Source organism: Peromyscus leucopus, chromosome 16_21 (assembly GCF_004664715.2).
Source record: "Peromyscus leucopus breed LL Stock chromosome 16_21, UCI_PerLeu_2.1, whole genome shotgun sequence".
Lineage (NCBI taxonomy): Eukaryota > Metazoa > Chordata > Mammalia > Rodentia > Cricetidae > Peromyscus > Peromyscus leucopus.
Genome location: NC_051084.1, coordinates 5,059,461 through 5,271,252, shown reverse-complemented (window position 1 = coordinate 5,271,252; position 211,792 = coordinate 5,059,461). Strand labels below are relative to the sequence as shown.

Genomic DNA, 211,792 nt, shown 5'->3' with positions numbered 1-211,792 from the left:
CTGCAGCCCCGAGCCTCCTCGGACACTGACCCCCAAAGACTCACACCTCCGTCCTCTGACTCCCAGCTGGCTCGTCCACTGAGATGCGCTGGAGTCTGGAGGGGCAGGAGAGACGGACTGGGTACCACTGCCTTCCCTCCGGCTGCTGGTCGGTGGAGAGGAGTGGACTTTCTGCTGGGTTCAGCCCCAGTTCTGGAGTTCCCTCCCTTCACTCAGCAGCTGTGATGCGTGTCAGAAGAGGGTGTGGGATGCTCTGGAAGTCACAGACTGTTGTCAGCCGCTGTGTGGGTGCTAGGAACCGATGGGGTCCTCTGAAAGAGCAGTCAGTGCTCTTGACCACTGAGCCATCTCTCTAGACCCCATGATTAATATTTTTCAAGACTAACGTTTTGATTTAACTGGGAATTGAACCTAGGACCTCACGTGTGCTAGGCAGGCCCTCGACCACTGAGCAGCCTCCCCAGGATCTTTTTACTTTTTATTTTGAGACAAGGTCTAACTAAAGAGCCCAGGTTGGTGTCCAACTTGTGGTTCTCCAGCATCTGCTTCATGCGTAGATGGGATCACAGGCCTGCACAATCAGATCAGGTTTCAGATTAACATTTGAAAGGAGCTGGAGCTCAAATACATTGTCAATGGACAAGTGTGCAAATGTGTGATTGCAGAAAGTGTTGGAGTGTGAACAGATACAAGTGTGGCTGCAGAATGCATGCGTGCATGTGTGTGTGTGTGTGTGTGTGTGTGTGTGTGTGTGTGTGTGTGAAGAGTGCAAGCATGCACGGTTACAGAAATAGGGAAGTGTGAGGCACACACGTAGTGCAGAAGAGAATAAGGGCGAGTCCTCTATACAGTCAAGGCGCCATGCTGGTGTGCATAGTTTTACAGCTGAACGGCCCAAAAAGCATGGGGCAGGAGGAGGAAGGCAGAAGTTGAGACAGGAGGGTTCCTCCAGGGTAGTGGATGAGCTCACTCTGACCCCATAGAGATACAACAGAATCCTGGGCAAACTGCTAATCCTGGCCTTAACCCACCCCATCCCGGTGGGACCTCGGGCAGTTTCTTTAAAGGGCGCCCCTGGCGGCTGTAATGCCAAAATGCGGCTCCAGGGGGCGCAGAGGCTCTGGCTCTTGGAGTTGAGCTCCCTCTGAGAACCCTGCCCTGCACCCTCTGGGCCATCCGAACAGTCTGGGAGGGCACAGATGGTTCTAGCGGTGTCTTCGCCTCTCAAAGAAAGACCCAGTTCTCGCTGTTGTGGGAAGACTAATTTATTGAATGATTAAGACCTCTAATTATACAAAGACTGAACACAGCATGTGTCTCTGCTGCGTCTACAAATCTCAAACTGCAATAAACGATTTTTTAAAATACAGGTCCCTAGAGATTAAGGCAGATGGCAGACAAGATGAGCGTAGTGGTGTATGCCTGTAGTCCTAGCACTCGGGAGAAGCTGAGGCAGGAGGATGGCAAGTTTCAGGCAGCCTGGGCTACAAGATGGGACCCCACCTCAAACAAACATGGTAGACAGAAAGTTCAGGGGAGCTGGAAAAAATGGTGATTTATTACAGTGGAGAACATTACAGTGAGGAAACATCCATTTCCTCAGTGAAGAAAAGACTGCTGGGCTAGCTCAGGTGGGTACAACACAAACCAAATCTGCCACAGAGGTCGAGGAGACGAGTCTGGGACGCAGAATGTGAGAGTCATAATAAGAGCAGTCAAAAGCTTGTGCAGAAGGAAATGAGCTGTACAGATGGTGTGTGTGTGTGTGTGTGTGTGTGTGTGTGTGTGTGTGTGTGTGTGTGTTTGGTTGGTTCTGTTGCCATATATATATATATATATATATGATAGAGTCTTACCATGTAGCCCTGGTTGACCTGGAATTTGGTATCTCGACCAGACTGCCCTTGAACTCATAAAAATTCGTCTGCCTCTGCCTTCTGAGTGCTGGAATTAAAGGTGTGTGCCCCATCAGACATGCTCTGTACAGCTGGAGAATAGGCATCTGAGGCCTCTGTCCCTTGTGACCTGCTTGAGAGCTGTCCTGCAGGACTAGTCCAGAGAGCCCCCAGTCTGCAGGCAGTCTGGGGAGGAGGAGAGGACCCCCTGAAAGTGGAGAGCCAAGGGCAAGTTTGTAGAACGAACTGTGATAAATGACAACACCTTCCCTTCCCAAACTGGCTCCTTGAACACTGGCTTGGTTTCAGTCAGGGTCGGCGGGCACCGGAGGAAAGCCTCGAAGCTGAATGAGTACCCACAGAAAGCAGATTGAAGCATGGGTTCCTTCTGCAGGGACAGCCCCTCTCTAGGGGTCCTTCTTTTCTTCTCTTCCTAATCATCAGAAAAAGGTATCCTATCCCTCCTAATGCCAGCCTCAGCCCCCGTGTGGCAGAGCCAGGCTCCACTGGTATTCATGGTAGAATTGTGACTCTCACAAATGAGAGCAGCCCGATGCACCCAGGTGAGCTGCTGGCAAGCACTGGCCGGCTTGTTGCATAAGAAATTCATGTATAGGCAATTGCCATTCGGTGGCATAAGTAATGTCTTAATGGCTGATTCCATTGCCTCTGAAACCCCAGAACTGGAAAGTGACCAACACAGTTAGGCGTGAAAGGCCAGCAGGAACATCTCTCAGGCCACTGCTACAGGCTTAGTGATCTCTGCTTTCACCCACCTCTCCATGGCCACGGACCCATAAGACTTGCAAGTCTTAGCAGGGCGGTGGTGGTGCACGCCTTTAATCCCAGCACTTGGGAGGCAGAGGCAGGCGGATCTCTGTGAGTTCGAGGCCAGTCTGGGCTACAGAGTGAGTTCCAGGACAGCCAGGGCTACACAGAGAAACCCTGTCTTGAAAAGCAAAACAAAACAAACAAAAATCCAGAAACACTTAAGGATGTAGCTTAATCTGTAGAGTCTTTGTCTAGAGCGAGTGAATCAGGAGTGGTGGTGCCTGTCTGTGATCCCATTCCTTGGGAGGTGAGGCAGGAGGATCAGAAGTTCAAGATCACTCTCAGCTGCACAGCAAGTCTGAAACCAGATGGGCAACAAGAGGCCATTCTTACAGGAATGGCTTGCTAGAGACTGGTTCGTTTGCTGTGTTCGTCTCCATTCTCCCGTGGGTGTTACAGGGGCAAGACGACCTCAGGAGAAGACAGGAGGCATGTTGCCAGCAGGTGGATGTTTTAGTTTTTGGAGGCATCACCAAGTGTGGCCCACGGGAAGGCTGGGGTAAGCATCGGCTGACACTTGGGCCTGGGAGAAGCACATTCTTGGGGTGTTGGGGACGACAGAGTAAAACCTCCCGGAACACACTCACCATGTAGCAACCTGTCCATTTAGACGCCAGGAAAGGAAGGACAAAGTTTATTGCTGTTGAGAAGAAGCTTTCCTCTGCTGTCCCAGCACACCTGGCTAGCCCAGGTAAACACTGCTCCTCCAGGAACGAATGGTCTTCCCCTCTGGGACCCAGGACCACGGGGGTGAAGGTGCAGGGTGGGGACTTCCATATGCCGTGGACTTAGGTACGCCACAAGATCAGGTTGGCTGGAGGAACGTCGAAAAGCTTGCGGGTGTGGTCTGTCTCCCTGCGGTACAGGTAGCCACAGGTGGGTTTCTGCAAGGTGTAGAAAGGGTTCAGAGAGTTGGAGTACTGAGAGGTGTAGAAATTGAACCTGATGTTATCTGGGTTGTGCCCCCGAGGATCCACCACTACTGGTACAAAGGCGGCCACCAGGGACTGCTCTCGGTCTCGTCTCCATGTCTGTGACAATGGTGGTGGCAGCGGTGACGGCGGCGTCTTCACCTTTTTGTCTGATGACATCTTTTGCCCATGGCTGGGGGTTGAGGATTTTTGTGAGTCCTAAGAGGAGAAAATAAAGGAGAAAGTTGCCAGGTCTGAAAGCTGGGGAATCGGACGTTGATTTGGTTTGCTAAAGCCAGGGCCGGAAGGAGAACGCAGTTCTACTGGCCAAGATTCTAGAACAGGGAAAAGAACCCTGGAACAGATGGGACTTCCCTGCTCCTGCGGACTTCTGCCAGAAGGCGGGGAACCTGGATGCTGCCTTCAATGCCTCTCCCTCCTACAGCCAATCACCCCTCCTCCCCAGGGCCAATGGAGCAGTGCTCCCCGCTCCTGACACTCTACCAGGCCTTCATCCTCTTCCTCCTGAAGGATCACCCCAGCATCCCTTGAAGTCATTCTCTCTTTGACCTCTTGCCTTTCCCACTCACTCCAGAAGGTACTTTCTGTATTAATAGCTAAATAATCCAGAAGTTCTCAAAGCACCTTCCATGTCTACTACCTGGAAAATAAATCCTGAAGCTTCGAGCCTAGAATGCAAGATGTTTAATGGAGATGTGGCACCGTCTCCCCACCTTCCATCGTCCCTCTACCCGCCGTGTGTCGTGCCACGGTGGACTGTCACCCAGACCACACTTCATCCTTCCAGACCCTCCGGATCGTTAGAGAATCCCCTCCGCGCAGACCGGCACAAGCTGTCTTGCTCACTGTCTGTAGGCAGACCCCTTACCCGTGACATAGAAGCCTCGAAAATCCTGTTTCTTTGCTCCAGACCAAAGCATTTAGAGAGTGCTCAGTAAATGTGGTTCCCCTCAACTGAATTCCAGTATAGGGCAGTCCAGCTTCCAAGCCGCTGGCCCAGTTCTGTTTTAGAACCTCTCATTGTTACCAAAGGTGTGTCCTTTCTACCTAGGCCCACCTCCCCTCAACCTCTGCCCTTGACTGATCGGGGCCCGCCCACTTCTACAAGTCCCCCATTGTCACATTGGTCACACGTACTGACAATGTTTACCCTCTGCTGTCTATCACCCTTCTTGACTCTCCTATGATGGGACTGCTTTGCTCCTTGAAGCCCCCCAATATCTTCCAAGGACCAAGTGTCCATTTTATTTACTTATGTGTTTATGGGTTTGTTTTGGTTTTTGCTTTCTGAATTGAGTTCTCTTGTAGCCCAGGCTGGCTTCAAACTCAGTGGGGTAGCCCAAAGGTAGCCTTGAATTCCTCATCCCCCTATTTCTACCTCCTAAGACCCTTTTTTCTTACAGACTTACAGAGTCAAAACAATCCAAAGCCTAGGCTGCCTGCAGGTGACCATCCACCAGAGTGCATCAGGGTACTTGAGTTCTGTCCCCAGGGCTTCCACTACCAACTATTTTCTCTCTGCCCAGCCTCAGGGCTCAGAAAAGCCCTGATGATGTAGTTAGGGAAGGTAGAGTCCTCCTACAGAAGCCCCTGGCTCAAGTCAGGATAGAACTTTGCTTCTGATTTACAAACTACTTTCCCAGGCAACGCATGACTGTACAAGGCCCCATTTCTCCTTTTTGAAGTTTTCCCCATCTTCCCCAGGCAGGCAGCTCTGTTTACTGCCTTCCTCTCCATGGAATGTTGTCCCAAGTCTGCCACAGCCCGCACCCCATCCTTTGCTCTCTGTCACTCCCAAAGATGAGCACCACACCCAATCTTGGGCAGACCCCCATTACCTCACTTAACCTTGTCTTCCACAGTCTCTAGAGGAAGGATATTTTCTTTCACGTTCTTGAGTTTGACCAGAGAGAGGATCTCTGGGCCCCTCTAGCCTATCTGTGGTGGAATATGTTGGGAACTGCATGCTGGCAATGGGATCAGAGGCAGGAACGGCCTACAGAAATAATCCTTGTTCTTACGTGACTATGGGTGAGGACCGGCCAGCCCACCATGAGAAGGTGACAAGTCGTCCCCTGCTGAGGTAAGGCATTCACCAAACCACCTATGTAAACCACACACCCCCAGTCAGTCTCTCAGGAAGATGAAATTTGGACATGAGTCCTCTGTCTTCTCTACATGAATAGAATCAGTCTGTCCCTCAGCATCTTGTCTCGTGACTTAACTCTCCTGCTGCGTGGTGAGCAGCTGGACCTGGATCTGCTCACATTCCCGAGATGTTGTCCTTTTCCAGGAGGGACTAAGGTAGGTACATACTTTTTTAAAAGTTGTAAACTAGGTCTGGAGGAATGGCTCAGTGGTTAAGAGCACCTGCTGCTCTTCCAGAGGATCCAAGCTCTGCTTCCAGCAGCTCGCAAACGTCTGTCACTCCAGCTCCAGAGGATTCTACGGCACCCTCTCCTGGCCTCCACAGGCACCTTCATATACATGTGCACACACACACACACACACACACACACACGCACGCACGCACGCACACACACACACACACACGCACACACACACACACACACACGCACACACGCACACACGCACGCACACACACACACACACACGCGCGCGCGCGCACACACACGTGCACACACACGCACACACACACGCACACACAATACACATAGTAAAAATGAGTATTTGACAACAAAAGGAAGTTGTAAGCCTGGCCCAGGGGCCGCACTAATCTTAGCACTTGGCAGATGGAGACAGGAAGGTGAGGAGCTCAAGTCACCCTTGCCACAGCTAAACAGTGAGTCTAAAGCCCCAGGATACATGAGACTCTTCCTCCAAAAACAAAACCAAGCCTTTAATCCCAGCACTTGGGAGGCAGAGGCAGGTGGATCTCTGTGAGTTCGATGGAGGCCAGCCTGGTCTACAGAGCAAGATCCAGGACAGGCACCAAAGCTACACAGAGAAACCTGTCTCAAAAAACAAAAACAAAAACAAAAAACAAAAAACAAAAAACAAAACCCAAGAGAAGTCATCACCCTGAGACTTCTGGACAGTTCGGGAGACTGCTGCCAGGGCTGACAGAGGCAAATGCTTCAGAACGTGTGGGGAGCTGACAAAGACCCCACAGTAGGAAGGATAAGGCATTTTGTGACAGACTGGAGCATCTGCTGTAGTGGTTGGAATGAGAACGGCCCCCACGGGCTCATAGGTTTGAGTGCTTGGTGCCCAGTTGGCGGAACTGTTTGGGAAGGATCGGGAGGTGTGGCCTTGCTGGAGGAGGTGTGTCACCATTCTAGTTGGCTCTCCTGTTGCCTCACAGTTGTCTTAACATGGAAGCTCACAGCCACTGCTCCAGCGCCATGCCTGCCTGCTGCCAGGCTTACCACCATGATGGTTATGGACTCTAACCCCCAAAGCAGTAAGCCCAATAAACTCTTCCTTCTCCGTTTCCTTGTCATAGAGTCTCTTCACAGCAGTAGAAAAGTAACTTAGACACCTACCAAGTACCAGGCATTCGCCACTCAAACGTCAGTCACCTCTGTTAAAGCTCCTAAGAGACAAGTGAGATGTTAACCCCATTTTGCTAACGCTGAAGCAGAGGCTCATGGGTATCTACGCTATCATCAGTTGGCGCTCACACAGTTTGTGACAAAGCACAGAATGCTTTTCAGAATTCTCACAACTGACTTACACAAGAGCCAGAATTCCAACACAGCCTTCACTCTTTGCCTCAGCTCAGGGCCTGGGCCCACCTGCTCTGGGCCCACACCTGCTCTGGGCCCACCTGCTCTGGCCTCACCTGCTCTGGGCTCACCTGCTCTGGGCTCACCTGCTCTGGGCTCACCTGCTCTGGGCTCACCTGCTCTGGGCTCACCTGCTCTGGGCTCACCTGCTCTGGCCTCACCTGCTCTGGCCTCACCTGCTCTGGTCCCCCACCTGCTCTGGGCCCACCTGCTCTGGTCCCCCACCTGCTCTGGCCTCACCTGCTCTGGTCTCACCTGCTCTGGTCCCTCACCTGCTCTGGGCTCACCTGCTCTGGGCCCACCTGCTCTGGGCTCACCTGCTCTGGGCCCACCTGCTCTGGGCTCACCTGCTCTGGGCCCACCTGCTCTGGCCCCTCACCTGAAGGCTCTGCCCTAGATACTGCTGCTGCCGCCACATGCAAGGGCCTTGCTACATCCAGAGAATGGCTCCGACAGAAACTGAGGCAGGAGGACAGTTCAGGGGAGGTAGAGAAAAAAGAAGAGAGGAAGAAAGAAGAGAAAAAGGAAGGGGAGGAGGTTGCTAGGGAGATGGCTCATCCGTTGGGCAGGTTTGATCTTCTTCCGGAGGACTCCAGTTTGACTCGCAGCAACCGTGCTGGATGACTCACAACCACCTGTAACTCCAGCTTCGGAGATCCAACACTCTCTCCTGGACTCTGGAGCGCCTGCTTCCACATGACATACACACATACACATAAGTGAAATAAAAGGAAATCAAGAGAGAGAGCAAGAACACAAAGCGGGGAGGAGGAAGGAGGAAGAGAGAGCTCGTGGCCAAGCTTTGCCCTGCCCCTCCCAGGGGCCAAGCGGGGCAGGCTCTGGGTGACTGACTCAGTGGGCTGAGAACGCCCATTCCCTGCCGGGGCCCCAGCACAGCCAGCACTGAAGGGAGGCTGGGGCCTGGCAGCAGAGTTTCCGGTTAGCACCAGTTTCGTTAGCTCCTTCCCGTCATGCCCTTCTTACTTTGGGGGTGGGGGTGATTAGAGAGAGATCCCTCAGTGCTCGGGGGAGCCCCACACCCACCCCACCAAGAATTCTCACTGCCCAGGATCAGCAATGCCAAGGTTGAGGCCTGGTTCAGAGCCGGAGGGCGACACTGTAAAGGTGTCACACCTCTCATTCGACAGAGTCCAGTGACCTTGAAGGGCAAGTGGGGAGGGACACGGCCCCTCCCTTCCCTTTGGAACCCCCTATCATTTCCAAGCTGGAGTCCAAAGTGGGGATCCAGACAGAACGCTCCCTCCCTCGGTGCCACAAGCAGCCCCAGAGGCCTCTGGGATGCACCACCTGTCGGCATGTGTTTGTCTCTTGTGTCAGGATTCAGAACGGGCTGGGGCTGGATGAGAAAGTCCTCTGGGGCTGAGACGTGCCCTCCAGTGCAGAAGAGCACTTGTGCAAACATAGGTACCGGAATTCAGATCCCAGGGAAAAGCCAGGGCAGACACACACACACACACACACACACACACACACACACACACACACACACACACCAGCACTGTGGAGGTAGAGTTGGGAGCTACTGACCACTTCCAGCCTAGCTAGCTCCAGGCTCAGTGAGAGACCCTGTCTCAAGGGATTAAGGCAGAGTGTGATAGAGAAGGACACCATACATGTTCCTTTAGCCTCTGTGTGCACACAGGCACACATATGCCTACACCCATGTGCACATATGCCACACAAAGACACACACACACACACACACATTAAAGAAAAAAGAGAAAAAAAACTGACTTTCTGAGTAGGGTAAGCCCTCCTGTGGTACTGGGGTACGTCTTCTAGGAAGGCACTCTGCCCTTGCAAGTTCTCAGGCCCATGGGTACATGGCCTGGTCTGGCCCGAGCTGGGGTACCACAGCTTGGAAAGCCAATTCCACACTAGCCGAGAACTGTTTTAAATCTGCATTACTGATGACTGACCCCGGGGCCTTGCTTTTTCTAGGTGAGTGCTCTAACCACTGGAATACACTCTCAGCCCAGGTCCAGGCCTAGATTCAGCCATTAGTATCTCACATTCTGGTAGCCAGCCTTGTCTGCCCAGGGCACCTGCTGCTGTGGAATGTGTCAGGGCTCTGCAGTGTGCAGGCTGAGCTCTGGCCTGTCTCGGCCCTTCTGCAAAAGGGGCAAAATACGGCCGTCAGCCTCACCAGCTTGTCCTGGAGTGAGACAGGGGGCACTCACTACTGGAGAAATGCAGGGCGCACTGTGATTAAATTGGCACATAGCGTGGCATCCTTACCAAAGTGTGCTGCCTTGCCCCCAGCAGAGGGGCTCTAAAGACAGCGGGTGGCAAGGCCAGGCTTCCTTACAAGGCTGGGTGACCCAGGGTCCTGGGCTAGCTGCCCATTCAAATGGTAGCCCTCCCCCACACCAGCTGAGTATAACCTCTGAGTCCATTATAATACTCTATGCTTGTTTCCCCTTTGTAAAGTAAGAAGACACTCAGGGCCAGTGACAGGGTTTCACAGACAAGGGTGCTTGTGGCTGAGCCTGAGACCCTGAGTTTGATTTCCAGTACCCACATGAGTAGAAGGAGAGAACCAACTTCTGCAAATTGTCTGTGACTTCCTTACATGTGCTGTGGCATACACACACACACACACACACACACACACACAGAGGCACAGACACACCACACTCAGACACACCACACTCAGACCTATACACACACACACACACACACACACACACACACACACACACAGAGGCACAGACATACCACACTCAGACCTATACACACACACACACACACACACACACAACACAGAGGCACAGACATACCACATTCAGACCTATGCACACGCGCACACACACGTACCTAGATTTAAGCACTAACTTAACAGACTTGTCTAGGAGATGCTAACTGAAAAGTCTGGAAGGCATACTGCAGAATCCAAGTGTAAAGGGATCAGAGGAACTGAGTGGTAGTGTTCTCCTCTGCCCCCTGCAAAAGACAACAGAGGCCCTTGGGAAGGGAACAAGTCAAGCAGTGACCCTGTAACCCAGCTCCAGGACCACAAGGGGACCTGGACGGGGCCGTCATCTCCCTCACGCCATTTCAATTGCTCGTGACCTTGGACTGCCCAGCCCCAGCCCCCAATGTCATCTCACTTTCAACATCCTTGACCAGGGCCTTCCTTGATGGTGATGGGACTTGCGGTGGTCGGGGCTCCAGAGGCACCCAGGGAGTCTTGGGAGGGCACTGAGGGTGCCAAGGTGAGGGGCCCTTGTGTGGGGCTTGGGACATTGTGATGTCTCCTTACAACATAAACCTCTGTCTTCCCAAGGAGACACAGGTGCGGGGCCTGGGAAGGCCTTTTAGCTTTGATGATCTCCCTCTTCTCATGTACCCTTAGAACCCCCGCAGAGTGGACAGTGGGGCAAGACAGTCCTGCTCTATCAGGTCCCCAGTGTGTCCCAAGAAGTCACCGGCAGAGAGGAAACACACCCGCTCTCTTTCTTTTGGTTGGTTGTTGTTTCGAAGACAGTGAATTTATTTTATGTGTATGAGTATTTTGCCTGTATGTATGTGACCACAGAGAAGCCAGAAGAGGGCAGCAGGTCCCCTAGAACTGGAGTTACAGCTGTAACAGGAAGCCACCACTTGGGTGCCGGGAACTGAATCCTGTCAGCAAGTGCTCTTAACCACTGAGCCATCTCTCCAGCCCTGAACACTGTTGTTAGGGACAGGCTCCCATCTAGCCCAGGCTGACTTCGAACTTGCTACACAGCAGAACTGGTCCCTTAAAGCCTTGATCCCCCTGCCCTCCGAGAGCTGGTGTCTCTCTCCTCACCTGTCCACACACCTTCTAAATTATAGACGGAAGACAAGTGCTGGGTCAGCACAAAAACGATCGGGAGATGGGATGAGGCGTTGCTAGGTAGCCGGGGCATGGACCAGCCCTCCTGACTGCAGCCGTCTCTGCCCCTCAGTTCCTCCTGTTTCCTTTACTCTACAGCCACCTTCTTAAGCACGTCCTATTCTGTCCTCAGAGACTTTATAGATGTGCCCCCTCTAACACTGACTGAAACAGAGTCAGAGGTGATGGAATAGAATGCACTGTTGGATAGACAGCTGCCTTGCTGACTAGGAAGTAGGTGGATGGAGGATGGATGGATGGACAGACGGACGGATGGATGGACGGATGACAGGCGCTTGGCTTGCTGACTAGAAAGTGAGTTGATGGTTGACTTGTTGGTCAGAAAGTGAGTGGGCAGTTAAGTGAATGAACAGATGGATAGATGGACAAGTAGATGGACACACAGCTGGATTGCTATCCTAGAAGTAGTCGGATGAGCATACAGATAGATGGGTAGACAGACAGAGAGCTGACTAAGAAGTCAGTAGTGAAAGATGGATTGGCGGGTGCTTGGGCGGGTGGGCAGACAGCTTGCTGGCCGGGAAGTCAATGCGCAGATGGATGGTTGTAGCGCAGAGAACAGATTGTAGCTGGGCCCCACCTTTTGGGTGTGTGACAAAGGACACACTGATGGACCCTCTTTGCCTCTTTCTCCTCTCGACTGTAACATGGGTGAACTGAGAGTCTCTTCCTATCAGTCTGGGGCAGAGCTGATAGGACGATGACCAGGCACAAACTCATCACCGCACAGATACGGCAATCACTGTGTGGGCAGCTAATTGGACTGACGGGTGGGTGGTTGAATGGTCTGCTCTGATCTCATCTTCAAAAACAAGGCCAGGGGCCTGAGGGGCGGCTCAGCAGTGAAGAGCACTGGCTGATCTCCCCGAGGACCAGGATTCAATTCCCAGCACCCACGTTGCAGCTTAGAACCGGCTGTAACTCCAGACCCAGGTAATGTAACACTCTCTTTGGCCTCCCCATGTGCTAGGTGCACAGATGTACATTCAGGCCAAACACACACAGACATTTTTAAAAATGTATATAAACAAACTTTTTAAAATGTTCCTCCCCATTCGGGTCCTGCCTCCCAGGCACCACGCTTGCCTGGCACCTCCTGAAACCACACAGCAGGAAGGGACCTGCCTTCTCTTTAGGACCAGGAAGCTCCAAGAGGAGGAGGACCGCCCTACCTGGCGCCATCTTGCTGCCTGCTGCCTGACTTGGGCTAGTCCCGGCCTTGTTTGTTTTCTTCCTGGCGCAGTCAGTGCTGACTATTGGTGGCAGAGAGGACTTTGGGGCCCACGGGTAAACTGGAAGTGGAGGTGTTGATAGCGTGTAGCCTGTGCCTAGATCTCTGATGGTAATAACCCTTAATTTCCCAGGAGGCTGGGAGGGGCTGAGCACTGGAAGATGAGGCCCCACTAATCAAAATACTGAGATCTTGGTCAGGAAAAAGGAAGGTGCGAGGGTGGCTTTTCGGCAGGGTGGCCAGGATCTCTGGCCTAAGGGAGGAGGCCTGGCTTTAGTCCTGGGCCTGAAGAAACTTTCAGGGGAGACTGTGAGCCAGGAGAAGGTTTGGGAAAGATGGAGGGGCCAATACTTATAATACCAAGTGGGCGAAGGCTGAGAGCCCAGAGTCCTAGGTGATCGGAGACAGATCCTGATAACCCTGAGACCCAGCTTCCTTTTCGTTCCATGATGTTGCACATTTGAGGGTAGATGTCTTAGTTAGGGCTTTCATTGCTGTGAAGAGACACCATGACCCCAGCACCTCTTATAAAGAAAGCATTTCATTGGGATGGCTCGCCTGGTTTTCGGAGCTTCAGTCCACCATCATCATGACGCAGAGCATGCTGGCGTGCAGGCAGACGTGGTACGGGAGAGGTATCTGAGTGTCCTACATCTTGCAGGCAACAGGAAGTCGACTGTCTGAAAAACGGAGCGCAGCATGTGCAGAGTCCTCAAAGCCCACCCCCACAGTGACACATTCACTCCAGCAAGGCCATACCCACCTCAGCAAAGCCACTTCGATGAGATTGTGGGGGCCGATTACATCCCATCGCATATCGAGGCTCTTAGGTGGGGACCCCTACATGACTACCGGACTAGGCTCTGCCAACAGTGTCCTTAGCCCAGCCCATGCCACTTTGCTGTGGAAATGTTACCGGGGTAGTAGCTAGGGACCTCCCCTTAGGAAAGCCTAGCCAGGCAAGCCTTGACTGTTTATTTCACTTGCAAATGTTGTGATGGGTTCAGAAGTGATGGGCAGGTGGTAGGAGCACCTGCCGAGCACACACAAGGCCTGGGACTCCATCCCTAGCATCAGCTCCATAAGGCTGGGCATAGTGGCACAGGCTTTTAATCACAGCACTTGGGAGGCAGAGGCAGGTGGATTTCTGAATTTGAAGCCAGTCTGGCCCATGCCAGTCAGGGCTACCTACATACTATGACACAGACTCTAAATAAGTAAATAAATGCATGCATGCATGCATGAATGAATGAATGAATGCCTCCGCATTCACTCTTCCTGGGATTGAACCCCGGCTCTGACATTTCTCAGCTGTGTGATTTGCACAGATGACTTCACCTCTCTGTGCCAATTCCTAATCTACTAAGGGGAAGGGATAGTAGACTTGCTCTTGACGGCTCCTGGGAAGGACCATGAACTTAGAGCACAGCAGGCCGCTTGGCAGTGTTATGAGTTACCTGCTCCTGTTTCTAAACTGTATACAATGCTCCATCAGTCCTGCCTCCCGGAAGCCTGCTTCTGACTTATGAGCTCATTGTATTCATCCTAGAAATTCCCAGAAGGTGAGGGCTGTGGTCCCTCCTCCGCTGTGCTCAGTGGGTGTTTGGGAAAGCTAGGAAGAATCAGCGCGACTCTGGGCTGACCCAGAGCACAGGAAGAGCCACCATCCACCCCGCCCCACCCCCCCGGTTGCCTCCCACAGCCTCCAGCCTCCCTGCTGCAGGTGTAGGTGGCTGAAAGTGTCAGAGTACTGCCTTGCTCTAAAGACCTGGTTCTGGGGCATCGTCCCTACCCTTCTACGCCTGCCTTGTGGCTTGTGCAAACGACTTAATCTCTCTGGTCGTCTATTGTTTTTCCTTTGATATGCCTTAAGTACAGAGGGCCGAGGTGTTCATCCACTTGGCTTTCCAGCAGATGATCACTCCACGTCCACACTGTATTAATTTTTCGCCTTTATCTCCCTTCTTCAACGGCATCCCTGACCCAGCCAGTCAGCCAGAGGCAAGCATTAATGAATATCTTCTTGCGCGTGTGCTCTTGCAAAACCTACACGGTTGTTTGGTGTACAGGTAGTTTTCATTTGCATAAGTGGTATTGTGTGGTTTAGATCCCGTTCTGTTGTTTGCTTTAGAGTTCTGGTTTCTTCAGAAGATTTTATCCGTCCCTGCAGTTTCGAAGGCCTGATCCAGTTGCTGGGAGAGCGTCTAGCTGCTCACTTCTGACCTCTTCCAAGTCCTGCGTGGATGGTGCCCACATGTTCCCTCTGCTTCCGGGGATGGACCCCCATGCCTGCTCTCCACACGAGCGACGTTGCAGCGGCACTACAAACATGTCCTTCCAAACTCCCCTCCATTGTTTTTTACACACTTACTTATTTGTGCGTGTGATGTGTGTGTGTGCAAGGGTGCACGTGCCACAGCACACATGGAGATCAGGTCAGAGGACAGCTTGTGGGTCTTGCCTCTCCCCTCCCACCACGTAGGCACCGGGGACCAAGTTCAAACCATCAGGCTTGGCTGTGCGGACCTTTACCGGCTCAGCCACCTTGCAGTGCCCGCTTTATTTTTGAGGCAGGATCTTGAGATGTTGCCAAGGCTGGCCTGGAGTGCCTGTACTCGAGTAATCCTTCTGCCTCAGTTCCAGAGTAACTAGGACTGCAGATTTCATCAACAATCAAAGCTTGGGCCTCAACACATTCAACTGCTGAGCTATATCCACACCCTCTTTTAAAAAAAAGTCCCTTTGAGACAGAGTCTCATTATAGCTGAACTCCCCTTACTGCAAAGGATGACCTTGAATTCCTTGATCTCCCTTCCTCTGCCTCCCAAGTGCTGGGACCGCAGACATGGCCCCCCCACCCCCACCTCCACCCCCACCCCCGACTTTGGCCTAACTTTCTGTTTTGAGATAGGGTCTCGCCAAGTTGTGCTGTGGGATATTGGTACTCTGTGTGAAGATGCATTTCTGTGATTGGTGTACTAAGAAGCTGAACAGCCAATAGCTAGGCAGGAGAGGGTAGGCGGGACTTCCAAGCAGAGAGAGAACTCTGGGAGGAAGAAAGGTGCCGGATGCTGAGGAAGCAGCGTGAGCAGTATGGAGAGATGAGTAATGAGCCATGAGAGAAGACACAGATTAAAATAAATGGCTTAATTTAAGTTATAAGAGCTGGTGGGACAAGCCTAAGCTAAGGCTGAGATTTCATAGTTAGTAATAAGTCTCTGTGTCATTATTTGGAAGCTGGCTGGCCGGACAGAGAAAGGCTCACTGCAAAGCTGCCCAGGGTGACCTTGGACTCCTTCTGCAGCTTGAGTGACCTTTGATTTTTGATGCCCCTGCCTCACTCTCTCGAGTACCTGCAATCGCAGGCCTGCACTACCAGGCACAGCTCTATTTTTTGAAGTGTACACAGGCACACACAGTCTTTCAGATTGTGGGTAGGTCTCCCTGGCCTTCAAGGTGACCTTGTGGGTGCCTGCTTCAGCCTGCTTGCTGGCCTTACTGGAATTTTCCTTTTTAGCTACTTTGTTGAATCTACACTGATCTCTCGCCGGTTCTTTTCTGTCATTTTTGTTCTGTTTGGTACCTCTGAGTCCAAAGTTAGTGCAGGGGGCGGGGCGGAGGGCAGGGCGGGGGCACCTGGGCTGAGCACTTGCTGGTGCCTTAACCTACCTTCTCTGAGTCTTGTGACACTCTAAACACTTACACCTTGCTTTCCACAGGAGCAAGGAAGGCTAGAAGAGGTCACTGTGTGGCCAGAGTCACATCCTCAAGACATAGCAGAGCCAGGATTAAAACCTAGGCCGTACCCACAAGTCTTCCCCCGGAGTTACAGTCCCGCCAAGACAGCTCACGGGAAAAGACAATCAAGGAGCTAGAGCTTTGGTTCATCAGTTAGGCCTGCATGCTGCTCTCCCAAGCTAGGGTCCACGTTAGGTTCCCAGCACCCACACTGAGCAGATCACCTGTGACTACGGCTCCAGGGGGATCCGACACCCTTCTCTGGCCTCTTTGGGCACCTGTGTGCACATGGTGCACCCACAAAGTAAAATACAACAACACGCACCTTTAATGCTAGCATTGGAGAGGCAGTGGCAGGTGGATCTCCGAGTTCAAAGGCCAGCATGGAGCCTGGTCTACACAGAAGTTCCAGGCCAGTCAGAGTTGCATTGCGAGACCCTGTGTTAAATATGTGTGTGTGTGTGTGTGTGTGTGTGTGTGTGTGTGTGTGTGTGTGTAAGTAGATAAATAGGAAAGTGAACGTCTTCCCAGCACCAAACACAAACTCCCTGGTCAGGGCACACACCAGAAGTCCACACCTCTCCACACCAGCTAAGCAAGTGTTCCTGAGTCCTGTCAGGAGGAAGCTCACAGCCCAGACTTCCATCCAGCACGGTCACAGAGAGGAGAGAAGTAGACTGAAGTCCCCTCCCCAGACTCCTCCCCCACAGGTCTCCAGGGACTGATCTGAGATAAGATGTCCTCTGCCTGGGAATAAGATCCCGCAGAGACCAGGGGCAGGATGGAGGTGTGCCGAGGACTCCACCAGACTCCCCCATTCAGAGAGAGGTGGGATGGGGTTTCTGGATAGACTGTGACTTCCTGGGCCAGACCCCACCCCGCATTCCAGAGCTGGCCAGGTTACAGGTTGCTGACTAATGGCTGAGGGAGATTAATTACAGGATGGATTTTTGTCTGTGTTGATGGGGTGCCTGCTATTTGGCTGTTCCTTTTACTGGAAGAACAGGCATGTGGTAGTGTTATTAGTTGACTAAGCCCAGGCAAGACAGAGAATTAGGCTCCCGGCCCCTCCCTCTCCTCATGTAGCCAAGGATAACCTAGAGTTCTGTGCTCCTGCTTCAACCTCTCAAGTGCTAGAATACAAGCACTCAACTGTCGTGTCTGTCTTATGTGATGCTGGGGGTGAAACCCAGGGCTCACACATGCCAGGCAAACACTCTACCTACCCGGCCACATCCTCAGCCCCAAAGCAGGCAGGCTCTGACTCCGCTGAGGGAAACTGTTTCCAAAGCCGTTGGGCCAACAAAATGAAACTGGGAGTTAGGGATGGGTTCTCTACATTGAACCCGGATCTTCTGTAGACCAGCCCATGCCGGAAAGCAGTGGAGGGAGATGGGTGCTGAGAGAGCCAGGCTAGAATACGCTGACACCCAGACCTCAACCACAAACATCTCTGGCATTCACAGGTCACAGCGGGGCCTCAGTGTCCTCTATCCCCAACCCAGACGCACCCATAGGCAAAGGGACCAGCCCTGGGAGACACAGATGAACAAACATTTAAGGGTGCCCGGTGTGTGCCAGGCACTGGGCCGTGTGCTTTGCGCTATGGTCTCCCTAACAACCTCATCGTGGCTCCCGCCCTTCCTCTTGTACCACAGCCGGAGAAGCTGACTCAGCATGTCTGCCTTCACATGCCAATCATGCCCAAGCCCATTGTTTTTAAGTCGTCCCACAGACTGGCAATTATGCCCTTTCTGTTTGCCGTGTGAGCTCACGAGTCCCACCCTCATCCTCTCCAGCTGACCGGTTGATTGACTAATCAGCTAAGTGACTTCCTTCAGGTCCTCCACCCCTCCTTCCCAGTCATCGTTCCTGGAGCGGTTAGGATAGACATTTGTAACACACCGCTGGTAGGGACTGAGGTGTCGCCAGGTGGCAGAGCACTTGTAAGCATGAATGAGGGGTTGGATTCCCTTGCACCATCAAGACAGACAAACCCTGTGTTTCCAGTGTCCCTTACCTGCTCAGGAGCCTATGTGGGCATTCTGATAGCCCCTGGCTGTCAGCGACAGCCTCCCAAACATTATCGGACATCCTGTTTTGCAGATGAGTCAACTAAGCCGAGAGAGGTTGCCCACCTTTTTAGTAAGATCCTCTGGCTAAAGTCAGTAACGAAGGCTCAGCAGGTAAAGGCACTTGCTGCCCAGACTTCCAACCTGAGTTCCGTCCCCAGGACCCCAGAAAAGAGTCACCTCTCCGAGTTGTCCTCGACTCCACACTTGCCCTGTGGCATGCTCTGCTGCAGCCACCGCCCCTCCCCCAACAAATACAGTGTAATTTTAAAATAAAATAAATGGGGCAGGAGATGGTTCGGCAGTTGAGAGCACTTGTTGCTCTCCCAGAGGACCTGGGTTCAATTCCCAGCACCCACATGGTGGCTAACAACTACCCTCTTCTGACCTCTAAGGGGATCAGGCATACATATGGTGCACACACATGTAGGCAAAAAACTTACACACATAAATAAATAAATCTAAAAATTTGCTGGGGTGGTGGTGGCACACGCCTTTAATCCCAGCACTTGGGAGGCAGGTGGATCTCTGTTCGAGGCCACCCTGGTCTATAGAGTGAGTTCCAGGAAAGGCTCCAAAGACTACACAGAGAAACCCTGTCTTGAAAAAAAACAAAACAAAACAAAAATCTAAAAAAATTTAAATAAATAAAATAAAAGAGACCAAGGGATTCAGAAACTGGCAGTTCATGGACGTACCAGGCCCTTCTAGACCAAGATCTCTACTTGCCTTTATGTGTTTGTTTGTTAATTTACCGAAGCTGTAAATTTTCTGAAGGCTGGCCTTCAACTTGTTCCCTGGCCAAGGATGACTTTGAACACCTGATCACCCTACCTCCATCTCTCACAAGTGCCTTGTGAGATTAACAGTGTGCAACACCACACTGGCTTTGTTTTCATTTTAATTAACTCACTGTGTAGACCAGGATGGCCTGGAACTCGAGAGATTCCTGAGTGTGGGATTAAAGGTGTGCATCACCTGAGCAGCTGTTTCTTACTTTAAAATGGAAGTGCGTTTAGATGAGGTAAACTTTCTGGAAAGTCTCCCTCCCCTTGGCCTCCTCCCTCAGTAAACACTTTTACTAGGTTTTAATTTATGTTTTCAAAGTTTCTCTGGGCCAACAAAAACAAATGAGAGCATACCTCCCTGTCCCTCTGCCCTCCCACAACAGCAGGCCACAGCTGCGCAGCGCTGGCTGAGACTTTGTTGTCGGGTCTCGGGGATGCCTGGGTCGGGTCGGCAGGCTTACTCGTTTCTCTTCCTTTCCCCAGACAGTATTTTACCGTGTTAGCCCTGCTGGTCTTGAACTCCGGGCTCCAGTGTTCCTCTACCCTTACAGAGTGACTGGAACTACAGGATGTATCACTGTCCCCAGAGAGTGACATTTTGATCTCACTGTGTTGATATGCCATAATTTATTCAGCCAGCTGTCTTCTGGTGGGCATTTGGTTCTATCTGATTATTTCAAGTACCTTTCTTATTTTAATTTGTTTTTGTTTTTCAAGACAGGGTTTCTCTGTGTAGCTTTGCGCCTTTTCTGGAGCTCACTTGGTAGCCCAGGCTGGCCTTGAACTCACAGAGATCCTCCTGGCTCTGCCTCCCGAGTGCTGGGATTAAAGTTGTGCGCCACCAACGCCCGGTTCTTATTTTAATTTTTAAATATATTTTCAATTTATCTTTGGGAGTTTTATACATGTATACAACGTATTTTCATCATATCCACACCCTTTTTCATTTTAATATGTGTGCAGTACATGTATGTGTGCATGTGCACATGCATGTAGAGTTCAGAGGCTAACTTTAAATGTCTTCCTCAATCATTCTCCACTTTATTTTTTGAGACAGGGTCTACCATTGAACCTGGAATTTACTTTTTCAGCTAGACTGGCTGGCTAGCCAGCTTGTGGGACGGACCCACCAGTTTCTGCCCCACCCCACCCCCGGCACTGGATTACAGCTGCACACCACTATGCCTGCCTTTTATGTAGGTGCTGACGATCTGAACTCAGGTCATATGCTTGCACAGAAAATACTTTACCCACTGAGGCACATCTCCAGGCCCCCAGCTGGTTTTCGTAGCCCTCCATACTCTGGACAGCCTTATTGTTGGATCCACACCCAACTCCCGACTCCATCTTTTTCGACCCCTGCAGATACTTCCTCTATTCTCTCCCTTAGTGCCCAGCCCACTGTCTCCAATCTTTCCTCCCCCTCTTTCACATTTATTTCACCAGGGATAGGCTCACCTTGGCTCTGCCTGTTTCCCCAAATAGCCTACAGCAACCAAGACTCAGAAACCAGGTCTTGGATTCATCTGGGTCCTTCACAGTCGGGGGCTGGGCACACAATAGTTTTCAGGGCATTAAGTATTCAGTGGGTGTCATACATGATTGGAGCTATGGATGGTGGCTCTGCCAGGCCACGTGCTGGATCTAAGAGCCCAAAAGCTACCCAGAGCAAGAGAGACCGCATGTCTCATAGGTCTCTAAGAACAAAGCCTCTGTCCTATGCCTAAGTGTCTAGAGTACTTGGGTGGGTCATGATGATGTCCACGATCTAATGGGGACCCTTGTGGGATTGGGGAATCCTTGTGTTCTTTCCATTTGGACAGTAGGGGAAAACATGATGTCAAGACAAAAAGTAAAGGGATGGGAGCCTTCAAGATGGCTCACTAGTTAAGGGTACCTGCTGCCAAGCCTGTGAACTAAATCAATTCCCTGGACCCTCACGGTGGAAGGAGATAAGTGACTTCTACAAGTTGTCCTCTGAGCTCCGCAGGCATACTGGGCCATGCTCATGCACATACAGGCATGTAAATAAATAAATGATTTTTAAAAATTCGTAAGTAGTTTGCTTCTTGTTCTTCCAGGGGACCATATTGGTTCCCATTACCCACACCTGGTGGTTCAAAACCGCCTGTCTCTCTGGCTCCAGGGGATCTGATGCCCTTTTCTGGCCTTGTGGGCATTCACATATAGGTTGTACACACAGACAAATATCTTTTTTTTTTTTTTTTTTTTTTTTGGTTTTTCGAGACAGGGTTTCTCTGTGTAGCTTTGTGCCTTTCCTGGATCTCGCTCTGTAGACCAGGCTGGCCTTGAACTCACAGAGATCCACCTGCCTCTGCCTCCCGAGTGCTGGGATTAAAGGTGTGCACCACCACTGCCGGGCACAGACAAATATCTTAACTGAAAAGAAGGATTATGGGTCACATGGCTTTGTGCACTGTTCTAGCTGGACTCGGCTGTCTCGGTGACATCTGTGTCTTCCTGCACAGGCCAGCTCCAATCTCCATTTTTAGAAACCTTCCTGGACTAGCCAGCGCCTGTTGACCTCTGCTCCTGTGACCTGCTCTACGTGTCGGTGACAGCCACTGCAGAGTTGTCCTTAGTCATTCCCAGTCTGCCTCCTCCAGTCACACAAGCCCATCTTCCTGCTGAGATCTCAAGATCCTTGTGGGATAAGAAAGTAAAAAAACGGCCTTACTCTCTCAGTGACCACTTCACCTAGTCACTACGTGGCCACAGAGAGGTCCTCCATGGGTTCTGTGTCTCAGGACTGCTGTGACCCTGGAGGGGACAGTGTTGACCACAGGCAGGCCTCTGGCCACAGAAACATTTGGAGAATACAAGTTTTTAAAATTGTTTTTCTGGTTTTTATTGTTGCTTCTTGTTGATTTGTTTTGAGACAGGGCCTCATGTAGCCCAGGCTGGCCTGGCACTTACAGTGAAGCCAACTCCTGATCCTCCTGACTCCACCTCTTGTACCACCGCACTTGATTTATGAGGTACAGGGGAAATGAACCCAAAACCTTGTGCTTGGTAGGCAAGCACTCTACCAACTGAGCGACACCCTCAGTTCCTATGAAGTTTTTTAAAATGACCCCCACCCCAGGGTTGAGACTGTAGCTCAGTGTAGAGCCTTTTCCTAGCACATCTAGCATGTTTGAGGTCCTGGGTTCTATTCCCAACACTACCAAAAAACTTAAGCCCATTCCATCCTCCTATGCCAAGTGTTACTCCACCCCTGCCCATCTGGTTTACCTGGAAAACAGTGTCCGCACAGCGGCAAGCCCCGAAGGCATGGCCCTTCTTGTCTCTTGAAGCTGAAGGGGACTTCTCAGAAATGTCACTGTCACGGAAAGCAAACAGGCAGAGAACTGTTAAATTGGAGACTAAAGGGGCAGGATGACAAATGGCCATGTGTGACTCTTGACTGCATTGTGGGCAAAGAACTGAAAAAAAAGAGACGTTTGAGGGAGAGGGACAGTTCCAATAGAGAGTGGACAGTGAATGGTAAGTGTGTTAGTGTCAGACGTGTGTGTGTGTGTGTGTGTGTGTGTGTGTGTGTGTGTGTGCACGCACACACATTCAGGGTATATGTGTACATGTGCATTCAGGTGTATGTACACTTGTGTGGGTGCATGTCGGAGCAGATAATACTGTTGCATGTCTTCCACCATCACAGTTGACATTACCAGTTTTTTTTTTTTTTTTTCATTTTTAAAATTACATTTTTTAGCCAGATGTGGTGGCACACGCCTTTAATCCCAGCTCTGGGAAGGCTGAGGCAGGTGAATCTCTGTGAGTTGGAGGTTAGCCTGGTCTACAGAGTGAGTTTGAGTTCTAGAGTGGCCAGGGCTATGCAGAGCAACTGGGGACGAAACCCAGAGCCTTGCACTAAGTGGTATCCCTATCTTATTTTTTATTTATTTATTTTTAGATAGAGTCTTGCTAAGTTTCCCAAGCTAGACTTGAACTGTCTTTGTAACCCAGATAGTTCTAAATCAGACACCCTCCTGCTTCAGCCTCAAAAACAGCAGGAATTACAAGGCTGATCTACCAGCCTGGCTCCAGATTTTTGTTTGTTTGTTTGTTTGTTTGTTTGTTTTTTTAGAGACAAGGTTTCTCTGTGTAGCTTTGCTCCTTTTCTGGAACTCACTCTGTAGCCCAGGCTGGCCTTGAACTCACAGAGATCCACCTGCCTCTGCCTCCCAAGTACTGGGATTAAAGGCGTGTGCCACCACCGTCCGGCCCAGATATGTTTTTAAGGTTTTATTTATGGGTCTGGAGAGTTGGCTCTGAGGTTAAGGGCACTTGTTCTTGCAAAGGACTCAAGTTCAATTCCCACCACCCACACAGTGGCTCAGAACCATTTGTAACTCTAGTGCCAGCAGATCCGATGTCCTCTTCAGACCTCCAAAGGCACCAGGTAAACATGTGGTGTACTCGTAACATACAGGAAAAACACTCATACACATATAACAATAATAAAATTTTTCCCCCAGAGCTGAGGACCAAACCCAGGGCCTTGCATTTGCTAGGCAAGCGCTCTACCACTGAGCTAAACCCCCAACCTGACAATAATAAAATTTTTTAAAGACTTTTTTTATACCTGGTCTGGTGATGCATGCCTTTAATCCCAACACTCTGGAAGCAGAGGCAGATAGATCTCTGTGAGCCCAAGGCCAGTCTTTGTAGCTACATACCAAGTTCTAGGCCAGCCAGAGATACACAGTAAAACCCTGTCTCCAAAAAATATTTTTAAAATTTCATGTGTATGAATTTTTGCGCACAGGTATGTATGTGCATCACATGCATGCAGTGCACATTGAGGCCAGAAGGGGGCATCAGATCCCCTGTACCTGGAAGTACAGATTATTGTCCACTGCCGTGTGGGTGCTGAGAACTGAACCTAGGTCCTCGGGAAGAGCAGCCAGTGCTCTTCGGAGCCTTCTCCAGGCCCCCAAATCTGGTTTTTAAAAACTGCATTCACAGTCGGGCATGCAGTACACCTTTAATCCCAGTACTTGAGAGACAAAGGCAGGCGGATCTCTATGAATTCAAAGTCAGCTTGGTCTGTGTAGAAAGTTTCAGGCCAGCCAAAGCTACATAGTAAGATCCTGTCTCGAAATGATAATACAAGAAAAAGAATCTGCTGTCTACAAAAAAAAAAAAAAAAAAAAAAAAAAAAAAAAAAAAAAAAACACCAACATTCCCAATGCTATGTTTAGGCCATGACGTGGTCAATTGTACCAAGGGACTGACTACAGTGTGGTGACCTGCACAAGATTCACCAGATGAAGCTAGCTAACTGTCCAGCAGGCAGAAATAACTAGACCCAACAGATTTAAAAAAAAAAAAAAAAAACCGGGTCTTGGTGGTACACACTTTTAATCCCAGCATTCTGGAGGCAGAGCCAGGCAGATCTCTGTGAGTTTGAGGCCAGTCTGGGCTACAGAGTGAGTTCCAGGACAGGCACCAAAACTACACAGAGAAAGAAACCCTGTCTCAAAAAGGGGGGGAGGGTGGACTGAAGGGGAGAAAGGATGGCCTGGGGTTGTTGGGGGGGTGGAGAGGGAGAGCTTGCATGGATATGCTCAAGATGCTTATATGTATGGAACTGTCAAAGGTTTAATAAAAGATGATTTTATTAAACATATATTAAGCCAGGCTTGGTGGCCCAAGCCTTTAATCCCAGCACTTGGGAGGCAGATGCAAGAATATATCTGTTAGTTCGAGGCCAGCCTGATCTACATATCAAATTTCAGGACGGCAAGGCTACATAATAGAAAGATCTTGCACACTATATATAAGATATTAATATGTGTATTTATTAAAATCTCCTTCTCTTTGGAGTCGTAGCCATGAGAACAGTTTCTTCCTGTGTTCTCAAGAGTGAGTGGTACAGAGATTTTGCAATGATAGCCGGCCTGTAACTTCCTGTGTAGACCAGGTTGGCCTCGAACTCAAGACTATACTCCTGCCTCTGTCTTGCAAGTGCTTTTACTTGCTTGCATCACCTTGTGGAACCCTGCTCGCTACCTTTTTGCTGTTTTACAGGCATCGCTTGTATTCATCAAAGTCTCCTGCCCGCGTGTCAGAGGGTCCACAGGATGGGTTAGCCCATGCTTGTTTGGCCGGGTAGGTCCCTTTTCTGGGACACAAGAACCACGTCTAACCTGCCCACCCCGATCTGCTCAGGAACGGCCCACAGAAGTAAGGAACTCGCCCCAGGCCTTTCCTGGCCCAGGGAAAAGGTGGTGGACTGGGCGGGCCGTGGGGAACCCGGGGCAGGGGGCGGCTCTTCTCCCAGGCAGGGCGTGGGCCGGGCGAGGTCCTCAGCCCTGCGCACCGTGCCAACAATGGGCTGTTGTAGAAGGAGGCAGGAATGTGGCCCGAGGAGTTGGGCGGCGGGGCGGAGCCGGGTCCCAGCGGCAGCCTCTTACCTGTCCAGGTAGCTCGCATTTCCAGGCGAGCGGCGGCGGCGGCGGCGGCGCCCGCACCACCTGTCGTGGGGTGCGCGGGCGGGGAGCGCGGCTGGGGGCCATGGCCTGGTAGTGTCCCCTGCGGAGACGCTGCGGAGTTCAGTCAGGGGCAGGACAGGGCGAGGGAGGGCAGGTCCTTCCCTCGGGGACAGAGAGGCCTGCAGCAGCATGAAAAAGAACCAGACGATGCAGGGGACCTTCAGCAAACTCTTTGGGAAGAAGCATGCCAACCCTGCCACCACGTCCCTCTACGCCACCAACCCACCCTGGATTTTCACCCAAGAGGCCCAGGAGGAGGGGACCAGGGACTTTGGTGAGTGCACCCCGGGAGGGGGGGGGGGCAAGGGAGAACCGATGGCGCCTCCTGCCTCCGGGCTCTGGCGTCACTTGGGCGCTGGGAAGGCGGGCAGGGGCAGGGACACGTTGGAACCTGCGAACCGGCCAAGGAGATGCTGGGAAGGGGGAGGAGGCGCCGCAGCCCGAGTCGGAGAGGCGCAGGGACCCTCTAAAGCGAGGCCGGCGAACCCTGCCGCCCTCACCTGCCATCCCGGCCCCCTTCGCAACCTTGGGTGGGGTTTCTGTTTGTGTGGCCGTCTTTGCTGTGTCTCCCACCCGGCCGCATATCCGCATTCTCTCTGAGTCAGAAGTGTTCCTGAGATCTAGGCATCTGTCCCTCACCCTTTCCGCTTCCTCTGCCCCGCAGAGAGCCTGCCTCGGGTGCCGTGCCGTGGGGTTGCTCTGTTTGGGTAAGACAGCCAGCCGCTGCTACCAGGTTGCAGCCCTTTGCAACACCGAATTATTAGTTTTGTTTTGTTTGTTTGGGGGGCGGGGGCGGAGGGCTGTGTCCCAGGCTCTTGCCAGGTCCACTTGGGTCTGGGTTGTCTACTGTCTCGGGTTAAACTCAGGTGGGACACTGGAGAGCAGGGAGCCCTTGAGTCAAAGGCGGTTGTCTTTACAAACTTCTGGAAACAAACTGGCCCTGCTCCAGGCCTGGCTATAGGTCGCCTTATCTCTCCCTCCATCTATGGTTTGTATACTCTTAGCTGAGGAGAATGGAGGAAATGGTGGACAGGTATTCACTTCGTTTTCGATACGTGCGTGATTCTGGGGTCTCAGAGGGAGACCAAGGTGTGTCACTGGTCGCTCCCTTCATTTACTTCTTCATCACCCTTAGGGCCACTGTGTGGGGCCACAGAGGACAGTGCAGACTCATTGGTGCTGTAGGTTGTTTGACACCCATATTACTACATCGGGGGCCAGGACCACAACAAGATGTCCCGTGATCCAAAGACCTCTCACCGCAGGCAGACAAAACCAGCAGTGTGCCCTCCTGCCCTTTGGGGTCCTCGGCTGTAAGACAGTCTTTGGGTGCATGAGGAAGAGAGAAGAGATGCCTCCAAGGGCACCTAGCCTCAGAGTGGAGCGGGAGGGGTGTTCCCGGCAGAGCATAGGCTCCAGCAGAGGGAAAGGGAGCCGGGCAGGGTGGGGGTGTGTCGTAGGAACTTGAGGACACCCTTGCAGGCAAGCGTGCTCAGGAGTACTCTGTGAGGCCCCAACACCAGGGCCTGAACGAAGACGTTAATAGCAAACTGTCACTCCCCCTTTCCTAGTGCAAGCTCCCGTGAAACGTTTGACGTCGACTCACTGAATTTTTGTCTCATGTAAGATACTGTTATTGGCTTTCCAGATGAGGACACCAAGGACCAGGGAGGTTACAGAACTTGTTGAAGATCACAAGATTGAAATGGGAGAGCTGCAAACAGATGCTTTTCAGTAGACTAGAGACTTAGAGAGCTGTCACAACCAAGTCTGAGGATTTCTAGTACTCCAGAGTCTCGCTGGTGAGAGAGCCAACATCTAGACCCAGGCTAGCTCCCGTTCTTAGCCAGTTTGTGGACTTCACTCTGGAGGAAGGGACGTAGGGGTGAATTGGGATAGCGGGTGCCTTAAGGACCAGCTCCCCCATTCCCTCTCCAAGGAGAGTCTCAGAACAGCCTTCCCACAGTCCCTCTCTATTTTCCCAGGATGACCAGACTGTTGCTAGGGATCGGTACTGGAGAGAGAAGAGAGACAAGGTACCCTGTCAGCTCTTACCAGTCTAGGCAGGGCAGGAGTCTCGGGGACTGCTCCTCCCTGTCCCCAGGGCAGGGCCAGGCCTTCAGCTGACTCAGTTAGGCTGTGTCTGCACTGGGCTGGGGTTTTGGGTGGGGGGGCAGAGAGCACCAACCCAGCAGGCTGGCTCTCCTGCCTTCTGGAGTGTTCCCAGGGGTGCGCACAGGCATGAGAAACCCTGCTCCTTGCTCTGCTTGGGGTTGAGGGAAGGAACTGGTGCTGGGGGTTCTGGGGCGGCAGTGGATCTGCCCCCCTTACCCATTGGTCAGAGACAGCGCTAGCTCCCTGCGCCTCAGAGTTTCTGTCCAGTGTGTAAGGTATCAAGACTGCTTAGTGCAGCGGTTCTCACCCTTCCTAATGCTGCGACCCTTTGCTACAGTTCCTCGCGTGGTGGGGACCCCCAACTAGGAAATGATTTCGCTGCTACTTCATAACTGTAATTTTGCTGCTGTTATGAATTGTAATGTAAATATCTGACGAGCAAGGTATCTGATATCCAACCCTCAAGGGGTCTTGGCCCACAGATTGAGAACCACTGGCTTAGAGGGGCTGCCTGAGGTCATGCATATGGCAACCTTTGGAAACACAAAAGGAACCTGGCCTGTGCTGGCCCACGCTTTTAATCCCAGCACCTCCAGAGGAGGCAGAGGCAGGGGGATCTCTGTGAGTTCGGGGGCCAGCCTGGTCTACACATAGAGTCCAGGACAGACAGGGCTGTTACACAGAGAAACCATGTCTTGAAAAAACAGACAAACAAAAAGAGGAAGCTGCCTCAGTGAGGAGATAGGTAGCTGCAAGAGACTGTTAAAGTCTTAGTTGCCTCCCAGCCTTTCCAGAAAGTTCTCCAGCAATTTCCAAATCACGGTTTGTTACACTCAGGTCAATGAAGCTTTTTGTTGATTTTGTTGAGATGTTGCCCAGGGTGGCCCTGAACTCCTGGACACTCCATCGATCTCCCTGCCTCAGCCTCCTAATGGCTGGGACCACAAGCTTGTGTCCCTGTGCCGGGCTCAGCCCCACTCCGAACTTTGCCTGTCCCCGCCAACTTCACTTCCCTGTCCTCAGGTGGCCGTACTCCAGAGGAAATAGGCACGAAGAGGCACCCCGAGGTTCCGAGGGGGTGGGGCATTCCTGGTCTAAAGGCCCCTGAGACTGTGGCATCTGCCCCGTTCCCAGTGCTGGGGGACAGGCGGTGGATGAAGGGGTGGGAACCAGAAATCCATGTCTGGGTATGTGAAGGAACTGAGGCCACCTGGTATGTGGCTACAGCCACGTCCCAGGTCCCCGTCTGTTTGCACAAGGGTAGGCTGGGCTTCGATAAAACGCAAACAGGCACAGGTAGTGATGGGTAAATTTTTCTAGACCGATTTTTCTGCCGATTACAACCTTCCTGAATGCACTCACAATCCTAATTAAGCCTTCTGCCTCCCAAACGCGAGCTTCAAAGGGCTGTGCGATTGTCTCTTAAGTACTGGAGAAAACAGATTGGAATCTTCACAGATCTCTGTTGTCTCTTTTGATAAGAGACTGGGCCACAAAAGCAGCTGCTGGAGCGGCCATGCCCAAGCTGCCCGAGTTTCCTGGTGCTCTACTTGTCGGTGGCCTCTTAGCTCAACTCATCCGAGGTTCCTTCCCAGCTGCTGATCGCCCCCATCCCAGCAAGGGGAAGCTGGGGACTCCCCTGCCCGGTTCTACTAAGTGAACAACGCCTGCCCTGCACAACCACGCCAGACCCTCATCGGAGGCAGATTCCTCAGGCCCAGGAGCTGGGCTGGCATTCCCTGCGTGCCTCATTCCCAGGTGGCTCTTTGCACCAGATGCTCTGAGAATTCTTGGGATTTCCTTCCCCTGCTGGAGCTGAGCTGCTGGCTTTCTCCCGAAGACCCCTGCAGGGTATACAGCAGGCTGGAAATAAGTGTGTGGTGAACTGTGGCTGGCTGCTCCTTATCAGCATTCCCTACGATGGCTGCTGGTTCTGGCATCCTTATTCCTGAGGCTTTCTCCCTAGTCCCACACACTTTGCATACCAGCCCAGGCTGAAGGGTAGCAAGCCAGGACCCTCCCAGAGCTGAGCGCCTATGTCCAGTCAGGGCTGGGCTATCACCGGCTTGTAGAAAGCTGACTTGTGCTTTGCAGGGGTGTGAAGGAATCTTGTTTACACTCTGTCACCTAGAGTAAACACAGCCTGGAGATGCACTTGTGAGATGGGCTGTGGCTTCCTGGTTCAGCACACGCTTGCACATACACCCACCCCACACCAGACATACATGCACACTCTCCCTGTCTCTCTCACCCTCACCGTGGCCCCATTATAGAAGCACCTCATTCTGCTGTAGCTAACTCCAGAAAGCAGGCCCCTCCTTGACCCTGCAGACAGCTATATGTAGCCCATAAGTTAATAATGATCATAGCGTTTTTCTTTCTTCTAAGGTGTCAGCGATAGGACTCCAAGCCTGACTCACGTTAGGCAAGTGCTCTGCTGTGGCACACACCCCTAACCTGAGTAATAGCTTCACTGTTAGTCCCCAGGCCCGAGCTCGTAAACCCCATCTCATCTATATCTTCCTGTGTCAAGACCCCTCAGTGCGTTGAGGGGCCAGGCATCAGCGCGCACTTGTCCAGATCAGTTCCCAATTTGACAGGTTTGGAATGGGAGAGGTTCAGAGTTTCCAGCAAGTCCCAGGTGAGGCCACCCAACTGCTCTGGGCTGAGACGCAAGCCTTCCCGAGAGAGTGGAGGGCTACCTTTGCTGAATCGGTGTCCTCCTCGGTCCCTGGGTTAGACTGGTGTGCTTTGGGCCGCTCACCAACTTTCGTCACCTCCCTGTCCTGCCTCTCTTCCACCCCAGCTCCGTCCCCTCTGCCCTTGGACAAAGGCCTCCTCTGGTGCTTAGGTCAGACCTGCTAGGGCTTGCTGGGACAAACTGGCCTTTTCAGGTTCCTGTCATGTGAACCTGCTAATTAGCAAGGAAGGGCCTCATTAATGTCCTTTGTGGGCTACATTCACATGGCCACCCCTTGTTGCTGCCCTGGAAAGCAGGTGATCTCCAGTGGTGGTAGACTGGAAGTCCCAACCTTCCCACCCCACTATAGAGGCCCCCACTGTGCATCTGCCGTGTGGTAGAAGCAAGGGGAGGTATGTTTGGGGATTCCAGGTTACTCTGGATCAAAGCCATAAGTCCCCTAAGGTACGACCCCATTCTTCCTAAGTCCCTGAAATCCAGTAGATCTGTGGCCAGTGCTCTGGAGGTCATCAGGGGCTCCTGGCAATTTGGGACTCTCTGTCCCTTTTCTTACCCTTGACGGCTTCACTGCCATGAGCTTGGAATGCTTCCTACAATGTAGGAGTCATTATCCCCACTCTACAGGTGGAGAAACTGAGTCTGAGAAAGTGCTGAAGTTCATAGGTATTGCCTAGAGGAGCTGAGCTGTGAACCTGGATATACCTCCTAGGTCCTGGGTCCTTTTGCCTCCCCTTGGACTACACTGACGACAGGACCCCCAAACTCTGAGTTCTTCCCTGTTATGCTGGCTGTGACTGGAGGGGTCAGATTTAGTTAGGGGCATGTTGCTGGCCCTTGAGTAGGGCCCCTCTTGTTCACCAGCTGTGGTAACTGTGAGCATATAACCTCTTCCAGCTTCAGGTTCCTCCTCAAAGTTAAACCCTTTCAAGTAGTTCCCCTGGATGGCAAGATGACTCAGTGGGGGAGGCAGATCTCTGGGTTCGAGGTCAGCCTCGTCTAATGAGTGGGTTCCAGGACAGGCAGGGTTTCACAGAGAAACCCCGTCTCAAAAGAAAGGAGTGCAGAAGATGGATGGTGCATGGGCAAGGGTGCTGCTGTGCGTGCGTTCAGTCCCCAGAACCCACGTGAAGATGGAAGGTCCGCAGGCACGCTGTGACTCCCTCACGGATGCATAAGAACACGGACACACTCACACATTTCAAAATGGTTTTTTAGAAACAGTATTTCCCCCTACAGGAGGCCTGAGAGCCTGGAGTGTGGTTCCCTATGGCGCTGGGTTTAGCTCAGTGGTAGGCAGAGTGGTTTTATAGCAGACACAAGGCTCAGGTTCAGTTGCCTGGAGTGCAAGATAAAGAATACTGCCTACACCAGTCTGGGCACCTCAGGCCAGCGAGTTCTGGGCCAGCCTGGGCTAGCGTAAGAAGAAAAGAAGTGCGGAGGTCATAGTATATGCTTAATATATACTAAATATCAATAGCTTAGCCGGGTGGGGCGCACGCCTTTAATCCCAGCACTCGGGAGGCAGAGGCAGGAGGATCTCTGAGTTCAAGGCCAGCCTGGGCTACAGAGTGAGATCCAGGAAAGGCACCAAAGCTACACAGGGAAATCCTGTCTCAAAAAAACAAAACATATATATATATATATATATATATATATATATATATATATATATATATATATATATTACTTATTGATTGATTTTCTTGCTACTTTGTACAGATCTAGGATTTAGAGAATATGAGCTAAGTCACTGTCCCAGAATAGCTACCTCAATGACTATGGAGATCCATCGCCAGATTTGGGCCTGGGGAATGAAAAGCATTTTACTAAAAGGCTTTCAACCTGAGCTCTGTGGAAACAGACATACAAAAGATCCCAAGGGCTCCTCCTCTTGGGAAAAGGGTAGGAAAAAAGGACTCAAGAGTCTCTAAGCAGCTTGTGGTGAGCCCTCAGCTTCCCCGAGGCACCCCCCAGGTTAAACACACACACAGAAGCACACGCGCGCGCCCCACCCTAGTCCAAGAACCAGACTGCCTGTTATTGGAGAGGCATTGAGCCCCAGGCCATGTGAGACGCCACATTGCTTATGCTGGAGGTTTGTCTGGGACCCTGTAAACCCTGACACCTGACAATGAACCCTGCAAGAAAGCAAGAGGCCACCTCCCTCCTGACGGCTCTCACCCATGGGTGCAGGTGATTCAGGCTCAAAGCCTTAAACTCATAAGAGAAGAAGAGGGGATGGGGATCAGTGACGGTGGTGGCGGCGGCGGTGATGCCGATGTGTGCCCATGATTTCTTTGGGCTTTCTTTTTCTTTTCTTTTTTTTTTTTGGTTTTTCGAGACAGGGTTCTCTGTGTAGCTTTGCGCCTTTTCCTGGAACTCACTTGGCAGTCCAGGCTGGCCTTGAACTCACAGAGATCTACCTGGCTCTGCCTCCTGAGTACTGGGATTAAAGGCGTGTGCCACCACTGCCCGGCAATGGGCTTTCTTTTAAAAGTTACATTTGAGTGAGTTCCAGGAGAGGCGCAAAGCTACACAGAGAAACCCTGACTCGAAAAACCAAAAAAAAAGTTACATTTGATTTAGTGGTGTGTGTGGTGTGTGTGTGTGTGTGTGTGTGTGTGTGTGTGTGTGTGTGTGTGTGTGTGTTTCTGTGTCCTCAATGCCACTGTGTGGAGCAAGGGGCAGCTGCAGGAGTCAGATCTCTCCCTCAGGTCGGCTGGCTTCTCAGCGAGTGCCTTCACCTACTGGCCTAACTTCCCAGCCCTGGGTTTGTCTGTGGCGCAGTTAAGACGCACACCTTGCTCACGAGACTCTCAGGCCGGCTCCCAGGACGCTCCTGAAGGCCCTCTCCCTTTCCTCTGGAAGCTTCTCACTCTGATGCAGATCCTTGCCCTTTCCAGCCCTCCTGCCTCCCCAGCCCCGGCACTCCCAGAACCTCTGGGCGCACAGCCCCTTCCAGCAGGCAGACAGCCAAGAAGAGAGAGAGACCCGGCTTTCTGACTGAGCCTGTCACAGGGTGTCAGCCTCCTTCACCCTTCCTTCCCTCTCCTCTCTCGTCTCCTGCCGCCAGGCCCGAAGAGGGGGCTGCTTTTCAGGAAGACCCACTCCAGTGTTCCACTCTGATCCGCAGAGTTCAGCTACTCCAAGAGGAAACCCCACAAGGGTGGGCTCCTGGTGTTCTGTTGGGTTCTGGCCTTGACCTTGAGTCTGGGAAACAGTTTGACCTTGAGCTCTTGAGAGACCTGGCTTATGGTGGCTGTACAGTCCTCCGCTGATGCTGTCTGCCCCTCACTTAGCAGGGACTGGGCCTTATGCCCTGGAGAGGGCTGGAACAGGCCGGCCAGGCCAGCCACTGCCCCTTTCCTATTAGCTTTGCCCTTGTTTTCTTTTGGATTACTTTTGCTGGGCATGGTGGCGCACGCCTTTAATCCCAGCACTCAGGAGGCGAAGCAGGTGGGTCTCTTTGAGTCCCAGGTCAGGGCTATATAAGGAGTCTCTCTCTTTCTTTTTCTTACGTGCGTGCGTGCGTGCGTGCGTGCGTGCGTGCGTCAGGTCGTGTGCATGGAGATTAGAGGAGAGTTTACAAGAGTCGGTTCTTTCTCTCCATCGTGTGGGTCCTGGGGATTGAACTCAGGTCGACAGGCTTGGGAAGCAGCGCACTTTACCAGTGAGCTGCCCCTCCAGCCTAACTCGATCTCTTTTGAATAAATCATTGGGTTTTCTTGAAATTTCCTCCTAAAATGCGTGAGGAGAAAAGCAATCCCTGTTGTCTCCATGTAACAGGCAACAGGGTTCTGGTTAATTAGATGTATTTATTTTGGACAGGGTATCTCTGTAAACTTGGCTGGCCTGGGACTCCGCCTGCCTCTGCCTCCTGAGTGCTGGGATTAGAGGTGTGCGCCATTACAGCAGGCTTTATGTAGTTGGGATTCTGACCTCTTTCCTCTCTGGATGGAGAGGAGAGGATCCCTCATTTCCTCCCACCCGCTAAATGGGACGATGGCCTTCTGTGCTTATGACCCATAAAGCAGGAGGCCTGTAGATGTGACGTGCGGGCCTGGGAGGAAATGGTGAATTCTTATCAGTGATATCAAAGGTCATGAGGGAGACTGGTTGAGAACAGGGACGTTGCTCTTCGTAGGTCCATGGCTGTAGACACAGCCCCGGGCAGGGTCTGGAGGAACAGGAGGGTCCAGCGTGTGTCATCTTCCCTTGGGGGAGGGAACCTCCTTTGTTCAGTCCCTCTACTGTGACTGGCCACATCTATACCTCAGAGCTGTTATATAAATTACCACCATCACTTCCATTGTACAGATGGGAAAACTGAGGCCCGGGGAGGTTAAACAACATGTACAGGCAGTGGCAGAGCGGGTTTATTTGTTTGTTTTTAACCCTTGAAGCAAGACCAGGGTGGTGGTTTGGGCCGGGGAGCACTTGACCTAGAGGGGTACAGGACGGGGTGCTGGCCTCAGGGGACAGCAGGTAGGGTCCTCTGATCTGCATGTTCCGGATTAGAAATGCAAACACTTGAGAGAAGAGGGCTTGTTTTCTTGTGTGAGAGATAAGCTCAGGCCTCGGCCTAGCTCTCGGGCAGGCGCTGGGTGAATGTGGAGGGTTAGAAGGGTGTGGGGGAGGTGTCGGGAGAGTGGTGGCTGCCGCCGTGGGCCGAACACACCCCAAGTCCCTTCCACAGGGATCTCTCTGTGTCAGAGGGGTGTTGCTGAGCTGAAGCCGGCAGCCCCAAGGTCTGGTTCCCCCCCCCCCCCGGGATCTGCAGGTGGCAAAGTCACCTTCCCCGATCCCCCGCTCACTGTCCCTCTCTGTCCTTTATTTAGATGGCATCTATTATGGAGACAGTAGATTCGACACTGTGAGCGAATCCGGAACAGCCACGCTGAAAGCCCGGCCCAGAGTCCGGCCCCTGCTGACCTTCCTTCCCCTGGTGAGTTTGCTCAGTGCCCAGGCCTGAGCTCCGGGTCCACTCTGGGTGGTTACCTGGCCCATCACAGACATCAGCCTCACCCTGTCTACCTACATCCTTCTTGATGCCAACCCTGGGAGGCTGCTGGGGCTGGGATTTAGAGCAGGAAGCCTGGGATTAGGGAGAGGCGGGCACCCAGGGGTGGGCACCACTCCGTGCACAGCAGGAGTTATTTTTTACTGATGGCCGTTGGCTTCCTGCCAGGCCCTGAATGCAGTCATGATGTAGTTGGCACAGCGGCTTTCTGTGCCCACTGTAGGAGATGCCACCTGTTAGAGCGTCAGCCAGCCAGAGACAGCCAGCGTGTTTACAATGGGCAGTCAAGAAGGGCTTCCTGGAAGAAGCAGCACAGGAACTTCCTCATTTGGATACATAGTAGTGACACTTGGGAGAAAGGCATTTGAGACAGATTTGTCTGTGTGTATGAAGTACAGGAAACCAAAAACTCGCATCTTTTTTGTTCCAAGATGGATCTTGCTAGCCCCTACTATCCAGAAACTTGCTATTTAAATCTTGAGTGATTTTCCTGCCTCTGCCTCCTAAATGCTAGAATTACAATTTTGCCCAGTAAAACAAACACTTATGTATGTATGTATGTATCATATATGTGTGTATCTGTATATACACATATATGTGTGTGCATATGTACATATATATGCATGTATTTTTATCTGTATGGGTGTTTTGCACCCCAGAGGTCAGAAGAGGGTATGAGAACCCCTAGAGGTGGAATTACAGGCACTTGTGAGCGGCCGTGTGGATGCTAGAAGTCAACCTGAGTCTAGCAGAGCAGTGAGCCATCTCTCCAGGCCCCAGACGTATAGCTTAAAGGCCACAGTTGGGATTTTGCTCTTCGATGAGTAAAAGAACCCAAAGACCGACTCAGGAGTGCCGGCAGGATGGCTCAGTAGGCAAAGGCGCTTGCGGCCAAACCTGACGACTTCAGCTTAAGTTCGATTCCCCGGAACCCACGCAGTGAAAGAAGAGAACCAATTCCTACGAGCAGCCCTCCGGCCTCCACACCCGGGTCGTGGTGTGTGCCGCTTCTCCCCCACACAAAACAAACGAGTGGATGTAAAAAAGAACCGCTGGACGGATGGTTCCGTTCCGTGCCCGGACAGTTGCCAGGCCCTCTGCAGCTGTTCAGTCAAAAGGAAGTGCTGAGGCCAGCCTCGTCTACAGAGCGAGTTCCAGGAAAGGCGCAAAACTACACAGAGAAGCCCTGTCTTTTTGAAAAACCAAAAAAAAAAAAAAAAAAAAAAGGGAAATGCAAGTCTCATGCGTGACTTCAAACTTCTAGGACTTTATTAAAAGTAAAAATAAAATGCCCCATGTGGTGGCTCAGGCCTGTAATCCCAGCACTTTCTGGAGGCAGGAAGATCAGCAGTTCAAGGATAGCCTGGGCTACAGGGGACCTTGGCTCAAAGGGCCCAGAAAACAAAGCAAACAAAAATTAAAAAGAAATAACTGACCCTGGGCTCATGTCCCAGCACAACGAAAACAAACAAAGCTGGATGTGGAGGTCCCTCAACTCCACTGGAACCAGGTCCTCCTCGGCTAGGCAGCAAGTAAAGGCAACCCCGGGCTGTGTCAGAGTCCGTCTCATAAAATCATAACCAACAAGCAAATGACCGGGCCTTTCAGATCTCTCACTTTCTGTTTAAAAGTGACCTCTGAGGCTGCAGCCGCAGTTCAGTTGGCAAAGTGCTTACATGAGGCCCTGGACTCAGCCCCCAGCACCGCAAAAAACCAACAAACAAACAAACCAGGACTGCCTGAGCCTTCCTGTGATCAAAGCAGAGGAAGAAGGATGAGAAGTTCAAGGTCATCTTTACCTATATAATGAGTTTGAGGCTAGCCTGGGCTACATGAGCTCTTGTCCCCCAAACAAAACAACAACAAAAGCAGCCCACAGACAGATACAGAACTGTCACTTCCAACCATAAGAAAAACAAAACAATAACAATAACAACAAAATAGAGCTAGTTCCAGGACAGTCAAAGAAACCCCGTCTCGGAAAACTGAAAAAGGCCAGGCGGTGGTTGCACACGCCTTTAATCCCAGCACTCAAAAGGCCAAGGCAGGGGGATCTCTACCAGTTCCAGACCAGCCAGGACTACATAGTGAGACCCTGTTTCACACCAAACAAACTGACCCGTTGAGATTAATACTAAAATCGGGGAGGTGGTGGCGCATGCCTTTAATCCCAGCACTGGGAGGCAGAAGCAGGCGAATCTCTGAGTTCAAGACCAGTCTCAGAGAGTTCCAGGACAGCCAGGGCTACACAGAGAAACCCTGTCTCAAAAAATAAAATAAATAAATAAATACATAAATAAATAAAAAAGCAAAAAGTCCTGGCCACATTGTTCCCTAAGATCCACACAGCTGTGTACTGTGTGTCGGGGCTGTGGCAGCCACAGATGGTGATGAAATGATGCTGCCGTCCTGTTTCTAGAAGTGAGCTCCATTCTGTCCCCTCACTGGCCCTTAGCCCATGCTGGGGATGGTGGGGTGGGAGATGGCTGACATGCCCTGCCCCTGAACTGGTCGTTTTAATCATGACTGGCCCCTCCCCAGTCACTTCAAGACCCCTGGCTGCAGGGTCAGTGAGACCCCCTCCAGTCCCCTCCATCTTCTCCCACCCACCCACTCTGGGCCTTCTGTGCTGTTATCTCCCCCCCCCCCCAGCACCCCAATAAGGGCGACCCCAGGGAGGCTGGTGGAAGATTCAGGACAGGTTCAGGCTTGGAGGGCTGCTCAGGCCTGGCGCACTGCGGACTTGCCCTGGCGGCATTCTTTCTGGACAAACCAGGATGGCCCCACTGGAGAATGGGAGAGAAGACCCACGTCAAGCCAACAAGTGAAGCCCAATTAGGTCCATGGGCGTGTCCGTCACAGACCGGGAACTGAACCCAGAAGGGAACGTTTGCCACATTCCTCCAGTGCCGGTTAAGTGAGGGGTGGCGGGTGGAGCTGCCGCCCACTCTGTTCACCATTCCAGAGGTCACGCATGCGAACAGAGCCACGCCCTCCAGAGCACGGCCACCCCCAGCCTACACTCCAGGGACTGTAGCCCCGAGACAGGAAATGGCTTGGTTTGGGTCCTGTAGAGCCAAGACTCAGCCCCTACAGCCAAATACCCCTCAGACTACCCCAACCTTCCCTCCATGCCCCACCAGGCGGCTTCTGTCTTCCCCTTTCAGGACCCTTGACACAAATCGCTAGGGTCTCCCTGGCTCGGCCCCCTGGATCCCTGTCCTGCGGCCTCTTGGCTCTTGGACCCTTTGAGGCTTTAATAAAATGACTTCAGAGGGTCCGAGGTGAGTCTTAGCTGAGGCCTCTCAGGCCCCTGAAGCCTGCCTCTGGTGTTCGCTGAGTTCAGACCCCTTGGCCTAATTGCGGCTCTCGGAGCCTGAGCCTGCTTCAGGTTACGGGTCTGGAGGAGCTGCGCGCATCGCTCACCACCTGCTCCGGGAGAAGGGCCGTTGAGCAGCTCATTTTCTCCTATCTGATCTCAGACCCCTTCCATAGCTCTGGGCTTTCTTCCAGTGCCTCAGATGTGTGCGGGCTCACGCACACAGACGACACACCGGCCCCCAGCCCGTGTCAGTGTGGGAGGGGCCCTGGGCCAGCACCTGAGCCTTGTTCCTTCTGCCTGACATTGTACCAAACCTCTGAGGACCTCCGCCCTTCCCTACCCTGCAGAAGGCTCCGATCAGGCCAGGGGGCCAGGAAGGGAGTCACCAAGCAGGTGACAGGCCCAGCAAGGGTCCCCTCATCTTCAGGACCTTTCAAGAGCCAGCCAGGGGATGTGTTCAAAGAGAGGTTGCCCTCCAATGTCCTCCCTCAAAGAAATACTTCCTCGGGTGTCTATAACCAAAGGCCGATCATGAAACGGACCCTTGGGTTCCTTGGTGACCAGACTGGGCTCTGGGATTGGTCATCAGGTACCTGTCCCCAGTGCCAGCCCTGCCTTGAGTTGTGGAGTGACGAGGGCCAGCTCCTTTCTCTCCAGGCCTCTGATCCCTCGCCCTTTGGTGGGGTTACTGTGAATGGTCCTAGGTGTCCCCAGCTGTGACTTTCTGTGCTAAGTGACTCACCCTGTAAGCCACACAGGAGGGAGCATGGTAAACTCTTACACAAGCTCAGGTTGCTTCCTGGGGATCAGCCTTCCCGGGGGAGGTTTGCTTTCTAGCCACCAGGGCCACCCACCTCACGCTTCTGGGGGCTTCTGAGGTTTAGAGCCACCAGAAGGCAGAAGTGGGCGGACCCCAGCTGTCATCAGGATGAGAATGTACTGCCCCTGTGGTGGTGGAGGTGGTGGTGGTGGTGGTGCATGCTGGGATTCCCATTACTCGGGGCCAGAGGGAGCAGGATTGAAAGTTAGAGATCAGTCTGGGCTACAGGTAGCAGGACCTTGTTTCCAAATACAGATAAATAAGAGCTGGGGTGTGGCTCAGCAACAGCACCCCCCTAGCATGTACAGTACGCTGGGTTCACTCCCTGGTGTGGGGCGGGGAACAAGAACATGGGGATCTGGGCCTGGGAGCGAACTCGGTGGATAAAGGTCTTGCCGCCGAGCCTGACGGATGGCCTGAGTCAATCCCTGAGCCCCAAATGGTAGAAGGAGGCAGCCGGCTTTTGAGAGCTCATTTGTGGGCATGGCATTTGCACACAAAATAAATAAATGTAATAATAATGATGATAACAATAATAAAAAAGAATGCTAGACCCAAGGAAGGAAAGGCCTGCCCTGGACAAGAGCAACAGAGTCCAGGCTTGGTGGCCCACACCTTTAATCCCAGCACTTCAGGCTGAAGAGGGAGGATCTATGTGAGTTCTAGGACAGCCAGGGATCCACAGAGAGACCCGGGCTCAAAACAAATAGAGCTGGGTCTTTGCCACAGGCCTCTGGGAGAACAATCTCTTCCCAAGGTCCTTGGGGAAACGGAGCCCCAGCTCAAGGCAGAGCCTGCCCTACACAGCCGCTGATCGAAAGATTGTGCTCTTCTCTGGGGTGACCTCTTCTCCTCACCCCATCTGATCCGGTCATCCCCAGGCTGATGCTTATGAGAAATTAGAAATGAAATGCCCATGTGGTAAATATGGGCAAACTGGCTGGACAGGTCTGGGGGTGCCCAGGGCGGTGAGAGCTCCCTGGGTTGCCCTACCCTCTGAGTCACACAGACCTGGCATTGCCAAGAGGAGGCATCCCTGAGCTGCGGAGAGACCTGTCTTCTCCGGGCCCCCTCCCTCTAGTCCTTGGTCACCTGGGAGCTCAAGAAAATAGCTGAAGGCCTACTGTGGAGCCTGCCCAGCCATTTTGGGAGCTCATCCCTAAACTCAAGGCCCAGACAAGGCAGTGTGGGTTTGACTGACTCATGTAGGTGACGTTGGAGGAGAGGTTATGGGGTAAGAGGTGTCAGAGGCCTGCAGAGAGAACAGAGTTGGAGCGTGTGCCCCTCCCCCACCCACCGGACCCTGTTACTCACAGGAACCCCAACTCAGCCCCCCCAGAGCCAGCGCCACCCTCGCCCTTACCTATAAACAGCTGCCTCTTGGCTAGCCCCCAGGGCTCCTGAGCATTCACCACAGTGGCCGCCTCAGGAGGGTTGACCAGGAAGAGGAGAAGTTAAAACCGGACTCAGGGAATTTAAGCAGACAGCTCTGGAATCAGGTCTGGAAGACAAGAGTGTGGACGTCAAGGACTTGTCCCTTTGGCCCTGCTTACTCCTTGCCCTGGAGGGAAGGGCCAGAGCTGAGACCTGGGACACAGGCACAGCAGCTCTGACACCAAGAGGCAAGGAGCAAGGGGACGTGGGGACACTGAGATCGTTTTCAGACTCACGCATCCCAGGCTAGCCTTGACTACAGTACCAATGATTACCCTGCACTTTTAATAATTAATTTAAACTTCTTTCTTTGTTTGTTTGTTTATTGAAACAGACTCTTACTACAGGCTTCAAACTCAGAGATCCTCCTGCCTCTGCTTCCTAGTGCTGAAATTAAAAGTGTTAGGCATTAATTTACCTTTTTCTTTTTCTTTCTTTCTTTTTTTTTTTTCTTTTGGTTTTTCGAGACAGGGTTTCTCTGTGTAGCTTTGCGCCTTTCCTGGAACTCACTCTAGCCCAGGCTGGCCTCGAACTCACAGAGATCTGCCTGGCTCTGCCTCCCCGAGTGCTGGTAATTTACCTTTTTAAAATTACATTTATTTCTTTATTTAGTGTTCTCTCATGCTTTAGTGTGTGCGAGGAAGCCAAAGAACGTGTGTGAGTTAGTTCTCAGCTCCGTCATGTGGGTCCTGGGGATTGAATCAGGTCATCAGGCTGTGTGGCGAGGATCTTTGCTGCTGAGTTATCTTGCCAGCGCAACCTTGAACTCCTGGCCCTCCTGTCTCCACTCTGGAATGCTGGAATTGCAGGCATGCACTGCTGTCTGATTTATTCAGTGCTGGGAATCCACCCCAGAGCTTTCTATGTGCTAACTAAGCATGCTGAGCATTCGACCAAGCCAGCCACATCCCAGCTGAACCCATGGCTTCATGCAGCCTGGCAAGCACGCTGCCAAGCAAGGTGTCCCCGGGCCAACTAAGCTCATTTCTAAAATCGCCCACTGGAGTCTGATTTCAGAGAAACTAGATGCCAGGGAGACCACACAGCTGTCCTCAGGCCTGTACCACGCCCTGCCTTGAGCGCCCCCTACCCCCACCCCCACCCCGCACTGTCCTTGGCCAAAACCCCTACACAGCCCCCCACAAGGCAGTGACAGCCAGCTGGCCTTCACTCAGCTGAGCCCCTTGGTTGCCTGGAAATTTTTCCTTGTGACTCCCACTGTGGGTGGGCCTGGGTCTCATTCGGGAGCAGGGTCTTCTCCCTCCCCATGCCTCTCACAGTTGGAGCCTCCGTCGTCTCCAGGACGCTGACAGGCCTCAGGAGGAGGCTGGTGAGGAAGGTTTTCAGGCTGCAGTGAACAACTCTCAGAGCTCTCTGACACCAAGGTCAGCCGTGCATTTCCTGCTCGCCCAGCCTCCAGGGATGTGCCCTTGGCTGGACCCTTAGGAATCCCTGGCATGAGGATGTGCGTCGCAGGGCAAGAGAAAGTCAGCGGGATGGGATGGAGCCATGTTGTTGAGTCCTGCTCCCTGAGCTCCTGCTGGCCGCAGGGGTGAGCAGCAGACTCGAAGGCAAACTCGGGGGGGTGGGGGGTGGGGGCTTCCTCTTCTCTTCCACCCTAAAATTATAGCAAAAGTACCGGAGAGGATCCTGGGGACTTGCCCCTGACCCTAGGGAAGCATCCTTTTCCTCAACACATGCCTACAGAGGCGTCACAGGGCTGTGCTCTCTGCAGAGAATCTGGATTTCCAGGCTCTTACTAACCCACAGAGGGGTCCGGTTGTTGCTGCTTAATTACATTTTCTGAGGTTTACTTATTTTATGATGTGAGTGTTTTGCCCACATGTATGTCTGTGCTGTGTGTGTGCTACCCACGGAGGCCAGAAGAAGGTATTGGATCTCCTGGAACTGTAACAACAGTTGTGAGGCACCCACCTCCTATGTGGGGGTGCTGGGAATCGAACCAGGTCCTCGGAAGGACAGCTGTGCTCCTGACAGCTGAGTTGTCTTTCTAGCCTCCTGAGTTTTGATTAGACACAGGAACCTTCTTCCTCTGGCCTGTTTTTCTGTGGGCACACACCTCAGCCTCTGTAGTCCAAGGCAGGTGGGGGTCACTCCACTTTACAGAGTACAGGCGAGGAGGCACTCAGGGAGCTGACAGTGACGGGTGCTGTCTCGGCCTTTGCGACACTTTATTTGGTTGTTGTTTAGAACAGGACTTCATGTAGCCCAAGCTGGCCTTGAACTCAATGTTCCTCCTGCCTCTATTTCCCAAGTGCTGGGATTATAGGAGTTCGATACTACACCCAGCTCATATTCTGTTTTTGTGGGTTTTATTTTGAGACAGGGTCTCCGTATGTAGCCCAGGCTAGCTTCAGACATGTATTACTCCCCTGCCTCCGCTGTCCAAGTGTGGAGATCACAGGCATGGGCCACCAGGCTGAAGGACACTGACTGTGGGCTCTACTTCCGTTCAGTTTAGCCCTTCAATACACAGACCTACTCTGTAGTCCAGGCTGGCCGGGGCTTAGCCTGCTCTTCCTGCCTCACCCTGCCATCTAGCTGAGTGGACTGAGTCTGAGCCAAACACCCTACAACCGTAATAACTTTTAAGAATCAGAACAGTGTTGGGTGGTTTTGTTTTGGTTTGGTTTGGTTTGGTTTTTTTAAATGAATTAAATACAATCACTTGTTAAGAAAAGAGACTGAAAGACTGCAAGATGGCTCAGTAGGAAAAGGCATTTACCACCATTTCTGATGACCTAACTTGATCCCCGAGCCCCCCATGGTGGAAACAAAGTGATTCCCACAGGTTGTCCTGTGTGCACCCCCCACACATACATATATACACACAAACATAATAGATAGATGGCATTTAAGAAGGCGCCAGGTGTGGTGGCGCACGCCTTTAATCTTGGCGTTTGGGAGGCAGGGGCAGGTGGTTCTTTGTGAGTTCAAGGCCAGCCTGGTCTAGAGAGGGAGTTCCAGGACAGCCAGAGTGACACAGTAAGACCCTGTCTTGGGGGGTGGGGGGGAAGAAGAAAGGAAGGAAGGGTAGCTGGATACAGTGACTTAACGTATATAATCTGGCATGTGGGAACAGAAGCAGGAGGATCAGGAGTTCAAGGCTGACCTTGGCTACATATGGACTTAATGACCAGCTTACAGTGGAGAACTGGAGAAGGAAGGGAGAAAACAGCGTGGGTCTCCTCAGAGTGGTGCTTCCGTCCACTGCCAGCCCTGCCCACACAGTTGGCTCACAGGCTGTGACCTCCCTGAGCTCAGGCACCGCTCAGGCACCGCCATGGGCCTCTGTGAAGGGAGCAAGGCGGCCCACGGCTGTACTTCTGGGTGTTGTCTGCTTGGGGAGACGAGGAAGTGCTGAGGCTGTTTCATGACGTTCTTGACTGGCAGAGCCAGGCTGGACTCTGCCCCGGGCACTGCGTGAGGTGCCTGCCACGGCAGGAGAGGGTGTGGCCCCGACGGCTCAGGCGCTCCTCGGAGCGCTCTTTGCTTGTTGCCCATAGGCCAGTTCTCTCCACGGAGGGGTGGGCGGCCACCCCTTACTCACAGGGCACTGAGACACAGGCTCATCCCCGCACACAGCGTCTTGGACAGTCTGCTATTTTATCAGTGAGAGGCCAAGGACAGGGTGGTGCTGAGGTGAAGAGGGTAACACACACATGCACACACCGCACACACACCACACACACCGCACACACACCACACACACCACATATGCCATACACACACCACATACACATAACACACCCGCCATACACACACACACATACACCACACACCATACATACACACACCACATACACACACACCACATACACACCACACACGCCATACATACACACACCATACACACATACATACACCACACACACACACCACATATACACATACCACACCCGCCATACACACACACCACACACCATACATACATATACACACACACACACCACATATACACATACCACACCCGCCATACACACACACCACACACACACCATACATACACACACACACACACACACACACACACACACACACACACACACACGATGCATAACTGCATATTCACAGGTCAGAGGACAACTTTGTGGACTTACTTCTCTTACTTCCACCTTTATGGGGTTCTGGGAATTGAATTCAGTTTGTAGGCTTGCATTATTGGGCAGCAAGCACATTATTGTCTAAGCCATCATGTTGGCCCAGAGGAAGGATATAACTTTGCTTTTATTTTTCTGAGGCAGGGTCTCATATAGCCAGGTTACTGTTAAATGTGATCCTCCTGCCTCTACTTCCCAAGTGCTAGAATTACAAATGTGCACCACCATGTCCGGCTAAGCCTTTTAATGTGTGATACAATTTTTAAACACACGGAGGACAACCTCAGGCGTTGGTCCTGAGGTGTCTTGGTCTCACTTCTGCTGCCGTGACAAAGCGCGCTGACAGAAAGCAGCTTAGATGAGAAAGGATTTATGGGTTGTAACAGTTTCCGGTTACAGTCCATCCACCCTGGAGAGATCACAGCGGCAGGAGCCTGGGACGGTTGCTCACGGCACACCCACGGCCAAGAGCAGAGAGGATGCATGCACACTTAGTGCTCATGTAGCTTCTCGCTCTTCAGTCCAGGGCTTCACCATGGAATGGTGCTGCCCACCTTCAAGCTGGGTCTTCCTACATCAATTAAGCATTCAATACAATTCACAGATAGCCCACAGGCCAGCCTGCTCTAACCAGGTGATCTGGGTTGTGTCCAGTAGACAGGTAAGCTAACCATCGGAGTCTTCCAAGTCTTGCATCTTTTGTTTGAGAGTCTCTCACCAGCCTGGAACTCCAGCATGTATGCCAGACTGCTTGACCCTTGACTCGCCCCCCTCTTGTTTAATCTCTCTCTCTCTCTCTCTCTCTATATATATATATATATATATATATATATATATATATATATATGTATACATATACACACACACATATATCTTTTAAATTTATTTTGGCTGGGCAGTGGCTGGTGGTGCATGCCTTTAATCCCAGCACTCAGGAAGCCAAGGGATTTCTGAGTTCGAGGCCAGCCTGGTCCACAGAGCGAGTTCCAGGATAGCCAGGGCTACACAGAGAAACCCTGTCTGGGAAAAAACATAAGAAAACAAAACTGTATTTTGTGTCCTTGTGACTCTCTTAAGAGCTGAGAAATTGGGACTTTTACCCCCAGTCCTCCTAGCATGCTGCTTAGGGAGACAGAGTCTGGAAACATTCCAGAAGGTAGTGCTGATGACATATGTTATCTGGTAAGCTGTGTACAGTCAGCAACTGCCAACTGTCCCTGAATGCTCTTCATGGCACACCCCTCCCCCCTCCAGGATCATACACAGCCTGCAAATGCATCTCCAAGCCCTTCTCGTGTGTGTGTGTGTGTGTGTGTGTGTGTGTGTGTGTGTGTGTGTCACAGCATGTGTGAGGGAGTCAGAGGACACCCTCGGGTGTTGATCCTCACCTTGTATCTTGTTTGAAGCAGGGTCTCTGGTTGCACCCGGGCTAGGCTTCTCGTGGGTTTTAGGGTATTAGAACTCGGGTCTCATGCTTACATAGTAAGTGCTTTCCCCACAGAGCCATCTCCCCAGCCCCAAAGCCTCTTCTTGAGGCTTTGCCTCAGTTCCCAGACTCCAAAGCCTGAGCTCTTGCCCATTCACACCAGACGGTGCAGCTAGTCCTTAGGGGGCGGCTGTGGAGAGCCAAATGCCCAGCCGGGGCTCCACGGACCTGGGTCTGGTAGTCCTGTTGTATGCTTTAAGTTACTTCTCAAATGCTTCTGAGTGTCATTTCCTCATCTAGTGAATACAGGGGACATCTTTCCATCGAGGGTGACTAAGAGGGTGTGTTCACAGGAGCGTTCTTATTAGAAATGAAGGGGGGCACTGGGGATGTGGGGTGGCTCAGTTGTCAGAGTGCCTGCCTAGCATGCACAAAGCCCTGGGTTTGATCCCCAGCACCACAGGAGCCAAGTGTGCTGGAAATCTCTGGAATCCCCATGAGGCACGGGGAAGGTGAAGGCAGGAAAACCAGAAGTTCAAGGTCATCTTTGCTCTGTAGTGACTTAAAGGAAGGTCAGTCTGTGCTATCACAAAAGAAGGGAAGCAGAAAGAAGAAAAATAAAGAGGGCAGGGAGGGGACTGTCGGAGGAGAATGTGAGATGCTGTAATAGTCCAGTGGGAACGGAGAGTAGGCTTGGGGACCAGAGGCCAGGCCACTGAGACCCTTCAAAAGCACCGTGTGGTGCTCAGCCGATCTTCAGAGCCGCAGGTGTGTGCACTTTGTTGATCTATGGAAATGTGTGTTGGGGGGATAGGATGCAAACCGCCTCCCAAGCCGGCACCTGTGTCAACAGCCCTGCTCTGTTCCGTTTGGAGAGCAGAAGGCACCTGCACTGTTTCCAAAGGCCCGGTTCACCACTTACTTTGTTCCTGTAAATTCCTGATGAAAGCCTGGAGTAAACAGGAGGTCGGGATGTGGCTGTTAGCTTTGGGCCACTGGGTGGCCAGAAGTAGTCACTGCAGGGTTCTTTCCTTAGGTTTGGGGTCGTTTCCAGGAATTGGTTCTCTCCTTCCCTTCTGGGTCCCAGAGACCCAGCTCAGCTCAGTCGGCCTTGGCCACAGCACCTTTACCCTCCGAGCTGTCACCAGCCCCTGTTTTTGTTTTGACAGGGTCTTAGTATAGCCTGGAACTTACTATATAGACCAGGACGGCCTTGATCTAGAAATAAAGGCATGTGCCACCATGCCTGGCTCCTTGGTTTGTTTTTAATGGAGATTTTCATTCATATATAGTTGATCTTCGTCCTTGCTGATTCCAGATTTGCAAATCTGATCTGTAACTAGACAGCTAATACTTACGTTGCTATGCGGTTGTTCTCATACATGCATAGAGAGATGAACAATTTGACTGGCAGCCCCAAAGCTTACATCTCTAGCTGAGGACAGACAATAGGACACTTGGCTTTTTTTTTTTAAGCCTCATGTTTCTCAAGCGGGCGTCAAACTCACTATACAGCTGAGGATGTCCTTGAACTTCCTACCCTGTGTACTGAGGTGACAAGCATGGTTTTTGCAGTGCCGGGCCTCGAACTCAGGCCTCTGTGTATACGAGGCAAACACTACCAGTTGAAATGTATCTGCAGCCCAGATTCATCGTTTAAAATTCACTCTTAGGGCTGGAGAGATGATTTATCGGTTAAGAGCACCTGCTGGGGGCTGGAGAGATGGCTCAGTGGTTAAGAGCACTGATTGTTGTTCTTCCAGAGGACCTGGGTTCAGTTCCCAGCATCCACATGGCGGCTCACAACTGTCTGTAACTCCAGTTCCAGGGGCCTGATACCTTCATTCCAATGCACATAAAATAAAATTAAATAATTTCTTTACAAAAAGAAGAGGAAGTGTGTAAGGCTAGACAGATGGCTGGCTGTTAAGAGCACAAATGCCCTGCCCTCGCAGGGGACCCAGGTTCAATTCCCAGCATCCACGTCGTCATTCTCAAGTGTGTGTAACTCTGGCCTCTTCTGGCCTCCGTGGGTGCTGCACACACAATGAATTAATGAAATGAATCTAAACTAAAGGAATTCTCTCTAACGTTTTCACATCCTTACGAGGTTGGACAGTCTCCGCATCCCTGCGGTGTCTTCAGCAATACAGCGGACTCGCAGCCGGGGTCAGAGCTCCAGCTGGCCCTGCAGCCAGCGCTCCGTGAGCCCTGACCTCTTTCTGGTCTCTTTCAGAACGCCCAGGAGAACCACGGGCTGGCTGTGCCCACACCCTCGGTCCCAGAGGACTTCGCAGGCAAAGAAGTAGGAGGTAAGAGGACTCTGATCTTGTGGCTTCTCCATCTTTCCTTCCTCTGTGGGCCCTGAACTCCAAAAAACAAACACCTACCCCACCTTCCCAGCGGGAGACAAAGTCAGAGTCGTGGGCCTCTGAGCCACTGGCCGACGTGGGTGAGGACAGTGGCTGGGAGATGCCGAGAGCGAGAGCCGTGGTCGGCTAAGACCCATTTGAGTCTTAGTGGGGAGAAGGGTGGAACCAGGTCACAGCAAGACCTCTGGGGTCAGACACCTGTCTCAGCTCTACCCTGATTAGCTCTGTCCCTGGGACGACGCTCGCCCTGCCTGGGAACAGCAGTGCCAACTCGAGGACTGAATGTGTGGGATGGATGGAAGCCACGTGGTGTTAAGGTGTCTGCTCACACCTGGCCAGGCACATCCCATGTTACGCAGAGCAAAGGTTATGGAAGACGGCTGGGATCTCACTCACTGCTTCCCTGCCCCTCCCCGCATTGGCCACGTGGGATTTCCTTAATTAGCCTAGGCAGGTTTTCACCCCAGGGTCTGCATCTCGGCCCCTCCTACCGCCCCTCTGCTGCAAGGTCACCTTCTCAGTGGAGCCTTCCTAATGAAATGGCACCCCCCAGCACCCTTCCCCTGCTGCTTTTATTACTGCCTTTACCACGGTAATGATTTACTAATGTATGGCGTCCGTGGTCTGTCTGGTTGACCCCTTAAGGAATAAAGTTTAGGGGCTGAGCAAGTTGCAGAGTGTGTAGAGGCCAGAGGTCAACCTCACCTAGCATGAACAAAGCCCTGGGTTCGAACCCTGGGACAAAACAAACAAGAATAAGCTTTAGTGAGAGGTATCTGTTTGTTCACTGCTGTCGGGACCCCAGGTGCTCCATTCCAGGCCCCCCTTGTTCAGGATCACCAGCTAAGAGACGCCTTCCCAGGCACCCTTTCTCAGGCTGCTGTCTGCTCTCCCACTTGGAGTGGGAAGAGTGTGAAGGAGGGAGGCAGACTCTTCTGGGGCTGCGGCCCAGGAGGAGAGGAAGACGGCTGCGTCCAGGTGTCCATCTCCGTAGCCACATTGCCCTGGGTACCTTCCTTCCTCTGTGCCATCCACCAGTCCAGACCCTGACGCAGAGGTTCTAAATGACGTGACTAAGTGGGTCCCTACAGTCTCCGCTCCCCAAAGCATGAGTCGTCTGTTTGTGAGGCGCCTTCCTCCTCGCTTTCACCGTCCCCACCTCTCCATGATCCCTGATCTGTCCCCTCTTCCTCTTTTTTGTTTGTTTGTTTTTTCTAGACAGGGTTTCTCTGTGTTGCCCTGGCTGTCCTGGAATTCACTCTGTAGACCAGGCTGGCCTTGAACTCACAGAGATCCACCTGCCTCTGCTTCCCAAGTGCTGGGATTAAAAGTGTGAGCCACCGCTGCCTGGCTCCCTTTTTTTAAATGTGCATGTGCACCTGTTAGTGTGTATGTGTGCATAGTATACATGTGTATCTGTTAGTGTATGTGTGTATAGCATGCATGTGTACCTGTTTGTGTGTGTATATATAGTATGCATGTGTACATGTTAGTGTGTGTATAGTATGCATGTGTATCTGTTAGTGTGTGTGCATATATAGTATGCATGTGTATATGCTTGTGTGTGTATATATATAATATGCACGTGTACCTATGTGTGTGTAGTATGCATGTGTATCTGTTAGTGTGTGTGTGTATAGTATGCATGTGCAGGTGTGTGAGGAGGCCAGACGTGTTTTCTCTCTTCTCTTTCCACCCTATTTTTTTGAGGCAGGGTCTTTAACTGAGCCTGGATCTTGGAATTGTGCAGGACCAGGTGGCCAGCGGGCCCCGGTGACTGGCCTGCCCCTGCTTCCGGGCACTGCTGACAGGAGGCCACCACACCAGCTCCGTGGGTGCCAGGGCTCCGAACCCAGGTCGTCAAGCTCACACTGCAGGCCTTACTCACGGGCTCATCTCCCCAGCTTCCCTTTTTCTTTCTTTCTTTTTGTTCTTGTTTGTTTGAGACAGTCTCACTCTGTAGCCCAGGCTGGCCTTGAACTCATGGCAATTCTCCTGCCTCAGTTTCTCAACTATTGAGATTGTAGGAATGAGCCACCACACCTGGCTTCCCTGAGGCACTGGGAACCACAGTAACCTCAAAGAACTCTTTCCACGGGCTTACACGATTTAGTGTAAGCCCCAAAGCCTGCTCCGGGGCCTGGAGTGGGAGTCACCCTATTACAGTAACAGAGGACCGACCGCTCCTGGGACAGCTCAGGACATAGGGGCATTGCCGCTTCCTCGGTCAGGTTTGGGATGGAAGAATTGGGAGAACTAGCGTTTCTTGGCCAGCCCCCCCTCCTGTGCCCGGCACAGAGATTGGCAGATGGCTCGGCAGGTAAGGCGAGCCACCAAATCTGAGCCGAGCTCAGTGGTGGGAGGAGAGAACGTATTCCCATAGTTGTCCTCAGACGTCCACAGCCATGCCATGGTAACCCCCACCCCCTACACACTCGTGAAAGCAAGAAACAGACAGAAAGAGAGAGCCTTGTTAGAAGAGGCAGGGGACCGGCTCAGCTCCACCTCTCCGCCTCTCTTCTTTCAGGTACCAGCTCACTGGTGAACGGCAACCTCCGGCTGTACAGCTCTGTGGGCGACCTGAGGCCTGTACACTATGACCTCGACTCGTCCATCCCCCCACCTCCCCCAGGCCCAGCCCCAGGGCCACCCCAGGACACTTCGCAGCCTCCAGGGGAGTCCCCTCCACCACCACCTCCGTCTGTCCCTCCTCCTCCCCCTCCCCTGCTGGCGGAGCCCCCACCCCCACCCAGCACGGCCCCACCCCCACCCCCAGTACTGGACACTTTATCTCCCTCGGCTGCCCTCTCCCCGCCATCGACACCTACCCCTCCAGACTTCATCCCCCCCGCCCCACCCTCAGCTTTCCTGAGCCCCCCTCCGCCTTCTTTGCCAGCCCCAGGACCCCCAACTCCAGTCTCCCCTCATGCAACTGGAACACGGATTATCAAGTGGAAATCAGAAGTAGCACTCAATGGCAGGCAGCCAGAAGACCCCAGGACCAGCCCCCCCAAAAGCCCCGCTGAACTGAAGGGGAGCCACCTAGGGCCCAGCCCCGAATCCCACCTCACCTTCCCCAGGTCATTCAAGGTGCCTCCCCCAACTCCAGTCAGGACCTCGTCTATCCCGGTTCAGGAAGCACCAGAAGAGGAGGAAGCCAGCCAGAAGGCCTCGGCACACTTCCCCCTGCCTCCCAGCTTCAACATCCGCCCTGCATCTCAAGTTTATCCAGACAGGGCCCCAGAGCCAGAGCATCCCAGAGAGCCCAGGCTTGAGACATCAGGCAGCCCCAGGCTCAGGCAGTCTGAACCCCAGACAAATGGACAAGCTGGAGTTCCACCTCCAGCCCCTCCCCTGCCCCCAGCTGCTCCCCCACTCCCTCCACCTGCCCCTCCCCTGCCCCCAGCTGCTCCCCCACTCCCTCCACCAGCACCCTCTCTTCCCCCAGCTGCTCCCCCTTTGCCTTCTACTGAGCAGGCAGCCCCCCCATCTTCTGGACTTATGAAGACCCCCAAATCCAGCTCACCTACTCTCCACCCCAAATCCAACCCCCCCACTCTGGAGGACACAGACTCATCAGAACCAGTGGACTGGAGAGACCCCCGGCAGATGGAAAAACTTCGAAGTGAGTTGGCAGCCTATCTCTGTGGGTCCAGGAGAGAGGATCGGTCACTCGGCCACAGGCCGGTCCCTCCAGTGGCCTTGAAGGACAAGGAGAGCAAGAAGGGGCCCAGCCTATCAGAGGAGGCGGCTCCTCCGAGCCTGCCCGAGAAGACACACCCATGTGGTCCTGTGAAGAGCCCCTCCAGCAGCAGCAGCCTGCCAGAGAGAGAAGCCACCAGCAGCCTGCCCCTACCCCCTGTGGACTACATCCCCCAGGGTGCCCCAGCCCCCCCTGTGGACTACATCCCCCAGGGTGCCCCAGCCCCCCCTGTGGACTACATCCCCCAGGGTGCCCCAGCCCCCCCTGTGGACTACATCCCCCAGGGTAGCCCAGCCCCCAGTGTCAGGCAGATCCGGAACGAGCTGGAGGCCCGCTTTGCCTCCTCCGCGGAGAAAGAGGCCAAGCCCGGCAGAGCATCTCTGCCGCCCAAACCCCGGCTGGAAGGGGGGAGGATCTTTGAAAACGGCACTGTGAGTGGCAGACTCCAAAAGCCTGTCACCAAGAATCCACCCCAGCTGGCGGCCACCCCTCTGCCTGCCACGCCACTCCAGTCCAAGATTCCACCTGGGCCAGCAGCCCCACCCAAGGCCACACCTGGGCCAGCCACACCATTCAAGCCTGCACCCGGGCAGGCCACACTGCCTAAGACCACACCTGGGCCCGCCTTGCCACTCAAGCCTACGCCTGAGCAGACCACATCACCCAAGGACCCACCAGGGCAGGCCACAGCACCCAAGGACCCACCAGGGCAGGCCACACCACCCAAGGACCCACCAGGGCAGGCCACACCACCCAAGGACACACCTGAGCTGTCCGTCACATCATCTCAGCTGATTGCCAAGAAGGACCTTGTCCCAGTGAGGCAGAGAGAAAAGCCAGAATCTCAAGAAAATGGAGTGGCCACCCAACTGTCCACAAATGGAGCGCTCTCACCTCCAGCCCTCCCACCAAAGATGTCCACTGGTGGAGAGGAGGTACCATTTCTCTACAGAACCCATCGCAGCCAGAACAGCCACAGCCGAGGGGTTGCTGTGGTAATTCCCACTCGGGCCAGAGGGGAGGCCACAGGCTCCGGGGGACAAGCGGACGAAAAGGAGCCGGAAAGCCATCCAGCCAAACCTCTTACCCCAGTCCAGCCTGACGACCAACTCCTCAGACACCCGGTGACCGGGGAGGTGGTGGAGCGGGGCTCCCCAATGGCCCTGCTCCTCGCAGCCAGACAGAGGGCACAGAAGACCAGGCCTGGAGGGCCTGCCATGGGACTGGGTCGGTCCTCTCTGCCAGGGAGTCTCCGTGACCATAGCAACCAAACAGAGACCAGCTCTGACAGCATCTTTTACAGAGGTAGCCGGCCCAACTCCTTCCTCGTGGTCCCTAAGGTACCCAGCGAGACAGAGGGCTCCCACCTGACCTCAGCACGGCCCGCTGGACCCGGCCAGTGGAAGCCCCAGCAGGGGCGAGACACACAGGGCCCAGAGCCAACCCATAGGCATGGGTGGACCAAGGCGGAGTCCCCGACCGCTGTGGCCCGGGAAAGACCCGCTCCCTCAGGCTTGCCCCCGAGCCGCGCCCTCCCCAAATCCTTCTCTTCTCCGCCCTCTCCTTCCTACAAGAGGGAAGAGGAAGAAGAGGAGTTCAGCTTTGATATCATTCCGCCGCCGCCAGAGTTCAGCAATGACCCTGAGCCCCCCGCCGCCCCCGGGCTGCAGCATCAGGGCCGTCGCGGGTCCCCACCCAGGAGCCACTTCTCGGACCTGGGGCAGCCCCTGGACGCGGGCCCCGGGGCCCATCCGGCTCGCGGCTTCTCGCGCTTTCCCGGCGGCGCCCAGTACCCCGGGCTCGGGGGCCTGGATCGCTTCTCCGGCAGCGGACGCTCGCTCATCAAGAAACGCCTGTACGTCGGGGAGCCCCACCGCAACCCCGGGACGCCCCGCGGCGCCACTGGCCGCAGCCTGAGCTCCCCTAACTGCTTCGGGCCGCAGCCCGGAGGCCCCGAGATGCGACGGGTCAACTCGGCGGGCCGCGGGGCCCCCGGAGGCCTGCACGCGCGGAGGCTGTCGCTGGAGGGCGCCCGAGGCGCCGCCGAGGTCAAGTACAAGGCGCCCGGCGGCGGAGCCGGTGGCGGCGGCGGCAAAGCCGGCGACTATGGCTTCGTCCCAGCCAAAGGCAGCAGGTGAGCTGGGGAAGGATCTCCGCGGGTTCGCGACATGGGATGCGTGAACAGAGTTAATGCCAAGCGCACGGCTATAGCTTGCGACTACGAGAGAATGGAGAAAGGCCCAGATACCTGGAGAGGGGGCTGTTGGCTGGCTCCTTCCCAACACACCTCTTCCCTCTCCTCCCGCCCTCTGGAGTTTCAGGGCTTCAACTCAGTGTTGAGGAAAGGGAGACCTAGCGGACCAGGTGGAAAGATGGATAGAGACGCAGGCTGGGAGCCAAGGAGTCTGAGTGAGCACAGGGTGCCAGGGGTGTCTGTCTGTCTGGTGCGCTTGGTACCCCCTGGAGTCCAGAAGTCCATCACATCACATTTTAAAATTTCATGTTCTAAGGGAGGTGGGTAGAGTGGGACCAACCAGCTAGCTGCATGTGAACCTTCACCGCTCTCCTCTTCCGCTCCCTCCAGGTCTCCCCACGGCACCACCCACTACGGAAGTCCCATCAATACGTTCACCGTGAGGCCAGGGACGCGCCATCCCATCTCCTACGCCTACCCTGGAACCCATCGGAAAGCCACCTCCTGAGCTGTGGGTCACTCGGCTGACTTCTAGGGGTTGGATTCGGGCAGTTGTTTTGTGGGGGGTGGGAGGTCGCACCAGGTATTATAGGTCCCGGCTCACACCACTGAGAGCCTTTGCTCCGGAGGACAGAGACAGACAGGCCGATGTGTGAGCGGCAGAGGCCTGCGGAAGATGGACATCGAAAGGACCGAGGGACAGCTTGGCTATGTTCTGTTGGCGGATAGGGGTGGGAGGGAGGAGGAGGAGCTTTCTGGGCTCATGGCTTGTTTCTGCTATCTGGTACTGTCCGCTTTAGCAAGGTTCACTGAAACCAGTTTACACGCGGGTTCTAAAAGAAGGGCTGGGCCTCAGGGCTGAATTGAAACCCATGGGGGTGACAGTTTGCCTGTCAGAACCTCACAATGTGAGGCTCTCATTAACACCTGCCTGCCTCTCCCCCGCAACAGGTAGTAGCTAGCTGGTCTTCTTAGGCACTTGGAAATGAGATCAAGACTGCTTGCATAGCACAGAGCGGTCTCTGCAACAGTGCCTTATGGACTGGCCAGGGCAAGGCTAGGTTCCTTCTCCTTGGCCTTGGCTCTTACCCGTGAGAAGGCCTTGAGAGAGCTTGGGATGGGACGTGCTTTTCCATCCAGGCCCTGGTTCAGTCCTACTCAGGGGGTTGGGCCAAGGAACCACGAGGTCCGGGAAATGTGCTGCCAACATGGAGATGGGTCCTGGAAAGTCAAGGGTAGTGTGCTGAGGCCAGTTCAGAGCAAGGGAGACCATTTGTCCGCTGCCTGGGCAGTCCAGGCTTCTCTAGTGAATTGGAATATATATATATATATATATATATATATATATATATATATATATATATGTCCTGGTTTGTGTGTTATGTCAAATCCATCAGGAACAATAATTGTTCAGGTGAAGACTGACTGGATTCCTGGGACCAGGTCAAGGTAGAAGAGAAAGGAAGGGCAGAGGAGTGGCCCATCGCATATGAACAGCGGGCAGACGTGAGGAAGCTCCCCGAGGGAGCGGGATGTTGGGCCTCTGTGATCTGTGGTACTAACTGAAGTACTAGGTGGTTGGGACAGGAGATGAACCACCCAGGTGGCTCAGACAGATTCTCTGTGTTCATGAAGCCACGCCCATCAACAGCTCTGGCCTGTAACTGTTCCCCTAAGCCGAGTTTTAGGAAAGAGTTTGCTAATTCAACTGCAGCGTCGAGGCTTGAGGAGCGGGGTGTGGCCTCTTAGCTATGGCTGCTCCGGGGCGGGTGACGAGGGGCTTGGTCTCACTTGGCATGGCAAATAAACATCCAGTTTGGACTGGCCCCTGCTCTGCCGCTGTCGATTGGTGACTTGGATCTTCCCTGGGCATCACGGGACTCTGGCAGTGCTCAGCTGGACAGTGCCAGGCACAGGGGACCGGGCCCAGAGGTGAAGCCAGGTGATAAACTGTCCTTAAGCAGGTCTCTTTGATTTCCTGAACCTGGTTCTTCCTCCGGGCCTGACGGTGATCCCACCTCATCAGGCTGCCTGAGGAATGGAGGCGGCCATGTGTTCCTTTTGGGGCAAGACAATGACGTGGTTCATGTCCTGGGCCAGGCCAGAGTCTGAGGCCTGGCATTGTGGTACCAACCTCCAGTTCCAGCACTGAGGAAGTACAGGGAGGAGGGACACAGTTCAAGGCCAGCTTGGCTGCATGAGACCCCACCTCAAACTGGAACAAAAAACCCAGGGATTTGTGAACAGAAGTAACTTAGGTCATGGAGGTTGACCCAGGATAAGGACCCCACATTTGGCTCTTTTTTTTTTTCTGGACAAAGTCTCATGTAGCCCAGACAGGCTACAAACGTGCTAGGTTGCAGAGAATGGCCTTGAACTCTCAAATCCTCCTGCCTCCACGTCCAGAGTGCTGGGCGACACCATGCCCAGCTGTAAAGCTATATTTATTACTTACATTTTTGTGGTACTGGAGGTTGAACCCAGGGCCTCCTGCATGCTAGGCAGGTGCTCTACCATTGAGATTGAGCTCTACCCACAGCTGCCGTTTCTAAATGACCTTGAGTGTCCACTGGCTGCTCTAGAATGGCAGGTCTGCCCTTTGGCTGTGTGGTCTCACACTTTGTTGAGCTCTTGAGAGCTTCCCGTTAAAAGACACCCTCGTGGCCGTTTTCACACATTTCCTCACCCCCCCCCCATACTTCGGGTTGAAAACCACCAACACATACATAACCCAGATGGTTTGGAAAGTCCGCTCGCTCTGGTTGCTCATGACAGTCCTCTAACATTCACTGGTGGGTAATACCGTGTTTGCATTTCATCGATGAGGAAATCAGGCCTCCAACGCAGGCATCGAGTTGCTCCAAATAGCCAACCTGGCTCACGCTCTGCCCTGTTCCATCACAGCTGCCTTCCTCCTAGCTGTGACCATTCCCTCTGGCTCGGCCTTTCCCAAGGGCGCTGCTCCGGATGCTCTCCATTCACCCCACACTGTAGGGATGGGGAGGAGCACAGAGGAAAGCCGTTCTGCAGTTAGGGGGCGGCTAATGGACACTCGTGTGCCCGGGGCCGGTTGGCCACACCTTAGGTGCAGAAGCCTTTCTGCTGACTCCAGCCTCAGTGACCCAGCCTGGTCTACAGCAGCGAGGGCAGGGACTAAGGATGCCTGTGTGTGGATCCTGGGCCTGGCATCCCGTAGCGTCAAACTTAGCTTTTTCTGAGGCAGACTCAAGAAAAGAAGCCCCCTTCAGTGGAAGATAAAGACTCCACATCTGGTTCTTCCTCCCCTGCCCCGCCCCCTAGAAACCCTGCACGCTCCCCCCCCCCGCCCCGCCAGACAGGTAGCCCAGGCTGGATGTGAACTTGCCACATAGCAGAAGACAGCCTTGAACTTCCCTGTCCTCCCGCCTCCACCTCCCAGTGCTTGGCTCCAAATGCCCAGCTGCTTTATTGATTTATTTATTGTCTTTATTTTTGTGGTACTGGGAATTAAAGCCAGTGCCACTGAGGTGATTTTGGACCCAAAGGCTGAGGGCTGAGCTGCCAAGTGGTCCTGTCCTGACCTGCCCGCTCCACCTACCTACCTACCCTCTGCAACTACGCCCCCTTTCATCTCTACAGCTCAAGGGCAGGGCTGGCGCCCCGTCATTAGTCAGGGGGCCTGGATGGGTGGCCACTGAGGCCAGGGCCTCATCCTGTGCCTCCTTCCGAAGGCCCTGCACAGCCAGGTACAGCGGGCTTGCTTCGGAACCTCTGGTGGCTTTTAGCCAGGATGGTGAGAGAAGAGTGTGGGACGGGGACCCGTGGTAGCATTCGGACTGGATCTGTGCAGGAGGAGGTTTGCACAGTTGTCACATTCAAGCACTGGACAAAGGTCCTTGTGACCAATGCAAACTCTGCTCTTGTACTTTGGTGACATCTCTTGGGCGTTTAAAGCTGCTCTTGACATGCAGGTCACCTGACTTCCCCGGGTAGCCGGCAGGAGAGTGAGCTCGGCAGTTTGCCCTGGTGCCCTCGCGGCACCCTGCGAGCACACTTGCCTGCACATGCAGCTGGCATCAGCCAGCAGGTGGCGCTGTGCTCACAGCTGCCTGTACTTCCCTGGGGGCGGGGGCAGATAAAGTTCTGAGTTCAGATTTAGATCCAACGGTTGTTGATTGACCTGGTTTGTCCTGGGTATGGGATGCACTAGGGGACTTGCAAAAATAACCTCCTGAGCCTTACTTCTAACAGGCTCCCAGGTAAGGCAGGTACACATCCAAGAGCGTCCGCTTGGCCCTCGCCGCGGAAACTACAATTCCCACAGTGCAAATGCCCTTCCCAGGCCACACAGCTGCAGGGAGACGGGAACTCCCTCCTTCCTGCCCTCTGCCTCCACGGCAGCACCGAGGGTGTGGGTGTGCCTGCACCTGTCCAAACTCTTGTTCCAAGGACAGAAGGAAGGCGGGAAAGGGGAGATGGCTTGGGGACCATCAGGAACAGGTCACTGTTTAGACCGAGAGCGATACCCTGGTATCCACACCGTCCAGAGGCATTTTCAGTTCAAAGTCTAGCTTCATATGGGCCTCAGCTCACCAGGTGGACTCTGTCCTGCCTCTTTGCCACACCCCCCAATACACGCACTTTGTGGTACAAGGGATGGACGCCAGGGTCATGCATGTTTGGTGTAGGCAAGTGCTCTACCACAAAACTACATTCCCAGCCAGAAGCCCTCCTACTCTGGATGCCAGAAGTGCTCCCACTAATCCCTCCTGAGTCTCTCCCAAGGAACTGTCTTCCTTGAGAGAGCTGGCACCCAAGGCCACGCCCCCCCCCACTTGCTGACTAGTTCTTTGTCTCAGTCAGGACCCCTTTCCAGCATAGTCAGATCCTCTCTGCCCTCCCTCTCCCCACCCCCGACAGCCCTAGGGCACTTCCACAAGACTCCCCTCACATAAGCCTCAAGCTCCAGAGGGGCTGTTCTCACAGCAGCTGGTGCAGAACCAGGCATGCATACACGCAGGCACACCTATGTACACACACACACACACACACACACACACACACGCACACACACACACACACGAGTGCACACAAAACTCGATAGATAGATAGATAGATAGATAGATAGATAGATAGATGTATATATAAATGAATGAAAAAGAAATTATCTCTGAGGCTTTACCTTTCGTGGACATTTGCTTCTTACTTCCTGGTTCATTTACACAGATCCAACTAGAAGACTTGCCCACAAAGTGTTTTCTAGTCACTGGGCATGGTGTCACACACCTGCGACCCCAGGGAGCTAGGGGCAGGAGGAGCAGAGGTTCAAGGCCAGTCTTGGCTGACGTTGATCTTCCAGCCTCTGCCTCCTAAGCACTGGGCTTTCAGATATAGGTCACCCTTCCTGACCTCAAGACTATCTGGTGTGTTCAAAGCCAACCTGGGCTACATGGGACCTTGTCTTGGAGAATAAAAACAAACAAACAAACCAACAACACCCCAGGAGAGGGAGACGGGAAAGGAGTGGAAGCCTCCTTCTGTCCTTACCTTACCCAAACTGTGTCTAAAGAATACAGTCCACAGAGTAATAAACACACTACTAACAACAACCCCACAAGGGGCTGGGGGGAAGACTCCATTAAAAGCACTGACTGTGCTGGGCGGTGGTTTCGTACTCCTTTAATTCCAGCACTTGGGAGTCAGAGGCAGGTGGATCTCTGAGTTCAAGACCAGCCTGGTCTACAGAGTGAGTTCAGTTTCAGGGGATCCATGGCACCAGGCACACATATACACATGCAGGCAAAATACCCATAGACATAAAATAAATAAAACTTTTTTTTTTTTTATTTATCTTCAAAACTGCCGGGCTTAGATAAAATTTCTGTTTTGTTTTGTTTTTCGAGACAGGGTTTCTCTGTAGTTTTGGTGCCTGTCCTGGATCTCGCTCTGTAAACCAGGCAGGCCTCGAACTCACAGAGATCTGCCTGGCTCTTCCTAACGAGGGCTGGGATTAAAGGCGTGTGCCACCACCGCCCAGCTTTTAAATAAAACTTTTTAAGAATTAAGATAAAATAAAGTGTATCTGGCCTGAGGAAGGCAGTGAGGGAAAACCACTTTGTTTGATTTCTTTAGACATCAGGGAAGAGACAAATGTCCCCGGAGAGAAGGTGGCATGGTCTTGGGGAGCAGAAGGGAGCCTTCGCACATGCGCACACCAGGGTGATTTCTGGCCAGAGTGACCGTCTGCCACCAGGCAGTCCTGGGAAGGTGAGAACACCATGCTCAGAAGCATCCTGGCTCACTCCTCAGCGGGGCTGTCTCCTAGGGATGCTATCTCAAACATCGCTCTGTGGGAAAGCTCCCTCCACCATCTTAATGAGCATAAAATGAAATGCTTCTGAAATACTGTTTTCCACTTATCAGATGGGCAGGAGATTAAAACACACGGTGTTGGGGGCAGTGTGGGAAAACGGGCTCTTTCTTCTCCTGCAGGGAGGCGAAGGCGCTACAAAGCTAGCAAGGGCATCTGGCAGTGGCCGCGCCCTCGAGCTGCTCAGATTGTTGGAACAAAGCTCCATCCACTGAGACTTGTGAACTGATTTCTTACAGGTCCTGAGGCTTGGAAGGCTGACCTCCAGGCAGACTGGTGTCCAGTGAGGGCTTGCTTTCTGGTTCATAGCTGGTGCCTGCTGCTGTCCTCCTGCTGCAGAAGGGACTGGACAGGTCTCCACTTTCTTTCTTTCTTTCTTTCTTTCTTTCTTCTTTTTCTTTTTTTTTTTTTTTTTTTTTTTTTTGAGACAGGGTTTCTCTGTGTAGCTTTGCACCTTTCCTGGAACTCACAGAGATCCGCCCGCCTCTGCCTCCCAAGTGCTGGGATTAAAGGTGTGCCCCACCACTGCCCGGCCATTTTCTATTTTTGATAGTGTTTGAGGTAGAACCCAGGGGCTTGAACACAGTAGGTAAGTGTCTTACCACCGAGCTGCAGCTCCAGCCCCTCTGAGTCTCAATCTCATGAAGGAAGCTGTGACCTGGTGATCTAATTACCTCTGCAAAAGCCGCCTTATCTCCTAATACCATCATCTTGGCAATGGAGTAGGATCTTAACCTGAATTCAGGACACAGACATTCATACTCTAAAAGCTAGCACTGGGGCTAGAGATGCTCAACAATTAAGAGTACTTACTGTGGACTGAAGAGATGGCTCAGCTGTTAAGAGCACTGGCCGCTCTTCCAGAGGTCCTGAGTTCAATTCCCAGCAACCACATGGTGGCTCACAACTGTTTATAATGGGATCTGATGCATCTTCTGGCATGCAGGCATACATGCAAACAGAGCACTCATACACTTAAAAAATAAATAAATAAAGAGTACCTGCTGCTCAGCCTGGAGGATGAGAGTTCAGATCCAGCACCCACAATCAAGCAGTCCACAAACACCTGGAACTCCAGCGCCAAGGGCTCTGACACCCACTTTGGACCTCAGCAGGCATGTTCATGCACACAGTCATGCATATATAGATACATACACACGCAAATGATATATAAAAGTCATGCTCCATATATCATGGGATAAGAATTCTGCTTCTAGGAAGTCTGTTCCAGATATACTAGTAAAATGACATCATGCCATTATATCATTGCTTGCTGAAAACATCCTCGATTGCATCTTCAACATAAATAACAAGTAATCAATAGATAATCAATAAGGCATGTGATAAGACACTCTGCAGTCACAAAAGCCAATGAGGATGTTGTTTACATAGCAGGAATGACCTCTAAGAAATAGTAAGTTGGGGGGGGGGGCGCAGTGGGGATAAAAGTGTGGAATAAACTAGGCATGGTGGTATAACCCCTGTAATCCCAACACTTGGGAGACTGAGACAGGAGGATTTCTGTGAACTTGAGGCCAACCTGGATCACACAAGGAAATGAGCAGTACATTCCTGAGCATGCTCAGTTTAAGGTCAATAAGAAGAAAGGAGAAACTGAGTGTGGCGGCACTGGAAGTCCTGGCTCTCAGAAGGCTGAGGGAGGAGCACTGTTTGAATCTGAGGTCAGCCTGGACTACCTAGTTGAGTTCAAGGGCAACAGACACAGAAGAAAGGAGAGTATTAGACACATTGGGGAAGCCTGGGCCAAGGGCATGGAGCCCGTTTAAAAGATTAAGGTGATGGGCAGGGATGCCCGTGGGCACCCACAGCCTGTACCATAAAGGAAGGGGCAGGTGAAGGTATATGATACAGGACTTTGCCCTAAAGGTGCCTGCCCCTGCCTCACCTAGCAACCAAGAGCGTGGTGACCTTACACCAGCTGCTTAGCTTTCTACTAAGAAACGAGGTGGCACACATATAAACTGGGATGATTGTAGTGCACTCAGAGCTGAGAGTGAGCAGTGAGAGGTGATCTATTAGTGTTAGATGATGAGAGGAGATCTATTCGTGTTAGATGATGAGAGGCGATCTATTCATGTTAGATGATGAGAGGTGATCTATTAGTGTTAGATGATGGGAGGAGATCTATTAGTGTTAGATGATGAGAGGCGATCTATTAGTGTTAGATGATGAGAGGCGATCTATTAGTGTTAGATGATGAGAGGCGATCTATTAGTGTTAGATGATGAGAGGTGATCTATTAGTGTTAGATGATGGGAGGAGATCTATTCGTGTTAGATGATGAGAGGCTCTATCTAGTGCTTAGTGCAGCAGCGTGGGAGCCAGTGCACAATCACATACATACACACAGTGCACAATCACATACATACACACTTATAAAGTATATAAATAAATAAATGTAATCAAAATACAGTATTTAAAGCAACAGGAAGCAAAGGCAGGTGGATCTCTGTGAGCCTGAGGCCAGCCTGATCTACATAATGGAGTTCTAGGACAACCAGGCTAAGTTGTCTCAAAAAAAAAAAAAAAAAAAGCAACAAGAATAAAGAGAAAAAAAGAGCATCTTGGGCCAGGTGCAGGCCAGTATCTCAGTCTCCAGACTTAGGAGGTGGCTGCAGCGGTCCTCAGTTCAAAGGTCATCCTCACCTCCATAGTGACTTTGAGGATAGCAAAAATCAAAAACAAAACAGAAGTATATCCTGGTTTCTGATCAAAATGCAGACTCCCCGGTGAGTCCTGCGAAGCTCTTGGGTCTGTGTCCCCCTTCACCTCCACACCCAGTCCTCACTACTCACTTACAGTCTGTGTTCTCCTCTCCGCCTAAAAGGCCGGTCTATCCTCCCTCCCTCCCTCCCTCCCTCCCTCCCTCCCTCCCTCCCTCCCTCCCTCACCTCCCTTCCTTTGACTTGGACAACCTGAAGTACAACTCAATTGTCACCAGCCCCAGCCCAGAAAGGGACTGTGCACCCTCCTCTGAGATGCCAGGTATCATAGCACACATCTGCAGATGCCACCACACAGGTAACATAAACACACACTTGTTTGTGACAATCACAAACAAGGCACACTTGACTCCACTCAATGAAACCATAGTAAGACACTGTTTTTTACTACCAGACCGGTAACTTTCCACAAGTCTCAAGACAATGGCATCATAAGGAAGCAGGCATCAGTGGGAGTGTAAAGTGACACAAAATCAGGGAATGGGTGACCTGTTTAGCAAGCATACGCAGCAACTGACACACACAGAGCTGTCTACTGAATGAACACACAAAAAGAGCAGGAGGTGGGGTTGAAGGTTGAAGAGACGGCTCAGCAGTTATCAGCACTTGTTCTTACGGAGGACCCAGATTCAGTTCCCACACATGGTGGATCACAACCATCTGTAACTCTAATTCTAGGAGATCTGATGCCCTCTGCTGACCTCTGTGGGTATTGCATACACATAGTGCACACAGACACACAGACACACACACACACAGACACACACACACACAGACACACACACACACACACAAAACACTCATATATAAAATGAATTTTTTTTTTTTTGGTTTTTTGAGACAGGGTTTCTCTGTGTAGCTTTGGAGCCTGTCCTGGAACTCACTCTGTAGCCCAGGCTGGCCTCGAACTCACAGAGATCTGCCTGCCTCTGCCTCCCAAGTGCTGGGATTAAAGGCGTGCACCACCACTGCCTGGCTCAAAATAGATGAATCTTTAAGATGAAAAAAGAACTTGTACTGCTTGCTCTTCCAGAGGATGCAAGTTTGATTGCCAGCATCCATATCCGACAGTTTACAAATTGCCTGTATCTCCAGCCCCAGGGGATCTGGTGCCCTCTTCTGGCCTCAATGGGTTCATATCTCACAAGCACATACCCTTCCACCCAACACACACACACTTAAACTTAAAATAAATCTATTTATTTATTTATTTATTTAGAGACAGGGTCTCTTTCTAGAGCCCTGGCTGTCCTGGGGCTCTCTGTATAGACTAGACTATTCTTGAACTCACAGAGCTCCACCTGCCTCTGCCTTCCGAGTGCTGGGATTAAAAAGAAGGTGTAAAGGACCTGTCTGACACCTGAGAGATGAGTGAAGGAAGAGGCCAGTGTCACAGCATTGTGCACCCATGAATCAGAAAGAAATTCTTTATTATTGACACGAAAGACACTCTAACCACTAGGAGAAAGCATGGTGTTTATACATGCTATAAAAGGGAGAGATATACATAAGTGTTTGATGCACACAAGAATACATAAAACCATACCGACTCATCAGTAGGCCCCATGGATGAGGTCTGAGAGTCTGGGATGTGGGAGGAGGAAGATATTTGTTATATATAGTATTAAATATATGTAAATTTCTATCTTTTAAGTTTTATGCTATATACATATATTATCCATAATTAAATAACTTAGAACAAAGAAAAAACAATAAATAAACAAAGTATAGATGAGCCTAAGCCATTAGCACCAAGAGAGGAAATACCTTGAATTTGTTTGCAGGGCCAGAAGGGTCCATGACAAATCTTCACCTGCAGGCCGCTTCCTCCACAGCCTGCAGCTGGACCATCGAGTCCAAGCACTCGCTTCAGGGGGAGCCTGAGAGAGGGAGAACAATAAGCCTGTCACCAGGAAAATTCAGAGGTGGCAATAAATGACAAAGCTCGGGCTCTTGTTCCTACAAAGACACCGAGAAGGGCCTCTGAGGACGCTGGCGCACCCTGGACACACCGCTGGGCTGGAGCTGTCACTCAGGGGTAGAGCATGTGCCCAGCATGCACAAGGCCCTGAGCTCTGTCCCCAACTCCAAAAAAGGAAGGAGAATTTCATAAAGCCCTTGGAGACCCTGGGGACCCTCAGGATAAAGGAGTGAGATGCTTCCCACCAGCTCCAGCCGCCCTGGAGTAGTCCTGATCTGGAGGTGACAGAAATGTCCCAGCCCTCCTCCCGAGCCTGGTATAATCCGGCTTTATAAGGGTGAAGAGGAACAAGAGCCTCAGGGCCAAGGACTGACGCTCAGGCCTCTCAGGCTGCACCTCACTCCCTCTCCCTCCTCCCCCCCACCCCTCACCCCTCCATCTGCTTACTCACCTCTTCCAACCTCACTGGCCAACCCCACCCCACTGGGATTTCAACAGAGCTTCAGGCCTCAGGCCAGCCCTTCACTCACACCTCCTTTTGGTCAGAGGAGGCAGAACAGGTTCCTGTGTGTTTATCCATCTCCCTGGCAACACAGGCCTCCGCAGGAGGGTGTCATCCAGGTATCTATCTGTAGGTTTATGTTTCCTGCCTCTCCTTAGGTCCAGGTCCTTCTGGCTCTCTGGGGCCAGGGTCCATCCAGCCCCAGTTCCTGTATGGCTAGCTGCCCCCCTACCCTGCCATGAATCATAATTGGCAAATGCCAAACTGTGTGGAACTGACTGAGAGAAATAGTGTTTCTCATACTCCCTCTAACTGGAATGTCCCAGGCCTTCCCACCATCCCCTGCCTACCCATCCCTCTGAACAGCAGCCCAAGCCCTTGTCAGGTGGTACCATCCCTGACGCCCCCACCCTCCAGGTGCACACACACTCCTGCCTCTGACCAAGAGTGTGCCTGTGTGTGCTGCTGCTCCCTTTCCACAAAGATGGATTCATTTTGTGTCTGCTCGTCTAGAACATTCTTTTCGGGCCATTTTTTTAAAAATGCAGCTCTGCCGGGCAGTGGTGGTGCATGCCTTTAATCCCAGCATTCGGGAGGCAGAGGCAGGCGGATCTCTGTGAGTTTGAGGCCAGCCTGGTCTATAAAGCGAGTTCCAGGAAAGGCGCAAAGCTACACAGAGAAACCCTGTCTTGAAAAACCAAAAAAAAAAAAAAAAAAAAAAAAAGGTGCAGCTCCAGCAGCAGCTCCTGCCACCCTACTCTGTGGAGAGTGCTGCCTTGATCTGCCCTGCCAAGGAGGTGGCCACTCATAAGGCCTGCATCACCAGGATCCTGAAAGCCGTGGGGTGGAGGCCAGGACCGTCATTTCTCTGGTTGGCCCCTCCCCGCGGCCCGCCCTGCTGGCTCCCTCCCGGTGTTACTAGCCCAGACTTTGCACACTACCCCTTGTGGCTCTTAGTTTTCGTGTCCCCCAATCCTCCATTTACCCAGCACCTTGAACAGTCCTGCTTCCCTTCCAAGGCTCGCCACCTGACTGACGCTCCGCGAGTGTTTTGAGCTGTCCATCCTCAGACACTGTAAGTGCCGGGAAGGCAGAGACCTGGGTCCACTCTGTGCTGTTTGCCAGACTACCCGTATGGTCACCCGTGAAGCTCACTGGCTGTGTGTCACATGAGCGACTGGAGATGGGAAGGGTGAAGTGGGGAGAAACTGGGGGACTGGAAGGAGAGGCAAAGGGCAGGAGTGAACTGCACACCCGGAAGATGAGTAAAGGGGTAGGAAGCCCTCCCTCCCCTCCACAACTTCCGACGGTCTTAGTTTTGTTTTGTTATCCTGTGTGGTGTATCATTGTGAATGAATTCCCTGGAGGCAGGAACTCTGTCTGTCCTGTTCAGCACAGAATCCTCAGGGCTGGCACAGTGCCTGGCATGCACGAGAGGCTCCAGATCTGTTTGCTAAATCAATGGAGGACGATGACCCACAAGAGCACAGAACTGTCAGGGGACCTCGTTGGCACTTGGGGCAGTTTGGACTCCGGGTGGAAGGTCTCTGAGAGGATTTGCAGTCTTACTGCAGGGGCAAGAATGGGGGATGAAGGCTGGGGAAGCTCAGGGAGCCCCCAACATTTGGGGGAGCAGCAGCATCTGGTGAGGGAGGCAGAGTGCTCTCTAGATGAAAATGAACGCCGGGCGGTGGTGGCGCACGCCTTTAATCCCAGCACTCGGGAGGCAGAGCCAGGCGGATCTCTGTGAGTTCGAGGCCAGCCTGGGCTACCAAGTGAGCTCCAGGAAAGGCGCAAAACTACACAGAGAAACCCTGTCTCAAAAAACCAAAAAAAAAAAAAAAAAAAAAAAAAAGGAAAAAAAAAAAAAAAGAAAATGAACAAAAAGACCCTGCTGTGGTCTGTGCAGAGGACTTGGAAATGAGTCCATGCTGCCCAGGCTGCACCCTGCCCCAAAGTCAGAACACCTGGAAGGCAGAAGCAGGGGGATCTCTGTGAGTCTGAGGTTAGCCTGCTCTACATAGAGTTCCAGGCCAGCCAGGACAGGACTACATAGAGAGACCCTATCTTAAAAAAAAAAAAAAAGGATGACCAGATGGCTGGGTACAGGGAACACTACAAACAGCCAGATGCTGAGGCCAGCTGGGAGGTACTGGTTGGAGGTGGAGGAGCAGAGAATTATGCCCACCGTCAGAGAGAGCACTTCCAGGACCCTCCCTGGCTGGACAGGCTCCTAGAAAAAGGCATCCAAGAAAGGAAGACCACATTGTTGATCAAGGACAGGTGGGGGCGACAGAGAGCAAAGAAACAGTGTCCAAGAGGGGACCCAGAAAGAATTAAAAAAAAAAAAAAAACAGTATCAAAGAGGGGACCCAGAAGGGAAAATGTGTCCAAGAGGGGACCCAGAAGGGAAACAGTATCAAAGAGGGGACCCAGAAGGCAGAGAAACAGTGGCCAAGAGGGCATGGCCACTTACTGGTCGAATACCAGGCAGAGGCTGTGGACTGACCCAGGAGCCCGAAGGGCACCCAGCAGTGGGTGTCTCGGTTTGGCTGTAAAAGTGACAGTGTCCCATCAGGTGCTCATCATTGTTCTGTAGCTTGCTGTCTGTCCCAACAAGACTTTCCTGAGCACACCCTGAAGCTCATTCGTGACAGGTTCTCCACTGCCCACAAGCCCAGCTCCTCTCTGAGGTGAAAAGTCCCTCCATTTTTACCTAGGCCCAGATCCACTCTGCTAACGCCGCACATCCTTACTTCCTTCACAACTAAGCAACCCCATGTGTGGGGTGCTGCAGCTTCTGGGTTTCGCTCTTAGAAGAAAGATCCAAGTTCCCCAACCTCTTTACACCTCCCTCTTCCCAGGAACGCATATGCACCCAAGACATGGCTTCTGCCTCCCATCCTGTGACTGCAACCAGAGCCCCAGAGCATGAAGGAACCAGGATTCGGGGGAGCCGTAACACGCACAGTCCAGTCACTGTGCTAGCTGCACCTTTCATGGAAAGCAGATGTTTCATTTCTGTGTGGAGGGTGTGTGTATGTGACGGTTGTACATCTGTGATTGTGTGGAGGGCGCGCGCGCACGCACACACACACACACACACAAGTCATGTTTAAGGACAGGGTCTACATCTTCCAGAACAACCTGCCAGGCCAGGGCCATGTCCAATTTCTCTTCCCACCCGTGAGCCAAACAGTGTGTGGATGTGGAATGGAATCGCTGAGTACATGGCAGTGACCAGTGCATTAGAGGGACAGAATCACCAACCACTGGGAGGCAAGAGTGTCTAAGGAAAACCGCATGGACTCTGAGCAGAAGGCCTGGGTACCACTGCAGATACTGAGCAGGTCAGGCCTCTGTGACCTTTGCTTTCGGGTACATTGTGAGGGTTCCTGAGTTGGTGTTGGTATGCGTGAAAGAGAACTGTGGCTAGCTAGAGCATTAGCCTCTATTGAGATGGGAGTGTAGTTCAGTGGAAGGGGACTTGTCTAGCATGCACAGGGCCCCCAGAGTACATCTCACACACACACACACACACACACACACACACACACACACACACACACACAATGTGGAAAAAACAATAATTAGAACTGAATGAATATCTTGACTTCAAGCCCTGGAGGCCAACCAGGGCTGCCAGTGAGACCGTGTCCCCAAAAGCAGTGGGTAGACAGCTGGAGATGCCGCAGGGTTAAGAGTGATGATGCTCTTCTGGAGACCCTTGGATGGGTTCCCAGTGTCTATGCTTGGCAGCTCACAATTTCTTTTTTGGTTTTCCCAGATTGGATTTCTTGAGATAGGATTTCTCTGTGTAGCCCTGGCTGTTCTGGAGCTCACTCTGTAGACCAGGCTGGCTTAGAACTCAGAGATCCACGGGCCTGTCTCCCGGGTGCAGGGATTAAAAGTGTGCACCACCACCCAGCTCACGATTTCTTATAACTCCAACTCCTAAAGACCCAGTGCCCTCTCTTAGACTCCAAGGGAACCTGCTGTTTGATTCTAGCATTTAGGAGGCAGAGGCAGGTGGATCTCTGTGAGTTCGAGGCCAGCCTGGTCTACAGAGTGAGGTCTAGGACAGTCAGGGCTGTTACACCAAGAAACCCCGTCTCAAAAACAAAACAAAACCAACCAACCAACCAAACCCCACTGCAGATGTCTAGGGTGCGGTTCAGAGGCAGAATGTGCACACAGGTGCTCACAAACTAAGCACAAAGCCAGCTGTGTCCTAGCACCTGCATAAAACAACAAAAAAATCTCAGCAAAGAACAGGAAAAATCAGGGGAAACAGAACAGTGACAACATGCTAGTGTTGAAGCTGAGTGAGGAATCGCTTTTTCCCTATAGAGTTTTCATTTCCTGAGTGAGGACTCTTCACATACTTCCTAATTGGGGATGGCTGAAGCAAGAGAATTGCCAGATTCAAGGTGTGCCTGAGCTACAGAGTGAGTTCAAGGCCAACCTGAACATCTTAGTGAGACCCTATCTCAAAACTGAAAGTTTAAAAAAAAAAAAAGCTAATCTTACATCCAGGAAAGCTGTGTACAGTATTTATTTGCCTACCATTTGAAAGGCTCTAGGTTCAATTCATTTACAAAAATTTTATTAGGAATTTTAATACAGGCTTTTCATAAATCACATTTATTTTTCCCTCTAGGAAGACTCTCCCAGCTTATAAAAATAGAAATATATAGATATACATTGAGAATTATGTCTGTCCCCGTCCCAGCACCTCTTCTAGAGAAACCACAGCGGTGCAGTTCTGAGATCAGGGGCAGCGGCAGCAGCCGCCCTCCCACTCCCGCTCCCAGCACATGCTCCACGGGTGTCCACTTCAGACCTCGATAATGGTGCCCAAGTACAGACATCTGACCAGAGCGTCAGAACAGCAAGGTGTGAGACCTCCTGTCTGACCTGGGGACTGCGTTTCAACTGACTGGGTCATGAGTTGCCGAGTGTACCACAAGCCCTCCGCACCCACACAGACAGTCTTCCTGTTCTGACCTGGAAGTCTGAGTCTCCATGAGAACACTCCTGTCTGGTCCAGAGCCAAGGAAGCTCACTTTATCACCATTCCTAGCCCTTCCTTCAGTTCCAGACAGAGCTGTTTTCCTCCAGGCAGGGACCGAAGATTTCAGAGAGCAGCAAGGAGGCGGAACCTCCCGGCCTGATTACCAGAAGCCAGGCATGGTGTCTCACACCTTTGACCACAGCACGAGGCGGGAGAAGCACTGAGCCTGGGATACAGGGACTTCTGGGATAGCCTGGGCTACAGAGCGAGATCCCGTCTCAAAAACACACACAGGGCAGGGTGAGAGTGAAAAAGAGGATGAGGAGAAGCCAGCCGCAGCAGCCAAGGTGGAATATGGAGAGAAAAATGAAACCCTGGTCCAGCATTCCAGTCCACGAACGACTGATCCTCTTTATGTCCATGTCCATGTCCCCGCCACTCCTCCTTGGGTTTGGTTTTTCAGTTCCTCTTTTCAAAACCAGCCAAGATACCAACTTGCCCAGTGTCTTCATCTTCCTTGAGGCACGTTTCATGATTAGTGGGCAAAGGGAGGGATGGCGTCTTCTCTCCAGGGAGGTGGAGACGGGCGGATGCAGACTTGCTTCCAGACAATGCGTGGATGCGGCAGGACCCTCAGCAGACCCCTCCAGCGAGTGGGAATGTGGCTTTCCACCGCCACTTAGGTTTCTCAGCCACGCCTAGCCCTCCAAACAAGTCCCACCCCCACCGACTGAGCCCTCTTCCTGGTGCTTAAAACCCATGGCTCCTCTCCGAGTCCTGGGAGAACTAGCCATATTCCAGGCTCTGGCCAGACCGTCCTTCCCAGAAGAGTGTCCGAGGCACCGTCCCAAGGGAATGCCCCTCACTGCTGTCAGCTCTAATCAAATGCTGGCCAGAGACTCCAGGCTGCTCTGGTGGCTGCTGTCGTCTCTATTAGCCCAGGGACCCCCAGCTCCTGCCAGCCCCAGATCAGAGCTGCAGTGCGGGCCTGACATGATGAGGGACACCACGTCACTCTCCGTCAGCTCAGCAGGATCTGGAGGCCCAGGAGCAGAGAGATTGAGGTTCTGGGCTGGTAAATCAATGCCATGATTCTTTGGGGTCAAGGAGGGGATCCGGGTGGCCTGGAAGATACACTTGGCAGTCTTCCCGGCAGGGCACAGGGCAGCGGACCCTCTTCTTCCTACCGCCTTCCCTGGCCCTCCAGGTTTCAAAGGAATCAAGTCCTGTGATTAATCAAGGAAGTCACCCGGCCTATTTGCAAAACAGGTTATCTTCATAGAAGGCTGCTACTAGAATGATCCAGCCTGGGCACGGCCAAAAAGACCTCACCGTCGTCTTCTCTCTGATCTCACGCCCCCAGGAAAGCGGTGTCCTCCCCCTTACAGGGCAGTCTCCGTCTCAGCTCACGAGAGGGACCTAGAAAGAAGAAGAACCAGAGAGCCTGCCACGGGGCCCCCCATGCTCTCCTAGGGGAGGGCAGCTCTAGGCCTCAGGGTTGCCCTGGCTGCAGGACAGGGCAGCAGGTGCACGTGGGAGCCCAGGAGGAGGGGCCGAGGAGGAGGAGGGGGAGGAGGAGGGGCCGAGGAGGAGGAGGGGCCAGGGAGGAGGAGGGGCCGAGGAGGAGGAGGGCAGGGAGGAGGGGAGGGGAGGAGGGGCCGAGGAGGAGGAGGGGCCGAGGAGGAGGGGGCGGGAGGAGGGGCCGAGGAGGAGGGGCTGAGGAGGAGGGGCCGAGGAGGAGGGGCCGAGGAGGAGGGGCCGGGGGGGAGGGGAGGGGGAGGAGGGCCGAGGAGGAGGAGGGGCGGGGGAGGAGGGGCCGAGGAGGAGGGCCGAGGAGGAGGAGGAGCCAGGAGGGGAGGAGCCCAGGAGGAGGAGGGCCGAGGGGAGGAGGGGGGGGGGAGGGGCCGAGGAGGAGGGGCCGAGGAGGAGGAGGAGCCCAGGAGGAGGGGCCGAGGAGGAGGAGGAGCCCAGGAGGAGGGGCCGAGGAGGAGGAGGCCGAGGAGGAGGAGGAGCCCAGGAGGAGGAGGGGCCGGGGAGGAGGGGCCGAGGAGGAGGAGGAGCCCAGGAGGAGGCGGGCGAGGAGGAGGGGCCGAGGAGGAGGAGGAGCCCAGGAGGAGGGGCGGAGGAGGAGGAGGCCCAGGAGGAGGAGGGGCCGAGGAGGAGGAGGGGGCCGGAGGAGGAGGGGCCGGGGAGGAGGGCCGAGGAGGAGGAGGAGCCCAGGAGGAGGAGGGGCCGAGGAGGAGGAGGGGCCGGGGAGGAGGGGCCGAGGAGGAGGGGCCGAGGAGGAGGAGGAGCCCAGGAGGAGGGGCCGAGGAGGGAGGAGCCCAGGAGGAGGAGGGGGCCGAGGAGGAGGAGGAGGGGCCGAGGAGGAGGAGGAGCCCAGGAGGAGAGGGCCGAGGAGGAGGAGGGGCCGAGGAGGAGGGGCGAGGAGGAGGAGTGGCCGGGGAGGAGGAGCCCAGGAGGAGGGGGCCGAGGAGGAGGAGGGGCCGAGGAGGAGGAGGAGCCCAGGAGGAGGAGGGGCCGAGGAGGAGGAGCCCAGGAGGAGGGGCCGAGGAGGAGGAGGGGCCGAGGAGGAGGAGGCCAGGAGGAGGAGGGCCCGAGGAGGAGGAGGAGCCCAGGAGGAGGAGGAGCCCAGGAGGAGAGGAGCCCAGGAGGAGGAGGGGACCGAGGAGGAGGAGGAGCCCAGGAGGAGGAGGAGCCCAGGAGGAGGAGGGGCCGAGGAGAGAGAGGAGCCCAGGAGGAGGAGGGGCCGAGGAGGAGGAGGGCCGAGGAGGAGGAGGGGCCGGGGAGGAGGGCCGAGGAGGAGGAGGAGCCAGGAGGAGGAGGGAGGGGCCGAGAGGAGGAGGAGAGGGCCGAGGAGGAGGAGGAGCCCAGGAGGAGGAGGGGCCGAGGAGGAGGAGGGGCCGAGGAGGAGGAGGAGCCGGAGGAGGAGGGCGAGGAGGAGGAGGGGCCGAGGAGGAGGAGGAGCCCAGGAGGAGGGCCGAGGAGGAGGGGCCGAGGAGGAGGAGGGGCGAGGAGGGGGGGAGGAGGAGGAGCCCAGGAGGAGGAGGGGCCGGAGGAGGGGGAGGAGGAGGAGCCAGGAGGAGGGGCCGAGGAGGAGGAGGGGCCGAGGAGGAGGAGGAGCCCAGGAGGAGGGGCCGAGGAGGAGGAGGGGCCGAGGAGGAGGAGGGCCAGGAGGAGGAGGGGCCGAGGAGGAGAGGAGCCCAGGAGGAGGGGCGAGGAGGAGGAGGCCAGGAGGAGGGGCGAGGAGGAGGAGGGGCCGAGGAGGAGGAGGGCCGAGGAGGAGGAGGAGCCAGGAGGAGGAGAGCCCAGGAGGAGGAGGGGCGAGGAGGAGGAGGAGCCCAGGAGGAGGAGGAGCCCAGGAGGAGGAGGGGCCGAGGAGGAGGAGGAGCCCAGGAGGAGGAGGGGCCGAGGAGGAGGGGCCGAGGAGGAGGAGGAGCCAGGAGGAGGAGGGCCGAGGAGGAGGGGCCGAGGAGGAGGCGGGGCGAGGAGGAGGAGGAGCCCAGGAGGAGGAGGGGCCGAGGAGGAGGAGCCGGGAGGAGGAGGGCCGAGGAGGAGGAGGGGCGAGGAGGAGGAGGAGCCCAGGAGGAGGAGGGCCGAGAGGAGGAGGGGCCGAGGAGGAGGAGGGGCCGAGGAGGAGAGGGGCGAGGAGGAGGAGTGGCCGGGAGGAGGAGGGGCCGAGGAGGAGGAGGGGGCGAGGAGGAGCCGAAGAGAGGAGGGGGCCGAGGAGGAGGCGGGCCGAGGAGGAGGGGGCCGAGGAGGAGGGGGCCGAGGAGGAGAGGGGCCGAGGAGGAGGAGGGGCCGAGGAGGAGGGCCGAGGAGGAGGAGGGGCGAGGACCGAAGAGGAGGAGGAGGAGCCGGGGAGGAGGCGGGCCGAGGAGGAGGAGGGCCGAGGAGGAGGAGGGGCGAGGAGGAGGAGCCGAGGAGGAGGAGGGGCCGAGGAGGAGGAGGGCCGAGGAGCCGAAGAGGAGGAGGAGCCGAGGAGGAGGCGGGGCCGAGGAGGAGGAGGAGCCGGAGAGGAGGAGGAGCCGAGGAGGAGGCGGGGCCGAGGAGGAGGAGGGGCCGAGGAGGAGGAGGGGCCGAGGAGGAGGGGGCCGAGGAGGAGGGGGCCGAGGAGGAGGAGGGGCCGAGGAGGAGGAGCGAGGAGGAGGGCCGAGGAGCCGAAGAGGAGGAGGAGGAGCCGGGGAGGAGGCGGGGCCGAGGAGGAGGAGGGGCCGAGGAGGAGGAGGGGCGAGGAGGAGGAGCCGAGGAGGAGGAGGGCCGAGGAGGAGGAGGGGCCGAGGAGCGAAGGGGAGGAGGAGGAGCCGAGGAGGAGGCGAGGGGCCGAGGAGAGGAGGAGGAGCGAGGAAGCGAGGAGGAGCCGAGGAGGGGGGGGGGCGAGGAGGAGGCGGGGCGAGGAGGCAGGAGGGAGCCGAGGAGGAGGAGGGGCCGAGGAGGAGGCGAGGGGCCGAGAGAGGAGGAGGAGGAGCCGAGGAGGAGGAGGGGCCGAGGAGGAGGAGGGGCCGAGGAGGAGGAGGGGCCGAGGAGGAGGAGGGGCCGAGGAGGAGGAGGGGCCGAGGAGGAGGGGAGGAGGAGAGGAGGGAGGAGGGCCGAGAGGAGAGGAGGAGGGCCGAGGAGGAGGAGGAGGGCCGAGGAGAGGAGGAGAGGAGCCGAGGAGGAGGAGGGGCCGAGGAGGAGGAGGAGAAGAGGCCGAGGAGGAGGAGGGGCGAGGAGGAGGAGGGGCGAGGAGGAGGAGGGGCGAAGAGGAGGAGGGGCCGAGGAGGAGGAGGGGCGAGGAAGACCGAAGAGGAGGAGGAGCCGAGGAGGAGGAGGGCCGAGGAGGAGCGGGGCCGAGGAGGAGGAGGGGCCGAAGAGGAGGAGGGGCCGAGGAGGAGGAGGGGCCGAGGAGCCGAAGAGGAGGAGGAGGGGCCGAGGAGGAGGAGGGGTCGGGAAGGAGGAGCCGGGAGGAGGGGCCGAGAAGGAGGAGGGCCGAGGAGGAGGAGGGGCGAGGAGGAGGAGGGGTCGGGAAGGAGGAGCCGGGGAGGAGGAGGGCCGAGGAGGAGGAGGGGCCGAGGAGGAGGAGGGGCCGAGGAGGAGAGGAGGAGGAGGAGGGGCCGAGGAGGAGGAGGGGCGAGGAGGAGGAGGGGCCGAGGAGGAGGAGGGGCCGAGGAAGAGGAGGAGGGGCGAGGAGGAGGAGGGGCCGAAGAGGAGGAGGGGCCGAGGAGGAGGAGGGGCGAGGAGCCGAAGAGGAGGAGGAGGGCCGAGGAGGAGGAGGGGTCGGGAAGGAGGAGCCGGGGAGGAGGAGGGGCGAGGAGGAGGGGGCGAGGAGGAGGAGGGGTCGGGAAGGAGGAGCCGGGGAGGAGGAGGGAGGAGGAGGAGCCGAGGAGGAGGAGGAGCCGGGGAGGAGAGCTGAGGAGGAGGAAGGGCCGAAGAGGAGGAGGCGGGCCGAGGAGGAGGAGACGGGGAGGAGGCGGGGCCGAGGAGGAGGAGACGGGGAGGAGGCGGGGCCGAGGAGGAGGAGACGGGGAGGAGGAGGGGCCGAGGAGGAGGAGGGGCCGGGGAGGAGGAGGGGCCGGGGAGGAGGGGCTCGCCAAGCTCACACCACCGCTGAGCCTATTCCTACCAGGAGCAAACCAGTGACTCCAACTCACTTCTTCCTGCGGATCTTGGGCTTCTTCACAGGCCGCAGATAGGGGTTATCGATGATGCTCTCCTCTCCGTTCCGGCTGCCAGACAAGGAGGAGTTCTGCTGCAGGACAGATGCGTTCTCCTTCTCAGCTCCGGAATCCTCCTTTGAGCAAAAGCCGAGACAAAGCAGAGCACCAGTTGCCGAGGAAAGAGACTGTGCCCACAGCGGGAACCACCTCTGGTGTCTCTTTCCTGAGCAGTGCTGACTCTAAAGGTGAGATGAGATACTCCAGGGGCCTCAGCCTCTTGGGGGGTGGGCGGGGCAGGAAGTAAAGGAGACCTAGGAGTGAGGGCTAGAGTTAATATAATGCTGCCAGGAAGAAGCCCGACCAACGGGATGGAAAAAGGAAGTGGCCGTGGGTACCCTGGAGTAAGAGACACAGGATCAAAACAAATCGGAGCACAGGGCAGCTCTCCTAGGCCCAAACTAAGTCCTAACACATTTCTCCAAAATCTCTCGTTTCTGGCACTTGGAACAAAGGACCAATAACCATACTCCAGCATATTCCAGAACCTTCGGCAATCCTGAAATGAAGCTCAGCAAGGCGAAGCAGAGTCCCCGGATACCCACACTTACATACTGTCAGTGATGCCTGTGACCTGTCAATTGGTCTCTTCATTAATTTTTAGCAAAGTTTGAATCTGGACCAATGTTTAGTGTGTGTGTGTGTGTGTGTGTGTGTGTGTGTGTGTGTGTGTATTCGGCGTGAATTTAAATTTAGAAAGTGACCTGGATACATGGATAGTTGATTTTCCTTATTAATATTTATACTCTCCTTTAGTTTCCATATTCTTTTATTAAGTGTATTTTTGTACTTCTTTCTATTTTATTTTATTTTACAATACTATTCAGTTCTACATATCAGCCACAGATTCCCTTGTTCTCTCCCTTCCTGCCCCCCTCCCCTTCCCCCCAGCCCACCCCCCATTCCCATCTATTTTTGTACTTCTTTAAAGTAAGCAGTGGCTGCAGGGTCAGGGCATGAAATAACCACACCCCAAACCTGGCCTGGCCACTCACTCAGGCCTAGCGATCGGACGCTGGCCTGGCAGCGCCCCCTAGTGACACACCAAGGAGGTGCGGAGAGTCCTCTTCTCCAGTGGGAGGTGTAGAGGCCGCCTCAGACCCCAGCCAGCGGCGGCTGCTGTCACTGGGATACTGTGACCAGATGGCACAAAGTGAACAGCAGATTCCTCTCAAGGGACAGTCGGCCTGGGTGCAGACACCAGCCTCGGGCTTGCTGGGCCTGAAGACTCTGGATGACTTCTAGGTTTTACTGCACACCCACACGATCTCCTTAAGTCTGTTCTCCCCAAAAAAGTCATTGTCCTGCAGAGTTCACGCGCTTGACTCCTCCCACACTAAACCCAATGAATGGACCCACAGCCACCAGGTTCCTCTTCAAAACGGCTGCCACGGACACTGTGCTCACGTGGGGCCAGGTGTGGGGGTCTGTGTGGACACCGGCTCCCGGCCTGCCTGAGTTCTTTAGGGCACAACAGAGCATCACCTACCGCTCCCTCCATCTACCATTCCTCCACACCCAGACCCCAACATTACTTCTAGGCCACTTAAATTGTGCCTTCAACATGTCCTCAGATAACAGTGAGCGACATGAAGGGCTGAAACGTTGGCTCTAGGTCCCACAGAGTAGGATGCTGGGCAGCTTATGGAAACGCTACTTTCTGGTCCCCTCCAGGCACAGGCAGCTTTGAGACAGGAAGTAAAGCATCCAATTGACTCCAATGTTGACAGAAAAAATGAGGGGTTTGTCACGAGCTCCTTGGGCCACTTGGCCAAGGAACCCTGTCGTCCCCTCAGCACCAGCTCTAACCCCACCTGCTGGCTGACAGCTTCCTGTAAGCATCCCGTAGGAACGTCACACTCCACGTGCCTCGGCTGTCCTCGGGTGTCCCACCCCAGTCCTCCCCTTGTGGTGACAACACCACCCTCCTTCAGGCGCCGAGCCTGTGAGTTCTGCAACCACACTTGGATGGCGGGGTGGCTGTTCAGCCTGAAGCAGCAGAGGGTAGCACAGGTTAGCTCGCTCTACCTCAGGCTGGCCTTGCCGGTGCTATGCCACTGAGTGCCAACCCCACCCCGAGACACATTCAGGCACTGGTCTCTTCAGTCTCTCCTCAAATGTCACTTTCTAATCCTCCCCTTCCACAGCTCCTTGGCAATCCTCTTCAGCTCCCTGAGGGTGGGCTGTGTCTGCCCTGCCTTCTAGTTTCCCAGCACCCGGACAGTATCTGGACTCACAGTGCTCACCAGTATCTGCCGAATGAGTGACTTTCTCAGGATGGAGATTGGTCGGTCACACAGGCCTATCAGGCAGCTTCTGACAGACAGCCAGAGACCCAGGGAAGGTGCGGTTCAGCTCCCAGGGGTAGCCTAGTGTAGGATAGGCTGTTTGGGGTACTATGAGGCAGGCAGAAGGGGAGAACCTACCGTGCTGATGTGAAGAGCGAGGTTCTCTGTGTCTGTCTGCTCGTCCTGCTCTGAGGAGTCTGTCTCCTCCATCTGCTGGATCTCCAGCTCAGAGGGAAGCAAGGCTGTGAGGTAGGGGATGGTGAAGGGTCTGGCAGCAATCACTGGAAGTGGAAAGAGACACGACTCTGTTGAGCAGCCAGAAGGAGCCGGCAGGAATGCCGCCCAGTTACCATGACCTTGAGCTAGTCCATTTCCCTCTCCGACAAGCCGCCATGTTGTGCAAAGGCCTAGACAGAAGGACTGCTAACTCAGGTCTGGCGTGTGAGAACGGTCAGCACCTGGTGCCCGCCCTTCGGCCACATGACTGCAGAGCAGACACACAGCAGACGCCGAGTGGAAGCGAGCTGAAGGAACAGACGGATCTCCCCACTCACCTCTGCATAACCTGAGCCGAGTGACTCGGGCAAGAAAGCCTGAATGAGCTGTGACCCAAGAAAGGACACTGATAGGCAACCAGCTGCAGACGCCAGTGTCCCTCCTCCCACCTGGGCCACCATTCCACAGGAGACTGCTGCCCAGGCGGGCTCAGCCACCAGTGAGGTAACCTAAACTCACTGCCCTGAGCAGCCTTGCTGTTTGGGCTTGGGGGAAGGAGCCAGAGGTCTGAAGAATAAACTGCACTAGAGACAAACAGGAAGGCTTGCTCCTCTCTCCCCACCACATCACAGAGAGAAAGGAAAGATGGTGTGATCATCTCCAACAAGACAGGCTCCCAGGGGCGACTCTCACAGGGGAAAGTGCTGACGTCATCCTTGAAAAGACTCTGGGTCTCGCCCGTCTTGGCCATGAAGCGGGTGAGCGCTCGCTCCACGTCTCGCCTCTGGGATGCAGCCTTCTCCCGCAGGACCTGGTAGTCAGACACCGGCTCCCGGTACGTCTAGAACAACAGAGACCAGGCTGAGCCGGGCCGCCTGCAGCTCTCCTCAGGCCCCTGCGGCAGCTGTGGCCTCTGAGAAGGACCTGCTCACTAACTAACGTCAGAGTGAAGCCATGTGAAGAGCGGCACATGAAGAGAGAAGACAGTCTCAGCACACACACACTCATCAGGAAAAACGCCAACGTCTAGTACATAGCTAGCCTTGGGTACCAGACACACAGCCCCCAGGGGCCCTGGGAGGGAGTGCTGGCCCATGCATGCACATGTGCATGCCGTACCATCCTGCTGTGTCCAAACCACCCTCTCCACACAGACACATGGTCCAAAGGTCCCTCGAGAATTACAGACTACTAGCCGTGGTAGCACACGGCTTTTATCTCATCACCTGGGAGGCAGATGTAGACAGATCTCATGAGGTCAAGGCCAGCCTGGTCTAAGGGGGAGGGAGGGAAGGAAGAAGAGAAGGAGGGAGGGAGGGAGGAGGTTCAGGAGGGAAAACGAAATACAGACTGAGGGGAAGACGGCTATGCAGATAACAGTGCTCACCCAGCCTGACCGCCTGGGCTCCATCCTCAGGACCCACGTGGTTCAAAGGGGAATGGACTCCCTCACATTCTCCACTGATCCCACACATCCCTGCACCACACACACACTGAGGAATGCCTACCCACACAGATAAATGAAATAAACAGAATTTATTTCAAAAAGGAAAGAAAGGGGCTGGAGAGATGGCTCAGAGATTGAGAGCACTGGCTGTTCTTCCAGAGGTCCTGAGTTCTATTCCCAGCAACCACGTGGTGACTCACAACCATCTATAATGAGATCTGATGCCCTCTTCTGGCATACAGGCAGAACACCGTATACATAATAAATAAATCTTAAAAAAAGGAAAGAAAAACAGACTGAAGCTGATACTCTAAGCTTGGGATCCAGTAAGAATGAGAGAAGACCGTCAAAATACTTTAAACTATAAGGGCAGAGATGACATTTTAACACTGACCAAAACAGCAGATTTTTTCCTTTGTAAAGATTTTTCAAGGGCTGGAGAGTTGGTTCAGTGGTTAAAAGCACTTTAGTTCTTGCAAAGACCTGGGTTCAGTTCCCAGCACCCACATGGAGGCTCTTTGCTTCCTCAGGCACCAGGCATGCATGTGGTACACATACATGCAGGCAAAAACCTCACATACACAAAATAAATCTAAAACAATAAAATAAAAGATTTTTCAAAGACCCCTCCCCCCAACCCCCACCCCCTGCCCTGCCAATCTTCTAGGACCAGAATTACAAACATGTGTCACACCCCACCCCACACCCCCCCCAACCGCCCCAGTGGTTGTTTTTATGATGTATTTTACTGTGTGTACAGTAGGGGGTGTGCACATGCTTGTGCAGGTGCCTGAGGGGGTCAGAGACATCAGATCTCCTAGAGCTCGAGTTACAGACGGTTGTGGGCACCCACTGCGGGTGCCAGGAGCCACAATCAGGTCCTATGGAAGAACAACATGTGCTCTTAACCCCTGAGCCACCTCTCTCCCGTCCCACAGAGTTTTATTTACTGTTGTGACAGTCAACTGAACTGTGTCATCTACAGACTTCCTACCAATACTTAAACATACGAACACAATTTCCTGACATGTCTAAAATCATCCTAAAATGAAAACCAGATTTTGAATATGCTTGTTAAAAACATTGAGATGTGGAGTTGGGGATTTAGCTCAGTGGTAGAGCACTTGCCTAGTGAGCGCAAGGACCTGGGTTCAATCCTCAGCTCCAAAAAAAAACAAAAACAAAAACCATTAAAATGCAGAATCTGGGCACAATGGTACATACCTATAATGCCAGCACTTGGGAGACAAGAGGCAGGATGATGGCTACAAGTTCAAGGCCAGCCTGACCTATGGAGGGAGTTTTAAGTCAGCTTGGTCTATAGTGAGTTTCAGGCCAGTCAGGGTTACAAAGTGACACCTGACTAAAAATAAAACAAAAATGTTATAGTTATTTCAATGACATTTGACATTCAAGAACGTTTATTTGTATCTATTTCATGTGTGTATGTGTGCTGGAGTGCAACTTCTACAGGCTAGGCCAAGGGTGTTGCCACTGAGCTACAACCCTAGGCCCCAGCTTTGAAATTTGATTTTATTTACTTATGCATGGGTGGAGGGGGGAGAGAAGAGAGAAAGGATTGCTCACACCGGAGGGGGGGGGGAAGTCCTGTAAACAAGAATGAAGAATGTCCTGGAACTAGTCACCCATGGCTGTCAACTGTTCAACACAGGGGCTAGGAATTGACCCGGGTCCTATGAAAGAACAGCAAGCACTCTTAAATGCCGAGCCATCTCTCCAGTCCTGTTTTTGTTTTAGTTTTTTGGTTTTTTTTTTTTTTTTTTTTTTTGGTTTTTCGAGACAGCGTTTCTCTGTGTAGCTTTGCGCCTTTCCTGGAACTCACTTGGTAGCCCAGGCTGGCCTTGAACTCACAGAGATCCACCTGCCTCTGCCTCCCGAGTGCTGGGATTAAAGGCGTGCGCCACCACCGCCCTGCTTTTTTGGTTTTTTTTTGAGACAGGGCCTCGCTATATAGCCCTGGTCTGTCCTGGGACTCACAGAGATCCATCTGCCTCTGCCTCCCAAGTGCTGTGATTAAAGGTGTACACCACCACACCTGGCCACATCTTTCAGATATAACTTTTTCAACTAGAGAACCATTAAAGAATTTAAAGTAGCCAAGTGGTGATGGCACACACCTTTAATCCCAGCACTCACACCTTTAATCCCAGCACTCGGGGAAGACAGAGACAGAAGGATCTCTGTGAGTTCAGAGGATCAGAGTGAGTTCCGAGACAGCCAAGGCTGTTACACAGAAAAACCCTGTCTCAAAGAAAAAGAAAAAAAAGAATTAAAGTAAACTGATCTAAAGATTGAGCTTGCAATTTAATATCCTACACCAAGATTTCAGAGAGAAACAGCACAGGCCATAAGAGAAGGTCACCGGTTTCAGAACTTCTAATAAGGGTGAGGTTACCTTTTAATGTACACTATCTGCAGTAGATTAAGTGATGCTATTCACATAAACAAGCATTTTGATGCAGGTCTAATGATGCACACTTGTAATCTCAGCATCGAGGAGACAGACGCAGGAGGACCTGGAGTCTGAAGTCATCTTTAACTCCAACGTGAGCTGTTTGAGACTCTGTCTCAAACAACCAACACTAAAAGGTGCTTCTTACATTATCTTTATTGTCAGGATCCATTCACACGCTATATAAAAGAGGGATGAACGGGCTGGAGAGATGGCTCAGAGGTTAAGAGCACTGACTGCTCTTCCAGAGGTCCTGAGTTCAATTCCCAGCAACCACATGGTGGCTCACAACCATCCGTAATGAGATCTGGCGCCCTCCTCTGTATACATAATAAATAAATCTTTAAAAAAAAAAAAAAAAAAAAAAAAGAGGGATGAACACTATGGACTGAACTGTGTTCCCATAAAAATGTTGAGATAGCGTGAACTCCTACCTACTGGCATCTCCCTCCAATGGATTTATTTGGCAACAGAGTCACCAGAGACGGTATCAATTAGGAAGAAGTCATGAAGTAAGGACAAATGGGGTCCTCAGGGGAAAACAAAGTATTTTAAACTGCAGAGACAGAGCCGGGTGGTGGTGGCGCACGCCTTTAATCCCAGCACTTGGGAGGCAGAGCCAGGCGGATCTCTGTGAGTTCAAGGCTAGCCTGGTCTCCAAAGTGAGTTCCAGGAAAGGCGCAAAGCTACACAGAGAAACCCTGTCTCGAAAAACAAAAACAAAAACAAAACCAAAGCATGTGGTGGTATTGTGTTCCCCAAAATATTGTGTACCTTAATAAACTAGTTAGGCAGTGATAGCACACGCCTTTAATCCTAGCATTCCAGAGGCAGAAATCCATCTGGGATCTCTGTGAGTTCAAGGCCACATTGGAAACAGCCAGGGCATGGTGACTCACGCCTTTAATCCTAGGGAGTGATGGTAGAAAGCAGAAAGGTATATAAGGCTTGAGGACCAGAAATTAGAGGCATTTGGCTGGTTAAGCATGTGGCTGATTAAGCATTCAGGCTTTTAAGCAGCAGTTCAGCTGAGAGCTATTGGGATGAGGACACAGAAGCTTCCAGTCTGAGGAAACAGGACCAGCTGAGGAATTGGCAAGGTGAGATAGCTGTGGCTTGTTCTCTCTCTCTGATCTACCAGCATTGACCCCGATAACTGGCCTCCGGTTTGATTTTATTAATAAGTACTTTTAAGATTCCTGCTACATCTGGCGCCCAACGTTCATGTTAACAAATTCATGAAAAAGCTGTTTGCCTGTGGCCTTGTGAGCCCCAGCTCAGGCCCACGTTACACTCAGCCAGTTGTGGTGGTGCATGCCGGTAGGATTTGCTGAAGGAGACAGAGGCCGGCCTAGGAGGCTTGGGAGAAGCTTTGGCCCGGAATGAACCACAAACAGTGGTGGAACCATGGAAGCAGTGGCTACTGCTCCACATTGCCAGCTCCTTCTCATCGTGTTGGTGACTGCGGTGATGCTGCTACCTGGAACAAAGGGTTTACTGCTGCTGGTTCAGAGAAGAATTGCTAGGACCATCGTGTTACAAGAAAGCATCGGCAAAGGTCAGTTTGGAAAATTTTGGCAAGACAAATTTTGGTGGGGAGAAATTGTTGTGAAGATTTTCTGTTCTAAGGAAGAATGTTCATGGTTCCGAGAGACAGACATTTATCAGACTGTGATTGCTCCAAACCACAGAGGAGGCACACAAAAAAAAAAGTCTGCCTGGAACCATGACCACACCTAACAGCAACTTTGAAATCTTCAAAAGGACTATGGTAAAGCCATTAAGCTGAAAGATCTGCTTTGTACTACAAACTGCTTAGGACAATTTTGAGATGGCTAGCTGAGATGATCCAGCCTGACAGACTACTTGAACAAGGACTTGAAACAAGCCCTGAACTTTCCTTTTATGCAGAGACTGGACAAATGATACAGGACTTGACAATTAACCCAAAATTTTTCTTTTCAAGATTCCCTAAAGATATCTTCACCCCTAGAAAGCAAAAAGAAAAAGAGAATAAGCTATGAGATAGATCATTGAATCTACTCTGAGAAAAAAGGTAAAGAAATAATAGGATAAATAGGTAGATCATTGAATCTACACTGAAGAAAAAGGGGAAGATATAAAAATGACAAAAGGTAGACTACTGAATGTATTATGAAAAGAAAAAAGAGAATATGGATATGATAAGATAAAAAGGGAGATTATGGAATCTACTTTTAAAAAGGAACTACTTGTTTTAAATAAGATAAGTAATGAAAATTTTTTGGTCTGAGTTTATCAGATGTTACTGGACTGGACATTGTTAATATATATAATGGAGGTTTTATCTGAATCTGTCAAATGTTAATGGACTAGACATCATTAATGTAATTTTTGTCTGTATATATTGTATATACTTATTAGATAGTTTTTCTTGTATTAGTTATAAGCTTTCTTTAATTTTAGACAAAAAGAGAGGAGATGTGGTGGTATTGTGTTCCCTAAAATATCGTGTACCTTAATAAACTTATCTGGGGTCAGAGAACAGAAAAGCCACTAGTTAGGCAGTGATAGCACACGCCTTTAATCCTAGCATTCCAGAGGCAGAAATCCATCTGGGATCTCTATGAGTTCAAGGCCACATTGGAAACAGCCAGGCATGGTGACTCACGCCTTTAATCCCAGAAAGCCAGCCTTTAATCCTAGGGAGTGATGGTAGAAAGCAGAAAGATATATAAGGAGTGAGGACGAGAAACTAGAAGCATTTGGCTGGTTAAGCATGTGGCTGGTTAAGCATGTGGCTGATTAAGCATTCAGGCTTTTAAGCAGCAGTTCAGCTGAGAGCTATTGGGATGAGGACACAGAAGCTTCCAGTCTGAGGAAACAGGACGAGCTGAGGAACTGGCAAGGTGAGATAGCTGTGGCTTGTTCTCTCTCTCTGATCTACCAGCATTGACCCCGGTAACTGGCCTCGGGCTTGATTTTATTAATAAGTACTTTTAAGATTCCTGCTACAAAAGCAAAACAAAACAAAACAAAAAAACCCTACAGAGACTGGAAGGTTGGAGGACACACCTGTAAACCAAGAAGTGCTGGAGAAATGTGGGCACACTCTCAGCTAGGGTGAGGTGAACTCGGACTCCCTCACAGGGAGTCCTGCTAACCCCTGAATTTTCAACTTCTGGCCCCTAGCCTGTGAAATAAGACCTTTCTATTGCTCTAAGTCACTACTTTGTAGCACTTTATCATAGCAGCCCCAGGACACTAGAGAGCCCGCAGTCCAGGGCAAGGGCTGGATCCATTCCTTCCCTGAAGCCTGTCTCTTAGAGACAGCATCTCACTCTGTAGCCCAGGTTGGCCGCAAGCTGACAGCAACCCTTCCGCCTCAGCCTTCCAAGTGCTGGGATTACGAGACTCCTCTCTAGGGGAAATCATGGTGAGAAGTGACTGGCACTGGCACTTGCGACCTTTCATCAGCTGCCTCGACATCACTCACAGCCCCGGGAGGCTCCACCACTCACCGGCGTTTTGATGTAGGTGTGGGGATCCGGAAATTCAGGAAAGTGGCTAGGGATGTGTGGTGGGTGGGGTCTGTTCTGCCCCGCGGTAAGGGCCTTGGGTGCCACTGGCTGATTGGTCACAGGAGCTGCAACAGAGTCACAAAGGTCACTTCTCCACCCCTGCATTCAACAGACAATAGTCCCTGTTCAGTCCCCGCTCTCCCCACTGGACCATGATTAAGCATCTTGTATTTCTATTGTTAAAAGGCCCTCCATAACCTTTTCAGATCAGCACACAATGCCCTGCCTTGCCAGGCAATCTTGCTTGATATTTCCATCTGTGATAATCTGCCTGTAAGCCCCTTGCATCAACAGGAGAGAGAGAGGCTTTCCCAGAGCCACTACATAAAAGAGCACGCTGAAGTTCAGTAAGGGCGTTAAAGGACTGTTGGCTGCCTTTCCGGAGACCGTGAGGGCACCAGGAGCCGCGCTAAGTGAGCACATGCTCAGCACGCAGGAGGCCCTGCGGTCCAATCCTCAGCACACACACACTGTTCAGAGACCCCAAATAACAAATCCTGAGCTGGGCAACTATGGGCTTAACTCTAAGAGGGAAGAAAGTGGCACTCTGCACTGCTTCTCTCCAATGCAGGAGGCAAGATGGTTCAGCGGGGGAAGATTCTGGCCACCAAGCCAACCTCCAGGACCCACAGGGTGGAGGAAGAAAGCCTCTGACAGCCACATGCACACCATGACATGTGCGTGCACACCCACGATAAATAGATACAATCTCTAAAAAGACGCCTATGCAAAAAAGTAACTTTAAGAAACAAATACAGCAAGTTCCCCCAAGTCGTAAAGACTAAAGCAGTTACTCCTTATTTAGCTTAAGGGACTCATTTCTCTAAAGCAGAATTTAACTTTTTACATAAAGGGATACATGATACATGTTTTTGACTTCCTTTGTTCTCTTGATTTTTGAGCCAGAGTCCTGTCTGTGTAGTGTAGCTCAGGCTAGCCTGGACCTCATTATGCATCCTTGGTGCACTGGAACTCTGGAGCACCCCCTCACCCCCTCAGGAGTGCTGGAATTACAAGTGTAGCCACCAAACAGTGGCAGTTCGGGTTATACAAGCCACAAAACTCTGCCTTTGTAACATGAACTTGATCACAGATATGTGAATACAGCTGCATGCCAATGTAAGTTTATTTACAAAGGAAGCAGTGGACCACATCTGTCCACAGACCATAGTTTGCCAACCCTAATCTAAAGAAGCAAGCACTTCACAGTCTTCAGGGCTGAAGTACGAGAGCAGCAGCTCAGACGTGGTTTAGCTGCGTGGTGGTGAGTGAGCATCACGTCCTAATCCCACTGCCCAGGTAAGATCAGGCTGTGGGTAGCTAACCCACCCTGGAGACTGGAAGGGGGGAGTCTGCGACAAGGAAACAGCTGCCACTCTGGTGGATGCCTGCCCTAGTCTCCAACTTGAGTACTTACTAAGCACCCGGGTTCAAAGCCACTTACGTGCAGTGATGACCATCCTCTGAGACCGTTTTGCATAAGCTGGAAGAGCGTCCACACTGAAGCCTAGGGACAAGAGAGCCAGTCACCGCCTGGGCCACTGGATACCGAACACGAAAGGGAAGTTCGTACTGTGGAAAGGGAGCTTAAGCTCCCAACTTAGCCACTATTCAGCCCCTCAAAAGAAGCTCCAGTAGAGCCCCCCAACAAGGACTTAGAGGGTCTCTGAGATGAGTTCAAAGGGTCCCTTCCTCTTCACTTTCTAAACTAAAAGCAAATCAAGGAAACCCTGAGGGAATTCATGAACACCCAACACACCCCCACCTCTAGGCTTCCCTCCCCCCTAGTGATCCTAACACAGAGCTGAGAAGGCACTAGATGCTGGAGATGCACTCACCCATTTCAACCAGTGTGACCACGATATCTGACAGTGTGGGCTGGGTCCTGGCTGTGTGCTCGCAGTAAGACTTGGCACTTCTCCCGATTTCTGAGATGTCTACAAGGGGCAAAGGCCACAGTTCCTCCAGAGTTCAACACAGAATTAGCTACCAGGTGGGCCACCAGTTCTATATACACCCAATGACCACAGGCACTTGTGTACGCTCACAAATTCACAACAATCCGAAGGTGGGAAAGACTCTATCCACTGACAAATGGATGGATAAACCAACTGGGACATACACATAAAACGGAGAACTCCTGATATTCCTGCCTCCACCTGCCAAGGGCTAGGATTATATGTGTGCCCACCCTATCCAATCCTACAAGAGAGTGTGTACTCAGCCCTCAAAAGGAATGAAATTCTTCAAAAGGAATGAAATCTATAACATGGACAAACTTTGAAACATTATATTAAATAAAAGCCAGGCACAAAATGACAAATAGTTTTAGATTCCATTTATCTGAAGTACAGAAAAAGCAAATAAAAAGCAAAATCAAAGCCAGTGAAAGGCTCGATGGTAGAGGTGCTTACTGCTGGTGACCTGGGACTCACATGGAAGAAGGAGCAAACTGATTCCCACAAGTTATCCTATGACTTCCATATGTGTGCTATGGCATGCAGAGAGTCCCTACCACACACACAAATGAGTAAATAAGAGTAATTTTTAAAAGGATGTGATCTATATATACATGTGGTGGTTTGAAAGAAAACGGCTCCCAGAAGGAGTGGGACTATTAGGTGTGACTTTGCTAGAGTGGGTGTGGCCTTGTTGGAGGAAGTGTGTCACTGTGGGGGCAGGCTTTGCAGTCTCCTATGCTCTAACTACTTCCCGGTGTCACAGTCCACTTCCTGTTGCCTACATTATCTAGATGTAGCCAGCAACATCTTGTCTGCCTGCACGTCGTCATGCTCCCCGCCATGATGATAATGGACTGAACCTCTGAAACTGTAACCCACCTCAATTAAATGTTTTCTTTATAAGAGTTGCTATGGTCATGGTGTCTCTCCACAGCAACAGAAACCCTAACTAAGACAATACACACACACACACACACACACACACACACACACACACACACACACACACACATATATACACACATAAAGAAAAGGCAATTCAAAGACAAAAACTAGACAGAAGTTCTTGGGGCTGGGGAGAAGACAGAAGAGAGTTTTGTTCAAGGGTACAAGGTTTCTGGGCATGGATAACACTGAGGACTGCACAGCACTGTGAGTGTGCACCTACTGTCACTGCAAATCATTAAAATGACAATGTTGCTACATATCTCTTACCACACACACAAACATCAAAACAAACGGTCTTAGTCTACAATAAACAATTTGTGTTTCTTCTGTCTGAAGGTGAGCCTCAGCCTTTCAAGAAAAAGGGGACAGTATCTAAGATGGAGTTTCTGAAGCTCCATAAACGGGAAGGTCTGTGTTTCTTGGTACTCACAGCTCTGCAGCATCTCTGTCAATGTTTCCACAGATGCTTTCTCAGCGCTCTCAAATCCTGCCTCTGTCAGCAAGGAGCTCACAACCACTTGCAGAGTCCTCCTCCTGGCCAGATGGTAGTTATCAGCAGGGTTAGTGGACTGTTTACTTCCTGATCTCTGGGAATCAGAAGCCCAGAAAGAGGAGACTTTTAACCACTAGGCAAGGATGAATGAAACCAGAGTTCATACAGCATCAATGGCAAACAGAAATCTCACTGCGCAGTTCACTGAGGCTGGCCTAATGCTAAATATGCAGCCTAGGATGATATTGCAATCCTCTAACTTCCACCTCCCAAGCATATAAACTACAAGTGTGTACCAACTTTTGCCTGGATAGCAAAGATTGTCTTTTGCTAAATATTTATCAGTGTTTAATACTTAGACTTACAGATCTCACCAAATGAGTAGTAACTGAGCACCCAAATCCAGAGACTTCCAATAGAATAAACGCTACTTGCTTAAAATTTTTTTTTTTTACTTGTAGATGTGTGTGTTGTGTGTGTATGTGTATGTTAATATGAGTGCCAGTGCTCCGGGAAGCCTGGAGAGGACATCGGATTCCATTAAACTGGAGTCACAGGTGGTTGTGAACGGACCCACTGAACTCGGGTGTTCTGGAATAGCAACAGCAGGCCATCACCACTGAGCCATCTCTCCAGTCCCTTCACTTTTTTTTTTTTTTTTTTTTTTTTTTTTTTTTTGGTTTTTCGAGACAGGGTTTCTCTGTGTAGCTTTGCGCCTTTTCCTGGAACTCACTTTGGAGACCAGGCTGGCCTCGAACTCACAGAGATCCGCCTGGCTCTGCCTCCCAAGTGCTGGGATAAAAGGTGTGCGCCACCACCGCCCGGCCAGTCCCTTCACTTCTTTCTGGAGCAAATTATCAGAATATATACACGAGCCGGGCAGTGGTGGCGCACACCTTTAATCCCAGCACTTGGGAAGCAGAGGCAGGTGGATCTCTGTGTGTTCAAGGCCAGCCTGGTCTACTGAGCGAGTCCGAGGGCAGCCAGGGTTACACAGAGAAACCCTGTCTCGGAAAAAGAAAAGAAGAATATATACACGAATTGTGGGATTAGACGAATAAATACTGTCTCTTGTTCCATCTCCACACCACTTCATTAACAAGGAAAATTAAAACAGTAACAACGCCGGACGCAGAGGAGGGCTGAAGTAACCTCAAAGGAAGACAAGGAAGGTAAATATTTTGAAAAGGAACTCCCTTCCAACTTCGGCTGACCAGTAAGAGGATGAAAACAGCCTCTTCAGGCCAATCAGAAGGTGTTCCGGGTTCCTACCCTCGGCAGGGAACGAGCCAATCAAGTCTCCGGTGCACCCAATTTAGGAGGCCGCCTCCAAGTCCCAAGCAGCGGGGCATGGATTTGGCCAGAAACATTTTCCAACCATCGGATCTCAGAGTGGGCTTGGGTTTCTCGGTCCGAGATTGTAGCCCAAACCATGGAAAAGATCCAGAAGACCCAATCTCTCTCGGCTTTACGCCGCGCCTCCCCATCCTTACCGTTCCGGAGCCACCAGGCCCGGCCGCCGTGTCGGCCATCTTGCTCTCGCGTAGTGCGCGTGAGCGCGGGGCACGATGGGACTTGTAGTTGTGGGGTGGGGAGGTGGCGAAGGGCGGGGCTGGCGGAAAAACTACGAAATGTGTGTAGGGGTTTGGGTGGGATAGGTCGAAAGACCCCAGCTCCTGTGACTTTGGGTGAGCCAAGCTTTCTTGGGCCTTTCAGCGGCTGTGGCAATGGCTCTGGAAAACACTCAGTGGGTTGTACCGAGTTCAAAGCCAGCCTTCTATAATCCTAGCACTTGGAGGCTGAGCCGGAGGATTGGGACTACATAAGGAGACCTTCCCTGTAAGAAAATAAACAAATAAAAGTAAAAACAAAGCTGTTGATATGAAATAATTTCTCAGAAAGAATACACTTAAGAATGCAATTTTGTGGGCTGGAGAGATGGCTCAGCAGCTAAGAGCACTGGCTGTTCTTACAAAGGACCTGTGGGTTCAATTCCCAGCACCCACATGGCAGCCTACAACTACCTCCAGGGCACCTGACACACTCACACAGACATACATGCAGGCAAAATACCAATGTACATAAAATAAGAATAAACAAACCATCAAAAAATGCACTTTGGGGCTGGAGAGATGGCTCAATGGTTAAGACTACATACTGCTGTTGGAGAGAATCGGAGTTCAAAAACCTCAGCACCCATGCTGAGTGGCTCACAACTGCCTGTGACTTCAGCTCCAAGGTGATCTGATATCCTTTTCCGGCTTTGGGGGCATTCACATGTTCCTGTTCAAAGACACACACACAAATACAATATTAAAATTAAGTGCTCTTTTTAAAAATGTATGCATTTAAGCGAGCAGTGGTGGTGCACGCCTTTAATCCCAGCACTCGGGAGGCAGAGGCAGGTGGATCTCTGTGAGTCCAAGGTCAGCCTGGTCTACAGAGTGAGTTCCAGGACAGGCTCCAAAGCTACACAGAGAAACTCTGTCTCAAAAAACAAAACAATAACAACAACAAAGTATGGATTTACTTTATGTATATGGCCATTCTGCCTGCAGGTATGTCTGTGAACCATTTGTGTGCCTGGTGCCAGAGAAGGTGAGAAGAGGGCTTTGCATATCCTAGCACTGGAGTTACAGACCTCTGTGAGCTGCCATAGGTGCTGGGAATTGAATCTCTGGAAGAGAACCAGTGTTTTTAACTGCTGCAACATCTCTCCAGTCCTTCAAGGCCCGTTTGAAAAGACTCTAGAGATGGTCTACATTAGCAGGGTTTTCCCAACTTACCTAATTTTCTGCTTTACCTAGCTGGGCTAGCCCAGTTGCAGTGATCTCACTCTCTCAGAGAGGATCTTAGTATTGGTTGTTTTGTGCAAGCCTATGTTTCCTGTAACCCAGGCTAGGCTCAAACTTGCTCTGTAGCTGAGGATGACCTTAAACATTGTAGTGGTTTAAAAAAGAATGGCCCCCATAGGCTTCTATATTTGAACACGTAGTCACCAGGGCGTGGCGCTGTAGAGAAGGATTGGGAAGTGTGGCCTTGTTTTAAGAGGTGTGTCACTGGGGATGGGCTTCAAGGTTTCAAAAGCCCACACCTAGTCTACTCCCTCCCTCCCTCCCTCTCCCTCTCTCCCTTCTTCTCTCCCTCTCCCTGCCTGCAGATCAGATATAGCATAATGTTTTCAGAGTCATTTATGCCCCCACCAGTGGAGATGACAGGGAACTAACCCTCTAAAACTGTAAGCAAGCCCCCAATTAAATGCTTTCTTCTATAACGTTGTCATGGTCATGGTGTCTCTTCACAGCAATAGAACACTGACTAAGACAGAGAGCCTCCCCTGATTATCCAACCCACACCTTCTGCAGTTGCTGCAGCTCACCACCATACTCCATTTAAGTGGTGCTGGGGGAACCCAGAGTTCTCTGGCACGCTGGGCAACCACTCTGCCTGCTGCCGTACACCCGGGCCAGGCTTTCGTCTTATTACCAGGCTCCTGGTGTGATTTCCCCACACTGCTGCCTCTAGCCCCGGCTTGCCAGTGACTGCTAAGTGAGCGAGGAAGCTTGTCCCTTGTCCCTCTCGCTCCCAGTATGTTGAGTCCATGTTACCCATCAGCCTCTCTGGAGAGACCTTGCCCTTTCTTATCCATTCTGGCCCGGGGTGGATGCCTGGCCAGATGAAATCACTAAGCCTGAGTCCTAACACTTATTAGCCCTCTGACTCTGGCCCCGTTACCTAACCTCACTATTGCCCAGTTTCCCAGTGTGATTAACTGGGAACAGGTTGAGATAACAAGTGTCTCAGTGCCTGGCTGTGTGGTAAGAACTCAGACCTGCTGTTTACTTCCTGAGCAACGTGCACCACGAATTGCAGATGCCCAGAAGACATCCTCTGGAGTGTGTACACCTGAGCCTGGCGAAGCCGCACCCCCACCCCCCACTACCTGGGGCTAAGGATCAGGTCTGTTAGACCCTCGGTGGGCTAGGGGTCGGAGCTGGATGAGCGTCCTCCTAGCCGCTCTAGGGGTGTCAGGGACCAGACCCTAGCAGAGCGCAGCACCCGGCTCCTTTGTCTCGCCCGCCCCCTCGTCCCCACTTCCTGCCCAGCTTCTAGCTAGCGATCTGCTTGCGGCGAGGACTTTGTAAACACTCTGGACACTCTCTGTTTGGGTGCCGCGGAAGCGGAGTGCACGCCCCTGTCCTGGCCGTGACTGGCGGCTGTGAGCACTCCTACTGTCCCAAAACAGATGTCCAGCAGCGGGAGAGAACGTGAGGCCACCATCCGAGCTCCGGGGACTCATCTGCCAAGAGGTAGGCTTGGGGGCTGGAGAAGCCAGAACAAATGTGACCTCAGCATCTCCTGCTTTGCCTGGGAGTCCAGATTGGAGACCCCGAGGTGGAGATAGCAGGTGGGTAGATTTGCGCCACCCTCCCCTCGGTTTTGGCCCCAAAAGCTTAGTTCACTTTCCCTTTGAGAATGATGTTTTGACCAGAGCTGAGGGTCCGAGAAGCCCCCAAAGGTCTTTGAGCCTCCTTGAACGCGTCCACGTCCTCACAGCCTCCCCTCCAGGCTAATGGGCAAGCCCAAGGATTTAGCAGCATAGATCAGCCTTAGAGTTTGGACGGCTGACCAGCATGGCTTGAGGGGCAGTGATGTTTGAGCCCGCCAGAGCCAAGGAAGGGGGCCAAAAAATGGAACTTTACCGAAGGTCCTGGGGGTCTGATGTGTACAGGTCTCAGCCTTCTGCATCTTCTAAGAGTAGCCCAGAAGAAGTGGGCTGCTGTTGCCGGGAAGCAGTATTCATTTGCACTGGCTGAGCACCTACTGTGTGCTTGATACTGTTTCTGTATGCTGCTGGCTTACTCAGCCACTGCTGGTGTTGGTCAGGGCTCCCGCTGGGGAGGCTGGGAAGGGGTCATCTGGGTTGGGTTCTGGAGGATGGTTGTTGACCTCCAAGAGAATTAGGTGGGAAGTCTTTGAGGTACTTACTCCCCAGAGCTAGACTGAGTCAACATGGTGTTATTGGGTACTGGGATATACTACTAACTGGAAACAGCTCCTGCCTGTTCTCACTCACTTCCAGGCATAAGGAAGTGGGAATAAGCAGGAGCAATTCTGGGAAAGACAAGCTGTGGAGCCCTGAACTAAAATTGTATGCAGCTGGAGGGTCCCTGGGGATGATAGGACAGGCCACACCATACTGGACACCGACTCCCCATCCTGGACCCTGGGACTGCTTTCTCCAACAAGCCTGCCCTCTGCCCATCACCACAGCGTCCTCTGGGACTAGTCCTGGGTGGAGAAGTAGCTCTTCCCCCGCTTGCCCGCCACACTCGGCCGATGTTGGGGACATCGTGGAGTAAAGTTAGTGCTTGTAGCCGCAGAGACAGGATCATTCCATCAGCCCACCAGTCTATGCTCAACCCTTGAACCCATGGTCATGGCCCGCATGGTTCCAACCTTTTTTTTTTTTTTTTTTTGTATGTTTCTCCTGGCCAAGGACTTGGGATGCTGGCAGACAGTTAGAAAGCACCTTCAAGTGTTTATATTAGTGGTTTAGATGTAGTATCTCATTTAATGCCTCTAATAGCTGTGTTAAATCATCAACTAGTATTAGCTCCATTTTATAGATGAGGAAACTTGAACACAGGAGGTAAAGAGGGAACAAGAAATGAACGTCAGGGAGCCGGAGAAACGGCTCAATAGTTAGCAGCACTCTCTCACAACTACCTATTTCCAGGAGTTCTGATGCCCTCTCCTGGTCTCTGCAGGCACCAGGCATGAGCGTGGCACATACACATACATGCAGGCAAATGCTCGTACAGGTAAACAAAGTAAATAAAAGTAAAGAAATGGATGTCAAGCTGGGTGGTAGTGGTGCACACCTTTAATCTCAGCACTTCAGAAGCAGAGGCAGGCAGATCTTTGTGAGTTCGAGGCCAGCCTGGTCTACAGAGTGAGTTCCAGAACAGCCAGGGCTACACAGAGCAACCCTGTCTGGAAAAACACCAATAAAGAGGGGAGAGATGGGGGATGGGCTGTCAGAAATGGACTTTAAATCCAACTCACTTGACTTGGGAGATCCTGTGCTCCTTTCCTTTGAGACAGGGTCTTGCTGTTAGCTCAGGCTGGCCTCCAACTCCCAATCTTGACTCAAACTCCCAAGTGCTAGGATGAGAGGTACTCATCACCACAACCAGATCAGAGCCCCTGCACCTGGCTCCCAGGTCAGCTGCCTCTTCACCTAGCCATGTAGAACGTGCGGCCGAGCAGGTGCTAGCTGAGGTGAGTCTGTGGGCTTACACAGTCTCTTTTGTAGAACTTGGACATTGGTACTGTTCACACAGAGTCCCCTAAAGGCCTGCTCAGGATTCTGGGGACAGCACAGCACAGAGACAGCATCTTTCTTGTGTGGATGTGGGTGTGCGCATGGGTGTGACATCACATACCTTTAGTCCCAGCATTTGGGAGGGAAGCGCAGGCAGATGTCTAGGAGTTGGATGCCTGCCAGGTCCACACAGCAAATTCTAAGCCAGCCAGTGCTACTTAGAGAGAGCCTGTCTCAAAAAGACACCCAAAACGTATGTATTTGATATGTATGTCTGCATTCATGTCTGTGTACCACATGTGTGCCCGGTGCCCACCGAAGCCAGAAGAGGATGCTGGGTCCCCTAGAACTGGGGTTGACTTCTGTGCCAGCCCCTGGGATCCACCTGTCTCCCTCCCTGTTCCACCTCGCTGAGCTTGGTTTTGTTTTTTTGATTTTTTGATTTTTCAAGAGGGGGTTTCTCTGTGTAGCTTTGTGCCTTTCCTGGAACTCGCATTGGAGACCAGGCTGGCCTCGAACTGACAGAGATCCGCCTGGCTCTGCCTCCCGAGTGCTGGGATTAAAGGCATGCACCACCACCGCCCAGCTCACTGCGCTTGGATTACAGATGTTTGTGGCTCTTGTGTGACAGCTTGTGGGCTGAACTCAGGCCCCACGCATGTGCAGCAACTGCCTTCCCAGGAGCCATCTCCTCAGTCCCATTTGTCTTTTGAGACAGGTCTCCTAACCCCAACTGGCCTGAAACACGTATGTAGTAGAATATGCCCTTGAACTTCTGACCTCTGAAGAGTGCCAGCATTACAGACATGTGCTACCACACCTGCTTTGTCCTGTGCGTATTCGAGCTTAGACCCCCACATTCTAGATCCCAGGAAGAGCATTCAAGCTTGGGATTTGTTTAAGAGGACGGCGCAGAAGTGGGAGAAGCTTAAGGCAGTGTCCCCTCGAGTCCCTGTGTCACTTCATGAAAAGGGCACCCTGGTGTCTGCCCGCTTCCCACAGGGTGGAACAGTGCTGTGACATGCGCCCCTCTACAGGGAAGCCTCCCCGAATTCTCCATATTTTCTCTGCCTCCTCTCTGAAACTCCCAGTTTCTCTAAGGAACCCTCTGCACAGACTTGGGAATGCCCAAGGTAGGTCCCTATGCCTACTGCAATAAAAATTAATAATCCCAGCACTCAGGAGTAAGAGACAGACCGGTGTCTGTGAGTTTGAGGCTGGCCTGGTCTACATAGTGAGACCCTGTCTTTAAAAAGACCAACTATGGGGCTGAAGAGATGGCTCAGAGGTTAAGAGCACTGGCTGCTCTTTCAGAGGACAAGGGTTCAGTTCCCAAAACGCATGTGGCTATAACTCCAGTTCCAGGGGATCTGAGGCCCTCCTCTGGTTTCCACTCTGTGTACACATGTTGCACAAACATGGATGCAGGCAAAAGATCCATAAACTAATCCAATAAACTAAACACTAACACATAAACTAAATACAATTGTTCAAATAAACAGCTCAGCACTGATCCCAAGAAGGGGTGTCTCTTGAGACGGGTGTTGATGCTGGGGGTTGAGGTGGAGGGAGGGTGTGAAGGTTATGAATAATGCGAACAGAGGCTGTTCTGAGCCTCCCCCCCGCTTCCTCTCTGCTCCTAGTGTGGGGTGCAGTGGAACCCTGGGCATGCCCCCTGTCCTCTGCCCTCACTTGTCTGCGAAGAACAGGCTGTACCCTTGAGAAACCACAAGAGGAAGTTTAGGGCGGCTTGTGGGTGGGGAAAGTTCTGGGACCTCGGCCAAGTTTCCCTTTCCCTGCTGAGCAGTAGGTGTGTTTATCTTGCCCACAAAGACTTTTAAATTTTAAATCCTCTGAGTTTCAAAAAGCTGTCAATTCCTGTCCTGGTCCTGCGCTGGCCCAGGGCACCTTTCTGCAGTGAGACTGTTTCCATTGGGTAGTGTCTGGTCTCAGTCCATCGCCTTTTCTCCAGACTGCCCCTAGAACCTTCCAACTCTGGAGATCATGGCTCCTACAGCCACTTAGGGGGCTCGGAGGGTTCCCAGGGGTTCCTAAGTATTTCCCTTATTTGATACTCACTGTAATTCCAGTAGTGCACACCTCTGTGTCCAGGTTATCACTGAGGACAACAGTTCAGAAAGGCTTAGGAACTTGACGAAATCACACAGCTAGTGAGTGGCAGAGGGTGGATCTGTCTCAGTCAGAGGGTCTGCTTCGTACTTTCAGTAATAGAAGTTGCAATCTAAAGTTTTTTGTTGTTGTTTTGGTTTTTTGTTTTTCAAGTTAGGGTTTCTCTGTGTAGCTAGCCATGGCTGTCCTGGAGCTCCCTCTGTAGACCAGGCTGGACTCCGAACTCACAGAGATCCACCTGCCTCTGCCTCCCGAGTGCTGGGGTTAAAGGTGTGCGCCGTCAACACCCAGCCTTTCTTTTTGTTTTTAAATAATGCTGCTGGGACTAGGAGATGGCTTGATGGTTATGATGGCTTGGGAGGCAGAGTTTGGTGGATCTTGGTGAGTTGGAGGCCAACCTAGTTGGGTCTACAAAGCGGGTTTCAGAACAGCCAAAGCTGTTATACAGAGAAACTCTGTCTTGAAAAAAAAAAAAATTCTCCCAGAGGACCAGGGTTCAATTGCCAGTACCCACAGGGCATCTGCACATGCTGCAAGACATCCAGGCAAAACACCCATATATGTAAAATAAATACATTAACTATATTATAAACAGTGCTGCAGCTATAGAAGAGTGTGCTAGTGCCTGCCTTGAATCCCAGCAGAGGAGGTGATCTCTGTGAGTCTGTGTAGTTCCAGGGCCATATAGAGACCCCATCTTAGAAACAACAACAGAAATGCACAGGCTGTTCTTCCAGAAGACCCAGGTTTGATTCTCTGCACTCACATGGCAACTTATAACCATAAATCTGTAACTGCAGTTCCAGGGTATCTGATGATGCCCTTTCCTTGAGGTCTACAAGTCCTCAGTCTTGATCAGGTTCATTTTCTCTGCCAATTAAAGAATTAAACAGCAGGAAACACCTTGAGTATCATGGGCAGCATCAGAGAAATCTGCAACACTACGAGCAGACAGAGTCAACAATTGAATAAGGACATTTCTTGGAAATGAGGAGACACTAATGCAGCAGACACACCGAGAAAAAGACCCTCTGCATAGCGGAAGGGGACCTAGCACACCGGAAACCAGGCTCTTCTGGGGGCTGGAGGCGTTCTCAGTCTCTGCAGTTTTTCTCCCTAATGTGGGTTGGTCAGTTTGAAGAAAGACAGGGTGGTTGATTGGCCCACGACTGTAGTGCAGCGTGTCCAGGCCTTGAAAACTGTTGAGCCAGTCCACCGGCAGGGGTCTGCTGGTGGGAGACAGACGCCTACCAAGCCTTGTGTTTAAGCTGCCGGGCTTTTGTCTCGTCAGGGGGGAGAGGAAGATGCTGTCCGTTTGGGGAATTCACCGCCAGCATCACCTAGCCCCGGCCCCTATTCCTCTCTGTCTGCCTACCAGGAGGAAGTCACTCCTCATTCTGACCTCCAGGGGGCACCAGACACACAAGTGGTGCACAAAGAGACAAAATACCCACACACATGAAATTTAATATACATACGTACACATATACATATATATACCTACCTACACACACACACACAATGATGCAACACAATAGTGTGGAGAGGGAAAGGGCTTGGAGTAGAAAAGGAATGGATTCTTTGCAAGTACATTTTTTGAAAAAGGTCAGTGGAGCTGGAGAGTTGGCTCAGTGGTTGAGTTACTGGCTCATTGGCTGTTCTTCCACAGGACACAGGTCTGGGTTGCAGCATCCTCATGGGCACCTCACAGCTGCCTGTGACTGCAGCTTCAAGGGGTTTGAAACCCTCTCTGGACCTCTGTGGGCACCTACATACACCTGACAAACACATAAATATGTTTTTAATTAAAAAATAAAGGACAGGGGCTGGAGAGATGGCTCAGAGGTTAAGAGCACTGACTGTTCTTCCAGAGGACCTGAGTTCAATTCTCAGCAACCACATGGTGGCTCACAACCATCTGTAATGGGATCTGGCGCCCTCTTCTGGCCTGCAGGGACACATGCAGGCAGAACACTATACATTTAAAAAAAAAAAAAAGTCAAGTGGGGAAAAAAAAATACAATGGTGTGGTGGTGAATGCCTGTAGTCCCAACACCCAGGAAACTGAAGCAGGAGGATCATTGGAAGTTGGAGGGGGCCTAGGCTATGGATTAAGACCTTGTCTCCAATCAATCAATCAATCAATCAATCCATCAAGACAGAGTGAAAAAGTTAGGTTAAATTCCAGAAAACTGGAAACAAAAAAAAAAAAGTGAAATGTTTAAATGTTTGAGGTAGTTCTGGGAAGCATTAGAGCTTTAAAAAATGTTTATTTCCCAGATGGTAGTGGCACACACCTTTAATCTCAGCACTTGGGAGGCAGAGGAAGGCAGATCTCTGTGAGTTCCAGGCCAGCCTGGTCTACACATCGAGTTCCAGGACAGCCAGGGCTACACAGAGAAACCCTGTCTCAAAAAAAAAAAAAAAAAAAAAACCAAAAATGTTTATTTTATTTTTAATTATGTATAAGTGTGTGTATCTGTGCACATAAATGCAGGTGCCTGCAGGTTGTGAAGCTACATGTGGGTGCTTGTACCTGAACTTGGGTCTTCGGCAAGAGCAGTACAGATTTTTAACCGCTTTGCTATCTCTCCAGCCCCGTAACTTTTATTCTTGAGTGGTTGGAGTTTTTTGTTTTCTGCTTTTTAACCGTTTTGACTTCTTCTTATTCTCATTAATTATTATTATTGCTTGATTCTCACCATACAGCCCTGGTACCATCTTACGTAGACCTGGCTGTCCTCGAACTTGTAGCAATCCCCGTCTCTGCTTTCCGAGAGCTGGGATTACAGGCGTGGAAAGCACCACGCCCACTTGGCAAAAATGGAAGGGCTTTCTAACAACTAACTGACCCTATGACGTGAGTCCCAGCCGCAGGAGTCGAGAGCGCATGCACTAGGCGCCTCTGCCAGAGTGTCAAGGCGCAGACTCCACCCCTTTCCGCCTGGAAACGGGGTTGCTCACCGAGGCCCCCTTGCGTCATCGCTCGGCCCGCCGCCGGCCCGGGCCCACGGTTTTCACGCTCCGTCCACCAGATGGAGCTGTCGGCCAGAGCGTCGCTTCAGGGGCCCCTATTGGGTGAAGAACCCCACCTGGGCCTTCAGGCGCCAGCTGGTTTCCTGGGACCTCTGGTTCCCCCACCCCACCCCACCCCTTCCCAGCTGTTTACTCTGAGAGCTGTTCTGGCCGGACCCGGCAGAATCTCCATAAAATGTGCTCTCAATGGCTCTGGCCCAAGTGTGCAAGCCAGCCTGGGAGAATGTGCTCCTTCCCCAGGCAGAGGCCTCTCCACGCTTCTTCCCCCTCCTGACCTTCCTGAGTCCTTGCACAGAGGGACCCAAGCTGCCAGCGCCAGCGTGTCAGGGAAGCTACCCTGGAATGGCCGTTCCTACCCTCCAAAGGGTGTGACACTCATATTGTTGCCTGTAAGGGACCTGGGAAGCCACACCTCTCTGAAACTCTTGGCCCTCTGCAGCCTGACCAGCTCCCACGCTGGTAAAATTCTCCGGCGGTCTCTCCTGAGATTAGAGAGCAGAGGCCGAGCCATGGCTCTCAGGAGGTGGGGTCAGAAGGAAGATGCTGGGTCCTCCAATACTGGGCCAGATCTGCTTGCTGCCGGCGGACCCTTAAGAAAGAAAGCCATAAAGGGCCTGGTGTGGCGGCACAGGCCTTTAATCCCCGCCCTGGGGAGGCAGAGGCAGGTGGATCTCTGTGAGTTCGAGGCCAGCCTGGTCTAGAGCTTGTTTCAGAAGGAGACAGAGAACTGAGCGGTACAGCCGGTAGACTATAGGGACACAGCACACAGAGCCCAGGAGGAGCAAGATGGCCACAGGCACCTGAGGACTGACCCGGAGCAGTGTCTAGCTAGTATTTCCAAGCACTTAGTGATCCATTCCTTCCTAAGCCCATCCCTCAAGAGACAAAGGGAACAGGAAACCCATCTTACAGGCAAAGAAGCCGCTGTGCATTGACGTCAGCTTCCGTTCGCACAGCTCAGCTGGCAGGCAGGCCCTCTGGCTGGAAAGGCCGGTCACCATCCATTTCCACTACCCAGTGGAGTGGCCGGGGCGCAGTCCTGCATGGACAAGCTGCCCAGCCTTGTCTTTGCTGGGCTCTTTCTGGCTGGTATTTCTTCGTCTGCTGTCTCCCCCCTCCCCCCACAGCAGCTAATACTAGCTAAATGCTTACAGTAGATAGCATGGCTGTGTCCTCACAGCCCAGGGAGAGCGTGGGGCATGCCAAGGCTCAAGCCCAGACCTTTGCCCAGGCTAGGCAAGTACTCTGTCACTGAGCCCCAGCCCAGCAAGACAAGCGTTTACTATGCCTTTACAGAAGAGGAATCGAGGCACAGTCTAGCCTGCACTGGATTTAAGGGCAGGCCACAGATCCTTGTAAATGCGAGTTCCTGTCTCCATAATGTTAGCATCATTTTCCAGCCTATACTACTAGAGGTGGGCATGGGGGTTATCCCAAACCAGTCTTGGTTTCTTTACTCATCATTCTGCCTATGGCTCCCTCTTCCTCTCCCCTGCCCCTCCTTTTTTTTTTTTTTTTTGAGCCAAGGCCTTACTAGGTAGTTCTGGCTGACCTGAAACTCACTTTGAGGTCTAGGCTGGTCTTGAACTTAGAGCCTGCCACCGACTCCCTGGTGCTAGGATCAGGAATGTGTGCTACTATCCTCTAGCATGTTTGTGTTTGTGTTTTGAGACATGGTTTCACGTAGCCCAAGCTAGCCTCAGGCTTGCTCTGTAGCCAAGGATGGCCTTGAGTTCCTGATCCTCTTCCTCCACCTCCCAAGTGGCATGCACCACCCCACCTGGTTTATGTGGTGCTGCGGCTCCATCCCAGGCCTTGGTGTGCCGGGCCAAGCAAGAGCTCTACCACCCAGCCAGGGCCTCAGCCCCACAGCCCTATTTCTTCTAGAATAAAAATAGACCTGCGAGTTCTGGCCTGTGGGGAGAAGGTTGGACAGAGTCCTTGAAGTTGGGGCAATCCCAGAAACTCCCAATTCTGGCCCCAGCGTTTTCTGCTCCAACTCACCCTCCCTCTGGTTCTCTGTTCTCCTCTCTCCAGGCTGCTCCTCCCTGCCCCTCCCCTGGGCTCCGGGAGTTCTGGGAAAGGAAGTCAGGGCTGGGGCCTCCGACAGATGCAGGCCTTGAGTATCCACTTAAGCTCCAGCTGGAGGAGGGGGGCCCTGCCAGGGGAGGAGAGGGCACCTGTGGGTCCCATCCGCCTGTCCCCTGAAGGTTTCTGTCTGCTGTCACAGAATCTTTCCTGAGCGCTAGTTTGTGGAGCTTGCTAGGCTAGGTGCTTGGGGTCGGCTTTGAATAAGACCCTCAGGAGAGCTGGAGCTCCAGCAAGTGAACAGTACTGAGCTGGCTTGGGGGTGCTGGGGAGGAGCTGTTTCCTCCCAGGAGCCGGCTCAGAAGGTCAAGGCCGCCCTTTCCACTCAGCTCTACCCCTCTTCCTAAGACAGGCCCCCTGCAGACCCAGAGCCACAATGGAAAGAATGTTGGGGTCCAGGCCCTCAGATATACAGGGGGCGGAGCAGGAGCGAGGTGTAGAACATTCTCTAAGCCTCGGTTTCTCCAGTCAGCTGGCACCTGCTGCCCCTAGGAGCAGCATCCATCTTTGCTTTGATTGACTTAGTTTCTGCCCATCAGCCCCCGCTGAGTTTTCTTCTCAGATTCCTTCATCTCTAAAGAGAGAGTCTCTTTGGGGGTCGGCCCAGACTTGCTATAACCACTAAACTTGACCTTGGTGCCTCTGGGCGGTCCTCAGACACAGCTGCTGAGAGTCGTTTTGGGTGTTCCTCATGATCGTACACTGTGGGGGCTCGCTCTTTCTTTTCTAAAACAAAACATGTATTCTGTGTGCTGGTGAGGTGTATGGGAGGGGCATTGCTTGGAGGTCAGGGGCAACTTGCACAAGGTGGTTTCCTATCATGTGGGTTCAAAGGATTGGACTAGGGTTGTTGGTAAATAGCTTTATAATAAACATGTGTGTTTATTAACTCAGTTCTTACTTATTCTTCACCCTAATGCTGTGCAGAGCTGGGGGGTGTGGCTCAGTCGGTAGAGACCGGGCATCAGGTATCCCTGGGCTCAGTCTCCTGTACCACACAAAACCGGGTGTGGGCACCTGGCTGTGACACCAGCACTTTGGAAATAGAGGCCCGAGGATGAGATAACTTGTGGCCAGCCCGGGATACATATGCCTGCCGTCTTAAAAAAGAAAAACAGAACAAAAAGTTGGAGGGTAGCTCAGTCGGTAAAGTGGTCGGTCGGCTCGCGAATCGGATCCTCACAACACATGTCAAAATGCCTTACCAAGTGCTGGGGAGGCAGAATCCTGGGGCTCCCTGGCCAGCCAGTCTAGCCCAGCTAGTGATCTCCAGGCCATTGAGAGACCCTGCCTCAAAGGAGGTGATGGCGTTCTGGAGGCTGACCCCCAGGGTTCTCCTGTGGCCCCACAGGTGTACACGTACATGCACCCATCACAAGCAGGTGCTGTGAGTTTCTCTTATTTCACATAGGAAGAAATGGAAGTGTAGGGCCCAAACGAGACGTAGCCCAAGGTCAGTACTGAGAGCCTGATGGCAGAGACCTTAGCGGCACACCACTTTTATCCCAACGCTGAGGAGGCAGAGCCAGGTGGCTCTCTGTGAGTTCAAGGCCAGCTTGGTTGGCATGTGTGTGTCGCCACCCATCAGGAGAGTGTAAGAGGACACCAAGTTCCCCATGTGACGGTGCCGTAGGCCTAGTCTCAGGACTAGTAAAGCGGAGGATTGGGGCTCCTGAACTGGTTGTGAGTGACATGCACATGTGTCCTGGAAGTGGGTCGTGTAGCCAGTGTGTTGTCTCCAACCCCCACTCCAAGCATGCCAGGGCATCCTGGATCCCTAGGTCTCCTCGACACAGACCCTTGCCCGGACAGGCAGCTTAGGTGTCACGGAGGACCCAGGAAGCAGGAGCTGAGGGGTGGTGGTGGATGTGAGCTTTGCTAGGTGGGGCTGAGACTCTGACCTATCTGTGGAGCCCTGGATGAATCAGCCTGACCACAGCCACCCGACTGAAATGAAGGTACAAACATTTTCTTCCGACTCCCCTCCAACGTTCGTTTTCTTTTCCCTTGGTCTTTCCCATCACAGCTTTATTGGGGTGTGGCCCCAGGGCCGTAGCTGAGGGCATAACTCAAGCTCATGGTTAAGCTGGGTCCTGGGGCTGAACCGATGACTTGGCCCTTGAGGAAGGTTTGAGGTCTCCCATAGTTCTCCCAGAGATGAGCAGCAGCCCTGCCTAGAGTGGAGGACACGTGCCTCGTCCAGAGGACTGCAGAGGTATAGGGCTCAGCCACCTGATACAGTCACCCAGCAACATCTAAAATACATGGAGGCTCTGAAAGCATTCGTCTGTCTGTTCTTCATGTACAGCAGTGTTATGATGTGTTCAGGATTGGGTTCAAAGTCAGGGAAAAGACAAAGAGCAAAGCCACTATTGTGGGACTGCAGAGATGACTCCATGATTAAGAACGCTAACACTTGCCGCTCTTCCATGGAACAATTCCCAGTACCAAGTCGGGTGGCTCACAGTAGCCTGTAAGTCCCCAGGGCATCTGAGGCCCTCTTCGGGCCTTCCTGGGCACTGTTCTCACAAGTGTATACCACATACATACACACATACACATTAAGTGACAAATCTTAACCCCCCATCTCCCCTGCACCTCAAAAAAAAAAAAAAAAACAAAAACAAAAACAAAAAAACACTCCACTATTAAAGCTAGACGTGATGGTCTACTCTTGTAAACCTAGTACTCGGGAGGTTGTGGCACAGGGATCATAAGTTCAAGGTCATCCTTGGCTATATAGTGAATTGGAAACCAGCCCAGGACACTTACATATAGGAAAAAAAGACCCTACATATAGGAAAAAAAACAGCCCCCCCTCCAAATACCATTGTTAAAATGACCTTTGTCTCTCATACAACCCAGTTTGCATCTAAGAATCTGTAGCATGGCTGGTTTTCTCTGGGATAGCAGCTGAGTCTTCATCTTGTGCTGCACTTGGGACCGGGCACTATAGTGTACCAACAATGCATAGCTTCGGTGATCAGCTGCCGTCTCCTCCAGCTGCATTAGTCACTGGTTAGTGTTCATATTTAGGAATTCACTGTGCATGCTCTTGTGGGCTAGCAGGACCACAAGAAGGGTTTGTGTGTCAGTCTGGTGGGGATTGGGAGGAAGGATTGGTGACTTTTGTACACTGTTAGGCAGGTTAACCAGGAATTTCCTCTTGCTCAGAAGTGTTATGTGAGGAAATCAAAGGAAAGGTCTTGGTTCTGGATTTTGTGCTGGTGTGTCCCCTGCTCCCAGGCTAGGGGCTCAAACCCAGTGTCTGACCCATGCTAGACAAGTACTCTACACGGAGCTCTAACCCCCAGCCCAGAAGTGGTTTTGGTGAACTCATTCAAAAGCAGTTTTCAGTTTTTGTTTTCTAAGAAGGATGGTTTGTTTGCAGCCCAGACTATTGTTTAACACGCTCTGTAGCCCAGGGCTTGTCTCAGACATGGCTCCTCAAGCTGGGATTGAAGGTGTGCACCACCACGTCTGAGGTTGCCTAAGAGCATTTTTTATAAGGCAGATGAGAGTAAAAAGAAAGCTGGATGTTGTGTGGCATTCCTGTAATCCCGGTAAACTCAGCTGTCAAGGGCTGGAAGCTGGAGAATCTGGAGTTCAAGGCTAACCTCAGCTACCTAAGACCTTATCTCAAAAGACCCCAAGAAATGCAGCTGGGTTGCAGAGCAAGGTTCTGTCTCACAAAGCAACAAAAGTAAAAAGATACAAATTAAAATCAGTTTTCTAGTTAGGAGTGATGACATACACCTTTAATCCCAGCACTTGGGAGGCAGAGACAGGTGGAGCTCTGTGAGTTCGAGGCCAGCCTGGTCTACAGAGTGAGATCCAGGAAAGGCACAAAGCTACACAGAGAAACCCTGTCTTGAAAAACCAAAATAAATAAATAAGCAAATAAATAAATAAAACGGTAAGAGCAGTTTTCCGGCTGTGCCATGTTTCTGTTTGTCTGTCTGTTTTTACCGAAAGTCACAGTGTAGAATAATCCCCGCTCTCTGATTTCAGTGGCAGTCATTGGACTCTCTTCTTCTTCTCTGTGTGGGGTGTTACTGGTTATCTCCTTAAAAATAGTTGCTAGTTTTATAATCATCATTAGTTCTATGATAACAATCATCCCCCCCTTGGTACTGGGGCTCAGCCCCTATCCCGATGTTCACTCCACCGTAGACAGGCATCTCCTGCCTTGTTTTGATTTTTTTTGCTTTGTTTTAAGATGGGCTGTGGTGTGTGTGTGTGTGTGTGTGTGTGTGTGTGTGTGTGTGTGTGTGTTTTAAAGGCTGGTCTTGAACTAACTCCTCTTGTCTTCTGAGTGCTGAGATCACAGGGGTGTGACATTAATCACAGCTAGCCCCTGGTGGGTTTTTTTTTTTTTTCTTCGAGACAGGGTTTCTCTGTGTAGCTTTGCACCTTTCCTCGATCTTGCTCTGTAGACCAGGCTGGCCTCGAACTCACAGAGATCCACCTGTCTCTGCCTCCGAGTGCTGGGATTAAAGGCGTGCACCACCACGGCCTGCCCCCCTGGTGTTTTTGAGAGAGCATCTCATTGTATAGTCCTAACTGGTCTGGAATTCGAATCCTTTTTCCTCTGCCACCCCAGTGCTGGGATTTATAAGTGTGTACTGCTACACTCAGCAGGATATGAAAAAAAATTTAAATGTTCATCATTAATTCCTTAGAAACCACACTAACTTGTTGCATGTTAATATAATCTTATCTTTAAATACGATGATAATCCTGCTTCCCCAAACGAGAGAAATTAATGAGAAGCATGGCCCTAGTTAACATTTGTGTAGCTCTCTTTAAATGCCTAATTTAATCGAAGACAGCCGGATTATCATGGAGTCTTCTGCTTCAGTCTGTTGCTCTGGGTAGCTTGGGTGAAAGTATATAAAGAAAAGGGAGCCTCAGACAGATATGTCATCAGAAAGGGGGGACCCTGTGGCCTGGGCCAGAGGACAGTGGTCCTAGCAGGTCACCAAGGTGGAAAGAATGTTTGAGACAGCAGTAAGAGGCTGAGATGGGGAGTTTGTACAGAGGGAGCCACTGAGGCCTTTGTGTAAGGAAGTCACGTGATCAGAGTCGTTTCAAGACAGTTCCTGAGGCCCGAGTGGAACAGCAAGGGGGGTCTCCATAGGTTATGAAAGGGCTTGAAATGAGGGTGTTGGGCACCTTTCTCACTGCTGTGACAAAATACCAAGAAGGGCAATTTGAGGAAGGAAGGAAGGGGTCCCCGGGCCCCTATCTGAGGGGGCTGCAGTCTTCTGTGGTGGGGAAGCAATGGCAACCTGAGGCACAGCTGGCCACATGGCCTCTGCATCCGGGAAGCAGAGAGAAGTGCATGCTGGTGCTCAGCTGCCGCCCCGGTTCCCCATCTTTCTTCAGTCCAAGAACATCCCCTCCATGAGAAGGGGCCATCCTTCAGGGAGGGTCAGCCCTCCTCAGTTAAGGCTCTGGAAATGCCTCTGGGGGCGTTTCCGGGGTGATTCCAAATCCTGTCGATTAAGAGTCAAGTCCTACCATCCCATCAGGTGGCATCTGCAGAAATGGAGGTGAGGGGGCCGTTTGACAACGGATTTTAAGGGCTGCAGAAGCAGCAGAGCTGGGGAACTGGTAGGAATTAGAAAGAGTCATCCACACTTCCCCCTGCGAGGCACCCTGCATATTTCTGTGATGAAGTATGTGGTCTGTGTTGTACTCGCTGCTCACATTCCTTCTGCCCCGCCAGGCCGTGTGCTCCAGCTCAGGAGTCAGAAGAATCGGGGACAGTTAGGCAGGGCTGGTGCTCCAGGCCTGTAATCCCAGCTACTCAAAGGGCTGAGACTGGAGGGCCAGCCTGGGCAACTTCATGATAACCCTGTCTGAAAATAAGTCTAAACCAAACAAACAAATTTCACCATGGTTTACTGGCAGAGTGCTAGCAGCGTTAATGGAGAGAAGTATAATCAGGAGAAAAGGATCTGATATCCCGAGGCCTCATTAAACGAAGGACAGCGTGTTATCAGACTGGGAAGGGAGGCGATCAAGAGTGGATCTTGAAATATACCATCCTCTTGGAGATAGATAGATATGTGGTTTTCAAGACAGGGCTTCTCTGTGTCCTGAAACTAGCTGTCCTGAAACTAGCTCTGTAGACCAGGCTGGCCTCAAACTCAGAGATTCACCTGCCTCTGCTTCCTGAGTGTTGGAACTAAAGGCAGGTACCCTAATGCCCAGCTAAGAAAGCACTTTGTTTTTTAAGTACTAAAGATTTGGGGAAAACTATAAAAGCCTTGTAAGAGGTCTTGAATTTGTTCTGAGTCTCAAGTAACTGAGTTAGGGAAATTTTTTTTTTTTCCTTTTTTCTTCTTTTTGAGACAGGGTCAGCACTTGGGCGAGAGAGGCAGGAAGGTCACATGTTTGAGGTCATCCTTGGCTGCACAGTGAATTTGAGAGCAGTGTGGACAAGGCAAGCACTCTACCGACAGAGCCCCATTCCTGGCCTGGAAATATTTTTTTAAACTTTTATTAAGCTGGGCATAGTGTAAGGTGTGCACTGTAATTCCAGCCTCCGGGAGGTGGAGGCAGGAAGATCAGGCATCAAGATCTCCTTGCCCACAAAGCAAGTTTGAAGCCAGCCTGTGCTACTTGAGACCTTGTTTCCAAAAACCAAACCAAAATAGAATAAAACAATCGTAGAAATGTTTTCATTTTAAACCATTTTGTCCACACATGTACAGAAACACACAAATATGTATAAAAAACCAAACAAGATGTGCTGTAATGTGTTTATGCTTGCTACAGCAGATGTACTTTTAATGTCTTTAAAAAAAATCTATTGTATTGTTTCCTTTGTAAAACATGCTGGGCAAGCTTAGCTCCAGGGTCTGTGAGGCTCAACACAGTCTGGCCACCTGAGGAGATCTCCAGAGCCCACTGGGGAAGGAGAGAACCCATTCCTGAAAGTTGTCCTGTGACCTCCATAAGCACTCCACGGTGGCATGATGCATCCGCAGGCATACAGTCACATATGATGATAATAAATTTTTAAATTAGCTTCATGACTTCAAGAGAAGCTGGGGAAACATTCTGTCTTGTCATTGGAAAGACACCCAGTTTGGGCTGGGGGTGGGGATCAAGTTATAAGTCGAAGGTTCTGGTAGCCCCAGCAACAGATTATCCAAAGTAAAGCAAAGGGAGTACCTGGGAACTCCGAGACCTTTCTGGAAGGATGGAGAAGGAGCCTTGGAGCCGACAGGGCTGACAGGTGCCTGAGGACGAGGGGCCTGCTGGGAGCTGGCTGGGCCTGGGGGGACAGGTTTCCGGGGTACAGGTCAGGGGCCTGGCTTCTGGATTTATGATAAGGAACAGGGCAGCAAAGCAGTTAGACGGGGACTGGACTTTCCACAACCAAGGTGACAGGCCACAAGCAGACGGAAAAGAGGAAAACTGGCGAGATGGCGCTGCACTGAGTCTAAACCGCCACGTTTGTGCTCTGCTGGTGTCTTTTCATGGGGAACCTTCCCTTCAGAAAGAAGTCTGGGGCAGAGCATGGCAGCTTCATATCCCCAGATAAGGAAGGAAGGGGAAAGGAAGGGTTAGGAGCCAGGCATGGTGGCACCGGCCTTAACCCCAGCACTTAGGAGACAGAAGCAGGAGAATCTCTGTGAGTTACCTAAGTATGCAGGAAGGCCTGTGTTCAGGTCCATAAACTCCAAGTAACCCTGGAGTTTGGAAAGGGGAGGCAAGAGGGTCAGGAGCTCAAAGCCTGCCTCAACTCCATAGCCAGTCTGAGGCCAGCCTGAGCTGTGATCTGTGATCCCTGCAAAGAGACTCCCATACATATGGTTTAGATATACTACACACATATTTAACAAAGCAAAACTAAAAACTGAAGGAAGCCTGCACATGTGATCCGCGGGGTCTGTTTGCTTGGGCTTTTTGGTTTTGTGTGTAGTATGAAAGTATAGAAACTAGAGTTGTTTGGGGGATTGTTTTATCTTGTTTTCCCTTTTATCCCCCCTCCCTTTTTTTTTTTTTTTTTTTTTTTTTTTTAATATTTAAGGTAGACTTTCACTGTGTAGGTCTGGCCAGCCTGGAACTCACTATGTAGACCAGGCTAACCTAAAACAATTCTGAGACTAGAAGCGTCCAGCAACACACCAGCTCTACTTTTTCCCTTTTTAAAAAACATTCCAGCCGCAGCAGCTGTGTATGGTTTGACCCCCAGTGCCACATGATCCCAGGACACGTAGAGGCAGGAGGATCAGAGGCTCAAGGTCCCCTCAGGTGCCGATTAGGTTTAAAGGCAGCCTGGGCTACATGAGACCCTGTCTGGAAAAAAAAAAAAAATCAGTTCTCTAATAACAGGAAGACTAGAAACCACACCAGGAATGTTCCCATGAGCTTAGGGGTAAAGTGTCACTAGTTTGTGGCATCTCATTGGAAGCCATAGGAACTAAGAGTGAAGCTGGCATTGAAGGCCCGGAACTTGGTGTGGACTCTGCCCTCAGCTCTCAATGGCCAGATCTTTAAGTCTGGTTACACCAATTAAACAGGGGCCTGGCTGGCTCTTCTTGGGTGACCAGCTCATGCCATCAGGACAGTTGGGGTGGGTGGAGTCAGATGAGGGAGCAGAACCCTCAGAGAGGCACAGAGTGGGTCTGAAGAAGGCCAGCCCGGGCTTCCTTTAGTCCTTCTGAGCAGCCTGGAGCCGCAAGGGTGCCGGGGTGGGGAAGCCGCGGTGGGAGCAGGAAGCTGGGCAGCATCCCGCAGAGTCTGCCTCCGAAGCTCAGCAACAGAGGAGGAGGTGGAGTCTGGGCTGAGCCCTGAGATAAGGAACAGGCAGCAGCTGACAAGGGGATCAAAATAAACAGCCGTGCCCGAGGAGAACAAGCTTTGCATTCCGTTCTGTGATCCCACCCCAATCCCTACTTCTCCCTAGCGCACCCCACCCCCATCCAAGCACACTCGGCGTCCCGTCAGCTCCGGGGGCCTCCCCTCAGCCTTGGCCTGGCTCCCTGAGAGCTGTGTTCCCACATCAGCCCCCTCCTTAGGCAGAGGCTCTAGGGGCCTTTCTCCAGCTGTCTGGAAGGACTGAGGACTCAAGACAGGTGGCCGGAGGTGGAAGAAGGGGGGCCTCTTCCAGGGCCAGCCCCCATCTGCCAGGCCGGGCCACCCTCAGACTCTCCCCTGGGTCATCTAGGAAGGCCTGGGAAACAAAGTGGGGGCTAAGCTCTGATAGCCCGGCCAGAGAGGCTGAGGCAGGGTCTGGGGTCTAGAGGTGGGGAAGAGTTTTTACTGGGCAGAAGACATCTGCTCCCTGCCCTCTCCCCCGCAACACACAGAACTCAGTCCAGAAAGGAGACAGACAGCGGCTCCTAAGAGGGGCCTCCCGAACTGGCTGATGGGAGTTCATTCCTCAGTGTAGTGCCTGAGGGCGTCCTGGCTCCAGGGATCTGCAAGGCTCCATATCTCCCGAGGCTTGCTGCTAGTGCCCCAAACACCCCCATTTATTTCAACACATGCTAGCCTCGGGGTTAAAGTCTAAGCTACAGAGCTAATGCTTGCTCTTTCCCCAGGGCTAGGCCAGCTCCTGGGGCCACCATAAGTAGCAACTAACACCCCTTCTTCTGGGATACCCCTATAACCAGTCCCAATCTGCAGACTGCAGGACTTCAGGGAAGCACTGGGCGTCACCAGGAAGTGTCCTCATTGTCCTGAAGAAGGTCTGATGACTTCTGTCTTCCTGAGCCTGGACAAATGACTTCTAGCCTGGGTGTCCAAGGGTCAGATCTAGGGGCCAGGAGGGGAGGTGTTTGCTTTGATATACCAGGAAGATGGCCAAAAGAAGTAAACATGCCCCCTCAGTTCTAGGGCCCAGTGGGAGCATATGCAAGTCTTCCTTTCCTCAACCTCTGAGGATGGCACATGACACGCTCCCACACCACTGTACTCCAGCACCTTGAAGCACCCAAGACCCTCCAAGGTCCTACATCTTCAACAGGCTGCTAGGCATGTCCTTGATTATGAAGCCACCCGCACCCCTGGCCAGAAGTTTCAATAAATGAATGCCCAGGATCGCTAGGAGCAGCCACTTAGATATAGGAATCTCAAGGTAGTAGTGATGGGACATTAAGTCCAGTGTAGAACCCATCTGAGCCTTAGGTGGCTGCAGTATATTCAGGCCCAGGAAGCCAGCCCTGGTGGTGACTAGCATTTATTGGACACTTGCAATATGCCAGACACAGGCGATCTTCCTTCATCTTAACAGCCCTATTGTCCATACTGAACGGACAAGGAAAGGAAGCTGAGATGAGTCACCCGACTCGCTGAGATCACTTAACAGCACTTCAGTGCGTGAACTGGGGACAGAACCCAGCCTGCCTGTCTCCAGAGCCTCAGCTCTTCCCCATCACCACAGGCAGCCGCAGCCTCCAGCCTGGAGAGAGGGTGGTGAGGGCAGCCGCTGCGTCCCTTCGTCCCTCTCAGGCAGGAAGGAAAAACCAGGCAAGAAGTGGTAGCGGTCACGGCGCCGCCGCCGAGGGTGGCCAACCCGGGGCAGAGGCTCCAGGGCGGGGGCAAGTGCAAGATGGGCACAGGGATTGTGTGAGCTGCAAGCAGCTGATAGACACCTCAGCTGCTTCCCCCACCCTCCCTCAGCTTGGTGTGGCCATCATGGGGCTCCCCTCTTCCTCCCCTGATGTCACCTCTCTCTTCCTCTTTAGGACCACAGTTTCCTTTCCGAAGCCGACTCCTCTGCTCTCTTCCTGGCCACTGGGAAAGTCATTTAGGTCTTCTCCAGCTGTATCTGTGACATCCCCATACCTCTCTCCACAGTCAAAGCATCTGTTATTAACAAGCACCTACTGTGTGCCGGGTTTTGTTGCTAACTACTTAACAATATGAACTCTGTTGTGTTTTCCTTAAGACAGGGTCTCATAGCCCAGGCTGATCTCGAGTTCCCTATGTAGCCAAAGAAGTCCTTGAACGTCTTTCCGACCCTCCTGTCTCTACCTTCCAAGTCCTGGGATTACTGACATTCACAGACCACACTTGGTTTAGTGGTGCTGGGGACTGAACCCAAGGCTTTGTGCATGCTGGGCATGCGCTCATCAGCCGAGCTATACCCTAGCCAAGGATGTGTACTCTTACATCTCCACGTAAACAGTCAACCCCAGCTCCATTTAACAAAGGAGGGGACTGGGCTTAGCGACGTTAAGATGTCCGTCGGCTCAGCATGACTAGTGAGCTGTCCTCAGCTCAGATCTGAAGCTCGCCTCTTCTCCCAGCATTTCATCTTGGTAGGATCCTGTTCCATCCAGTTCCCTGAGCATGTCAGAGCCTTTTATCAAACAGAAGAAAAACAGTTTGAGAAGTGGTCAATTTGAGGCATGAAGAGGTGATGTATTAGGGAAGATTCACACTTAGTCTCCGTGGGACATAAACAGGCAAGGGGCTGAGGTGGTGTATTTTATCTCCCTGGAAAGCTGTTCTCTGACACTCGGAGAGCAGACTTGATGAGACTGAAGGTCTGGGGAATACGGATGGAGAGGAGACCCCTTTCACACACTTAAATGTAAGAATCTCAAGGTAGTGTGGCTCTGTAGTAGAGCAGATGCTTAATATGTAGGAGGTCATGGGTTCAATCTTCAGACAAAAATAATAATTAAAAAGGCCAGGCATGGTGGTGTGTACCTTTAATTCCAGTACTTGGTGGACAGAAGCAAGCAGATCTCTGAGTTCAAGACCAGCCTTATGTACATTCCAGACCAGCTAGACTACATGGTGAGACTGTCTAAATAAATAAATAGGTTGGACAGACTAGCATTAGGGGGCTGAGCTTCTGCAGCAGACACCTCACGATCAGTCACTTGGCAAAATGGAAATTTCCTCCATGGAAGGTGAGCAGATGACCTGACTCCTTGGCAGTCCCGGGAACCCAGTGCTCTTCCATGCTCTGGGATGTGGAGGGTAGCACCCTCCTGAGGCCACCAGGAAGCCCCATGGATCAGCAGAGAGCAGAAAAGGAAGGAGAGAGGAGAGAAGAGGTACTTTACTTTCTTTAGAAAGTATTTCTATATTCTTATTTTGGTGTGGGGAGGCATGCTTCAGTCCATACGGAGTCAGAGGAAGCTTTGTGGAATTGGTTAATCTAGGCCACCAGGCTTACACAGCACCCCGGAGCCTTCTCTCCATCTCTTTTTCAAGACACAACCCAAACCTGGCCCCGTTCAGGCTGGAGAGATGACCAAAGAGAGTGCACACTGCTACGATAGAGGTCCTGGGTTTGATTCCCAGCACCCATGTTGAGCTGCTCACAACTGCCTGTGATTCTAGCTCTTTTGACTCCTATGGCCTCTGAGGACACCGGTACTTGCATGCACATACCCACACAGAGATACACATAATTAAAATCAAACATAAATCTTTTCTTTTTTTTTTTTTTTTGGTTTTTTGAGACAGGGTTTTTTTGTGTAGCTTTGCACCTTTCCTCGATCTTGCTCTGTAGCCCAGGCTGGCCTCGAACTCACAAAGATCCGCCTGCCTCTGCCTCCTGAGTGCTGGGATTAAAGGTATGCGCCACCACCATCCGGCTCTCCTTCCTTCCTTCCTTCCTTCCTTCCTTCCTTCCTTCTTTTCTTTCTCTCCCCCCCCCCCCCCCCCCCCCACGGCAGGGTTTCTCTGTGTCGCCCTGTCTGTACTGTACTGGCACTCATTCTATAGACCAGGCTGGGCTCAAAATCAAAGATCCGCCTGCCTCAGCCTCCTGAGCACTGGGATTAAAGGCAAAAACAAAAACAAAATTCCAGATCATGTTATTGCCTCCCCCTGGAAACAGGGTCTCATATAGCCCAGGTTAGACTCAAGAGTCATATGTATCTAAGGATGACCTTGAACTCTTTTTTTTTTTTTTTTTTTTTTTTTTTTTGAGACAGGGTTTCTCTGTGTAGCCCTGAGTGTTCTGGAACTCACTATCTGTAGACCAGGCTGGCCTCGAACTCAGAGATCTGCCTGCCTCTGCCTTCCTGGTGCTGGGACTACAGGTGTGATGCATGCACCATCACACCTGGGACCTCAAACTCTTGTGGACCCGTATATGTGCCTTGTGTAGCTCCTAAGGAGCTTGGGGGACATACACATGGGGCTTCTGGTTAAAAGGTACAAACTGGGGGGGATGGATTTTAGGGAAGGGGTTAGCCATCTCTGTCACCGGGTCCCAACAGAGGAGCCCATGGCAGGCGAATGAGAGTGGCTTTCCTGTGTGGAGTTCACGTCTCCACACTTCCGTAAGGCTGCCGAGAAGGGGGTGTGCCATCACATGCGGCATCAGGTAATGGAGGCTCTGAAAGGGCCAGAGACAGGGATGGAGACTTCCAAGTCTGTCCTGACAGAAAGAAGGCAGGGCTGAGGCAAGGAGGACAGACCGCCAGACATAGGAGGGAAAATCCTCTGCAGAGGAAAGCTCTGCGTGGCCAGATGGCGACCGGCCATAGGAACACACTCATTTATTGAATACCTACCGTGGGTGTGGAGGAAGGGGAAGGCGAAGGACAGGCATGGTCCCTTACCTTGCGGAATTTATGACCTCTCAGCTTTTCCTGGTCCCCCCTGCTAGCCCTGAGCCGACAGACTAGGCCGTCCCAAGGGAGGCCAGGAAAGCCTGTGGAAGGCCCTCGGCTGGGAACTGGACGAACGCCATCTCGGGGCACAGTGTGGGCTGCGGTACTGGTTGGAATGGGCACTGAGGTTGTGGGCTTGCGTCCTTCCCACACCAGGCATGTGACCTGGTTTCTCAGGCTGAGGTGGGTGACCTCACGTGGGCTGGGGGCCTCGGCCCCTCTCAGGCCTCCAGCTCTAGCGGTCCCTTTTTGTTTGGGGTTGAGTGGGAGTCCTCATTCCCATCACCTGAGACCCCAGGTCACCAACTACACCCCCATTTTCCAGTATGAAGTGGGAATTCTTGTGGAAACCCTTCTGTGAGGCCTCTGGGCCTCGGCTCCGGCTTCCTGGGCCCCTCTTGGCTTGACTGGAAGAGCGGCCCCATGACTTCACCTCCTCAGAAAACGCCCCAGTTCCCCGTTTCCTCTCGGCGCATTCCAGACCCTCGGCCTGTCTGCCTGCGTGCCTTGGCGTGTCTCACACAGCCTTCCCTTTATTCCCCCTGATGTGGCCTCCTCCTCCCGCCCGGCTCTGCCTGCCTCCTGCTCAGACTTCAGGGCTGCTCTCTTGCAGCTGAGCACCACTGGCAAGGATGAGGCGCCTCTCCCCTCTGTGGCTCCTGAAGCCCGTGACCCCCGAGACATTCTCTCGCTGACTTTCCTGTCTTTTTCTTCCTTCCTTTCTTCTTTCTGTTCCTCTTTATTTTATGATCAGTCCCACGGTGTAGCCATAACTGGCCTGGAACTTGGTATGTAGACCAGACTGGCTTGGCACGCACAGTAATGCCCCTGCCTCTGCCTATGCCCCTATAGTTCCCACGTGTTGGGATTAAAGGTGTAGACTACTATGCCAGGCCTGTTTTCTTTTGAAAACGATTTTTTGTGGGTGGAGATGCAGCGTAGTTGGTAGGGTCCTAGGCAAATGCTCTGCCATTGCGCTTTTCTCCAGTCCCTCTTTGTGCGTGTGTTGTATATGTGTGTGCACAAGAGTGTGCATGTGTGGAGGCCAGAGGTGGCATTGGGTGTCTTTTTCTTTTTCTTTTTCTTTTTTTTTTTTTCAGGGCTGAGGACCGAACCCAGGGCCTTGCACTTGCTAGGCAAGTGCTCTACCACTGAGCTAAATCCCCAACCCCTGGGTGTCTTTTCCTATCTCTCTCCATCTTATTTTTTTGAGTCTGGATCTCTCAGGGAACCTGGAGAGATTTTGACTAAACTGGCTAGCCAGTGAGCCCCTGGCATCTGCCTGTACTTACTCCTGCCCAGTGCTGGGGTTAAAGATGCTACCACACCCAACTTTGCTGCTGCTTCTCCTTCTCCTCCTTCTTCTTTTGGTTTTTTAAGGCATGGTTTCTCTGTGTAACAGTAGCCCTGACTGTCCTGGGACTCACTCTGTAGCCCAGGCTGGCCTCGAACTCACAAAGATCCACCTGCCTTTGCTCCCGAGCGCTGGGACTAAAGGCGTGTGCCGCCGCCGCCGCCGCCGCCGCCGCCGCCGCCGCCGCCGCCACCACCACCACCACCACCACCACCACCCAGCGCATACCCAGTTTCTTTTACCTGGGTGCTGGGAATTGGAACTCAGGTCCCACTTTACTCAATGATCTGTTTCCCCTGCCCCCCTCCCATATTTTTTTTCCCCTGGAATTCACTGTGTAGCCCAGACTGGCCTTCATTTTACAGATCTGCCTGCCTCTTGAGTGCTGGCATTAAAGGCATGCACCACCATGTCTGCCCACAGTGAATTCTGAACCCCTCTGCAGTCCTGTGCCTCAGTGTCCTTGTCTGTAAAGTGGGCACTGGGACAGTACTTAGTTGCAGAGCCATCGGGAGAATTACCTGTGCTGTTAAGAAGCTGTAGACCCATAGAGCCCTCAGAACAGGGCCTGGCCCATAGCAAGCTGTTGTGTAAGAATTAGGTTATTGCTACGGGACACATTTGCCATTATGATGAAGATGTAGACGAAAGTTTTAGGGCCAGTGCTGGCTTATAACCCCAGGGATCCAGACCGAATCAATCAATAAATCCTCCAGACTCGCAGGGAGGATGGCTCTGGGAATAAAGACGTGCGGCACGGCACTCTGCCCAGCTCTGTCCGTCCTCCGTGTTTGCAGTGTTCGAGTTCTGCACAGTCACGTGAACACTGCACTGGCCACTGCTGAACCTTGCTCACGTCCCCCCCACAATACAAAACCAATGACAAAATCAGCTGTACACACGTGGGTTTTTACCCCCCTGCTGCCTAGAGGCACACTTCTACCCTTGTCCTAACCACCCCCCACCCCCCACCCCCCACCCTCCCCCTGCAAAAAAAAAAACAGAAAAACCAAGCAATTCAGCAAAGGATTGATTCAGCAAAGGATTGACGGCCTGACCCAGTAGGGGCTCCAGCATCTCTGGTGGTGCCCAGACATGCCACTTGGCCAGCCTTTGCATATCTCCCCCAGTAGGGTTAAGGGGTGCTGCAGCTGCCGTTGTGTGTACTGGAGGAGGGGTGAAGTGGCCCTACCCTGCCTCCCCCCACTCACTGCTGCCCCACTGCACCCAGGGCCTCCTTGGTGAACCAGACCTACACATGCGTGAAGGGAGGTGGGGATTACTCCAGCCCGCAGCCACCTGTGACTTCTGTAGGGCAAGTACTTCACCAGCACCTGGGGAAGACCCTTGGCGGTTTGGGGGGAGCCTGTTTGGGTTTGATCTTTATTTACGCCTCAGAGGAAGTAAATAAATAGCTCTTCATGTGTCTGGGTGGATGCGAGGATGCCAGACCGTGTGCCTGCTGCACACCGTTAACAGCCGTGACCCAGCCCCAGAGGAAGTGGTAACTAAACTAAACGATTGCTTGTTTTGTTTTCCATTTACTCTTCTGCCTCCTTCCCGCCTCCACCCTTTTGTATGTGCTGAGTGGTTTTCTTTGTTGGCCTGGGATCCAATTGTCAGTCCGCTTATTCTTTAATTCACTCATTGTGGTGTGCGATGGGGAGATGAACTTGAATTAGAATCCTGAGGTGTGCGCTGAGATGGCAAGGCAGCGGCCGAGTCATCCAGTCTTGTGGGACGTTGAGCCAGCTCTCATCTCCCAGGACTGTGGCAGCCATTTAACGGAAGAGATAGTGATTTGCTTACATCAGTACTCGGTCCCTTTAACCTGGCGATGGAGGGACCGTTGAGGCCCGATGACCCGAGCTCAGTCTCCATAACCAAGGTAAAGGTGACACCAGAGAACCACAGAGTCCTTTGACCTCACCATGTGTGTGTGCCATGACTGGTACTCCATGGCGCACGTGCACACACAAAAACTAATGAAAGAAATATTATGTTGTTTTCTTTTCCTTAAAGATAGCAATGTGGCCAGAAGTGATGGCACACACTTGGAATCTCAGCTCTTGGGAGGGAGAAGCAGAGGAACAGTTGTGGGTTCAAGACTAGCTTGATCTACAGTGTTAGTTCCAGGACAGCCAGAGCTGTATTCCAGGACTTTGTCTCAGAAAACTAAAGAAAGAAGAGGGGCTGGAGGGGAGACAGTCCTGGAGCCAATCAGGTCTGTAATCCTAGCACAGGAAGCAGAGGCAGGTGGATCTTGAGTTTAAGGCCCTGCAGTTACCTGAACTGCGCAGTAAGACAGTGTCTCAGACCAACAAGGCTGGGGTGGTGGGTGGCTGGGTGGCTCAGAGAGATTGATCTGCAAGCATGAAGACCTGAATTCAAATCTCCAGCATCTACATAAAGAAAATAGCAGGCATGTACGGTACCTTTCACCCCGGCACTGGAGGTGGGGGGCAGAGACAGGTGCATCCAAAAGGCAGCCAGCCCAGCCAGCCTAGCTAAACTAGGGAGAGCTTCCAGGTTAGTGAGATACCCTATCTCAAGGCAATATGGTAGCTAGTGCTGGAGGAAGACATCCTGTGTCCTGCTGTGACCCCTGTGTGTGTGTGCACCTCACACCCATGCACACTAAACACTGAGAACTAGAAGCAAGTCTAGTGGCATAAGAGCTAAGCTGAGAAGCTGATGCTGGAGGATTGCACGTTCAAGGCCAGCCCAGTCAACTTAACAAAACAGGAAAATCCAGAGGGCTGGGGATGTAGTTCAGTAGTAACATGCCCTGGGTTCCATCTCTAGTACTGGGAGTGTGGTGGTTAGGAACACAGGAGCAGGACAGAAAGAGGTGTAGGTTAGTAGCAGATTTTTGGTTACTGAGCATTTCCATGGCTCAGAAACCATCTGAGGCCTCTTAGAGTCTCTCCCAGAAGTTTAGCCCATCCTGGTACGTCCATGCTGGGATCAGGCTCAGTCCATCCTTCCAGGCATTTTGCCCGTGGTCAATCACTATAGTCCTCAGTGACCCATGATTCCAGCTCCAGGAGATCCCATTCCTCTGGTGCCCAAGGGCAGCAGCGCCTATGTGCACACACTGTCTTCCCCATACACATCCTTAAAAACAAAATTGAAGTTGGGATATGAGCCAGGTGCGGTCCCAGCACTTAGTTGGGAGTTTGAGGCCAGAAGAGTTGCTGTGTGTGTGTAGGGGTTCTTTCCTCTGTGCATGCACACTCATCATTTATCCTAAAATAGAATTGTAGAAACAGTTCATGTCTGATCACAGGTCAGGCTTACTTTGCATACCCAATGTTGCATTTCACACTCTCTAAAAATATGTATTTGGGGCTGGAGAGGTGGTCCAGAAGTTAAGAGCAAAGACTGCTCTTGGAGAGGACCCAGATTTAGTTCCCAGGACCTACATGGTGGCTCACAACCATCCGTAACTTTAGTTCCAGGGGATCTGATGGTTCTTCTGGCTTCCAAGGGCACTGCATGCACATGGTGCACAAATATACATGCATGTGAAACACTCAAATACACAAAGTAATTTTTTAAGAAACTGAAAGCAACAAAACCCCTAATAGCCTGTGTGCATGCATGAGTGAGTGAGTGTGTGTGTGTGTATATGTGTGTGTGTGTGTGTGTGTGTGTGTGTGTGTGTGAGAGAGAGAGAGAGAGAGAGAGAGAGAGAGAGAGAGAGAGAGAGAGAGAGAAATCAGCACATGGGTGCTTGCTGCTGATCCTGACCATCCAGAGTTTGATCCCAGGGACCCACATAGTGGAAGGATAGATAGGATTCCTGAGAGTTGCCTCTGACCTCTGCATGCCCACCTTGGTGTGGACAACCACACACATGCACATAAACACACAAAATAAATGCATATGTAATAAAAAGAAGAAAATCCAACACATATATTAATAAATAAATCCTTTTGAAAAGGCTACTGAGGCTCGGGATGAGCAGTAAATGATTGTCTGGCACACACAGGACCCGCAGCCCCCACCCCTCACTGCAATAAAACAAACAACCCTTCCTTGACACTTTTAACACTTAAAATCTAGCCTGGTGTGGTGGCGCACACCTTTAGTCCTGGCACTTGGAGGCAGAAGCAGGTGGATTTCTGAGTTCAAGGCCAGCCTGGTCTACAGAGGGAGTTCCAGGACAACCAGGGCTACACGGAGAAACCCTGTCTCAGGTTGGGAGAAAAACCACTTAAAATCTAGCTGTGATATTGAGAAAATGGGTGGAGATGCCTTTTCAGGTTTGTTTTGGCATATGTAAAATCTACAGCAGCATTCTAAGAGCTGAAGGGAAATGAAATGGCTTCTCTAGTCAACATTTTATTGGTACAATATAAGGTTTAAGGGCTGGGGAGATGGCTCAGCAGGAAAAGGCTCTTCCTGCCCAACACAATGGCCCAAGTTCAACCTCAGGACCCATGATGGCTTGAGTTTGAGCTCCAAGACCCACAGGTTTGAAGGAGACAACCAACTCTCAGAAGTTATTTTCTGACCTCCACATTCAACACAATGGCACCCACAGACCCACACCCAACACAGAGATATAATTAATAAAAATATAATAAAAACACAGGGCAGTGGTGGTGCATGCCTTTAATTCCAGCACTCAGGAGGCAGAGGCAGGCATATCTCTGTGAGTTTGAGGCCAGCCTGGTCTACAGAGCAAGTTCCAGGATAGGCTCCAAAGCTACACAGAGAAACCCCGTCTCGAAAAAAACAAAACAAATAATAATAATAAACACTTTAAAATATGCTAATTAGTATTTTTTAAAATATAAAATTTCCAAGCATTGGTTTCTACTTATGTAATGAACTTTAATGCACTTTAATAAACTGTTTTCTCTATGCCAGTATATAGATTTTGTGTGTATGTGTGTGTTATATGGTGTGGGTACATGTAGAGGCCAAGGCTGACATTGAGTGTCATCTCTTGTCACCTTCTTTTTTTTTTTTTTTTTTTTTTTTTGGTTTTTTGAGACAGGGTTTCTTCATGTAGTTTTGGTGCCTGTCCTGGAACTCACTCTGTAGACCAGGCTGGCCTGGAACTCACAGAGATCCGCCCGCCTCTGCCTCCCGAGTGCTGGGATTAAAGGCGTGCGCCACCACCGCCCAGCCTCTTGTCACCTTCTATATTTTTTTTTTTTTTTTTTTTTTTGGTTTTTCGAGACAGGGTTTCTCTGTGTAGCTTTGCGCCTTTCCTGAAACTCACTTGGTAGCCCAGGCTGGCCTCGAACTCACAGAGATCCGCCTACCTCTGCCTCCCGAGTGCTGGGATTAAAGGCGTGCGCCACCACCGCCCGGCTTAAATAAAGGCTTCATGTTTTTTTTTTTTTTTTTTGGTTTTTCGAGACAGGGTTTCTCTGCGTAGTTTTGTGCCTTTCCTGGAGCTCACTTGGTAGCCCAGGCTGGCCTCGAACTCACAGAGATCCACCTGCCTCTGCCTCCCGAGTGCTGGGATTAAAGGCGTGCGCCACCACCGCCCGGCCACCTTCTATATTTTTGAGAATACTTTTTGTATTTCACTGAACGTGGGTAGACTGGTTGAACAGCAAGCCCCTGAGATCTCCCTGTCGTTTTGGGGTTACAGGTTCTGAAGCAGCCGGCATTCACATCCATGCTAGGGGTCTGAAGTCAAGTCTTCCACTTGCATGGCAAACATCTTACTCACTCAACATTCCCCAAAGCCCCAGGATACGGATTAATGCTTGTATGCTATTAACCCGTTTTCCTCAATCCTTGTACAGTTTCCTGAGGTTTTGTGTTGGCTCAGGAGACAAACCTGCCTGACTTCTGGAGCTCACTGCTGCTCAGGCCTCCTAACAGCGGCCAGAGCCCGCTCACGTGCTGTGTGGTGCGATGGTCTTCCATTGGGTGCATAGAAAGCTTCAGGGGATAGGGCGATTGTGGGTCCAATCAGGGAGGCCTTTGTGGAGACCAGATGTGTTTGTGACACACCTTGAAGGAGTAAGGGAAGCCTGGGACGCAGAGGCTGGAGGACAGTTGAGAAGGCATCCCCAGTGAGACTCCCTATCGGCTCCGTCAGCCCTATCACCCCGCACCCCCCTTGGGTGGTTTGTTTCTATTTTTCCTTTAGAGATGACAGATGCCGCAAACAAGGGCTCCAGCTGTTTATCAGGGGCCCCTCCTAGGCCCCCACTCCCTGCTCGAGAAGCTGTAGGGTCCTGATTAAGTTGACAGCTGAGGCAGGGGACTGGGGCGGGGTATGGAGGGAGGCTGGAAAGCATGGCAAAGGGCAGAGGTAGAAAGCTGCAGGAGAGGAGGCGGTGCCCCACTGGGGAGCCCGGGCAAGGAGAGGAAGCCGACCGCGCCCCGCGGTGCTGCCAGGGCGTGTCTCACCCTCCTCTGCCTGGAGGAGCGATGCCTCCTCCTTCAAGGCTGTGACCTGGGCACCTGCTGTGCAGGCCCACGGAGCTCATTTTTTTCTGTACTCAGGATTAATCCCTCCGCTTTGACCCCTCAACAAACCAACATGACTTCCAGATGTGAACTCCAGGGGGCTGGAGATGTGGTCAGTGGTACAGTGTTTGCCTTACAGGGCAAAGGCCCAAGCCTTGATCACCAGCACCACAATCAAAACAACACAGCTGGGTGGTGGTGGCCCACGCCTTTAATCCGTGCATTTGGAGGCAGAGGCAGGCAGATCTCTGAGTTCGAGGCCAGCCTGGTCTACAGAGTGAGTTCTAGGACAGCAAAGGCTACACAGAGAAACCATGTCTCAAAAACAAATAAACAAAACACACACACACTCACACACACACACACACACACACACACACACAAGTAGTAATCATGTAACCTTAGGTCGTGCACTCCTGTAAGTCCAGTGCTTGGGAGGGCAGGGCAGGAGGACCGGGAGTTCCAGCCTGTCTTGGCTACAGGGTACCCTGTCTCAAAAAGGCCTGGTTTCCTCTGTCATATCAGTGAAGTTGCTGTGGAGTCGGGAGAAGCTTGAATTAGATGGTTGTGTGATTCCTTCCGTCCTCGTATTATACCTGAGAGGAAAAACAAGGGGCGAGCTCTGTGACTGTCAGAGAGTGTACAGAAATGCACATTAACCTCATCTCTGTAGTCAGGAACTGCCAAGGGCATACTTAGATTCTCAGCATGTGAAATCTGAAGTTCTCAGAACATGCCACTCCTCACTTTAGTTTGGGGTTCAGATGAGGACCCCAGCAATTTCAGAGGGTTAAGGAAAAGTTCAACAGGCAAGTCACAGGGCTGGGCAGGAGCCACAGGACTGGACAATCGACACCAAATCTTTTTTTTTTTTCCTTAAATACTTTTATTTATTTACTTACTTATTTTTAATATTTGTCTATTCCTATGTGCATTGGTGTTCTGCTTGCATGTCTGTGTGTGAGGCGCCAGATCTCCTAGAACTGGAGTTATAGACAGTTGTAAGTTGCCATGTGGGTGCTGGGAATTGAACCCAGGACCTCTGGAAAAGCAGCCAGTGCTCTTAACCACTGAGCCATCTCTCCAGTCCCCAGACACAAATCTTAATTTTGGCATAATTTCAGACTTAGAATAAAGAAGCAAGAACTGTACCTAAATATTTCCCCCGGGGCTGGAGAGATGGCTCATCAGTTAAGAGCACTGGCTACTCTTCCAGAGGTTCCGAGTTCAATTCCCAACACTTACATGGCAGCTCACAACCATCTATAGCTCCATTTCCAGGGGATCTGACACCATCACACAGACATATGGGCAGGCAAGATACCAATGCACATAAAATAAAAATAAATAAACTTAAAATTTTTCCCTTATATTCTTCATGAAGATTACCCAAATGCAAACATTTAAAGAAATATTGGCTTTCGTGAGTGTGTGTGTGTGCGTGTGTGTTAGTGTGCTGCACAGGTGTGGAATACATGGGAGGTGTATTGAGGACACCCACTGCTGTCAGCTCTCCTTGCTTGTTTGAGACAGAGTCTCCTGTTGTTCACCACTGTGCACTCTAGGCCAGCCGGCCCATGGGCTTCTGGGGATTCTCCTGCTCATCGTCTACCTTGCCTTAGCTCTGAGGTAATAGGCATGTTGCTGCACCCATACTTAATTAGGTCCTGGGGATCCAAACTCAGGCCCCGCTCACACTTGGCAAATTATTTACCGCGTGAACCATCTCTCCAGACTAATCAATTTACATCATTTACCATTCTGGTGCGCGCCCAAGGACTTCTTTCTAAAGAACTTTTATTTTTGTAAAACCAGGCTGGCCTCAACTGTAGCTGAGGAAGGCCTTGAACTTCCTCTTCCCGCCTCCATCCCCTCCATATGGGGATTACATATGTCCATCACCACTCGGTTTATTTGGTGCTGGGGACTGAACCCAGGACCTCACGCTCACTTCACAAGCATCCTGTCAACTGTGGCACATCCCCAGCCCCCAGGCGAAGAGCGTTAATGCCACATGTCTTTAACAGCAAGCTAAGATGAGGAGGCTTTGCTGTTGGGTTCACTTATCAAGCTCTGATTCCCCATAGCTGTGGCTCCAGGAGCATCTGAGCTAATCCCTGTGTTGATTTCTGCAGCATCCATACACAGATACTTGAAAACCGTGGAGTCAGATGAACAGGAGTTCAATCTCTCAGTTCTGGAGGCCAGAGAGCCTGGTAATGAAGTGTTAGCACGACAACAGGCCCGAAGAGCTTCTGGGGCAAGATCCTTCTGGTCTGTCTCTTCCATCATCGTGTAGCTCCAGGCGCTCTTGGGTTTGTAGCTGGATTGCGCCAATCTCTGCCTCTGTCTCCAGAAGTCATTGTCTCTGTGTCTTGCACTGGTCGTATCAGATCGGGCTCTTCCTGCTCCAGTACAGGCTCATCTTAATGATAGCCTCAGTGACCCTGCTTCCAGATACGGCCATATTCTGAGACTCCGGGTTAGAACTTCCAGCTTCCATGGAGCTTTGGGGAGGAATCTGTAACATCTTCTACCTCATGTTTCCATTTGGAGGGCAATCCATACACCCCTTCACCTCATCTTCGCTTGGCCCTGCGCTTCCTTGTGTGTGGGTCTCTGCATCAGCCAGACCATCTCTTCAGAGGAGTGATTACTTGGGGTGGGGGTGGGGGGTGGGGATGGAGTCTGCTTTCACAGCCTGGCTCAGTTCCTGTTTTTCTCTCCTCCATATGCCTCAGGATCCTTCCTTCCCACATGGGTGATAATGCTAGGCTTCACTTACCTGCCACTAATTATGTACTGGGGACAATTCTGAACTTCTCCATGCAACTGAGCATGGTGGCCTGTGCCTGGAGTCCCAGCACTTGGGAGGCAGAGCAAGAGGCTCTCAAGGGTTTCAGGCTAGCCTGGGCTACATATAGAGAAGCTGTCTCAAATTAGAAACAAACAAACCCCACAGAAACAACAACAAAAAACCCCAAACCTGAGCCAAACCAACTAGCCACCCAGCCACTCACCCGCACAAACAAAAGCAAGAACTCTCCCATGCAGCATCTGTTTAGCTGTAAAAAAGGATCAGTGTACCCCCCATTTGACAGTGAACAGAGGAGCAGAACGCATCCCCGCCCGAGGACTGGCAACAGGTAGTCCTGGTCTGGCTCACTCCTTGTGTACTCCGTGCTGAGTTACTGGTATAAGGTATCCTCGGTGCCCAAGAACAGCGAGCGTATTCATGGCTCTTCCTTCTGAGGTTTGCAGGGCTGTACCCCCCACGCCCCTGCCTTGTCCACCGCAGCCTCAGTAAACTGAGGCGTCTTCTGCTATCTGCCTGTGTGGGAGGGCTCGGTGATGTCCGTTCAGGTGCAGAACCGTGTCCTCCGTTCTGTGGTGGGAGACTTGGTGGTCGCTGCTGCTTCCTTCCCCAGAGTAGCTCCACTGTCTTAGAGGCGCACATCACCCTTACCTTCCCCAGAGGAGGGCTCCACGTGGCCGGTGTGTCCGCACCTCCCAAGGGGATGTGTCAGAAACACACAATGGCTCAGTCAGCAAAGTGTCTACACACAAGCATGAGGACCCGAGTGCTAACACCAGCACCCAAGTGAAAAAACTAGGTACGGTGATGAACGCTTGTCACCCCAGTGCTGGGGAGGCCGAGGGTCCCTGGGGGCCGGGCGGCCAGTCAGATTCCATGAGAAACGATGTCTCGGAAAATATGGTTGATGGCTTCTGAGAAAGGACTTCTAAAGGTGTCCTCTGCTCTTGGCAAGTGTATTTGAACCTATGCACCCATATACGTGTAAACACGTGCATGTACACAATAAAAATAAATGATAAGACATCTTTGGATACTCATATGATACATCGATTGACCGGCTGACTCCTTGAACTACTGCAGTGTTTCTTTTACATTTTTTTTGTTTTTTGTTTTTTTTTTTTTTGGTTTTTCGAGACAGGGTTTCTCTGTGTAGCTTTGCGCCTCTCCTGGGACTCACTTGGTAGCCCAGGCTGGCCTTGAACTCACAGAGATCCGCCTGCCTCTGCCTCCCAAGTGCTGGGATTAAAGGCATGCGCCACCACCGCCAGGCCTTTTACATTTTTTTAAAATTATGTTTTATTTATTTTGGGGAAGCAGCAAGAGCATGACATGGCCTGCGTGTGGAGGTCAGAAAGACTTGCAGGAGTTATTTTCTCTTTCCACAGCGTGGGTACCAGGAATTGAACTCAGGCTGCCATCTTAGCTTGGCCACACTGAGTCGCCTCACAGACCTCTGCTGCAGTGTCTGCCTCTATGGAGACAAGCTGGGAAGAAATGTCAGACTTCTACTTCATTTGACAGTGACCCAAACACCGCTCTAAATGAAAATCTGTTAAATAAAATTGATTAGAAAGGGAGGGGAGGGGAGGGCCAGGAATTGTTCTGAAGATTGCTGTGGAACGTTCTAGGGCTTATCAGCCAGGAATTCCTTGGTATAGATGACAGCCATGTCTAGTTCAGCCCTGGAAGGTCCTGACTCACATTCCTAGGTGACTTTGCCCTGGGGTGATTGAAGACAGTTGCTCCACACCCCCAGAGGAGCCCAGCTGTCTCTGCTTGCCCTCATTCAGCCACCTGAACTCATTCACAGTTTTCCTGTCGGTTGGGCCATGCGCGGGAAGGGGCCCCTGTGGGTGGGGAGGGGCTGTGTCTCATTTGCTGTGGGGTTTGGTGTCTTTCCTCGGGCTTCAGCAGAACAGGTGCCGGCCAACCAGCTGGGTGAATTGAGGACATTCTCCCCACCCCACCCCCATCCAGCTCCCTCCCCCAACCCAGCCACACCAAAGCCACATCCCATTTCCTCCCCCACTCCATTCAAAAGCTTCCCTCCCTTCTCTGAAGAGAAAAGTTCAAGGCTACCCTTGCTGTGACGCCTTACTGCCTGAGTTCCATCATCCAGACCCACAGGACGTAAGCAGAGAACCGATTTCCCCAAGTTTTTCTCCACACTTTTGAACACCCACAAACACACACATGCACGTACATGCGCGCACACGTGAATACAATGCAGCCGTGAGGAGACCCCTCTCGTCTGTTTGCCCCCACCTGACCTGCCCACCTGAGTCTCTTGTTCCTACAGCTCCCTTTCTCCCAGCCCTGGGAAAAGAGATGCCCCTGTCTTCTCTGGGGTTTGCTTTTTAGTCGTCCTGTGCTGTGGAATGCTGGGCAACAGGTCAAAAGCACAAAGCTAATCCGGCTGCAGCAACCTGGGAGGGACCCACAGTAATGTATTAGAGAGACATTGCTCAAGTCCAGGTAGCCAATGTTCCTGCTTTTGCACCAGTTAACTACCATGAAGTGAAAACTAATGCTTGCAGAGGTATTTACATACTTGCAGACAAAAGCTTGGCAGGACCCGTTCAGGACCACCAGCCAGGGCTCTGCTGGGAGATTTTAGTTCCGGGGCAATGTTAGTTAGCTTAGCCCTTGGCAGGCCCCAGCACCTTGAAGAAAGCGAGGGGAGCGTGTGCGCTTACTTCCTGTTTGGTGTTTCTGTGAGGTTGTCCGGGCTTGTCTAACTCTAATTTTCATGTATTTACTTTAATGTGTCGGGGTGTTTGGCCTCCATGTTTGTGATACATGTGTGTTCCTGGTACACGTGGAAGCCAGAGAGGGCATCAGATTACCTGGGACTGGAGTTACAGATGATTGTGAGCTGTCCAGTGCGTGCTGGGAATCAAGTCTGGGTCCCCTGAAGAGCGGCCAAGTGGCTCTTAACTGCTGAGCCATCTCTCCAGCCCTGATTTAAATGTTTTTAAAGATTGGGTCTCTTTTAGTCAAGGCTGGCCCTGAATTTTTATAGAGCTGAGGGTGATCTGCCTCCCCCCTGAGCCCCCACCACCACCAGGGCTGGGGTTACAGAAATGTGCTCCACCTAGGGTTGGTACATCTAGGGCAGCACCCCACAAAGTGAACTGCACCCCCGGCCCATTTATGGTTTGTTTTGCTTTGAGATGATGTTTGGATACATAGACCAGACTGGCTTTGCACTCACTGTGAGCCTCCTGCTTCTGTTTTCCAAGTGCTTAGTTAGGAGTACAGGTTTGCGCCGGGCGTTGGCGGCGCACGCCTTTAATCCCAGCACTCGGGAGGCAGAGCCAGGTGGATCTCTGTGAGTTCGAGGCCAGCCTGGGCTACCAAGTGAGCTCCAGGAAAGGCGCAAAGCTACACAGAGAAACCCTGTCTCGAAAAACCAAAAAAAAAAAAAAAAAAAAGGAGTACAGGTTTGCAAAACAATGGCCAGGGGTGGTGGCTTGTGCCCTATAATCTCAACGCTGGAGAAGCTGAGGCAGGAGGACAGCTTCAAGTTCAAGGCTAGCCTTGGCTTCATAGTGAGTTCCAGGCCAGGCTGGACTACAGTGTAAGAGCTTTTATCGTTGTTTTAAAAAGTAAAAATATAGCCAGGTGGTGGCGGCGGTGGTGGTGGCAGTGGTGGCAGTGGTGGCGGCGGCAGCGGCGGCGGCGGCACCACCACACACCTTTAATCCCAGCACTGGGGGGGCAGAGCCAGGCGGATCTCTGTGAGTTCGAGGTCAGCCTGGTCTACAGAGAGAGATCCAGGACAGGCATCAAAACTACACAGGGAAACCCTGTCTCAAAAAACTAAAAAATAAATAAATAAATAAATAAATAAATAAATAAATAAAAGTAACAATACAAACATTTGATTATGTGATAATGTGACAATGCATGCCCTGCTGATCATAGGGAGCAGGAGGCAGGGCTTGGGACCCTGTTATTTCATAGCTATAGAAACCTGTACTCCTCTGAACAGTTTGGATTTGTCTCCAGTTTAGTTTTTAATTTAAAAAGAGATGGAGGTGCTAGAGAGATGGCTGGTTAGGTGCCCTTGCTGCCTTTGCAGAGGACCCCAGTTCAGTTCCCAGCACCCACGTCAGGCGGCTCATGACTGCCTAGAACTTCAGCTCCAGGGAAGGCAGTGCCTCTGGCCTCTGGGGACCCTGCCCTCGTGTGCACATGGGCACACACTGACTCATAAGTACACATAATTAAAACAAACAGAGCCTTGGGGTCCCCACCCCTCCCTGGGAGCTGTTGGCGGCTGAGGGGACCTAAGAGAGAGGCAGCCATTGCTTCGAGCTGTGTGGCAGACGGTGCGTCCACTAGGCCTCAGGGAGCGGTTTCAGACTTAGAGCCACACGCAGTATCTGTTTCAAAACCGAGGGTCACAGACCAAACCCAAATGCCATGGATCTGGGAAGTGGACCTGTAGAGAAGAGGAAGGGACAACAGTGGGGGGAGAGAAGTAAGAGGTGGTGGCTGAGGGTAAACTGGGCAGCATGTGCATGGATGAAGGTGACGTTCAATCAATTAAAAAACAAAGACGAGGCCAGCGAGATGGCTCATTGGGGAAGCATGCTTGCTGCTGACTCTGACAAACGGGACTCAGTTCCCAGGGCCCCCACAAGTCCCTCTGCCGTGGTACACACGGGAAGTTAATAATGTGATTTAAAAAATTAACGACCACCACCCAAAAGATGACAGTGTGGACAGATGTGGTGGTGCACAGCTGTAATCCCAGCACTAGGGAGGTTGAGGCAGAAGGATCAAGCGTTCAGGTCATCTTTGGCATATAAGGACTCTGCAGGCTACCCCAAGCTACACTCTTTCAAAAAAAGCAAACAAAGATAGTAGGTAGTGCATGGTTGGGTCTGTAAAGAACATGGGACAGCCTCCTTCCCTTCCTCCCCCACCCAGTCCCCGCCTGGTCTCTGTCACCACTGCCCTAAGCCCTCAGGCTTACCCAGCTGTTCCACCACCTCATTCCTAACTGTCACTGTCCTTCGTCCCCTGAGTGGCCTTCACTTGCTGGCTCCATTTCCTCACCGGCCACTTTCATTTTAAAGAAACACTGCATGTTTTTGTTTGCCCATCAACATCCTCCCAAAAAAGAAGATCCGGAGACTTTACCCCAGCCTCTGCAAGCAGGACTCCATCTTCTCCGGCCACTCTGGGGCGCGTAGCACACGCATGTCCTTTCATCATTGTAATCTGTATAAATGCCATTCTGTGTCTTCAAATGCTTTACGTCACCTAATTTGGGAAGCCCGTCTGTGTGTGGACACAGCATCATTTCTTCTGGGGACGGTACTGGGGCTCTTCAGCCAGGCTCTGATTGCTATGCTCTTGGGTGCTTTCCAATCTGGGGCTACTTACTTATCCACTATTGAAATCCCTACATTCAGCCTGTGCCTGTCTCCAGTCTATAAAACCTGCCTTCCTAAAGGTCATGGCCACGGGTCTTCTTCCCTCCAGTGCTCTCTTGTCTGCGTTCTTGACGCAAGCCCGGTTCTCACTTTAATTGGACCTGCCTGACTAACCACCCTCATGGCCACCCACCAGCCCATCCATCAATCTAGAGTTCCAGCCAGCCTTCCTTGTTTTCTTTAAGACATCCCAGCAGCCTGTGAGTACCAGGCCTATAATCCCAGCTAGTGTGCAAACTGAGGCAGGAGGGGCCAAATTTCAAATCCCACCTGGGTCACAGAGTAGGTTCAAGGCCAGACTGGGCAATTTAGGGAGACCATGTCTAAAAGAAGTGAGAGGTGGGACTGAGGATATAGCTCAATTAACAGAGCACTTGCTTAACATGTGTGAGGCCCTGTGTTCAAACCCTAGCATGGGGGGGAGGGAGTCCAAAGTTGATAAATCTAATAAACCAAGCCCAGAACTAAGGAAGTTAAAAATGAATGAATGGATGGATGGATGGATGGATGAATGGAACTGTGTTGCAGGAATGGTTGCATGTGACACAGCCCCAGTGACTCAGGGGCTAAGGTTGGAGGATTCCTTGAATCTCTATGCCTTTGAGGTAAGCCTGGGCAGCAAATCAAGAGCTTGGCTCATCAAACATTAAAAACAGGAGCAGACATGATGACATACACCTTTAATGCCAGGCAGAGGCAGGAGGATCTCTGAGTTTGAGGCCAGCCTGGTCTGATGTCTAGTTAACTTGTTTATTGGTGTGGTCCTGGGACTGAACCCAGGGTCTGGTGATCCTTCCTTGCCAAGCATGGATTCTGGGAATTGTACCCAGGTTGGCAGGCTTGGGACCTGGGACTTTACCCACTGGACTATCTCAGTGGCCCACAGCTGGCTTATTTCTGAAGTGCTAGGATGAAACCCGGGGCCTTAAACATCGGGCAAACATTCTATCAACTGTCTACATCACTGGCCCTACATGTTTATTTTGTTTATTTTAGACAGGGTCTCCCTAAGTCGCCCAGAGTGGCCTTGAACTCACTTTGTAACTCACTTTGTAGGAGGATTTGCCCAAAGCTAGGATTTATGGGGATTATAGGGTACGTCCTTTACCACTGAGCTATATCTGCAGCCCTAATTTGGGATCTTTTAAATTTTTTCTTTTCTAGCTAGGCGGTGGTGGCACACACCTTTAATTCCAGCACTTGGGAGGCAGAGGCAGGCAGATCTCTGTGAGTTCGAGGTCAACCTGGTCTACAGATCAAGTTTGAAGACAGCCAGGGCTACACAGAGAAAATCTGTCTTTAAAAAATATATAATAAATAATAAATAAAATAGCATAAACATTTCCTTTCTAATGTATGCATTGGAGGCCATCTAGCCCCATTTGTGTGGGTTTCTTCTTAAATCTTGTAAATGATTTTCTTTATTCACTCTCCATAATACAGAATACGCAGATCCATAGTTTTGTGGACTTTGACAAATGTGAACACCTCGTTACCATCATTCAATGGTAAAGTAAAGTAAAGGACCTTCCCATCACCCCAGAAAGCTCTAAGGAGCCCAGTTTGGATTAATTTCCATTTTACCTCCAGAATTAGAACTGTTTTTGTGTAGAATTCCAACTAAATAGAATCCGGCAGTATATTTTCTTTTTGTATCCAGTTTTGCACAGCCCGTACGTGGTGTGCAAAAGCGATTTGTTCCTCTCCAGAGCCAAGTTGCATTCCATGTATGGCTGTATGTGTGCGGCTCGTTCATCCATTCTGGTGCTGACAGACATTTGGATTGCTTCCAGTTGGGAACTCTTGAACATCTAGGAGCATCCTTGTGCAAGGGTTTTTTTTTTTTTTTTTTTTTTTTTTTTTTTATTGTTGTTGTTATTTTTGTTTTATATTTATTTATTTTGTGTGTGCATGTGTGAAAGTCAGAGAGAGAACAACTTAGGGGAGTCAGGTCAGCTCTCTTTGTCTACCATGCAGATCCTGAGACTCGAACTCAGGCCATCAGGCTTGGCAGCCAGCACCTTTGCCTGAGCCATCTCGCTGGTCCCTGGTTTGAGACTTTTATGCATATAAGGTCTCTTTTTAGATAGGGACCTAACTAAGGGTGGCAGGGTCTTAGTGTAGAGATCTCAGGAGTTTGATTGCATCTGGTTGTTTATTTGTGAGACAGGGTCTCACTGTGTTGTCTACATGGGCCTTAAACTCCTCGGCTCCAACAACCCTCCTGCCTTAGCCCCTGGAATAGCTGAAACCACAGGCATGCGTCGCTCATACAGTTTAAGCGGTGGTAGTTTTTGTTGTTGTAGCAGGGTACCGTTCTAGCCCAGGCTGGCCTTGAACTCAGAGGCAACCTCCGAAGTGCTGGGGTTACAGGTGTGAGCTACCATGTCTAGTCACCGTGGGGTGTTATCATTTGATTCCACTTCCTTAAATGCTTCTTCAGCCTTCTGATTTCACTGACATACAACTTGAGAGAATATTTTAAAATTCCCACCTGTGGGCTGGGGACGTACCTTGGTTGGCAGAGTGCCTGTTGGCCACAGAGCGAGTTTAAGGATAGCCTGGGCTACATGAGACCTAAAAAAGACAGAAATACTCAAGTCTCACCCATGTAGCATTGTTTGTTTGAGACAGAGTCTCATGTAGCCCCGGCTGGCCTCAAACTTCTGTAGCCAAGGCTGGCCTGGAATTTCTTCTCTCCTTGGTTCTCAGAGTGCTGGCATTATAGGTGTGGGCTGTTCTACCTCGGTTATGCGGTGCTGTGGGTCTAACTTAAGGTTTCACGTATCTAAACATGGACCATCCGAGCTACATCTTCAAAACTCTGGTGTAATGGAGCTGTGCTTTTTGTATTCACAAAGGTAGATATACTAAAACACAGTTATCTGGAGCACAGTAAATGTTCATCAAATAGTAACTGTATACCTTTTAAAAATTGTGATCACTCTTGTATTACTTATTATTTTTAGTGTGTGTGTGTGTGTGTGTGTGTGTATGCATGTGTTCCTTTGTAAGTGTGGGTACACATGCCATATAGCCTGCATGTGGAGGTCAATGGACAGTCTCGGGAGGTCAGTCCTCTCCTCTTACCTCATTTGAAGCACGGTCTCTTTCTTGTCCACTGCTGTGTACTCTAGACTGGCTGGCCCTTGTGCATCTAAGGATCCTCCTCACTGCTTCCCAGCTGTCCCAGGAGCACTGGGCTGACGGACGCAGGTCACCATACCTGGCTTTTATGTGGGCTCTCAGGATTCCAGCTCAGGCCAGAACTCTACCTTGCAAAAGAAGCTGAGAAGTGTAGTTACCCTGTGCATCCTGGACAAGGAACCAGGGTTACTGAGGGGGCCTAACTAGTCTCTACCATGATTGCCTTGGGGATGCTGTTGCCATTACCCAGTTCAGACTTTTCTTTTGCTTGTCAGGGTGTGGAACATGCAGCATGGGACATCAAAGGTCCGAGGGGGTCAGTCCATGAAACCCTTGGATTTTTCTACCATCTTTTTCACTTCAATAATTTCTAGCCAAGAGCCAGGCATGGTGGCCCACACTGGTGATTTAAGTACTTTGGGAAGATGATCAGTAATTCAAGGTCATCGTCAGCAACATAGTGAATTCAAGACTGGCCTGACTACATGACCCAATCTTAAATAAACAAACAAACAAAGACTACTAACCTAAGCTGGGCGGTGGTGGCGCACGCCTTTAATCCCAGCACTCGGGAGGCAGAGCCAGGTGGATCTCTGTGAGTTCGAGGCCAGCCTGGGCTACCAAGTGAGTTCCAGGAAAGGCGCAAAGTTACACAGAGAAACCCTGTCTCAAAAACAAACAAACAAAAAAAAAAGACTACTAACCTTTGTCTCTAGATTCAGTGCTTGGCACAAATATAAGTATATAATCCTCATGGCTCTGGGAGTTGTTTAGAAGTTATTTGCAAAGCTCAGTTAAACTCAACATTTGAGTGGGGCGAACCAGTTGAGAGGGCTGATATTGCCTGCTGGGCTATTAGCAATTCAGGATAGGAGGGTTTACTTTACCTGCTAAGGCATTTTACCAGCCCCTTTAAAAAAAATGATGTGTGTGTGTATGTATGCATGAATGTATGCATTCCTGTATAGGTCAGAGGACCACTTTCAGAAGTCAGTTCTCTTCTTCAATCATGCAAGTCTTGGGAATCAAACTCAGGTTGTCAGACTTGATAGACAGGAACCTGAATGGGAAGGTTTACTTAAAAAAAAAAAAAAGAAAGAAAGAAAGAAAAAGATCGATGAATTGTTCCTGAAGACAGTGAAAAATTCGCTAGTGCTACAGACTCCCTGCTGTGTGACCTGGTGGCGGGGGAGGAGGTGACAGGGTTGAGCTGGAAGAGGTCTCATCAGAGCTCTCTAAGACTTGGGAGCCATGGCAGAGAATGGCCTGAATTGTGATGACTACGTCATCAGTCTCCAGGTTTGTCCTGGAGTTTTAGATGAAGCACATTAGTGTAATAAAACTCATAGACCAAGTTAGACACAGTGGTGAATTCCTGTAATCCCAGTACTTGGAGGCAGAAGAATGGTAAATTCCAGGCCAGCCTGGGCTACATAGTAAGTCACCTTGGACTATGTAACAAGACCTTGTATCAAAAAAGTGTGGGAAAGTTAAGGAGGGAACTGGGATGTAGCTCATGGGGTGGGGCGCTTGCCTGCTTTCAGAAGCCTCCTTTGGATTCCCAGCACCACGTGACCCGGCTTGGTGTGCAGGTCTTTAATCCCAGCATTCTGGAGGTGGAGGCAGAAGAAGCAGAATTTCCTTTTTCTTTTACTTCTTCCTTCCTTCCTTCCTTCCTTCCTTCCTTCCTTCCTTCCTTCCTTCCTTCCTTCCTTTCTTTCTTTCTTTTGTTTTGTCTTGTTTTTCAAGACAGGCTTTCCCTGTGTAGCCCTGGCTATCCTAGAACTCACTCTGTAGACCAGGCTGGTTCGAACTCACAGAGATCGGCCTGCTTCTGCCTCCCGAATGCTGGCATTAAAGGTGTGAGCCACTATGCCTGGCTGGAGGATCAGGATTTCAAGGTCCTCGGCAAAACTATCTATCCAGTTTGGGGCCACCATGAGCTACATGTGACCCTGTCTCAAAAGGAAAAACAGCAGAGACCAGCAATGATCCTAATGGAAGTGTGGTGAGTCGTTACTAGGGAGAGGAAAGGCGTGGCTGCTTGAAATGGGCAAATGGGAGGTGAGAAAGACCCTTAGAGGGGTGGACTCTCTGACCTCGCCATGCTCTGGGCTGCTCTGGGTAGAGCTTGGCCATATCCAGCCAGATCTTCCTGCTATTTGTGGTTTTGACGGTAAGCTGTCTGACAAAGTGGGTAGAATTTATTTTAATGACCCTCCAAACCTGCCACCCAGCCCCGGGCTTTCACGTGACTCCCACCTAGATCTTTATCCACCACCCTCTCCCAACCCCACATTCATTTCCCTGGTATCTGACCCAGGGTCAGATTCTGTGTCTGTTTAAGGTGACGCTGGTTAGTCCGACAAGCTGCCTGTGACAGACAGTGCAAAGGTTGGCAGCTGCATAAGAGTTGTCTTCTGACTGGGTCTCTTCTGGAGCAGGGACCCTGCCCTTCAGGAAAGGCCTGCACCTGAGGAGGAAGAGATGAGCCCCACAGAGCCAGGGAAGGGAAAGAAACAGGCAGGTGGGGACCTGGCGAGGCTGGGACACAGGCATGTGGTCAGTAAGTATCTAGACATGGTGGACAATGCTTTGAATCCCAGCGCCGGGAGGTGGAGGCGGGAGATTCAGGTCAAGGCCAGCCTCTACTACACGTGAATTTGAGTAGAGTCAGAATTGCATAAGACTGTGACCGAAAACAGATAGTGCACCCCAGGCCAGCCAAAGCTACATAGTAAGTAATAAGAAAAGCAAAAGAAAAAAAAAAAAAGGTAAATAAATAAGATAGGTAAGATGTCTTAACAAGTAAAGGTGTTTGCTGCCAAGTCCGATGAACTCAGTTTAATCCCCGGGACCCACTTAGTGGAAGGAGAAAAGTGACCCCCACAAGTTGTTCTCTGTACACACACACACACACACACACACACACCTTTAAAAAATATCCAGATTAGCCGGGTGGTGGTGCACACCTTTAATCCCAGCACTTGGGAGGCAGAGGTAGGCGGATCTCTGTGAGTTCGAGGCCAGCCTGGTATACAGTGCAAGATCCAGGAAAGGTGCAAAGTTACACAGAGAAACATTGCCTCAGGGGAAAAAAAAATATATATACACACACACACACACACACACACAAAACCAGGTGCTGGAGATGATGGAGAAAAGGTATCAAATAGGTAAGACGTGGGAGTGGTCACTCATACCTGCAATCGTAGCCCTTGAGAGGCAGAGGCTGGTGATCGGGACTTCCAAGGCTGGTGTTAGCTGTATACTGAGTTCAAGAAGGGCAGCCTGAGCTACACAAGACTTCCTTCTCAAAAAAAGAACCTGTCCCTGCCAAGGAGAGAGGGAAATGCAGGCACGTAACTAGTAGACAAACACAATAAGTTTTGACCAGTGCAGAGAGAGCCCAGAGCGACCACAGGCAAATGGGAACTACCCATTCAGCCTGCAGCAGGCTCCGGAGGGGTGACAGTGGATTTGGAAACAGTCATTTCCGCAGTGGAGACATTCACCGGGATGCTTGAAACCTCACGGGGATACATACCCTATAGAAACTACTTTTTTCCTATATATAATACGAGTCTAATACCTACCCTCACCTTTTTATCTATGAAGACTGGGAAGCCCCGTGGAGCAGTGGCCAGCTTGTTCACCCATACACCTTTCTTCTCCCTTCCCAACTGGATTTTATTTTTTGAGATAAGGTCTCATCTAGTCCAGATTGGCTTTGAACCCATGCAGCTGAAGATGATGACCTTGAACCTTCTCTGGTTTTGTTTCTGAGGCAGGGCTTCTCTGTACAACCCTGGCTGTCTTGTAGCTCCTGTAGACCAGGCTGGCCTCGAACTCACAGAGATCTGCCTCCTCCGCCTCCCAAGTGCTGGGATTAAAGACTTGCGCCACCATGCCCGGCCCAACCCTGAGTCTTTAATCTCCCGGTCTTCATCATTCAAGGTCTGGGAGCTTCATTCATGGTTACCACCTCATGAAGTCTACTCTGTGCTAAGGAGTGATGCTCAGGCTTCCTCCATGCTGAGCTAGCCTTCCACCACGTGAAGGGCATCATTATCGGCCCTGGCACACCCACCCCTTTTAAAGACAAGTTTGCCATGTAGCCCAGGCTAGCCTAAAAGTCTCACTCCTCCCTCAGCAGCTCCAGTGTTTGGGGTTTCAAATGTTGTATGCCATCTTGTGAGTTCCAGACTGGCCTTGAACTTGCAACAAGCTTCTTGTATCTTCTTCCTGAATGCTGGGATTGCAGGCCTTGCTTGGTGTATTAGCTTTGTATCCTCCAATGTTGCCTATAGTTATTCATTAACTACAGGGATGTTCTTTCAGATTTTCTACATTGATAGGTTAAAGAAGTGATTTTATTTTATTTTATTTTTTTCAAGACAGGGTTTCTCTGTATAACAGTCCTAGCTGTCCAGGAACTCGCTTTGTAGCCCAGGCTGGCTTCGAACTCACAGAGATCCATCTGCCTCTGCTTCCCAAGTGCTAGGATTAAAGGCATGTGCCAACATGCCCAGCCAAGATTATTTTATTTTAAAAGATAGGGTTTTTCTATATAGACAAGGCTGCCCTCGAACTCACAGAGACCTGCCTGCCTCTGATGTCCATTTAATATGGGTGTATAATGGAATGTTGAGCAACAATGTATAAATTAACTAATATTTTACTATAATTTACTAATATTAATATTAGTTGTTATATATAATATATAATAATATATTATTAATATAATAATAGTATTAATATTAGTAAAATGTTACTGAGAATAACAAAATGGCTCAGTAGGTAGGGGAGCTTGCTGTCAATCCTGATGACCTAAGTTTGATTCTCAGAACCCACATGGTAGGAAGAACTGGCGCTACAAAGTTGTTCTCTGATCTCCATATGTGTGCCTCGGCACATGTGTTCACACACACACACACACACACACACACACACACACACACACATACAATCCTAATAAATAATAAAAGTATGTTCTTAAAATACTGAGAGAAAGCCAGGCCTGCTGGCGCACGCTTTTAATCCCAGCACTTGGGTGGCAGAGATAGGCAGATCTCTGAGTTCAAGGCCAGCCTGGTCTACAGAGCAAGTTCCAGGTCAGTCAGGGATACACAGAGAAACCCTGTCTTAAAAAAAAAAATCACGGCAGAAAAATAAAAATATTGAGAAGAAACAGGAAACAAATACATGTGTGTGTGTGTTATGTATCTCGGGATTTCTCACTGTGTGAGCGGGCTTGCTACACAGGTATGAGGACCTGAGTTCATATCACCAGCGTCCATGCAAAAAGCCAGACCTAGCCCAGTGCACACCTGAGACTCCAGCACTGGGCAGGGCAGAGACAAGAGAGTCACTAGTCAGACAGCGTCTCCAACACACTGCTGGCTCCGGGTTCAGTAAGACACTGTCTCAAGGGAGCAGGGCAGAGAGCAATAGAGGAAGACGCCCAACATAACATTTTCCTCGTGAGTGCACACACCTGCACACTCATCCCCATGCCCAACACACCCAAATAATGTATACACACACACACACACACACACACACACACACACACACACACACACACACACACACTTGTAAACCCTTTGTCTCTGAACAAGTTCAGAAAAGTGCTAGCATGACCAGTCAAAGCCCCAGTGGAAGACTGTGATTTCAAATCAGTTTTCATCAAATCAAATGGATGTGTTTTGTTTGTTTTGCTTTTTGAGATGGGGTCCTATGCACCCCAGGCTGGCCTTGAACTTCCTATGTAGCCAAAGATGACCTTGAGATTCCTGATCCTGGGGCCAGATGTTCATTGGGTAGGAAGGCTTGCCTCCCAAGCCTAAAGACTTGAGTTCTGTTGCTGGAACCCGTGTTAAGGTAGAAGGACAAAACCAACTCCTCAAAGCTGTTCTCTGACCTTTGCACACAGGCTGTCACACACATGCCCACATAAATACAAATAAGGAATAAAAAGTTTTTAAAATCTCTTTCCTCCTTCCTCTACCTCCCAAGTGCTGAGCTTACAAGCCATGCCTCCCAGTCTAAAGTTGTTTTTTAAAATTTTTAATCTTATTTTATTCTTATTTTATTGTATCTGTGTGTGTGTGTGTGTGTGTGTGTGTGTCTGTCTGTCTGTCTGTCTGTCTGTCTGTCTGTCTGTGAGTATGGGCACGCCTATGCCATGGTGCCTATGTGGAGGTCAGAGGACAACTTTCCGAAGTCACTTCTTTTTCTATCATGGGTACCAGGGATCAAATCTGGGTTGTCACCTTTGTGCAGCAAGTGCTTTTAACCCCTGTGATCCACCTTGTGGGCTCCAGAGGGTTTGTGTGTGTGAATCTCTTCTTCTCTTATAAGTTCGAATTTATTTTATTTTATGTCTATAAGTGTTTGTATGTTTCCACCACGTGTTCACCTGGCGCTTAGAGGACAGAAGGTCACAGATGCCCTGACATCTGAGTCACAGATGGTTGTGGGTGCTGGGAACTGTACCCTGGTCCACTGAAAAAGCAACAAGTGCTCTTAACCAGTGAGCCATCTCTCCAGCCCCCTGAGTTTTCAAAGAATAGCAAATTCATTTCACTTAGTGTGCTTCTCTTTGCTCTAAGCCACTGCCAGAGGAGACATACATACAGAACACGTGCTCACATCTCAGGTTCTTTCCCTAATAGCCTTACTAAAGGAGACACACATACAGATCATGTGCTCACATGTCAGGTTCTTTCCCTAATAGCCTTACTAAAGGAGACACACATACAGAACACATGCTTACTTATTAGGTTCTTTCCCTAGTAGCCTTACTTGGCAATAACCTTACTTCTTGGTCTCCAAATTTTGGGGGGAAATTTTCTTGGTCTTTGAAATGCAAATTTCTGGGAATTAGTCATGGGGAAGGTGAATAACTTGGTGGACAAACGTTCTCTGAGAGTGTCTCAGCTGAGGGTCACAGGCTAGCCCTTGCCTCTCACTGAGTCACCTGCAAGCAGGCGCTCTCTTGGGGACTGGAGAGTGATGCATGGCTCGTTGCAACCTTCTCCCCACCACTGAGTTTGGTTTCTTTGCATACACCTGCCTGAAAATGATTCGTTTTAGGGACTGTTGCCCTGTGGCCCGCTACCTAACAGGCAGCCTTAAGCATCCACGCATTCAAATTAGCAAGCAAGTCTGGTGTGGTGCCACACGCCTCTCATCCTTGCACTTGGCTGGGGACCAAGCTCAGGGCTTCTCCTATGCTAGGTCGGCACTTCGTCTGCAGCCAGATCCCTAACCCCCGCTGAAAAGTATTTATTTTTGTTCTTTTTTTGTTCATTTGTTTGCTCTGTTTTCTTTTTTAATTTTAAGATTAAAAAGTTAATTATACATGTGTGTGGGTGTGCAGACATGAGTGCAGGTGCCTGTGGAGGCCAGAACTGGGCATCAGCTCTCCTGGAGCTGGATGGAGTTACAGGCAGCTGTGGACTTCCCCAAGTCCTGGGATCCGAACTTGGGTCCCTCCGTAAGAGCAATGCAGACACTCCTCACCACGGGCGTCTTTCCAGCCCCGCCGCACCCCACCGGCTTCTCCTTTAGGGTTTGGCTTTCTGAGACAAGGTCTCCCTCTGTAGCCCAGGATGGCTTGGAACTCTGTGAATCCCAAACAGGCCTGTGTCAACCTCCCAGGGTTTAGATCACAGGCACCGTCCAACTCTCCAGGGTTTATACGAAACTGAAGTCATTTAGTGAGGAGAAAGGACTTTCTAAGGTAGGTCCTCAAAGTTGAGCACATGACACAAACCTATAGTCCCAGCTACCTAGGAGGCCGAAGTGGGAAAAGATGGCATGAATCCTGGAGTCTGAGACCAGCATAATACATACACACTTTTTAAAAAGTATAGTGTGTTGCCGGGCGGTGGTGGCGCACGCCTTTAATCCCAGCACTCGGGAGGCAGAGGCAGGTGGATCTCTGTGAGTTCGAGGCCAGCCTGGACGATCAGGTGAGTTTCAGGAAAGGCGCAAAGCTACACAGAGAAACCCTGTCTCAAAAAAAAAAAAAAAAAAAAAAAAAGTATAGTATGTCATGTGATTTATCCCAATTCTGTTCTATGCAGAGAGCTGTGGGCACTGATAGGCCAGACCAGATGACACTTGTCAGTAATTCCAGGACTTAGAAGATAGAGACCACCCAAGAATCAGAATGTTGAAGGTCATTCGCAACTACCAGCAAGTTCAAGGCCAGCCTGGACTACATGAGACCCTGACAGGCTCAAGAGAAGTACCAGATTGGTCAACCATCTTTGTAACCCAAGTCCCTTTCAGGGTTCAATTGGTAGTAGTGACAGAGTTTACCAGAGGGAGAATCAAGATGGGAAGTGAAGTAGGTTGTGGTTCAGCAGATGGCTGCCCCTCTGTGACCCTTTCTAACTTGGGCTGTTGTTGAATAATAACGTGGGCGCTGGGGACGCTCCTTCAGGGGCCCTCTGCACACTGGCAAGGGATTTTCTGTAGGAGCTGCTTCTGTGTGACTGTTCTGAGTTCTGCTTAGTGTTTTCCAACCAGCCTGAAGGGAGCTCCAGCTGTTTCCGTTCAGAGGAAGAGGGAGCTGGGGGTGGAGGCTCAGACTTGTAATCCCAGGACTGGAGAGGGAGGCTCTGGAGGATTAGGAGTTCAAAGTCATCCTTGGCTACATAGAAAGCTCGAAGACAACCCACAGCTACATGAGATCCTGTCTTTAAACAAAGCAAAGCACAAGAAGGGAGAGGGGCCTGGGGAGAGGGGGCTGGGGAGAGGGAACCTGGGGAGAGGGGGTCTGGAGAGAGGGAACCTGGGGAGAGGGGGGCTGGAGAGAGGGGGGCTAGGGGACTGGAGAGAGAGGTCTGGGGAGAGGGGGGCTGGGGAGAGGGGGCTGGAGAGAGGGGGCTGGAGGGGCTGGGGAGAGGGGGGCTGGGGAGAGGGGGTCTGGAGAGAGGGAACCTGGGGAGAGGGGGACTGGAGAGAGGGGGTCTGGGGAGAGGGGGCTGGGAAGAGGGGGGCTGGGGAGGGGGGGCTGGGGAGAGGGCCTGGGGAGAGGGGGGCTAGGGGGGCTGGAGAGAGGGGGCTAGGGGGCTGGAGAGAGGGGGTCTGGGAGAGGGGTCTGGGAAGAGGGGTCTGGGGAGAGGGGGTCTGGGGAGAGGGGGCTGGAGAGAGGGACTGGAGAGAGGGGGCTGGAGGGGTCTGGGGAGAGGGGTCTGGGGAGAGGGGGTCTGGGAAGAGGGGTCTGGGGAGAGGGGTCTGGAGAGAGGGGGTCTGGGGAGAGGGGGGCTAGGGGGGCTGGGGAGTCGGGGGCTGGAGAGATGGAGGCTGGAGGGGGGCTGGAGAGATGGCTCAGCAGAAGGGAGTGAACTGCTCTTATGGAGGACTGAAGTTCTGTTCCCAGAACCCATGTTAGTCAGCTCACAAATGCCTGTAACTTCCACCCAGGGAATCTGATACCCACTTCTGGAGGGCACCCAAATACATGTGGTATATGCACACACACACACACACACAGAAAACAAAAGCTTCTCACCCTCAAATGCTTGTGTGGGATATCCTGTTTACACATGAGAAAGCAGGCAAGAGATAGAAGGACTACCCAACTCTCTCAGATTGTACAGCTGCTAAAAAATAACAGAACCAGAATTGAAACCAGGCAGGAGCTGGAGGTGGAGGACCTACCTGGCACTGTGAGACCCTGGCTTCCATTCCCAGCACCGCAAACCAAACAGATAAAGCAGGCAGGGGGCCTGGCTATGGAGTGAGATTTTGTTTTTGTTGTCTTTTTTCTGATGTCCAACGTAAGCAGAGAGACACAGACACTCAGCAAGGCCACACAGCTGGTACTTCGTACATCTGGGAATCAAACCAAGTCCACATCCAGAACACACACTGGTAACCATGACCCTATTTCAAGTCCATGGTAGTTCTTATTATCACCCACCCATTTGTTCTTTTGGACTGAACGCAGGGCCTCACTCATGCTGAGCAAGTGTTCAGACAAGATTGGGTATGTTCAGTGTTATGGCCGCAGACATGTGCTGAGCTCTGCCCCCAGCCCTCATGGCTGCTTTAATTGTTCTTTCAAAATATAGATCATCAGAGCTGGAGAGATTGACAGTGGTTACAGGCGTGCACTGATCTTCTCGAGGATCCTACTTCTGTTCCAAGTGCCTGTGTCTAACTCCAGGGGATTTGACACCTCTGGCCTCTGAAGGCACCTGCAGCCACATGCATACACCCTGACACACACACACACACACACACACACACACACACACACACACACGTACACATAATTAAAAATAAAACACACATATATATATTATATATATATATACACACACACACACACACACACACGTACACATAATTAAAAATAAAACACACATATATTATATATATACACACACACACACACACACATAATACTATAAAAAAATAGATCTAGGGCTGAGGCTAAGGCTCCGTTGGTACAGTATTTATCCAGTATGAATGAAGTCCTGGACTCCATCGCTAGCACCACATACACTGTGTGCTGGTTCTCACTTGTAATCCCAGCACTTGTTAGATGAAAAGAAAATCCAAAATTCAAAGTCAGAAACAAAACAAACAACACAAAACAAAACAAAACAACCCCATTGAGTAGTAGGGACTCAGTCACTAAAGTTCTTGCCACCCAAGCATGGGGATTTGAGTTTGATCCCCAGAAACCTTGGGAAAACCTTGGCATGTTGCATGCTTGCAATCCCAGCACTGAGGCTCGCTGGCCAGCCATTCTAGCCTAAGGAGAGCTTGGTGAGCTCCAGACTGAGAGACCCTGTGTCGAGGGACATGGATGATGTTTCTGTGGATGATACCCAAGGCTGTCCTCTGCTCTCCCATGCATAAGCACACATGTGCAGCCATACACTCATAAACACACACACATAAACATAAGTTTGAGGTTAGCCTAGGCTACATGAGACCCTACCTCAAAAGATAAAATGGGGCCAGATGTAGTGGTACACATCTTTAATCTCAGCACTTGGGGGCAGAGGTAAGTGGACCTCTGAATTCAAGGCCAACCTGATCTACATAGAGAGGACCCCCCCCCCAGCTCACAAAACAAAAAGAAATAAAATAGGGCTAGTAAGATGGACCAGTAAGTAAAAACTTGAAGACCTGAGTTCACTTCCCCAAGTCCACATTAAAAAGCCGGGTGCGCCGGGCAGTGGTGACGCATGCCTTTAATCCCAGCACTCGGGAGGCAGAGCCAGGTGGATCTCTGTCAGTTCGAGGCCAGCCTGGGCTACTATGTGAGTTCCAGGAAAGGCGTAAAGCTACACAGAGAAACCCTGTCTCAAAAAAAAACAAAAAAAAAAAAAACAAAAAAAAAAAAAAAGCTGGATGCATTGCACATCTGTAATTTCTACAAGATGGAATGTGGAAACAGGAGAATCATATGTAAGCTTTCTGGTCAGCTAGCCCGGAATGTACAGTGAGAAGAAATGAGAGAGGCCCTGACTTCCTGAGGTGGGAGGGGAGATCTGACTCCTGAAAGTTGCCCTCTGATCTCCACATGTATGCTTTCACTGGAGTACACACACACACACACACACACACACACACTAAATTAAACAAAAACAAAGTAGTCTATATACTATGATACAACATTCTAAAGAGTACTATGAATAACATTCCAGTAGAAGGTTGGTTCAGTTACTGGGTCTTCTGTAGTTGATTAAAATTAAAACAACTTCTAATTTAGTTGTTTTCTTTTTCTTTTTCTTTTTTTTTTTCAGAGAGAGAGAGAGAGAGAGAGAGAGAGAGAGAGAGAGAGAGAGAGAGAGAGAGAGAGAGAGAAATGGCATGAATGTGGTTGGTTTATCAGCTTGCTTCTTTGTGTAAAGGCTTTCCGAGACTGGAACTGGAGGCCTGGAGTCGACCACTCGAGCAGGAGAGGAAGTTCTGATTAGTAATGGTGCCAGGGTGGAGAGAAGGAAGAACAGAGCGGCGCTGTTCGGCAGGGGTTTGGCACAGGCTGCTGAGATAGGAGATTTGGGATGCATTTCAGAAGTATTTGTAATTCCCTCTCTGGGTATTGTCGCGTTCTTCAGTGTTTTCCAGCCGAGCATCTCACTGACATTTCCCAGACACATGTGGGAGGGGCAGGGCAGGGTGGGACCATTCTCTCCCCAGCGCAGCCATGTGCGGCCATCTGGGTCTTGGGGACCATTCATCCTATGTCCTTGCCTGTCCCTCCCAACTCTCTGCCCCTTTAAAGTATTTCCTTTAATGTTCAACCTTCCAGGGGCGGGGGGGGGGGGGGGGGGAGGGGCTCAGTGGATTAAGTGCCTGCTGTGCAGCATCAGGACGTGAGTTTGGATCCCAGCACCCCACATAAGAGAGCAGGGCCTGGTCTCTGTAACCTTTGTGCAGGATGGATGGAGACAGGTGTATCCCCAGAGCCTGCTGACCCGTTAGCCTAGACAATCAGTGAGAGACTTTATCTTCAAAGAATGATGAAGAGCCATCTGGAAAGACAACAGATGTCAACCTCTGGCCTTCACACACACACACACACACACACACACACACACACACACACACACACACACACTGTCCTCCAACATTTCAAGTCCTAACTGCTAAGAAGACCCAAGACCATCAGATGAATCTCACCATGATGCTTTTCATCTTTGGCATCCTGAGCTTGGTCCGGAGCACTTACCAGACTATGTCCTAGCTATCATGACAAATAGCTTCATGAATGTTAACATCCAGCACTGAAAACAAATTATTACACTATTTATTTACTTCTTTTGTTCCTGATGTTGGCACACATGTGGAGGTCCAAGGACAGCTTTTGAGAGTCAGTTCTCTTCTCCACCATAGCAGGGATAAAACTCGGGTCATCGGGCTTAGCAGCAAGTGCCTGGTGAGCTGTCCACCAGCCCCAGCCAGCATCTTATAGAGGAGGAAGGAGGAAGCTTCCAGGACCTAAGGTCTTATCCAAGCTACCTTAGTAGGGTTTATGACCTGGGATTCAAGAGTCAGGGCTGTGTGAGCTCCCTGGTCACACCATGGTAATTACCATGTATTCCTTACAACCTTCATGATGTCCAGTAAGCAAGGGAGATCATAGTGAGGAAGAAACGCCCCAGAAGCCACAGGAAGCTTTCATCACTTAGAGTACATTGAACAAACTCACTTACAGAAAGGGGGGTCTGCACAGGACATCGGGCATAAAGACAGGACACAGGACTCCTCTCTCCTGTCTCTACTGTCTTAGGATTGTGTCTGTGTGCTGTGGCCATGTAACTGTGCGTGTGGGTGTCATAGAGGCTTGTGAGTTCTGAGGTTCTCTCCTTAACCAAAGGTTCATCAGGCTTGTGTGGAACGTGCTTTTACCCAAGGGGCCATCTTACTAGCCCATCAATTTTATTTTATTTATCTTTTTGAGACAGTCTATTTAGCCCAGGCTAGCCTGGAACTCACAGTCCTCCTGCATCTGTCTCTACATTCAATCTGCAATGTATTGGCTATCATTTATTATTTATTTGTTTGTTTGTTTGTCTATTTACTTCATTTGTAACATCCTCAGTATTGTACTGAGAACTTTACAGGCTCTGTTCCTGCTATTTTAAAAACAACTTTATGTGTATTGACATATATCATATAACAAATAACAACTATTTATTTATTTATTATGACCAGCTCTTGACATGTAGCCTAGGCTGGCCTCAACCTCGAAACCCTGCCAACTCCCCCCCCCCAAGTGTTGAGATCACAGGTGTGCTGTGATCTCCTCTATTGGTTTTATCCCCATGGAAGATCCTAAGTGACTCTTGAGTCTCTGTTTCTTTAGCCACAAAATGAAGATAATTGTATAGGACCACTGGGGAAATAAAATGAGATAATGCTTCTGTTTTTAAAAAATGGGCACAAACATATGTGTGGGGCACACTTACAATTTCAGCCCTGCAGAGGCGGGAGACAGAAGGGTTCCTGGTGTTCATTGGCCATCCAGCCGGGCCAAACTGATGGCCTGCAGGACCAGTGAGAGGTCTGGCTAAGAAGACACGGTGGGGAAGCCGCAGAGGCGCTCGGCGTTGTAGAGCACTTTTTGTTCGTGCAGAAGATCTGAGTTCAGCTCCCAGCACCCACATCAGGTGATTCACAACCACCTGTAACTCTAACCCAGGGCATCTAATTCCCTCTTCTGGAATCCATAGGCTCATGTGTTTAAACCCACACACAGGCACACATATATACATGTAATTAAAAGTAAAATAATAACAATAATAATAATAAAGATGGAGCCAGATGTAGTTGGCACTCGCCTTTAATTCCAGCACTTGGGGGGGGGCAGAGGCAGGCAGATCTCTGTGGGTTCAAGGCCAGCCTGGGTTATGTAGTTTCAGGTCAGCCAGCGCTACATTTTGCAACCCTGTCTCAAACAAGAAAAAGAAATTAAAAAAGAAAATGTGAGGAGCTACAGAAGAAGAAACCTGATGTCCATATGTGCATGCATGGATGCATGCACCCCCACCCCCTGCGTGTGCACAAGCATATAACACATGAGCACACACACACACATATATACTATATGTATATACACATAAATATATATATGCATAAATATATATGTATATATATATAATACTTAAGTATCTATTTCCTGCCTTGGAAGGGATAAATAAATGAGAGGAAGTAAGATTATTAATATAAGCTTGAAGTACAGATTTCCTGAAGGGTTTCCCCTCAGCTCTGTGACCTTAAGTGATTGATCACAGCCTCAGCTGTCTTTTTACCACAAGCTGGAGGAAAGGACCACAGAGCAGACACCGTACATATTGCAGAAACTGAAGCAGAGACGTTGGAGGAACGCTGCCTCCTGGCTTGATCCTCAGGGCTTCCTCAGCCTGCTTTCTTTCATTTCTTTCTTCTTTCTTTCTTTCTTTCTTTCTTTCTTTCTTTCTTTCTTTCTTTCTTTCTTTCTTTCTTTCTTTCTTTCTTTCTTTCTTTCTTTCTTTCATTTCTTCTTTCTTTCTTTCTTTCTTTCTTTCTTTCATTTCTTCTTTCTTTCTTTCTTTCTTTCTTTCTTTCTTTCTTTCTTTCTTTCTTTCTTTCTTTCTTTCTTCCTTCCTTCCTTCCTTCCTTCCTTCCTTCCTTCCTTCCTTCCTTACTTACTTACTTTCTTTAAGTTTGTAATTATATTTATGTACCGAAAACTTAGCAGTGTACATTTAACCCAATGTAGTGGCGAGTTCTTTGGCCTTTGCCTTTTCCAAAAGCTTGGCAATCTGAGCCACAGATTTAGGACTCAGGACGTTGCCTCCCCAGTGGCGGCGGATCTCATCATATCTGTCGTTGTAATTGGTTCTAATAGCTTCCACCAGCTTAGCCAGAGCACCCTTGTCTTCTGAGTTAACCTGTGTGAAGGCAACAGTGGTGCATGTCTTCCTGTGGACCGGCCGCCCCAGCCTGGCCTTTCCCTTGATGATGCAGTAGAAGACCCCCATCTTTCGGCACAGGGCAGGCAGGAAGACCACCAGCTCAATGGGGTCTACATCGTGGGCAATCACCACCAGCTGAGCCTTCTTGTTCTCCACCAAGGTGGTGACTGTACTGACCCCCGCTCGGAGGACAGATGGTCTCTTAGTCGGGACGTCCCCTTTGCCAGCAGCTTTCTTCTCAGCATGGGCCAGCAGCCTTTGCTTCTTCTCCTGCTTTGTCTCTGGCCTGCACTTAAGGCAAGCTTAAGTAGCTGGGTAGCTGTTTCCCGGTCCAGGGCCTGTGTGAACTGGTTAATGGCAGGAGGTACCTTGAACCGCTTATAGAGGATGGCTCTTTGCCGCTGCAGCCTAATGTACCGGGGCCATTTGACGAAGCGTGTGAGATCTCTTTTGGGCTGGATGTCCTGCCCAATGCTGAAGTTCTTAGGCCTTTTCTCAAACAAAGGGTTCACCACCTTTTTGGCCTCCTGTTTCTTCACCACAGCGGGGGCTGGGGCCACCTTCTTCCTCTTGGCCTTCTTACCCTTGGGCGTCTTGCTCGGCTGGAGGAGAAAGCGCTCAGCCTGCTTTCTTACACATCCCAGGACCACCCGCCCAGGGATGGCACTGTCCCAGTGATATAGACTTGTCCACAGGCCAGTCCTATAGGCATCTTCTCAGTTGAGGTCCCCTCTTCTCAGATATATCCAGGTTTGTATCAAATTGACAAAAACCAATCAGCTGCCAGGCGGTGGTGGCTCACGCCTTTAATACCAGCACTCGGGAGGCAGAGCCAGGTGGATCACTGTGAGTTCGAGGCCAGCCTGGTCTACAGCGCGAGATCCAGGACAGGATCCAAAGCTACACGGAGAAATCTTGTCTCGAAAACCAAAACCAAAACAAAAACAAGAAAAGAAAAAGAGAAACCAGTCAGCTAAGTGCCCTAATGAGTTTCAGCAGAGCTGCTCACAGGAGCGTGGGTGGGGAGAGAGGAATGTGTGCAACTCACCAGTGGCTACACCACTGAAGAAAATGTCCTGTCTCCCTGCCATCTACAACTGCTGACCGCCTATAGAGCAGTGGTTCTCAGCCTTCCTAATGTATGACCCCCTCAACCATAATTTGTTTGTTTTTCGAGACAGGGTTTCTCTGTGTAGCTTTGGTGTCTGTCCAGGATCTCGCTCTGTAGACCAGGCTGGCCTCAAACTCACAGAGATCCGCCTGGTTCTGCCTCCCGAGTGCTTGGATTAAAAGCATGCGCCACCATTGCCCCGCTCATAAATTATTTTTATTGCTACTTCATAACTATAATTTTGCTGTATGAATTGTAATGTAAATATTTTTGGAGATAGAGTTCTGCCACAGGGGCTGAGGCCTACAGGTTGAGAACCATTGCTGTAGACCCTTCTGAGCCTGTCCCTGCACCCATTCTGTCTTCCAGAACCATCTTTGTCTATTGCCTTAAGAATCAGCTTCTGAGCCTGGTGGTGATGGCACACACCTATAATTCCAGCACTTGGGAGGCAGAGGCAGGCAGATCTCTGTGAGTTCAAGGCCAGCCTGGTCTACAGAGTGAGATCCAGGACAGCCAGGCCTACACAGAGAAACCTTGTCTTGAAAACCGGGGGGGGGGGGGGGGATCAGCTTCTACAGTAAGAGGCTGCTGTGGAATAAACTTTCTGTACACTATGAAGATGTGTTGCTCTCATTGTTAATAAAAAGCTGATTGGCCGGTGGCTAGGCAGGATTTTCAGGACAGAAAGAATGCTGGGGAGGAGAAGGGTAGAGACTGAGACATCATAAGATGTAGAGTAAGCAGGGTGGAAAGTACATACATGAGGTAAACAAGTCTTGGGGCAGCATGTAGATTAATAGAAATGGGTTAATTTAAGTTATAAGAGTTGGCTAAAAACAAGCCTAAGCTAAATGTCGAGCATTTATAATTATTAAGTCTCTGTGTGGTCATTTGGGAACTGGCTGGTAGGACAGAAAAGTCCACCTCCAAGAGGCATGTCATCATATTGATTCAACAATTCTCTTTCTCCCTCAGTAGCTCACAGAGAACCTAGACATGGTTTTTGATCTCAGCCACCAGCAGTGCCTGGCACACAGGAGCAGCTAGCTGCCCATGGAATGCCCACTGCATGCCATGATCCTTACCCCTCTTTCCTCACTCAGCATTTGACTTATAGGCCAAAATGGATAGTCCCATTCTACAGATGAAGCAGCTGAGGCTTAGTCCCCTATCCAAGCTCAAAAGTGGTGGGGCTGACAGTCAAATCTTGGGGTATCCCATTACAAGCCTTCCATAGGAGATCTGAAAATGCTGAGTTGCTTGTATACTGAATTTCTTGTTAAGCATTTGTTAATACCATTATTATTATCGTTTTTGGTTTTTCGAGACAGGGTTTCTCTGTGTAGCTCTGTGCCTTTCCTAGAACTCACTCTGTAGCCCAGGCTGGCCTTGAACTCACAGAGATCTGCCTAGCTCTGCCTCCCAAGTGCTGGGATTAAAAGCGTGTGCCACCATCACCCGCCTGCATACATTTCTATGCACCATGCATCATATATGTTTGCCTGATCCCTGGGATCAGAAGTCATAGGATCCCTGTAGCCAGAAGTTTCTCCAGTCCTGCCTGGCCCAAAGTTGGGAGGAATCAAAGAATCTCTCCCACCCACGTCCTGCAACCACTTGGTCCCAAGTAAACACACAGAGGCTTATATTATTTACAAACTGCATGGCCGATGGGTCAAGCTTCTTGGGAGCTAGCTCTTAAAACTTAACTCGACCTATTTCTATTAATCTATATGTTGCCATGTGGCTGTGGTATTACCAGTCAACTGGCATCTTATTGCTCCTTGGGCAGTGAGCTGGCTCCTCCCTGACTCCACCCTTCTTCATCTCCTCTTCAGTTTGAATGTACTGCCTAACTTTATCTGCCCTGCCATAGGCCAATGCAGCTTTATTTATCAACCAATCAGAGCAACACATATTCACAGCACACAGAAAGACATCCCACAGCAGACACATTCCACAGTCCCCCTGGAACTGGAGTCACAGATGGTTGTGAACCACCATGTGGGTGTGGGAACTGAACATGGGTCCTCTGCAGGAGCGACAAGTGCTCTTAACCTCCTCTCCAGCCCCTAATGTCATCATTTGCTTTTGATGAGCTGCAGGGGAGAATGAGGAAGCCAGGCAGTGGAAGTACTACCTCTTGGTCAGAAAAAGAGGAGCTGTGTGGTGGCCAGACTTGCAGGGCAGAAAGCCCCCTTCTCCAAAGCCAGCCCCAACAGAGAAGAGAGAAAGACCGCCCCCCTGGCTCCACCTCTTATCTCTTTCAAGATGTTCTCTGTGACTCAAGGAAGATACCAAGGGTCTGAAATCAGAGATGACCCAACAAAAACACAAATTCCTCAAAAATGTGTTCTCTTCCTGGAGGAATTTCCCTTCCCATGTCTTTTATTCCTGTGCCAGAGAGTCCCAGCAGCCTGCAGGCTGTGGTCACTCTGCGCCTCAGCCTGGGTCTGGGGACTCACTCACTTCCTCTGGCTTCTCCTTGGGCCTAGGAACAACAGTAAGCTTCCCTCCTTTGTGTCCTGATTCTGGCTGCTGCCAGTTCTGATCCATTTAGTTAGATCATTCAATCCTAATCTTGGGTTCTATGATCTGGGTCCAAATGCTGTCTCCACCTCTTGCTGGCTGTGTGACCTGGGTAGTTCGGCTCACCTCTCTGAGCTTTGGTGTACTTACCTGTAAAATGAGGGTAACAAAACAATACATTTGATCATTAAAAGTCTTCTAGGGGCTGAGTCTGCTGAGAACTAATCTGGACTAAGCCTATTTTCTGTTTAAATGTATTAGTCTTCTCATAGTCAACCTTAAATATATATTAAAATATATTTGTGATATATGAAGTATATTTTAAAATATAGTATTGACAGGTACATATCTCCGTGGGTCTTATGTTTCTGAGGCAGGCTCTTCACTGACTATCTCCCTAGCCCAACAAATGAAGGCTGGAACATGTACTCACTATGTAGACCAAGCTGGACCCTCTGCTTCCTCATTTCTGGGACTAAGGCATGCATGTGCCACCATAGCCAACCTACAGTTGATTTTATTTTTATCTGTGTGTGTGTGCATGTTTGCACGTTCACATGTATGCAGATACCATGTAAAAAAAAAAGGCCAGAAGAAGGTGCTGGATCCACTGGAACAGGAGCTAGAGGCGGTTGCCAGCTTCCATGTGGGTGCCGGGAACTGAACTCTGATCCTCTACAATAGCAGCAAATGCTCTTAGCCACTGGGTTGTGTCTTCAGCCCCCTTTCTCCTCTGTTTTCCTCTCCTCTCCCTCCCTCCTTCAAGTCTACTCTGTGGTTTAGGCTGGAACATGGGATAATCCTGTTACCACAGCCTCCCGAGTGATGGGACTATGGGTCTTTTCTTTCTTTTCGGAGACAGGGTCTCATGTGTCCCAGGCTAGCCTTGAACTCCTACACAGCAGAGGATGGCCTTGAACTGCTGATCCTTCAGACTTCATCTTCCAAAGGTTGGGGCTGCAGTCATGAGTCACCATGCTTGGCTCCCTTCTCTTTTCATCTGTCCTAGCCCAACCCCAGAAGTTTGTGAATTCTCAATTATTCATGCTGTGGAGAGCTTACTGGGTAACTGCAAATGAGAGAATACATTAATAAATTAGGAAGCTCTAGTTGCCCTCTGATAATAAGACAATTGTTATGATGAAGAGGCCTGACTCAATAGATTGTTGATTTGAGAATAATTATATTCAGTTTAGGAGGGGGCTGGCCCTCTGGGAATTTCCGATATGGGATGGATAGAACATCCCACCAAGAAGCAGTTTACTGACCCAGTTAATTGTGGGTTTGTTTGTTTGTTTTTGAGACAGGGTCTTACTTAGTATCTCTGTCTGTCTGGGACTCATGTGTATACCTGGCTGGCCTTGATCTCCCAGAGGTCCATAAACTGGTTGGATTTATTTGTTTTTATCTTTTTTTTTTTTTTTGGTTTTTTGTTTTTTCGAGACAGGGTTTCTCTGTGTAGCTTTGCGCCTTTCCTGGAACTCACTCTGTAGCCCAGGCTGGCCTCGAACTCACAGAGATCCGCCTGCCTCTGCCTCCCGAGTGCTGGGATTAAAGGCGTGTGCCACCACCGCCCGGCTTGTTTTCATCTTTTGACACAGTGTCTCTTGTAGCCCACATTGGCTATGGCTTCATATATAGCTGAGGATGACCTTAAATCTCTGGTCCTTCCGCCCTTACTGCTTGAATGATGAGTTGGTAGGCATCCATCACCATGCCCAGTTATGTAAGATAAATTCTTTGTATAGAGGTACAAGACAAAGAGGGTTGAGTCCTGCCTAGGCAAAGTCCTATAGGTCTCAGCTCAGTTTCAGAATCACTTGGGGATGATGTCTGTCCTGGTGGCACATACCTATAATCCCACCATTTGGAATTCAAGATCAGCCTAGGGTACCTAATAACTCTCTCTCTCTCTCTCTCTCTCTCTCTCTCTCTCTCTCTCTCTCTCTCTCTCTCACACACACACACACACACACACACACACACACAGTGCGCATGAAGATCAGGTGTTCAAAGTCATCTTCTCTAACATAGTGAGTTCAAGGCCAGCCTGAACTACATGAGACCCTGTCTCAACATAACACAAAAGGGAAAGACAGAGAAAGAACTAGTCATTGTAGGGCTGGGGACGTGGCTCACTGGTAAGGGGTACCTGCTGTGCGAGCGTGGGATCCTGAGTTTGAATGCTTCATGCACACATAAAAGCTAGGCTAGCCTGGAGGCAGAGGCAGGAAGATCTCCTGAGTTCGAAGCCAGCCTGGTCTACAAAACGAGTTCCAGGACAGCCAGGGCTACAAAGAGAAATTATGTCTTGAAAAACAAACAAAACAAAACAAAACAAAACAAAACAAAACAAAAAACCTAGGCAAGACTTCGCATGACTGTGAACCCAGAATTGAGGGTCAGAAATAAGGTGCTGTGGGGTGCTCGAAGGCCAGCAATCCTAGCCAAAATGGTAGCTTCAGGTTCAGTGAGGGATCCTGTCACAAGGGAATCAAGTAGAGACAGAGGAAGATATCCAGCATCCTTCTCTGGCCTCCCCACTCACATGGATGTAAATACTGGCACACGCACACATGCATACATAAGCATAGCCCCCCACACATACCACATAAACACATACCAATTTTAAAAAATAATAATAGCCTTTGTAAAGATAAAGGACTGGTTCAGTGATAGAATGCTTATCTAGCGTGTAAGAGGCCTAGTACTGCAACCAGTCAATGAGTCAATCAAGCCATACTTTCCCTCCCTCCCTCCCTCCCTCCCTCTCTCCCTCCCTTCTCTCCCTCCCTCCCTCCCTCCCTCCCTTCCTCCCTCCCTCTCTCCCTCCTTCCCTCCCTCCTTCCCTCCCTCCCTCCCTCTCTCCCTCCCTCCCTCCCTCCTTCCTTCCTTCTTCCTTCCTTCAACAGGCTCTCACTGTGTAGGCCAGGGCCATCCTCAATTTCTGCGATTTCCTGCTCAGCCATCGAAACCTGTATCACGCCATAGCTGTGGAACAGGGCATGAAGTGAAGCAGTAAATGTAGAATTAACTGCGTGTATTATAAACTGGACATGTTAGACCACCTCCACCTAGCAGGCAATTTAGATTACCCTGCTGTATAGACAAGAACAGGGAGGCGTAAGTGCTACGGCCAGTGTGCCCAGGCAGAACTCCTGTTTGAACCCGGCTCCTGGTCTACTTGGCTATGTATGTGGTCACACCCCATGTCATCATGGGAAGTCAGGGTAGAGTCTTCTTCCCAGAAACTGAAATGGAGATAGCTCACGTGTGAATCAGAACATAATGGGTCAGAGCAAAGATATGCAACCAATTGAGAGAGACACAAAGGCTGTGCGGCAGAGCAAGCCTCGACCTTTACCCTTTGGCCTCTGTTAGCATATCTAAAGAAGGAATGTGTCCTGGGGTGGGCCTCTGAAGGGCAAGTTAGTCCACCCAATACTTGGAGGTCTGTTGGAGGGAGGGATCCTGGCCCAGCACTCAGTGGCCTTGTGAACTGTAATCCCTCTGACACCCTCACTGTCTGTCTCCCTCCCTAGGTGGCCTCTTCTTCACCTCCTCCTTAAGTATAGATGTTTGCTGCTGTCCACTCTCCCACATTCCTTACATGACAGCATCTACCCCGGGCTCAGCTTCCTGTGCCCAAGACTTCAGAGGTCCTGACTCAGTAGAATCCAGAGAGAAATGTCCCCACGCAGGACTAACTTCATCTTCCATCCCCGCTTGGGTCTTAGGATTTTCTGACCTGGCACCTGGCAAGCCTGATGGCAGGGTTTGAACCCCCAAACCCACATGATGAAGGAGTGGGAGAAGACCCCCTCCTTAAGTAGTCCTGATTGCCACACATTAAGTGAGGTAAATGCACCTCTCTTCGCACACACAACATGCACCCCCTACACACATACACAAATAAAATGTGAAAAGAGAAGTTTCATTGGACAGTGGTGGTGCACACCTTTAATCCCAGCACTCGGGAGGCAGAGGCAGACAGATCTCTGTGAGTTTGAGGCCAGCCTGCGCTACAGAGTGAGTTCCAAGATAGCAAGGGCTGCTACACAGAGAAACCCTGTCTCAAAAATAAATAAGTAAATGAATAAATGAATAAACAAATAAATAAACAAATGAAATGATAACAAATAAAATAATTTAAAAATAAAATATTGAGAGAGGTTTCCTGTTACTTGTTTTGAGATAGTGCTTTGCTGTGTAGCTGAAGCTAGCATTGAACTATCAATTCTGTTTTAGCCTCCAAATAATTGGGAGCATAGCCCAGGGAACCATGCCGCTGTGCTTGGAATGTTTCAGGGGTTTATTTACAAGAACCTTTTAATGACTTCCCACTTACGTGTCCCCAGACCTTAAATGCTTAGAACTCAGCTTCTGGTTTGGATTAAAACCCTTTAACAAGTTTGAAGTGTACAATAAATTACTGTTAACCCTTATCTGCCTGTGCTCCAGCATAGGATACTACAACTTGAATACACATGTGGTGATAGGTACTGTAATTCATGTATGTTGTTTGTGTATTTCGAGACAAGGACTTCTTACTCTACAGTTCCGACTGACCTGGAACTCCCTATGTAGACCAGGCTGGCCATAGCCCTGCCTGATCTGAAACTCCCTATGTAGACCAGGCTGGCGTCCAGCTCACAGAACTCTGCCTGCCTCTGCCCTGAGTGCTGGGACTGAGGGTGTGCCCACTACACTGCCCCATACGTGTTCAGTGTTTATTTTAAAGCCTTCAACATAGTGCTCTGTGCTGTGGTCTCAGCACTTGGGTGGGGGAGGCAGGAAGATCTGGAGTTTGGGGCCAGCATGACCCGTCTCAAGGTCAAAATACGTAATTTGCTCTTAGGCTGAGCATGGTGGTATCCCTGAAACTTCAGCTTGGGAGGTGGCGAGGAAGGTTTTTGCATGGCCATCCTAAGGTATATTACAGGTTCAAGACCAGCCTGGGCTGCACAGTTAGACTCTGACCCGGAACCAAAAATTTCCTTTGGGCCTCGTTCAGATCCTCCTGCTGGCACAGTCCCCTCAGGATTGATCCTGCCTTCCTAGCCTGCCTCTGCCCTTGCCTCTCTTGTGTCTTGGAAGCTCGCCACCCTACCATGGTGTTGGGGTTTGGTATCCCGAGTGAAGACATGCATAGGCTGGTTGCCTAGTAGGATTTGGTTCACTTGGTAGCTCTGCCTTTTCTGCTCTGTGACCTTTATTAGGAATGGTTGGCGGCTGTCCTCCGGGCAGCCCCAAAGAGCAAGCTTCTGTCAGCCGAAAACAGGGCCCTGAAATATGGGCACTTGGCAGAATCTGGGTCCTCCCTCGCATGTCAGCAGGGAGCCGAGGTTCTTTACAGGTGGCATTCCAGCGGGCCTTGCAGGGTACAGGACACTTCTCGAGTGGCGAGTGGCGGAGATGGGTGAGGGACGGGTTTTAGGCAGACAGAAGCCTATGAGCTAAGCAAACAGGCCAATGCTGGGCACACTCGGTGTCCCCAAGTCTAGATGCTTCCGTGTTGGGGAAGAGATTACAAGGCTAGAGAGAGAATTTGGGGCTCAGCCCTATACCACGGCAGCCTTTGCCTTTTTTTTTTTTTTTTTTTTTTTTTTTTTTTAATTTTTTTTTTCTAATGGCCTACTTGCCATATTTCAAGCTAGAGCTTAGTGATTCTGAAATTTCGGTAGCTCTGGATTTTATCCTGTAGTGGTAAGGGGTTTGAGGTTTCTAAGACGTGAAGGATGCATGTGCATTCCGGAAGGTTTTGAAAGACTGCTTGGGCTGGGTGGTGGTGGCTCACGCCTTTAATCCCAGCACTCCGGAGGTACAGGCAGGCGGATCTTTGTGAGTTCAAGGCCAGCCTGGTCTACAGAGCGAGATTTAGGAAAGGCACAAATCTACACAGAGAAACCCTGTCTCGAAAAACCAAAAAGAAAAAAAGAAAGAAAGAAAGAAAGACAGACTGCTTGCGGAGCTGTGGGGAGCACAGGTTAGAGATGCTGGCTGCAGACAGGGACTACTGCACCAGTCCAAGTGTTAGGTAGGAATGCCCGAGCAGCAAGTGGAAGGGCCAGATTCCAGAAGCCTTTTGGAAGAAGTGGCGCCAGGATGCCTTGCAGACTGCTGTATCGACTAGGATCGGAGAAGTTGAGAAAGAATGGTGTGGATGTTTACAGCTTGGGTCACTCAGCAGACCCCAGTTAATGGACGCTCAAAACACAAAAGATGGGACAGGGGGCTTCCAGGGTCTAGAGTAGCGAGCGTCACGTGCCGTCCTGTGGGGACGTGCCGTCCAGAGGGGACCTGCGGTGGGAGTTTGGAATGGAGGCTGGGACTAGAGAACTGGGAAAGCTGACTAAGTGAACCGAACAGGACAGCTCCTGGAGGTGTGCCTGAGGACACCAGCTGAGGCTCTGGCTTCATCTGGAAGCCAGTGGAGGAAAAGCCAGCGGAGGTGGAGGGGGCTGGAAAGCGAGGGGCTAGGTGCGGACGTGGCACCTTTGTCCCAGTACGTAGGAGGTGGGGGCAGGAGGATCACCTTGGGCTACACACCCGGTTCAACACCAGCCTGGGCTCCATGAAACTATCTCCAGGGTGGGGGTGGGGTGGGGGTGAAGAATGTGTTGCTCAAGGCACTTCTGGGGCTCCTCGGCAAGTCTCGGCAATGGCAGCTGCCTATCAGGGGAGAGTAGAGTTGACCTGTCTCTTATCTGCTCAGGGACCAGATGCTTCTGCTCGGCCTGGGCTTGCTCCTGTGGTCTTTCTCTCTGCCATGTGCTCAACCTTCTTCTGCTGAAGGGGAACTCATGAAAATGGGGATGCTCCCGCCTGGTCTGCAGAGCAAATTCCAGGATAGCCAGGGCTACACAGAAAAGCTTGTCTCTAAAAACGAACAAAAATGTGGGACTGCTGACTTACCCCCATTTTTCTTCAGAGACACACAAGGAGCTCACACATGAGCACAGAGCCTGGGCATCCGAGCAGAATGAACAGTAATGTGACCTTAGTTCCCTGCTTTGCCTAGAGCATGAAGTCACTCTTTGGTAGGGTACCTACCATCTCACCTTCAGGCATGGGTAGAACTTGCTCTGAATTTTGAGTTGTTTAGACTTGTTTCATCCCCCCTTCCATATATTGGTCCATCTGCCCATCCATCCTGTATTCTACCTAAAAATTATTTTTTTAAACAATTTATTTATCTTTATTTTATGTGTGTTGGTGTTTTACCTGCATGTATGTCTGTGTGAGGGTGTCAGATCTTGGAGTTACAGACAGTTGTAAGTTGTCATGTGGGTGCTGGGAATTGAGCCTGGGCCCTCTGGTAGAGCAGGTGGTGCTCTTAACCACTGAGCCATCACTCCAGCCCTAAAAATGATTTGATTACACACATTTGCAAGCACACATTTGAGTGTCTTGACATCATGTAGATGTCAGAGGACAATTGTGGAGTGGCCTTGTTTCTTCTGTCATGTGGGTCCCAGGGATCGAACTTGGATTTTCAGTCTTGGTGGCAGGCGCCTTCACCCAATGAACCATTTGGCCACTTGTAAAAGTTCATTTACCCTTACCATATGTGTGGATGATGGGGGTGGGGTGGGGTGCGTGTGGCATGGCACTTGTGTGGAGAGTAAGAGGACAGCTCTTTGGAATGGATTCTCTGCTTCCAGCCTTCCATGGCCTCTAGGGCTCAGGCTCAGGTTGTCAGCTTGCACAGCAAGAGCCTTTACCTGCCGACCATCTCACGGGCTCCCTTCCCCTTTGGCTGGTGCTAGGTATCTGCTCCAGCACTCTGTGTTGTCCCTGACATAGGGATGACTACCCTAGTTCGTAGACGGAGAGTCAGATCATTTCCTCCAGGTCACACTTGAATAAGTAAGATGCAGAGGAGAATCAGACCCAAGGTAGCGTACCTGTATGGTCAATCACTTGTCTGAATCCCCCACAGAGGGAAAGGGACCATCGATTTGTTATGGAGACTGAAACACTTATTTGTGCTTCTTTCTCTGCGTTTGTGTGTGTGTGTGTGTGTGTGTGTGTGTGTGTGTGTGTGTGTGTGTGTGTATACAGGTGTGCCCATGGACACTCCCACCCTTGGGGGCCAGCCAAAGTCTTAATGAACTTCTACACAGTTAGAACAGCTGTAGGGCTTCACACTGGATCTTACACTTCCACTGTCAAATACATTTTTATGTACTTACCCACCACCAAAAATGAAAAGTCTGTAACAGAACTTGAGAATAGTCCTCTTTTATAACGTGTGCCCATTACCAGCTTTCAATTTTAGAAAAAAAAAATTGCAGTCCAACAAAGTAGTTCAGTGGATAAAGGTGCCTGCCACTGAGACTGAGAACTTGCATTCTAATCCTCAGAAACCATAGTGGAGCCCGACATGGCGCATGGCTTTAATCCCAGTACTCCCGAGGCAGAGCCAGGCGGATCTCTGTGAGTTCGAGGCCAGCCTGGGCTACAGAGTGAGTTCCAGGACAGCCAGGGTACAAGAGAAACCCTGTCTCGAAAAGAAAAAAGAAAAAAAGAACCCATAGTGGAAGGAGCAAACTGATCTCCCCACAGCTGTCCTTGGATGTCAGTGCCCTTGCTGTGCTCACAGCAACCCTCCCTGTCTCCCATACACTCAGTAAGAAGGAGGATTTTTTTTAAAATTAATGAAATGGAGGCTGAACATGGTGGCACATACCTGTAATCCCAGTGGGGGACTGAGGCAGGAGGACCAAAAGTTAGAGACCAGTCTGGGCTATATAGTCTCCGTGTCACAAGGGGGTGGGGAGGGAGACATGGACTGCAGACTGGATGGCTCAGTGATAACGACGCTCCCTGCAAGCCTGAAGACCCGAGTGGATCCCAGGACCCACAGGGTGGACGCGAAGAACTGATCCCCACAAGTTGTCCTCCGACCTCCATTGCCTCATGCACCCGCACGCATACACGTAAACACAAAATGAATAAATACTTGTTTTAATGAGCTGGGTGTGATGGTGCATACCTTCAACCCCAGCGCTCTGGAGGCAGAGGCCCAGGCCAGCAGATTCAAGGCCAGCCTGATTTAGAGAGAGAGTTAAAACAAAAAGTGAAGGCAAACTATTAAGAAGGAATCTAAAGTGTATCTTAATCCACACAGAACAATGTTTTTTTCTTTAAGATAAACCTGAGGCAGACATGGTGGAATGCTTGAGATCCAGAGCAGGAATACAGTTCGAACCCAGGAGGAGTTTGAGGCCTTGAGGTCAGCTTAGATGACACAGTGAGACGATTCAACACAGAACACACACACACACACACACACACACACACACACACACACACACACACAAGCTGGTCATGGTGGCACTTGGGAGTCAGAGGCAGGAATGAGGTCAGGAGTTTAGGGCCTTTCTTTCTTTCTTTCTTTCTTTCTTTCTTTCTTTCTTTCTTTCTTTCTTTCTTTCTTTCTTTCTTTCTTTAAAGATTTATGGAAGAGGGTGCAAGATCTTATTACAGATGCTTGTGAGCCACCATGTGGGTGCTGGGAATTGAACTCAGGACCTCTGGAAGAGCAGTTGGTGCTCTTAACCTCTGAGCCATCTCTCCAGCCCCCTAGGGTCATTCTTGATGTGTAGAGTTTTGGAACGAGCCTGGACTACAGAAGACTTCATTTAAAACACAAAAAGGTAAAGGAGATCTTGTCCTTTGCATTGTTCGTGGCCCAGAAATATCTTAGGTTTAATGGGGTCTCAATAAAGACTTACAGAATGAGTCAGAATGAAGAATACGTACTTCCTGAATGAGAATGAGTTGCTTGCAGAGGCTAAGTGAGTTTCAGCGAAGGTGTGAAATTGACTGACACATTAATTAATTAATTGATTAGAGATGGACATCTTAATGTGTAGCCCTGACTGGCCTGAACCTTGCTGTGTAGACCAGACTGGCCTTGAACTCACAGAGACCCACCTGCTTCCTCCTAAGTGCTAAAAGCATGAGCCACCACACCCTTCCCCTTTTAAATTTAAATTACATTTTTTTTTCTCTGCATAGAGATGTGTGGGTTCACAATTTCTATAGCATAGGTGGGAAGGCCAGAGGAGACCAATTGTTGGGGTCTCCCCTTCCACCACGTGAGTCCCAGGGACTGAACTCAGGTCTTCAGCCTTGGCAGCAAGCACCTTTACCCACTGGGCTATCTGGACAGTCTTGGATCTTTTTTTTTTTTTCTTTGTCTTTCCATTGTCATAACTTTGTAACACACGAATAACTAGTTTTAAATTAGAAAAGGAAATGACCACAAAACCTGCGATATGAGGGAACTTTGCATTAGACTGTACAAGTATGATTGATGGCTGGCTGAGACCAGGAAAGAAAGACTGTCTGTGCGGGGAATCACCTGAGCATCCACCTTCAGGCTCTTCCGACAGGCTAGGCCATTCTGCAGCTACTCTCACCTCTACCCAAGTTCCAAATCTTTGCGGACAAAGAGGACTTATTTATAGGAAACAATGAGAATAACTTAGAACAGCTATTAAGCTGCTGTCCCTGATCTTTTATTCTGCAGCCCTGAACACTTCTAGAAGTTGTGGACCAGCCAGACCTTCAGGAGGAGAAAGGCAGAGGACGGCAGGGGTGAGTGATAAGGCCCTAGGTGGGCTGGGTGCTGCGGAGGAGATAACATTGACTAGGCCAGCTGGGGCCTCGCAGAGGAGAACTTTAAAAGCCAGGCTGGCTGACTTATAAATTGACCCGATAAGCAGGTCCTTGGACTGGGATGAAAGAGGTGTCACTGAGAGATTAATCTGATGGCCGTGTGCCACCAGTTCAGGATCTTTCTGGGAGCAGTGTAAAGGTGGGGTGCTTTAGAAACTGGCAATAGCAACGGGGCCCAGCCTTTCAAACTTGGATTTTAAAAAACCCTTGAAATGCCTCTGCCACTTGAATGACATGTAGCTTCTTTGGAGTTCATCTTTCCTTAACCATAAGAATTCAGCCAGGTGGTGGAGGCACACACCTTTAATCCCAGCACTCGGGAGGCAGAGCCAGGCGGATCTCTGTGAGTTCGAAGCCAGCCTGGGCTACCAAGTGAGTCCCAGGAAAGGCGCAAAGCTACACAGAGAAACCCTGTCTCGAAAAACCAAAACCAAACCAAACCAAACCAAAACAAAACAAAACAAACATTCCCCCGCCCCAAAAGGAAGAATCCACTCACTCCTGGCTCAGTGGGTAAAGGCAGATGCTGCCAAGCCGGGGACATGAGATCAATCCCTGGGACCCACAGTTGTGGAAGGAGAGGACGGATTCCTGTTAAGTTGTCCCCTTACCTTCACATGAACATTGTAACATGTATGCCTTCTCCATAAATAAATAAATAGAATAAAAACATTTAAAAAATAAATGAAAAGACGTATTTATTTTATTTATTTTTCTGTTAGGAGCTGTTATTTATATATTGCAATAATTAGGGCTATCTCCTGGACCAAAATCAAAAAAATGTGTACTTTTCTGAGATAGAATATAAAGACTTCAAATAAATATCGGGTTTGCATGGGGCATGATCAGATCATGAGGTCGAGTTCCTGACGTCATCCCCTCTGCTCTGCTGTGAAGGAATTTATCTGATGGCAGGTTTGGAGGAATCTGCGGTCTGATGGGCCAGGATGCAGAGCATCATCCTGGTACCTGAGCAAGCAAGCAACCATTGGATCAGGAAATCAAAGCAAGGAAGAAATTCAAGATGGCACCAAGGCTTAAAGTGTGAGGATCTTGTTGGGTATGGTGGCTGCTCACACCATTAACCCCAACAGAGGCAGGCAGAGCTCTGTGAGTTCCAGGCCAGCCTGGTCTACAGAGAGCTCCATAGTGAGACCCTGTGTCTTAAACAAACACACAATACAAATAATACAAAAATAAGCCCAGAAGTATAATAACAATTTCATGCTGGCTCCAGTTAAAAAAGAAGAAAAACCGGATCTCTGTGAGTTCGAGGCCAGCCTGGGCTACAAAGCGAGTTCCAGGAAAAGGTGCAAAGCTGCACAGAGAAACCCTGTCTCGAAAAACCAAAAAAAAAAAAAAAAAAAAAAAAACAAGAAAAGAGAAGAACAATAAATCAACATGTAGTTTAGTAGAAAGTCAACTTAATCACGATATACTACTCCTTTTATTCATTTATTTTTTACTTTTTTTTTTTTTTTTTTAGAGCTAAGGACGGATCCCAGGGCCTTGTACTTGCTAGGCAAGCGCTCTACCACTGAGCTAAATCCCCAACCCCTATTTTTTTACTTTTTTGGGGGGATTGTTTGTTTTACTTTTGAGACAAAGTCTTACTATGTAGCCCTGGCTGGAACTCTCTTTGTAGAGCAGACTGACTTAAAACTCATGAATATGTGCCTGTCTCTTCAGTACTGGAATTGTAGGCTTAAAATTACATTAATTAGTTAGTTAACTAGTCGGGGGGTGCCATGATGTGAGTGTCGACCTCAGAGGATTAACTTGTGAGATTTGGTTCTCTCCTTCTATGATATGGGTCCCAGGGATTGAACTCAGGTCCTGAGCCTGGCAGCAAGTGTCCTTACTGCTAGGCCATCTCCACATCCCCAATGGCTGCAGTTTTTATAGATCACTGGGATTCATTTGCTGGTATCTTGGTTAGGGCTTGCATCCATGCCCTTACATGGATTTTTCTTTCCATATATCATTCTTGCTTCTTTTCCCTTTGTGCTGTGAGTGAACCTGGGATCTCCAACATGCTAGGCGGGTGTTCTACCAATGAGTTCTACCACAGCCCTGAGATTTTTTTTTTACTTTTTTTTTTTTTTTTTTTTGTTTTTTTGTTTTTCGAGACAGGGTTTCTCTGTGTAGCTTTGCGCCTTTTCCTGGAACTCACTTGGTAGTCCAGGCTGGCCTCGAACTCACAGAGATCCGCCTGGCTCTGCCTCCCAAGTGCTGGGATTAAAGGCGTGCGCCACCACCGCCCGCCTTTTTTTGACTTTTGAGTCAGGGTCTCATGTATCCCAGTCTTGTTTCAAACTCACTGTTAGAAGGTGACCTTGACTTTCTGATCCCCCTGCTCTCCTCCCAGGTGGAAACTACAGACATGAACTACTAGGCGCAGTTTACACAGCACTAGGGAATGTCACCCAGGGCTTCCTACATGCTGGACAAACACTCTATCAACTGAGCTCCATCCACAGCCTAAAACAGGATCTCGCTAAGTTGCCCAGGCAGGCTTTGAACTTGTAATATTTCTGCCCTAGCCCTACCTCCTAGCTGGATTTTGGGCATGTATGAAGATGCCTAGCTTCTCTTTGGATTTTGGAATTAATGCTACATTAAAAATGAGTTGAGAGCCAGGTGGTGGTGGCACACTTCTTTAATCCCCAGCACTCATAAGGCAGAGGCAGATGGATCTCTGAGTTCGAGGCTGCCCTAGTCTACAGAGTGAGTTCCAGGACAGCCAGGACTATACAGAGAAACCCCTTCTCTCAGCCCCTCACTGCTGAGGAGACAACTCAAGATGTAAAGTGCCAGCATGAACTGTGCAAGGGTGAGGACCTGAGTTTGAGTCCTCAGCTCCCGTGTAAAGCTGGATGTGGTGACAAGCGGCTGTAACCCCAGTGTGCCCGTGGAGAGATGAGAGGGAGAAAGGGAATTCCTGGAAGCTAGCCCAGGGCATATAAATAAGACAGACCTTGTCTTAACAGAGTAGAAGGCGAGAGCCTCTATATAAGACTTAAACAGATGTGTCGTGACACATTCCTGTACACACACATAAGTATGCACATACACATAATACAAACACACACAAAGATACAAGAAGAAGAGGAGGAGGAGCTAGGCAGGCCACCCAGGGAATGCCTGGGATGTCTTCCTAAAGTGGGGTGCTGGCCCCGGGCTTTACCTTCCTCTGGCCAGTACACTGTCACAGATGAGGACGGACTGGACCTAATGTGATGATGTGACCTTCTCCTTCCTGAGATATCTCAAGTTCTTCACACACACACACACACACACACACACACACACACACACACACGGCACCATAAAACAACTCACAGAAGTTGTTTCTCTTCTTCCACATACAGGTTTTGAGGATCAAACTCAGGCCATCAGGATTGGTGGCAAGCACTTTTATGGCATGAGTGAATTTGATGACTTTCAAATGACCTTGGGGGGAAAATCTAGGACCTGTGATGAGTATTTCACTAAAACTAAAGCTTGATGTTTAGACTAGGTCAATTGGCTGGGAAGCTCTGCCTGCCTTATTTCTGCCCCATCTTTCTCATCCTGGGGTACCTGCAACTGTGTCCAGGATTTATGTGGGTCTATCAGGCCATCTTGATTTCCTAACAAGTGCTCTTAACCACTGGCCCCAGAGTAGAGTTAATTAATTAATTAGTTAATTAAATAGTTTGTAGTCTGTCTTCCTTCCTTCCCTTCTTCCTTCCTGTCCTCTCCTCCCTCCCTCCCTCCCTCCCCCCTCTTCTCTTTTTTTTTTTTCTTTTCTTTTCTCAAGACAGGGTCTTATTATGTAGCTCTGGCTGTCCTGAATTCACTTTATAGACCAGGCTACCCTGGAACTCACAGATATCCGCCTGCCTTGGATCATAGGCGTGAGTAACTACACCCAACCTTTCTTTCTCCTTAAAATTACATTTATCTATTTATTCTCTTTCTCTCTCTCTCTCTCTCTCTCTCTCTCTCTCTCTCTCTGTGTGTGTGTGTGTGTGTGTGTTTCTGTCTCTCTCTCTGTTCGTCTGTCCATCTGTCTGTCTCTCTTTTCCTTTGAGATAGGGTCTCATGTAGCCCAGTCTGGCTTCAAACTCACTAAATAGCTGAAGATGATCTTGATCTTAAAACAAAATTAGATTTTTATTTTTTATTGTGTTCGTGCATGTGTGAGTGTTTGTGTGTCCATGGAGGCCAGATGCCTTGGATCCCATGAAGCTTGGTTCTGGGAATCAAACTCTGGTCCCCCAAAACAGCAAGAACTCTTTTTTGTTTGTTTGTTTTTTTTTCCGAGATAGGGTTTCTCTGTGTAGCCCCAACTGACCTGGAACTCAGAGATCTGCCTGCCTCTGCCTCTGAGTGTTGGGATTAAAGTTGAGCCCTTGTTTTTAAAGGCTAAATAACTATTCTTTTTTTTTTTTTTTTTTTTTTTTGCCCCATCTTTTCGAGACAGGGTTGCTCTGTGTAGCTTTGGAACCTGTTTTGGAACTCACTTTGTAGCCCAGGCTGGCCTCGAACTCTCAGAGATCCACTGCCTCTGCCTCCTGAGTGCTGGGATTAAAGGCGTGCACCACAACCGCCCGGCCTATTCTTCTTCTTTTATGGACTATTCTAGCTCATATTGGCTTGGAATTCACTCTATAGCCCAGGTTGGCCTTGAATTTGGGGAGATTCTCCTATTAGGATTCCATGTCTGTGCCAAGATGGCCAGCTTATGGTATTGTGTTTATTTCTCAATTTTTAAAAAAAACTATTTTACGAGTAGGGGTATTTTGCCTGGTGTATTTATGTGCACCACATACATGCCTGGTGCCTGTGGATGCCAGAGGAGAGCATCAGATCTCCTAGAACTAAAGTTACAGATGACCATATGAGTGCTGGGAATTGAACCTGGGGCCTCTGCAACAGCAGCAGGTGTTTTTAACCACTGAGCCATCTTTCCAGTTCCTTAATTTCTTAATTGTAATAAATGTTTGTAAAACAGTTATAAAAATGGGCCATAAGGGACACATGTTCTTGGCATACAGGAAGGCTTGGGTCCAGTTCTAGCTACTATTATTATATTGATGGTTGTAAATACCTGCACACATAGACAGGTTTGGCTTTCAAGTACCTTAATCACAACTAACTTTTTCCTTCCTGTGGGTCTGTGGATTGAACCTAGGGACCTCAAGAATTCTGGGCAAGTGCTTTACCACTGAGCAACACCCAGGCTCAGAGAAGGGTACTTTTGAGGGAGGGGAAGGGAAAGAGAGGTAGAAGGAGGGAGAGAGGGAGGGAGGGAGGGAGAGAGAGAGAGAGAGAGAGAGAGAGAGAGAGAGAGAGAGAGAATTGTTATTACAGAAACGACTTTTTCTTTTTTGGAGAGGAATTAGGAGGACAAGTTTCACTACTAGGTAGCCCAGGCTGGCCTTGAACCTACAGCAATCCTTCTGCTTCACTCATGAGTACTAGGATTATAGGTGTGGGCCACCACAGTTAATTTAGAAACTACTGCCTTTGCAAGTTCACTTTGCCCCAGATATGTGCAAGCGACTTTTGGCCCTTTGGTCTTCAAAACACCCCTGTAGGGTAGGGACCTTTGTTATTACCCAACTGGAGGAAAAGAGAAGCCGATAAAAGAGGACCAGTCTTTCCTCAGAGCCATGGGTGTGGACCCAGATTTTAAACTGAGAGGAGCTTTTGTGCACCTTCCTGTTTTGGGGTCATACCCCCTCATCTTAGCCAGACCTCGTTTGTCCCTCTGTCCCCGTCATCTCAGTGGGTCCGAAGGTAACTGTGAGGTGAGGGCCCTCACCCGTCACCTGGTTCCTCCTCCTGGGTCTCAGATGGAGACATTCCAGTGATAAAGAGGCGAGGGAGTGGGAGGAGGAAGGAGGCATGGTGTCCTTCTTCCTTGGGGCTCTCCCTGCGGCCTCTCACAGCTCATTCCGGCTCTCCTCTAATTTGCCATTCCATTGAGTAACTTCTGTAATTGGATGCACCTGGCCAGAAGCTCTTCGGTTACTCCCCTGCTCATTGCTCTGCCTTCTTATCTTTTCTCTTTTTGAGCAGAGTCTCCTGTAGCCCAGGATAGACTTGAATTTTGGATCTTCCTGCTTCCACCACCTGGGTGCTGAGATCGCCCGGTGTGTGCCACTTCCCCTGGCCTTGCCCCGTACTTCTTCCGTGCTGGGAATTGACTCTACAGTTTCATGCCAATCAGTCAAACCCTCTGCTCACTGAGGATGGGCTGCTCATCCCCAGCCCTTGTTTGCCGCTCGGTCTTCTCAGTCTTTGAGGGGCAGCGATGGTGAAGCATTGGGTGCACCTCTCAGGAGTCCTCCGAGGAGCCACCTGCTCCTTCAGCAGCCAGCCTTCAGCAGCCAGTCAGCTCCTTGGCTCTGAAGACCCGGACTGAGGGGCTCTTGAACAGCTATCCAAGAATACAAAGCAGCCTCAGGGACTCAGCTGTCTCTGGGTGCCCTTTCCCATTAAGAGACCAACAGGAATAAATCAATATCCACCCATGGGCCAGCCCAGGAGGCAAGAGAATGAGTGGTCGAGAGCTGGGCGGACAGGTGCTCCCCGGCCCCCACTGCTGAGCCTCCCTACTTTTCTAAATCAGAGTGTTTACCTTTTTCTATCCCCCCCCCTCGCTTCCAAATTCTTAAGCATGTGTTGCTCTGGGATTTCTCCCTGTTTTTTTTTTTTTTTTTTCTGAAGACACTCCCACCCCATTTCTACAGATGCTAATAGATCTCCATTGCTGATCCTAACTCAAAAGGCGTGGCTTTCTCTCTTCTCCCTCTTCCTGGCAGCTACCTTCCTTGTTTTTGTTTCAAACTCTAATATCATGGTCCTCAAGCTTTAAAATAAAATTAAAAAAAAACAAAAACAAAAACAAAAAAAAAATGGGGTTGCAGATGTAGCTCAATGGTGGAGTATACCTGCCTAGCATGTACCAAGTCCTGGCTTTGAACCCAGCATCTCTCTCCCTTTCCCCCTCCTGACCCATACCCCCCTCCAAGGGACTAGACTGCAGCCTGCTTCTACCACTTGGTAGCTATGTGACCTCTCGCTGGTTAGTCAACCAATCTGATGTATTAACACCCCAGCCCCTGTTAAAATGAGCAAAATAGTTAGGTGGTGGTGGCACACTCCTGTGATCCCAGCACTCGGAGGCAGAGGCAGGAGGATGTCCGAGTTTAAAGCCAGCTTTGTCTACAGAGTTTCAGGGCAGCCAGAGCTACACAGAGAAACCCTGTCTCAAACTCCCCCTCAAAAGGGAAGGGGTAAAACAATATACTTCCTGTAAGGATGTTGTGTAGATGAAATGATTCGTTACATCTCAGGTATGTGTAGTTCTGGATCATAGTACACAAACATGAAGACCTGTCGCTGTTGTGGGTGCTCACTGCAAGGTGCTGTATCCAGAGGACATGCAGCCATCCAGGACGTTATCTTTGCCCTTCAGGACAGGAAGTTTGGTGGTGCATGCCTGTAATCCCAAAATTTGAGAGGAAGAAGCAGTAGGATTTTTGCAAGCTGGAGGCTATCCTGCTCTTCATAGGTCAGAGCTACATAGTGAGACCTTGTCTCAAAAAAACTAACAAAATGTTAGTGTGGGTGGTGCACGCAATTGGAAGGTGATGGCAGAAGGGTCAAATCCAGCCTCAGTCATCCCGTAAGTTCAGAGCCAGCCTGGGTTACATAAGACCCTGTCTCACACCGGCCCGCCTCCGAATTGTTTAAGTGTACAGTTTGCAATATAAGCATGGTGGCACACACTTGTAATGCCAGCATTTGGGAAACCGAGACAAGGAGCCGCAAAGTTCAAGGTCAGTGTGGGGCTAGACGGTAAGACCCTGGAGAGGTGACCTTCTGTGAGCTAATCCCATCATGCCTCATTCTTCCCCTATGAGGATATGGTGGCCGATTCTAACCCCTTGCTCAGTGCCCAGCATGCAGATGGGCTCGTGCTTGTCCGATGTCCCCTGCCTGTGCTAGAGCTCACTTGGACAGAGCAGTGCCCGCGTGGTTCAGTCCCTGCCTTCCTTCTTTCCTCCTCTTCTCCTCCCTTCTTCTTTCCTGCCTTCCTTCTTTTCTTTTCTTCTTGTTTTTGAGACAGTCTCACTCTATAGCTCTGGCTGGCTTAGAACTCTCTGCTTAGACCAGGCTAGCTGTGAACTCAAAGAAGTCTGCCTGCCTCTGTCTCCAAAGTGCTGGGATCAAAGATGTGCGCCCCCACTCCCACCTCACCCCTCTACTTTTTCCTTTTTCTTTTTGAGTCTTCTGGTGTGACTCTGGCTGGCCTGGAATTCTCCACAGGCTTCCTGCCTCCTCCCAAGTGTTTGATCACAGGCATGTGCCATCATGTCCAATTCTGCAATTTGATGACTTTTGTTTTGTTTTGTTTTGTTTTGTTCAGAGGAGACAGGGTCTCATTCTAGTACAGGCTGGTCTGGAAATATACTGTAGTTTTCTCAGCCTCCGAAGTCCTGGTATTATAAACATAAGCAATCACTATATTATTATTTGGTTTGGTTGTCTTTTGTTTTTGAGATAGGATCTTATGCAGCCCAGGCTGGTTGCGAACTCATTAAATAACCAAAATGACCTTAGACTTTTTTTTTTTTTTAGTTTTTCTAGACAGGGTTTCTCTGTGTGGCTCTGGCTGTCCTGGAACTCACTCTGCAGACCAGGCTAGCTGCCTCTGCCTCCTGAATGCTGGGGATTAAAGGCGTGTGCCACCATTGCTGGGTCCAAATGGCTTTTAATATGCTGATTTTGACCAATACTGCTCATACTTAAGTGTTCCACAAATCTCAAAACAATGCAGTGTCTCATTCAGCAGTCCTGAGAAACTGCATTTCTTCTTTTGCTTTTCATTTTTCCCCCTCAAGACAGTGTTTCTCTGTGTAGCTTTGGAGCCTGTCCTGGAACTCGTTCTGTAGACCAGGCTGGCCTCGAACTCACAGAGATCTGCCTGCCTCTGTCTCCTGGGTGCTGGGATTAAAGGCATGTGCTACCACCGCCCGCTGCTTTACATTTTTTTTAAATTTGTGTGTGTGTGTGTCCCCCGCGCCCATGCGCGCGTACTCGCCGGGTGGGAAGCATGTTACAGTGATGGTGTGGAAGTCAGGACAACTTATGGGAGTTGATTCTTTTCTTCCACCATGTGGGTCATAGGGATCACACCCAGGTTGTCAGACTTGTGACATACTCCTTTACTTTCTGAGCCATCGAATCAGGCAGAAACTACATTTCTGGTCGGCTCCCAGATGCTGCTGCTGCAGGTCTGTCGAATTCATTTAGGTAGACAAGATTCTGGAGCCAGGTTTCCCGAAGGACTGACAGTGAGATCTTTGCAACTACTACTGTGCCTCACTTTCCTGGTATGCAAAATAAAGCCCAACTCGGTCCATCCCTGGAATGCACCTTAAGGCAGGAGTGACCCAACTATGCTGCTATTACCGCATCCCCTCGAGCAATGAAGTAGGGTGCACACGTGAATGAATGAATAAATCTGGCCACTAATTCTTTCCTGGGTAGCTGGAGTCACGACGGGGCCCATTGATGGGGAAGAACGCACCCTCCCAGAAAGTGCTCTCCACCCTCTTGGTCAGGAGGGCCCCGAGGGCCCGGAAGCCTGCAGGCGGGCGCTCAGCGGACCAATGGGGCTGCGGGGAAGGAGGGGCTAGCGCCCGCCAGCCCTTTCCGTCCGCGGCCCCGCCCCTTGGAACGTTGTGACGTCGGAGCATTCCACGGTTGCTACATCGTCGCGAGGGGCGGGGCGCCTGTCAGGGAAGCGGTGCGCGCGGGTGGCGGGCGGGCTGGGGCTTCTCCATACAGTGCCAGCGCCAGCGCCAGACCCGCCCGCACCCCGCGCTCTCCCTCGTGCGCGTCGCCTCTCCAAGGACTTGCCAGCACGCACTCCTGCTCTCTCCCGTGAGCCGTCGCAGGATGGAGCTGCTGTGTTGCGAGGGCACCCGGCACGCGCCCCGGGCCGGGCCCGACCCGCGGCTGCTGGGGGACCAGCGTGTCCTGCAGAGCTTGCTCCGCCTGGAGGACCGCTACGTGCCGCGAGCCTCCTACTTCCAGTGCGTGCAAAAGGAGATCAAGCCGCACATGCGGAAGATGCTGGCGTACTGGATGCTGGAGGTAAGGCCCGGACCGGTCCCTTCTCCACACCCCACCCCCACCTCCGGCTCAGGGCAGATCGAAGTTGCCCCGTTGAGGCATCACGATCCGGACCGCAATCTGCAAGATGCTTTGGCGGCCCAGACTTCAGGGGCCTGGTCTTTTCACACAGGCACCCTAGCCAGCTGCCTGTGCCCTGTCCCTTCCCTCTCCCCAATCCTTATCGGCTCCTTCTGTGACTGCCAGTCACTTGGCACTGTAACTAAACTTCACTTTGGGTCGGGAAAGCGGGCTAAGGGCCACTATTTCCCCTCTGGCTTTTCTTGGTGTCTCTGGCTTCCTTCCTCTCCCGGTGTTCTCGGAGAGCGCGTTTGGAAAACTCTGGACTCGACCGCCTTCGCCCCAGAACTGGTTCCTGTGTCTGTCGCGGGGTTCTGGCGGGGGAAGCTGGTGGGGGTGGCGCGCGCTCGGTTCCGGTCCACAGGGAAATGAAAAGTGCGGGAGACCGCGTCAGGAGTCCCCTCCCTTCCCCTTGGGAGTGTGTGTGCAGTGGGTGGTGGTAACGAGGGTAAGGTCCCAATTCTCTCTAGGTGACCCTTCCGTCCCCCTTACGCTCGCCGTGGGGGGAGGGGAGCCTGGAATCCTTCGTGAGCAAGGGCTCCTCTCCTTTACACCCCCTCCACTCCGGGGTGGGGAGGAGGCCATGCAGAGGAAGTGGGGGGGGTCACCTTGGGGAGGGCGCATCCTCCTCGGTTATTGATACTTGTGACTGTAAGTTTATCCCCCTCTCTGTTTATTTTTTTGCTCCACATTCCACTCTCCCTCCACCCCCCACGCTGCTGTGTTTCGCTTGGTCCTTCCCTAGTAATGACTCGTGCGCCGTCCCTCAGGTGTGTGAGGAGCAGCGCTGCGAGGAGGATGTCTTTCCTCTGGCCATGAACTACCTGGATCGCTACCTGTCCTGCGTGCCCACCCGAAAGGCGCAGCTGCAGCTCCTCGGTACGGTCTGCCTGTTGCTGGCCTCCAAGCTGCGCGAAACCACGCCCCTGACTATTGAGAAGCTTTGCATCTATACGGACCAAGCCGTGGCTCCCTGGCAGTTGCGGGTGCGTGTGGACCCCCCCTCCCTCTTTGCCCCCCGGCTCTCAACATACCGTCGCCCTATGTACTAGAAAAAGGACCGCGAGCTCACCCCTCACTCACCCACGCCCCGGGCCAGTTTTTTGGAAAAGAACTAGGGTGGGACAAAGGCCATGTAGTGAGTGTGGTAGTTGTGCTTCAGTTGCAGGCTTAAGAACTAAACGAACCCCCTTCCCCTGGCCGTAGTGAGGTTCCACTCCTAGCCCCGTCTTTCCCCCAGATAGCAACAAGTCCAATTGCCGGTCTATACACCAGTACTTGGCCTCTGGGTTTACACAGCCACCGTGAGTTATTTATTGGCAGCAGCAGGGCACGTCTGCACACCCCCACCGGAGTGGAATGTGCTTCACGTGGGGGAGGGGGCTGCCTTGCATGAGTCTTTATCCCCGGGTGGACTTTGTGATGGAAAAGCCTCCCAGAGCTGATTAAAGCCAGGCCCTGATTGCTGGAAGTGCTGAGGTGTTTTCATCCCTTTCCCTGCTAGCCCCAAAGACCGAGCCCCTTCCCCACCACCCTTCCTTGTCTTCTGAAAAACTGGAGCAGCTGCCCTGGGCCGGGGGAAGGATTTCTGCCTTTGCTGCTCAGCCAAAGGCCAGAGACAGACAGACAGGGAGCTGAGCTGCAGCTGCTTCCGACGTGATAATGATGCCGGTCCCCTGGCCCTCCCACTCAGACCAAGGGCTTTCATAACCCTGTGGGGAGCCTGCTGTCACTCCTGTGGTTTGGGAAGTGGCTCCTTGGGGCCCCTTGCTGGGAACTTGGGCTGGGCTCCTCCAGGCGGGGCAGAAATCGGTTGGGTTCTGCCCTGCCCCGGAGGAGTCAGGGAGGAGGTGGAGGAACTGCCTGGATCTGGAAGAGAGCATGAACATCATCTCCCACAGGGTCTGGGGGAGAGGGTGGGTGAGCTGGCACCTCCCTCCACCTTATTCTGTGGCTGGCCAAGCCTTCCCTGACCCTGAAAGGAGTCTCTGGGCCCCATCTCCTAGGGAGGAGGGCAGCAGGCAGACTAATGTGATTGGCTGGCTGGGAAGCTCGGGTACTGGGGCCCCTGACTGCTGTGAGTCGGGGAACTGGATTCCTCTTCCTGTCAAGCAGCTCTCACGGATGGGAGGCCGGAGTAGGGAATCTGGGAGGCCCCACAGCTCTTTGTGATGAATCTAGTAGTTTCCAGAGCCAGGGAGCAAGATGTTTTTGAGGGATTGGGGCAGGGAGGCAGGAGAGTTCCTCTTTGTGAAGAGATTAGGGTGGTCTACACGAGTGTGTATGGGGGGAGTTTTTCAGAATAGGCAAGTCCTTCTCCTCGAGGCCTGCGCTGTGAGTGGCCTGCGGTCAGAGTTGTGAGGGACCTCCAAGAACTCCAGCAGTCTCAGCCCTTGCACAGCAGAGGCTGAGGCCCAAGAAAGGAGGGGAAATTCCAACTGCACGGCAATGACCAGAACGCCTTAAAGCCAGGGGTGAGATGTATGCTGCCAGCCCTGATGTTCTGGAAGTTAGGGCTGGGCTTCTCGTGTCTGGATGTAGGGGAGGGTGGCCACCTTCCCTCAGTTGAGGACCTCACACACTCTAGTTGCCTCTTGCTCCCATGGAGGCTGGATGCTATTGGTTACCAGGACAAGCCTCTGTGCCTTATTTCTGGCTCTAGCCCAGTTTTTTTTTCTGTAGGGTTCCCTAAAAAACCTGGGACTGACACCTAGGTCATGGGACAAAGAGCGACAGCTGTTGCTGGGGTCCTGGAAGAGGTTGGGTGGGGCTGACATTTCTACCTCATTGAGGAGTCAAACCCATGAGTTCCTTCCTGAGATAAAACAATGAAGAAATCCTCATGTGTGCAACTCGGAAATGCATCTCAGGCCAGGACTGGGAACCCCAGACAAATGGGCTGGGCTTGGGGCTCCTAGCCTCCTTCTAAGACCTCCCATTGGTTATGTAGGCTTGGGCAGGTTCCTCAGGGGTCATCTGGATTCATCCTGTTTGGCTTGGCCTCCCTGTCTTGAGACAGGACCCACCCCTGATGTCCCACAAAGGGGCTGTGGGTGGGGTTGGGTAACCTCCCCTTTGAGGAACCTCAGGAGTGCCTTATGCTCATTCTGTCTCCTTAAGAGACCCGCCTGAAATGCAGGGATGGGGAGGGACGGGCTAGTGATGATAGCCCTCTTTCTGAAGTCCTTAGCTTAGGATCGGCTTCAACTCCCGCTGGCCTCAACCTCGGGAGGGCCAGGAGGGATGTCACGTCATTCCAGCAGCCAGTGATGATGAATGGGTGCCCAAGTAACCGCCCCCGGCTCTTGCCTGCCCTGACCCCCTCATTCCACGGTGCCAACCCCTGCAGCCAGAGGCAGAACTGTGGATCTTCTGCCAGCCTCACCCCTTTTGCCAGCCTCTGACTCCATGCTCATTCCCCAACCCCCAGGAATGGGAGGTGCTGGTCCTGGGCAAGCTCAAGTGGGACCTCGCTGCTGTGATCGCACACGATTTCCTGGCTCTGATTCTGCACCGCCTTTCTCTGCCCAGTGACCGACTGGCCTTGGTCAAAAAGCATGCTCAGACCTTTTTGGCCCTCTGTGCTACAGGTAAGAGCCTTGGACACATGCTTTTCCAATCTGAGGAAATCAGGATTTGAAGAAGTGGTAACCAGGAGATTGTTTCAATACTCAGAGCTATTTATATAGGATCTTGGTGACCCTGGGATGGAGATGAGGCACCGTACCATGAGAAGTGATTTGCCTAAGGTCTCCACCCCAGCGTTTTGGGCACTCTAGTTCCTGGCAAGGTCCAGCCTGGGTAGATGGAAATTTTGCTGTCCACTCATCTCAGAGAAGGTCGGGTGGGGTAGAGCGGTTCACTGATGGTGTGCATACCTCGGTCAACTGCCAGCACCATGCATACACACCGAGCCCTCCCCTTGGCTCTGAGACACCCCACCCACCACTGGGGGTTCCCAGTGTGCTGAATTCAAGCAACCTGGCGTGTTGTAACAGGGACTAGGAAGTTTAAGATCGCTCTTCTCATGGTCCCCTCTCTTTTACAAGATTACACCTTTGCAATGTATCCTCCATCCATGATCGCCACAGGCAGCATTGGGGCTGCCGTGCAAGGCCTGGGTGCCTGCTCCATGTCTGGCGATGAGCTCACAGAGTTGCTGGCGGGAATCACAGGCACCGAAGTGGTAAGTCTCAGGCCCCATTCACAAAAAGCAGTGCTATCCCCTGAGTCCCCAGAAGAGGGTGGCATCCACCCCCGCCCCTCACCCCAACTCCCAGTGTACAACCTTGCCTGCTTCTGTGGCCTTTTATCTCCTGCCTCTGGAGAGGACTGGGTGGGGTGAAGGGCACTTCATGGAGCTGCCCCTCTCTTGCCAGGGGCGGGGGACTTGGTGTCAGATGCAGGGCTGCTCTCACACCCTTGCCACATCCTCTTGCCAGTTTCTGAGAACTAAAAACTCGATTCCTGGGCTGGGCTGTGGCCTAACCTCCCCAGACTTCCCGGTGTGCAGGGGGGTGGCCTGTCCTTACACCTGCCTGTCGTCACTGACCTTGCTGTTCTTCCTAGGACTGCCTGCGGGCCTGTCAGGAGCAGATCGAAGCCGCGCTCAGGGAGAGCCTCAGGGAAGCTGCCCAGACGGCCCCCAGCCCGGTGCCCAAAGCCCCCCGGGGCTCTGGCAGCCAGGGGCCCAGTCAGACCAGCACACCCACAGACGTCACTGCCATCCACCTGTAGCTTGGGACAGGCCCCCTCAGGTGGCCACCAAGCAGAGGAGGGGTCACTGCCAGCTCCTCCCTTCCTCTTGGAACAATCCATGCCATATCTGAAGCCAGAGGGGGGCCCTTCCCCTCACAAAGCCCAGGGGGCCAGGTCCTGCCTATCCCCACAGTGTGCACTAAGGTGCTGGTTGGCCATGAGGGCTCTGCGTGGCCAGTCAGCGCCTCCTCCCTCCCACTTGACCGGCGTGGCTGTCCTGGGCCATGCTGGTCAGAGAAATTCAAACAGGTAAAATCCATGCACCAGCGTTCCCTTTTGAGTCCCGCCTCTCTCCGGGGCTCTAATCCTCTCAATTGCCAAAATGCCTTAGTACCTTCCAAGGGTGTGGCCCCCGCTAGGGTCAGTGCGTTTGGGTCTGGGTCCTTCAGGCATCCTGATAGACACGCACGAAGAGCCAAATAGATGGCTGCCGTATAATCCATGCTCCCAGCTGCTCTTAGAGGGAACAGCCTAGGCCTTGGTCAGAGGGGCAAGAACCTACAAATTTTAGCTTTGCTTCCTGCTTAGCTTCTGTGATTGAAGGGTCTTGAGGGGTGCTGGTGGTCATTTTAATTTATTGCTTTGAATACAACTGTAAGAGGGTACAGTGAGGCCTGTACCCCACAAGCGGTGGTAACCCTGGCGGTTGCTATTTTCTTCCCCTCTGCTACCGCTTTGTGGTCCAGGAGCTGCTACAGCCTGGGTTGGGGCCATGCCTTCCTCTCCTGAGGCTCTGCACCTTATCTTCCAGCAGAGGGTTTAGGCAGGGATGGATGCTCTGGAGGTGACAGAGCCTATCTGGAGAGGTCAAGCCCTGTTGACACAGGTCTTTCCTTAGGCCACAAGGTTTGGGCTGGTGGCCCATTTCTATCATGCTGCCTTAATAAAGATTCCGGAATAAAGCTGGCTTTGGCTCTTGCAGTCCCTGGGATTGTGTGTAGAGGTGGGGGAGTGGGGACACGTGTGTGTGTGTGTGTGTGTGTGTGTGTGTAGGGGGCACGAGTTAGCTAGACCTGTGCACTTCTACAGATTATAGAATAAGGAATAGCCACTGTACCCAAAGACTGACAGGAAAACAGGGCTGGTCAATTATCTGGAACAAACATTTTGTTGTACTGCGGCATGGTGGTCTATTCCTGCAGTTTTCAGTAGTACTCACAGGGCAGAGGAAGACGTTCTAGGCTAGCTTGTGCTACATGGCAAAGTCCTGCACCCAAAAACACATGGTTCAGCAGCTGAGAGCCACCAGCTACCCTGAGAACCTGGAATTGACCACAACCACTCTACTCTCAGGGTCTGATAGCATGCAAGAACCATGCTCATATACATTAACACAACTACAAACGGGGTAGAGTGTGTCTGAAAACGCTTCCCCTGGTTCTATCCTCAGTACTGCAGAGAGGCAAACTGCTGGAGATGGAATCCGGGGAGTGATTTGGCTTGGCTGTTAGGTGTCATTTTCTTTGCATTTACCTGTTGTTTCCAAGATGAAATAAGAGTGTAAGCAAATGTAAATGTCTTAATAGACTGAAACTTTCCAGATACATGAACTGGATTGTAACAGGTGAACCTTCTCGCAAGCAAAAGTGATACAAAGGATGACTTGGAGTCAGTCAGTTGTGATGTAAGTGGGTGGGACATGGATGTGCTCCCCCATTTTGGGGGGGGGATGGGATAGGTTTTCACTGTATAGCTAGCCCTGGCTGGCCTCCAACTCAGAGATCCACGCCTGGCTGCAACTAACATTTCATACAAATTTCCCCAAGCCATGAAAACAAATGAAGATTGTTCTTTGCTCATCAGCAAACAACAGGCACTGGACCCTGGTCTGTCAAGCAACCTAGAGCTCTTGGTGCTCAGAAAGCAGGACCTCTTCTGACTTACTGCTGTCTCGTCCTCGAGAAGGGGCCTGCCCCTGCCATGCAGTCCTCCCTGCAGTGATGGCGGCTACCACCTTTCCCATGGACTGCTGCTCTGCGGCAGCCGAAGCTGGTGTCCCCCCAAGGAGCCCATCGACATGTCATGTCAATGGCAGGCGGCTCGAACACACTTCCTCTTTGTGGAGAGCAAGGGAAAAGGCTAGAGACACTTTTGAGAAATAAGGGGTAGGGTGAGGGGCCTGTGGGACTAAGAGCCCGCTTCTCAGAACTGGGAACAGGGGGCAGGCAGGCACCTCCAGCGACTGTACCAAACACAGAGCTCCAATAAATAACTGCCCTGCTTTATCTACAACCCAGTGAGCTGACAGGGACTGCAGAGAGCGGCCTTAGACCAAGTGCCAGCTGGGTTGTGGGGATGCTGAACTGGGGTGACTCCAGTGAGCTTCTGGAAGTGAGCGAGGACCAAAGCCCAGAATGGCAGAGAGCCACCTGGATCAGCCTGCCCAGGACCGACACCACAGATGGCACCCAACCCTCAGTGCCTTGACCCGGGTCTTTGCATCTTGGGTAACCAGCTGGGGTCTTGGTGTCCTCCCACGCCCCCTGGACCACGGCAGGTGACGGTTCTATTCCATGGTGACGGGAACATCCTCCACATCTCTGGGGACTGCACTCTGAAGCTCACGCCTGATTTCGGGAGACAGTTGGGGGTGGGGCTGCAGTCGAAGCAGTTCCAGGAGGGCCTCCTTCTGGTCCGTGGCCAAGTCGGCCTTGTAGCGCTGTGCCAACGTCAGAAGGCACTGGTGCCAGAGCACGGGCAGCTGGCGCTTCTCCGTTCGGAAGCTCAGAAAATGGAAGACCAGGGCGTCTAGCACCCGGTAGGGCAACGCGTACTTCTTATCCAGCAGCAGGCGCAGGAAAATGCTGTTGGCGCCGCTATATTCCATCTCAGCAATCTTCAGCATGGCCGCACTAGAAGGGACGGTGGAGTCAGAGATGCTGGAGCAAGTCTCCTCCCCAGCCTGACCCTTACCTACAGCCTTCCCGACGGCGTCACCACAGCTCCCCAGATACTCATTACGATACTCCGGGATTGACCATCTCTCCAGCCAGCCCACACCCCACCTCTGGCTTGGACAGCCATCCATCCATCCCTACATTCAACTACAGAGTGCGTCCGAATGTCTCACCACCGCCACCTTTCATCACACTTTCTTCCTTGCTATCCATTCACTCACGCCATCATTCAACTATTTCCTGAACACATACTGTGTGCCAGGCCCCAGGGTCCCGCTCTTGAAGACCTTCTATGCTACCGGAGTATCATACATGCCTTTAGGTAATCACAGCTCCTCCTCCACTTTTGCCCAAGCCCTGGCCTCTCCTCCTCTACCTCACCATCACTACCTGGAGTGCAGCACTGGGATGGAGCACTTGGTGATGATGCTGCCCACGATGATGGCTTCTCGGAGGGTACAAGTGCCGGACTCGCACAGCGGGATCAGGATTCCTAGGCAGGGTCACACACAGTGACCTTTCAGTGTGCGGTGAGGGAGACGAAGCAGTCCCAGCCACCCAGTCACCTAAGGACCACGGATGGACCACAGCCAAGCGCCCAGGCGCTCTGACCCCCCTCCCCTCTCCCCTACTAGTGGGTTTTCACCTTTGAACCACGCTCCAGGCTTGAACAGGGCCTTCTTGAGCGCCATGTAGAGGTGGAAGTTGAGTCGTTTGTACTCGGCGATGTCATCGCGGACTCGGGGGAGCAGGACGAGGTTGTAGAAGCGCTGAGCCATGCGTTCCTTCAGGTTGGAGGCAAAAATCCTGGCGGGGTGGGAGTTTCTGAGTCACAGAAGTGTCTGGCCCTTTAACTCTCCCCGGGGATGGTGCATGTAAGACATTTTCTAGTTCAGAGAGGGGCGTGTGGGAGCCATGTGCATTCCACACCCTGGTCAGCTTAAAGAGGAAATGCACGGCAACATAGGATGCCCCCAAATCAGAGCACGTACTGTCTCTCTGGTGTTTTGTTTTGTTTTGATTTTCTGTCTGTGTGTTTGGACTGCATGTCTGCACCACATATGTGCCTGGTACCCATGGATGCCAGAGGAGAAATCTAATTTCCTGCATTTAGAGATGGTCGAGAGCCACCATGTGGGTGTTGGGAACCCAGGGCTTCTAGAAGAATAAGTGCTATTAACCACTGAGTCACCTCTCTAGACCCTAGTGTTTTTCTTAGAAGTGCTGGTGCTTGAACCCATGGCCTTCTGTGGATGAAGCGAGGCGCCTCGAGCTACTGCCCCAGTCCCGTGTTTGCTGGCTCCGCAGCTACTCGCTCTCCTTCCCCATCACCAGGGATCCGAGCTCAGCCAGAGAATCAGAATTCTCAAGCTACTCTCCCACACCAGGGCTGTGTCCTGGAAGCCACATAAGCCCTCCCCATAGAAGTCTACCCTCGGACTCTGCCCTCAAAATGCAAGAGGAGAGGTTAGGGACTAACAGGAGCAAGTCCAAGGGGGAGGTCCATGGGCCACCGATGGCACGGCTAAGAGAGGCAGAGCCCACACAGCCATCCCTGCCCCCCAGCACACAGCACAGCCACCCCTGCCCACAGCACAGCCACCCCTGCCCCCCAGCACAGCCACCCCTGCGCCCCAGCACAGCCACCCCTGCCCCCAGCACAGCCACCCCTGCGCCCAGCACAGCCACCCCTGCCCCCCAGCACAGCCACCCCTGCCCCCCAGCACAGCCACCCCAGCCCCCAGCACAGCCACCCCTGCCCCCCAGCACAGCCACCCCTGCCCCCCAGCACAGCCACCCCTGCCCCCCAGCCCCCAGCACAGCCACCCCTGCCCCCCACCCAGCACAGCCCCCCCTGCCCCAGCACAGCCCCCCCTGTCCCCCAGCCCACAGCACAGCCACCCCTGCCCCACAGCACAGCCACCCCAGCCCATCTATACACTACCTGGTGGCTTGATACATGGCAGCTGCTGTCCAGGCCTCGGGCTCGGTGACATAGAGGATCTGCTCCCAGTTGGACAGTGCAGGGATGATCTTAAAAGCCTTGGGCAGTTTCCCACTGCGGTACTTGGATAACACCTGGGGATGGGGGAGGCAGAACCTTTTTATACGCTGCCTCACTTACCTTCAGAACAATCCCAAAAGGCTCACTTTTCAGGTGACCGGTTTTGTGACTTCTAGAGGCAGTGCAAGAACCTGAGCCCACCAGTTCTGCTCAGTCAGGTATCATGTGTGACAGCCCTCCTGTTAGGACACCCCACCACACATGCCCTCAGAGCCCTTACCTCCCGGACCCCTCTGTAGACCTCCAGGACTCGGGGATCCAGCTGAGGCATAGGGAAGCCCGACACCTCTGACATGACCGTCTCCACCTCTGTCTGCTTCTCAGTCAGCTTCTCCATGATGATGTCAGCCAGAGTGCGCCTACGGAGACGAAGGGAGAAGGATGAGGAGCTAGGGTCACTTTCCAGGAAGCTTTAAAGTCCCCTCACCCTGTTCATGGAAGGGACGAAGAAGGGAGGGAGGAGGGTAGGTAGGCAGCCGTGGGGGCACAAGCCTATAATCCCAACACCCAGGAGGCCGGCAATCTCTGAGTTTAAGGCCAGTGTGGTGGTCTTTATAGGGAATTCCAAGTCAGCCGGGACTATATAGCGAGATCCTGTCTCAAAGGAAAAAAGAGAGCTACAAAACAGCCCCAAACAAAACAGGAATGCTTCAAACTTGCATGTCCTCCTTGCACAGGGGCCACGCTGGTCTCTGCTATTGTTCCAGTGTTAGCATAAGAGCGGCTAGAAGTGAGCAATGTACAATTCCTCTGGACGCTGACACACTGGGATCCTGCCTCAGCTCCCTCTGTCCACTTAGCCGCCACAAGCTGCTGCAGAGAGCGAAGGACCTGAATCTCACCACATTTAAGACAAAGCCAGCCGTGGTTGGTTAGTTAGTTAGGTCCTTGGACTCTGCGGTCAGTTCTAGTCAGGCGTCACTCTGCTGTCCCCTGTGTGATCTTGGGCCTGTCACTTTACCCCTCCATGCCTCCCTCAGTTTCTGAGCTGGGCGGTGGTGACAGTAGTAGAAATAGCTTGTCCGGTCAACGACAGACTGCCGTGGACCACTCACAACTGTCAGTCTGGAGTCACCATGGATCCAAGGCTGCCGACTCCAAACTCACCCACCACCATGGGCAGAAGGGGGAGTACTGTCACAGTACACACCGGAGCTCTGGCCTTGTGGGTGTGACCCACATCTCCATTCCTTGCCAAGACTCCAGGGAGCTTCATTAAGGAGACTACAGCAACACCTTCCCTCCACTCAGAAATAGTCCTAAGACAAACTGCATCCTTCTCAGCCTCTTTCAATTATTTTTTAAACTTTATTGTTCCTGTTGTGTGTGCTCATGTGGAAGTCAGAAGACCACTCTGGAGTTGAGTTTTCCTTCCGCCTTGAAGTGAGTTCAGGGATTGAACTCACATCACCAGGCTTGTGTAACAAGCATGCTTCACCCACTGCCATCTTGCCTCCTGCCTCCCCTTCTTCAGCCTCTTTATGGCTGGAGAGACTTCTCAGTGGTTAAGTGCTCTTGCAGAGGACCTGGGTTCAGTTCGCATCATATACACAGTGGCTTTAACGCCTGTTCTCGCTCTCCTGACCTTCATGGGCACCAGGAATGCACATACAGGCAAAATACTCATACACATAAAATAAAGTGAAGAATTCAAAAAATAAAATTGTAATATAATTACCACCATAGTAGGTTATAGTCTGCTAATGGCATCTTCAGAATTCACTGATGTGTACTTAAAACTGCCCCTCAGTTGGGAGTGTCACTTAGTGATTAGCACACAGGAGACCCTGGGTTCTAGTCTCCAGCACGGCAGGAAGTCAGGTGGCAGTGTCCAGACTTTCCAATCTGTGTCCTATGGGCTGCAGGACACTGATGGGAGGCACTTGTTTTCCTTTCTTTGTTTATTCTTTCTTTCTTTCTTTTTTTTGAGACAGGGTTTCTCTCGGTAGCACTGGCTGTCCTGGAACTAGCTCTGTAGACCAGGCTAGCCCAAACTTAGAGATGCAGCTGCCTTTTCCTTCCGAGTGCTGATATTAAAGGCGTGACCACCACTGCAGCTGATGGGAGGTGCTTTCATTCTCAGACACACACGTGGGGCCCGAGACTCGGAAGTTAACAACCTACCTGAGGCCTTCTGGCGTTATTGGGGAAAGGGTGAACTTTTAGTATTCCAACCCCTAGTTTGGGTTCTTCACAGTACCTCCAATGTGCCCCAGACTACGCAGCCCGATGGCTGTGTTCCCAAAGACCTTGGCCTGGTTTCTGAAGATGCCAGCAGCCAGTGCCCAGAGTTCCCCGAGTCCCTTCTTCCACTGTCCTGTCACAGCAAACTGCAGAACCCATTCAGCTAAGTTTGTCCGAATCCTCAAAGAGCAGGTATGAGGTGGGCCTGAGAGCCCTCTGGGGACAGGCCCACGGCCCAGACACACCCTTTGCGACCCCTATTAGAGTTGTCAGACATCCATCCATCTGGGAGGGCGCTTCTCTCCCTTCCACATACTCAAGGCACTCACCTTTTAGTCCACTCATCATTTCACAGTCATGATAAGACTCCACCACACTCTGAAGGACTAAGGACAGGCCCCATGTCGTGCAGGGGCAGATGACACTGGCTGAGGGCCCTCTGCCCTAAATTCACTCCCCTCCACTGGGCCAGACACATCTGCCCAGCATCTGCCTACAGGCAGTCTAAATACCTGCAGGTTTAGAAGCGCATTTGGACTAGATGGGGATGAATCTGTGCTTCTCCCTAGAGGCAGTTCACCCCTCTGGTGATTATTTTGCAATCCCTGGGATAATTTTTCATTATCACTACTGGTGTCAAGAGGAGAGATATAAGAGACAGCTGCTTAGGTCCTTAGGTTCTAGTAACCCAGCCCAAATGCGGGTACGGAGACGGAAAGCCCTGAATTTAAGGAAGCTGAAGATCTGAGAGCAACACACTAAGAACAAACACAACAGAATGGACCCCCAGATATAAAAAGGAACTGGGTAACCCAGGAAGTTCTACATCAGATGGACAAAAGGGGGAGATACCTGGAGTCTGGGTCACACCCATTCAGAAGGTTTGGTCAAGGTGTGTTTTTACAGCTGGCAATGCTCAGATCAAAAGCTGGCGAGGGAACTTACTAGCCTGTGGGAACTTTCTACCAGGATCCACCGTCCCAACTCGGGAGCCCTACCTGACGGGAGGGTTCTTGTTCATGAACATTTCAATGGCGCGTTCATCTTCAGGGTCTACAACCACTTCTGCTTGGTAGTCCACCCCAGTCATTTTGGCTGCCTTCTCCAGGGTGGGCCACTCCTCATCCTCATCCTCGGATCCATCCTGTGGCACTCCGGGCCCTAAAGAGGGAAGATAAAATGGTAAGCATGGAGGGCAGTGGCTTCTGCGTCAGTCCACGTCCGCCAGGTACTGCAGGCCCAGGGTGTCAGAGACACACATGGAAGGAGCAGAGTTACCAACGACCTTTCTGCTCCCAGAGACTTAGACTCTTGGGGGATAAAGTACAACAAACGAAACAGACAGAGTGATGCTGGTAAATAACGGCTGACATGCCATCCCCAGGGACCTAGATCCGTTCTAGTACACGCGTGAGACCTGGTTAGTCCAGGTAACCCCAAGAAACAGGCACGATCGCTGTACCCAGTTCCAACGGGACAGGAAAGTGGATGTGTCCACAGCGGGCAGTTTGCCCCGACGGTACCTTCTTGAGCTGTGTCACGTGCTCAAACTAAACCATGGGAGAGCAGAGCTGTGTCACGTGCTCAAACTAAACCATGGGAGAGGTGGTAGGTACCACAAGAGCTTAGATTAGTACAGAGGGTGATGAGGCTTTGGATGGGCAATTTGGGAGCAAGAGTGTGTCTCATATCAGAGAAAGAAAAGGACTTTAATATTATTAGAATTGAAGAGCCAGAGCCAGAAATAGGACCATAGGGCCCGAAAGGAAAAGTACAGCCAACCTGGAAGGCCCCAGGGCTAGGCAATGGTGTTCAGTCTCTAATCAACCAATACATAAGTTACTGACTTGTAGCAGGCTTTCTTGGACCATCAGCCCCCAAACCATGACACGGAGACTTATTATTAACCATGAATGCTCAATCTTAGCTTTAGACTTGTTTCTAGCTAGTCTTAACTGCCCAGCAGTGGTGGCGCAAGCCTTTAATCCCAGCACTCTGGAGGCAGAGCCAGGCGGATCTCTGTGAGTTCGAGGCTAGCCTGGGCTACAGAGTGAGCTCCAGGACAGGCACCAAAACTACACGGAGAAACTCTGTGTGTGTGGGGGGGGGCAGGGGAGGGAAAAAAAAACCCAACCCATTTCTGTTAACCTATGTGCTGCCCTGAGGCTTGTTTACCTCATCTATGCGCTGCCCATCCTGCTTTCCTGTTTCCTCCATGACTGTCTGTCTGGCCTATGGCAGGTTAGCCGTTTCTCTCTCTGAGCTCCAGACTCTCCTATCCCTCCTCTGCCCAGCTACTGGCTGTTCAGCTTTTTATTAGACCAATCAGGTGCCTTAGGCAGGCAAGGTGAAACAGCAACACATCTTTACATTATTAAACAAATGCAGCATAAACACACGCAACACATTTTTAGACAGTTAAACAATTATTCTACAACACAAACAAATTTAACACATCTTTACATAGTTAAACAAATACTCTATTCCACAATACTGACTTATGTAGTCAAGGATGACCTGGTATTCCTTGTTCTCCTGTCTCTACCTCCCAAGTGTTAGAATTACAAACATGTACCACAAATGCCTAACATTAAATTCCCGACTTTTTTTTTTTTTTGGAGAGAGAGAGAGAGACAGACAGGGTCTGACCATGTAGCCTTGGCTGGCATGGAACTTGTTCAAACTCACAGAAATCTGCCTGACTTTTGAAACACCACACATAGCTGGCAAAGCCCCTAAAAAGAGTCTAATAAACCGAAGGAGTTGAAATATAACATGACTGCGGGTCATTTGCAACAGAATTGGACTAAGGGTATACACAGCTCAGGAGAGTATGCAGAACTCATCCAGTGAGAGCAAAGTATTATTGTTACTTTTCTTTAAATTTTGTTTTAGATGTATATATATTATTTTATGTGTATGCCTGTGCATCACAAGTGTGCCTGGTGCCCAAAGAGGTCAGAAGAGTGCACATGATCTCTTAGAATTGGAGTTAAGAGATAGCTGTGGTCTGCCACATGAATACTGGGAACCAAACTCCGGGCTTCTGCAAGAACAAATGCTCTTTTTATTTTATTTTACTTGGTTTTTCAAGACAGGGTTTCTTTATGTATCCCTGGCTGACTGGAACTTACTATATAGACCAGGCTGGCCTTGAATTTGGAGATCTGCCTGCTTCTGCCTCCCAAGTGCTGGACTTAAAGGCGTGCGCCATCACTGCCTGGCTGAGAACAAAGTGTTAAGATCTGAGGACCAATTACTGAGAGTTTTCCTCTGCTCTCTACACACATCCTGGTACGCCGCACATGCACACAAAATAAATGTTAAAAAAACAAAAGAAGATAAGTGTTATGAAACAAACAGGGCAGAGATGCATGTGGACATCTGTGGGGTAGGTATTTTAGTTTTCGTATGTGTGTACACACTTACACGTGTGCAGGAGAGGTGACTCTTCAGTGTTATTCCTCAGGATCTGATGACCTCGGTTTTTTTGAGATAGGGTCTGGCTGGGACTTGGGGTTAGCTGGTTAGGCTTGCCTGGATGCCTGGTGAGCCCAGGAGATCTGTCTTCAACTCCCTAGCTCTGGGATTACAAGCTGCTGGGCATTGAAGTCAGAGCCCCCTGCTTTCAAAGCTTGTATCTGACCAACTGAATTATCGCATCACCCCCCTCACCGACAGCAGAGACAGAACAAACGGTGCTGTTAATCTCTAGCTGTTGAATGGACCACAGAGGCTACAGAACACAAATTATGACGCTACCGCACTGATTCAGGGGAGAGACTGTGGTTGCTTAAACAGGAGGATGTTTCAAGTTAATGGAAACTGATCCGGTTCTGGATATATTCTGAAGACAAAGTCATCAGGGTTTCCTGACAAATTGGATGTAGAGTGAGAAAGAGGAGCCCAAGATTCTGTTTTGAGCAAGGGAAGGCTAGTGTGCTAACAGACTCCATGGAGCAAGCAGAGAGATGTCAGGTAGACAGTTGGCTATAAGGATGTCAGGTTACCGGAAGAGCTATGTCTGGGAGAGAAAGCTGGGAGTAGTCATCAAATAGATCGCTTCGAACTGGGGTCTGCTGACTGCAACACAGGAGGATCAAAAGCCCAGGCCCGCCTTGGTCACAGAGTAAGTTCAAGTCCAGCATGAGCAACTTAAGGAGACACAGTATCATAATTAAATTTTTTTTCTTTTAAGGGAAGTATGGTATCAAACATGTATAATGCCACCACTTGGAAAGCACCTACATATGGAGCTTAAGGCCATCCTGGGCATGAGACCCTACCTCAAAACACCTAAAAGAAAGCAGGTAAAGCTACTGTGGTCCTAAAGCCATATTCAACTATCTCAATACCGCTTTTAGGACAAATAAGAATGAAAGACTAAGCAACTGGAGGTCAACATAGTTCCTCCCCAATGAGACAAGTATCAAGCACCTTCCCACTCATCTGTGCGGCCCACCCCGACCTCCACCCCCGTGCTTCTAAACAATACTGCTTTCTTTCCTCTGTTACTGGAATATTTCCCATTTGCTTTTCAGATCTTAGTTAGAAAGGTATGAAACCTGGGAAACCTGTCCTGTAGAATTAATGGCGCGTTTTGTTGTTGTTGTTTTGAATAGGAATATATTCATTTTCTCTTACGCTCTTGCGTGACAGGGCTATACCATGTAGGTAGCTCAGGCTGTTCTGGAACTTACTATGCAGCCCAAGAGGGCCTTCTTCTGCCTTAGCTTCTCGAGTGCTGGGATTACAGGCGAGCACCGCCGTTCCTGGCTGGAATATATTACTACATTATCTGCTTAATGTTCTCTGCCTTGGGCCAGACTTCCAGTGCTAAAAGCAGGGACGAGTATCTTGTTTATTTCGGTATCAGAACTGCCTAAACTCTTAGCGCTGTTAAAAGCATTACGCAGGGAGCCCACAAATACTTCACAAGCCCAGAGAATAAATATTAGAAGTCGATGTGAGCGATCACTTCCTGTTGGCTTAACTCTGAGGTTCCAGAAGCCAGGAGTGGAAGCGAAGGACCACGCGGGCAAGAAAAGCTGCCTCTTCTTTTTAATTCCAAACCAGTATCCGGATGGACTGCGTTACCCCGGCCCAACCCACCACTCCACCCCTTGTCACTCACCCAGCCGCGTGGCGCGCTCTCGCGGTTTTGCAGGCTGGTGTCCAGTCCCGTGTTCAGTCTCGAGCTCCTCTTGCTGCTGCCGGGCTTGCTGCAAAATCCGTCTGCTCAACCGGGGTCCCACATACTCTTCCTCCTCTTCGACCCCGCGTCCCCGCCGTTTGTCTCGGGTCCCCGCGCGCACTGCGTTCCCAGCCAGAATCTGCTCGGCCAGAGGTGCATGCTTCTCCTGATTCCCGGCCCCACGGGCCACCTTCAGTTTGGGCATTTTTCTCGAAAAACTTGCCCACAAGGTTCACACGTGGGAAGCCGGCTTAAAGCCAAGACTGCGCTTGCGCCTTGTATTCCGGTGTCCAAGAGGTCACCGAGAGATCACAGCGCCGCCCAGCGTTCGGAGGCCGGAAGTTCCTCATATACCGCCCTCTCTCGAAGACCTCCGGGGCCTGGAGCTGGACTCCCCAAGTTCTCAGGTAATTTCATTGTCTGGAAGAGGTGGATGTCCAAGTCACCGGTTTCAGAATTCATGAAGGTAACGTAAATTGTCCTGTCAAAGCAAAGCGCGCCTTGGGGGCGGGGCCGGATCGATGACGTACTAGAGGTGTCACCGCCGGCGTGGTCGGACACGCCCCTTTCCTGTGGGCGCGCCGCCCTGGCGCTCAGTATTTGCGTATTTCCGGAGCCGGTTCTATGCCTGCCTCCTGCTTCGGGTGGCTGCACCTGCCGTGGGCCGCTGGATTCTCTGCGTGGAGTGTTTGAAAGTGCCACCTTTTTGACCCTACGCCATGGGAGTAACTTGGTAGGAATGCCAGGGTTTCTGCGGGGCGGAGCTTGGGGTCGCGAAGGCGCCTGTAAGCCTGCAGTGGCCCGGGGAGGGGGATTGGGGCCGAGATTCTCCGTTCCTCGCGGGCTGCAAAGCCGTCCTCGGGTCGTGTGGAGCACGGGACGCCGTGTGGTGCTTCTTCCTTCCCAGACGCATCCCTTTGCAAAAGCGAGCGCTTCATCCCGAGAACCTGCCAGGAATCGCACCTTCTTTTTCTTGGTACTTCTTCCCATCCGTGAGGCCTTTGTACCGTCGCGAGTAGGACCCAGAAGTTGGAAATAGGGTTTCTGGACTAGGAATTATTTGCAGGCAGGGATGAAAAAGGGCGCAAGGAGAAAGCGACTTTTTACATTTTGCTTGCAGTGATAGCAGCCTGGCTTTAATTTGGCCGCTTTAAGATACTGACTGGGTCTAGTGTCAGAGGGAGGAGAGAGGGAGCTGTTGAGGGTTGGAGATCGGGGTCCCAGGCACATTAACGATTCAGGAACCACTTCCTACATGTTTGAGTCAGTTTTTATTGACTTTTTTTTTTTTTTTTAATCTCAAACATGTTTTAAATCTCACTTGGAAAAAGAGAGGTGGTCGGTAACGTCTGCACACTGTGCTTTTCTGGGCATTAATTACAAAGCACTAGGTCTCAGCACTTTAGAAAAAATCTCGGTAGGGGTGTGCATCTTCCCAGTTAGAGATGCCTGGAGGCCAGGGTTCGTGAAGTTACGGGCCACAGGTTTGTTCAGTGAAAGGTGCGTGTGGGAGTTGTTCAGGTAGCCTAGGCTCTTGCAGGCTTTGTAGTGACTATACGTGCCCCTCAGTTGACACCAGGAGCCTCGTCTCAACCTCCTCACACTGTGAGGAGTGCCTGTCGACGGTGAAAATAGAAATCCCAGTCGAGTCTCTGAACCCTAGAATCCGCCATCGCTCATCTTTATGTGTGCTTTTATGGCCGTGTAGGACAGGCGCTCTGTAACTTTCGATCACCTGCCTCTGCTCCTGCGTCCTGGGATTACAGGAGTGCTCCACCAATGCCTGCCTGCTTTGGGTTCGTTGTACAGAGAAGGTAGTCCCTGGGAAAAGGGTTCCCCTGCCTACTAGTATCGGTTCAGCTTTCTCAGAATCCCAGAATTTCTGTCACACTGTCAGTTTAGCCATTCTCTTGTTTCATATATTGCTTATTGCTGCTTTTTCCAAACAGAGTACAGGTTTTGGTAACACTAGGGTTCCTACTTAATAGATTTATCTAACCGATTGTAAAGTAGTTTGGAAAAAGTCTTGATTTTCTCCTACAGTTAAGTGCCATCTGTGCTCCTATTATTCACTGTTCGTATGGTAGATCTCAGCCACGTGTGCGCCTCTAATTCCAGTACATGGGAGGGCGAGCAGGAGCAGGCAAGTGTGAGGTCAGCTGGGGCTCATGTAGTGAATTCCAGATGAGCAATGGCTGCAGTGTTGAGTTCCCGGTCTCCAACAGTCTCTTTAGAACCATTTTAGCAGACTCTACCTTGCCAGTCAATGTGGCGCACGCCTTTAATCCCAGTACTCAGGTAGCAGAGGCAGGCAGATTTCTGAGTTCAAGGCCAGCCTTGAACTTGGTCTGCAAATTGAGTTCCAGGACAGCCAGTGCTACACAGAACAGCCCTGTCCTGAAAAACTAACTAACTAAATAAATAAACAAATAAATAAAATTTAATAAATGTTAGCGGGCCATAACATCCCTAGAGGCAGTGTAAGAGAAAGGTTAAAGAGTGCAGATGAGGCACTTGGGAGGCAGAGGCAGGTTGATCTCTGTGAGTTCGAGGCCAGCCTGGTCTACAGAGCAAGTTCAAGGACAGCTGGGTCTACATAGAGAAAAATATGACATACAAAAAACAAACAGAAAAACACAACAAAAAAAGCTCAGAGGAGGAGCCAGGTTGCATGGCTTTGAATCTTGATGATACTGTCCATTAGCTGTATGACCATGTGCAGGTCGTTTAGTCTTTGTAATTTCAGATCCCTATTTGCAGTAAGCTGATATAGGACGGGACCTTTAGAAGGTTCAGTCACTCCATCTGAAGGGGCACCTTTGATCCCAGCACTTGGAAGGCAGAGGCAGGCAGATCTCTGTGAGTTTGAGGCCAGCCTGGGCTACAGAGGGAGATCCAGGACAGGCACCAAAACTACACAGAGAAACCCTGTCTCAAAAAACAACAACAAAACAAAATGGGGTGGGGGGAGAGCTAGGTCTCAGCCAAGTGAACACCTGTAATTCCAGCACCTGGGAGGCTGAGACAGGATTGCTAAAAGACTGAGGTCAACTCGGGCTAATGTAGTTAACTCCAGATCAGCTTTGGCTGTACTGCGAGACCCTGTCTCTAACAAATAATCAGTGATTCTAGGTGTTCTCTCAGCTTGGCAGCAAACACCATCAGTCACAGTCACTGTACAGCTCAGTGGTACTTAATGGGTGCCGCCTAGAATCATCACTTAAATGTTGGCACACATGCCTTACTTGGGGAACGCTGATGTGGTAGAAAACTCACACACACACACACACACACACACACACACACACACACACACCCGTGAGACACTTGAAACCTGTGCTCTGCTTGTTTGAGGAACCCTTGGGACCTGTGGGCCTCTTCCTTTCTCAGGTTTAAGGGGCAGGGAGCAGAGTTAGTGTTGTCTAAAGTAATTCCTAGCCCTGTTGATCTGTTACCTGTTTGGGAAGTGGCTGAGCCAGAACATATCTGTCTCTGGACACTGCTGACTTGGTGTTCTGTTTTTCAGTGTGTCCCAGATGCCTGTGGCTGAGGGCAGGAGTGTCCAGCAGACGGTGGAGCTCCTCACCAGGAAATTAGAGATGCTTGGGGCAGAGAAACAAGGAACATTTTGTGTGGACTGTGAGACTTACCACACAGCTGCCTCCACCCTGGGTGGCCAAGGTCAGTAGATGCCTGTGGGCGGATGGTTCGATCCTGGCTTGGAGTCCCACACATACTTACATTCATTGGCATCTGTTTGCGGTGGCCACGTTGCGGTTTAGACCTACTTGTTTGTTGAATTAAAAATTTGTTTTTATTTTTAATTGTGTGTGTACGTGTGTGCTTGAGAGTGTGTACACTCGTGTGTGTGTGTGTGTGTGTGTGTGTGTGTGTGTGTGTGTGTGTGTACACGTGAGTGGAGGTGCCTATGGAGCCAGAGTTACAGGGGTTGTGAGCCACCGATATGGCTACTGGGAACTGAACTTGGATTCAAGGCCAGCCTGGGCCAGAGAGTGAGAGGAAAAACAGAACTTGTCTACAACACCCGGAAGTGCTTTCCTCATTAGAGAATAGAGCTGGGGCTGAGGCCATGGCTCATCAGTTGAGAGCACTGGCTGTTCTCCTAGAGGACCCAGGTTTGATTCCCAACACCCACACGGCAGTACAGCCATTTGTAACTCTAGTCTTAGAGGATCCAATGCCCAGTGTCCTCTGTGGACATCTGGGGTGCAAGCAGTGCGCTAACATACATGAATGCAAAACAGCTGTACACATAAAATAAAACGTTAAAAACGGTGTCCTAAGAGGTGATGTCATAGCTCAGTGGTATAGAGCACTGGCCAAGCATGTGTAAGGCCCTGGGTTGAATCCCCAGCAATGCCCCTTTCTACTCACACAAAGTCCTTAGTTGCTTTTTAAGAATTTCAGGGCAGTGCAGCCTCATGTAGTCCGAATCAGATATGTAATAGTGTAATAGTAATAGTGTGTAGACCTGAGAATAGAATGAGATCAACTTTGAGTGACTCTGTGGACTGACGTGCCATTAACTGGATTTAAAAAGGTGAAAGGTGAATTGGCAGTGCAGACTGAGGGGTCGTGCTGGAGGCTCAGTGCAGAGCCGGCTAAGTTCAGCAGGGGGCAGCAGAGAGGCCAGTGCACTACAGGGAAGACACTGAACTCCCCACCTCCTGCCGGCCTTCCCTCTCCATTACTAACTTTTTAAACAAGGGATTTGTTTACTTTATTTATTTGTTTGTTTTTTTGAAACAGGGTCTCACTATGTAGCCCCGGCAGTTCTGGAACTCACTTTGTAGACCAGGATGGCCTTGAACTCACAGAGATCAATCAGCCTGCCTCTGCCTCCCAAGTGCTGAGATAAAGAAGTGCACCACTATACCCAGCTTTATTTTGTTTATGTAGAAGGGTGCCCATGGAGGCCAGAAGGGAGCGAAGGATCCCTTGGAGCTGAAGTTCCAGGCACTTGTGGGCAACTCAGTGTGGGTGCTGAGATCTGAACTCGAGTCTCCAGACAGAACAGTCAGTGATCAGAACCATCGAGTCGTCTTGCCGGCTTCTTGTTATACTCTTTTCCCTACTGGAATATCATCTTTCCTGCCCCTTGGGGCGGAAGTACTTCTACCACAGCCTCCTTCAAGTCCTGTTTTTCCTTTGATCTTTTCTTATGCTAAAGTCTTAGATTTCTAGTCCCTTTCAGGTAGTCACTCTTTTTAAAATTTTTTTTCTTTTTTTTTTTTTAAGATTTATTTTATTTACTATATAAAGTGTTCTTCCTGCAACTTTGCCTGTACACCAGAAGAGGGCGCCAGATCCCATTACAGATGGTTTGTGAGCCACCATGTGGTTGCTGGGAATTGAATTCAGGACCCCTGGAAGAGCAGTCAGTGCTCTTAACCTCTAAGCCATCTCTCCAGCCTAAAATTTTATTTTGTATTAGTTAATTAGTTAGGTTTTTTGAGATAAGGTCTTATGTAGCTCAGGCTAGCTTTGAACTTGCTTTGTAGCTGATGACCTTGTGTTTCTGATCCTCCTGCTTCTACCTTTCTAGTGCTGGGATCTGGGGTGTACATTGCCACATTCAGATTATGTGGTGCTGGGATTAGAACCCAGGTCTTCATGCATGCTAGGCAAGGACTATCATTACCAGACCCTTTTTATTCATTCGTTTATTTAGTGTGTGTTGGGGGAGTGTGGGTGTGGGTGTGCGTGCATGGGCTCACGTGCTTGAGCACCATGGCGTGGGTATGAAATTCAAAAGCAGCTTTCTGGAGCCTGTGTTCTCCTCCGTCATGTGGATCCTAGGGATCAGACTTAATTTTTCAGGCTTAGCAGCAGGCACCTTTACCTCTGACACATCACTAGCCTTATTTGTGTGTGGTTTTTGTTTTGTTTTGGTGTTTGTGGGGGGCATGCCCTGGAGTGTGGGTTTAAGAGCTTGTGCATGTGCACCCCTGTGAAGGCTAGAGAAGGACATTGGATGTGGGGTGCTTTCTTCTCTGGCTTTGTCGATTGCCTTGAGACAGGACCTCTCCCTGAGCTGGAAGCTCAACATTTTGGATAGCCGACTGGCCAGTGATCTCAGGATCCACCTCTCTCTGCTCCTGACACTGGGATCACAGACATGTACGGCCTTCCAGATCTTTTTGTTTTTTTAAAGATTTATTTATTTATTTATTTATTATGTATACACTCTTCTTCCTCCAGGCCAGGAAGAGGGCGCCAGATCTCATTACAGATGGTTGTGAGCCACCATGTGGTTGCTGGGAATTGAACTCAGGACCTCTGGAAGAGCAGTCAGTGCTCTTAACCTCTGAGCCATCTCTCCAGTCCCCTTCCAGGTTTTTTACCTGGGTGCTGAGGATTAGAAATTAGGTCATCACTGAGCTATCATCTTCCCCAGCCCCCATTCCCATTTTTAAAAGTAGGTTTGTGCATCTGTTTATGTGTTTTTTCTCCATGTGTGTATGTGTGTATGTACATGCACCCTAACAAGGAAGTAGAGGTAGAGGACAACTTGCAGACGTTGGGCTCTCACCATCACCCAGAGATCCAACTCAGGTGGTCAGGCTTGGCCACAAGAGCCTTAACCTACTGCGTTATGTTCCTGGCCCTCTTCAGCTTTTCCAGATAGGGTCTGGCTGTGCAGCCCAAACTTGGGGCAGTTACACTGCCAAAGCCTCTTGAGTACCCAGAGCTACCGTATCATGTTTATTTAGAGACGGGCGGGTCTCCTTTTGTTACTCTCCCCACCCTCAGCCTCAGCCTCAGTGCTAGGATTACAGACTTGAGCCACCTTTTTTAAAGTTTCTTTGGAGGGGCGGGCGTGGTGGTTGTTGTTGTTGTTGTTGTTGTTGTGGTTGTTGTTGTTGTTGTTGTTGTTGTTGGTGGTGGTGGTGGTGGTGGTGGTTGGCAAAATGGTAAAGGTGCTTGCCACTGAGTCTGACACTTGAATTTTATTCCCAGGACCTAGCATGGTGGAAGGGGAGATGAGAGTCTCCCAAGTGCCCTCCTCTGAATCATACACATGCCATGACACATGTGTGCCCCTGCCCCATGACATAAATGTAAATTAAATAAATACTAGGCTTTGGGGGGCTAGGGAGAGGGCCTCATTGGTAAACTTCTTGCCTTGTAAGCATTTTGAGTCTGAATTTGGATTCCTAGAACCCACTTTCAAAGTTGGGTGCAAGCCAGGCAGCGCACACCTTTAATCCCAGCACTGGGGAGGCAGAGGAAGGCGGAGCTCTGTGAATTCGAGGCCAGCCTGGGCTACAGAGTGAGTTCCAGGACAGAGTTCCAGCCAGAGCTACATAGTGAGGCACTGTCTCAAAAAAGTGAGTGCAGCAGCAGCAGCAGCACATCATTGTCATCCCAGAGCTGGGGAGGTAGAGACAAGAGGAGGATCCCTGGGGTTTGCTGGCCTCATAGCCTTGCTCTGGGTTCAGTGAGAGCCCCATCTCCAAACTTAAGATGGTGGCCCACACCATGCACATACAGATAGCACTGATTGGACTTAGTGTGTTCTTCAGAACAAAGTAGGCAAGGACATGCAGTTGGAGGAGCAGGCAGGGTTTGAAGATGGATGGCTTTAAGTGGATACTAAGTATTTCAAATTGTGGTCATCTACTCTCTCATAGTGTGTTAAGGAGAATTTTGGTTTCAATGTTTTGCCTTCTTCCAAGTCCTATATAAAAAATATATATACATAGCTCTCCCTCCTTGGAGAAAGCCTGTAGAAAAGCAGATAAGAAGGTTCAGCAGGAGGCTGGGCGGTGATGGTGCACGCCTTTAATCCCAGCACTGGGAGGCAGAGCCAGGCGGATCTCGGTGAGTTCGAGGCTGGCCTGGTCTACAGAGTGAGATCCAGGAAAGGCTCCAAAGCTACACAGAGAAACCCTGTCTCAAAAAACCAAAAAAGAAAAGAGAAAAGAAAAAAAAAAAAAGGGGCGGCTCAGCAGGTAAAGGCACATGAGGCCAAGTCTGATGACCCGAGTTTGATTCCCAGGGCCCACAGGGTGAAAGGAGAGAATTGCCTTCCTGGGTGGCCCTTTAACCTCCAGAGTGCTGTGATGTGTGCACACACCTGCACACACAAATGTGTGCGGGTGAATAAAGGAGTTTAGAGCCAGGCGTCTGGCGCACGCCTTCAATCCCAGCACCATGGAGGCCGAGGCAGGCGGATCTCTGAGTTTGAGGCCAGCCTTGGGTACATAGAGGGTTCCAGACTATCCAGAGATACATAGTTAATGCTTCATCTGTGAAGAAAAAGCATCTCGAAAAGCAGTAGAATCAGTGAGTGAGCCGGGGCTGTACAGTGGGGCGTGCCAGCCTAGCATGTGCAAAGCTCAGGGGTCTAGCTCTGTAGCCCCTGTGCCACAGAGTAAGCAACAAGGAAGTCAAGCCAGCATTAGGGAGTTACAGCCACATTCCAGACCTTTCTGGGTTATGTAACAAGACCCTATTTCAAAAAACCAAATCAAGCCAAGTGGTGGCGCACGCCTTTAGTCCTAGCACTCAGGAGGCAGAGGCAGCGTAATCTCTGAGTTCAAGGCCAGAGGGAGTTCCAGGAGTTCCAGGACAGCCAGGCCATACAGGTAAACCTGTCTCTCAACACAAAAGAAGATAAAAAGGTGGTGGTGATGCTGGAGAGATGAGCCGTTAAGAGCACTGACTGCTCTTCCAGAGGACCTGGCACCCACATGGCAGCTCACACTTGTCTGCAGCTCCAGTTCCAGGGCTTCTGACACCCTCATACCACATACATGCAAAACACAATAAACAGGGCTGGAGAGATGGCTCAGAGGTTAAAAGCACTGACTGCTCTTCCAGAGGTCCTGAGTTCAATTCCCAGCAACCACATGGTGGCTGACAACCATCTGTAATAAAATCTGGTGCCCTCTTCTGGTGTGCAGGCAGAACACTGTATACATCATAAATAATAAGTCTTTTAAAAAAAGACAAAAAAAAAAAAAACCCACCAATAAACATAAAATAAAAGTAAATTTAAAAAAAGAAAAGGAAAAAACCAAACCAAATCTAACCAACTGAAACAGCGGTACATGATGAGGAAGCAGAGACTAGAAAGGGCTTGAAAGTCCAGCTGCCGGCCCCAGAGCCCAGGCTCCTCCGTAGTGCCCTTGCTTTCCTAGCTCTCTCCTCAGTGCTGCAAGCTCTTGCCCTCCCCTGCAGGAGGCACTGCCAGCTTTTGAAGGCAGGGCAGGTAAACTCAACATGGCGGTCGCCTGCCTGCTGTGCTAGCCTGACGTTCACAGGCTTCCGATTCCAGAGCCTCTGCAAGAGCATTCCATTTCTTCTCTGTGTAACAGCCCTACCTGTCTTCCAACTCTCTTTTTTTTTTTTTTTTTTTTGGTTTTTCGAGACAGGGTTTCTCTGTGTAGCTTTGCGCCTTTCCTGGAGCTCACTTGGTAGTCCAGGCTGGCCTCGAACTCATAGAGATCCGCCTGGCTCTGCCTCCCAAGTGCTGGGATTAAAGGCGTGCGCCACCAACGCCCGGCTCCAACTCTCTTTGTAGACCAGGCTGGCCTCGAACTCGTGGAGATCCTCCTGCCTCTGCCTCCTGAGTGCTGGGACTAAAGGTGTGCAGCAGCAGCAGCAGCAGCAGCAGCACCACCACCACCACCACCACCACCACCACCACCACCACCACCACCACACCCAGTAAACATTTAGAGTTCAAAGGAGGCATTTGCTGAGGTTGAGAGATATGCCAGATGTTGTTACTTCTGTTTTACTTTTATGTTGGACCTTCTGGGGCTGGAACTTAGGCTAGGCCAGTACTTATTGCCAAGCAACACCACCAGCCCTTAGTTTTATTTATTACAGATGATAATCTAGAAGAGAGTCTCTGTATGGTTTACTAATCATCATGATAAAGTGGCCACCTGCGAGCTCTCCACACAACTGTTCTAGACACCCTGAGACTCCCTGGGTACTCTTCAGTGGGTTTAGCCCCCGTTGTCTGGCTGCCTTTTCCGTTACCTAGCTTCTCTGGAAAAGGGCAGCTTTTAAGGATCTTTCCCCTTCTCAGACTGCCAGGGTACCAACCGCTGGCTGGCCTTGTTTGGTGCACTTGACTCTCCTGGGCTAAGTTGACAAAGGTCCTGATCTTGAGTGGGCCGTCTGCCCCTTGCAGGCCAGGCTGGGAAGCTGATGTACGTGATGCACAACTCTGAGTACCCGCTGAGCTGCTTTGCCCTCTTTGAGAACGGCCCTTGTCTGGTTGCGGACACCAACTTCGATGTGCTCATGGTGAAGCTCAAGGGTTTCTTCCAGAGTGCCAAGGCCAGCAAGATCGAGACCCGGGGCACTCGCTACCAGTACTGCGACTTCCTGGTGAAGGTGGGCACGGTCACAATGGGGCCCAGTGCCCGTGGCATCTCTGTGGAGGTAAGACCTTGGTGAAGGACAAGTGGACTCTGCTATGGGCTGCACAACAAGGGTTCTGGAAGTTTCCCAGGGCCTGCTTGGTTCAGACTATTCAGTGTCTATCTCGCCTCTACTACAGGGGTCTTGTTTGGGGGCGGGGCAGACTCATGTCTCAGGCCTTGAACTTACTTTGTAGCCAAGCTTCATAAATTTATGGTCCCCCTACTTCTAACCCCAAGCGCTGAGATTCCAGGAGTGTACCATGAGTTACACCCAGCTTCTTTCTTCCCTTGTTTATTTAAGACAGTCTCATTTGGCTTGAACTCTAATTCTTGTGCCTTCACCTCCTGAGTGCTGGGATTATAGATGTATTTCACCATGCCTGGCTTGTGTGGTGCGGAAGGTGCAGAGCGGGCCTTTGTGCTTGGGGGGGGGGGGAGAAGCGGGGAGAGAGGGCGTCAGTCTTAGTCTGTAATGTAGCCTGCTCTTGAATTCATGCAGTCCTTGTATCTCAGCCTACAAAGTGCTGGGATTATAAGAGTGAGCCACCATGTTTCCCTAAGAGATTTTTTAGATTTATTTTTTATTTTGTGTGTTGGTATTTTACCTGTGTGTATGTCTGTGTACCACGTGTGCAGTGCCTACAGAGGCCAGAAGGCATTTGATTGATGCCCTGGAATTGGAGTCAAAGGCTTTTTAAAGTTGTTAGTCACCATGTGGGTGCTAGGAACCAGCTCCAGTCTCAAGAGCAACACTCAGTCTCTGGCCTAGGGTAGAAGTGGGTTCCCGGGAAGTAAAGAGCTCAGCAAGGCTCGCTTGCTGCCAACTGAAGCCACAGTCAGGAAGCAGAGGATAGGATTTGGAGACACCAACCACCCTTCCCAAGGAGGGCCGCAATGGACAGCTTTCTGAGGGGTGTGGGAGGTGGGATGTCGGTCATGTGCCTCTGTCCCCTCCTTGTCTTAGGAGGTCCCCAGAGCTGGGGAACCTTTCCTTCTGGCATGAATGTGCACATGAGATGCCTTCATCCAGTTGGTGTTTAGTCACAAAGATTGCTCCATTTATTTACTGTAGGTGTAGGTGTGCATGTGCACAGCACATGTGTGGAGATCAGAGCAGTCAGTTCTTTCTTCATCCCATGTGGGTCCTGGGGATCGAACTCAGGTTATCAGGCTTGATGGCAAGCATCTTTATTGGCTGGTAGCCTTCACCTTCATCCTACAGACTGGAGTTTCCTGTAGAGCAGTTCACAAAAGGATTCCCAAGGCTGGTGCATGCTTCCTGTCTCAGCACTTGGGAGGTAGAGGCCAGAGGATTCTGAGTTTGAGGCTAGCTTGGCTACATAACAAGTTCAAGGCCAGCTTGAGCTACACAGTTAGATCCTGTCACAGAGTAAGAACCAGAGGAAAGTGATTCTGGGGAGCATCCCTGGTAGAGAAATGTACCCTAGTGGCAGTTTCTTTTCAGGAATCTCCAGGACCAAGATTCAGTAGTCTTTTCAATGTGTAACTCTGAACGGTAGCACTGGTAAGAGGGGGAGAAGCAAGCCTCATCCTTGTCCTCACCCTTGCTGTCTTCTTCTGTCCCAGGTGGAGTATGGCCCTTGTGTGGTGGCTAGTGACTGCTGGAGCCTCCTGCTTGAGTTCCTACAGAGTTTTCTAGGTAGCCACACGCCAGGGGCCCCCACAGTATTTGGGAACAGACATGATGCTGTGTATGGGCCAGCAGATACCATGATACAGTACATGGAACTCTTCAACAAGATTCGAAAACAGCAGCAAGTGCCAGTGGCTGGCATCCGTTAGTGACTGGCAGCTGCCCACCTGCTGAGCTGACACTAGGGTACTGCCCAGGAGGAGCAGGTGCTGCACTCGGGGTCCTGGGCCCCGGCCCAGCTGGTTTCCAGCTGTAGCCCGTGCGCTGGGACTCTGGACTCCCCTCCTACCCATTTCAGCTGTTTTTTACTTCATGCCTTAAATGGATTTGGCTTGTCCTCAAGGATGGTAATTGTGAAGAATGGAGCAGCTTGGGCCTTTCCTGCTGGAGGGTATCGGCAGGACAGGGTTGTCCCTGCCAGCTGTGAAGGTGAAGACTGTATGTGACCCAGCTCCCAAGGATTTGTGGCCACGCTCTGCTGTATGTGGCTGTACGGGGTGGATCCCCCCTCTGCTTGAGGACGTGGCTGGCCTCTCCTGGAGATGGCTGGGTGGCATGACTGGATTGAGGACGTGGCTGGCCTCTCCTGGAGATGGCTGGGTGGCATGACTGGATTGCTCTCGCTTTCTGGCTGTTGGCCGTAGTGATGGCAAACAGAACTGAGTCATCCTTTGAACTCTGATGGCCTCCCTTTCTGTTTTGAAGTGTGTGAACCCATAGGCTAGACTGCTACAGCAAAACCAAAGTGTGGGCTCTTACTGCACATTTTATTTTTCCTTACCTTAGTTCCGAGGCAGTCAGTTCCCCAGGGCAGAATCAACTGTAGGGTTAGCACGAACTGGGCTTCTTGGTCTTATTGTTGGCTCACCCCAATGATGTTGTCCTCACCACAGGATCTGAGCGCACTCATGAGCTCCATATCCACAGTCCACTGCGGGAAGAGAGAAGGGAGCTTTCCCGCCAAAGTTGCTCTTGCAATCACTGCAGACGCTTTCCTGGCACTCAGACTCGCTTTGTTTAGGATCTGCTGTGCTTCACGAGTTGTCTTGTCGAACGTGAGCCTTGAAGTTACTCATTGACACCATTGCTTACCTACCTCACCCCTGCCACAGAAACAGTTAACCAGGCTAACATTGAGGTGCACATAGAGAGGTTTGGGAAAACTGTTAGTATACCAAGTGTAGGGTGTCGCTGAGGAGTCTGTCCTCAAAGTCTGCTAAGCAGCCTTCCTGGGGCAGGTTTTACACACAGCAGCTGCCAGGCGCTGCTCAGACTCACCCTAGCTTCGCCATAGGATGGAGCTGTTATCCACATTGCTCGCTGTTCCTTCCCTTGCTTTGGTTGTTAATGTTTGTTTATTTTGTTTCTGCACTTTAAAGATTGAGGTATGTTTTAGGAATCACAATAAAATCTGCAAATACTACATTTTGGCCTTCTATGTTTGGTCTTGTTGCAGTCTATTTACTTTGCACTCTCTATAGGTTGCCTCAAATCCTTTGTGGGTGAGACAGTGTGCAGGCAGAATTTTGAACATACGTGCTCCTGAAAACACAGCTGTTAAATGCAGTAGACATGGACTCATGGACTCTTGGCACCTGCATAAGAAGGGCCCGTTCTTAAAAGATCAAGAGAAGCGTGTACAATCAACATCTTGTTAGTTGTAGCTGGCTTACTTGCACATTCCCAGTGTTCTTTGTTTTTTTCTAAGATTTTTGTTTTTAATTATTTGTGTGTGTGTGTGTGTGTGTGTGTGTGTGTATGTATGTGTGTTCCACACCCACCACACCATGCGCATGGTGCCCTCAGGAGCCAGAAGGAGGCATCCGATTCCCTGGCTATGGTGTTCCAGGCAGAAGTGGGTGCTGGGACCTGGATCGGGTCTTCTGTGAGAGCAGCAAGCACGCTTAACTACTAGGCTGTCTCTTCAGTCCTTTCATTTGCCCCTTTTCCATTTGAACTCAGGTTTGACTAGCTTTAAACCTAGTGACGTGGGCTGGAGAGATGGCTCAGAGGTTAACAGCACTGGCTGCTCTTCCAGAGGTCCTGAGTTCAATTCCCAGCACCCACATGGTGGCTCACAGCCATCTGTAATGAGATCTGGTGCCCTCTTCTGGCCTGCAGGGACACATGCAGACAGAACACTGTACACATAATAAATAAACCTTAAAAAATGCATTTTTTTTAAACCTAGTGACATGAGATGAAGCTTGAATGGCCACTTGAGTGCTTTGCTCTGTCCTTGTCCCTTAACGGGAGCATGGCACTGAAAGAACCTGCCTCAGCAGAAGCCCTGATGACAGAGGGTGACAGTTGTGCTGGCAGCGCCAGAGCTGAACTGTGACTGGTGGGAAGGCCGTGTCATCTGGCCACCGTGTGCACATCTGGACGCGGCTTCTTGGAATACCGTGGGACACAGTTGTCATCATGTAACTGCTTGAAAGTTCCAGTTGCGTGCACATTGGGATTATTTGTATAAATTTAAGGGAAAGAGGGATGATTATCATTTTATAAATACTAGAATCTGGGGCTTCTGATTCAGCCAGACTTGCTGGCCAGCAAGCCTCAGGAATCTGCTGTGATTACACACGTATTCCTCTACACTTGCCTTTTTACCTGGCGGCTGGGGACTGGACTCAGGTCCTTGTGTGCCCGGCAAGCGCCTCACTGACTGAGCTGCCTCCTCAGTTCCAAGGCAGAGTCTGTTTTTTTCTTTTCTTTTTCTTTCCTTCTTTCCTTTCTCTCTCTCTCTCTCTCTCTCTCTCTCTCTCTCTCTCTCTCTCTCTCTCTCTCTCTCTTTTTCTCTGTCTCTCTCTTTCTCTTTCTCTCTTTCTTCCTTTTTTTTGAGACAGGGTTTCTCTGTGTAGTTTTGGTACCTGTCCTGGATCTCACTCTGTAGAACAGGCTGGACTTGAACTCATGGAGATCCGTCTGGCTCTGCATCCCGAGTGCTGAGATTAAAGGTGTGTGCCACCACCGCCCAGCTAAAGATTCTTGATTTTCTTGCATTCTGTTTCATTTTCCAACATAGCCATTCCAGGCCCTATCACATAATACAGGCTAACTTTAAAATATTTTAAAAATTGTGTATGTGTATGTGTAAGTGCAGTGCCTGAGGAAGCCAGAAGAGGGCTTATGTCCTGGAGCCGGAGTCGTATACAATTGTGAACCTGCTGGCCTGGATGCAGGGAACTTAACTGGGGTTCCTCAGGAAGAGACTTTTACACTCTTAACCCCTGAGCCATCTCTCTACCTGCACACAGGCTCATTTTTAAGGGTTATGTAAAGTATACTGAACTTTCTTTGGAGTCCATTAAAAAGAGAACACCAGCCAGAATTTCAGCACTCAGGAGGCAGAGACAGGAGGAACTCTGAGTTTGAGGCCAGCCTCTCTATATTGTGAGCTTCAGGACATCCAGGACTGTCTTGTTGTTGTTTGTTTTTTGTTTTGTTTTTCGAGACAGGGTTTCTTTGTGTAGCTTTGTGCCTTTCCTGGAGCTCACAGAGATCCGCCTGGCTCAGCCTCCTGAGTGCTGGGATTAAAGAACCGTGCACCACCACTGCCCGGCTGATACTGCCTTAAAAAAAACAAAAATAATTTAAGGCCTGCAAGATGGCTTGCCAGGTAAAGGCACTTGCCGCTCGAGCCAAGCGATCTGAGTTCAGTGCAAGGAAGGTGGAAAGAGAAGCAAGCCCACAAATGTGCTGATGTCACAGGTCCGGGTACGGCGTGTGTGTGTGTGTGTGTGTGTGTGTGTGTGTGTGTGTGTGTGTGTGTGTGTGTGTGTGTGTGTGTACGTGTGTACTTCCTCCTAACGTGCGCACATACCCGCGCACACACTAAATACTTCACAAGGAAAGTTTGGAGAGTACATTTATGTCACCGAGGTTGTCCTGGAACTGAATCTAACAGTGGGGATCTTTTGTGTGGAAAGGCAAGGCTGGGTTTGTGACAGGTGTGCCGGGGCTGCCTGTCAAAGGGGTGAGAACACTGGTTAGGAGACGGCTGCCTGGGAGCTAGCTGTACCACTGGGCTTAACTAAATCGAATTTGCTCTTTGGGTTGGACCTGTATAGTGGGAAGAAAGCCTGCTCTCTGTATAGTGGAATTGTAGAGATATTGAAAGGGAAATAAATATATTGTGCTTTGTGAACATGGAGATGCTGTCTCTGGCTTCTCTTTTAACTTTATCTTTTTTTTTTTTTTTTTTTTTTTTTTTTTTTTTTTTAATGCTTTGTCTGCATATATGTCTGTGCCCCACATGTATGTCTGGTGCCCACAGGGGCCAGAAGAGGGCACAGTTACAGATGGTTGTGAGCACCCATATGGTGCTAGAATCAAAGCCAGGTCCTTTGGAAGAGCAGCCAGTGCTCTTAACCACTGAGCCATCTCTCCAGCCTGTCTCTGGCTCTTAATAGTTCTGATGTTGATGATGGATTGGAATGTTTAAGGTGGGAAGTTAGGCATTGAGGCACATGATGGTAATCTGGCCACAGGGAGGCAGATGCAAGAGTTGAAGGCTAGCCTGGGTTATAGAATGAGAACCTATCTCACAAAAGACAGAAAGCAGACTGGAAGAAATGATGGGAGGCTGTGGACTCATGGCTTAGTAGCAGGGTACAATTCACTTGACACAAAGAAAGTTCTGTGTTAGACAATGAGAACTGTGGAGGGTCCAGAGAAAATGACTTGTTACACAGCTTTCTTCTTAAGACAGTCTTACTGTGTACCTCTGGCTGTCCTGGAACTGGCAATGTATGCAAGGCTCACCCCAAATTCACAGAGATCCATTCTGAGTGCTGGGATTAGCAGTGTGGCTCCCCATGTTTGGCTGATGTTAGTGTTCTAGCTTGGTTTTAGAGACAAGGGATCTTCCTGTGGCCCAGGCTGTTATATACTCTAGACCTGCCTCCAATACTCAGTGACCCCCTGCTTCCCTGTCCTAATAATACGGGTGTAGTTTTTGGAACAAGGTAAATGAGCCACAGTTGTATAGATCATCTGTGGACTATATATAATCTGTAATATTTTATTTATTTTGAGAAATGTTTTGGGGTTTTGTTGTTAGAGTTTGAGACAAAGACCAGTCTGTAGCCCAGGCTTGTGTAGAACACATTATGTACCTTCAACTCGAGGTGATCTTCCCTGCCTTACAAAAACAACAAACAAAATAGAATTTTGGGGTTTGCTTGGGCTTTTTCTTTTTTTCTTTTTTTTTTTTTTTTTAACTAGATTGACTTGTACTCTCCATGGATCTGAGTATGACCTTGAACTCTTGCATGGACCTCAGTGTTGGGATCCTAGGTGTGTGCCACCATACCTGGGGGATGTCTACTTAGAACTAATAACTTTTAGTGTTTAACCTGAGATTTAAGTGAAACAGTTGTTTTTGTATTGTGCCATCAAAGAACACTTGGATGCTACTTTGGTTTCTTGCAACTGATTTGTGCCTTTGTGGTAAGTCAACAGCAATTGTATTCATTGTTCTTTTTCTGTTGTTTGTTGGTTTTTCAAGACAGGGTTTCTCTATATAACAGCCCTGGCTGTCCTGGAACTTACTTTTGTAGAGCAGGTTGGCCTGGAACTCTCAGAAATCCCCCTGCCTCTGCCTCCTGGGATTAAAGGCGTGTGCTGCTGCCCCCACCACCCAACTTCATTGTTCTTTTTTAAAACTTTTTCAAAATTGCATTCACAATTTGTATTTGTGTCTGGGCACAGGCATG

At 51.0% G+C, this 211,792-nt stretch overlaps 6 protein-coding genes, 1 long non-coding RNA gene and 1 pseudogene across 13 annotated transcripts; 4 read left to right on the top strand and 4 right to left on the bottom strand.

The window, feature by feature from the left end:
* Positions 1-3,327: 3,327 nt before the first annotated feature.
* Guca1anb (GUCA1A neighbor) lies at positions 3,328-25,807 on the bottom strand. Of its 3 annotated transcripts, XM_028887241.2 has the most exons (3): positions 25,578-25,807; positions 22,393-22,480; positions 3,328-3,856 (listed from the first exon to the last, which is right to left on the bottom strand). In XM_028887241.2, the coding sequence occupies exons 1-3, from the start codon at positions 25,784-25,786 to the stop codon at positions 3,515-3,517; spliced, it is 639 nt and encodes a 212-aa protein (XP_028743074.1). In that variant the 5' UTR covers positions 25,787-25,807; the 3' UTR covers positions 3,328-3,514. The 3 variants fall into 3 exon arrangements, with proteins under 3 accessions (XP_028743074.1, XP_028743075.1, XP_037055595.1); XM_028887242.2 differs by lacking the exons at positions 22,393-22,480; positions 25,578-25,807 and adding an exon at positions 10,539-10,642; XM_037199700.1 differs by lacking the exons at positions 22,393-22,480; positions 25,578-25,807 and adding an exon at positions 4,527-4,649.
* On the top strand, positions 25,762-56,709 carry C16_21H6orf132 (chromosome 16_21 C6orf132 homolog). Its single transcript, XM_037199699.1, has 5 exons — positions 25,762-25,929; positions 35,310-35,416; positions 48,851-48,926; positions 51,514-54,823; positions 55,274-56,709. The coding sequence occupies exons 1-5, from the start codon at positions 25,785-25,787 to the stop codon at positions 55,389-55,391; spliced, it is 3,756 nt and encodes a 1,251-aa protein (XP_037055594.1). The 5' UTR covers positions 25,762-25,784; the 3' UTR covers positions 55,392-56,709.
* Positions 56,710-67,300: 10,591 nt separating this feature from the next.
* On the top strand, positions 67,301-77,868 carry LOC119086727. The gene is made up of 3 exons (XR_005090072.1): positions 67,301-67,474; positions 77,075-77,294; positions 77,562-77,868. It is a non-coding gene; the product is annotated as an uncharacterized LOC119086727 (long non-coding RNA).
* On the bottom strand, positions 70,937-92,090 carry Taf8 (TATA-box binding protein associated factor 8). The gene is made up of 9 exons (XM_028887223.2): positions 91,986-92,090; positions 90,430-90,586; positions 88,929-89,027; positions 88,535-88,597; positions 87,031-87,155; positions 80,304-80,451; positions 79,533-79,675; positions 77,044-77,183; positions 70,937-72,832 (listed from the first exon to the last, which is right to left on the bottom strand). Exons 1-9 carry the CDS (start codon positions 92,022-92,024, stop codon positions 72,820-72,822), a joined length of 927 nt encoding a protein of 308 aa, XP_028743056.1. The 5' UTR covers positions 92,025-92,090; the 3' UTR covers positions 70,937-72,819.
* A 2,509-nt stretch (positions 92,091-94,599) lies between these two features.
* On the top strand, positions 94,600-182,574 carry Ccnd3 (cyclin D3). 5 transcript variants are annotated; one of them, XM_037199606.1, is made up of 6 exons: positions 94,600-94,802; positions 166,509-166,576; positions 177,685-177,900; positions 180,345-180,504; positions 180,964-181,100; positions 181,484-182,574. In XM_037199606.1, exons 1-6 carry the CDS (start codon positions 94,739-94,741, stop codon positions 181,649-181,651), a joined length of 813 nt encoding a protein of 270 aa, XP_037055501.1. In that variant the 5' UTR covers positions 94,600-94,738; the 3' UTR covers positions 181,652-182,574. The 5 variants fall into 5 exon arrangements, with proteins under 5 accessions (XP_037055501.1, XP_037055503.1, XP_028743033.1 ...); XM_037199608.1 differs by having other exon boundaries at positions 94,600-94,900; XM_028887200.2 differs by lacking the exons at positions 94,600-94,802; positions 166,509-166,576 and adding an exon at positions 175,697-176,815.
* On the bottom strand, positions 152,068-155,995 carry LOC114705357 (annotated as a pseudogene).
* A 599-nt stretch (positions 182,575-183,173) lies between the features above and the next one.
* On the bottom strand, positions 183,174-194,542 carry Bysl (bystin like). The gene is made up of 7 exons (XM_028887199.2): positions 193,953-194,542; positions 189,817-189,979; positions 186,855-186,993; positions 186,515-186,648; positions 185,216-185,376; positions 184,960-185,062; positions 183,174-184,524 (listed from the first exon to the last, which is right to left on the bottom strand). The coding sequence occupies exons 1-7, from the start codon at positions 194,215-194,217 to the stop codon at positions 184,179-184,181; spliced, it is 1,311 nt and encodes a 436-aa protein (XP_028743032.1). The 5' UTR covers positions 194,218-194,542; the 3' UTR covers positions 183,174-184,178.
* An 82-nt stretch (positions 194,543-194,624) lies between these two features.
* Positions 194,625-207,497, top strand: Med20 (mediator complex subunit 20). Its single transcript, XM_028887183.2, has 4 exons — positions 194,625-194,745; positions 197,539-197,693; positions 204,184-204,437; positions 206,006-207,497. Exons 1-4 carry the CDS (start codon positions 194,732-194,734, stop codon positions 206,219-206,221), a joined length of 639 nt encoding a protein of 212 aa, XP_028743016.2. The 5' UTR covers positions 194,625-194,731; the 3' UTR covers positions 206,222-207,497.
* The last annotated feature ends 4,295 nt before the right edge of the window (positions 207,498-211,792 follow it).

Bases quoted from the DNA above. Each gene is read 5' to 3' on its own strand.
- C16_21H6orf132 (XM_037199699.1), top strand. From the start codon at position 25,785: ATGAAAAAGAACCAGACGATGCAGGGGACCTTCAGCAAACTCTTTGGG. The intron at 25,930-35,309 runs GTGAGTGCACCC...TCCTTTATTTAG, and splicing joins GGAGGGGACCAGGGACTTTG to ATGGCATCTATTATGGAGAC. The intron at 35,417-48,850 runs GTGAGTTTGCTC...GGTCTCTTTCAG, and splicing joins TGCTGACCTTCCTTCCCCTG to AACGCCCAGGAGAACCACGG.
- Guca1anb (XM_028887241.2), bottom strand. From the start codon at position 25,786: ATGCTGCTGCAGGCCTCTCTGTCCCCGAGGGAAGGACCTGCCCTCCCT. The intron at 22,481-25,577 runs GTAAGAGGCTGC...TTTCCGTGACAG, and splicing joins AATGCGAGCTACCTGGACAG to TGACATTTCTGAGAAGTCCC. The intron at 3,857-22,392 runs GTAAACCAGATG...TTCTCCTCTTAG, and splicing joins GTGCGGACACTGTTTTCCAG to GACTCACAAAAATCCTCAAC.
- Taf8 (XM_028887223.2), bottom strand. From the start codon at position 92,024: ATGGCCGACACGGCGGCCGGGCCTGGTGGCTCCGGAACG. The intron at 89,028-90,429 runs GTGAGTACCAAG...TGCCCCTTGTAG, and splicing joins GACAGAGATGCTGCAGAGCT to ACATCTCAGAAATCGGGAGA. The intron at 87,156-88,534 runs GTAAGTGGCTTT...ACTCTGTTGCAG, and splicing joins GAGGATGGTCATCACTGCAC to CTCCTGTGACCAATCAGCCA.
- Ccnd3 (XM_028887200.2), top strand. From the start codon at position 176,618: ATGGAGCTGCTGTGTTGCGAGGGCACCCGGCACGCGCCCCGGGCCGGG. The intron at 177,901-180,344 runs GTGCGTGTGGAC...CCCAACCCCCAG, and splicing joins TGGCTCCCTGGCAGTTGCGG to GAATGGGAGGTGCTGGTCCT. The intron at 181,101-181,483 runs GTAAGTCTCAGG...TGTTCTTCCTAG, and splicing joins GAATCACAGGCACCGAAGTG to GACTGCCTGCGGGCCTGTCA.
- Bysl (XM_028887199.2), bottom strand. From the start codon at position 194,217: ATGCCCAAACTGAAGGTGGCCCGTGGGGCCGGGAATCAGGAGAAGCAT. The intron at 186,649-186,854 runs GTAAGGGCTCTG...CCCCATCCCCAG, and splicing joins TCTACAGAGGGGTCCGGGAG to GTGTTATCCAAGTACCGCAG. The intron at 185,063-185,215 runs GTGAAAACCCAC...GACCCTGCCTAG, and splicing joins GCCTGGAGCGTGGTTCAAAG to GAATCCTGATCCCGCTGTGC.
- Med20 (XM_028887183.2), top strand. The intron at 197,694-204,183 runs GTCAGTAGATGC...TGCCCCTTGCAG, and splicing joins CTCCACCCTGGGTGGCCAAG to GCCAGGCTGGGAAGCTGATG. The intron at 204,438-206,005 runs GTAAGACCTTGG...CTTCTGTCCCAG, and splicing joins CCCGTGGCATCTCTGTGGAG to GTGGAGTATGGCCCTTGTGT.